This window comes from Mus caroli, unplaced genomic scaffold (genome assembly GCF_978045245.1).
Source record: "Mus caroli unplaced genomic scaffold, Mus_caroli_1 scaffold_4, whole genome shotgun sequence".
Lineage (NCBI taxonomy): Eukaryota > Metazoa > Chordata > Mammalia > Rodentia > Muridae > Mus > Mus caroli.
Window position 1 is genome coordinate 33,242,452 of NW_028227259.1, and position 208,555 is coordinate 33,451,006.

The following is a 208,555-nucleotide window of genomic DNA, read 5'->3' on the forward strand; positions in this document are numbered from 1 at the left end:
ACCTGGAAAGACCACAAGATGGCGACGTAAACTCATCAGTGACTACATTGGCTTAAGCCACACACAGGCCACCAGGAAGTGACCAGGTAAGACTCAAGGAAAAACATGTTTCTATGCTTGGCCCTGGACCCCCAGAATGGCTTAAAGCAAGCAGCCAGCACATGAATGAGGGACCACAGTCATTTTTCTCGTAACTGGAATTCTCTTATGAGAGTTGAGTCTTTCACACTAATCTTCAAATAAATAAAACAGGACAGACACTTATATTTAAACTTCACATATAAATAACTACGTCAAAAAATGTGTTTGTGGTATGCTATGCTAAAAAGAAAAGAAGGACCAGAAATTTGCATTCAATAAAGATGTTATATATTCATGTAGCAGTTTATGTCTGGCAGGCTTACTTATTCTTTCACCATCCATTTAATAATTGCCTATATATCACGTCCTAGACCTGCATTAGCTAGTCCAAAAGTGAGCCAAGGACAGCTCCTATATCTAGAAGTGAGTTGAGGACAAGACACCTTGACAGATGGTGGCAGTCAGAAGGCACAGCACACATGCGACAGGAGTGGGGGTGGATTTGGGCGCAGGCTATAGTTCAGAACCCACTTCTTTGCACCATCGCAACCCAGACAGAACCGACTTCTGATGTTCACTAGTCATGTAGGTTTGTTTAGGTGAACTATTAACACTTCTGGGCCTCTGCTATGAATGGAAACTTTTACCACACTTAACGATGCCCAAGGAGCACTGTCTGAAGGGCCACAGAGGAGTTAACACTGAAACTGGTCTTGACCAATGGAAGGATGTTTAGCTGGGGAAGGATCAGCCCATAGCCTAAGTCTCAGCCATGAAGTCGCTGTTTGCTTGTGCAGTTCCAAGTACTTGCTTTCATGTGTGCCAAGAAGCGTTGCCATGGGAAGCACATAAACAGAGCAGTGGGTTTATAAAGATGGTCAAACCACGTGTCTGCTGTGTGTAGGACCCTAAAGTTTTTCCTTTCTGCAAGTGTCTCCCAAACTTCACCATTAAAGTGCCTCTAAAGGCATGGGCACCAGCATCTGAAGAGCATCTTAGCTGGAACACCAGCTCTGCTTAAAAGTCTTGTGGTGGTTTGAATATGCTTGGCCCAGGGTGTGGCACTATTAGCAGGTGTGGCCTTGCTGAAGGAAGTGGGCACTGTGAGGGTGGGCTCTGAGACCCTCCTCCTGCCTGCCTGGAAGACAATGCTCTCCTGTTTGTCCTCAGAACAAGATGTAGAACTCTCGGCTCCTCCAGTGCCCTGCCTGCCTGGACACTGCCATCCTTTCTGCTATGATGATACTGGACTGAACCTCTAAACCTGTAAGCCAACCTCTTTTAAATATTGTCCTTGATAAGAGTTGTCTTGGTTATGGTGGCTCTTTCCAGCAATGGAAATCCTAACTAAGACAAGTCTTACTTTCAAAATCACGTGGTTTTATATCTACTTCACATGTCCAGTCATTTCAGTGTAAAAGATATCATTAGCAGTGGTGGCACATGCCTTTAATCCCAGCACTCAGGAGGCAGAGTCAGGCAGAGCTCTGAGTTCAAGGACAGCCTGGTCCTGCACAGATAGTTCCAGGTTTCTTTATACACCTGTCTTGACAGGAACGAACAAACAAATATGCAAAAGACATTGTTGTTCTTTCTCCCTAAACAAAACAAAAACCTGGAAAATGTATCTATTCTATAGCTCTTCCACCCTATGTAATTATATAACTTTCTCATAAGCCACTTTGTGGAGAAAAGCCTTGAGGATTTAAAGCCCAGTGTCATGTGACAGGCTTCACCCTTTAGAAAGAGCCCTAAGGCAGTGATGCTGGGGTGGATCAGAAATGGAGAGTCTGACAAGGCAGGCAGGTGTGAGACAATTCAGTATTCTGGGTCAGAGATGGTCATGGTGAGAGAGATCAGATGGACACAAACATGTGACTGGCATTTCAGAATAGAACTGATTTTAATAGAAAAGCACCCTGGGAGTTGGGGGAGAAGAGTTACACTGTAACTACAATAGGACGATAGACTGGGTGTGGGTGGGTGGGCAGGGAGGGAGAATATACTCCCCTTAAGGACACTGAGCCTTGATGACGGAACTGCCTTGAAGGTCTAAGAAGTGGGAGAACCATGATGGGTGGACGCACATAGATTCAGAAATTACCAGGAAAGATGAGGCCATTCAGGGAACAGTGTGGAGGGGAGAACAGGCAGAATGTGGTCTAGAACCAGGGGAGTTACTGTTGGGTAAGGATGAGGTTTCCATTTTACAAGATGAATGGGGTTCGTCAGATGAGTGGTGGAGGTGGGAGACCTGGGGAACATCCAGTGTTCGAGGTCACATCAATGGGACAAGGTACAATGAATGGAAAATGTCAAGTGTCGTTGCAGAGCGTCACCTATCAGGCAACAAACAAAAACGTGAACAAACTTCATTTCGTGAACATTGTTTTGAAAACTTGTGCATCGAAAACTGATGGGGATTAGGTCTAATGCTTTGAATTATCCAGCCCCCAAAATCAGGAGTCTGCATATCCAAACGCTGAAGGTCCTTGTCCCCAATTGGATTTTGAGGGATCAATAAAGAGCCAGCGGCCAGTGGCTGAGCAGGTAGAATGAGGTGGGACTTTTAGATTTTCGAGGGCTAGAAACTGGGAGAAAGAGGGGAAATGTCCATGTCTCAGAGGGGAACGTACCAGATTTAGAGCTGCGAAGAAAATTCATCCAAAATGTAAGTGGAATGGGAAAGTGGCCTCATTGGAGTGACCTCATTGCCTAGAAGGTAACAGGGCAGCAAAGATAAAACATAGATTTAGAAGGTGTTGAGCCAGAGATACTGGAGGGAAATGTAGGCTAGCCAGGTAGATGTTTAGAACAGCCCAGCCTTTGAGTTAGTCAAGGCATATCAAAATTAACTATCGTAAGCTTGTCTGTGTATGTGTGAGCGGGTGTGTGTGTGTGTGTTTGTGCGAGCACACTCCTGTGTGTATCTTTCATTCTGGAATCCAGAGGGCTCTTGTGCAAGGCTGGGAGTGCAACAGCTTAGCTAACTACCAAAACAAAATACAAAATACAAAAACAGCATCTCTAGAAAGTGATAAGTAAACCCAGAGTAAGAGAGATTCTTTCCAATTTATATATCTGATAAAAGGTTGGTTAGCAGAATACACTCCTACTACTGAAGAACAGGAAAAAAATCACGATAGACTGGGTGTGGGTGGGTGGGGAGGGAGGGAGAATATACTTCCCTTAAGGACACTGAGCCTTGACGACGGAACTGCCTTGAAGGTCTAAGAAGTGGGAGAACCATCATGGGTGGAGGCACATAGATTCACACACATAACAGATGGAAAAAGGGATTCTGAGAGACTGCCCCTCACCCAGCCCTCTCAAAAAAGATGTACAAGTGGCTGAAAGCATATAAAATAGTCTCAGACTTGAAGGCAGAGACAGGTCACAATGAACATCCCCACCACTATCAAAAAACAAAACAAAACAAAAAAACAGGAGATAACAAATGTTTCGTCTGAAAAGATAAAACAGAACTATACTACATTTAAACAATTCCACTTCTGAGTATATGCCCCAAAAAATGTAAAACAAGGTCTCAGAGAGACATTTGTGGGCCTGAGTAGCACATAGCACAGTGGCTAGAAGGTGGGTATGAACAGACTGCTCATGCATGCTTGAATGAGTAAGTATAGTGAGATGTGAACAAACGAAGGTGCATCCTTTACAAGGAGGGAACTGGGTGTGGCATCCACCTGAAACCCAGCACCAGGGAGTCAGAGGCAGGAGCATCAAGAGTTCAAGGCCAGCTCCAGCTACATAGTTTGATCAGGCTACCGGTAACCTTATTTCAAAATAAACAAGTAGATAAATACTGTCATATATTGAGCATCAGGATACATTATCTGGGCTCAGGAGAGTTCAGTCCCTAAAGCACTTGCCTAGGAAGTACAAAGACCTGATTCCATCCCCAGAGCACAAGTTTAAAAACAGAAGCAACAGATGTGGTGGCTCACATGCATTACCCCAGTGCTGAAGAGACAAGAGCAAGTGGGTCGATCACTGTGCTCCACTGGGAGCCAGCTGAATTAGCTTGTCAAGATCTAGATCAGAGAAATACCCTGTCTTTGAACACTCAAAGTTCCTCTCTCTGTCTCTGTCTCTGTCTCAAGCACACACATTCAAAATCTTAGGAAAGAATTATTTATTGGAAAAAGACCCATATTTTCATTTATATAAGTAAGTGGAGTTATGCTGAACTCTAAGTCAGGCCATGCAGTATATAGCTGGATCTCAGACACTGTGCACAATTCCTGTGTCGACCTTCACTTTCCCTCCTCTTTGAAATGAGAGCATCTATATCAGTGATCCCATGTCTGGGATACTACTGTATGTTGACTGTAGTAGATGATGAGGTTCTTGACTGCACAGATCTTCCGACTAATGGATGGAGTTGTCCCTATATACAGAACCAGAGGTTCTATACATACACAGGGACCTGATTCAAACGATGAGATCTGACACTGGGCTGATGGAATGAGACATAAGGGTCTTGAGGGAGGAGATGAGTGTATTTTGAGAACAGATGTCAAAGTATGGAAAATTATATTTATATTTTCAAAATTATTGGCCTCACCAACAGTTCCCATCCACGTGTATTTATCACCCTGGGGAGAATTTTCGGGGACAAAGGACCTGAGACACAGCATGGGGATTAGATTTGATCTCCAGTACCCAAGAAAAAGCTGGGCATGGTGGAATGAGCCTGTTATTCCAGTGCTGGGGGCAGTGGAGACAGGTGGTTCCCTGAAGTTCATTGGAAAATTAGTTTAGCCAATCAGCGAGCTCCACTGTCTCAGTAAGAGATCCTGCCCCGCCCCCCCCCCCAAAAAAAAGGCAAAGGTTGGATGTGGCAGCTCAAATCTATAATCCTACTACTTGGGAGCACAGGCAGGTAGCTCTCTATACATTTGAAGTCAGCCTGATCTACATAGTGAACTCCGGGCTAGTCAGAACTACATAGTGAGACTCTTGTCTCAAATAAATGAGAAAGAAAGAGAGAAAAGAAAAAAAGAAAGGGAAAAGGAAAGAAACAATGAAAGAAGACAACTGATACTGACCTCAGGCTTCCACGCACATGTTTACACATGCATACATGCACACACATGAGTATACTCACAGGCACACTCACATATAAAAAAAGTCCCATACTTCTGCTATAGAATTTTGACCTTTCTCCTATTGAGACATAGGAACTATGACTATGCCTAGGCTGTGTGTGTGTGTGTGTGTGTGTGTGTGTGTGTTTTCCAATAGGACATGGCTCAAGTATAGGATTTTGAAGCTAGGTTATAAAGGGATTTTGCTTTTGTCTGCATTGGAGCATCTACTCCCTAAAACCCTTCCCTACTGTGTAAAAAACCCGATTTCCCTGAAACCAACAGATGGCAGGAAAACCAAAACTCACTCTGATACCCTGATGATAGGAGGTTGCCCAGAAAGTCCTTGGTATTTAAGCCCCAGCCATCATTTGACTTCCATGACACCAAAACCATCCAAATGAGCTCACCCGAACCTCCTAGCCCACAGAAATTGAGATAACGAAATGATTGTTTATACCATAGAACTACAGTGATCCATTACGTAGAAGCATTTTAAAAACTTAAGATGTTACCACAGAGAGAACGGGAAGCAGGGTAAGAAGAGCGCTTTCTAGGATGTCTTCCTCGCCTCAGGCTTGAGGAGAGATGAGGATTCAAGAATCACAGTCTTGGGCTGGTGAGATGGCTCAGTGGGTAAGAGCACCCAACTGTTCTTCCGAAGGTCCAGAGTTCAAATCCCAGCAACCACATGGTGGCTCACAACCATCCGTAACGAGATCTGACTCCCTCTTCTGGAGTGTCTGAAGACAGCTACAGTGTATTTACATATAATAAATAAATAAATCTTTAAAAAAAAAAAAAAAGAATCACAGTCTTTCATGTCACCATTACTCAGGCTTTGTCTACACCTGCAAGCACAGAGCTGAGCTAGAGCTTCACAAAGGAGAAGAGAAGGAAGCCCAGTCTGAAATCCCATCCCAGTTTTCACTGCATCCAGATACCTTGAAGGTGCAGTCAGGAACCATTCCTGTTTCTCAGCTCTGAGGCCAGGACCAAATATAAACAGGTATCTGCCTTCCTCACACTTTCGCTTGGGCAACATTTGTCAAACAGAACTATTTCCTGAAAGTTGCTTTAGACTTAGGGGAGGAAACTAGTTCACTGCATGCTGGGTTTGTTTGTTTGTTTGTTTGTTTTCCTTATTTCTCTAATCCGTCTCCTCTTTTACCTGAGAAAATGGACCCAATTCAGGTGCTCTGACATCACTGGTCCTTGGGTAGTCCTGGGGTGGAGTTCATAGGAACCAGACAAGAAGACTTTGAGGAGAAAGGCTGACTTTTAGTCACTGAAGGAAAAGACAGCATCTCTGGTATGTCAGTGTGTCTAGAAGAATCCAGCATGGTTCACCAAAGGGATGCAATCAGAATAAGCTTATGCTCATGCAGACGGTGGGCAGAGTCAAGGAGGGGTGGAGGGTGTCCTCACTCAGGATGAATACACACCTCAGTGGAAACACTTGTGAGTGTGGGGGGAGGACCTGGAAGAGTGAGGTCTCAGGAGATAGAAAATGCCCGTTTTGGTTAGATAGATGACGAGAACCTTGCCATAAGGTTAAGAGGTAAGGCTCTGTGAAGTGGAAACTTAAGGGTTCTTTGGAGAGTCCATTATGTTGGAAGGTGTTTTGCCTGGGCATGAAGGAGTGTTTTCCTGAAGTGGACACAGGTGAAAGACTAAGGCAGACTCATGAAGGAATGTTTCACAGAAGCAGACAAAGGCTAGAGGATGTTCTGCTACAAAAAGCATGTGAAAGGACAGGTGATGAAGGATTCTTTGCTAACAACATGCATGTATTGGTCTGCCTTATGTTGCATAGTTGAGCTGCATTTGTCGGGACTCTCTGGACTCAGGCTGATGCATGTGCTGAGGCAAGGCACTTAGAGGACACGTGATGTCTGGAGTCCTATAAGTAGGGCTGGACGGAGTGACGGAGACAGAGCTTGGCTTGCTGGTACAGCTAGCTGTACAATGCTTGTGGGTCTCACGTCTTCCCTGATCTTTGCCCCTCTGAGAGAGGCACAGCTGAGAACTTCTCCTGGTGTTCCCGTTGGTCCCTCCTCCTGACTCAAGCGGGGTTGAGGTCTAGCTGTCTCTGCTAGGTCGTGTCACCTCTGTTGCTAACCCAACTCTATCAAACTAGACTGCTGCTGTATCCATGGAATGTTTGTGAATGGATTGAGCTGCCACTGCCTGCTAACTGGAAACTGAACTGCCAGTTTTCAGACAACATACATAGACAGGAGTTGATCCAAAGAGCCTTCCTTTCTAAACAGCTTCCCCTCCCCCTGTATCCTTTCTTTTCCACTACCTCTGGTAGATGGTGAACTACAAGGGAAGTTAAAGCGTTTAAGAACCATCATTAAAAATAAGATTTGAAAAAATTCAAGTTACAGGTGTGGGCTACCTAAAAGAGAAGCAGCAGGTGTTGCTGACAAATATACTCGCAGACAATGAGGAAGATCTGGGCTCAGACCAAGGCAGCTAAATCTGAGAAAGTGAGGAAGAATTAATTCCTTTGTCTTCACTGGAGTCAATCCCATAAACATTTAGTGGGGCTCTCCTGTGTGTCACATTCTGTCCTAGATGCAGGGAGGCTGATAAGTAAGCATGATTCCTGCCCACCCTGACACAAAGTCTGACTGCAGAGACAGAAGTGTAGTGTAAACAAAGGATGCTAGTGTAAAATGTGTATCACAAAGGAGGCGTGTGCAAGGCTGTTTCAGAGGTGACCTCGAGACATACATGGGAGTATGGGCTTGATGAGGGACAATCAGAAGGCACCTGTACAAAGAAGGAGTGCCATGCCAGTGAGAACACAACGGTGTTAGGCATACAAAATATCAGAAAGATCAGTGTGGACCAGGGACTGCAGGCATTGGGAGGAAGAGGAGGTACCCAAACTGAGAAGATCCACCAAAGCAGAGTGGAAACAAGGGATTTATACCATGAATGGTCATGTCAAAGGACCTAGTTGTGAATAAGAAAGTCTACACCAGCTAGTGGGCCAGAGGAAGGAAGGTGAGCTGTTGGCAAATGCACTGGAGCAGGACTATGTGGTTGGTAAATACTCAAGGGATAGCTGACTATAGATGATCAACTCAAGGTCACTAAGCTAGAAAACTGCCCTTTTTTGTTTGTTTTGTTTTGTTTTGAGAGAGTTTGTCGCTCTGAAGCCTGAGATGTCCTTGAACTTTCCGCAATCCTCCTGCTTCCAGCTCTCAAGTTCTGGAATTATAGGTGTGAGTCTATAATTCACTAGGCTGGAAGAACCTATCTCAAACAACAACAACAACACACAAAGCGACACACAAGCAAAACCCTCAAATACGTGTGTAAATGCCATTCTGTTAGCTCAACGTAGAGGTGCAGGCTTCCTCATAGGAAGTTACTGGGTGTTTGACTGAGGTGGAGAAAACTGCACGCCTTTGAAGATTAGAGTAACAGACTGCAATTGGAAGCCTTAAAGCAAGAAAGATCATCAAATCCAGAGTCAGTCCTCCGATGCCAGCCAAGAAGAAAGACCCCTTCATCCCACTACGACTGTGGATATAGAAGTAAAGGCTTGTCTCTTCTTTGACTAGGCAGGGGAGAGGAATTGTTACCCTGTTGCTAAGGAAAAGGGAAGGGGCTGTTCCCAGTTGCCATGGTGACAAGGTAAGAGCGTTCCTTCCGTACCGCCGTCCGTTTACCAGTCAGTTTCTTCCCCTCGTTGCTATGGCGATCTAGAGGGATTGTTCTCCTCTCCCGCCCCTCCCGCCGCCATTGCTTGGACGAGGTAGAGGTAGGGGTAGTCCGCTTCTGGCCGCCCGGTTGCCTGGAGACGGCGGGTGCCCTGGCTCCGCCCCGCTGGTCCTGACAGCCCCGGCCGCATCGCGCGTGCGCAGTGCTCTCGTCCCCCGCAGTCTCGGTGCTTTTAAGCCGGAGACCGCGGCGGCCTCTGCTAGGACCCTCCGCCCCGGAGCCGCCGGCCGGAGCCGCAGCCTCTGCCGCAGCGCCCCCGCCTCCCATCCCCTCCCCTGCCGTCTCAGCCGGAGCCGCCTCCCGCACTGTGAGTCCGGGCTGAGGCCACGGTCGCCGTGGGGCTGAGTCAGCGGGAGGCCCGGACCGGGCTGGGGGAGGGCAACCGAGCTCCCCTTCCCTGCCGGCCCCCGTCCCCACCCCCACCCGTGTTCTGCGGGTCTCCGTCCTCGGTGGCCTCGGGGCCAGGCCTCCCCAACCACTCCTCCTGCCCTGTCCTCCTCCCTCTCTCCCTCCCTGTGGACCCACCTAGAGGTTCTTCCCCTCTAGATGTGGCGCTGTCGCACCTCTACCCATGGCCTTGTATTTTTCCCCAAACTCCCTCTGGCCTGCCTGCCCTTGTCCCTTGTCCCTTCTCTTTCCTCCCGGGCTTGACATCTCCCGGCTTCTAGTTTCCCCAAGTGATAAGCCAGAGAAAGAGTGACAAGGGAAACAGCCAGGTGGAGGCTTGGGGGAGGGGGACGTTGTATCTGTCCAAACCTTGGGACCCCAGGATACTTACCCACCTGCTCCTGACCTGCTGGGGCCAGAATTGGCTTAGGAAAGCAGGCCTGGATAGTATAGGTCTAAGTAGCTGCAGAGAGCCGGCACTGCTTTAGGAACAGATTTTGCTGAGAAGGGTCAAGCTATGCTGTGATCAGCTACTGTTGGCGCACCGCACCGAGCTGGTGCTTGTGTGGTGGCCCTCTTGTGTGCTGAGCCACTGCCCTGACCACACCGTGCAGGGATGAGAAGGGGGAGGGGGGGGAGGGAGCTTAAGTTCTTGTGCTTACGGTACGTTTTTTGTGAATAGCATCATTCAGGACTCTTTAAAGTTCTTTTTTAAAAAGAGTCACTTTACAACCTTGGTATAAGCAGGTCCTTACTGATTTTGGCAGGACTTGATTTCCGATAACCTGTAAATTTGATGGAAAAACCAAATTGGGCAAACAGTGGGCTTTGACAGTCTGAGCAGAGTCTGAGACAGGGGGTGGTTGAGAGTCCCTCATCGGTCTGAGGCCTATATCCCTACCTCCTACAGCTGAGTGTCCCTGAGGGCTGCTGTCTGGTGGGGGCAATTCCCAGGGTTGTGTCTGCCACCTGCCAACTTGCCCAGCTTGCCATACCTAGTGTTGACATAGAGTCCCAAGGTGTGTGCTTTTTCCCTGTAAGAAACTCAGTTTAAGTTAGTTTGTGCTCATAGCCAGGAAGTTCTTCAAAGACGTGCCTGAACTCGAGGGCTCCTAACGACTGTGTGTACCTCAATGCCAGCCTCCATTGGTTCCTTTTTTCCTCTCCCAGATTTCGGTGTAGTGTTAGGAAATTCCTGCAAGGCAGTTCTAATGAATAAGAGGTATTGGATACATTTGGGATTGTTTGTTTGTTTGCTTGTTTAACTCCAGGCCACAAAGGGAGGGCATGGTCCACTCCTAGAACTCACCATGACAGACTCTCTCATTAGGGTTTTTGAGGTTGCAAACAGTGAGTTTGCTCCCAGGCTTTGCTCACTCATGGCCTGTTGGCAGCCTCCTCAGGGCCACTCCCTGCCCCGTGCCCATCAGATTAGTTCACAGTAGCAAAGACGGTTGTCGCCCTAGTTTTAAACATAGAGATGGGGTTCAGGAGGATAACAGCCCCCATCCAACAGTAGGGTCTGTTCTGTGTCGAAGGCCAGTCTGGGTTTAAACGGCAGGATGCACCTGCCTGTGGTCCTATGGGAGCTCTGGGGCCTGAGAGCTACATTCCTTTTTCTGGTCCTCTCTGTGTCACATAGCTCACCCAAATACCCGAGGAGGACAGAAGGAGACAGCTGTGCTGGAGAGCTGCCCTTCCTGGGCCGAGTGTATTTTGGGAATCAGTGTTATTACTGGGGTGGAGGGTGGTGAATTAAGCAAGGAAATGTGTCAAGGCTAGAGAGCTGAGGCGAGTGTGAGGTGTGGTGTTCTGTGTGCAGTGTGCTATGGGACAATACCTTCTCAGGGCATCGGGGTGGCTTTTATATGGGTTAATTTGCCTTTGAAATACATACCAGTGTTTTATGGATAATGACTGAATGCTTTATAAACTGGTCCTCTTAAGAAACAAGACTGAAACAGCTCTTACACACCGACCCAGCTGCTATTGTAGGTAATTGTTAAGATCAGGGAGAGGGGCATGATTTGGACCAAGTTAGACCTAGAGCTGAGTGGTATGTTATGGTTTTATAGGACTGCATTTCCTTGATCTGGAGACTAACCTGTAATTTACCCACAGCTTTTACGTAAAGAGGTGTGTGTGTGTGTGTGTGTGTGTGTGTGTGTGAGTGTGTGTGTGTGTGTATTCTGAGCTACATCCTAGTTTGAGAAGCAAGAAGTAGCAACCCTGCAAGGGGAGATCTTTGTGTGTCTTTGAGTTAGAGTGTTGTTCTTGTTTCTGTGGAGATGCCAGGGCTGCTCCACCTAACAGCCCATGCATTGTCAAGGTGGGGACCTCTGACACCTTCCTCCAATCTAATGCTCTCTGTGGGCTGAGGTGACTAACTAGCCTTAGACATGCTACTTACTGAACAAAACAGTTCCCACATGGGAGTCCACTCAGAGCTAGAATAGGGAACTCTCCAGAAATTTAGCAAGCAGCTGGAAGCAAGCATCTTTTGAATTATCTCTGAATGTAGGCAAGCAGCATGTTCAGAAGCATATAGAAGATCTACATTTTTGGGCCAAAATGCATGTGCTCTACTTATGTATAGAAATGTTTGTCAGGATCGTAGACACACGCTGGAACTGGAAAGGACAGATGTCCTAATGTCCTCATTTCAGGTTTTGACACGAGACTCTTAAGAGTTATGTGATTTGCCCCAAAGTGACTGAACTAATTTAAAGAGTATCTGAGAGCACTGTCAACTGTGTACACCGTGCAGGTGACTGTTGGTGGTTATTAGGGTCTGAGTCAGGATTAGAACTCACATTTCCAGACTAGCACTATTCTATACGGCCACGATGCTGCGTTTGTCACATTTAATAATCCAAAGGGCTGTAATAAAAATAATTTAGTAGTCTGTAATTAGCCCTGTAGACAAAGGCTGCTTTTATTGTCTGAGATGTTGCAAGGCCAGGCAAAATGTAATGTCAAAGGGTCTAATTAAATATTTATTCTTGCCACCTTACAAATAACAATTTTCCCTCACAAGTTCCATTCCTGCTCTGGGACTCTTCTTTTGAAAACTGTGCATCTACTGACTGAAAGCAAATGCAAAGTTGGGTGTTGACATCTTCACGGCTTATCTCCAAGGCTGCTGTGTTCTGGAAAGCAAAGCAGAGAGCACAGTTCTGGGGCTGAGTGGAAGCAAACCTGAGGGGTTCCCTCCCAGTGCTCAGACGGACCCTTGTATAGGTCCTGGGAGCCACAGGAATGTCTCACCCCCTGGACTAAAGGATTTCTCATCCTTTAGAAACTAAGTTGATGGGACTGGAGAGATGGCTCAGTAGTTAAGAGCACTGACTGCTCTTCCAAAGGTCCTGAGTTCAATTCCCAGCAACCACATGGTGGCTCACAACCATCTGTAATGGGGTCTGATGCCCTCCTCTGGTGTGTCTGAAGACAGCAACAGTGTACTCATATACATAAAATAAATTAAAAATAAATAAAAATACATGAAAAAAAGATTAAAAAAAAAAAGAAAGAAAGAAACTAAGTTGATCTGGCCTCTCAAAACAGGTGCATCTGAGCCCAAATCCCAGTCCTCCTACGTCCTGGCTGTGTGACACTGGGTAGGTTATGTAACTGCTAAGTGCTAGTTTCCTCATCTGTAGGCTAGCCTGGATGATGGCTGTCCCTTAGGGTTGCTAGAGGATGCGAGGAGAGGAGCTGCTTCATAGCAGGTAGCAATATTTATTTACATTTACTGCTGCCATTAATGTCAAAATAATGTCTCCAAGTTTGCCTTGAGAAGTCCATCCTGAACTAATTCAAAACCGCCCCGTTCCTCAGGAGCCTTCCTAATGTGTTCAACAGAAGCAGCCATTTGTCCAGTGAAAACTTGAGAGTCACAGTGTCATTTCAACTACCAAATGGGAGAGTGTATGTATGAAATGGGCCTTTGTGACCATGCATTCAGCTGAATTGCTTGTCTGACAGAACGGCCAGGCATGAGCAGCTGACTGGAGCACAGCCCGGGTTTGGTATGACATGGGGCTGCTCAGGCCTTCTGCTGGGGAGGCTCTACTGAGAATGATCAGAATCAGAAATAGGAAAGCATGCTGCCGGGTGCCGGCCTATTAGTTAGCCTCTTGTGGCCCTTGCTCACTTCCGCTACTGTGCGAAGTGCACCTTGAACCATGACTTCACTCATATCAGTTTCTGTACTTGTGGGATATAGAGGTCATGGGAAAGAGCCCTTCCTTCCAGCAGGGAAGCCTCCTCCCTGAGTGAGGAGAGAGAAAGGAGGGCATTCTGGATGGACCAGCTACAGAAAGGCTCAATTCTGAATTCCTAGACCAAGCCCATGTCCATACACAGGCCTCGAAAGGCTAGCTCTGTTGTGGGGAGTGGTCCCTAGGGAATGTGTGTGTCTTCAGGTTCCATCCCCAGGACTGTAACTGAACTTGGAAAGGATCTACCTCTGGGAAGACACATGTGGGTGTGGGGAAAGGAAAGGAGACTCAACAGGGAACTTTTAGTTCCTCTGCTTTCTTGTTTGACGTGTTTTAAGACGCGCTGCTATGGACTTCGGGGAGAGCACGTCGACTTGATAGTGCACATGACTCCGTCGTCAACATATCCTCATAGAAAACCCTCTCTAGAGTGGTCAGTGATGGAGCAGGTAGCGCTAGCTCGCTTCCTTCCTCAGACCAGGCCAGTGTCTAGAGCAGACTCATGAGAGAGGAGGGCCCTCTCAAGTGCCTGCTTCCCAGCAGCCGTCTCCATGGAGTGCCTGCCCCATTGTCTTCCTGCCCCTTTACTCCCCTTTGAGAATCATCCCTTCCTCTTAGCAGCTGAAGGAACTAACCTTTACTTCCTAATAAAGTCATTTAATTTCAACTATTGTCCAAAGCAGCATCTGCCCACGTGACCTTTACAGCAAGTCTGTGAGCTGGACATGGTACCATGCGTGGAATCCCAGGACAACCTGGGCTGCATAGTGAGTCTGCTTCTCAAATAATAACAGCATGTTAAGTCCTGTGCCTCTTACAAAAGAGCTTGAAGCTTCGGGGACCTAACTGAAGTATGGATACACTCTGTGGCAATAGCTGCAATCTCTATCAGGCCTGGCTGCTCCTTTACTCAATACTGACAGCTTTGGTGGAAATGACTAATAAGGGGCTGGAGAGATGGCTCAGCAGTTACGGGCACTTGTTGTTCTATGGCCTGGGTTCAGTTCCCAGCACACCCATGATGGCTCATGACCATCTGTAGGAACTCAGGCAGTGCATATGCATTGCAGGCAAAATAGTCAAGCACATAAACTAAATCTCAAAAGAAAGAAGAATGAAATGACTACCATGGTGTGATAAGAATTCACTGAGTGATGTTGAAGTTTTAATTTTGTCATCAGTTGGCCATTGTGGTGTTTAGCCAGGTGTCATGTTGATTATAAAAAGAGGACACACCTACCAGCTGAGCATATGCTTTGGGTGCTTAACCCAGAGGGAGCGTGAATTGCGCTGACTAGTTTACAGTCCATCGCCCAATCTTTCTTTGGCTGAGAGTACAAATCTGCACGTTAGCTCCCAGGGCTGGGGAGGCATCCTGCAGCCAGGAGTGGGTTCTCCCCATGTGAAGCTGGCTGGCCAGTTCTTGCCACACACTAGATCCTGATCTCACTAGCGCCATGCCCTACCAGCTTTGCCGAGCTGCCTAGACGTTGCTTTCCAGTGTCTTAACATCAGTGCTCTAAGCTCTGGATGCTTCATTTCCCTAACGTAAAGACAGCCCATCTGGTGTGTTCTGACTCCACGCAATTTTGTTCATGAAACAATTTCCTAATATGTAGGAAATACATACCACACACACGGCCTTAAAAACACACATATCCTTAGGCCATAAATTACCATTTTCAGACTATTTAGGGCCTTTGGTTAAAGTTGTATTTAAAACTACATAGTTTTTATTAATATACCAGTATTAATAATATAAAATATTTGTCAGCACTCGGGAGGCAGAGGCAGGTGGATTTCTGAGTTCGAGGCCAGCCTGGTCTACAAAGTGAGTTCCAGGACAGCCAGGGCTATACATAGAAATCCTGTCTCGAAAAACCAAAAAAAAAAAAAAATTTTTTTTTTAAAAGTGACTTGTTGGCAGTCAGAAGTGTTGGGCATGGTGGCCCACACCTTTAATGCCAGCATTCCAGAAGTAGAAACAGATGGATTTCTTTGAGTTCAGAGCCAACCTGGTCTACGTACTTGTCTGTACAGGCTAGCCAGGGCTACAATGTGAGCCCTGCTACAATTGTCTCAATCTTCCCCATCCCCCCAAATTAAGTAAAATAACCAGAAGTCTAAGATACAGAGGACTGGTCAAGTTCACAGAAATAAAATAGTACATAGGCATTAAAAGTATTGAATATTATTGAAGCCAGGGATAGTTACAAGTGTCTGTAATCCTAGCCCTCAATGGACTGAGACAGGAAGATCCAAAGGCAAGGCCAGCCTGGGTTGTACCCTAAGCCCCTGTCTCAAACACAAACACATTCATACACACATATACAGTGACGCAACAGGGCTGTGTGCATCCTAGGAGAGCGACTCATAAGATGGTTCTCTGTTCTTTCTGTCAGCCACATGGGGCTTGGAGAGTGAACTCAGTTCCTCAGACTTGACTGCAAGCTCCTTTACTCACTGAGCCATGTTGCACCCACTCCCCCAGCCCTGCTTTCGAGGTATTTATGTTTTGTTTATTTTGAGGCAGGGTTGCTACACACTGGAAGGTAACCTTAGATTTCAGATCACTCAGCCTCTATAGAGCTGAGACCATAGTGTGTGGCACTCCGCCTGGATTTATGAGTTGATGGTTTGTGCATGTGAGGCAAGCACTCTGCCTACTGAGCCACACCCCTTGTCTGGTATTGATCATCCTAAAGGGTATTGATTTGCTGTGGCCGGGTTTTATGCGGTTCTTTAGGTGCCTTTGAGAAAGCACAGCACATGCATTACACGTGCTGGGTGGATGTGTCTTAAAAACACAGATGAACATCTTATCTCTCTGGAAGAAAGAAAATGTAAAATCATTATTATAAGAACATGAAAATTGAGCTGGAAAATGGCTCAGCAGTTAAGAGTACTGGCTGCTCTTGCAGAAGACCCAAGCTTAGTTCTCAGCACAAATGAGGGTTCTCACCACCATCTGGAACTCCAGTTCCAGAGCCCCCAATGCCCTCTTCTGGCTTCCTTGAGCACCACACATATGTGGTACATATACATGCATGTAGACAAGGCATACAAATAAAAACATACACACAAATTAAAAACAAATCTGTTTCAAAGTGGGTCTTAAAATAGCCTTATTTCCTCTTAACTTTCTCTGTTTACATTTGTCATCTAGCAGTGATCAGGGCTCTGCTTTTGGTGGCCTGTCTCAGTCCCATGTCTTTCCAGAGTCTCTGAGTGGCCAGATCCCCAGTGCCCTGGGGCCTTCCTGCAGGCTTTACCTTGTATGGGGTGTATGTATTCCTGCTCCAACTGCCTCTGCTCAGACCTGTCTGGCCTCCTTCCTTTCTCTGTCCGTGGTCCCATTTCACTTGGCCATCAGCTCAGAGACCCCTTGTTCTTCCAGGATGGACATGGTTGTCTAGGTTAGGCTTTTGCCAGTAGTGGCATCTGTTCAGCTTTAAATGCTAGAGAAGAGAAACTTCTAACTTTATCCAGGGGATCCAGGACATGGAGTTGAGGAACATATGGCCTGTCCCACAGCATGGCCTGTGCTGTGCTAAGTGTTTGCTAACAGGATGTTTCTCTTCCTCCAAGTGATTCTGACTGCCTAACACTTATCCCAGATGGGGCAGGTGCCAAGCCCTGCTGCCTGGAATTATTAGCACAAGTCTTTGGCTCTGTCAGGCTAGAAAACTCCACTACCGAGGGATTGTTGAATAAGCAGTCACCGTATCGTGAGGGCATTGTTGCCCTGGTCACCTTGTAATATGATATAATTATAATATAATGCCCTTGTCGCCTTGTAGTGGTGTTTCCTTGTGGGTAAGAAGTGAAATCTTAGCTGGTTTTGAGTCAGCAAGATCATAGTTAGGCTTAATATGTGTGTTGCCATGTGGAAGAGGCAGGTCTTGGACCACTCGATGAAATCCAATATTCCTTCCAGTATGAGCAGTGTTGTGCTGAAGGCTTATCTCCAGGGGTGTAAAGTGTACCCTGTAGCCAGACTTCCCTGCAGCACCAGACGCTTGGCTGCTGGCCCTCATCCCCTTCCTTGACGGTTATTGCCATCTGCCAAGGACTCTGATTTTGTCTCTGATTTGTTCTGGTTTTAGATCAGTAGAGGTCACAGCTGAAAGTTAGCACTTGGAGTATTCTGTTAGCGCCCTTAAGTGACAGGACCACTGCTGAGGATGGAGATGTGTTGCGGAGTATTCTGTTAGCACCCTTAAATGACAGGACCACTGCTGAGGATGGAGATGTGTTGCGCTGGCCCCAAAATAACAAGCAATGGTGCTATGAGACAGCTCGATGATAAGACCTTCCTCAGAAGGTGTAGTCTCCAGGGTTAGAGGTTATTCTTACAAATGTGCACGCTGTTTTCATGAGGCCTTGTAAGTGGAGACAAGTACCTCCCAAGTGTTTTCTCTGATGTATGCATCATATATGTATGCATGCAACATGTATGATTGCTAGGCATTAATGGTGACCCAGCTAACTTTCAGTTAGAGTCTAGTATTACAGTGATTTTGAAGAAGTCTTCACATATTTAATGGCCCCTCATATCTATGAATTTAGCCAACCAAAAAGCAAAACTTTTTGTTTGTTTGTTTTTTTAGAGACAGGGTTTTTCTGTATAGCCCCGGCTATCCTGGAACTCACTCTGTAGACCAGGCTGACCTCGAACTCAGAAATCCACCTGCCTCTGCCTCCGAAGTGCTGGGATTAAAGGCATGTGCCACCACTGCCTGGCTTTTTCCCCCCAAGTTTTATTATTTTATTTATATGAGTACACTGTAGCTGTCTTCAGACACACCAGAAGAGGGCATCAGATCCTATTATAGAAGGTTGTGAGCCCCATGTGGTTGCTGGGAATTGAAAAACAAGACTTGAATTTGCCATGTACTGAGAGTACTGTGTTGAATCCGGCAAGAGGATGTGTAGTCATAGTGTTAGGTATTACAGTGAGCAGCCATTGCCTTAGGTATTACAGCTAATCCTCTTGTTCCCTCCTGCATCATTCGCTGACCCTGACCCTGACCCTGACCTAGCGTACAAAGGAGGCTATGCCTGGACTATCGCAGGTACTGGGCTGCTCTATAGAACTGAGCACAAGACGAATTTAACACCCAGTGGAACCAATCTCCTATGATTGTGTACCATGGGACAGTTGTATTCAGTGCAAAGGGGAAAAGGGACAGAAAAGAACTGCCGTTGAGATGCAGGGAAGGTCCCTCACAGACAAGGGCTCTTCTCCCTCTGAGACTGGTGGGAAGAGAAAATAGCATTTCTACTCAGTATGTAAAGTTCAGGGAATATGGCCGGCGCCCTGGTAAGAAATGACCTTAACTTCTTCTGACAGCCAGGGCTGCTTGTTGAGGAGGAACGAGAGAGATGTTGGTGGGAGAGGAAGGTCTTGGAGGCTTGAATTAGCCACAGTGAGGATTTAGTCTGGGCATTTGGAGATGAATAAAAGTTTTATTGTTGAGGAGCAAGGGCCCGTTTGGGCGTATGAATTCATAATGGGCCAGGTCTTCATGCTGGCCCAAAGACACAGCAGGGAGGAGGGGCACCAGGGTTGGGGTGTTGTGACATTTTCAAGGCAGGGTTTCTGAGGAGGCAGAGTTTAGAATGGCTATGAGAGCAGAGAAGAAAGAAAAGGGTCCAGGTTTAAGCAGAGTTGGCTGCCCACTGGAATGAGGTGCAGAGTTAGGCCCCAGTGAGAACAGAAGGTGCGTTTGGGATGGGGATGAGCCACAAGGTTAGAGGTAGAGGCATCTTCACCTGATTGTAAGTTGGGGCCATGGCTACCTTTACATTTGTTTACTTTTCTGTCGTCCTCGGAATTGTTTTGAATGGACAACGTAACCAGCCACATCTTTAATAGCTAAAACTCAAGAGAAGCGCTTCGTGATGCAGCTCACTTGCTTTGACACTGATGAGGGAGGCCTAGAGATGGAAGGAGATCACAGAGTCTGGCTCTCTACATTCTTAGAACTGGGAAGAGCCTCTGCTTGTCAGCTGTTTGATCTGTGGTCCCAGCCTGTCATCACTGCCTAGGGGAGGTGCCAGCCACTAGCCCTTATCTGCCTGCACAGAGCATTTAAGCTTGAGAGGCACTGGCTTCCCTCGGGCTCCAGAGCTGGGTCTTAGATGAGCAGTTGTGTGGGGTCAGGTTGTTTCTTGTCCTCTGCCCACATGCCCTTCCAAGCTGGTCCTATTTGGCCCTTTGTCAATGAAGGAGGCCCATCTGTGTGACCTGAGACAGATGCATGCCTGGCTAGATCTAAGCGCGGTTTTGTGAGTGGATTTCCACCCTCACTTCTGCCCTGATCCAGGCGCTTTGTGCAGCATAGAAACTGGACAACTGTGTGTGGTTTTTCAAGCGTCCACTGAGCCCTCTGTCCTGATGTCATCCTGATGCCATCCTAGATCATCTACTTTGACCCTGACCCTAACCCTGACCCTGACCCTGACTGACACCCCTGCTTGTGCCCTTTCACTTGCTAGATTCAAATTCCTCTCATGCTGGACAACGGAAGGCATTCACCCACCTAATGCTACAAAGCAGTCACAGGGCTGATGATCCTCTGCACGCAGGGTGGAAACCTGAGGGAAGTCAGGTGTTAGCATGTGTGTAGGAGCTAGAGAAGCAGGGCTGTACCACTTCCTGGGCCCTGGGCCTGGGCCCAATGCCGAACCTAACCCTTTTCTGCAGGCTACGTTGATGCCCTTCCCTGAAAGCCAGGGTCCAAGCAGGAGCCTGGCTCCCAGCCAGTCACCACAGGAAGGAACAAACAGCCCTGCACAGGCCTCAAGCCAGGTAGGGTAGAGCAAGGTGCATTGTTTTATGAGAATCAAATGGGCTCTTTGTAAACAGCCTCATGCCTGTCTTCTCCCGCTTTTCTACCCTGCCTGGGAGAGAACCATGAGTGCTTGGCTCAAGCTTGGGTTAAATCAAGGGAAAAAATGACAGCTACTGGGCTGCAGTTCAGTAGAGAATCTCAAACCTGGAATTTAGGAGAGCCGGGCTTAACAGTTATGGGGCTGTGGGAAGATCATGTCTCTTTGACCTCAGTTCCTCTTCCTGAACCATGAGGGTGTCTGCCTGTGCTGCTCTCTCTCCACATAGCATCCTTCCTGGCTTACTTAAGCTGCTGCTGCTTAACCTTGGCTGTCTTGGCCTAACTGCCGTTCCCTCAGGAAAGCATTATGTGGCTTCCACCCCTGATGCACTCTATCTAGCCTAGAGCTCCTGTGGTAGCTTTCGGCTGCAGTGACAGATTACCTGTGGGAATCACCTTGTCAAGAGGAAAGATGTGTGTTGGCTTGGGGCTTTGAGGTTCCAGCCTGTTGTCAACTGTCTCCATTGCTTTGGCCTGGGGCAAGAAGAGTGCCCTAGTGGAGGTCAGGGGTTCCAAGGTAAATGAGGACCCTCCATCCTGTGGCCAGGAAGAGGGGAGGGGAGAACAGAGAAAGGGAGAGAGGGAAGGGAGGAGAGAGAGAATATACCCCATAGACCCTACTGCCTAAGGGTTCCACCACCTCACAGTAGTACCACAGTTTGACACCCAAACTTTTAATACATTTGATGTAGGGGTGCATTCCAGATCCAAACTAAAGCCTCCATGTCCGGCTTTTCCAGACTGTGGATCACAGTTATTAACAGGCTAAAAGCAGTTCCCTGGGTTGTTGTCATGGCTTTTAAAAATGAACAAAACAGGGATGGAAGATATAATCCAACTGATGGAATGCTCACTTAGAACACACAAGACCCTGTGTTCCACCCCAGCACCACATACGCAGCATGTTTGGACTTGCCTAGAATCCAGTCCTGAAGCGCTAGAGCGGCAGTATCAGAAACACAAGGTCATCCTTGGCCATAGTGAATCTGAGCCCAGCCTGGGCTACGTGAGACCTGTTCTCCCCTTCCCCCAAGAAACAGATCTGAAAATGCCACCAGCCAGTTGCTTATGATAAGATGCTCTAATGAATCATTTGTTATTACACACATCTCTGTATGTTTCTATATATGCTAGATTATAAAATATATTTTTATAAGTAGATTAAAGTCCTCTGCTTTAGAAATGTTCTGTCCCAGTATTTTCCTTTATAATATCTAATATGCTATAGCAACAGCTTATAATTACAGTTGTGGGTGTGACTTATATATAACTAACAGGCTCCTTGAGGCAAAGACCAAGACTATTACTCATTCACATAAAAACTGATGATACTTTGTATGTATCCTTATTTTGTGTATGAGGGTGTATATGTATGTGTATATATATATATATATATATGTATATATATATGTGTGTGTGTGTATGTATGTATGTATGTATATGTATGGGCATATGATCTGTCTGTCTGTCTGTTTGTCTGTCTGTAGGTGATGTGTGGACACATCTGAATACATATGTAGAGACCAGAGGAACATGTCAGTTCTCTCCTCTGTCATTCTTCCCTTGAGACAGAGTCTCTCACTAAACCTGCATCCAGAACTGGCAGTCAGCAAGCCTCAGTGACCTCCAGTCTCTGCGTGCCGTGACACTGGGCCTACGAACCCCACCCTCAGTGTTTATGTGATTCTGGGTTTCAAACTTGGGCCCTTAGACTTGCACAGCAAGAACTCCCCAGCCCTTGGTAACAGTTTGGGACATGCATGTCATTGCCTTCTGGCTTTCAGAGGTATGCTGTGTTGCCAGTCCTCAGTCCTATGTTCCTAGAACATAGGCAGACAGTGATGGCAACGGTGAACTGAAACCCCCACTGTGCACAGGATGGACAGTAATACCAGAAATTCAACTCTATCTCTTCTCCATCATCAGTAATGACACTAGAAAGCCCACCCAGCCAGCTGTCAGAGGCAGGAGGCAGCTGGGACACACCTGAGCACAGCAGGCCCAGACTTTCCTCAGGCAGCTGCCTCCCCTTCAGGCTGTTCCTCCTGTTGGGGTCTTGAGGGCTGAGGCGTTGGTCATCGTCAGCCAGAGCTGAAGCCTTTCCTCAAAGAACTCTCTTGAGAACTCCTGTGCAGCTGCCTCACCCTTGCCCTGATAATGTCTGCATCCAGGGGTCTGTGAGCTCCTCAGGAGTTGAAGGAGAAAAAGATTATTCTCGAGAAAGCACCATGACCATGCCTGTGTTTTCAGAGAAACTTCCGAGATAGCTGTTTGAAGTAAAAGTTCTTAACTTCCTGGCTCCAGGGTGTCACTACCACTGAGTCGTCGTCCCTTTCCTACACACATTAATTTGTTTGTTTGTTTGTTTGTTTAATGTTGGCTTTTTTTCCATGAAAGAGTCTTACTATGTAGCCCTGGCTGTCATGGGACTCATTCAATAGACCAGGCTGGTCTCAAACTTACAGAGATCACCTGCCTCTGCCTCCCAAGTGCTGTGATTAAATGTGTGAGCCACTGTGCCCAGCTTTAATATGTTTTTTTTTAAACAAAACAAAACAAACAAACAAACAAACTGACAACTTGAGGGGCTGGAGAGATGCACAGAGGATAAAAGCTGCCCTTACAGTGCTCACAGGCTGAGTTCCTAGAACCCACATGGTGGCTCACAAACATATGTAACTCCAGTTCCCAGGAATCCAGTGCCTTTTCTGAGCTCTACCGGTAACAGACATGCACGCGTGCGCGCGCACACACACACTCACACACAAAATAAAAAATATTTAAATTAAAACAAGCAAATTGAGATCTTACTAACTTTATAGAAAAATTGAGAGTTAAAAAAGGGTAAATGAGAGAAGTAAAATGACTGAGGCAGGGCATGGTGATACACACCTATAACACCAACACTTAAGCTGGAGCTAGATGATTGTGAGTTTGAGGCCAGCCTAGGCTACATAGATCATGTGTTAAAAACTTGAAAATAAAGTAAAATTGTCTTGTAATTATACTACTCAGAAGCCATTCTAAGGCATAGTTTAGGTGAATGTTAGCTCTTCACAGTCTCTCCAAGCAACCCTAGCAGTCACAGTCCAGGGGTGTCCATGCGTGCGTGCGTGTGTGTGTGTGTGTGTGTGTGTGTGTGTGTGTGTGTGTGTATGTGCATGCACACGCACACAGGGGTGTGTGCGAGGTCCTCCAGGTGACCTTCCACAAGTTCTTCCTAAAGACTTCTTGCATTTACACCATTTGCCTTGGTGAACATGGGAGGCATTTTCTTGCATGCTCTCTAACTAAATCTGAATCCTCTGCCCCCAGGGTTTCTAGCAGTCCTGTCCAGTCCCAGGGTGGGAGTCCTGTGGGAAGCACTGCCTGTTGCTCCCACAGCTCTGGGGTTGGTTTGTCCCCAAGTGCATTATTTCCAACCCACTGAAATGAAATACCAGGAACTTTGTTCTGAACTTACTCTGTCCTAGTCAGGGTTACTGTTGCTTCGATGAAACACCATGACCAAAGCAACTTGGGGAGGAAAGGAGGAAAGGGCTTATTTCACTCACAGTTCTATAGAACAGTTTGTTATCAAAAGCAGTGAGGGCAGGAATTGAAGCAGGGCAGGAGCTGATGCAGAGGCCATAGAGGAGTACTGCCTACTGGCTTGCCCCTTGCTTAGGGATGGCCCCACCCACAATGGACTGGGCCCTCCCCATCAGTCACTAATTAAGAAATTGCCCTACAGACTCACCTACAGCCCTGTCTGGTAGAAGCATTGTCTCCACTGAGGCTCCTCCTCTCAGATGATGACACCTGCTTGTGTCAAGCTGACATATAACATTCTGTGAGGTGCTTCCACCATGCTTGCTGAAGCACCAACCACAAGGAATCAAAGTCTTGTTCTGCTTTAGCCACAGGTGTAGGATGATACCTTTGCCTGTAGGTGTCAGGATGCAGAAAAGCAACAGGGACATCCTTGGTCCTGAATTCAGTCTCCTTTAGCCTGGGTACCATGTAGTGCCGGGTGCTGCTTCTGTGTGCTTCTGCTTTGAGAAAGGCTGTTGAGAGACATACTGCTCAAATCATTTTTCTCCCCCTCTGTAGAAGGCCATCGTCAGCGTCTGCTAGGTCCCGCCTGACGATGCTCCAAGCCACTGAGATATTACATGCTATCCTTGCCCACAGTATTTCCACGAGATTCTCTTCTGTGCATCATTTCTCCACATGAACACATGTGTCCAGAGAGACTCCTGAGAGAGGCAGACTGAGTAAGTGAAGCTATTCCTGCAGAGGTAGCATGCAGAAGTAGGCTCTAGAGAGCCACCACACCAAACAAGTGCCAGCTACGGACGGCCATTGAGACAACCGTCCTAACCAGAGCGAGCTCTCCAGAGCCACACAACAGAGACTCTTCGGCTTCGTGCATCCAAGTAACGGAGATACAATCTGTGTAATGATTTTCAGTTGCACCTCTTACAGATGTAGTTGCTTAGACCAGCACATGTATCATCCTGCGGCTCTGAAAGACAGAGGGCCAAAACTGTCTGTCGATGGGTTAGTGGGCTGAATGGTGTCTCCCAAAACATCCTAAATCCCAGAACTTGAGACTATTGCTTCATATGACGAAACGATGAATGTTACTTTAGATGGCAAAAAGGGTAGTTAAATTAAAGAGCTAGAAATGCATACATTTAAACCCAGAACTTGAGAGGCAGAGGTGTAACCTCAGGCTTTTCCACCCAGGACTTTATCTAGCACTTGAGTATTTTGTTGTAAGCTTGGATTTCTGTCTAAGTTTGGATTACATGCCTACCACATTGGACATCATTTGTATCTGTGAGCTTTTCTACCCAGCCTCTTTGTGCCCCAAAATAATGACTCTGAAACTAAATTATCTATGAATAATTGCCTAGACTATAAGCTTTGGCTTGTTCCCCAGCTCATCACTTAATAATCCTGTTTATTCTAAGTCCTGCATGTTCTCAGGTGCTTGCTTACTTTGCTCGTGTTCATGAGACCTGTTCTGTCAGCTTTCAGGGCAACTCTCGCTCTCCTATGTCTGACTCAGAATCCCCTTTCCCTCCCTCCTTTTCCTGCCTAAGCTAATAGGCCAGCAGCTTTTTATTGACAGATGACCCTTCCATGCAGCACAGAAGATATTCTTTCTCCACAGTGGCAGACAGGTCTCTGTAGGTTCAAGGCCATCCTAGTCTACCTATTAGCCAGGATTCCATAGAGAGACACTGTCTCAAAATCAAAAGCAAACAAGTAAAGATCTTGAAGCTGGGTTATCTTAGTGGGCCCTAAATGCACTCAGGCCTCCTTGCTGGGGACGAGATGTAGCTCAGTAGCCCAGTGATAGAATATTTGCTCAACTTGTGCATGACCCAGGGTTCTGTGTCCAGGCAGGCAGGCAGGCAGGCACGCACCACCCCACCTTGTCTGTATGTGTATCCTGATGAAAGGAGAAATAGAGGGATTTTATGAAAGAGGAGGAGACTTCGTGCCACAGAGCAGAGATTGGCATGGTGTGCTCTAAGCCAAGGATGACTAAAGTCCCCAGAAGCTAGAAGAGCAGCTGGGAGCAGATCCCCAGAGGCATGAGAGGAGGAGCTGGCAGAGTCAACACTTGGATCTGGGGCTTTTGGTCTCCAGGACAATAAGGAAATAATAATATGTGCTGTTGTAGCCAGCCAGCTTGGGGCAGTTACATGTTGTAGTCATAGGACACTTAGTGGGTCAAAGTTCATGTGCTGGCAGAGCATTGCTTCTAGAGGTCATAGGTGAAAATGTGTGTCCTTGCCCTCCTTAGCTCATGGACCTGAGTCACTCTGACCTGTCACCGCCTCCCTGACTCTCTAGCTTTCCTTGACCTCACTGGACTTGCCTAGAAAAGTCTTTCCACCCCCAGGTGCTCAACTTCACTACACTGCAAAGTCCTCTTTGCCATTCAGAGGAACAAAGTCAAAGGTTCCTGGCATGAGGGCATGGATACTTTGGGGGACTTGACACAGTCTATAATCCTGAAGGGTATGGGAGGAAAGGAGGGCCTGGTCACCACATCTCGGTGTCCTAGAAGAAACTATTTCTTAAAGCTTGAGAAAGGCAGATTGGGAAGGTACTGGGGTTGTGTGAACCACATTACTCTCCTTAGGCAGAAAAATGTTGACAGGTTCAGATGAGCAGTGATTAAAAGTGTCCAGGGCTGGCTGTGTTGCCCACTGGTTAGAGGCACTCCATCCAGATGACATGAGTCCAAATCCCAGGCTCTACAAGTAGCAAGAGAGAACCAACTCCCAAAAATATTGTTTGACCCCCACGTGCATGCCATGATACACAACGTCTGCACACACAGCCAAAGGTAGAACATTCAAGATAGAAGAGCGTGTGAGTGTGACCTACCTTAGATGATGTGCTGCCTTCAAGTGTTTGAGGTGACGGGAGTAGAAAGGGACCTGTGGGGGCTGGTGAGATGGCTCAGTGGTTAAGAGCACCGACTGCTCTTCCCAAGGTCCTGAGTTCAAAACCCAGCAACCACATGGTGGCTCACAACCATCTGTAACAAGATCTGACGCCCTCTTCTGGAGTATCTGAAGACAGCTACAGTGTACTCACATAAAATAAAATAAATTTTTTTAAAAAAGAAAGAAAAGGAAGGAAGGAAGGAAGGAAGGAAGGAAGGAAGGAAGGAAGGAAGAGACCTGTGGCTTAGCCCAAGGAGGATGTTTGTGCAGCCACTAGTTACAATAGTTACAAAGCTGGTGTGAAAGATACTGGCCACAGAGATACATCACAAAAAGTGTCTGTAGTGTGAGGGTGAGGGGTAAGAGGGGATGAGCAGCTTCTCATACTGAGTTGCAGCCTCTGTGGCAGGTGCTGAGGTTCTCATTGCAAAAGACAGAGCAAACCATAGGGGTGTGGTCAGAAGGGAGAAGGAGGGGCTGAGCTCGGGGTGCCATGCTAAGCACTTCCACCTAAGACAGCCCAGGACCAAGTGACCAAGTGATATTGCTATTGAAGCCAGTTGGGGTTTCAGGCCATTTGAAAACATATCAAGGGCTGGAGAGGTGGTTCAGTGGTTAAAAGAACTGATGCCCTTCCAGAGAACCCAAGATAATGTTCAACACCTACATGGCAACTCATAACTGTCTGTAACTACATGATCTAACACACCCTCACAGACATACATGCAGGCAAAACACCAGTACACATAAAATAAAAATAATCACACACACATGCACACACACACACAAGAACTTCAGAAACAGAGTCCCCATTCTGTTCCCACCTGTCTCTCCAGCTCTGAAAAAGAATGCTTTCTTCCCCAGAAGTAAAGAAAACTTCCTGCTTAGAGAGGACGAGAAGGCATCCATTATTAATGTTTATTTTCAGATTTACAGATGAAAGGGACACTGACTTCAAAGCAGTAGATTGGGACCAAGAAAGAGAATTAATTCTTGACATTAAATTTATCTGCTAGAAAACACTCATGTCGGTTTTGAAAAAGTTTCTCATGGTTGAATATAAAGTTGAGAATTTCAAAAAGAGATTTGACAACCCATAAAAGGGTGAGTGAACAATTCATTAAGGCAGGAATGTTGGGGATTCCTAGGCTCCCAAACTCAGTTCTAAGATGAGGCCCAGACAAAGGTGCCAGCAAGAGGCCATGCAAAGCATGCTGGGACAGTGAGAGGCTCTGGCCAGCTTCCTGAGCAGTTTGCAGGCTCTCTGCTGTCACTGCCCTGCTTATGAAAGGTCTCATTGTGTAACCCTGGCTGCCTTGGAACTCACAGAAATGCACCTGCCTGCCTCTGCCTTCTGAGTGCTGAGATTAAAGGTGTGAGCCTCCATGGCTGGCCCATATAGATCAAATTTACTTCAGCTCCTCTGTCATTACACGCAGCTTTGAGATTGGTAGATTTCACTTCTTGAATACTTGTTCTGATTTAGAACACAAAGTTTAAGGCAGTGGTTGTCAGCCTTCCTAATGCTGTGATCTGTTAATACAGTCCTCATGCTGTGCTGATCCCCCAACCATAAAAATTACTTTCACTGCTACCTCATAACTGTAGTTTTGCTATTGTTATGGATCATAATAAAAACATCTAATATTCAGGGTATCTGATGTTGCAACCTACAGGTTGAAACCCACTGGTTTAAGGTTAAAAGATACTCAAAGAACCTATCCTGCAGCCACCTTTACAGACAGCCTTGTCACCTGACACACACCCCCAACAGGCTGCTGGCCTAGAACTTGCTGTGTTGCTGAAGAATAACTGCTCCTCCCGCTTCCTCCTCTCTGACGCTGGAGTCACAGTGCACACCACTACACTGTGTATGCAGCATTGACCACACTAGATAAACACTCTGCCAGTCAGCACTCGAAGCCCCCAAGGTGTGCCTCCTAACCCATGGCCGGTGCCACAGTACCACGGCACCAGCGTTGCTCATGGACCAGCTCCTGACTTGGTGGCAGAGATGCTCCTTGATAGCCTTTAAATTCAAGGCCATTTCCTCCATCTCTGCATTCTGGGATGGGTGAGATAATATCTATTCTCCTAATTTTTAAAATGCCTATGTCTGACCATCAAGAAAGAACACTGCATACATTGATTACACTGCTTTAGAACTGTTGGCATAAGAAACCAACCAGTTAGGCAGGATGTGCACCACCTCTGTGGATGGGATTTGGGGTTTGGGGGCTTTGTTTTTTTTTTGTTTGTTTGTTTGTTTGTTTGTTTTTTAAAGATTTATTTATTATTATATGTAAGTACACTGTAGCTGTCTTCAGACACTCCAGAAGAGGGAGTCAGATCTCGTTATGGATGGTTGTGAGCCACCATGTGGTTGCTGGGATTTGAACTTCGGACCTTCAGAAGAGCAGTCGGGTGCTCTTACCAACTGAGCCATCTCACCAGCCCCTTGTTTTTTTTTTTAAACACCTGTATAAGAAGGCAGCACTTTTTAAAGACGTTTGTTCTTGACACTGCGTTTATCCCATCACAACATTCGGGGACCCAGGAAAAAATACTGAAGCTTCTGAAGACGAGGGGACACTGCAGTGGGAAGCACAGTGGATTGCAGCCACAGCTTCTTGCTGGTCAGCAGCAGCAAGAACAGGAGGTTTCCATCTTGAGGTTAGACTTGGCTTGAAGAGCTTCATCCAGAGCCATAAGGGATCCTGCCAGGCCTTTGCAGAAAAGACTTCTGTTCTTTTGTGTCCTTTGACCAAGGAGAGAGCTACACACTAACTCAGCATTATCTGCAGGGAAATCCTGACTTTATCACTCATTGCCATGAAACTTTTCCATGAATAGGCTACACTTCTAGCTTTTTTCTGCTCCAAATTGATATAGAAGTCAAGTCTTGAGATGTCACTGGCTTACCTTTCATGGTGGAATGATGACTTACGGTTCTCATGCTGTGAAGGACTACCATGACCACAGCAAATCATACAAAGGAAAACATGTAATTGGGGCTGGCTTACAGTTCAGAGCTTTAAGCCATTATCATAACAGGAAGCATGCTGGAGTGTAGGCAGACATGGCACTGAGGAGGCAGCTGAGAGTTCTGGATCTGGATCCACAGGCAGCAGGAAGAAAGTGAGACACTGGGTCTGGCATGAGCATCTCAAACTCAAAGCCTACCCCCAGTGAAACACTTCCTCCAACAAGGTCCCCAACTACTAATGGTGCCACTCCCTATGGACTAATGGGGGCCATTTTTACTCAAACCACCACATATGGCTTTCTTGAGTTTTTCTTTACCCCCTAAGAAGAAAGGGCTATGAAGACTATGGTGTATAGGGCGTCAGGAAATAATCCTCTAGTCTTCAGAGCCTCAGGAAAACTCTCCAAGAGAGAAGTGGGGTTCTCTGCTGATCTGGGCACTGTACAAAAAGTTCTCCCTGTTCACCTTACTACTGAAAGCCACCCTTTATCTGGGTGCTCAAGGGAAAGAACCATAGTGGAAACAGATCAACAGACAGACTTATGGATGTTCTCAGTTTCGGTGTTGTTGGCACGCCATTCTGGGCGAGTCAGCTCCCCGTACCTCTACAAATTCTTCTGTAAAACAGAGGTCACTGCCTGTTCCAGTTGCCTGACCATCAGGCAGTGCTGAGAAGTCTTTGAACTTTTCACGTGAAAGATGATCTAAAACTCCAAAGTGAAGAGCTGGCTGTAGGGCAAGGCACTGGATGGTGACAGAGCTTACACAGACCACAGCTGCAGGATGGTGGGATGCCCTCTGTTGCCATGAGGGCTCTGGGGACCCTGTGCTTGTCTACTGAAGGATAGAAATGCACACTGTGACTGGAAAAGAGACAGACTAGTGGAGTGACTACAGCAAAGCCTTGGGGTCTCAATCAGAATTTTGGGACTAGATGGGCAGAGCATATCTTTAGACAATTCTGAGGCACCCCAGAATTTGAGGAGCATCTTTATCTTGCCAACATGCATTTAAACATCTCTCCCACATGCACACCCCCCTACCCCAGCAACCTCCTTTCCCACTCAGTCCCCTGTGTGCAGGTATCTTGACCATCACACATGAATCAGGTGGCTCATGGCTGAATGAACCCAGCTCTTCCTCCAAGGCACGGTCACACATCACCTTTTGCCCAAAGATTTCAAGCTGAAATTACTCTCAGAAATGAAAGAATACCACGCAGTCAGCCAAGAGTGGGGTGCTTCTCTGTAAATACACAGAAACATGACCATGGTGGGTTTAGAGGGAAAAAGTCACAGAATATATTCTGATTCCCTTTTCTCTAAATATTGATAAAATGTGTGCATATAGTTTAACTTACATAAAAGTTTGAAGAAAACATGTACCTGTTCATGGAAGTTTACTTTACACATCTGTGTTGTTTGTGTTTATTTATGTGACTTTTCACACTTAACAACACAGTAATGAGAGAGTAGTTCCTGTGCACTTACAGGGAAGAGTCTATTGCCTGCCTCTAGAGTCTTTGTGTCATGTCTGTGCTTGCCACTTTCCAGTGCTCAGTGAGGAGCTTTGCAATGGCAGAGCCCTGTCTGTGCGTCTGACTGCCACCAGTGCTCAGCACTGTCCCTGACACTTAGTGGATGTGGAATACTTATTATTGAGTTTTAATGATCTAGAAAATGAACCAGATGTTGAAGGCCTGTGATCCCAGTGTCAGGAAGGCTGAGGCAAGAGGGTTGTGAGCCTGAAACCAGTATGGGTGTCTTCTGAAGAGAGAGGAAAGGAAGGAGGGAGAATCTAAAACACATTCTGGGAGTCTCAGATGGTCATCGTGGGGAGGGGGCAGGACTTGCATGATAAGTGGCTCATGGTCAGTGGTGTCTTCAGCTCTTGTAGGACACTAGCAAGAAGGAAGTAGTGTGTGGACCACAATCACCTCTCACCAAAAGAGGAGTTTGGCAGTGGTGGGGAAAAGAGAGGTCTTAAAGGTGGTCTGTGGGTCACTGCCACTCACATTCACAGACGTGGCTCCTCGGTTTTACAGCCCATGCCTGTCAGAGAAACTGCTACTCGTTCAGGATAAAACAAGCTGTTTCCTTGCAGTATGTAAAGACGTGGGCTCATTTTCAGTGGTGTCCTTAGTATCCCCTTTGTCTGTCTGTCTGTCTGTCTGTCTGTCCAGAATCCTGCATCATTAAATTGCCTCAGTGGTCTCTCTGGAAGACCCTGCTACCTTGTAGGCATCTGGAGTTCACAGCTGAGCTGCTCAGATTCTAAATGCACACAGTTATAAACAGGTGGCCACTGCCCGGGAGCCATTTGGAAACACTGTCCTGCTGCCAAGACAGGCTCTGCACTTTGACCCCCTCAGCCATACACATGAGAGCTGCCTGTCACTTCCTAAATCAGACACATACTTTGTGTCAACTTTCTAGTAGAGATTGGGTGTGTCTACAACTTTCCACTCATGACTTGGAGAAATTAAAAGCTATGACAATGGCTATAACTAGGGAATTAAAAATGTGATGTTCATATTGAACATGTACATCAAAGGCTATTGCTAAACCACCTCACAGGTGAGGTGGAACTGACAATGTAGCTTAATGCTAGAGTACTTGCCTGGGATACTCCAGGCCTTGGATTCAATCCCCTATACTATTACTATTTTTTAAAGTGATTTTAGAGCTAGAGTGCTCTCTGCTCTTGCAGAGGACCCAGTGTTGATGCTCAGTGCCCCATCAGGCCACTCACCTTGCCTGGAACTCAAGGTGTGGGGGATCCACTGCCTCTGGGCTCCAAGGGGACTCGTGTTCACATGCACAGACACACACACACATATGCATGCACACACACATACACATAATTCTTAATCGTATTGTTTTATGGCAGGGTCACTGTGCCATGGTACATGTGTAGAGATCAGAGGACAACTCAGGATCTCTTTCCACCTAGGTTCTGGAGATCAAACTCAGGTCATCAAGTTTGGTGGCAGCAGCAGCCTTACCCACCAAACAACCTCACTCATCCCCTAAAAAGAGATGAATTAAAGTAGTTAAAGGATCAATCATAACACTTGTTCTCACTAAGAAATGTTCTTAGGTGTTTTTTTTTTTAAATACTGACTTTTTGTAAGGGTTGGGATGATATGTAAGGGGAGGGAAAGTCAGGTCACCCAATAAACATTACAAATTGTTTTGACCGTGTGTTAAAATGAAAAGACCCTGTCCCTGTCCTTGAATGCTTAGTTAGGTTTTAATATATTCAGCCATAATCTAGAAAATGTTGCATAAGTCTCATAAATGGGAACTGAATGGAAGTTGATTCTTACTCAACAACAGCCTTGTTAAGACACTGTGTGGGCCAGAGGTGGGAAGATGAGTGGACGCCCTCCACATCCCTGTGGAGGCTCAGTCAGACTGCAGACCATCTCATTCCTCTCCAAGACACCCAGTAAAGGTTTCTGCTTTATCCCCTGCACACATTGTTCCTCCTTGGCCTTTTTACCTCATTCCATTTCCTCTGGTGGGGCTGAGCTCAAAGCTGCCCTGAGGGCTGCATTACTCCCCTCACTTTTGTCTGGAGATAGCATGCCCGGAGCAATGGAAGCCCTGGCGAACTGCAGTGTTAGAAACTGATTTGTGGGAATCCTTTCTTGCCCCCGCCCCTTTTTAAAGATGTATTTATTGATTAAATGTAAGTACACTGTAGCTGTCTTTATACACACCAGAAGAGGATGTCAGATCTCATTACAGATGGTTGTGAGCCAATATGTGGTTGCTGGGATTTGAACTCAGACCTTAGGAAGAGCAGTCGGTGTTCTTAACCACTGAGCCATCTCTCCAGCCCTTCTTAGCCATTTTTAAGTCATCTGCATATGTCACTATAGGCTGTGTGCTGTCAGATTAGCTGAGCTTCCCAGCAGATCAGACCAATTTCTCTAGTCACAGCCCAGGTCCCTCTCCAAGAGACGAGTTGTTTCCAGGAACAAGAGTTCTTTATCTAGTGGGAAAGTGCCAGTGTGATCAGAAAGAAGTGTGGGGCCTGCCTGACTTAGTGTAGCTTGCTGATGTATTTTAAGAGTTAGGAGTGATGTGTGAGGGAGAGGATGACAGGTTCATCAAGAAAACATCATGCATCTGGTCTGACTAGGAGCCACCCCGCCTGTGTGGAGCCATTGCAGGTGCTGGCTGGGATCTTGTGTATGGATGTGACTTGCTGCCTTGTGGGTCTTCCAGGTTGAAGCCATCTGAGGGACCCTCCATGCTGTTCTCAGCCTTACCAACACTGATGCTTCTGTGTTCAGGAAACAGTTCTTCGTCTTGATCCTTCTACTAGAGATAGACCCAGTTTGGTCGTGCCCACTGGTTGAATCTAAAAGTTTGTATTTGAGTAGGAAGCCAAGGTCACATAGCAGATCTAGTGACTCATCCTCTTCTGAGGAGGGCCTAGAGTTCTTTTACAAAGACCCAACAGCACTGACTTGAGAAACACCTCCAACATACCCATGAGTGGGTGCAGGATGGTGGGAGCTGTCCAACATTTCAGCCTACCTTTTACCTGCCTGCTGGAAGGAAAAGAAATCTGCTCTGGACACCTTGAATTTGGGGGCTAGCAAGATGACTCAATGGGTAAAGGCATTTGCAACTGTCTTAGTGATGGTTTCGATTGCTGTGAGGAAACACCATTACCAAAAAGCAAGTTGGGAAGGAGAGCATTTATTGGCCTATTCTTCCATATCCCAGTTCATCATTCAAAGAAGCCAGGACAGGAACTCAAGCAGGGCAGGAACCTGGGGGCAGGAGGTGACATAGACGACAAGAGGGTGCTGCTTCCTGGCTTGCTCCTCATAGCTTACTCAGCCTGCTTTCTTATGGAACTTTGGATCGCCAGCCCAGGGATAGAAAAACCCACAATGGGCTGGACTCTTCCCCATCAATCACTCATTAAGAAAATGCCCAACAGCCAGATCTTATGGAGACATTTTCTCAGTTGAGGTTCCCTCCTTTCAGATGACTCCAGTTTGTGTCAAAGTTGACATAGACCAGTCTCTCTGAATTCAATCCCAGGACTCTCATGATGGAAGGAGAGAGCCAACTCCATCAAGTTTGTCCTCTGACTGCCACAAGCCTGCTATAGTGCACATGCGCTTGAATGCTCCTATATACATACATACACACACAGAGACACAAACACACTCACACACATATAAAAACACACACATGGACACACACACAGACACACACACAGACACACACACAGACACACACATATACATATACACACTCACACACACACTTACACACCCATATACATACACACACACACACACACTCACCCACAGACACATACACACGCACACACACACTTTTTCCATTTTAAACCCTACAGAAGAACTAGAAAGGGGGAGCTGGAGAGATGCTCACCCTTTATGAGCACTGGCCACTCTGCCAGAGTTGCAGATTCCGTTTCCAAGGAGGAAAGGAGGAGTGAAGGTTCAGATGGGATGGAACTGAGGGAAGAGGAGAGCGTGTGAAAGCACTTGCCCTTCAAGCCTGCTCTGACCTGCCAGGCAAATAAAACCTTTCTAAAACAACGAGGAAGAGTTAAAGAAAAGAGACTCCTTACATAAAGACACCTTGCTTTGTTGTACTTTATAATATGTGGGGTACTTTCAGATAGGTTGACTCCTTTGAGTGAGGAGCAGGGTACAGGAGGCTATAAGATACAGGCAATAGGCTTGCAATTAAGGAACAAGAAACAGGATTCCAGGAAGAGTGCTGAGCCCCTGGTAATGTGCGAGGCACTGAAGGCTGGCTCATCCTGTTGATGGCATCCAGCTACTTACATACATACATACATACATACATACATACATACATGTGTGTGTGTGTGTGTGTGTATTGCAGAAAAATTAATTTTTTGAGACAAGAATTCTTTGTATAGCTCTGGCTGTCCTGGAACTCATTCTGTAGACCAGGCTGGCCTCTCATTCAGAGATACATCTGACTCTGCTTCCCAAGCGCCACCACCGCTCGACCACTCCAAATAAAACTAAAGAATGAAGTTCAAACCCCTATAACTGCACCATGGACAGAACAATTACAATTGTAGAACATAGCTCTTTATTACTCTCCCAGGCCCATTTGTTGTTTGCTTCAAGTAATACCATCCTTTTAACATGTGTTAAAGTGAATGTTTCACCTGTCTTTCTGGGAGTTCTTAAAAATCATTTTAGTACTTATTGGGTGTTGAGAGGTCAGGGGGCAGCTTGCAGAAGTCTGTTCTCTCCTCCCTGGAGGTCCTGAAGGTCAAACTCAAGCCGTAGGGCCCGGAGGCAAGCGCCTCAACCTACTGAGTCTCATCAGCCCATCAGGATTGTTTTGTGGGTTTCTTTAGTTTTATAAGTTACTCATACTGCTGTGTATTAAATATGCAGTCTCCATGTGTAAATGTGGGTGCTCAAGGAGGCCAGAGGATGATGCCAGATTTCCTAGACTTACAGACAGTCGTGAGCTGCCTGATGTGGGTGGGGAAACCAAGCACCGAGCACCTGATCAAGCAGCTGGTCCTCTTAGACTCTGAGCCATCCCTCTAGCCCCAGACAGTTCTGATGCAAGGACAGCAAGCTCTGTTAGAGGCCATGGGCAGGAGTGTGTTGAGGAGAGGGAAGCACTTTGCTCACAGGCCGGAAGAAGGAAGCTGAGGCTGGAAAATGAATTGAAGGACCTTCCAGGTCCCATATGCTGCTGTGCTACCTCCTAAGTCAGCTTTAAGACTCCACCTTGAGGGAGGCTGGGGAAGCAAGGATCTACATTCCTGGCTGCTTTATGGAAACAAGCCAGAAAGATGGCTGCCGAGTCAGCAGATCCTGATGCCACCGAGGGCTCAATACACACATCTGGAAGAATCCTTTTAAGTAATGTAGTTTTGATGTACCCGGATGTGATGAACAGTTTGGTATTGAGCTTTTCTGTTGCTATTTTCATTCATGATTATAAATAAGCTTATCCCAGCCAGGCGGTGGTGGCTCAGGCCTTTAATCCCAGCCCTTGGGAGGCAGAGACAGGCGGATTTCTGAGTTCGAGGCCAGCCTGGTCTACAGAGTGAGTTCCCGGACAGCCAGGGCTACACAGAGAAACCCTGTCTCAAAAATAAATAAATAAATAAATAAACAAATAAATAAATAAGCTTATCCTAAAGCACAGTGTGGTGGGCCATATAAGCAAACTCAGCACCCTGGAGACCGAGGCATGAGGATGCAGAATTCAAAGCCCATCTCGGCTACACAGTGAAGGCCAGAGGAGCTATATGAAATAATGTTTTGAACAAATAAATAATTGCCTAAAGTTTGGACATAGCCATAATTACTGATTTATTATAGAATTCCTAGACATGGAATTAGGATCAAAGGGTCTGGGCTAGAGAGATGGCTCCATAGTTAAGAGCACTGACTGCTCTTCTGAAGGTCCTGAGTTCAAATCCCAGCAACCACATGGTGGCTCATGACCATCTGTAATGAGATCTGACTCCCTCTTCTGGTGTGTCTGAAGGCAGCTACAGTGTGCTTATGAATAATAATAAATAAATCTTTGGGCCAGAGCTAGCAGGGTTGACTGGGGCCAACAGGAGCGATCAGAGGTCCTACAAATTCAGTTCCCAATAACCATGTGAAAGCTCACAAACATCTGTACAGCTACAGTGTACTCATATACATAAAACAAATAAATCTTTTTTTTAAAGATGAAAGGGTCTATTTCAAATGTAAAGACTTTTGATTTCCTTCCTTTTTTTTTTTTAACCAGCTTGCCCTCCAGAAAAGGCAAGTGTGTGCCAGTGAGCTTCAGCTGTAAAGGCACTTCTGCCTACCTTCACGGCCTAAACTCCATCCCTGAGACACCACACTCGCACGCATGTGCACACACACACACACACACACACACACTCGGGCAGTGGGTCTAGACTGAGTCCTCACAGTTGTCCTTTGAACTTCACACGTGGCAATGGCTCATGCAGCCACACACATGTGCAAACAAAATAAATACACGTAAACTTTTAGAGCCAAGGGTGTAGTGTTAAGAGCCATCTCTTTGTATCCTCAGCAATAGATTTAAAAAAAAAAAATTGTCCTAAAGTCCTAAGACTGTTAACTATGGATTCATGTTGCCTTAGCCTCGACCACACTCTGCACTCCCCTCTGGCCTCTCAGAATCCTGAAGGCCCAGGGCAGTCCTCCTCTGTTTCAATGGCACCTGGAGTTGTGGCTGCAGGCATGTGGTACAGTCTCACACCTCCCTGGCCTGTGCCTAGCTGAAATCTCTTTTGTTTCCCTTGGTTGAGCTGGAGTCTTTCTATATAGCCCTAGGCGGCCTGGAACTCATTTTGTAGACCAGGCTAGCCAGCCTTGGATTACAACAATCCTCAGTCCTCCTGTCTCTGCCTCCCGAGTCCTGGGATTCCAGGTTGTCTGCTGTCACAGCCAACTCTGAAGTCTTGCTGGGGTCTCATCTCAGTCCTCATCCCAGGCCATCCTGACCTGGATAGACTTGGGATCTGACCTCATTTGAAATAGCTGTCCCCAATCCTGTCACTGCACCTCAGGAAGGCAACCTGACAGGGTTCTGTCATTGTCTGTGACAGGGAGCTGGGTGGAGCTTAGTGGGAAAACTGATGGTTTATGTGTGCGAAGCAAGGTGCAGGGGAGTTGGGGGTGGCAGGAGGAGGGACAGACAGAAAGCTGAGAAGGAAGGCGGTGTCAGTAGATTCCAGGGCTGTTTGAATCATATTAAGCTGTTCTGACATGCTGCAATTTCCTGGGAAATAAAAGAGCAAATTACTCCAGGCATCACCAAGTTCAAAATACATATTAACTAGTGTGCACTTAATTACTGTAACCATTACTGACCTGAGCTGAGCACAGTCAAGTTCTGTGTGACTACCACACTGCCTAAGCCTTGACTTTCAAAAGGCTGCCGACAGGTTATTTTAAGTTATATCAAGTTGAGTTTGTATCCTAAATTAGCCATTTTCACTCCCTCTTCCATGGTTGTCTATTCCTGTGTCCTTGCTTCCTCCCCCACAGTGCTGGCTAAAAGGCACTTGTGTTGTATAGTCTAAACTTCTACCTTAGAGAGGCCACCCTCACCATGGCATTGGGGCCCTGAGAGGCAGAGCAGGAGAGACCATGGAGTCTTCGCATGGCCTTTCTTTCCATAGAGCACACCATCTCTGTGCATAGCTGAAGGTGCTGTCCATCTTGCTAGTTTTCAACTGAAGTTTGTTCTCTGGTTCTCTATCCCTACGCAGGGCAGTGACTTAGGAAATCCTAAGTCATTCTCTCTTTCTGAACCCAGCCTTCCCATGCAACCTTTTATTCCTAGACAAAAATGTAAGAGGGGAGTCTCCACATCTTTTGCTTGGTCCCCTGGTAACTGTGTTGTCCTGGTAAATTGTGTTGGTACCAAATCCCCCCCCCCCAACACCTTTTATTTCCAGTATAGCAGGAATATTCTGCTTGTTTAATTGCCTCTTGTGGATTTTCAAAACCTTCAGTAAGGACACCTCTAGTGTTATGTGCTTCAAATTAAGCTCATAGAATGATCAGAACTTTAGTATTGGGGATGTGTCTGAGGTCAGTGTAGAGTTGTCTCAGGATTTCCAGCTGTTAGACATGACCGCACAGATTCTCAGATGCTTGCTAGACATCACCCTCTCTCCGATGCTGAAGCCAGAATCAGTTCACAGAACAAATGTGTGTGGGTAATAACATGGAAATGAGTTCTTTAGCAGTCGTCAAAAATAATTAAAACAACAAAAGTATCAATTTTATTAAATCAGCATATTTTAAAACAGTAATGCTCAGGACCTGGGCATGATTTTACCAAAAATATTTTAAATTACAGTGTTTAATTCAAGGGTCTTGAACATGAACAAAATGGTTTTGGGGTTTTTGTTTTGTTTTGTTTTGTTTTGTTTTTCAAGACTGGATTTCATTGTGTAGCCCTGACCATTCTGGAACTCACTCTGTAGACCAGGCTGGCCTCAAACTCAGAGATCCACCTACCTCTGCCTGCTGAGTGCTGGAACTAAAGGTGTATACCACCACTGCCCAACATGAATAAAATGGTTTTTTTTTTTTGAAAGGTCAAGATTTTATTGTCTTCATAACAAAATCTGCTTAGAACTGGATCACTTGGCCCTTTCTCTTCTTGTCGCCTTTCAATTCAAAATGCTTGCATCTCTTAATAGCCAGCATCCTCTTAGATCTGCAGTTGGGCTCAACACACTCCAGTCTCAGCACAATCTTCTTTGTAGTTTTAGCCTTTTTGCGGAAAATAGGCTTAGTCTGCCCACCATAGCCACTCTTTCCTGTCATAACGCCGCTTTCCCTGGGCATACAAAGAATCCTTGCCCTTCTTGTACTGTGTCACCTTGTGGGGTTGGTGCTTCCCACATTTCTTGCAGAATGTCCGGCGGGTTTTAGGCACGTTCACCATGTTCGCAGGAGCGCTAGCAGCTCGGAAAGAGAGACCGAATAAAATGTTTTGAGAGACACCTTCAAACAGTTCGAGGATCAAGTGATGTCTATCCAGTTACCCCTTTGAACCCATACGGCCGGATGAGGTTGGGAAAGACCTGCCTCTTAATTTCTAAACAAACTTGAACAATACCCCCTTAAACAAGAGCTGGGGGAACTAAAACAGCCAAACACATGGTAGAGAAGGGCCTCGTGTTCTTTAAACAAGTGTTCGAAGGAGCCTGATGCTCCCAGCAAAGAGTGCCAATAGGTGGGATTGTGGATTTGCTCAGAGCCCTGGAACCCTCAGTAGTTGTGTTCTTGTTAGAACCAAAAAGCAAACATAATAAAGCTGTCTCTCTAGCTTTTTGTTTGTTGTTTGTTAGTTTTAGTTGTTGTTTTAGAGATTTTCTGGTTTGTTTGTTGTTGAGACAAGGTCTCACATAGCTCGGATGGACCATAAACTCACTATGGACTGAGCTCCTAATCCTTCTGCCTCTGTCTCCGAAGTACTGTGATTACTCCAAGGAGTGTGAAGGCATTCTAGCTTGTGGTTAAATGATGTATGTGATGGTTGCTTTTAATTGTCAACTTGACACAGTCTAGAGTTACCTAGGAAAAGTGTCTCAGTGAAGAATTATCTAGATGGAGCTGGCCTGTGGCCATGCCTGGGGTATCATCTTGCTGATCTGCAGGTGGCAAGATCCACCCACAATGGGCGGCATCATTCCCTAGGACCTCAAACTGTAAAGTGAAAGAAATCAGGCTGAGTGCAAGCATGCTTGCATCCATTCCATCTCTGCTCTTAACTGTGGATGTAACAAGCTATTTCCAGTTCCTGGGACCTTGACTTTCCTGAAGTGATGGGCTATTGCCTGCAACTGTGAGCCAAATAGTTTTCTGTAAGTTGATTTCCAAGGTATTGTATCACAGCAACAGGGAACAAAGCTAAGATAATAACAAAACAAATGTCAATTTCCTCTTTTTAGTAATTATCATATAGCCTGCTGCAGGAGGAGGTGGGGGTCTAGATGAGGGGACATGAGAACTCTACTTTGTTTGAATTTCAAGTCTCAAATCACTTTAAAATGAAAAGCTTGCAAAACTTGGAGAAGTGCTGAATTATGCAGCACTGGGAATTCCTTTGGTATTTTGTAGGAAGCCTAACATACACACTTGAAAGCTGTATGCTGAGTTAAACTTCTAAATGCTGTGATCACTTGTAATGCTTTCAGGTGTGGGGGTGCTGCTGTTTAACTATAATAGTATCTCTGCTGGTACTTTCCTATTGCTTTTTGTTTTTTGTTTTTTTCTTCGAGACAAGGCTTCCCTGTGTAGCCCTCGCTGTCCTGGAACTCACTCTGTAGACCAGGCTGGCCTCAAACTCAGAAATCCGCCTGCCTCTGCCTCCCAAGTGCTGGTTCTACTGCTCCATAGGCTGCCATTCTCTTGTCTGCTGCAGACACAAGTGCCTTGATGACAAACTCCATCTGGCTGGGACTCCCCAGTCACTTGTGGGTCTAGCCTGCACTTCCACAGTCTCACAAGCAGGTCCACAGTGTCCCTACAGTCCCTCAGAGTGACTCAGCATTCCTCCATCCTTCCTGTGCAGTCTAATGGCCATGCCATGACGTTCTAGTCAGATAATTAACTGGATGGCTGCCCTACTCCTGAACACCAGCCCCTCCCTTGGCTCCTCAGACTCCTCCACCTGGCCCAGCCTCCTCTCCTGTGTTGACACACCCTAACATTCCTCCAGGACTTAGTCACAGGTCTCCTGCTCACTCAGTGACAGGAAACATGCTTCCCATGCCCCAAGTTCCCTATTTTCACTCCTCTCTGACACCCTGTCCTTTTTACAGGCCCAAACCATGGACCACGTTCCCTGAGAACTGTTGCCTCCCTAGCCCCACCCCTCCTTCCTGTTGTACTGGGGTGCCTGGAAGCCAGGGGTACTGTTCTGGTGATAATGGGCCTGATTCTTTCAGGAATGGCTTTATGTCTTTAACCAAGCCAAAGAGTCCTTAAAGACAAGACCACGCCTTAAATCGATGCCAGGGCAGCAAGGGGGTCTCACTGTGGGTCAGTTGTCAACACATGCTGCTGGCTGCAAGTAAAACTGACTGAAACTGTAGACCAGAGTGAGTGAGTCAGAGACAAAGACATAGAGACAGACAGACCGACAGAAGGGGGTAGAGAGGAGAGGAGGGCAAAGAGGAGGAGGAGGAGGAAGAAGAAGAATCTTCTGGAATGCCTTCCTCCTCTTCCTCAGAGTGAAACTAGAGAGCAACATTCTGAACTGCAGCTGTACAAGCGTCGCCCTCTCCTGTCAGCCTGATGTGATGGGAGGAGCTAATCTGGGTCCAGAGGCCTGGGCTCAGCCCTAACTTTACCAGTGACTGATCATGATCGTGGCCAAATCTCTTGGATCCAGAGTCGTCATTTCTTCACATTCAGAACTGACTTGGTGATTAAGGCCTTGGGTCGAGAAATGAGAGGTGCTCCCAGCAGGCATTTCAAGACCTGTGATAGGCCAGGAGAGACACAGCAGGAAGGTAGGCAGGCCTTCTGGGATCTCGCCAGTGTGCATCCTTCTTGTGGGGTCAGTCTCCATTTGAGATTAGTCCTTTAAGAGGGGCAGAGGGTGGAGTGCTGGGTTCATGACTTTGGAATGATGACCAGCTGGACAGAAGACAGACTCAAACAGAACTGAGTCGGAAGTGTGTACTAGACAGCTTTATGGAAGGCTGTCTGGTAGAAAGGCTGGAAATAAGTGAGCAGTCTGTCCCCTGTCAGGGGGAAAGGGATAAAACCGGGAGAATTCTAAGGGAAACTGAATGGAGGGAAGGAAGGAAGAAAACAGAAGGGGCTGAGGCTAGGGCCAGAAGAAACATACTGATCATTTCGTAAAACGCAGCATCAGAGAAAGCCAAGAACTTGACACAGACCACCTTAGGCCTCATATCAGAAGAGGTGATCTGGTTTGTTTGGTTTTTAACTTGTGCGTGCGTGCATGCGTGCATGTATGTGTGTGCACATGTGTGTGTGATGCCATGGCATATGTAGAAATCAGAGGATAATTTGGAAGAGTTGGTTTTCTCCTTCCACTACGTGGGTCCCGGGGACTGAACTCAGGTCATCAGGGTTTTGCTGCAAGCACCTTTATCCACTGAGCCATGTTGTCAGCCCAAATACAGTTTTAAAGGAACATAAAGGAACATGGTTTGTTTGCGTCCCCAGAGACATGGACAGGCTTTGGAAGCATGGAGAGCCACCAAGGATATGCCACACCCAGTAGGGCTCTGGAAAGAGGAAAGTTCTCTTCCCAACTTGTCCCAGCATCTCCTGTCCTTAGGCCATCTTTGATGGGCCAGCTATCTGCCCCCCTGAACCTGCTAGGAGGAAAGGCACTCCTGGAATGTAGCCAGGTTCTTCTCCAGACCCATCCTGAAACCCTTCTCTGAATAGCCTGGATAACTGCTCTCTCTACTGCTGGGAAGGCTCAAATCTATGCTGAGAGTCCCAAGACTTTATACTGTAAATGTAGCCAGATACCAAGCTGGTATTTCCTCTCTACATGTAGCCAGCAGCACTCCTTTGGAGTGGACACAGAAAAAAAGAACAGAAAACCACCTTTGTAATACCTCTCTTACCACTTAACAGAGTCACACTTAGCAGCTGTTGCTAAGTCCAGAAACCAGGTTCCCAGGCCCACAAAAACAAGGAAGAGAAGGGTGCTGAGCTTCCCCAGACACCCCTCTTGTCTTCCTGCCAAGAACCTTGGCAACTAGGCAACAAAGAACTGAAAACCAAGCCTGTCCCTGCCCTCTGCCTCCTCGGGACCCTGATCAAGGTCAGGGTCAGAAAACATAGAGTTAACTATGATGATGGTTCTCAAAGTTGCTCAGCTTCCAGGGTGATGCAGCCTTTGGTCCTCACTGCAGTATACTCTTCCCTCCAGCTAAACTAGCCCCACGCTCAACAGCATCACAGTTTCGGTTCTTCAGTCCTGAGAACCAAGGCCTCCTTCCCAGGCTGTCCAGGCAGGAAGACCTATTTCTTACTGCACCATAGCCTTCAGGAGCAAGGTTTGATAATGGAGCCATGGAGCTTCATTGGCTTAAAAAGAAAGTATTAATGGGGCTGGAGAGATGGCTCAGTGATTACCAGCATATGCTACTCTGGCAGAGGACCTGAGTTCAGTTCCCAGAACTGACATGACGACGGCTCACAACACACTATAACTCTAGTTACAGGGAATCTGGCAGCCTCTTCTAGTCTCCTCTAAAAACAGGTATGCATATGGTCTACAGACTTATATGCAGGCAAAACACTCATCCACATAAAATACAAAAGACTTTGTCTCAAAAAAAAATTGATAAGTGGCCTAGTGTAGTGATACACACGTCTAGCTTCTTTAATCCCAGCACTGGGGAGATAGAGGCAGGTGGATCTCTGAGTTCCAGGCCATAAGTTCCAAGACAGCCGGGGTACACAGAGAAAGTCTTTTCAGAGTTGAGGAAAGACATCCAGAGAAAAGCCTTTAGGGAGAAATGGTTTCTTATCTCCCTGTGCACCCAAGATGCACCTGACTGAAAGGGTTGCTTCTAGCAATGAGCAGCTGTTTCTGCATACCTAGCTCTCCCTTAACCCTTTGAGTTGTGACCAGATAGAGCAGCCAGCGCCACTGTGACTCTCCCAATGACACCTTTCCCTGGACGGTGGCATCCCAGGGAAACTGCTGAGAGAATTCAAATCCTAATTGGCAAGACAGACCCATGCATTACCCTGTGCTGAGACCTCAACAGGGCTCACGGTCTAGGGGAAGAGCTCCGAGATTTAGAAGTGTTGTGAGGACAGACTCCTGGAGAAGCGCTGGTCCCAGGTGCCTCTGCCACCATCCAGGCCATGTGCTGATTGGCCAGCCTAGTGCATGTGTACACCCACACCCACACCCACACCCACCCACACACACACACACACACACACACAGAGGCAGGCCTGTGAACAATCACTCCCTTCTTACATCTGCTCTCACTAACCCAGCTTCTCCACACCCAACCTCTCTGTGAGTCATGTCCTCCTTCAGCCATGAGAAGGAGGTGATTGGCTAGGCATGCCAGGGCTTTGTGACCCGCTGGCAGAACCCTCTGTCTCTGTGCCCCTCAGAGCCCTCCATCCCTACTGGCACCCACTACCTCCATGCATCCCCAGAAAAGCATGGGTGTATGAGCCAAACAGGGCCTGGGTAGCAATTTTCAAACGGGGCCTGGGTAATTTTGCAATTTTGCAGTGTTTCCAGACAGGTGATTTCAGCCCCCTGGGCCTGAGCAGGAAGGGGTAGCCCAGGGACAATGGGCATAGCCCCATGTCAGAAGTGGAGCTATTTCGGCAGGATCTACAGAATTCTCTCTTCTCAGGTCTCACGGGCTCTGTTCAAGTTTTCCTTCAAGGTAGGATGCCGCCTGAAAGCAGACACACAGAGTGCCTGATGGTGCACACCTTTGATCCCAGTACTTGGGAGGCAGAGAGGCAGGTGACTCTCTGTGAGTTCAAAGCCAGCCTGATACACATAGTGAGTTACAGGCCATTTGGGATTATAGAGAGACTTTGTCTTGAAAAACAGCAACAAAAGGCAGATATATGGGAAACCAGGAGTTGGGAATGGATCGTGTCAGAGGTCTGAACAGTTATCCCCAGGCAGCAGGAAGGAGAACAGGACAGTTTTGAGGAGTCCTCTAAACTACTGTTAGAATCTCTGAGAACTGACTATAGCTGTGTGCCTGCCTCCTGCTCTGAAGCAGCTGCTCTTGGACTCTTGTTTTCCCAGTAACCCCTGTGACACCTAGCAAATACTGAGCGCCAGGCTTTGTATGCGCTCTGCTCTTTGTACATACCTAGCTCGCTTAGCCCTCCCCAGTCCCTCCAGTGGAACCAACACTGTGTATCTCATAAATATGGAAAAGCAAGGCCTGAAATAGGACATGGAAGAAGAGCCGGGATTGGAACACGGGCACTCTGACTAGAGATCCAGGCTGACATGGTGCCATGGTAGTACCAAACTGTGGGGATAGAAACTGTGTAATTCATAGCTCCACTGAGAGATTGAGGGCTGGGACCTGCAGAGAAGTCTCCAGAACAAGGCTGAATGTGGAGAAATCCCTAGAGATTAGAAACAACTGGAGCCCTGGATTGTCTTTGAAACAAGTGTGGAAGGTGTATATCCATTAAAGATTTTGAAACAAACCCAAAAGGAAATATAGTTAGGATAGTGGTAAGGCATTAAAGATTAGACTAAGAGATCTCCGAGGTATTGAGACATTTGCCATTTAGAACTGGCGCTGCTAGCACGGGAGCTACCACAGGAGTCCCTGAGAAGGAACTGAGGGTCTATAGAAACCCTTCTTTCTTTTTTTTTTTTTTTTTTTTTTTTTTTTTTGGTTTTTTCGAGACAGGGTTTCTCTGTATAGCCCGGCTGTCCTGGAACTCACTTTGTAGACCAGGCTGGCCTCGAACTCAGAAATCCGCCTGCCTCTGCCTCCCGAGTGCTGGGATTAAAGGCGTGCGCCACCACGCCCGGCTTTTTTTTTTGTTTTTTGTTTTTTGTTTTTTGTTTTTTGTTTTGTTTTCAAGACAGGGTTTCTCTGTATAGTCCTGGCTGTCCTGGAACTCACTTTGTAGACCAGGCTGGCCTCGAACTCAGAAATCTGCCTGCCTCTGCCTCCCAAGTACTGGGATTAAAGGCGTGCACCACCACTGCTCAGCCGAAACCCTTTTTTAAAACAACTATTTATTTGGAGGTGGGGCACACATGGACATGCGCACTACAGCACATCTGTGGACAACTCAGAATCTGTTCTTTCCTGCCACCATGTGGACAATCAGACTTAGGTTATCAGGCATGGCAGCCACTTTCCCACTGAACAACCTCACCAACCCTCTAGGAACCCTTCTGACCTCGAGATAACAGGAGTTGCTCTTGGTGGCTGTTTGGGGACTTCAGCCAGCAGAATAAACAGAAACTCCACCTCCCATCAGAGCTGTGGGCACCTCTCCTTGCCTGTGACAGCCCCCAGACCCTGAGGACCCTGGCTCAGGCAATGATCTAAGCTCTAAGTCACAGACTGCACCTCCTAGTGATCCTCTTTCTGACTCTAGACCTAGCAGCAGGAGTCAAGGCCCTGAAAAGCAGGTTTTTCCCAGGACCACTGGTTGACTTAACCCTAGAGTCCCTGGCTAACCTGGAAGGAAACGTGCCATGACCCAGTCAGGAAGGAGATGTTCTCCTGACATCACCTGTGGCAAGGATGGCAGTAGAGAGATGAGGACAAAGTTCAAGAGCCTGAGGTTGTCCCCCATGGAGGTTGCCTACCGCCCTCTCCTGGAAGAATATGAGCTCTTTGTGAGCAATGTGTATCATTCAGAGGTTCTTCAGTCTGTGACTGCTGCCATCCAGGCAGCTGCTCCAGTGGGAACCAAATGCTTGGACCAGTACTTTATAAACCTCTGCCCCAGCAACTGCCTGCTGGGCCTAAGTCAGTCCCTCAACTCAAAAGGCCATCATCACTGTGGATGCATTTAACCTGTGGCTTTAGGAGAGGCTAGGGTCAGCCCAGAATGTGAGTGTGGCCCATGCTTATGCCACTCAGCTGACCCAGCTCTGAGATGCCAGGCATCCTGCTTCCACATCTGGGTGGAAATTGGCCTTCTTTGGGAGGAAAAGAGGCTCAGATTCATTCCCCCACCCACCCATCCCCTGCCCTCTCTTTTTCTCTGAGGCAGTTCAAGGACCTAAGTGCCACCTGCTGGCAAGTCTGTTTCCATGCACAGGGCCAGAAAAATAAAGGACACTGGTCCTCCCAGCCTAACAAGGAGTATTATGGGAGGTATGTTAGAAGATCCTCATGGGACCCATCAGATGAGTCCTCCTGAACCAGGCTGCACCTAGCCAGGGCAGAGAACAGATACCTGCAAGAGCCACTCTAGTTCTGGTATTGGCTGTTCTTCAAAGGCCCATGGCAGAGGAGGTGTGACTGGTTATTCAGCCCTTAAAGGGACTGTTCTGTTGGTTTCATCAGCTCACTTCTAACAAGCTCTGTTGCCCCTTGAGGACCCTACATTCATATTCCTTTCAAGTGTGGGAAATGTTCTCCCATCACTAGACACTAAGACTATGGGAGATATCTGACCAGGCTGCGGAGACCTGGGCATTTCTCAAGTAGTCATATAGTTCTTGGTCACTTCTGGGAGCAGGTGTGTTCTAAACTACAGGGGAAAAATGTGGGATGGAAGGATGGATGGAGATAGAGACAAAGAGATAGCTACTTTGTGTATATCACAGAGACACACAGGCACATGCACATGCATGCTGGAATTCTCCTAGTGAGGAGCCCTGGAATGCATGCAGTGGGCCTCACCCTTCAGCAGGTCTGGCTCTACAGGAGCTCAAGGCCGCCTCGCTCGGGCTACAAGACCCTTTAAGATCATAGACTGAGGAGTAGGGTCGAGGACCATTGCCCCTCTTTGTCTTGAATGAGCAGCCTTTGAAAGGCTTACCTATTACACAGAAGAAAATCCTAATTGGACTGAAGAATTACCTAGGCAAAATTAAAAATTGAATCACCCCAGAAGCCCTCACCCTCTTGGGTCTATCAGAGTGTCAGTGGACCTAGAACCATCCTTCCCCATGAGACCAGAGACAAAACAGCCCTGGGCAGCTCCTGAAGAAAAGAGTCATTCGTAAGAAAGACTCATTCTTGACAGTCACCAGAGCTTATGCCCACTACACCCAGTGCAACAGAACACACGGGACTGTCAGAATCTGGCCAGCCTCATACTTCTGTCTGCTCAGCCCCCGTGCCTCTGAGCTTCGTGCCTCTCTCGGTTTCCTGTAGCAGTTGTGGTTTTATATCAGGGGTATTTGGTTCAATCCGTTACACTTATCTCCCCATAAAATGGTAAACTCATTGAGTACAGGCAGGTTTTTAACCCTCACAGTTAATATAACATATGGACATAAAATGCCAGCCTTGACTCTTTCCCTTTCTGCCTCTTGAAAAGCATAGTATCTGCCTGTGCCATTCGCTGCCCCTACTGGTGCTTCAGGGACTCCCTTAGAGGCTCAGAAATGCCAGTCTTCACTGTTCCCTCCCACCATCATAACCATTACTGCTCACCAAGAACTAGTGTGGAATCCACAGGTAAATCACACAACCCAGCCACTGAGAGCTCAGTCAAGTAGAAGGAATGGGTGCACTGACAAGTTTGGGAGTGCAGGGATGCCATAGTAAGCTTCGCCCAGGGTGCCTTAGTGGGCTTCTAAGACAGTTCTCTGTAGAGGATGCTGACAGCAGACGCAGGAGTGGAGCTGGGGACCCAAACTAGAAAGTAACAGAAGACAATGAGAAAGGATGTGAGGTGTCACTCAGTTCTTGAGCAACTTTCCTAAGTGACAGGCCTGGAAATCCCATGCTTCCTAGCATGTCCTGAAAAAGGGAGGCAGGCACATAAACATCTCAGGGATGAGTTTGGGGGTCAGGTTCAGGGCAGCTGGCTCAAACATCACATCAGCAGGATTATCCTGGGAAACCTCTGAATTTGCCAGGTCCTTGGTCTTTAGAAAATCCCAAGATAACACTTTTTGTTTTTCTTGGCTTCTGGGCTCTGCCCTTTCTGCAGGCAATGATGGCTGGGCTTTTTAAGAGGAGGAAGAACTAGGAATAAATAACAAGATTTTTTTTAAAAGAGGTTTTTATGCCAAAATAAAAACCCATTTAAGTTAAAAGTGCCTATCATGAGGTCCCATTAGGCAGCGATGCTTAGAGTCAAGGAGAGAAGCCTAAGGGGAGGCAGCCCAGACAGTGCCGCGCTGAGCCCTGGTCACACCCACCTGACCTAGAGGATCTTGATCAAAGTCAGACTCTGATTCAGCAGGCCTAGTGAGAGAAGAGTATGTCTCCAGGTGTAACGTGCAGAGTCTGCATGAAGGGAGGCAGTGCTGGCTCCTGTGCTCCCCCATCTGGAGCTTTAGAAAGCGCTACAAATAGAACCCAGGGCTTCATGTGTGTGAGGCAAGCACTTCCAACTGAGCTATGTCTGTAGCTCTGGGAAATATGTTAGTGGGCTCCCCGTTCTACCACTTGTGCTACTCATCAGCAGGGTCTCTCTGACCTCTCCACTCACTAAGTTCTGCCAGCTAGGAGCCAGAGGCTGCTCTCTACTCACCGTGTCTCTGGCAGTCTGTTCACAGTCCCAAAGCCCATTCACTTCCTGCTCCAAATATATAGTGTGTCGGCCCTGGCCTCACAGCACTGGAGCTAGGCCTTGCATATTACTACAGTCAAGTTGTTTGTGGTTGTATGGGAGGTGACAATGGCTGCCTACAGGTTACTAGGGATTGGAACAGTATAGTCTTCCTTCACAAAGACACTACACATTAAACCTAGACAAGAGCCGGGCGTGGTGGCGCACGCCTTTAATCCCAGCACTCGGGAGGCAGAGGCAGGCGGATTTCTGAGTTCGAGGCCAGCTCCAGGACAGCCAGAGCTATAAAGAGAAACCCTGTCTCGAAAAACCAAAAAAAAAAAAAAAAAAAAAAAACCTAGACAAATAGCTTCCCCTCCTTGGTTAGTGATGACAACGCACAGTTGATGCACACCTCTGTGTGGGATGGTAGGTTGTCAGTGCTCAAGTCTGCCTCCTGCATGTGGGTGAATGTCTCTCCTCAGCATCAGCTGTATGAGTGGAGGAATATTTTGGCCCAAGGTTGGGGGGAAAATAAACTTGAGAATTCTCAAGTGATCTCTGCAAACTATCATAGCCTTTAAATAAAAAGCACTAACTCACAGGTGTTTCCAACGTTACCACTACCAAATAGTTCAAGTTGAGAGGCTACTACATCTGCGGGTGCCTTTACCACTGCTGGTATGAAGTTTGGGTGCAGGTGTCCAGGCATACTCTTAGAGAAATTCAAGAGTATTGGAGTGGGTTTGGAGATGTGCTGGAAGCCAGAAGGCTTTGTGGGAAGTTCCCGGTAGCTGTGGCTACCAGAACTATGAGGAAGTTGGAGGGAGGGAAGAAAGGCCCTGCCACAGAGAAGGGAGAGCTGAGGAAAGAGGGATACAGTACAATGGCAGAAGGCAGAGCTGGGGAGTTAGGATGACCTCACAGGTCTAGAAAGAGAGCGATTTGGAGCTGACAGTTATAGTCTCTGCAGTATACATGCTGACAGTTCTGGGAGAAAGAAAAGTAATTTAGTTGCCTTTGGGTCATCCCGCAGACCTCAGACCATGGGAATAAGGAGTGTAAAAGCAGAGACACAAAGGTTGGCTGGCTATAGAACACAAATCTGGCCTGATTACTGTCTGTTTAAAACCTCCCAGTGACTTCACATTGACTAAATACAGTTTCCCCAGGGTAAGCAAAACTTTCTGGGGCCAGCCCCAGCACGGGATGTTTTTCTTTCTTGGCGGTCCTTCTTGAGGCAGCAGTCGGGGAAGAGCTTAGGCAGAGGGTAGGGTTTGTGGAGATATTTAGGGTTGCTGTATAGTAAGAGTTGCTTATCTAAACCTAAGTTACTATGCTATTGCAGCTGACCTGACTTCTGTGATCCTCTGAGGCCAGAAACTACAGTGTCTGGCACCTAGCACCTCTTCTTCAGGCCACAAAGGATTAAGTAAATAGCTTTTGTTCTATCTCAGCTGGAACCGCTGGGCTCTAACTTTCAGCCTGCTAGTCAGAAGTCCCAGGAAGAGAAGACACTTAGAGAAGTGGTTATAGAGTTTATTACTAAGTTGTAAAAAGTTTCCTAGGAAAGCTATCTAAGGGGGAAAGGGAAAGATCCTAAGTGGGGAAAGGGAAAAGATTCTAGTCTAAGTGGGAAAAGGCAAAAATAAAAGCCTCCTCTATTGATCACTCTTACCTCTTTGTCCTCAGTATTTATCCGTTTTTCAGAATACATGATCACATCTTACAAAGTTCATCACGAGTTCAAACAAAAAATCAAATCATAAATTGAAATAGTAGTTTACATGCATATCCATTAGGAGCAATTATCTAGCTAAACATCCATCACCTGTCTCAGCTCCACAGTCACTGAAGGTTTAAAACCATAACTAAGTTATCAGTGAAATTTTGTATAGACAAACCCAGTCAATACTTTATCTTCTGTCCTAACACCTATAATAAATCATTAATTCTCTTTTAATGACCTTTAGTTAATTGTTTTAAAACCTCTTGGAATGTGTTCTGGGTAGGAGAAAGTCTGGTTACCATCTAAGAGCATTAACTGGTGACACTTGGGAGACTGGCAGAGTTCTCATTGCAGCTTAGACTATCAGAAAAGGACCGAATAGCAGTCCCATTATAAAAGAATTTAGGAATCACAGATATAATTTCAGGAATTCTTATAGGATCATCGTTAAGCCATCTATTTGTCTATATGGCATCACTACAAGATAGTACATCTTCGTGGATCTGCAGAGATCTGCTCCAAAGGGGTGTGCTCATACTTAGTGATTGTTATATATGTTTAATAATAACAGGAAAAGCCTATCAATACAAGGACTCTTTCCTAAAATGAGTCCCTCACAGCCTTGCTTAATGAGGGCTCACTTGTCATAGATTATATAATAATCCGAGGCAGGCCACTTCAGGATGATCGCCTGCTAGTCATTAGCTTGTCCCATAATTGCTCCTGACAAAAACTCTTCCAGACCTGTCCCTTCTAATCTTATTGCCTCAACAGCAACCTAGGCCCCAGGGCCCAGCAACCCAGAGGTCTTGAAATGAGCCTTTTCTCCCGCCAGTTCTTGGGCTACTGTGCCCCTTCACTCCATTCTTTGGTATGTCTTCTTAGGTGCCAGTATCTCTGCTCTGAAGCCTTCATAGCCTTGCCAAGCCTATGAGATTGCACTCCCCCGCCCCATCCTTGAAGTTCATGTAGTCTTCAACTGCTCAGCTCACTATGCTAAGATCTGCCTGTCTCCTGAAGCAGAAACTTTACTTAGTTAACTTGGTATCACATGCCTGCTCCTAGACCAGGCTAGGTACCTAGCCCACCAGCTGCTAGTGCCTGCCTGGGCGTCACAGATGCTAGTAAGATATGTCTAAGGAATGAATGAACTTTAAACCCATTCACTCCGTGAATGGCAAGACTGGTATAAGGGAATGCTTCCCATGTCCCCAGGGACCATCCCACTTGAAGTCCTCATGCTGACGTCACCTCTTTTCTTTCTTTGCAGCTGGGGTATGGCTGTCAATGTGTACTCCACTTCTGTGACCAGTGAGAATCTGAGTCGCCATGATATGCTTGCGTGGGTCAATGACTCTCTGCACCTCAATTATACCAAGATTGAACAGCTCTGTTCAGGTAGGAGGCTGGAACAGGGATTGGCCCAAGGGAGACCAGAGAAAGGCTCATGTGGCTTGTAACTAACGGGAAGAGGGCGAGCCGTGATCCTTACACTGCTTAGAGCTGAATTCAGGGAACAGAGGCTGGAGAAATGGATAAGAGCCCGGTCAGACAGTAAAGACACGAGTTAACAACAAGGGGTCCCATGAAGCCACTCTGGGTCCCAGCTCCCTGTTCTTCTCTGCTGTAGCCCTTGTGGGTGTCAGTTTTCCAATCCAGACAGTTGCCATCACCTGTCTGTCAGTGTTTGGATTGGGATCACTAATTTTTCATTTGGGGGATGGGCATTTAGCTCAGTGGTAAAGTACCTGCTCCGTAGTTCCAGGGCCCTGGGTTTCCTCTTTAGCACCACCAAAAGGTAAATACATAAAGATTAATCACAGTCAGTCTTGTAAAGGCAAGGGGAATCGAATCATTTGTAGTATCACAGTCGGGATGGCCCTAACTCTAGGACCAGGCTTTGGAAGTGGGCCAGCAGGGCTCCAGGGTGGTAGCTGTACCTTCATCAGCTATGCATCTTCACAGGGGCAGCCTACTGCCAGTTCATGGACATGCTCTTCCCTGGCTGCGTTCACTTGAGGAAGGTCAAGTTCCAGGCCAAACTAGAACACGAATATATCCACAACTTCAAGGTGCTGCAAGCAGCTTTCAAGAAGATGGGTGTTGACAAAGTAGGTGTCTGTACCCCTGGGGTCCCCGAGGAGATGTGTTTCCCTGGGGAAGAAGATGACCCACCAGCCAGGGTGACAAGGCCTGCTTGTTTCATTCTGTCCCATGTCTTTCTACCCCTGACACCCCAAAGGGAAGGCTGTACACACAGCTCAAGATACAGGAATACACTTAACCCCTAATGTCCCACTGCAAAAGGACTCCCTTCCCTTTCTCCTCTGCGGCCCCGTCCCGCTCCAGATGCTGAGGTTGTATATAGATATACAACCTCACTCCTGCCACATATCAGTTTACTATCCTGCCGTGTGCATCCGCAGCTTCCAGTTCACATACACGGGAGGTCACCTCCCACACAATATTTTCCCATGCCTGTAGGGAAGGAATGTCCCTGAGTCCCTGGTGGGGCTGCCAGCCTGCTTGTCTACTTTGGTGCCATGGGAGGGGGTGCAGGTGGAGAAAGTGGACGATGCTGAGGCCCAGGGGCTGACTTTGCTGTGCTTACAGCAGAATGCAGTCCTACACAGCAGGTGGGTAAAATGGTCTGCTTATGTGGTCTATTTCAGATCATTCCTGTAGAGAAGTTAGTGAAAGGAAAATTCCAAGATAATTTTGAGTTTATACAGTGGTTTAAGAAATTCTTTGACGCAAACTATGATGGAAAGGATTACAACCCTCTGCTGGCGCGGCAGGGCCAGGACGTAGCACCACCTCCTAACCCAGGTGATCAGATCTTCAACAAATCCAAGAAACTCATTGGCACAGCAGGTAACATGCCCAAGCTGGTGGAGGGAGTTTGGGGGGCTGGGCCGGCAGGGCTATCCAGCCAGGAGTGCCCCATGGGCCACCGGCCCAGCCCTGCCAGCCTGGAGGAGACTGTTATCACGGAGTTCAGATGACATCGCCTGCTGCTTACCTAGATGGGGGAATCCCATTTGGGGGTGAGAGGGCGTCAAAAGTTGCTCTAAGAGGAGAGCCACCTGCACCAGTCATGGTAGCAGCTTGCTGAGACCCAGGACGCTGTTGAATAACACGAGCTAGCTTGTTTGCCTCAAGCTGGATGGGGCATGGCTCCTCTATCCAGATCTATTGGGCTGCACGCCTGGAGCCAGTGCCCAAGACCCTTGTGTATGCCTGCCCACTGGATACCCAAAGCAGGAGTTTGCCAAGCTTGATCTGCCTTCCTCTCTTCCAAAAGCTGGTACCTTGCTGGGTTGCTAGGAGCAATCAGAGAAGCAGTAAGGTTGTGGTGACAGCAGGGTTGTGGCAAGGAAGAAGGGAGCAGCCCCACCCGCATCTGACCCGTCATAGCAGAGCCACCTCCTCTGTTTGCGCTGCTGTCCTGCCTGGGCCTGTCCCCACTGAACTGCTTGCTTTGCATTAGAAGCAGCTGCTGTCTAGGAAGTGCAATGGCTAAAGAGCAAGTAGCCACAGCATGCAGGCTGTGCTAGGGAGGAGCCTGAGTCCTCCTCCACTGAGGAAGATACAGGTCCAGCCCAGCAGAGGGAAACAGAGCCCAAACTGAGAGAGAGAGAGAGAGAGAGCTGGTGGGGTGGGGCTGAGTTTCACTGAGGGTGGCTTTGGCTTCTGCTTGGACAGACTGCATCAACTGCTCTCCTGGGTCTCCTCTGTCAGGACAGAAGGCCCTGAACCACCCCTAGCTCCACTTCATCAAATTCACCATCCCAGTGTCTGCACCCCTCCCTCAGGCTAGCTTTCTTCAGGTCCCAGTGCTGAAAGCACCTTTCCCTTAGCTTCCTGTGGCACTCGCGCTCCCAGGCTTGCCAAAGGACTGTCCAGTGGCTGTAGTGTCACGTGCGGCCAAGGCTGGGGGCCTCCCTCCATGTAGATGCTCTTCCTGAGGGAGAGTGCCTGCCTGTTGCATGGTCCTCACACCAGGCTGTCACATGCTGTGTCCCTTCATCTGACTCTTGTCCTCTGGACAGTTCCGCAGAGGACGTCCCCCACAGGCCCCAAGAACATGCAGACCTCTGGACGACTCAGCAACGTGGCTCCGCCCTGCATCCTCCGGAAGAATCCGCCCTCAGCCCGAAATGGGGGCCATGAGGCTGATGCCCAGATCCTTGAGCTTAACCAGCAGGTAAGTGGCCTGGGAAAGGGTAGTTGACATGGGGACGAGAGGACGGCAGGAACATCTGGCATCAACATTTCCTTGTGCCTGCGCAGCTGCTGGACTTGAAGCTGACCGTAGACGGGCTTGAGAAAGAACGAGATTTCTATTTCAGCAAATTGCGAGACATCGAGCTGATCTGCCAGGAACATGAAAGCGAGAACAGCCCCGTCATCTCGGGCATCATTGGCATTCTCTATGCCACGGAGGTGAGCCCTCTCTTCACCTCCCTCCCACTGCTCTGCTAAGACTGGAGAGCAAGCTAGAGCTCCTGAACTGGTGGCCACTCAGCCCTTGTTTCTAGGCTGAGTGTGAACCTGATCCTTCCCCTTGGCCAGCTGGCTCACCCTCTCTCTCTCCCTCCTCCAGGAGGGATTTGCACCCCCTGAGGATGATGAGATTGAAGAACACCAACAGGAAGACCAGGACGAGTACTGAGGGAGGCGCCAGCCCTGGCTGACTGCAGCTTCCCTGCCCACCTCCACTCTGCCCACCCCCACTCTGCCCACCCCACATTATAGTCCTTTCCTTTCAGCCAGTCAGCCAGCTGGGTGCTTTGTGTCAGTGCCACAGCATTAGGGAGCCGGACGAGTGGGGTTCGGGGGGTGGGGTGGAGGAGGCTTGGGCAGGTGAGAGGACGAGGCCCTGTCTGGGTCTCCCGAGTGGCACTGGCCCAGGGGACGTCCAGGACCCCTGTCCACTCCCCACTCCTATTTATTTCCGTTGTCTCTATGCTGTGTTGGCCAACACTTTCCAGGGTGCCGCTGTACCCCACAAGCCAGCCACCTGCTCCCTGGCAGCCAGCAGCTGTATATTTGACAAAGTCATTGGTATATTTTTACTTACTGGATTGCCCTTGCACTTTACCTGTTCTTTTCCAGGGCTGACAGCAGGGCTTGGGGTAGTCTTTCTGGCTTGGCTCCCCTTCCCTAGAGCCAAGACTGGGACAGGACTCACCCATTCTTATTTATTTTGTCTTTGGAAAGGCTGATATGAGGAAAGGGAAGGGAAGCTGAGGAGGCAGTGCTGTGGGTCCAGGGAGCATGCGAGAGTAGACATGACCTCCAGGCACTGGGCTCCCCCACCAAGGCCCCTGCCTCAGCACCAACGCCTAGCACTGCCCCAGGCTTCCTAGCCATTCCCTCCTGCAGCCTAGTTAGACCACACAGATTCTGCCTGGCCCCCACTGTCTGTCTGTCCCCATTCTCCCACCCACCCCCACCTTTGCCCCTTGGGCACCAGCCTGCATATCTGTTCAGTTTTATTTAAATAAATTTGTGTGGCAAGCCATGTTTTCCTCGACTGACCCACAGCAAGGGATCACAACATAACATCTCTCTGTCTTCTCTAAGAGGACAGCCATGCAGCACAGCCTTCATGATCACAAGCCACCACTGACAACCAGGCTCTGACCCTGTCTTCTCTAAGAGGACAGCCATGCAGCACAGCCTTCATGATCACAAGCCACCACTGACAACCAGGCTCTGACCTAGACTCAACTCCCATGACTGAGGACTCTTTTTGAGGCAGGTAGTATGTGTATTTCTCTGGGAGATGTAAGATTGTCCCTGAAAATGGGATGATACCAACAGCCCAAGAAAGGACTTGTTCAAGTTGGTCTTGGTGAGTAACAAGGGTTTGTTAGGGATGAGTTACAGGCCAATGGATGACGAAAACACCTCTCTACAAAGACCCCTACCTAGCTGGTTTATACAGTTCTTTTTGTTTGTTTGTTTGTTTTGTTTTGTTTTTGTTTTTCAAGACACGGCTTCTCTGTGTAGCCTTGGCTGTCCTGGAACTCACTCTGCTGTAGACCAGGCTGGCCTCGAACTCAGAAATTGGCCTGCCTCTGCCTCCCACGTGCTGGGATTAAAGGCGTGCGCCACCATGCCCAGCGGTTTATACACTTCTTTTTTTTTTTTTTAAAATAAAGATTTATTTATTATATGTAAGTACACTGTAGCTGTCCTCAGATACTCCAGAAGAGGGCATCAGATTTTGTTACAGATGGTTGTGAGGCCACCATGTGGTTGCTGGGATTTGAACTCAGGACCCTCAGAAGAGCAGTCAGTGCTCTTAACCACTGAGCTATCTCGCCAGCCCGGTTTATATACTTCTTATGTCTAGGGCAGGACTGATGCAAGCCTGGGCTAGTGTTAAAGCACCAGACTTGGGCAGCATAAGGCACAGACAAAACTAGACACTGAGAAAATTGTGTTTATATGTACTCAAGTCCTTGCCCTTGCCAGGCATAGAGCCAGTTCCTGCAAATGCTGTCCAGTTGACGTCATGGATGAAGGAGAGGATGGCTTGTCTCCCTGCAGTCTGGTGCACCAAATGGTGTCTTACTGAAAGACAGTTGTAGGATTTGAAGTGTTCTCACCACAACAGGGGGTCCTCAGGACGAGAATGAAGTCTGGAGCTGTGGCTATAAGGAGGCCAGCCCCGAAAGTGGCCATGGGATGACTGGGGAAGGAGGGGATTCTTGGTCAAGGACTGTTTTGTTGCAGACTCTTTCAGGCTGGCCTGCAAGGTAACCCTCTACTCCTTGTCAGAGCTCCCACACATCGCAACAGCTGTTGCAGCACACATGCCTGTGGCCCAGAAACAGCTGGGTCTACATGGTTCCTCTTTTTCTTTTCTTATTATTTGTGCATACGTGTATAACACACATATGTGTATGTGTGAAAACTAGAGCAAGTACCCAAGCACTCAGTTTACACTCCAGCCCCCAAGTGAGTTGTTTTAGAGCAAGATGTAACCTGAAGGAGGATGTTGTTGGCTATTTAAAAACTACTTGTTATTATGACCTGGCCATCCACCCAATCACCAACCCAGAGTCTTATTAATTTAGCACAACTATTGGGCGATTACCCTCAACTCTTTTCCTACGCTAGACTGGCTGTTCCTAGCTATACTCCCATAGTACTTGCTGTGTGAGTCTCATCCAGGCTGGTTCTGCTTCATCAGCTGTCCTCGAGGTACACTTCTAGGCCTGGTTTACCTGACCTCTTTAATTTGGGGAGCTTGGTTTATACAACAAAGGCAAGTGTATGTGAGGATGCAACCAGATCTTGGGGTTCAGCATTTAGCATGCATATATAAACAGCACAAGCCCAACAGAGACAGGGATCAGATACATTCCCTTGTCATCCACACAACTCCACCCTCCTGGAGTGTGTTTGTCAAAGAGACATAATAGCCAAGGCGTGGAAACCCAGCAAAGACCAAGTATGCTGAAGTGGATGTGAACCCGCTGGGATTGTCTAGACCAGTGGTTCTCAGCCTTTCACAGGGGTAGCCAAAGACCACTGGAAAATACAGAGATTTACATTAAAATGTATAACAGTAGCAAAATTACAGTTATGAAGTAGCAACGAAAATAATTTTATGGCTGGGGTAACTCCAACATAAGAACCGTATTGAAGGGCTGGCAGCATTAGGAAACAACATAAGAACTGTATCGAAGGGCTGGCCGCATTAGGAAAGTTGAGAACCACTGAAGTAGACCACACGTGCGTGGCAAGGCTTGATCAAGGTGGTAGAAACTTTGGTTAGGATTTAGACTTTTTTAATGTTTATTATTTTATTTATGTATCTGTGAGTCTCTGTGTGTGGGTATGTGCACAGAAGAGGCCATCAGCTGGAGCTATAGTGGGGAAGCCAGTTTTGTTTCTCTTCCCAAAATAGGCCCTCTTCTGTGATGATACCTGTGACAGCAGGGATTGCACAAAGGACCATTGGTGGTGTCTGAGTAGAGGGAAACAGCATCTGAAAAAGGAATGACTGCTGATCAGCACAGATACCTTCCTTGCCAAAGACATTCCATCTCAGAACCCCTAAGACAGGCAGCTATGGCCAGGCTTAAAGGGGATGGAGGACACCAGAAGGCTGCAAGGGTTGGTCATCCCTCACCTGCCTTCTCTCTCTCTGACCCATCCTTCACACAGGCCTGGGTGCTGTTTTTTAAGGGTCATGTCACCTTTTCCCTCCCCAGTTTCTAGAGTCTAGAGAATAAACTCCAGATTTGGCGGTCATGATTCTTTTCCAATTGTATGAAGTCATGTCGAACTACTTTCAGTTTTCTTATATAGTCTACCACTCTAGACCTTTGCCTAAATTAATAAAGCCATACAATTGAAGCAGTCTCTCCACAAGCCATGATCCCCAACCAATGAAAATTCTCCCTTCCCTGGAGTCATCTCAACTGCCACCTGTTTCAGAAACTACTTCCCTCCCTCTCCTAGGGCTTCAAGCCTCCCTCAGCTGAATAACTTACCCTGTAAGAAAGTGGACCACTCCTTGTCAGTGATGGCTTGTGTCTTTAATCCCAGCACTCAGGAGGCAGAGGCAATCAGATCTCTGAGTTCAAGGCCAGCCTGGTGACAGGGAGAGTACTAGGAAGTAAGCTCTACACAAAGAAACCCTGTCTAAAAAAAAGTAACCAAGGGGGTTTGGGGGGGATAATGTGTACAGCAGTGTGGGAGCATGAGTTCCACGCAAGCACGCTAAGCAACATATTTCCTTAAATGTGACATTTTCATTGCTGTTTTATCATTTTTTATCATTTTACCCCTAGCTGGGATCATTCAAGTTTTGTAGGCCATCTAGGGTCGGGTCCTTGCTGTGTGATTCTTTCAGTCTGGGGCTGCACATCTGGAACATGGCATGAGCCAGAGCCTGTCCTTTCCTGGCTGCCTTGAAAGGGAACATGGCCTGGCTGCCCCAGACTTTTCTCGCCCTGCCATCGAGCTACTCTACTAAGTTTTCTCAGTCTTTCTGCCGCTCTACTTTCCTCCCCCAAGTCCGCATCGTCCCACTCCTCGGCAATTAAGTTTGTTGGCTGCCAAATACGAAGTTTAATTGCTAACAGACTACCACTTTCTAAGAAGTAAGAACACATTTATTCCTCAAATTCTCCCGAGGTGAGAACTATTTTCATTCCATCCTTCAGGAGCATTGCAAAGACAAGAAAAAAGGGAACAGTCCCATTTCCAAGCGGGTCAGGGCCGAGCCCGCCCCGCCCGTTCAGGGTAGGGATTTTTGCGCCCCAGGGGCGGAACCTGGCCGCCGCCATCACTCCCCAGGCCCTCGGCGCGGCGCCGTGGCGCGAACGGACTACGAATCCCAGGATGCCTTACGGCGGCGGAGGCAGCAGACGTGGCACCACGCGGAGGTTGTCCGGAGCCGATAGCCGGGAGGTGGCTGAGCTGAAGTCATGGCGGCCAGATCAGCGGGTAGCGGGGGCTGGGAGGTGGTGAAGAGGGGCCGGCGACCTGGAGCAAGCAGCGGTGGGCGAGGCGGCGGCGGTGGCGGTGACCGCCGGACGCTCGGGGAGGCAAATGGAGTGTTGAAATACGACCTGAGCTGTGAGTATCCGCCGCCGCCCACCTGGGCCTGTGGGGCAGGGGCACGGCGGACAGCTGCAGGAGCCGGGAGCAGATCCTCGGGAGCCCAGCCACGGTGACTCAGGGATAGCACGAGGAGAGGTGGGCATCTCCGCTGCATAGGTCGGAAGCGGAGGCCCAGAGAAGCCGATTTTCGAGTCTAAGGAGACTGGAATTCCGATCTCCATCTGTTCAAGCCTTTGCACACAACCCTCTCAGCTGCCCGGCCCTCGATGGCCAGGTGTCTGAGCCACGGAGCAGAGGCATCTGGGATCCTGCTTGGAGCCCCTTCTTATATAACCAGCAGGTCTGAGAGGAGTGGATGAGAAGGCCAGCACTGGGATGAATGGCCCAACATATACTCCAACCAGGAGTTAATTTCAGTGTCACCTGTCCCAACAATCACCAGAGAGGGGAAAAAAATTTTGCCACTTGTTGAGTATATAGAGTTGTCATCTCAGAACTAAGAAGAATTGGGGGTGGAGGCTGTGCTGGGAAAAGTGTGGTCTAGTTCCCATATACTTTAGTTGTTTAATAAAGAACTGGAAGGGCCTGGGACCTGACTGTGGTGATTGAAATCAGCCACCAGGAGGGCTCTTTCCTGTTCTTCTAAGCCGCTTCCAAGGAAGAGGGGGCTTGGACCAGAATCTCCCTGTAAATGACTTAGGTGCCTCTACAAAGAAGAGACCACTGTACGGTGAGATCTGGGGTCTTAAGGGTGGCCTGCTGTTTTCTACCTGTCTTCATTCCAGCACCAATCCAGACTACAAGCACTCTTTATGAGCGTGGCTTTGAGAAAATCATGAAACGGCAGAATAAAGAGCAAGTTCCACCCCCTGCTGCAGAGTCTAAGAAACCGATAAACAAGAAGCAACCAAAGAAGGTGACAGCTGTTCCTAGCCAAAACCAGAAGCAAGGCCCATTCCGATGCCTAGAGGACGCACTGAAAGCGGTAAGTGTGCCTAGGCTTGGGGACTGAGAAAATGGGGACTTGGGACACTCAGGGGTATTCCAGACAATATGGAGATGTGGAAGGAAAGAATGCGTGCACTTAGAATAGAAAGAATGTCGGTATTTGTCAGAAACATAGGTGAGCAGGAAGATGGAAATCCCAAGAACAAGATGGAGGCATTAGAAAAGCTGGCTTGGGTTCTCAGCCCCACAGAAGCAGTGATCTCTAGTCTCCTGTCTTGCCCTCTGTTCTTGCCCCTGAACATGAACAGGTCCTACATCTCAATGTGGGGCACTGAGATCATCATTCTCAAGGGTCCCCCCCCCAGGCTTTCTTTTTTTTTTTTTTTTTTTTTGGTTTTTCGAGACAGGGTTTCTCTGTGTAGCCCTGGCTGTCCTGGCACTCACTTTGTAGACCAGGCTGGCCTCGAACTCAGAAATCCGCCTGCCTCTGCCTCCCGAGTGCTGGGATTAAAGGCGTGCGCCACCACGCCCGGCGCCCCCCAGGCTTTCTTAGGATCTGGATCTGACAAAATTGTAGGATTCCACATATGAAAACCTCCTTTAGCCACTTTCCTACCCCTGCCCCACTCCCCTTCCCCTTACAATTCACCACAGAAGTCTCTGCCCTGACAGCTGGATGTGGCAGCTCTGCAGAAGGAACTGGACAAGAGCCAGAGCGTGTTCACTGGGAACCCCTCCGTGTGGCTGAAGGACCTGGCCAGCTATCTCAACTACAAGCTCCAGACTCCACGGATGGAGCCCACTCTGAGCCAGTATCCACATGGTTAGTCCCCTACCCCTCAGCTCAGATAAGACCAAGGACATTCTCAGAGGGTTGATGTTCCTAATAGTCCTCCTTGGGGCCTCCTTGGGGGAGAGCAAGCCAGACTTCATGCAAGGTCATCTGGTCCTAGCACTCACAGAGGCCGATGGCCCCAGATTATCCCTACAGCCTTGTGAGCCGAGAGCTACGTGGGATCATCCGGGGGCTCCTAACCAAAGCTGCAGGGTCTGTGGAGCTCTTTTTTGACCACTGTCTATTCACCATGCTGCAAGAGCTGGATAAAACACCAGGTGAGAGCACCCTATGGAGGATGACTGTCTTGAGAGCAGAGCCTACTGTTGTTCAGCGTGGTCATCAGTTCCCTTTACAATAAGAAAAGTGCTAATCTACACATTTTTGGAAAGGGAAAGGGAAGTGATTAGGAATTTGACTCACTTCTGGAAATAAAAAAGTGTAGGATGTCAGGTCATATGAGTAAATCTGAGAACTGAACCCGTCTCTCTAGGGGAGTCGCTACACGGGTACCGCATCTGTATTCAAGCCATTCTGCAAGACAAGCCCAAGATTGTCACCTCAAACCTGGACAAGGTGAGAGGCCTGGATGGTGCTGGGGACACAAGGGGTAGGACTAGAGGAACAGACAGACCACTGGGCTTGGAAAGAAACAGCACATAATACATTAGCATTCTCCACACGTACTCTACTAGATAAGGATGGCCCATGTGTTCATTTTATCGATGGAATGGGTGGGCCATAGAGCTCCCATAGCTCCCCTAGAATTTGTCAGGCGGTTTGAAACAAGTGGGGGAAGCTGTCACTTGACTCACTATGCGGCACTGCAGTAGAGTTCTACTGTCCTTGACACCTGCCCCACAAGAACAGTGCACCTGGTGCACGGCCCTTTAACCCGCCCTTTCTCCTCACCTCCTCAGTTCCTAGAGCTTCTGCGGTCCCACCAGAGCCGACCAGCAAAGTGCCTGACCATCATGTGGGCCCTGGGGCAAGCGGGTTTCACCAACCTCACTGAGGGACTGAAAGGTAGCAAACAGAAGGATGGGTTGGTGTCACCTCTGAGGCCCATGCATGACCCTGAGACTTGCTGACTCTTGATTCCGCAGTGTGGCTGGGGATCATGCTGCCTGTGCTGGGCATCAAGGCTCTGTCTCCCTTTGCCATCGCATACCTGGACCGGCTGCTCCTGTGAGTAATGGGGGGACAGCGAGGGGAAGGCCCAGGGTGTCCACAAGAGGCTGTTTCAGCAAAATGGGATGCCATGATCCTGGTCTCCATAGATGCGAGGAAAATCAGGACCAGCTCCTCCCACCTCCGAGTGTGATGGTGAGGAAGGAAAGGGAGGGAGCCATTGAGGGCTGGGGCTGGGGTAGAGTCTACGCCTTTCCTCTGTACACTGCTTAGCTGAGTTCAAGGCTAGAACACCATATGGTTTCCAACAAGCCTGCTCGTTCTTTGTCTAGGATGCATCCCAACCTCACCAAAGGCTTTGGCATGATTGGCCCCAAGGACTTCTTCCCCCTTCTGGACTTTGCCTATATGCCCAACAATTCCCTGAGCCCCAGGTAAGCCTGCTCTGGAACTGTACTGCAGAGGTATTCCGGTATAGAGGCAAGCCACAAGCACAGCAGTGCATTTCCAGTCCCCCTCCCACCAGAGCCCTAGAGTCACAGCTGTAGACTGCAAGAGCTCTATGGAGCCCAGAAATTATATCTGTCCTTGAATATGACAATCACTTTACTGTTAGATTGGGCAGTTTTTAGGGAGAGAGGCCTAACAACTTTAAAAACTTGTAAAAACTTTGACAAACCTTTGCAAGGTGCTTCTGTGACTAGAGACTCAGAACCATCCACAGACGCTTAGTGACTCTACCTTCAGGGCAGGAGTTAGCTCACAGGCTGCAGTTCCATTTATAGCCTGAGCCTGGTCCTCTTCCCCTAGCCTGCAGGAGCAGCTGTGCCAGCTCTTCCCCCGATTGAAGGTGCTGGCATTTGGGGCCAAGCCGGAATCTTCCCTGCACACCTACTTCCCATCATTCCTGTCCAGAGCCACCCCTAGCTGTCCTGCTGCCATGAAGAAAGAGGTGAGAAGCCTCCCTGCCTCCTCTGCTGCCGATTTTCCCCCTCAGCTCCCTGCCCCGCCCAGTCCTGCTTTTGCTCGGGCAGGTCCAGTCTGACAGGTGGGAGAGTGCTCAGTAAAACCCTGTCACTTCCAGACAGTGTCCCTAAGTTCAAGCTGCAGCTCGGGAACCACACCTACCCCACACCGGGACAGCTTCTCAGGGTTCTGGACAATTCTCCTCAGCCTTTGTGGCAGATGTCTTGTTACCAGAAGCCCCAATGCCCCTCCTTTTCACCATCCTGAGGGCCCAGCAGTCTCTCTCTTTTGTCCTGTGCAGCTCCTGGCCAGCCTGACCCAGTGCCTGACTGTAGACCCCCTCAGCACTAGTGTCTGGAGACAGCTGTACCCCAAGCACCTGTCACAGTCCAGGTGAGTGGCGGCGGGGTCACCTGATCTATACAGAAAAGCCTTGTAGTCTATGCTTTCTAGACTAGCGCTGGTGTGTCATCCCGGAAACACTGATCGCTGCCCTCCAGGCTCACCCCTCACAGTCTGAGGGAGACAGCAGCTGGGGTATCCTTTAAAGAACTACTGTGGGTGAGGGTCTTTCAGCCCTACAAACCTAGGAATTGGTAGGCAACGAGGGCAAGCAGGCCCAGGGTCTGCTGACTGAAAGGGGCATACTCTTCTGCAGCCTGCTGCTGGAGCATCTACTCAAGTCCTGGGAGCAGATCCCCAAGAAGGTAATGAGCTGGGAGGGTGCGGGAGCTTGGGGTTGGTCTTGGTTCTTGGTTTGTGCCCCTTAACTGCTGCCCTCCCTTTCCTGTGCCTTTGACATGAACGTGAAGCGAGATGGAGGCTCAGAATCCTCTTCCTAGCCAGGGCTCAGCTCTAAACTCAGCTCTTGGTATTCTGTAGGCACGGAAATCTTTGCAAGAAACCATCCAGTCCTTGAAGTTTACCAACCAGGAGCTTCTGAAGAAGGGCAGTGGTGGCAGTGAGCATGTCCTCACCTGTGACACAGCCTGCAAGGTGTGACGCCCAACCTCCAGCCCACCCGAAGGCCTCCGTGTGTCTAACACACCCTGGGTTAGATTGGGTCATGTCTCTGCCTCCCCCATCTGTGGATCCCCCATGACCTCCAGCTCATATGCAGGCCTCGCTTGGGGCTTACACTGGGAAGCAAGGACCAGCCCTTCCCCTTCTGACCACTGTGTTCTCTGTCTCGCCAGGGCTTGTTGCAACAGGCACGAGGTCCTCGGCCACCCTGGGCCCGGCTATTCCTGCTGCTTCTGGTCTTTGCAGTAGGATTCCTATGTCATGACTTGCGGTCAAACAGCTCTTTGCAGGGTAAGTAGTAGTTTGTCGTCTGGGAAGAGGACACGATGGGGGACACAGAACTATGTGTAGCATCCCCAGACCACCCTTGTTCTGATGAATTCTCAGTGCCACAGAGCAGACACTCTGCACCTCTGTCTGTGCAGAGGCCAATTGCACTAGGACTTTCCAGGAGGGAAATGGTTAGAAATGTACATCACCTGAACACATGTTTTCTCCTTTTAACTTCTGAGGGAGAAGAAAGATTGCTCCCTCAGATTAAGATCATAGCTAGTAGGACTAGAAAGAGGAAGCCAAACATGCTTGGAAACACAACAACCTCAGTTCCTTCCCCAGGGTACCAACTCAACACAACTCCTCTGACCTCTGAGTGCATGCTGTAGCATGTGTGCATGCGTACACTAAATAAGCTAGTACATGTAATTTAAAAACAGAAGATCGGGGCTGGCGAGATGGCTCAGCGGGTAAGAGCACTGACTGCTCTTCTGAAGGTCCTGAGTTCAAATCCCAGCAACCACATGGTGGCTCACAACCACCCATAATGAGATCTGACACTCTTCTGGTGTGTCTGAAGACAGCTACAGTGTACTTAATTTAAAAAAACAAAAACAAAAACAAAAAAACAGAAGATCACAGCAAGTAAAAGGGCAGAGAGTCAAACCTGAGGTTTTCTGACTTCTAAGTCCAAGACCCCACCCAGTGTCCCATTCTTCCTGTTTCTGACCCAGCAGAAGGTATTCAACCCCTCTGGCCAGATCATCTTTAGTTAGACCCGAGAGAGTGCAGGAAAGTGCCCCACTGCCTCACTGTGCCGCCCAGGGACCTGGAGCGTCTGTCCTCCCAAGTCCTTGCCCCTGTTCCCTGGCTCACTGGAACTCCCTTTGCAGCCTCCCTCACTGGCCGGCTGCTTCGATCCTCCGGTCTCTTGCCTGTTGGCCAGCAAGTGTGTGCGAGACTCTCCTCCTACAGCCTGCAAAGCTACAAGTGAGCTGCTGCCAAGTGGGGCAGGGTGGGTGGGCATGGACAGTGGGAAGTACTAAGTATACCCCTGTCCCTCGTCCTCCCCTTTTTTGGCTGTTCTTTGGTGAGCATGTTGGCTAGGGGAAGCTTAGAGTGCACCTCTCTCCCTCTGGTTTCTCTACAGCTGGCTGCAGAAGACCTTGCCAGCCTGTGGCTCCCACCTGCTTGCTGTGGTACAGCCCAGTCTACAGCTGGCCTGGACACACATCTATGCCATATTCAGCTTCCTTTCTGCCCACTGTGCCTCCTACCTTGCCTGCTTCAGTGATAGCCTGGCTGGCTTCTTTCAGAGGGTAAGCTGGAGATCAGGAGTCAAAAAAGAACCTATCCTCCCAGGGACAGAAGCTTAGAAGTTCAGCATGGGCAGAATCCCTGGGAGAGGGGACATGGCCCTCAGCATCTTACCTCAGCCACTCTCATGGTCCCGCTGCAGGTCCAGCTCCCTGAGGCCCTGCAGCAGCTCTTCCATGCCTTGAAGGAACTGCTGCTGCTCTTCTGCCATAGCGTGCTGCTGCCCACATGGCACTTGCTGCTTGCAGCCCTGGCCCAAGTCCAGGAGCATTGCCACGAGGCCTGCAGGTAAGACTTTCACTCTGGTCCCTGGGAACAAGGTATAGCATCCATTTTGTCACAATCACTCTGGAAAGAGGGTTATGGGTTTAAGCTGCAGCCCCGTGGGCTGACACAGGCCCATGAGTGATCCCCAGCCCTCAAATGTTCTGCTTCTCTCCTAGAGGGGACGTGACCTGGGACTGCATTAAGACACAGTTGAGCAGAGCTGCCCAATGGACCTGGCTCTGCCTGCAGGATGTCACAGTGGCTTTCTTGGACTGGGCACTCACCATGATTTCCCAGCAATAGATGCTGCCTGCCTGGCCACTGATTCTGTGGTGGGCTAGCTATTGGAGACCGCTGGGGAGTAGAGGAGGCAGCCCTCTTCACTTGGTGCCTGACTTCTGCCTCCTTCCTAGGCAAGAGACCAGGTATCTGCCTCACTTCTCCATCTTCAGGAGACTGGACAGGAGCACCGCAGCCTCCTGTCCACAGGTCTGTGAGGTCTCTCAGGCCCAGTTGCACAGCATCCAAGCCTCTTCTGGGCTGGGAGCCTCTCTCCACTTCTCCCCGTGGTCCTCCCACTCATCACTCAAGCAGCCACAGTCCACCTCCAAAGAAGAGAAGTGGCCGCCTTTCCCTGTCCCTGGTCATGACTTAAACCACAGCAGAAAAAAGGAAAGCGCTTCAGGAGGGCCAGCACCACAGTGGGCAGCAACAGTGTCACTTCTACCAGCGGCCTAGGTGACTGTCAGTGGACATGCAGGCCATGTGGACAGCCTGTTACCTCAAAACACCCAGAACAAGCACGCCTTCCCAGGAGGCCACTTGTCCCCTACTCTGTCAGAGCCCTGGCTTCTCAACTCCATTCTGCTCGCTGCTGGGGCTCCTCTCTCTCAGCTTGGTCCACAGCACAGCCCACCTGAAGAGCAGCGTCCTCTGTCAGCCTGCTGAAGGGAGTCAGCATATGGCTCCTGGGGAGAATAAAAGACACAGACTGGATTTCTAGCTTTCCTGTCTGAATCTTCATAGAGGACTCCCCAGAGTTTAGGGACAAAACAGCAGAGCCTTGGGCCTCTGCCTGGGGTCTTGCTGCAATAATTGAGCTTCTAGCAGGGAAAGTCTACCTTTACTGCTCAAAACTAGGTTCCTCGGATTCAGTTGGCTTTAGTGATTTTGTCTGACTTGTCGATGATTCCTATCCAAAAGTTTGCCTCGGTGTGATGGGGGAGGCAGGAGCAGAGCTGGGCCATCTTCCAATCCTTAATTTATTAATTGGCTCATTTTATGAGGCAGTGGGTTTAGAACTCCAAGAGACAAAACTTGGGGAAAACAAAACAAAACAAACAAAACAAAAACTCCAGGGCTTAACACCAGTCCTCATTTTGGTTTAAGACAGTTCATTGTGGATGTTCTCATCTTGTGGGCTCTTGGTGACTAAGAAGTGCAGCTTCGCAGGCAGCTGTGTTTCCCCAGAAGTTTCCCCATGGTTCAGCAACAGCCATTTCCTCCCTCAGCCCCTCTCCTGTGGCACCTGGAGATGCCCTCTGTCCCTTCCCTAAGTGAAATTAAGGTAGCAAGTTTGGAACCATCTTGACCCAATTTATACAGCCTGGCCTCTGGCTTTTGCTACTTCTTTTAGGAAGGAGACAGCCACAGAGTCTGCTCCTTGCCGGCTTCCTGGCAGTCATCACGACGCGTTCCCAGCGAGAAAAAGCTGTCCATCTAAGGACCAAACATGTCCGAGTGCCCCACATGTTCTGTGTGTTCTTGACAATCCACCACAAACAGTTCAACCTACCTCATATATTGATTGGAGAGCCTGGAGTAGCCACGGCACGTGACAGGCTGGCAGAACGCTAGCTTGATTTTTTTGTTGTTGTTTTGTTTTAAATCCAGCAACTTTAGCTATGTGTTTTGCTAGCTTCTATTCTGCCGTGATTTAATTTGGGTTCATATTTTCTGGCATTAAAATCCTTAATGCACTGGGTGTGGTGGCACATGCCTTTAATCCCAGCACTCAGGAGGCAGAGGCAGGCGGATTTCTGAGTTCGAGGCCAGCCTGGTCTACAAAGTGAGTTCCAGGACAGCCAGGACTGTACAGAGAAACCCTGTCTGGGAAAAAAAAAAATCCTTAATGCAATATTTTTTTCAACTTAGATCAGTTGGCATCTCCATGGTGCGTCATGGGGACACTAATACCAACTTTACTTGGCTCTAAGCCTATTGGGAAAAGGAGCTCTTGTTCAGTTGTTTTGCCCCAGATGGGAATGGTGCCGCACTTTTCCTGTCTAGATAAGTACCACCTGCTCTCCATTAAAGCAAAGCCAGACATCCAGACGGTTCGTTTTTAGAGCTGTCGACAAATCCGAGTCCAAGATGAGCTAGTAAATGAAACCAGTGTGAAGCCCAGACTGTATTCTAGTGCTGACACCTTCACCAGTGACAACTGACTGGGAGGGAAAGGGCCTGACCTCACCCTCACCACCTCAGCCACACCTCATGCCACTGCAGCTCAATGGGGAACCTGCCAGGAAACTGAAGGGCAGGGGGTTGTCTCATAATTACCAGTTCTGACTCGGACCTGGGAGTCACGGGACATTGTTAAACAGTTGTGTTGTTCTACTATGTGTCAAGTTTCTACCTTTCCTCTGCTTGGCTTAGGTAAGGGTAACCTGGTGTGACTGCGTGACAGATAAAGGACAGAAAATACGGCTAGGCTCACACCTGCAGCATTTGTCAGTTCATTCTCAAATCGCCACCGACCTAGTGTGGCTTGCTTTCCACAGTGATGGGCATTTTGTCCGTTCTAAAACATCCCAGTTGTCCTTCACATGGGTGTCTATATGGTTGGGTAGCTTCTGAGCACTATTGCCATCTAAGAGATATGAGACATGTGAATACTTAGCCACTCTTTTTCTGAAAGGGTTTAAGTATCATGTATTTTGCCCCTTAAAAAAAACTAATGTAAGAGCCAGCCTGTGTGATGGTGGAGGTGCAATCCTCTAATCCCAGCACTCAGGAGACAAAGGCAGATGGTCTCGGAGTGTGAGGCCCACCTCATCTACAAAGTAAGTTCCAGGACAGCCAGAGCTACATAGAGAACCTCCTTCCCTCTTCCCTCCCTTCCCTCTTCTCTTCTCTTCTCTTCTCTTCTCTTCTCTTCTCTTCTCTTCTCTTCTCTTCTCTTCTCTTCTCTCTCTCTGTCTCTCTCTCTCTCTCTTTCTCTCATTTATTTATTTTATATATGTGAGTACACTGTGGCTGTCTTCAGACACACCAGAAGAGGGCATCAGATCCCAACCTCTAGAAAAACAGTCAGTGCTCACATCTGCTGAGCCATCTTTCCAGCCCAAGTAACCCTATACTCAACCCCCCTCCAAAAAAAAATCTATATACTATTAGTGTTAACACATGAGTAAATTTTTTTCTGATCAAGTGTAATTTTACATCAGTTTCAGATTCATGACCTCACCACCAACACACACACACACACACCCCGGCTTGCATGCGTCTCCACCATCGGTGTTTTTACCAGTGCAGAACATGCACATGTGGTGTTCTGATCCCACACTCACTCAACCGCCACCCCAGGCCTGTAGCTTGGACACACACTTCCATAGTTAGTATCTTACATGAAATGCCTATTGAGTACCCAAGGGCACCCATGTCCAGTTTCCAGCACTCACACTGGATGGGTCACAACCATCTGTAACTCCAGCTCAAGTGCCTGATGCCTTTGGTGTCAATAGGCACCTTCACTCATGTACAGACACACAATTACAATAAATCTTCCACGTCTAATGGTATGTGACTACCACTCCCAGACAGATTTTACTGACCTGAAAATGCCCTGGCTCCCATTATACTTCCCCCAGAGCCACTGGAGGTCATTGATCTTTATAATCTCCAGATTTCTGCCTTTCCCACACTGCCACATTATAATCTCCTCTACCACAGAGAAAGCTTTCTGTTCCAAAAGAGAGCCAAGGAGGGTTCAAATCCTTAACTCACCTTTTTAGCATCAGCCAACAGAACTGACAACCTGGGAAGGAAACTGGGAAGGAAGACAAAGCTCATTTTAATTAATGAGCTTTTGTTACATTTACCACGTTCCTATTGAAACACATACTCCAAATTTTCCGGATCATAGCCACGTCTCTTGGTGGTTTGGCTCTGTCTGCCCACTGCTGTGGGTCCTGCCATCATAAAACATTACACAGGGACAGAATGCTACCATGAAGGACTGTCTCAGTAAGGAGCTGAAAGTGGCCTAGACATCTCCTGAGATCCCAGCAGGAAAGTCACATGTGATACTCATGTGGCTGCACTAATGTGGAAGCTACAGAAGAAACTCATGTGGCTGCACTAATGTGGAAGCTACAGAAGAAAGTGGTGTGTGGTCTCCACATGGTTAGATGCCACTCCACTGTCTTCATCGAGAGCAGATGGAGGAAGTGTTGCGGCCTGCCCGCAGTCCACAACACGAACGGTTCAACTGAGAATGGCAGTTCGATCTGAAAAGAGAGGAATCTAGACGGGGCGGAAGAAAAAATGGAGCTAAGACAACATCCTGATCAAAGCTCAATTTTACTATTTCCAGACACTCAGTTATAAAGGAAGGGGGAGAGAACCCAATATCCCGCCAAGTAACTCAGGGTCCAGTAGCAGGACGAACACGTGTGTGCCTCCAGGCAGCAAAGGCAGGTTCTAGCAGTAGGCATGGCAGGACGAATGAGCAGGTAGCTCCACCCTTGAGCAAGCAGGTTCCAGGCTGGGGGAAGGGAGGCCACAGGAAGTGTCATTATCTGCACACATTAGGAAAGGAGAAAGGACAAGGTGAGTACCATCCCCAGTGTGATGGTGGTGCACAGTATCTGAAGTCCATGGGTACTTAACATTTCTCCCCACAGGACTGGAGAGACGGCTCAGCAGTTAAGAGCACTGCCACTTCCAGAGGTCCTGAGTTCAACCACATGGTGGCTCACAACCATCTGTAATGGGATCGGATGCCCTCTTCTAGTGTGTCTGAAGACAGCTACAGTGTGCTCGTCACATATATAAAATAAATAATTAAAAAAAAATTCGCCGGGTGTGGTGGCACACGCCTTTAATCCCAGCACTCGGGAGGCAGAGGCAGGCGAATTTCTGAGTTCGAGGCCAGCCTGGTCTACAGAGTGAGTTCCAGGACAGCCAGGGCTATATAGAGAAACCCTGTCTCGAAAAAAAAAAAAAAATCTCTCCACAGCTCCTTAATAGACCATCTATGTAAGTGAAGTCCCCTAAAGCCAAAGCAGGATCATTGGCCCGCTGACCTCCCCAAAGCGAAACTTTTATATAACAAGTTGTGAGGCTGGATGGGAGGGAAACAACACTATTAAACATGAAGAGCACTGGGAGGTGGTGAGAGCCCTGGGAGGTGGTGGTGCACGCTTTTAATCTGAGCACTTGGGAGGCAGAGGCAGGCAGATTTCTAAGTTCGAGGCCAGCCTGGTCTACAGAGTGAGTTCCAGGACAGCCAGGGCTACACAGAGAAACCCTATCTCAGAAAACAAAAACAAACCAACAAACAAACAAAAACCATGAAGAGCCACTCTGGGCGGTAGTAGGACACACCTTTTATCCCAGCACTTGAGAGGTAGAGGCAGGTGAATCCATGGGATCAAGGCCAGCCTGATCTACAGAGTGAGTTTCAAGACAGCCAGGGCTACAGAGAGAAATGTCTTGAAAAAAGAAAACCAAAACAATAATAATGATAATGTGAGCCACACTTCTAACTCCAGCATTTGAGGGGTGGAGACAAGAGGCTTGACAACAAGATCATCTTCTGCCTGGTCTACTTGTGACACTTTCCCAAAGACCCTGTCTCAAAAAAGAAAAAGAAAAAAAGAAATAAAAAAAAAAAGAGAGAATAACCATTCTGCCATACCAGTACTGAAAATGTGGTCGGTAATTCTCTAGGGGTTCTAAGAATTCAAGAATGTTCTCTAAGATTGTTCTTATAATGCTAAAATGTCATCTGCCTTTGCGATTGACTTGAGCACAGCTGAGTTTAACCACAAAGCCACCAGGGCATGGCTGGGAGGCCAAGCAGTGCTCTCCAAGTGTGAGTCCTCTTCCTCTGGAGTCCTTTCCCTTGAGTGTCCTCAGTGGAGGGAGGATGGTGACTAGAGTTCATGAACTCACCAAACACTAGGGGCTTTTGGGGGGGCGGGGTTTGAGACAGGGTTTCTCCCAAGTGCTGAGATTAAAGGCATGTGCCACCACTGCCTGGCAGAACTTGGGGCTTTTGAGAGACTTAATCATTGTTAGGAAACCTGAAACAGTCTTTCTCGAATAATATAGGAAAAAAAACCAATAAAGGATTTCTCCCAGAGTGGATATACAATGGTTATAGCAACAGCTAACACATATGTAGCATTTTTCCAGATCAGCTTTTTAAAAATTCTTTTCTATGGTATGTACACAAGTGTGTGTGCATGTGTGTGTGTGCATGCATGTGTGTGCATGTGAGTGTGAGTGCACGCTAGTGTGTGTGTGTGTGCACTAGTGCGCCATGCATGTACTCAGAGAGGCTAGAAGAGGCCAAGGAGGCTCCTGAAGCTCCAGACTTTTCCATCCTTGTGTCATTTAGAACTTCAGCTCCTGCAGAAATCTTTGCAGAGAGGGGTATTGTGCAAATCTTAGAAAATTAAACATTGAAGCCAAATCTGTTTTTATACTGTAAATATCAAACCAATCACACTGTTAAAAGAGCTCTGATGAAGCAGTAGACTATGCTGACTTTATCGGAGCTTTGATGACCGGAAGAATGAGCCTTTCAGCGTTGTCGCCCACTTTCATATTTGCAGTAGCCTTTTGGAGGCCCGGGTAATCCACTATGAATTTAAGGCTTGTAAATTCCACTTTTGGAAAAAAAATGTCATTGGAATTTTGGTAGGAATTGCATTGATTTATATATTTTTCTAAGTAGGGCTTCTATTTAAACAATAGTAAACCTTCCAAACCAACTGTCATGTGTTTCCATTTATTTAAGGTGTTCAGTTTATTATTGTAATGGGGTGTGCATGGGGTAAGAACAAGCTGAGAGAGTTGGTTCTCCTCTTCCACTGTGGGCTCCTGGGGCTTGAACTCAGGTCATAGGATACTGACTTTCACACAATAAATAAGAGTTCCTTCTTCCTTCTGCTGCTGTTGTTGCTGCTCGTTCTCCCCACTCTTCCTCCTCCTCCCCTTCTCCTCCCCTCCTCTCCCCCCTCTTCCTCCTCCTCCTCCTTATTATTCTTCTGCTTTTTTGTTTTTTGCTTGTTTTTCAAGACAGGGTATCTACATGTCGGCCTGGCTGTCCTGGAACTTGCTCTGTAGATGAGACTGGCCTCCACCTCTCAGAGCTCTGCCTGCTTCTGCCTCCTGAGTGCTGGGATTAAAGGGTGGGCCACCGCCTCCCTTCTTTTTTGTTCATATCTTTTTGAGTCAATCTAGGTAATTTGTGTGTTTCTAGGAATTGGTAGGATGTATTTAAATTACTTAATTTTGTTATATAATTATTTGTAGTATTTATTTATGGCTTTTTCAAGACAGGGTTTCTCTGTGTAGCCTTGGCTGTCCTGGAACTCACTTTGTAGACCAGGCAGGCCTCAAACTCAGAAATCCGCCTAGTACTTATTTTTTAATTCTTTTACTTTATATGCTTCTCTTTAAAAAGTACATTTACAAAAAGCCGGGCGTGGTGGCGCACGCCTTTAATCCCAGCACTTGGGAGGCAGAGGCAGGCAGATTTCTGAGTTCGAAGCCAGCCTGGTCTACAGAGTGAGTGCCAGGACAGCCAAGGCTACACAGAGAAACCCTGTCTCGAAAAACCAAAAAAAAAAAAAAAAAAAAAAAAAAAGTACATTTACTCTGTGTGTGCGCACGCGGGTGCATGCACGTGTGTGTAAGTTCATGTGCTCCAGCGTCAGGATCTGTGTGTGTGGTATATGTAGAGATGAGAGGACAATCTGATGAAGTTGGTTCTCTCCGTCCACCACATGGGTCTCAGTGTCAGACTCAGTGTCAGCTTGGCAGCAGGTGCCCTTACCTGCCGAGCCCTCCTGACAGTCCAAGTGCTTCTGTTTTAAAATCTATACCCTGTTGGGCATGGTGTGGTGCACACCTTTACTCCCAGCACTCGGGAGGCAGAGGCAGGCAGATTTCTGAGTTCGAGGCCAGCCTGGTCTACAGAGTGAGTTCCAGGACAGCCAGGGCTACACAGTGAAACCCTGTCTTGAAAAACCAAAAAAAAAAACAAAAAAAACAAAAAACAAAAAACAAAAAAAAACTATACCCCATACTAACCATATTTCAAATAGAGTAAACTAAAATAGGACAAAGTTAAAAAGAAGATATGCAAACACTCAAGTTTTATTTGCATATTCATTTACATAATAATGATACGCTAAATATCAAAGCAACAAAGAAAGATCCCAGAGAAATGGATGATAAATGTTTGTGCACAGAATTTTAAGATGTGTCAATATGACAAAGCACCACTACAAGAAAAGGAGAGAAAAGAAAAAAAAAAAAAGAGAAGAGAAGAGAAACTTGGAGAAAAATATTTGCAGGAAATATGCAATTTTTCATGTTAAATCTACTCTAAATCAAAAAAGCACCGAACACAAGATTTTGTGTGTGTACATAATTCATAAGTAACTATGCAAGTAAACAGCACACTTGCAAAAAGATTCACTTCACCAATAAAGTAAAAAATGTAAGATGCAACATATTTTGCCCATTATGGGGGCCAGGGAGTGGAATATGATGGTTTGTATATGCGAGGCCCAGGGAGTGGCACTATTAGAAGGTGTGGCCTTCTTGAAGTAGGTGTGTCACTGCCGGTGTGGGCTTTAAGACCCTCATGCTAGCTGCCTGGAAGTGAGTATTCTGCTAGCAGCCTTCAGATGAAGATGTAGAACTCTCAGCTCCTCCTGCACCATGCCTGCCTGGATGCTGCCATGTTCTTGCTTTGATGATTATGGACTAAACCTCTAAACATGTAAGGCAGCCCCAATTATAAGAGTTGCCTTGGTCATGGTGTCTGTTCACAGCAGTAAACCCTAACTAAGACACCCATCATTAATAAAAAGTCTTTCTCTCTTTACATTTATTTATTTAGTGTAATGTGTGTGTAGGTGTGCATGTGTGTTCTTGAATACGTGCTGGTGTTCTTGTAGAGGTCAGAGGACAACTTGAAGGAGTTGGTTCTCTCCTTCTGCAAGGCTAGTAGGCCCAGGGAATCAGACTCTGGCCTGACAGGCTTGGCCATGAGTGCCTTTACTGCTGAGCCACCACAATGGCTCTGAAGGATTCTTTAATACTTATATTGTTGTTGTTGTTTTGGTTTTTCGAGACAGGGTTTCTCTGTGTAGCCCTGGCAGTCCTGGAACTCACTCTGTAGACCAGGCTGACCTCTAACTCAGAAATCTGCCTGCCTCTGCCTCCCGAGTGCTGGGATTTCTTTATGATTTAAATCAATGAATTGCTATGATAGAATCTGTATATTATGGGAGATAAATTGGAAACTTTTAGCAGACGGTAGAAAAGTCTCATAGTTCTTGACCAAACAAGTACATTCCTTAAAACCTGTCGGGATAACAAAATATGGCCAAAGAGTCCTAAGAATGTGCATGCCGGCCTTGGTGGCTTATACCTTTAACCTCAGCAGAGGCAGGCAGAGCACATGAGATCTCCAAAGCTTAAAGGTCAGACTGGTTTACATATGGAGGTCCAGTCTAGCCAGGTCTAAATAGGGAGATTCCATCACAAACACAGACATGAAGAGGCAAGGGTGGTGGTACAGGTCTGTGGTCCCTAGCACTTGGGTTAGGAGCAGCCTTGTTTCAAAACAACAATAAAACCAGAATGATAATAACAGTAACAGTATTTATACTGAAATTTAAATATAAACTCTCCCATAACAAGATAAATAGTGTCAAAATCAAAAGATGGAAAATAATTTCCTGATGTCTTTGATGACATCAGGAAGTGATATTGAGTAACTGAGTTCAATTTATTAAAGTACTGGTTATAATATGCAAAGTAAACATTGACAAGGCTGTGGAGACATTGGAATCCATGCACACTTCTGGTGTTGCATTCAGCTCTAGCCCAGGCTTTAACATACAAAAAAAAAAAAAAAAAAGGAGAGAGGAGGACAGGGACTGCCTGGGAAGGGGTAAGTGTAACAGGAGTGTAACAAAGAACGCACAGGATCAAAACAAAGGATAAGAACGTTAATAAAACCCAGTATTTATAGCTCATATATTTGTAAAAACTTTTACAAATGTTGCCGCTGGGAAGTAGCTTGGCCATTCCTAAGGAATTAAATATGCTATGTTACAATCCCATTCCTAGATACATTCCTAAAAAAAAAAAAAAGAAAAGAAACGAAAGAAAGAGAAGGAGACTGGAAGCCGGCTAACAAGTAGTTGCCAGAGAATGAAGGAAAGCGAAGCTGGGAGCGATTACTTGAAAGGCAATGAATGTTCTTCCTAGTGACTTAGAAGTTTTGATGGGTTGTGCTGGTGCGTGCTTTGATCTCAGAATTCTGGATGCAGAAACAGGCGAGTCTCTTCGAGTTGGAGGCAAAATTGGTCCCAGGCTCCAGCCTGAACATTAAAAACAAACAAACAAGCCCTCTAATAGAGAGGTGACATTTGTACAACATTGTGATTGTACTACAGGTCACTAAATCGCTCACTTTGACTTTCCCTGATCAGTGTAGGGTCTGGTTAGTACTTAGGTGGAAGACCCCTTTGGGAATACTAGGTGCTGTAGACTTGAGAAACAAAGAGGTAAGTATGTTAAATGAACCTTAAATTTTAAAGGCTTCACAAAAATAAAACAAGGGAGAGACAGATAGTGGGGTAGGTCGTAATGAGGAAAGGAAGGAGAGGAGAAAGAGAGAAATATGAACTGCTTCAAATGCTAAGGGCATGCCCTGAGAACTATAGGCAGGTGAGTTTTGGCCACGGTAGCAACACGCCGCCCCCCACCCTCCTGCCACCTCTCTACCTGGCTGGGTGTTTCAGAACTGCAACTGGGGGCGGGTTCCTGGACCCAACCACTCCCCCAGTCAGAGCAGACTGCACAGAGGACCTGGGCGTTGAGTTTGTCCCTTTGTTTAAAAAATGGGTGAGCTTTCTGTGAGCCAATAGAGGGCTGGCCCTGTGAGGAAGAGCAACAAATACGTGAGCCAGATAAGGGGTCAACCCATCACCGCAGAGAAGACACTTGGTTGGCAGTGAAGCCCAGGCGGGGCGGAAACCTTTCCCAGACCTCGACCATAAAAGCGAGGTTTATAAGCGACTAGGGCAGGACCTGGGACTGCACCCAGCCAGAGGCCACGGAGAGCAAGAGTCTGGACCCCCGCTGCATCCCAGCGTCCAGGGCATAGGGGTCCCTCGCTCCCGTGGCTCGGTTTTCCCTTCTGGCCTGGCTCTGGGTGAATGGGCCCCGGCACTTCAGCTGACGGAGCGAATGTCTTTCGCATCATCAGAACAACATGCTTTATATACTTTCATCACGCCGAAAACCAAAGGAAACCTGGAGCAGAAGCAGCAAGCAGGATTCGTAGTCCCAAACACCGAAACTAATGTCTGCTTAGCGGGAGGAAGGCCGCCCCAGCCTTAGCCTCAATCCGGCTCACAGCGAGCTCCTGCCGCAGGGTGCGAGTCCGCAAGCCCGCCTTTCTTCTGGCCCGGGATCCTTTCTCAGAAACACATTAGGAGGGAAAAAAAAAAATCCTTGGTAAGCATTAGAGGGAAATCTGCAGCAGGCTCGAACAGCGGGGCCTTCGATAGCTCAGTTGGTAGAGCGGAGGACTGTAGTTAGTACAATATGGTAATCCTTAGGTCGCTGGTTCGATTCCGGCTCGAAGGACTTCGTGCATTATTTTTAGCTAGGTCAATTGCTCCGTGGGAGAAACGCTTACTTGAGGATAGGCGGTCTATTTTCCTGGCTACTGCTGAAAAGCAGTAAAGTACATATAGCAGTTAAGTAGTCGAAGTACAACGTGTCTTGTTCGCGCATTAGGTGTTAAAGATATAGTGACATGTACTTCAAGAAAAGTCCTTATTGCTTATGTATGTATTACATGGCTCTGTTTCAAAACCTTGCTGAGGGCTCCATCGTACTTTATACTATGAACTACATTAGAAAACTGAGTCTCAGGAAACCTTGTAAAGGTTACAAGAAGGTGCGACACTACAGTTGGGGGATTAGCTCAAATGGTAGAGCGCTCGCTTAGCATGCGAGAGGTAGCGGGATCGATGCCCGCATCCTCCACTTCCTTTTGCACACCATCAGGCTCATGATCCCGTGTGTCCACGTTTCGTTACACAGTAGAGCTAGGAGCACGGTAAGCTTAAAGATCGGCTTCACATGCTATTTTCTTATTCGCAGGTAAGTCTTTTCCTGTTTCCTGCTCCCTGCTCTGTCTTTCCCGCCTCGGGGAGGCGGGCCGTTAACCGCCTACAGAGAAGACGCCTTGTGAGCCGCACTCGGCGGTGGCCCGCGGAAGCCCCCAAACGGCCCCCTCACAGGTACCTGCCAACGTGCACGGAACCCTGCGTGGCGACCAATGGCAGTGCGCTTTACTGGGCGGGTAGCCAGCTGCAGCTGCGGCCAATAGGCAAGAGACTTCTTGTTTCCTGGCAGAGTGGGGTCCCGGCACCGCGGCTCTCTGGTTTTGTGTGGGTCCCGGGTGGAGGGCCCGGGTGCCGGGGCCCGAGGTGCCGCCTCGCTAGCGGGAGAGGGAGCGGGAGCAGCGGCCCGGAGAGAGGTGAGGGGCTCTGCGTGGACTGCGGCCCCGCCGGCAGACCCCGCCCCCTTCTCAGCCCGCTCTGCCGGAGCCCCCAGTCGAATGCCACCCCGCCCCCCCCCGGCCTGCCGACCCCGCCTTTGGTTGACTCCCTCCGCTCCTGTGGCCTCACCTCTGACCCCTAGGACCGGCCTTTCCGTCCTCCAGTGTACCTGTCTCGACCCCTCCCACGCTGCCAAACCCCACCCTGCCCTGGACAAGCCAGGCAGTGCGAGGGTCCTCGCGAATCGAGGAGCTGCCTGCTGCTTCCAAGCGGGACTCTACTGGCCCAGCCTTCCTAGGGGTGCTTAGGACGCCCGTTACCCACACCTTCGAGGGTAGCTTTTGCACGGGCTCGTGTCTACAGGGCGGGAGGATGGAAACAGACCCTAATTGGAACTGAGGTTCAGGGCAGGTGAGCAAGTGGCTTTGGCCGGGCATAGGCTACGTTTTCATGATAGGCGTAGTAGAGGAAGGGGGTGGTAACAACGCTCTTCAAGGTCTCCGAGAAACGAGTATAATTCCAGTCGGTGCTTGTGAAGACAAAAGAGGTAAAGAAAGGAAGCTACCATTTACACTTAGAATCTTGGTTCTTCTTGCTCTGGGCTGTCCAGTACAAAGCCAATCTAGGAAATTTTAATATGGCCTCTCCCTCATAGAGTCAGTGGCAGCCACCCGACCTCTAGTCTCTGCCTCTTAGGTTGTTAAAAAGCTTGAGAATCTAGCGTTTTCCAACTGAACTAAGGAAGCCAGTGAGCATTCGATTTGGGAACGGTGGCGATGTAGTAAAATAGGGTGTTTTTAGGTCGCTCATACTCCTTGGGTGTCCAGGGACAGAGTTGTGCTTTCTCTTGATCTTGCTGAAAGGCTACTTCCAGGTTTTCTATGAATAAGAGCGTTTTTGCTTCATAGAGTAGAAAAGACATTTCTCATTTATCCAGACATACCAAACACATTGTTTCAGTTTCTGCCCTTCCTCCCTAGCCCAACTTTGATTTTTTTTCCCCAGCTCTCAGGGCCTGTGTGGGGCAAGAGGATGCTTTCCCAGCCCCACCATGGAGCTGCGCTGTGGGGGATTGCTGTTCAGTTCTCGCTTTGATTCAGGGAACCTAGCCCATGTGGAAAAGGTGGAGACTGTGTCTAGTGATGGGGAAGGCGTAGGAGGGGTAGCAACAACCCCCGCTAGTGGTTCTGCTGCTTCCCCTGACTATGAGTTCAACGTGTGGACCCGGCCTGACTGTGCTGAAACGGAATATGAAAATGGCAACAGGTATGAGGACTGCAGGGGGTGGGACTGCCCGAGTGCTTGGGTGCATACTGTAGTCAGGCATTGACTTTGAGCATACCAGCACAGTATCTCTTGTAAGCCCTCCTCCCTTCCCTCCTTACCAGATAGCCCTTTGCTGTTTGGACTTGATTTGATTCAGCTTTTCCCCACATCCTCTCCCTGGCCCTCCCACAGCCAACAGCTGGTCTCTCTTTTGGCTCTCAGGTCATGGTTCTACTTCAGTGTCCGGGGAGGGACTCCAGGGAAGCTTATCAAGATCAACATTATGAACATGAACAAGCAAAGCAAACTGTATTCCCAAGGCATGGCCCCCTTTGTGCGCACACTGCCTTCCCGGCCACGCTGGGAACGCATTAGAGAGCGGCCCACCTTTGAGGTAATTTCTTCAGTAGGAGGAAAGACTGGGTGTTGGTAGAGGAAACACGTTTTTGAGAGAGAGGACCAGGCAGCTTTTAGTATCTTCTTTCTTCCACCCCTAGCTGGGGTCCAAGCTGAGCCCCTGCTTCAGCAAGCCTGAAGAAGCTGGTTCTCATGTGGAGAGTGTCAGAGGGAGGGAGTTGGTAAAGGTGAGAGAGGCATGAGGTCAGTTCCCAGTGTCCCCACAGGAGGAGCTCAGTGCTGACACAAATGACATGTTTGCCCCCTCTTCCTCCTCTGCTCCCCAGATGACAGAGACACAGTTTGTGCTGTCCTTTGTCCACCGTTTCGTGGAGGGCCGGGGAGCCACCACCTTCTTCGCCTTCTGCTACCCCTTCTCCTACAGCGACTGCCAGGATCTGCTGAGCCAGCTAGACCAGCGCTTTCCAGAGAATTACTCTACCCATAGCAGGTGCTAACCCCATTCTTCCCCCTACTATACTGTGGATTCTGTAGTACCTCTGCTGTTCCCAGCATTTGTCCTAAGAGCTCTTAGCCAAAACGTCACCAGTCTTGTCCACGTGTAGAGTGTAGTGTTTTGACAAAAGTGTTCCTTTGTCACCATAATCTCCTGCCCAATGCCTGCTCCTCCAGTTCTCTTGAGCTATCCTGAATATGGCCAGCACTGTGGCTGCTCAGCATGTCTTCTTCATCTTCCTCTACTGAGGGCAACTCTCTATGTGCACAAATTAATCTATCCTGATGTACCACAAATTAGGAAAGCAAACAAAAATCTTACCCTTAAATAATAGAGCTGGAGGAGAGACAGCAAAAAGGGAGCTTGCTGCCAACCTGACGATAGGAAAAGCTTCAGTCCTGTGTCTGCACCTAGCAGTGCGAGCCCACCCATACCCTTAGCCTCACCAGTTCAAGCGACTATGAGGACCCAAAAGTCATGGTGAGGGACCAGATAATTTAAGTCCTGAGCTGGCAATGCTGCCTGCACGCCTGCTGCTAGGACTTTAGAGACTTGTAACTATTGATTTTATCCCTGTAGTCCTCTGGATAGCATTTATTACCACCGAGAGCTGCTCTGCTACTCTCTGGATGGACTTCGTGTAGATCTACTAACAATCACTTCCTGCCATGGGCTTCGAGATGACCGGGAGCCCCGTCTAGAGCAGCTATTTCCTGATCTCGGCACTCCCCGACCATTCCGTTTCACAGGCAAAAGGGTAAGTAAGCGGGAAGAGCATGAAAGCCGTATTCTTGGGTGGAAAAGATGGCTCAGTTTTAAGAATACTTAATACTCTGTTACAAAGGATCCTTGTTTGGTTCCCAGCACCCACACTGTGCCGTGGCCTGTAACTCCTGCTCCAGGGGATAGAATGACTTCTTGTGGCTTCCACAGGCCCCCACATATATCAGTTGACATATACAGAAGTAAAACAGTAATCTAACGTCATCCTATCTCCGGCCACTGTGGATAGCTTAGAGCTGTTACCTCTACACATTCTGGACCCAGCTTATCTTGTACCCCAGGGCAGAGGGCTACAATCCTGTACCTAACAGCCATCTAGAAAAGGCTCTTTCTGCCTCAACGACCCTTGCCCACCCTTGTCAGGGTGGAAGTATAGTGCCACTGACCTCCTGTCTGCTTCCTTCTCCACCTCAGATATTCTTCTTAAGCAGTAGGGTACACCCTGGAGAGACTCCATCTAGCTTTGTGTTCAATGGCTTTCTGGACTTCATCCTTCGACCTGATGATCCCCGGGCACAAACTCTCCGTCGACTCTTTGTTTTTAAGTTGATTCCCATGTTAAACCCTGATGGTGTGGTCCGGGGCCACTACCGGTAAGTAGCCAAAACAGCCTTTCTGCCATTTCTCCAGTCTCATGTCTCACTTGGCTGTGCAGGTCAGCCAGCCTTCTGACTGGTTTGTATTTCCAGGCCTCTTGTACCCTAACCAGGGCAAGCCCCTCTAATCTTCCACTGAGCTGAGAGGGGTGTAATCATGTGAACACATCCTGGGTGGGAGCAAAAGTCGGTGAAGACTAGCTGGGTGGAGGGAACTGTCCGTGGACTCTATGGTGGCATGACCGCACATGAAGGAAGGCTCTGTCCTTCTTTCCAGCATGACATAAGCCTTTCACTTTACAAGTCTTTAGTGTCCTTGTCATCTACCCTAATGTCTCCTTTGGTGGCCCAGACATCTAGAGCCTGTTGAGTCCTGTCTTCCTACAGCACGGACTCCCGTGGAGTGAATCTGAACCGTCAGTACTTGAAGCCTGATGCCGTCCTGCACCCGGCCATCTATGGCGCCAAAGCTGTGCTGCTTTATCATCACGTACACTCGAGGCTCAACGCCAAGAGTCCCACGAACCAGCAACCCACTCTCCATCTCCCTCCGGAAGCTCCTCTCTCTGACCTCGAGAAAGCCAATAATCTCCACAGTGAAGCTCACCTTGGGCAGTCACCGGATGGGGAAAACCCTGCGACTTGGCCTGAGACAGAGCCAGCAGAAGAGAAGACTGACCCTGTGTGGATTATGCCACAGCCAATTCCTGAACTCGAGGAGCCAGCCCCTGACACCATCCCCCCAAAAGAGAGTGGTGTTGCTTACTATGTAGACTTGCACGGACATGCTTCCAAAAGGGGCTGCTTCATGTATGGCAACAGCTTTAGTGACGAGAGCACCCAGGTAGGACTCTGAATCCTGTGGCAGTAAATCCTGCAGGTTAGGAGATTTGGGGAAGTTACAAACCAGGGCAGGGGAGCCTTCTAGAGGAGCGGGAAGACCTGTGCACACCACCTCAGCACAAGCTTCAAAGGATGGAAAGACGGCACGGGGGCCAGAGAGCCTAGCCATTGCATCATGGTGTCTGAGTGAAGAACAAGTGCCAGATCCCAGTCTTCCATAGAGCTCTGAGAACCAGAGAAGGAAAATTTGGAGGGGAATCTGAGCTTAGAAGAAGCAGTGCTAAACAGTGACGCGTGAAGGAAACTTGGTTCCTGCTGATGGTTGTGATGTTGTATGTGGGTGACATATGTGGCAGAGTAACACGACTGTGCCTTGTTTTTCTTGCCCTTGTCCCTTCTTTCTCTGTCATTTTCTGAGTTCCCTTTTTTTCTCCACACACAGGTGGAAAACATGCTATATCCAAAGCTCATCTCCTTGAATTCAGCCCACTTTGACTTCCAGGGCTGCAATTTCTCAGAGAAGAACATGTATGCCCGAGACCGTAGAGATGGCCAGTCCAAAGAGGGAAGCGGCCGTGTCGCAATCTACAAAGCCTCAGGGATAATCCACAGGTTGGGAGGAAACTGGCATAGTAGAGAAATAACTTCTTTAAAGGAAAAAAGTACTTATTCCAGGGTGTTTGAGGGGCTGGAACCACCCAAATCTTCTCAAAAGAGAGCCTCAGTTAGCAAGGCTGGCATTATTCTGGGAGTTCTTCACTTTTGGAGGACTTCCTGGGCACATGGTTAGTTGTTACTTGGGAATCACAGCATTTTCTCTTGGTCTTTACTTGTTTCAAAGTGATGACTATCTTAGACCATCTTGGTGTCCCTCAGTGTTCTGCTGCAAGACACTGACAAAGATCTCTGTGTCTTAGCTACACACTTGAATGCAACTACAACACTGGACGCTCAGTCAACAGCATCCCTGCTGCCTGCCATGACAACGGGCGAGCCACCCCCCCTCCCCCTCCAGCTTTCCCCTCCAGATACACTGTGGAACTGTTTGAGCAGGTAGGATTGCATGGAGTAAGTGGGGAAGGGGAACCCCAATCTAAGATCCTCTGCAGGGTTAGCTGTTAAGGTAATAGGCGAGAACATAGGCGTAATTTCTGACCCCAATCACAGACTTTACCCTGGCACATCTAAGTAAATATGTGGTCTGAGCTGACCTCTCTCATGGGTTCAGGTCACTCCTAGATTTAAAAGTATACGATTATTGTAGTCTTGATGTGTCTTTTTCTAGGCACATAAGAGAAATAAAACTGTAGGTTTTAAACAACACAAACTCTTGTGGGAAAGTCATGGCTCCGTGCACAGCAGCCCCTGCCCTGAACAGCAAGTTGTAAATCTACTTGAGATGAAGAACCAGGGCACAGGATTCAGAGCATTCACTGTTAGGTCTAGCCTCCTGTCTCCTCTTGTGCTGGGTGCCACACTGTTGGGTCTAGCCTCTTGTCTCCTCTTGTGCTGGGTGCCACATTGTTGGGCAAACAGCAGCTAGAGTAGAGGATAAAGTCACTGAAGCAAACTCACCCACACAGGTGGGGCGAGCTATGGCCATCGCAGCTCTGGACATGGCAGAGTGTAACCCGTGGCCCCGAATTGTGCTGTCGGAACACAGCAGCCTCACCAATTTGCGAGCCTGGATGCTGAGGCACGTGCGCAACAGCAGAGGGCTGACCAGTGCTGGGAACATGGGCGCGAGCAAGAAGCGAGGGGCTCGAACCCCTCCCAAAAGCAACAAGTAAGGAGAGGAAAGGAGAGTACAGGGAAGCTGGCCAGTTAGCAGTGAGCTTGTGGGGAAGGCCACGTGGGGAATGTTTCCTGGGTCCATAGAAATTGCTAAGATTACCTCGGCTTCTGAGAATGGGAACCTCTTCCCTTCTCCCTAGAGCTACATCTGAGGAGCTGAAGATCCGGCCAGGGACTCCTAGATCCAGATCCCACAACCCACTGTCTCTGTGGCTGGCAAGGGTGTGGCAGGCAGGTCTCAGGTCCCAAAGGTTGTGAGTGACTAGGTGAAGAGGGCTCTAGAGCGAGCACCAACCAAAGGAGACCTCTTTGTCAAGTCAAGCTACTTAGGATGATAACCCTTCCACAACTAGCTGGGATGCTCCAAGCTTCATCCACAGGCATACATCCCTGGTTCCTGGGAATGGGGTCCTATGCTCTTTTACCCCAGAAGTGAATTTTAATTGCCGTATCCTGAGGAAGCTTTCCCAGGCCCAGGTTAAACTAGCACCTGCTTTTTTTGCAGCAGCTTGCCTGGTTCCTGCTCTGAAAATGCTCTGAGCCGGGTTCGCAGTTTTAGCACCGGCACGAGTACTGGTGGCAGCAGCAGCAGCCAACAAAACTCTCCACAGATGAAGAACTCTCCCAGCTTCCCTTTTCATGGCAGTCGGACTGCGGGGCTACCAGGCCTGGGCTCTAGCACCCAAAAGGTCAGCCATCGGGTGCTGGGCCCTGTCAGAGGTAAGCCAGTCTGGGAGCCCCTGCAGCAGGTGTTTGGTTGCTTGGGCCATTGCTGGGGAGAAAGAGCTTGAAGACATACAAGGGCGGATCAATAAAACTAGTCTGTAGCAGAAGGCTCTGCAGCCTCTCCTGCGACCATGGTGTTCCCGCGGCGTGACTTCAGAGCAGTGCTGTATATGCCAGTCATAGATAGAAGGCCTGGCGATTGTAGCTTCAGCACACACTAGGAGCCAGGGATGATTCCAAGGACAGAACACGCCACAGCAGTGCCCAACACAGACATGGAACTTCTATCAAGGACAATGTCGCAGTGTCTTCTTGTTGGCAGTAGGAGGAAATGTCTTTAGAATTTAAATGGTAGCACTGTAGAATGAAGAGCACTGTCCACCGCCTCTGTGGGCTGGAGCTTCCTGGCTTCACAACATAATACCAAGATCCCAGTTCTCGCAAAGCAAAGCAGAGCTGAAGCAGCTCATTGTAGGCTTATAGACCACCGGCCTGCCCCTTCCCAGCAGTGCATAGTTGCTCAACTAGTAAGTACCCTTGGCTCTTACTAGGTAAGAGATTCTGGGTCAGAAGTTTATGACCAAAATGTGGGCTTGCAAGGGGTGGAGATTGGGGGCAAGGTGAGGAGAGCTGCCAGGAATCTGAACTGTGAGGAGAGACTTTTGTAGTATTACTCTAGAAATATATATCACAAATTAGTACTGCTAGCCGGGCGTGGTGGCGCACGCCTTTAGTCCCAGCACTCGGGAGGCAGAGGCAGGTGGATTTCTGAGTTCGAGGCCAGCCTGGTCTACAAAGTGAGTGCCAGGACAGCCAGGGCTACACAGAGAAACCCTGTCTCGAAAAAAACAAAACAAAAAAAAAAAAAAAATTAGTACTGCTGATGTGTGCTCTGGGCCATAGGAAGCTTGTCAAAACATGGAGACCTGTAAGGTGGAGATAAGAGCTTTGTGGTCAGCCGGGCGTGGTGGCGCACGCCTTTAATCCTAGCACTTGGGAGGCAGAGGCAGGTGGATTTCTGAGTTCGAGGCCAGCCTGGTCTACAAAGTGAGTTCCAGGACAGCCAGGACTATACAGAGAAACCCTGTCTCAAAAAACCAAAAAATTAAAAAAAAAAAGAGCTTTGTGGTCCAGTTTTACCCATTTCTGTGAGGATTTTTCTGCTGTTGAGCTTTTGGAACGGCCTTGATATGCGCAGGTTTACAGATACAGTGTCTGTAACTCCAACTGCTAGTTAGAGAAGCTGCAGAGGGAGCCCAGCTTCAGCTAATTAGAACATTCCCATTTCTGATAGGAAACCTGGCTCTGTTTATATTCCAAGGCCCCTCTGAGATTCTATCTAACTTAGGAATAATTATATGCACTGTGCTTTAAAATATTAGAAATGATCATGCTTCATATTTAGATAGCATTTAATAACAATAAGAGGATATCACAAAGGGTTTCACGTATCTAACCAGGTCGAGTGGGATGGATAATAGTCCCATTTTTCTGATGAGAAGACTTCAAAAAAACTATTTTAGGGATGGCTCATCCAAATAGATGTGGTGGCACACACCTATAACCCTGGCTTGGTAGGCTGAAGCAGGAGACTAACACACTGCAGGCCAATCGCGGCTTCCTAATGAGACTCTATCACAGGGGAAGCTGGTGAAGAGTGAGTTATTACTTCTTTTTTTTTTTGGTTTTCCGAGACAGGGTTTCTCTGTGTAGCCCTGGCTGTCCTGGAACTCACTCTGTAGACCAGGCTGGCCTCAAACTCAGAAATCCGCCTGCCGCTGCCTCCCGAGTGCTGGGATTAAAGGCATGCGCCACCACTGTCCTGCAGAGTAGGTTATTCCTTAAGGGGCAGTTCCCCCGCTTGTCTTTCATGCTCCAGTATACCTAGTCTCCTGTTATATCTGGGTAAAGATTTCTTATTGTTGGTGGTGGTGGGCTTTTTTGGTTTTGTCAGGGTTTCCTAGATCACAGCTTATAATTTCTTCATCAGCATTATAAATTCTTCATCCTGGACCACAAAGGGCCTTTTCTATAGTTCATTCCTGGAGAATTCAAGGCAGATTTATATATATTTATTTATTTATATATATATATATATATATATAATATATATATATATATATTTTTTTGAGGCAGGGTCTTGTTCTATAGCCTAGATTGGTTTTGAGTTTAGAATTCTTTTGCTTCAACTTCCCAAGTGCTGGATGATAGGCAAGCTACGATTTCCAGCTGAGGGCAGATTTTGGTATTTAATTGTTTAATTGACATCCTCCAGCTCCACTTCCTGATGCAGAACTTTGCACTGAAATCCTTGAGGTGAGGGCCATATATTCTATGTTACTTCCTCAGAGAACTAACTGAAAATATGCAGCCTGAGTACTAAGTAATTCTTGGTTGATTGACTAGAACTTAACACAGGAAACAAGATAGCAAATACAACATAAAAAGTATGTGCGCAGTATAAACATCCAGGCCGTTTGCAGCGCTACTGTGGTAGGTCATAAGTAATTAAACAGAATGCTCAGTTGAGAAACAACTTTGAAGAACAAATAGTATGTGGCTTTACAAAAACAACATCCCCAAATGAGAATGACAGCCACGCTCTCTTGGCAGACAACAAAACGTCCACACTGAGCTGGCATACAAAGGGCTAGCCCTTCACCCACAGAGCTTGGTAAAGACACGTGGGAAGTGTTTTAAAAACAAGGATGTTGAATTAAATGAGGCATATGGTAGCAACTGTGGTTGCTTCTAAGAAAAATGGGAACAAAAGGAACTGCACTGCACACTTGCACAGGGAGACAGGGGCTTACAATCATGACACATGAGCTGACCTGTACCAGAGTCTGCAAAGGAAAGAAATCTAAGAAGGACCCAATAATGGCAAAAGACAGATGAACTAAGAGGCTTCAAGCTGTGTGCTAGAGGAAAGTTACTGTTAAGACACAGTTGGAGCCAGGACAGCCAGGGCTATACAGAGAAACCCTGTCTCGAAAAACCAAAAAAAAAAAAAAAAAAGACAACAGTTGGAAACAAAATTGAAAAGCCATCTTAACAGGCATAGATTCCTAAAGACATCTGTGGAGATGTCTTCTTGGCAGAACCATAAACAGGGCAAGTGGAGGAGTTGGAGATCTAAGTCACCATGTGGAAGAACCAAGTGAGAAGGCACGCTTCCTCAGGTGGACAAGCTTGGAACAGAACTGGTTAGAGAACCAATACCCTCCAAGGCTTGCATAAACATGGCAGGAAACTGGGTTTAAAATTAAGGGGTCAGGATGAAAATTGTATCAAAATAGACACTGTAAGGAGTTTAAAAAGTGAGGTCTTAGGCATCTAAGAGTTCCCTGGGCATTTACTGGCACAATTCTTTTAAGACCCCACGAAGGAAAACTGGTTCTGATTTTAGATAGGGCTGCAATGCAAACTAACACTTGGACATGGCATCTTCAGTCAACTATTGAGAAAACGTATTGTTCGGTGTGGTCTGTCCTACCATGTTCGCTATAACATCTGCTGCTACACTGCTGGCTCTTCGGCCTCAACCACAGCAAGCAATATGGTCTGTTTATTTACATTTATTTATTGTGACTTTCTGTATGTCTGTGCATAAAGGTACATGCCTCAGCACCCGTGTGGTGGGGAGAGAACAACTGATGGGCATCTATCATGTCTTTCTATCATGTTGGTCTTGGAAACTGAGCTCAGTTTGTCAAGTGTGGTGGAGTTCACTCACCTATCCTGGCTGGCCTGTTGTTTTCAAAGCTAGGAAAAAACATGACTCCAGATCTCAGAAATTTTAACTTGAAATGTGCTATACTTTCCAACCCCCAAATTTGGATTGTGATAATAACTGTTATCTTGACTTGTGAATTTATTTATAAAATTCTGACGTCAGGTGTGGTGGTGCAAGTATGTAATCCCAGCCCTTGGGAGATAAAGGCAAGATGGGCCTTGGGCTAGATAGTGAGCTTGAGGCCAGCTTGGACTATATGAGATCATCTACCTACCCACTTCCCATGAAACATTCAGTTACTGTTTATATTATATTTAACTATACATTTTATTGGTTTTATTGACTTGAACAAACGAGATTGGAGGTTCCAGGGAGCTTTCTCAGAAAAGATCTGGCCAGCTCAGCCAGCACCTGAAAAAGGCCAATGAATCTCCAACTCAAACAAGAGAGCTCCTAGTGCAGGAGGCCAAGAAATCCTAAGTCCCAGCACCCGACTTTTCCCAGCTGCAAAACGTACTCTACCTACCTTCCCAGATCTCAGCACAGTTCCAATCTACTGTCTCAGAAATGATAGCAGAGAATAGTACAGAAGTGAGGCAAGTCAGAGGCATGCACGGCACTGCAAAATCAGAAGTGAACAGCTGGCGGGGGTTGGGGGAAGGTCGGGGTGACAAGGCAGCCTCTCCTGTACATTAGACATAAGCAAGTAAGGCACCCCCCCACCCCTGCACACACAACTCCATAGTCACGCAGTAGCTTCCTTCAGTTTTGCATTCTGGAAATCTCATTTGCGTGATCCTCATCTTGCCCTTCAGCCTATCCAGCCAGACACTAATGTGAAAGATGAGGCACTTACTTAGGTATGAAGGCGGAGCCTCTAATTGTCTTCCTATCACCAGGACCCTCTCATCCGACCCCCAGCTCTGTCACTTCAGCTGGATTATCACTACAAATTGTCTGGCCTATGCCTTGGCTCAGTTAGCAGGCAACTTTTGGTAGAGTAGATAATACCCACCTATCAATGAGTTCCTCTGGAGGGAGGGAAGGAGTCCATAGGACTTGCTGTCTTGACCACCATTGCCACTTCTGTTCTTTCAACAGCAAGCAGTGTCAGGCAGTGTCTCCCAACTCTAGGCCCTAGCACTGTACCTAGCACTTCAGTGTGCAGTAAACATCTATGTGCTGAATGGAGAGTTTGATTAGGAGTCAAGTTAATGCTTATTTAATCTTTCTAATTCTTGTAGGGTTATAAAAGCCCGCTACTCGAGCATTCAATAAGGATTCAATAAGATCTACAGGGAAAGATGTCCCAAAGACATGTGAGAGAGATGACATTTTAGGTATTTAGGATTTATCTATTGCTAAAGCCTGTGATCTGAGATCTGTGCACCTCTGGGATTAAAGGTGTACATTCAGATTTTAATCAGAATCACAAGGTCTGTACACTCGAGGACCACCGAGTCACTGACGGTGGCCACAAGTCTCTCTGACTTCTGCTATGCTATCACTCCCACTGTGCCCTGAACTCTGCTTTTGTGCTCTTTGCTCTCCTTCTTAGACTCTAATTGTATGCTTTGTAGTAGTATCACAATAGCCAGAAGGGCTTCCATCCTAAGAGCATTCTGAGAGATTCATTGTAGGTAACTTCAACTTAGAGACTTCAGAAAGACTTTTGAAACAGGGACTCATTGAGCACAAGCTGGCTTAGAACTTGTGATCTCCCTGACACAGCTTCTGAATGTTGGGATTATAGGCATGTCCTGTTATGTACATGCCTGGTACCGCCTGCTAAAATCCAGTACAGACAAGATGAAGTTAACGGTCACTAGCGTCCAAAATTAGGCTTTTCATACCTAACACATGTAACTTGTATTAGAGGACATCTAGAATATTGACATCACCATTTTATTTGGTTCTATGACGATCCAAAAGTATCTGGCACCTGCTAAAGCTGCTGAACCTGCAATTCCCCTATCCCTGGATCCAGCACCATCTCTCTCTCTGGAATCCCACCCCTCAGGACGTGTAGTAAAATTCCAGCCAAAGGATATACATCAGAGTACTACCCCTAACAGTTCAGTATGCCCTTAAAGAGGTGACTGACCTATAAACGACAATTAGCCATGTGAAGAAAAAAAAAAAAAAGGCTCTAAGAAGTAATTCTGCCTGAAAATGGCCAAGGCAACATTTACAGAGAGCTGGCATTTGAGATAGAACATGGAAGATAATCAAGGCACTCTCTAAAAAAAGAGAAACTGAGATTTCAAAGGACCCACAGAGCTCCTAGCAACAGTGGCTGAGGTGTGAGTGATCAAATCAGCATTTTTTGAAGACAGAGTTTCTCTATATAGTCCTGGCTGTCCTTGAACTCACTTTGTAGACCAGGCTGACCTCCAACTCAGAAATCCACGTGCCTCTGCCTCCCGAGTGCTGGGATTAAAGGCGTGTGCCACCACGCCCGGCTCTCAAACCAGTATCTTAATGGCAGATGGCCTGGACACACAGCAGACAGGACTCTGGCTGTGCTGTGCTGTGCGGGTTCATGTAGACTATATCTTTAAAAGACTTCCAGAATCTGAGATGGCTTGTGGCTCAGCGGTCCAGAGCACTGGCTGCTCTTCCAGAGGTCCTAAGTTCAAATCCCAGCAACCACACACATGGTGGCTCAGAACCATCTGTAACAGGATCTGATTACCTCATTTTGGTGTCTCTGTGGAGAGCTACAGTGTACTCATATAAAAATATATAAATCTAAAAAAAACAAACAAACCCTTCAGACCACACGTAGCAATGCCAGCATACAATCCAAGCATGGAGGAATCCAAGCATGGAGGGATGCTCTGGCAGGAAGACCAAAAGTTCAAGTCTAGCCTCAGCTCTATAGAGAGAGGAAAGTCAGTGAATCTGTATTGTTTCTCTCTCACCCAAGACAAGGTGAGATATATATTGTTTTATTTTAATCCAGCTGAGAGGAAAGTGAGTGAAAAGACTTGTATCTAGAGACCACTGCAATTGAAGAACCATTAGGATTTGACTAAAGAAATTCAAGGGAGGAACTGAAAACTGAAACAAGCTTTCTAGCAGACAGGGACAAGGAATGGACTGGGGAGAAGACAGATTGAGTTTGGCAGTCAAGGACTTAACAGGTAGAAGTGTCTGACAGAAGACATTCTGGGAGAAAAGGGCCTTAGAGATTTAAAGATTTAAGAGGAGACAGAGCGAGGTCAGATGGCTAAGCGGTAGAAACATCAATGAGAAGAGGATTGGTTAGAAGAAAATAGCCCCGCAAAGCCATGTTTTAGAAGCCAAGTTGAGGAACTTCTTAACAAACTGGTTGGATGAGGTACGGATGACTGGAATACCAGATGTCTCACGGAGTGGGCAGCTGATTTGTTGAGAACTTGAAAACAGGCTTCTGGCCGTGCCTGGCCAGGGGAAGCACGACAGTGAAGCCTACCTTACACTGTCTCATTTCTTGATCTTTTCCCTGTTTGTGTCCTTTCCACTCAGAGCCCCGATGCTCAGACCGAAGGCGGCGGCAGCAGCCACTGAACCATCGCCCTACCACAAACAGCCTGGCCCCCTCCCCAACTCTGGCTAGTTCTGGCCCAACCTCCTCACGAAACATGGGCTCCTGCCTCCTACCCAATTCACTCAGCTTATCAGGTCGGTACCCACTGCCCCTGAAACCTGAGTTGCCCACCTTCTTCCCTTTCCTACCACCCAGGGCTTAGACAGGCTCCTATCTAAGCCTCGAGAAGAAACTTCTTCAGCCATCCTGCTGCTTAGCCTGGACTTCTTTTTTGAACTGCCATATATATATATATTTATTCAGGCCACGTCAGACCAGGCGCTGTTCTCCTGGTACCTCACACTCCTAGCACGTGCCTTTGTACAGGAGGCTGGCACTCAATGACATGAACTGTAAAATAAAGTAACAGTTACCATACCCTGGATGACTACCCTGCGCAGGCGCTGCTCTAGACTGTCCAGTCCTCACACTACAGTTCAAGGCCCGAGGACTTTTCTACCTGCAAAGTGCTACTTACCCAGGTGCCTCAACTCCAAGAGCTAGGAATGGTGGACAAAGTCGCAGGCCTTTCACCTGTCATTACTACAAATGGCATCCTATACTCTAAACTTAAAGCCACACCCAGTCCTCTTTTACATTAGAAACCCAGTGATAAAAGGAACTAAATGGAATCTTTTTTTTGAAACAGGGTTTCTCTTTGTAGATCAGGCTGGTCTCAAACCCACCAGCCTCTGCCTCCAGAGTGCTGGAATTAAAAGCATCCACCACCATAGAATTGAATCCTACGTATACTGCACCAACCTATCCATTTTTAATCAGTTGTTGTACAGAATGGACTTGGGTTTTTTGTTTTCTTTCTCCTTTTGAGACACTGTCTGTGTAGCTCTGGATGTCCTAGAACTCATTATGTAGACCAGTTAGTTGGCCTTGAGCTCAAAGAGACCTGCCTGCCTCTGTCTCTGGAATGCTGGGATTAAAGGCCTGCCACTATGCCCAGCTGGACTTTACTCCTAAATGCCTAAACATGATTGGTGTAAACTCTAAGGTTTACAGATTGAGCTAAACCTGAGGGTTTGATTTTCACCAAAAGTTGCAGCTTCACTCCTTGGATGAGATTAGAACTTCTCACATAAACCGGGCATGGTGGCGCACTCCTTTAATCCCAGCACTCGGGAGGCAGAGGCAGGCAGATTTCTGAGTTCCAGGCCAGGCTGGTCTACAAAGTGAGTTCCAGGACAGCCAGGGCTACACAGAGAAACCCTGTCTTGAAAAAACAAAACAAAACAAGACCTTCTCACATATGACAACATCTAGAGATAAAGAACACACAATAGTTTAAGGTAGGATGGCACTAAACACCCTGCATGCACAAAATCACCAAAGATAAATGATTGGTTTGCAATGATGCTGAGGGTGAAGGGCTACTGATAGAGCTCAGAGGTTGAGCACGGGCTCCAGCTTAGCATGAAATCCTAGGTTTAATCCTAGCACCATAAAGGGAACACAACAAGGCCAAGAAACTGATACAAGTGAAGTTACCATCTCTCGTGGGCCTACCTTGATGATCAGTTCCCTCTGTTCTCTAGGGAGCAGCTGCTCATTCTCGTCTTCAGGGGACAAGCCAGAGGCTGTCATGGTGATTGGGAAAAGCCTACTAGGGGCTGGTGCTCGGATCCCTTGCATTAGGACTCGATTGCAGGTAAAATTTTTGGGGTCTTTCTGTGTTTTTAGCATTAGCAGAACCCAGCAAGACACTTGTGAACACTGGGGGCTGGGCTGGGCTGGGGGAATGCTCCTTCCTGATGTACAGCCTTTTATAACCAGTCTGTCAAGAGTTGCTGTGATATCTGTGTGTTAACCTTCCCAGTCGTCATCAGCTAGGTTTCTTGCTTGCTTCAGACTCCATTGTCCCTGCCAGATGCACCCCAACCACAGCCTACTAGCTTTGGCTTTCCTACCCGTCCTTAGCTTCTCCTCTCTTTCTGACCAGACCTGCCAGAGGAGAGTTTCCGCCAGGAGGGGTCCCGGATTCCCCAGGTAACACATCTGGTTACTGCTCCTAATAACACCCTACCATCACCTCCAACTCAGACAGGCTTCCCTTCCTAGTTTGACTGTAGCTAGAGGCAGAAGCTGACTGGACGATGAAGCTTAAGCTGCTCTGGCAGGGGCGGAGGCTGAGAAAGCCGAGGGCTATCCACCAGTCCACTCCCATTTTTCTTCATAGTGCTTCTCTACCCAGCCATCTCTTAGCCATGGGATACCTATGGAAGTGAAATGCTGGGTTCTTTTGCCACCCTTAGATAAGTAAGACCCACTATGCTGTCGTAAGTTGAATCTGGAGCTATAGCTGCCACCCTGTCTCATCATCTCAGTTAGGAGCAGTGCTCAGGAATTCAGGGTCCTAGCACCACTGCTGACTTCTGTACCAGATTCTTAAGCATGGAAACTCTAAAAGCAGAAAAGCCTCGTGGAAGAAGCCAACCTCTTAGTCTACCCCTGTCTACACAGGCTAGGCCCAGGTTGGGCCGGAGCTCACCGCCGACTCGCAGAGGGATGAGAGGTTCAAGCCCCACATCCCCCATCCCCCAGACCAGAGAGAGCAGTGAGCTGGAGCCGGGACCCCACTCTGCTACACCAGGGTGAGCACCGGAGTCCAGGCCTTCATTCCACCTCTCATTTCTACTATTCCTTCCCCCCATTTCAGCATTCAGGATAATCTTCTCCCTTTTCATTGATCCCAAAGACTAAATGCACTTTCATTAAGAATCTAGTCCCTGATTTTTATTGTACCATGGCCTCAGTTTTCACTTCAAAGCATAACTTCTAATTAGTCTCAAGACACTAGCTAGCTGATTCTAGTGACTGGCAATGATGAACCTGCCTCTCCCTACCCAGCTTCACACTGCCCTTTTCATTTCCCAGCCCCTGGCTAACAGACCAGAAAAAGGGGGCTGTTTCCACAACCCTGATTTCCTGTCTCTTCTCTGTTGCAGGCTGCCTCAGGCCGGCCCCCCACGGCCTCGCTCTGCCCCCGCCTTTTCTCCTATTTCCTGTACTCTCTCTGACTCCCCATCCCGGATTTGTTACAGCAGGGGGCTCTTGAACCAATGTGAGGTTTGTTTTGTCCCTAAATCACCACCATTCACTATTTCTCCCAGGGTCTGATAATGCCTTTACCTTCATGTCCAGGATATAGCCCTAAGGTGAGGGAACACAGTGAAATGATAAGTTAGTCCCGTCTTCCAGCTGCTGGTACCATGTGACAACCATAGCTCCTTGGAATGTCGGCCACACTGTCCGAGGCCTTGCAGAACATCACCTTAAGACAGAACAAAACAGGGACCTGCTCCCTCCCACCCCCCTGCAGCACAAGATTTTGGGACCACAAAAAAATATATATCTATATATATATATATCTATATATATCTATATTTTTGTATTGGGGGGAGGGAGTAGAAAAGAAAGCAGCCCCTATACTGGGCCCTATTCCGTGGCAGCTTCTTGCTCCATAGGGTTAAGGAAGACTTTGAGGAAATAAAAGTTGTTTGGAAAAATCCAGGTGTAGTTGCTTTGTATGCTGTGATGGGTAGGAGAGATGAAGTGTGAAGGCCCTCACACCCTCCATCTTGCCTCAGACTATGTCCTGGAACCCTAGAAAAAAGGGGAAAGACCCGAAGTAAGGAAAATGCTGCAGCTTCCTTGCGGGGGCTGGGGAGGTCCTTAAGGAACCAGCCCCCATCTAACCCATTCCCTTTATATTATTTAAGCACACTTGGTTTCCAGACTCTGCTCCCTCCCTTTTTTCTCCATGCTTTCTATTTGTAGTCAACCCACAAAACGTCTTTGGCTTCAGAACATGGAAATAAGTCTACATCTTTCGCTACCACGCCCCTCCCCCAAATTACTTAAATAACGCCTCAGGTTCCGTGGGAAAGTGGGGCTGTTAAGGGCTTGATCCCCCTATACTTGGCAGTTACTGCCTTTATTTGTACTGGTCAGCGCCTCCGTGTAACCATACCCTATAACTTTGGCCTCTATCTACTGGAAACCTCAAAATGGGGAATGAGGATGGCTCCGAAAACCCATCTTCATTCAAAGAATAAGCCGTTTTGGGGGACCGAAGCAGAATACATCAAGGCACTGTACACAATGCGAACGAAGGAGCTCGGTTCTGGGCTATCAGGCTTGGCTCGACACTTTCTGACTTGAAGTTCCCTAAGAGTGCAGGCCCTGGATCGGCCTCACCACTCAGCTGTCCAGAGTCTGTGTGTTACTGCCCCGACCGTTACCTGGGGCGGAGAAAGCGCCACTTTCATTCCTGCTTCTTGGGGTTGTTTACTGCCACGTAGTGATAGAGGACCACAAGCAAGAAAAGCGACACGCCCAGCATGTTGGCGAAGATGGCGAGCTGCACGTCCGTGATCATCCTGTGGACAAGGAGGAAGGACTGAGCCTCGATTCGCACACTCCTTGCTTTCTCACTAGGCTAGATCCTCGCCACCACGATCCAGCCTCCGCCGGGCTCGCCTGTGAACCGGCGCCTGCGAGCCCCTCACCTGACCAGCTCCAGCCGACTCCGACACTACAGCCGCACAAACTCGAGGAAGGCGACCTGAGCCGGAACTTCGTAGTGCAAGCTGGGGAACAACGCGGCACTTCCGGCTTCTCTACCCTCCCGTCTCGTCTGCCCCGGCGGCGGCGCGTGCAAAAGAGCAGGTCTTGGGCGGAGCCTACAATGGCCGTCCTGCGGGAGGGCGGAACGGGGCTTGGTCCGCTCGGCAGGGGCGGGGATCCCGCCCGGGTCGCAGCTGGCTGCAGCTGGCGCGGCGGAATCCGCGGTTAGCTTCCGACGCTGTGGTGACAGCCTCCCTGGAGCCCAGGAGTGGGTTTGGGCGAGGGTGCAGCAGGCGGAAGGCTGGGCCTGACCTCTAGGCTCCGACCCACTTTCCTGCATGCTGCTCACCCTTCGCTTCCCTGCTCGACCCTGCCAGGTGCTTCCTTAGGGTCCTGCCCTCCCGGTCCCCTCCCAGGCTCGCTGGCGTGGGGATGGAGTGAAAGGTGATGCAGAATAGGGACAGGATTGAGGAGGTAGTCTTTCTGAAACCACAATCCTACCAAAGAGGCAGGCCATGACAACTTACTTGATCAGTGCCAGTTTCAGGCCAGTTCCCTGTCTCCACCCCACTCCTGGAGGTGGGCGTCAGAATTAGGGTAGACTCTCTGATAATCAAAAACCAAACCAAACGTGGGACCTCGGCCAAGTGGGAAATCCCCCCCCCCGGATGTGAATGAGGGGGTAGGAAAGGAAGGGCTGGGACAAGCCAAGAGGGGTCGTAGGTTTGTGGTGAGGAAGAGAGTTGGCTGCAATAGACATCCAGATATCCGAGGGTCACTGGAGAGGGGAGCAGCACCCTGAATCTCTTCAGCCCTCTATCCAGCTAGAAGTAGGTTTCCCGCTTTTTGCTTTCTCCTTAGCTTCGCCATAAAAGGGAACAATGTAGAGCTAGACAGGGCCAGGGGCTGGACTGTTGCTCTGGAGCTGTCAGGGGTAATGGAAGCCAGTTGCCCTGCGGTAGGGGGGGGGGGGGGCCTGGGCTCAGGGGAGGCCTCTGCTTCTCTGAGCCAAAGAAAACTCTACAGGAGCTGCTATAGGGCTGGAGCAGCTGGGACAGGGGACCAGATTGCCTCCTGTGTGCACAGTGAGCTGGCTTGCACTATTCCAATGTTGGTTTCTCTGGTCTCAGACTATCAGTGGTTTGTGTCCAGTTTGCCCATAAGCTCAATACTTGCCTTCAGTAGTTAGTTTACAGCTGCCTGCCTCCTCCCACTGTGTCCAGCCACCACCTACCGTTTCCCAGAAGTTTCATATTTAGAAATCCCAGGCCTACGTGCCCTCCACACAACATGGTTAAAGCCTCAGACGTGCTCTCCCCAGGCATTCCTCTATGAGCTGTGTGTCCCCAGCTCTGTCCTGAGAGAGTGATGTCTAGATTTTAGGATTACACATTATTATGCTTCGTGTCTCCTGGAAAGTTGAAGCAGATCCAAGTCCAACCACTTAGGTATGCAATTGAATCAGAATTAGTCTATGGTTTTAAAAGAAGCAGTACCTCTAGGCTGCCCATGGCACAAGAAAGCCAACTTCAGCATTCAAACAGCCAGAGCAGGGTGCATAGCATCCTAGACAGCCACAACTGAAAGTCGCTTCCACGACTTGTTACTGTCATTTTATTTCCTTATTGGTAAGAAGGAAATAGGTCCAGAAGGTAATCTAACTGAGGCCCTGCAGCTGGCTAAAGACAGTTCTTCTGACGCCCCCTCCCCCACAAACACAGTAGGTCGACTCAGGAGGTTGTCCAAAGGTCGGGGACAAACGGGAAAAGATTTATTTTAGAACTACCCAGAAATGACCTTCGCCTCCCTTTCCCTTCCTGTGCCTAGGTCAATGAGTCTTTATCAGCTTTCCGTGGGTCATCTGGCCTAGCGCCTGAAAGCACTGAAATAAAAAACTAGTCTCAAGACCAAACTAGACTCAGCTAAGAAATGGCAACACTTGATAAAAATCCTGGATGGAAAAGTATGTGGGAAGAGAGACCGGAAGAACCTCATCCTGCCAGGATTGGGGAAGGCAGTGGGAAGACACTTGTGGAACTTAATCCCTAGTTAATAGGATAGTTTTTTTTAAGTGTTGCAATTTAAATAAGATTTCATAATGTAGCCCAGGCTGGTTTCAAACTCAGGATTCTCCTGCCTTTGCCTCCCCAGTGCTGGGATTACCCATGTGAGCAACTACAGAGTCTGCGGGTTAGGATGGAGAAAGCCATAACCTTGGGGAAGGAGGGAGACTGGTCCCTGAGTCGCAGGGTAGTCAGCTCTTAAAGTATTCTACCTGGAGAGCGGCCTCGAAGGCAAAACAAATAAACAAACAAACAAAACAAAACAAAGTGCTTACATTTGGCAGCCACGGAGTGTGGCTTGAGATTTCTCACAAGTGGGTTGGCATAATGGCTCAGCAGGTAAGAGCACTGACTGCTCTTCTGAAGGTCCTGAGTTCAATTCTCAGCAACCACATGGTGCCTCACAACCACCCAAATTGAGATCTGACACCCTCTCTGGTGTGTCTGAAGACAGCTACAGTTGTACTTAATTATAATAATAAATAATTTTTTTTAAAAAAAGAGATTTCTCACGAGTTTGAATTCCCATCTGTTTTGGCATGATACAAGGCCTAAATTCATATGATTCCCCCTTTTTCCTCCCAATAGTAAATCCTTTAACAGAAGTCCTTAGATATAAAATACTCCTTTTTTCTGGAGCCCCCTACTATCCTGGCTCTGGGAACTTGAGCTCATTGTCAGTGATGGCTGAATGAATGAACTGCCTAGTATGGTCCAGATTTCCCACAGACACTAGGTCATTGGAAATCCCCACCTTACAGATGTTATAAAATAGACTCTGTCTTAGTACAGGGATTTAGCAATTTTTTGTGAGCAATTCTGGCTAATCACTTTGGAAATCTGTGGCTACCTGGCAATGCCACCACAGCAATGCCATTGCCACCATTGCTAACACTACTGAATCCTATCCAACACTGGTCACCCACAGCCTGCTTGCTCATCCACAGGCCAGCAAGGAGAACTGTCGTTGGTAGTGAATGGTGAATTGGAGTTTTCACAAACACTGCTGTCAGCTCCTAGGTCTTGGCTCCTAGCTGGAAAGCTAGGTGAAATGCAACCAACTGCAACCACTCCTCAAAGCCAGCATTCTTTTACTTGACTCATTTAAACTGTACAACAGACTTTCTAACTCCAGAGTGCAGGAGGGGGACTTTTTGTCAACTGCGCAGTAACAAGATGGGAGAGGAGAAGAAAATTAGAAAGCTCGCAGCAGCAACAGCAGCCAGGGCAATCTGGAGGGGGAAATGGGTGAGTCTCTGCCAGGGCTAGGGCCTCAACTGATGCAAAGACCCAGAACCACGCTCCTACCTTCCGCTGGCAAACCTCTTGTGGACATTTCCTCCAAGTCTGCCTGTGTGCGGGCCCCAGGGCCCTGGAGAGCAAACTGCTCCTTGTATTGCTCCTCGCATTTCCTTTCACCGCCTTGACTTGCATCAGTCTTTCTTCTAGCCATCAGGGTCATATTCTAGGTCCACAGCTCTCAGGAGCAGAGGTAAATCACTCAGAGTTGCAGAGAGGAGTTGGTGACATTCATTCATTCCTTTTTCCAATTAACACTCTTTAAATTGTCCCAATGCAGGTCTGCACTTTATAACCATTTTCTTTACAGATACTTTTACTAGAATGCGCCTCTCTCTCTCTCTCTCTCTCTCTCTCTCTCTCTCTCTCTCTCTCCCTCTCCCTCTCCCTCTCCCTCTCCCTCTTCCTCTCTCTCTCTCCCCCTCTCTCTCTAGTACATTCAGATCAAAATAGCCTTTCCTCCCTCCAGACCCACCCTTTCCAACCTCCCCGTTTGAGTTCAAGCTCTGGTATTTTCTGTAGTGTTCCCTTCTCTCTCCTGTAACCACGAAGGCGTAATCTTTTCTTTCTTCCCATGGCCATGACCACCAGCACAGCTGCTCTGCATCGCTTTACAAGGTAGACTTTGGAAGAGGCCGTCAGGAGCAGACTCCCAGCAGTGGTTATGGAATGTACTCAAAGTTATAATCTCCAGAACCTGGGACTAAAGTCCCCGTGACGTCACTTGGTGTTCACTGTCTTACTGACTCCAAACCTTGCAACCCAACAGCCATATGGAAGCCTCTCTCTCTTTGGCCCTAATCTACCTTTCTCGTCTGATAACGAATAGCTAACAGATGCTGCACGCAATAATATCAGCACTCACGAGGCTGAGGCAGGAGGATTCCCACAAGTGCCAGACCAGCCTAGGCTACCTACATAGCAAGACCTTAAAATAAATAGAAAAGAAATAACACATACAAGCCTTGAGTATATTCTGGGAATAGTCTGAAATGTTTTAATTGTATCAATGAGCACAAACCTACGGTGGAAGATGTTATATTATCCCTGTGTTTGAGCAAGAAACAGAAGCACACTACATGCCCTGAGCCTGAAATATCTGTCCTACCCTGTGTCTGTCCCTTCTTCTCCTCCTCTCCTGTTCACACACTCTGCCTTTTCCATCACCCCCAGCAGTCAGCTGTCTCTTCCCTCCTCTTAGCCAGAGCGCACATCATGCCTTTGTCCTGGCCTCTTGGCAATCGGCCTGTCCTGCTTTTGTGGTTCTGTGTTTGGGGGCCCTGTTCCATTCCTTAATTGATAGTGACAGAGTTTTAGACTTGCCTCTGCAACTCCAGTACCTCTCCAGTGCCTCACACACAGCAACATCTCGTAGCCTGCGTCTGTCTGGTACTTCAGCTTTCCCCCTGTCTGTCCTGTCCCTTGGAGACACAGGTCCAGAACACAATAGGAGAACCCAAGAGGCAGCAGACAAAGGAATTACTTTTCCATTGTGGGCCTCTACAAGGAGGCAGGGGGACCCAATGGTGTGTAGCAGCTGAGCTACACACACTTACACTCACACAGGCCTCCAGGCTAGAGAGCAACCGAGCCTGAGCTCTATCATCACTGCAATCATCTGTTCTGGTTATAGCCTAACCTCCACCAGTGGCACAGGAAGGAGACTCCTTCCCGTCTTGTGTCCTCCATTGTTTAAGAAAAGCCCCTTTGTCTGAGTCCTTCCTCTTCTCCCACACTGGTGGATTTCCTATCTGTCTCCACCGATGATGCTTCCCTTCCCCTCTCCGGGTCTCCTGAGTCACTACACTCATGTAGAGTCTCATCCCAGCCATTCATTGACTTGATGTGTCACCTTGGACAAAGTAATTACTTTCCCACTGTAGGCCTCTAAAGGAGGCAGTGGGACCCAATGGTCCTGTGAGTGCCCCCTCCCCCATGCGCTCTCCTCTGTACAGGCCTGCCTTCCTCCTCCCCAGGACTCCCTCTCTCCTCCCAAGAGTCCTGCTCTGACCAACCCAGGGCTTCTGGGTCTCTGGCTGGTTCCTGGTTCTAGCCACCAGCACTGGGCCTCCTATTCAGATTTGGCCTCAGCTCCATGTGGCCTGTCTGAGAGGCTGGCCTCAAGCCCGGCGGCAACTCCACATTTCTCTGTTTTTCCTTTCCCCCCCTCTTTCCCGGAGTTAACAAGAAGCAGATGTGGCGCACGATGGTTGGAGAGGTGGGGGAGGAAGGGGGAGGCTGGACCGCCAGCCAGACAGGGGGAAGGGAGGAGAGAGAAGGGAGGGAGGGAGGGAGGGAGAGAGGAGGCTGGCCCGCCCATGGTCACTCTTGTGCCTCTCAACAGCCACAGGGGCAAAGCTCTGTCATCCTTAGGATCCAGTCATCAGGGAACAGAACAGGGAGACCAGAAGAGGGCCAGCTGGAGCCAGGGGGTGGAGGCTCAGGAAACAGTCTCTGAAAGGGGCAGGGACCAGGCACAGGAGGCCAGGGGCCCAGAGAACAGACTCCCCTCAGAAGTACAGAAGAGGAGAGCGGAAGGAACTGAGGGAGGGACAGACAGGAGCCTGAGGAGGAAAGAGGAGGGGGAGAAGGGGTCAGGCCCAGCAGCCAAGGAGGAGGCGTGCAGCTGGGGGCTGCAGGCAGGAAGCTAGGGACAGAACTGGCTCCTCGGCAGAGTACTGTCTCCTGAAGCAGCGGCATCCCCTGGAAGTGTAGTATAGGCATTATTGGTCAGACCAAGATGTGTCTCTAAGGGCAGCAAGGAACATTTCACCATGGCCCCCAGAGCCCTCTGGAGCTGCTATCTCTGCTGTCTGCTGACCATAGCCACGGAAGCTGCCAGCTACCCTCCTCGAGGTTACAGCCTCTACACAGGAGGCACTGGGGCCCTGAGTCCTGGGGGACCCCAGGCCCAGAACTCACCACGGCCTGCCAGCCGCCACAGGTAAGATTCTGTATTCCATCCAGGGCTGAAGGCTGTGGTTGGGAAAGCCTTTAGAAGGTGGGCAACAGGCTTAACACAAAGAAGAGGACAGCGTGAACACCCATCCGTCAATGGCCTACCCATATGCACCTTCCGATGGAACTTTTTCCAGGGCTTCAGTAGCCTAAGGGGGATCAGCTCTCACCTCTTCCCTAAGGAGGTCTGCAGTTGGGTGCCCAGGGACACTACACCAAGGGGTATGGACTATCCTTCCTGCCAGCTGCCAGCTGTGTACCAGCCAGCTCTGGATCAGGCAGACCTTTCTCCTTCGCTAGGGCTTCCTTGGCCCCATCCACTAATGTATAATTCTGACACTCCTCCTGCTCTGTTCCCTCTGGCTCTACAGCAGCTCACAGACTAGAAGCCAGTGTGAATGGGGTCAAGAGTGCAGCACCGCATGCCCCAAGGGGACAGAGCCCATCAGTGGTTTATTCTCTACTTAAGCATAGGTCGGACATTTGGACACTGGCCTGCCCCACTCTCCTCTTTGAAGGCTGGGTGGAGGCACCATGAGCAGGGGGTCATGTACAGGAACCCAGCTTACTCAGCTGGGGCTTGAGATAGGCCCAAAGAAGTACACAGGGACTGTGAACTCTAGGGTACCCTGGAGCCCCACAGTCAGAAGGGCTGACTTCTCTGTGTGTGTTTTTATCATTATGTTTTTCCTGTCTTGAAAAGTCTTTATCTGCCATAGTGACACAAAGTGTGTGTGTGTGTGTGTCTGTGTGTCTGTGTGTGTGTGTCTGTGTAGGGGAGGGGAATGGGTGCTGCCCCTGCAAAAACCCTGTCTTTCAACGGGTCCTTAAGGCCCCCTTCATCTTTTGACCCTCCTTCAGCCTCTGGGCCCACTGGGGCTTGTGTCTTTGGTCCTTTGGCCCAGGTAGGATTGTGCCTACAGGAACTGGTGTGCCTACGTGGTGACTCGGACAGTGAGCTGCGTCCTTGAGGATGGAGTGGAGACCATTGTCAAGCCAGACTATCAACCCTGTGGCTGGGGCCAGCCCCACTGTTCCCGAAGTATCATGTGAGGCCCCAACTTTAGGGGATTGGGTGCTTACTGGGATCCGGGCAAGGGCAGACAGCTGGTGGCCATCTAGGGGGTCTGTGCAAAGGAGGGAGCAGGGGGAAGGACAGGACTTCAGTCAGAACCACTTTGAGAAGACAGCCGGGTCCTAGCTTGGCTGGTGAGCTGCCACGGGCATTCTCCCCTTGTCTCCAACCTTTGGGACTGCTGCTGACACAGGTCAGTCTTAAAGAGATTAGCTTAGGGTTCCAGCACAGGGAAAGAAAGAACCAGGATTTAGCCCTTGACTAAAAAGCAGATAGCTGTTAACTGAGCAGGACCACACACTGGCTGGAGAGGTAGACCCAGTCTGAAGCACAAGCCAACCAGCTGCACTGAGAGAATACAAAGTCTTCCTTTCCTCTGGCCAGGTACCGGAGCTTTCTTCGCCCTCGCTATCGGGTGGCTTACAAGACAGTGACAGACATGGAGTGGAGGTGCTGTCAGGGTTATGGGGGCGATGACTGTGGAGAGGGCCCTGCTTCTGTTCTGGGCCCCGCACCCTCCACACCACTTCCCCGGCCCAGGCCTGCGCGCCCCAACCTGTCTGGCTCCAGTGCCGGCAGCCACCTCAGTGGACTAGGAGGAGAAGGTGAGCCTGCATGTTGCTAGGGATGGGAGAATCCTGGGTGGAAAATGTGAGGCCCAGCTGTGGAGGGAGGGAAACCTCTATACTCTAAACTTGGGGGGAAGGTGGGTAGAACAGAGGTAATGACATCCCTGAAACTTCGAATGTTTGCATGCTTGTGTGATTTGAGTGTGTCTGGGGGCCGGGTGGGGGCAGGGCAGAGCTTGGGGGAGACTGATTGAAAGACCTGAAAACTTAAGATCTGAATAAGACAAGAAGGCATAGAGACAATTTGTTCACATACTCCCTCTTGTGGTCAAGGTCCTTCGTAGTCGGGAACAGCTGTGGGAGAAGCGTGGGGAATTCCTTTGAGAAGCTCTGTCTGCAGGGAAGATAGTTAAGACTACAAATCCTAGCATGCATTGCACCGGACTACAGGTTCCAACCCCCTCTGGGGCCCCTGGAGACTGCAGGTCCCAGAATGCAATCTCTGTCGTGTTCTTTTCTCCTATGTGTATGAGTTAGGCTAGGCACACCGGATGCGTGGTCCTTTCCTGCCAAAGAGATAACTGAACTATAATTATGGAAACAGGAACTTCTGGTTGACTGGCTGGCCCGCCGGCACCCCAGCAGGCTTGCTGCAAGAGCCTCTTGTTTGTCCCTCTGGTGGTTTAGGGAAGGGCCCAGTCATTATGACAGTGGCATGTGAAGTACTTTCCCACATTTCCATTTTAAACTGTTTGACAGCCCTAAAAGGCAGGACACATAGTGTCAATCGCATTTCCAGATAAGGACATGGTTTCCAAGAAGTCAAGAGGTCCCGGGGACAAGTTGGGTGGCCGGGTGATCTAAGTTTGAAATTTGACATGGCCACTTGTTAAACGTATTCTCTGGAACTACTTGCCTAATTTCCCCGTTTCCTGTGCCATCAAATGGCAAAAGTATCTGCCCAATAGAAAAGTTTTAAGAGCTGTGGTCCAAATCTGGCCCAAGGACATTCAGTGAATGGTGTTTCCTTCCTTCCTTCCTTCCTTCCTTCCTTCCTTCCTTCCTTCCTTCCTCCCCTCCACCCCCTTTTGCCCGAATCATCCAAATGAGAGCCTTCTGACCCTTGACTCTTGCTGGAGTTGGGGTAGGCAGAGACTGGGCCATAGAATCTGAGCTCTGAGATCCAGCTGCTCAGTCATCCGCCTTTCTCTCTCTTCAGGTCCTGTTGAGTCAGAGAAGGTGCAGCAGCTAGAGCAGCAGGTGAAGAGTCTGACCAAAGAGCTGCAAGGCCTTCGGGGTGTCCTGCAGGGGATGAATGGGCGCCTAGCAGAAGATGTACAGCGAGCTGTGGACACAGCCTTTAATGGAAGGCAGCAGCCAGCAGATGCAGCTGCCCGCCCGGGCGTGCATGAAACCCTCAGTGAGATTCAGCAGCAGCTACAGCTCCTGGACAACCGTGTCTCCACCCATGACCAGGAGCTGGGCCATCTTAACAACCATCATAATGGAGGCCCTGGTGGAGGTGGCAGGGCCTCAGCCCCTGTCCCAGTTCCTTCTGGCCCCAGTGAGGAACTGTTGAGGCAGCTGCAACGGCAGCTACAGGAGTCTTGCTCAGTGTGCCTGGCGGGGCTGGATGGCTTCCGCCAGCAGCAGCAAGAGGATAGGGAGCGGCTACGAACCCTGGAGAAGCTAATGTCCTCTATGGAGGAGAGGCAACAACAGCTTGTGGGACCTGCCATGGCCAGGAGACCCCCCCAGGAATGCTGCCCCCCAGAGCTGGGTCGACGAGTGTCAGAGCTGGAGCGGAGGCTAGATGTAGTGGCTGGCTCACTGACAGTGCTAAGTGGACGCAGAGGTTCTGAGCTCGGAGGAGCAGCTGGGCAGGGGGGCCACCCCCCAGGCTACACCAGCTTGGCTTCCCGCCTTTCTCGCCTGGAGGACCGCTTCAACTCTACCCTAGGTCCCTCAGAGGAGCAAGAGAAAAACTGGCCTGGAGGACCAGGGAGGCTGGGCCACTGGTTGCCTGCTGCTCCAGGACGGCTAGAAAAGCTGGAGGGACTACTAGCCAATGTGAGCAGGGAGCTGGGTGGCCGCATGGATCTGCTGGAAGAGCAGGTGGCAGGGGCTGTCCGGACTTGTGGGCAGATCTGCTCTGGGGCGCCCGGGGAACAGGATTCTCGGCTCAGTGAGATCCTCGGTGCCTTGGAACGCAGGGTGCTGGACAGCGAGGGCCGGTTACAGCTGGTGGGCTCTGGCTTGCATGAAGCAGAGGCAGCCCGGGAGGCTCAGCAGGCTGTGTTGGAGGGACTGCAAGGGCTCCTGAACCGGCTTCGGGAGCGCATGGATGCACAGGAGGAGACAGCAGCAGAACTCTTACTGCGCCTCAATCTTACCGCAGCCCAGCTAAGCCAGCTGGAGGGCCTGCTGCAAGCCCGTGGGGATGAGGGCTGTGGCACCTGTGGTGGTGTCCAGGAGGAGCTGGGCCGCCTTCGGGATGGTGTGGAACGTTGCTCCTGCCCACTGTTACCTCCACGGGGCCCTGGAGCTGGCCCGGGGGTTGGGGGACCAAGCCGTGGGCCTCTGGACGGTTTCAGTGTGTTTGGGGGCAGTTCAGGCTCAGCCCTCCAGGCCCTTCAAGGAGAACTCTCTGAGGTTATTCTCACCTTCAGCTCCCTGAACGACTCACTCCACGAGCTCCAGACCACTGTGGAGGGTCAGGGTGCCGATCTGGCTGACCTGGGGGCCACCAAGGACAGCATCATCTCTGAAATCAACAGGCTACAGCAGGAGGCCACGGAGCACGTCACAGAGAGCGAGGAGCGCTTCCGAGGCCTGGAGGAGGGCCAGGCACAGGCTGGCCAATGCCCTAGCTTAGAGGGGCGATTAGGCCGCCTTGAGGGAGTCTGCGAACGACTGGACACTGTGGCTGGGGGACTACAAGGCCTACGTGAAGGCCTCTCCAGACACGTGGCTGGGCTGTGGGCTGCAGTACGGGAAAACAACAGCACCAGCCTGACACAGGCCGCCCTGCTGGAGAAGCTGCTGGGGGGCCAGGCAGGCCTGGGCAGGCGGCTTGGTGCCCTCAACAATTCCCTGATGCTCCTGGAAGACCGTCTGCAGCAACTTAGCCTAAAGGACTTCACTGGTGAGGACAGAAGGCATGGTGGGGTGTGCAGGGAGGGAGATCCCTTTTCAGGCCCCTTCTTGCTCCCTGCCTCGCAGCCAGCGAGGAGGCCTAGTGTTCTCACCTCCTCTTTGTTCTGCCTCAGTCCTAGCCCCTACTGCTCATCAGGGAGGTTGATGTATGTCTGCAGAGAAGCTGTTGTGGTGTAGCTCCCTGCCCTCCTTCTGGTTGCTTAGATGGGCCTTTGGGTGGAACTGGGATGTGGCTTGTGCTGGGATGTGGCTCTATCAATCAGACACCTTGCCTGCAGCCCGAGGGACCCCGTGTCTCCATCAGTCTTCCCCATCTCCTACCTGTGGTGCCACCGCCTTTCCTGTCCGTTGGAAAGCATGACTGACCTTCATCTCGGTTTTGATTTTGTTACCATAGGACCTTCAGGCAAGGCTGGGCCCCCGGGGCCTCCTGGGCTACAAGGGCCTCCTGGGCTACAAGGGCCTTCAGGCCCTGCAGGACCTCCAGGACCTCCTGGCAAAGACGGACAACAGGGGGCCATTGGCCCACCAGGTATGTTGGATGAGACACCACTATCCTGGCAGCCCTGCATAGTATTCCACACTGAGCTTGACAGAGAAGGAGTAAGGAAGCAGAGATCCTGATGGCTGACAGTGAAAAGAAAGTGACTAGGAGCTGAATGAAAGTGGCCATTGGGGGCTGGAGAGATGACTCAGGGGTTAAGAGCACTGACTGCTCTTCCCAAGATCCTGAGTTCAATTCCCAGCAACCACATGGTGGCTCGCAACCATCTGTAATGGGATCTGATGTCCTCTTCTGGTGTGTCTGAAGACAGCTACAGTGTACTTGTATACATGAAGAAAACAAGAAAAAGAAAGTGGTCATTTGGCTCCTGGGCACTGTGGTCTCCCTGCCGTATTACAGTTCATGTAGCGTATGAGGAGCTCCTGGCTGAGGCTGTGGTCTAGCATCTGCCCAGACTGGAGCCCACTTACGCTTTTCTTGGCATCACATTCCAGAGCAGTGCAAGAGAGCAGATGTTGGGTGAGGGCATAGTGAGAGATGCCCTACTTACTGTGGCCCCTTTCTTCCCACAGGTCCTCAAGGGGAGCAGGGTAAGTCGTTAGACTCTGGAAGGGGCCAGGAGCTTGGGCCTGGAGGACAATAGTCCTCAGGCAGCCTGGGCAGCAGGGACGGGGACTGGAGTTTATTTATGAGCATCCATGCTAACACTATCTCTATTCAGGAACAGAGGGAGCACCAGCAGTCCCCGTGCCTAGGGTAGCATTTTCAGCTGCCCTGAGTTTGCCACGGTCAGAACCAGGCACAGTCCCCTTCGACAGAGTCTTGCTCAACGATGGAGGCTACTATGACCCTGAGACAGGTAACTAAAAGGCCGATGGGTGGCATAGTGAGGTAATGGGTGAAGCTGAGCAGTGCTAATGCCTCTTTCACACCTCTGCAGACAAGTACAGCTTTTCACTTGTAATTACAAAGACCTCTATTCTTTCCATGCACTCACACCACAGTTAGGCAGAGAGAGAGTTGAGGAGGGGAGGAGACATCCACACCACACGGATCTTTACTGGGACAGACTCCAGCACACACTCTGCAGCAACTGCTGGAGATGCAGCAGGGGATCCCCTGCAGTGTACAGTTAGTGAAATAGCAGGGAAAGGACGGGTGGGCCACTCCACAGCCAGGAGTGCTGTACCCACTCTCCGAGAGACCTTCCTTGTTCCAGCCAGCATCTCCCCTCCTGACTGTCATCTTTGTCTCCAGGTGTATTCACTGCACCACTGGCTGGACGCTATTTGCTGAGCGCTGTACTTACTGGGCACCGGCATGAGAAAGTGGAAGCAGTATTGTCACGCTCCAACCTGGGCGTGGCCCGCATAGACTCGGGAGGCTATGAACCCGAGGGACTGGAGAATAAGCCTGTGGCCGAAAGTCAGCCCAGCCCAGGTGCTCTGGGCGTCTTCAGCCTCATCCTGCCACTGCAGGTCGGAGACACTGTCTGCATCGACCTGGTCATGGGGCAGCTGGCACATTCCGAGGAGCCGCTCACCATCTTCAGCGGAGCCCTGCTCTACGAGGACACAGAGCTTGAACAGGTGTAGACAGGGTGGGCCCGACCACCAAACTTATCTACAGGGGCCGCAGAGCCACCTGGATGGTGGCTACCCACCAAGGCAAGGGCAAGTCTGGCGACCACGTCCCGCTGCGGTTCAGGCATCCAAATCGGTCACTCCGTACATTGTGACTGCGTGGTCTCTGGGACCGAGGCATCTCCTCTTGACTTTTGGCCTCACTGCCGTCCCCACCTGAGCCCTCTCCAGGACCCAAGCTGCGGAAGAGGAACCTACCCTCCAGGGCTCTCCCCAGTCCACACCACCGTACTAAACTATTCAGGAATAAAGACACTTTTTTTTCTACAAAACATAGCTATTCTGCTCTAGTACATGTTTGGGGGTAGTTAAGGGACAGGACAGGAGGAGACAGAGTTCTACGGAGGAAACCTAGGCTGGTGATCTTTGGGTGTGCTCCCTGCTAAGGGCGCCTGCCGACTCAGGGTCACTGCCGCCGGTCCCCCAACGGCCGCTAGGGGGCGCTGGGCCAAAACCACTGCGAAGGCAGGCAGCGTTCCCCGTCACGTGACACCGTTAATCTGGCGGGGGGCGGGGCCTCGGCCGGGTGGGCCACCTTGGCGGGACGAGGGAGAGAACGCTTGCTTCTGTGCTCCGCCTGCGAAGGAGAGGTTTCTGTAGCCAGACTGAGCTAGTCCGGGTGGTCCAGGGTCTGCAGCAGGCGCAGAGGGATCGGAAAGGCGATGCATTACTAGTGCGCTTTCGCTTTGACAGCTGAGGCGGAAAAGTGAGAGGGCCTGCCATTGGCCGGGCTAGGTAACCCACCCTTGCAAAGCAGAAAGCTCCCTGCGGGAGGAGTTCTGCACGCAGAGGAGGAGCCAAGGTAGCCAGTGAGAAGTTGGGACACGGTCCTCCAGTAGATAAGAGGCAGAGCCCAGCAGGAACCCCCTCTGCTTGCGAGTAGGAAGCTTGGGGAGCAGCCTCATGGAAGAGAAGCAGATCCTGTGCGTGGGGCTGGTGGTGCTGGACATCATCAATGTGGTGGACAAATACCCAGAGGAAGACACGGATCGCAGGTAGGGGCGCCCAAGCCCCTCGGAGATCCCAGGGCCGCTGTGGTCCTGTCTTTTTGCGTGTGTCACTGCTAATCGGCTGCTAAACCAGGGATAGCCCTCTGTCTCCATGTGGTGAGGCCTGAGTTCAGCTTGGCGTGCAGGCGTTCTCTGTCCCGGAACCCTAAGGGGTACTCTGTGAGAATGAAGACATGAGACTGGAGACCTTTAAAACCAAGACCCAGGGGGTGTGTTGTTTTGTTTTGACGGAGTCTTGCTTTGTAGCCCAAGCTGGCCTAAACTCCTTTAGCCTCCAGAATTAACAAGAGTGCAACCGTATGCCTGAATCAAAACCCAGGCTTTCTCTAGTGTGTTGTTAGCTGTTTACCATTTCAATCTGCCGATCATCAAAATCCTCAGTTTACAGAGTGGGCTGTAATGATTTTTTTCCCTCCTGAGCCCTCACACACCTGATAAGGTGCCAGACAAATTTTCCTCACCCCCCCACCCCCACCCCAGGTCTTCCAACTCCTAGCCTATGCACTTCTAATTTACCGCTTACAGCTAAAATAAAACACCAGGTCGCTAGCAGTGAGTGGTATGTGATGTTAAACTACTCACATTTAAAAGCCTGGCCTTGGCGTTTGAGCCTTGCCTAGCTCAAGGACTGTGTAAGCAAAGCTGGAGGCTCTCTGGGTCAGACAGGGAGAAACTTGGCTCATGAGCCACAGCAGGCTTTCTCCTGGATCTAAGTGCCAAGAGGGGTCTTTACAAAGGTGGGTAAACATCTTAGTGGATGTTCTCAGAACATTCTCAGTTGTCTGGTAGAAGTTAAAGTGTCCTTTGATGGTTCTTATCTTTGCTCTTGATAAAGGCCACTCCAATGTGCTGCTGTGCCGTGAAGGCATTCTGTGGGGTGGCATACCGGCTTTCTCTTGGTGTGATCTAGCACCCTGAACAATGAACGTTGTATCTTGGATATTAGTTAAAAGGAAGTTCAAGGTTGACCCCTGGCAAGACACTAGCACGCTGACAGCATTGAACTCACGGGGTGGGGGTGGGGGACTGGGTGCTCTCTGGGCTTTGGGTCCACAGAGTGCTGTTGCAGGCTCCCTGGGAACTGTGAAAGACCCTTTCCTTAGCTGAGGAAGCAGGAGCTTTGGAGCAGTGGAGTAGTACTTATCAAGCCACATGCATAGCAAGCATCAGAGCACGATCATAGCTCATGTATGTCCCCATGTTTAGTGGGTGGCTCTACCTCCTGCCCTGATGTATTCTGTGTCGGTTGCTGCCCATCTTGTGGGGTTTACCCTTTGCTTTCAGTTGCTCTGTTTGAGATTAGAGCCCTTGCCAGGAGCACAGGGACAGTGGTGCAGGAGCACAGGGTATGTCTGTGTGTGTGTGTGTCTGTGTGTGTGTCTGTCTCTCTCTTAAAAGATTAATTTATTTCATTATTTTTATGTGTATGAGTGTGTATGTGTACCACATGCAGCCCTGATGCTCAAAGACGTCAGAAGAGGGCATGGGATCCCCTGGAACTAGAGTTACAGATGTTGTGAGCCACGATGTGGGTGTGGGTCCTGTGCAAGAGCAGCAAGTGCTCCTAAGTGCTGAGCCGTCTCTCCAGCCCCCACCCCTTGAATGACGTATTTTTTATTTTATGAGCATTGGTGTTTTGCCTGCATTATGTCTGTGTCTGTATGAGTATGTCTGATCGCCTGGGCCTGGAGTTACAGATAGGTATGAGCTGCCATGTGGGTGCTGGGATGATTTATCTATTTTTTTTAAATATTTATTTATTTATATGTAAGTACAATGTAGCTGTCTTCAGACACTCCAGAAGAGGGAGTCAGATCTCGTTACGGATGGTTGTGAGCCACCATGTGGTTGCTGGGATTTGAACTCCGGACCTTCGGAAGAGCAGTCGGGTGCTCTTACCCACTGAGCCATCTCTCCAGCCCCCTTATCTATTTTAGGTATGAGTGTTTCCTCTGCGTATGTATGTATTTACACCATTTATGTACCTGGCGCCTATAGAGGTAAAGAGGACTTTGGGCGTCCTGAACTGGGATTATGGATGGTTGTGAGCCACCGTGTGGGTGCTGGCAATTGAACCCTGGTCCTCTGAAAGAATGACAAGTGCTCTTAACCACTGAGCCATCTCTCTCGCCCTGAGTGTTTTCTTATTTGAGGAAAACATGCATATCTCATTATCCAAGCTCTCCAAAGATTGTATTCGAACATGTAATACCGCTAGACAGAAGACCCCATTCCCTCCAGCTTGTTTGTCTGAAAGACTACTAGAAGGAGGACACTTTATCTTCCTGCTGATAGAGTCGGTTCCATTTGGAAGATAGAGCCCCTTCCCTCCTGACCTCAGGGTGCACTTCCTGCTGCAGACCTGGGTTTCTGTTTAACATCCATGTGTTTCTGGACTCTGTTGAGTCTCCCAGAAGAGCAAGACTGTGTAGGATCCAGTCCTTCCTGACATCTCAGCCACATCTGACCTAGGAACTCTCAGAACGTGGGGTTTGTAGTCAGATGGCCTGGCTCCTGTTTCCCAGAATCCATGCTGAGGAGAGCCTTCCAGACAAAGAGCCTCATGCTGAGCGCTCGCTGCTTCACAGCTTGAAGCTTCAGCATGGAGGAAGAGGTAACTGAGGAAGAGCCAAACCGGCATTAAGAGAACCCTCACATTGAGATGGCCCCAGCAGGTTCCTGGTTCCCTAGAGACAGGTGGATGCGGCTATGCACTCACTAGAATACAGCCCAAGATGTGAGAACAGAGCCCGCCCTCATCCCAGCTCCTTCTCAGGACTGAGCCTCAGCAGCTCCACTTAGAAAATGAGCTGAAACTCATCCTGAGGTCATATAGTAACACTGGGTCCCAGACCCATTTGCTCTGGAGGCTGTGTGCCACAAGTGACCCACGCGTCTACTCCATGTCAGCCACTGCAAGGACCTAACTCTTGCACTCTGTGGATTCCTACCTAGGGGACTGAGGTTGGTTCTGTTTCCCACGGCGGCGAGCAGTCAGCTGAGGCTGCAGAGACTTGCCCATGTGCTTTGCAGGTGCCTGTCCCAGAGATGGCAGCGTGGAGGCAACGCATCCAACTCCTGCACTGTCCTTTCCTTGCTTGGAGCCCGCTGTGCCTTCATGGGCTCGTTGGCCCCTGGCCACGTTGCCGAGTAAGTTTAGAAGGGAGTGCCTGGTAGAGGCATAGAGCGCCTTGTCTACACAGTATAGGGAGAGGAGAGTCGTTTGAACCCTGGGTGGGCTGGATGGGAGAGTGGGTGGTGGGTGGTAGCCTACAGGAGAGTTCCAGACTCCCTGATCCTTCTGGGGCGGACCATCTGCTGCTCAGGTACTAACATCTCTTCTGTAAAGGTTCCATTTCTACAGCTTCTTTGCTTCCTGTAGACTCTGCCTTTGCCCTTCTCATGTCCCTATTCCTGGCTGTGTTTGAGGTAAAAGGCAGTGAGGGACATGCTGTGCCCTTCCCCTCTTCAGGGGCATCCAGCATCCATGGTTACAGGACGAAGGCCCGCATTGAGGAATAGGGCCACTGCTCCTGTCTTCATTGTAAGTACTGAGAGTACACTCCGCAGGACATCCTGAGGTCATATAGTAACACTGGGTCCCAGACCCATTTGCTCTGGAGGCTGTGTGCCACAAGTGACCCACGCGTCTACTCCATGTCAGCCACTGCAAGGACCCAAGAGCCCTTTGACTCCTGGCACTGTCAGCTCAGCACACACTTATCAGGAGGTGTGGCCCACACTTTGCCCACTGTGGGCATTGGAGCAGCCTGCCAGGTTGCTGAACTGTAAAGCCCAGCCCTTTGAACCCTAGTTTGAGGGGCTGTTGCCAGCCACATTCCCAGTCTTGGCAAACTGGAGCAAAGCTTACAAAGTGAGAGACCTGGTCCTGGAGATGGGACAGTCATCCCTTCCTAGGTGGGAGCAGGACGCTGGTTCTTTTTTTTTTTTTTTTTTAAATATTTATTTATTTATTTATTTAATGTAAGTACACTGTAGCTGTCCTCAAACGCACCAGAAGAGGGCATCAGATCTCATTACGGGTGGTTGTGAGCCACCATGTGGTTGCTGGGATTTGAACTTCGGACCTTTGGAAGAGCAGTCGGGTGCTCTTACCCACTGAGCCATCTCACCAGCCCAGGACGCTGGTTCTTGCTTAGAATAGTGGACTCTCCTTTATGGACCAATCATATTTGAGGGGTGAGCCATTCAGAGTTCTTTCTGTGCATTCAGCAAACATTTAATATGCCAGACACTGTGGGCGCAAAAAAGTCAGTTAGCAAACAATATTTCTAATGCTTTGGGGGGCACTATTAAGGGACCCTTGAGTTGTCAAGTCAGGAGATGATGCACTGCATTCGACAACTCTGCCGAGCTTAGGTGCTGCTTACCGAAAGGGAGGTGTGCTCATAGTGAGAAAACCCAGGGTGGCTGGGCTGCTGGGCCGGAGTGGAACCAGCCTCCTTGCTGTCCCTCTGGGATAAACTTGAAATGATGTTCCTAGGCTCATTCTAACTAGAGGACATCATGTGACATTGTCCTAGATCAGGCCCATATTTAGGGACCTCCCACAAATGCACCAACTCATTGCCAATAGGGGTTGGTCTAGTTTTTAGAAGATGGTACCCAACAGGTCCCCTAAGGTGATACCACTTCCTGGCTGGTCAAACTAGAGAGGTACCATGGCAAGATTGGAAGGGATCCCAGAAAGCATTGTGCCATGAGGATGAACATGCAGAGAGCAGCTGGGAGGGGTCCAAAGTATTACCTTGGTGATTAATTATTGATTCTGCCTGCAAGAACCAAGCCACAGTACCCATATTCATTAAGTTCAAATGGAATTCAGGCTCTAAAGCCTTAACTCTACCTCTGTCTAGCTTTAAGGATGGGGAGCAAAGCTTTCCAGCGTGAACTGGACTGAGACTGACCTGCAATGTTCAATCCTGCTTCTCCGATATCCAGGGTCTGCACGCTGCCTCTCTTGTCCCCTGCTCCCACCTGTGACAAGACTGAGATTGCCAGCTCCCTCCTACTTCCCTCTGCTCAGCCCTCTGCCATTCAGGGTCCCTGGAGACCCTACTCTCTCCCTGCTAGTCCCCCAAACTCTTCCCAAACTGCTCTTCTGGGTTACTCTGCCCTGGCAGTTTTGTCCTGGATGACCTCCGCCAACATTCTGTGGACTTAAGATATGTGGTCCTTCAGACCGAGGGCTCCATCCCCACTTCTACAGTCATCATCAACGCGGCCAGCGGCAGCCGCACCATCCTGCACGCCTACAGGTTTGTACACCTGTCTGCTCTGCGCTTCACCAGCTGCTGCCGCGGCCGTCGCTACACTGCACTCACAGAACAGGACCCTTCTTCTCTGAGGCCCATGTGCTCCAAAGCACCCTTTCCACATCCAGAGGAGATCTAGGCTATGTGTAACTCTAATCTGTGTTTCCTTGCCCTCTCCCTGGCTCGGGTCCCTTCCCCAAAGCTTCCTGGTGGCTGACTTCAGGCAGAGGGGCGTGGATGTGTCTCAAGTGACTTGGCAGAGACAGGGAGATACCCCTTGCTCTTGCTGCATCGTCAACAACTCCAATGGCTCCCGTACCATTATACTCTACGACACGTAAGGGCCCCTTGGCCTTTCCCCACCACAACCCACCAATCAGTCCCCCCTCTCATCACTGGGCAAACCAACTGATCTCCATCCATTGCTCCTCTACAACAGAAATTGCCCCCTTGCCAAACTGTTCAGTAATTTCCGAATTGTCTTCAATTAGGGGAGAAGTGAGGTGGGAAGGGGTAAGCTCTGCTCTGCTTGGTAATTTGCCCTTGACCAGCACAAGGGTGGGCAGGCAGGCCTGTAAAGAGTGTAATTTATGATATGATTTTTCATAATTAGCCAATCAGCACCTTGGGTCTGGGTGTATGGAGATGGGAGACAACACAAAGAAAGCCTTGATGGGCTAAGGGACCCACTGGGACTTCTAGAGTCAGTTCCAGAGCTTCGAGCCTGCAGCATGGCATCAAAGAGCTGAGGTTTAGGCCCCTTCAGAGGAAGCCGTATGTGTCAAAAGGGTGTATCTCAAAAGTGAGTGGGCATTCCCATACTAGAGGTGACTTTCAAATTAGGCAATCTTTTTCATTTCTCTATTAAGCAAGTGGTGATTGGCAGCAACTCCAATCAAGGCCGTGCACACGGTACCTCAGGTAGGGAGAGGAGAAGCTGAGGAGAAAGGTTTATTGCCCTCTGGCCTGGATCCAGGCATATTCACATACGTAGCTCCAACTGCAGAAGGCCCAGGAGACCAAGGACTTTTAGCCCCAGAAAAGCTCACTCATGCCACTGGTGAGGATGGAAGGCCCTCTACTGCACTACAGAAAGAACACATGCTGTGTGGCCAAGGCCACCTAGACCAGCCAAACAAAACCTCTTCCTCAGAGTGCCAGTTTTGACCTAAGGGATGAAGTGGGGAGCCCGACTCAGCAGGGTGTTCTGTCAGTAGCAAGCTCCCAACTAAGAGACTAACTAAAGAAGCTTTGTAGTTCGCTGTGTGCTCCCAGCAAAGGGCCTTCTGGGAAGTGTAGTCTCAGCAAGGGGCCTTCTGGGAAGTGTAGTCTCACACACTCATTCTAGAGGATGTGGTTTCCAAGGAACATGGGGCTGGCTTCTTGTCACATGTTGTAATTGTGTTTATCCTTGGATAATTTAACACAGACACACACCAACAACAACAAAAAAGGACAGCTAAGCAAAGTAGGACAAGGCTCACCTCACCGTAGGGCTCAGAGCTCTGTGCTCCCCAGCCTCCTGCCATGCTGCTGGTATCACTACTAGATACAGGGTCCCTAGATGTCAGAGACCCTGGTACTGGCTGACCTCCTTTTGTCCCTTCCTGTCTTGTGATGTAGGAACCTGCCAGATGTGTCTGCTAAGGACTTTGAGAAGGTCGATCTGACCCGGTTCAAGTGGATCCACATTGAGGCAAGCCCTTCCCTACCTGTGTTTCTAGGGGCTTAGCCTGTCAGGCCCTTCTGCATGGTCAGCCTCTTCTGTAATTTCTTTGAACCATGAAATATGGTAGGGATAATAAATAGCCCTCCCCCATCCCTCTCCACTCCTGTGTTTTCCTATGAGGAAACTGAGGCCCAGAAAGATAGAGAGATACAGGGGCATACAGTCACAGATAGCACTGGGCAGAAGACCCCATTTTTGTGTTAGGCTACCTCCCTCCTGGTATCTGCCTTTGCTGACTTCTTTTACTTCTCAGGACAGGAAGGAGAGGGCCTGAAGGGAATTAGAACTTTCTTTCCAAGGGAGAAGTTTTGTGATCAAGATGAGAGAAAAAAAAAAATTTTTTTTTTTTTTTCAGTTTTCGAGACAGGGTTTCTCTGTGTAGCCCTGGCTGTCCTGGAACTCACTCTGTAGACCAGGCTGGCCTCGAACTCAGAAATCCGTCTGCCTCTGCCTCCCAAGTGCTGGGATTAAAGGTGTGCACCACCACGCCCGGCGAGAGGAAATCTTAAGAGGTGTAGGTGTCCACTCCTTGTCTCATCATTTGACTTAGTCTTCAGGTTGTGTCCCTCTCCCTCTCCATCTCCTCTTCACTTTCCCTCTCCTTTCCCATCTCACCTTCCTGGTCACTCTCTCCCGCTTTGTCTCATTCTTGTTCTCTCTGCGTGTTTTGTTTGTTTGCTTGCTTGCTCTTTGTTTGACACAGGGTCTGACTATGTAGACCAAGCTGGCCTTGAACTCACAGAAATCTGACTGACTCAGATTCCCAAATTCTGGGATTAGAGGAGTGTGCCTCCACACCCAGCCTTTTTCTTTTTTGCTTCTTTTTCTGTCCCGCCTTTCTAGTGTTTTACTATGTAGCCCAGGTTAGCCCAAAATTCACAATCTTCCTGCTTCAGCCTCTCAAGTGCTTTGTACACAGGCATGTATGTCCAGCATCTTTTATTCTTCAGTCTCATTTGGGAAATGAAAAATTTGGCCAATAAGGTCTCCAAGGTCCATGACAGTCCTAGAATTATGTAGCTGCAATAGTGCTCCAGCCCAGCTTCCTCCAATCCCTCTCCCTGCTCACCCAGAGGTCCATCAGGGAGGAAGGAATGAACTCTGTATCAGCTAGGCTCTGAGCTGCCCTGTCCTGCCCCAGGGCCGGAATGCATCGGAACAGGTGAAGATGCTGCAGCGGATAGAGGAGCACAATGCCAAGCAGCCTCTGCCACAGAAGGTCCGGGTGTCGGTGGAGATAGAGAAGCCCCGTGAGGAGCTCTTCCAGTTGTTTAGCTATGGCGAGGTGGTAAGTGTCCTGCAGCTCCTCTTGCCTATCTCTAGCTAATTGAATTCTTAGAGCTAGAGAGGACCCTAGTCCTGCCTACCAGCCTCTGAGTGGCAGCCTAGCAGCTCCCAGAAGACCACAGCTGGGAGGCTGGAGATGGCCCAGAAGTAGACCTTTCCCGCTCAGGTGAATCCACAGGCATACGGCGGACAGGGCTCAGACAGCTATGGGCGTCCCTTGTTTGTCTGCTTTAGTCTTTCCCTCTGCAAAAGAAGGAATGGCTGCTCTCTGAGTTACCAGTTTTTCCCACTTAGATGGCATGTTGTGAGGGCCAGTAGCAACGAGAGGAGGATGGGAAGGAGACTCGTACAAGGAAAACTTGGGCCAGAGTGTAAAGGGTATCACAGCTAAAGCTGGTTGGACAGTGTCCAGATGTAGTTTGTTGGCCTTGTTGGCCAATTAAAAAATATGGCAGTCTGATCCCCATTCCCCCAGAACTATTCTAGGGACTCTGTCTTGAAGCCACTGTGGAGAGAGCCTTGTTTTACAGATGAACCCACTCTGCAGGGCTGGGCTGTGTGGGGAACAGATGAAACACAGCTCACTCTTGAGAGTCAGTCTGGCTTGACTTCACCCCAAGATGGCGCTCCAGGCTCTTTCTGGGTTTTGAATTCCCTCATGCCAGAATGAAAATACCAGGGCTACAGTATCACAGTTCCCAAGGCTGTATTTTGGCACAACGTAAGCAAACATAAAACGCGTACCTGTGGGTCAGCCAGAAGCCACACTGGGGACTTACGTGACTGAGTTGGAGGAGTTGTGCTATAACCTGGAGTCAACACCAGGTTGTTGGTAGTGAGTAGCAATTAGAGGTGGCTGCCAGTCTCTTTCACTGTCTACAGGTGTTTGTCAGCAAAGATGTGGCCAAGCACCTGGGGTTCCAGTCAGCGGTGGAGGCCCTGAGGGGCTTGTACAGTCGAGTGAAGAAAGGGTGAGTTGGGAAGCCAAGAGAGGGTCTGAGGGGTCTGGGGGATGACGGGGACTAGTGCCGATCTGTGTGAGTCTTACAGGGCTACGCTTGTCTGTGCCTGGGCTGAGGAGGGTGCCGATGCCCTGGGCCCCGATGGTCAGCTGCTCCACTCAGATGCCTTCCCACCGCCCCGAGTAGTAGACACTCTTGGGGCTGGAGACACCTTCAATGCCTCTGTCATCTTCAGCCTCTCGAAGGGTGAGGTCATCACCATGCAGCCAGGGCAGGGCTGGGCCTGTCATGCTCCCAAACACCAGGCTGAGCCTGCTATTTGTCCTTTCTCCAGGAAACAGCATGCAAGAGGCCCTGAGATTCGGGTGCCAGGTGGCTGGCAAGAAGTGTGGCTTGCAGGGGTTTGAGGGCATTGTGTGAGAGGCAAGCGGCACCAGCTCAATACCTCAGAGGCTGGCACCATGCCTGCCACTGCCTTCTCTACTTCATCCAGCTTGGCATCCAGCTGCCATTCCCCGGCAGGTGTAGGCTGTGAGACAGCCTCTGTCTGTGTCTGCGTCTCTGTATACCTATCTCCTCTCTGCAGATACCTGGAGCAAATAAATCTTCCCCTGAGCCAGCTCTGTCTGTCTGTCTGTCTGTCTGAGTGGTTTTTTTTTTTTTTTTAATTGATTTTCTGTTCGAGATAGGGTCTGGTTGTGAAGCCTAAGGTTGGTCATGAACTTGAAACGCTCCTGTTTCAGCCTCCCTGTGCTGGGATCACAGGCCTGGCTCATTCGCCCTCGTGGATCTTCACCCTGCTCTGGTTGAAACTGAGGTTCTGACACTACAGTCCAGCAACTTCTCTCTTCCTCCTTCTTCATTCTTCAAATAGCCTCACCCACCAACCCAGAGGGGAGGGCATGCAGACCAAAGCAGCTAACCTGCTCCCACCTCCTGTCAGCTGTCATCAGAGGAGTTTCATCCAGATCAGGGAGAACAGACAGCCAGAGAAAAAAAGCCCTCCAGACTCTTTGAGCCACGCAGACTGTGTTAGCTGTGGTGGTCAAGGAGCCTGCTTTCTGGGTTTACAGGTCTTTGCTCAAACTACCTTTTTCCATGGGTTCCCCAGGAACCTAAAAGCCCCCAGAGCTTCAGTGAAATTGGTACTTCGACCACAAATGTAACCTGACACAGAACACTGCCGCTGTCCCTTGGTGAGGTTAGAACCAGATGACGTGTCAGGATCAGGTTCTAATATGAGATCTGGGACAACTTGATAAAAGCATAGGCTTCCTTGTCAGACAGACATGAGTTGAAGTAAGATGTTTAATTAGGGCCGGAAAGTGGTGGCGTATGTTTTTAATCCCAGCACTTTGGAGGCAGAGGCAGGGGAATTTCTGAGTTCGAGGCCAGCCAGGAGTGAGTTCCGGGACAGCCAGGACTACACGGAGAAACCCTGTCTCAAAAAAAACCAAAAAACCATACTTAATTAGGCGTGTGCCACCTTAGGGCGCATTGCTTAACTCCATTCTCTTCAACCTCCCATTGGTCAAATGGAGTTGATGTTTGCCTGGTCATAGAATCATTGTGATGATAAAAATCAGACAAAATGCTATCTTAAAATGTTAGCCTGGGGCTGGCGAGATGGCTCAGTGGTTAAGAGCGCCGATTGTTCTTCCGAAGGTCCGGAGTTCAAATCCCAGCAACCACATGGTGGCTCACAACGATCCGTAATGAGATCTGATGCCCTCTTCTGAAGTGTCTGAAGACAGCTACAGTGTACTTACATATAATAAATAAATAAATCTTTAAAAAAAAATGTTAGCCTGGTGTCTGGCGTGCTCAAGGTTCTCAGAAGGAAGAGGAAGATGAAGAAGAAAGAGGGAGAAGATGGTTATTAATGCCATCACTAGGACTGGGGATCCATACAGGGGAATGGGGACCATTGTCTGCCTAGAGCTACACAGAGTGGAGAGGGAACTCCAGGGGAGTGCTGTGCTCCAAGGATAGACTAAGCTAGCTTGTGAGGAGCGGGTGTGTCAGCAGTCCCAAGAAGGCGCCAGGGACTGCAGCTAAGTCTTATGACTTGCACCTGACTTCCTCACCTGAATATAAGCCACAACCATCGTGAGAGCTGCGCAGGTGTACCAGGTTACTGGCGAATCCATTTTGGTGGAGATATGCCCCTGCTGCCCTGATTAGCTGAAGCTGCGTACCTGGTGAGGTGATGTGGGCTGCTGTGAGTGGATGGGAACTGAGAGTATATAAGAGTGAGAGGCCCAGGGTTTGGGGGAGATATAAACAAGAAGAAAGATGAAGACTGAATAAACTGCTGTTAGAAGGACTGGTGGTCATGTCGTTCTTGCTGGTCGAGAGCAGATGCAACACTAGCTAGCTTCCTTTCTTCTTTTATTATTATTATTATTATTATTATTGCTATTGTTATTATTATTACTATTAGTTATAGTAGTAGTAGTCATAGTAGAAGTATTTTGATTTGATTTTTTTGAGACAAGGTTTCTCTTTATAATAGTGCTAGCTCCTCTGAAACCACACTGTAACTCACAGAGATCCTCCTGCCTCTGCCTCCTGAGTGCTGGGATTAAAGGCATGTGCTACCACTGCCCTCTCTTCCTGGGCTTGTTGCAGCTGGAAGTGGCTAGTGTGTCTCAGGACCCCTAGGAAAGTTGGGTCTCCATCCCTTCAAGAGGTTTGTCCAGTCCCCAAACCCTTGTGCTCTGAGGGGAAGGATCTGGGTAGGCTGGACCAAGGACACATGGCTGTGGAGACACATTCGCTCTGTTCTTTATTGGTTGTTTGTGGCCTGAAAGCTGCTTCTCGGCTTATGGTCTCCCTGAGCTGCACAGAAAGTCCTACTTTCCACTGAAGCCATAAAGGAGACATGGGAGTGCTTTTTTTTCCCCCTCATCAAGACAGGGTCTTACACAGTAGCCCAGCCTGGCTTCAAACTTGCTATGTGGCCTAGGCTAGCCCGGAGCTCTCAATGCTTCTGGGGTTACTAGCTTGCACCACCGTCCCCATGTCAGAGGTGGCTCTAACCCCACCACATTCACACACCATGCTTCTGCTCTGCACTGAGATTCTGAGGGGCTTGAGCCTATGCCGTCGGGCTCATATCTCATCGTTCTCCAATTGGATGCTATGAGCCTCAGCCTCATTTGGAGTGTTTAGGCTCTCCAGTGTTTCCACCAGCAGTTCTTTGGCTTCTCCTTCATTGTCCTTGATCTCCACCGGTTCCTCAGCACCTTCTCTGGGACCTGGGACATCGCCTTCAGACTCTGCCTGTCCCCTAGCCTCCTCTTCAGGGCTTAGGGTATCTACTTTTCCCTCTGTCTGATGTCCAGCCTCCTGTTCAGGCTCCAAGGATTCCCTCTTGGCCTCTACCTGGTCCCTAATTTCTTCTTTAGTCCCCAGGGACTGCTGGGTTTCTGACTGCAGTGGACTGTTGGCTAAAAGTGGCTGACTTCCAGCAGGTTGTGGCTCCTGGAGAGCTGGGGGAAGGGACTCTGTGTGTTTGGGGACTTCTGGGAAGTTGATGAGCTCTGCAGGAGTCATGAGTCCGTCTCCATCCAGGTCCTGAGTCTCGAGCACCGAGTCTACTACTAGGATCACCTGTGGAAACAGTTACCAGAGATGTTTTCAGGAACCCAGCCGCTCTCTAACAGCCTCGTCCCTGCCACATAGGATCTGAGCTTCCCTTTTACGGGTTGCTAGTCTCTCATGATTTCCAGGAGCGCTTACCGGGTTAATGGGAAAGTGTGCAGCTCCAGGGGCCAGAGCTGCTGTCAGCATGGACAGTAGCTCCAGGCCGTCCAGCTGTCCATTCTGGTCATAGTCATGAAGAGCAAAGAGCGAGAGCAGGACTACAGAAGAGAATCTGGGTTAGAGAAAGCAAGAAGCCACGGGGCAACCACACAGCCCCAGGTCCATTCCTGTATCCTCCCAGCACCAGGCCTTCACCTTGCTCCCGGTCCATGTGCTCAGGATCCTCTTCCATCTTCTCTAGTCCCTTGAGATAATTCTGCAGATGTCTGTTGAAAAAGTGGAAAGTCAGCAGGGAGAGTCCTGTCTGTGACCTGTCACTTGTCCAATTAATGCCTGCTGAAAGCCCCCAGCTTACTCACCGGAGCTGCTCAGGGCCTGGCTGGAAGGGGTTGGGCGTGAGCTGCTGTTGTACCTCAGGGTCCAACCTAGAACAGGAGAGAAACAGCAGCCCATAGCCTAGCTTAGCAGCCACTTGGTAGATTTCTCCCCAGACTCAGGACTCAAAGGGAGATGTTCCTCCAAATTCCCAGAAAAGGCTGTAGGGAAAAAGCCTTCTGAGAGTTCAACTCCTAGCAACCTATAATTGTGGCTCACGACCATCTGTAGTGAGATCTGATGCCCTCTTCTGGTGTCTCTAAAGATCTGTGCCTGTACTCATATACATAAAATAAATAAGTCTTAAAAATTTTTAAAAAGAAAATGCCTAGTGAGGTTGAGGCTACCATAGCAGACACACAATAGAGGCCCAAGATGATGGTCCAGGGTGTGCTAAGACGTAATGGTTTCTTATGGTCCTCCTGAGGCTGGTAGCAATGCCCAGGATTCTACAGACCCATTTTGTTCCTTGGCACATCATGCCTCTTCCTTTTTGAAACAGAGGGTATGGATGCCAGTCCAGACTTTATGTCTGCCCAGAATCTCAAGTATTCCTACTTCTGCATGTGGCTACTGTTTGCCCACATCACCCTGGAATGCAGAAGTGACAGGAGTTGTCCCAGACAGTTTGGTCACTGCTGCCAGCCCTCCACTTCCCCATGATCCCAATGCACATAGTGACTGTGAGAAAGCAGTTCTAGTAAGCCAGAGATATTAAGCTAACGACCTATTTTCTTGGCATTCCCAGTGTCAGGTCTTATTCTAAGATGATAGTCCCTGTCTGTGTTTCTGGCTTCCTTCTGATGCTTCACACTGGACTAGAGCTGAACTCTTGGCTGCAAAGAGTTCTACAAGCATGCACCAAGGCCCTACTTGGGGCGCTGTACCTGGAGATGATGGAGACTATTTCTGCAGGCTTCTGGCTCCCCTAGAGTCCTAACATCTTTCCAGAACTCTCCTTGTCCCCGCCCTGCCTTCCTAATCCTCTTACCTTGCAACTCCATCCTTGGGAGCAGCTAGACCCAAAGGGAGCAGCAATAGTGGCAGCATCAACGCTTGCATCAGCCACTGGAACATCCTGCTGGAACCTGGAGCTAGGAACAGAATTGGAGAGTCAGGGGGTCTGCCAGTGTTCGGGAGTCAGTTGGCTCAGACAGAAATGACTTCCCTCCTTGCATGTGGAACCATTCAGCATAGGAGAAAAGATGCCTGCTCAGGGAGGACTATGCATACGCATGGGCCACCTTCCATGGAACGCAAGATAAGTCCTACATGTAAGAACACATATAAATTCTGCTCCAGTCTATAAAGTGCTCCGTAGGAGACAGCTCTGGGTGTGAGGGCTCCTTCTCATGTCCCACTGGCCCACTTAAGTGCTATGTAAGTGTATCTGTTCTAGGGCAGGCCACTTTATTTACAGATGGTAAAAGGATAGATTAGGATGTTGGGACTCTCTGAAGATGAAAACGTATACAAAGAGACTAAGAGGGAGATGGACTGTTAGTCTGTATTTATGAAAAACCTACCGAGGCCTGGTGTGGTGGCACATGCCCCATGATCCCAGCACTCAGGAGTCTGAGGCAGGAAGACTGTGAGTTCAAAACCAACCTGGCTGTCTCTATGTTATACATATTTGGAAATGGAAATATGGAAATAGTCAAATGCAAAGTGAGTCAATTTATAACACAAAGCATAAAGCTCTTAGGTTTGTCCTAGGGGTATGTACATATGTGATCTTCCAAGGAGATACAAGCCCACCAAAACTGAAGCATCTCCCCCCCAAAAAACCATCTCTGTGCAGAAACATAATCAGATGTTTGGTGGTCCAAGCAAAGGGTCAGGCTCTCTCGTCTACCAAACCTAAAACTCGGCCATCACTTGATTCTTCTAAAGAATATTCTGTAGCTTTCAGCGGATTCTCTGAGAGGTCTGTGACCCTAAGAAGGTTCAGATTCATGTCCAGGGTGGATGTCAGTTCTGTGAGAGTTTGGAAGTAGAGCCGGTAAGTGCCTGGCTCACAGGAAGATAAGCAATATGTTCACCTTTTGAGCTGCCTTGAGCAAGAAGCATCAGAGTGAAAGTCTAGAAAAAGATGAAGCTATCACAGATACAGACCTGTGCTTGTTTTTCCACTGTGTGTGTGTCCATCTCCCTCCCCCTCTCTGTAGTGTAATGTGTGTGCGCATGTGATATATGGACTTGTGAGGGTCAGAAGGTGACATGGGCTATCTTTCTTTGATCACTGTCCTTGATCATAAGAAACTTTCAATGATTGAAAAAAAATATTGTGGTGATGTGTGCATATGTAGGTCAGAGGACAACCCTGTGCAGTCTTTGTTTTTATCAGTCCCAGAGATAAAACTCGGGGACCCAGGTTTGCACTGTAAGTACCTGTAGCTGCCAAGCCACCTTGATCTTTTGAGACGGGATCTCTCACTGAACCTCATCGGTTCAGATAATGTCTGTCCAGTGAACTTGAAGGATCCACCCATTTCTACTCCCCCACAGCACTATGCCTGACTTCTGGGGATCTGAACATTCAGGGAAATTCAAAGAATAGGGGCAGCAGTTAAGAGTTTGGAGGCCACCTGGATACTGAAGCTGGAAGTGGAAGGCAGAAATGTCAACAGAAACTCCAAGGAGCTAAACAGAACTCCAGGCTCTACAGATTGGTGCCTTATTCCTTTCTGGAGGGTTAGAGAGGAAGTGTAGAAAAGAGAGCTGCCCTTGAGACCTGTGTGGCAGGTAGCAGGGGTTAGAGGACTAGATGGCAACCTTGAGAACTGTTTGTGTTCATAGTCTCCGGGATTAGGATGAGGTCCAGCCTCTAAGATGAAAAGAAGGGGCACATTATGGTTGAGAGGGCCTGCTGCCAGAGAGGTCAGAAGGAGAATTTCAGCATGTGTGGACCCAGGGCTGGACCAGAAAGAGAGTAGCATGGAGTGTCATTGGCTCTGCGTTGTCTTCTAACAGCCCGTGTATTAAACATGAAGGTACAATACCCAGCTTGGCACTATGGGACAGGGGGAACCTATTAAGAGGTTGATCCTGGGTTGGGGCAGCAGCCCAGTCAGCAAAGTGCTTCATGCTTGCTGTACATGAAGACTTGAGATCCCATCCTCAGTGGACTTGAAAGAGGGGGCAGGGGAGGGGCTGGGGAGGGGAGCTAGAGACAGGTGGGTCCCTGGGGCTCACTGGCCAGCCAGCTAAGCCATTAGTGAGCTCCAGGATCAGTGAGAGACCCTGTCTCAAAACTGAAGAGTGAGTGATTGAGAAATACACTCAACGTCTGCGTCTGGCCTACACACACACACACACACACACCAAACACACATGTACACCCAACTCAGTGTACATACATCCACCCAGTCAAACATCATGAGGCAGGGTACAAAAGCAGCCAGACCAACTGATTATGAGCTAAAACCTCCAAAACCAAGAGTTAAAAGGTAAATCTTTTCTTGTTATAAGTCGATTGTCTTACAGTAGCAGAAAATGACTAACACACATGGGAAATCAAACGACACAGACCAAGAGGGCCAGCATGGGTGGAAAGCAGCTGTACAATTTATAGAATGCAAATACACATTTTTTATTAAGTAGCCCAGGTTGCCCCCACATCCCCCTGCCTCTGCTTCCCAAGTGCTGGAATTTCAGATATGTGCTATCATGTCTGGCTATTCATTTTTTTTGTTTTTCATTGCTGGGGGCCAAACCCAAGCCTTCATGCTTGCAAGTCAAATGTTCTACCACTGAAAGTGCACTGCCAGGCTACTTATTTTTAAAATATTGTTTTGCTGGGTGGTGGTAGTGCATGCCTTTAATCCCAGCACTCTGGAGGCAGAAGCAGGTGGATCTTTGTGAGCTCAAGGCCGACTTGGTTTACAGAAAAGTTTTAAGACAGTCAGGGCTACACAGAGAGACCCTGTCTCCAAAACCCAAAATAAAAAAATAAAAATAAAAAAATAAATATAATAAAATACTTTTAAAGATTGTATGTATTGTATGTATGTATGTATGTATGTATGTATGTATGTAGTATGTGTGAGTGTTTCGTCTGCATGTGTGTATGTGTACTGGGTGCCCAAAGAAATCAGAAGAGGACATCAGATCCCTCAGAACTGGAATTTCAGATAGTTGTGAGCCACCATGCGGATAAGTGGTTCTCAACTTTCCTAATGCTGGCTTTTAATACAGTTCCTCATGCTGTACTGCCCCTGTTTTGATTCAGACCCAGGACAAATTGCTGAGGTGCATATTTTACACAGACCTGAGCTCCATGTTCTCCCAGCATCCCTCAGTCAGTCCCTACCTGCTACAGGCATGGCTGGCACACCCTGCCCTCTCCTGTGAACTTTCCAGCCTAGGGGCTGGGCCTCCCCTCCCCCAGAAGCTCCTCCCCATATAATGCTGATGTTTTCCGAGCTCTCTATCCCCCACCCACTTTTCTCTCTCTCTCCCACCTCTCTTCCTCTCTTTGCATTTTCTCTTTCCCTTCATGCACAAGCCTGCTTTTTTTTTTCCTCTGCCCTTCCCCTCTGTCTCCTTCCCCATGGCAACTTCCCTAGCCCTGTTTCTTGGGACCAGTGAATCTGCCTGAGAGCCACCCTCCAATAAACCTGCCCTTATGTACTTTAATTTGACTTGAATTGGCTCATTTTCATCTGGAGAGAATAACTTATCAACCCTCAACCATAAAATTACTTTTGATGCTACTTCATAACTCATTTTGCTACTGTTATGAACTGTAATACAAAATATCTGATATGCAGGATATCTGATATATGACCCCTGTGAAAGGGTCATTTGACCCCCAAAGGATCACAACCCACAGCTTGAAAACCACTGATGTGGATGCTGAAAGCTGAATTTAGGTCCTCTGCAAGAGCAACAACAGGTCCCATGAATTGTTGCCCCATCTCTCCAGCGCATCTCTTTACTGTTTAAGTTCCTAGTTATCAATCCGCTGAAGGTATGAGATCAAACTACTTTTTCTCCTTAAGGATTACAAAATTATATAATCAGGAAAAGAGACACATATTTAAATAAGAGACAGATAAACAGAAGCCAAGTGCACTGGCACATACCTATAATCCCAGCTCTTCAGAGGGGCGGGGATGGGGTGGGGTTTGAGGTTGTGAGTCCAAGGCCAACCTAGGCAATGCTGTAAGATCCTGACTGAGAGGAAGAAAGGAACATAGAAATACAGAACTGCTAGGAAAAGGAGGAGTAACTCAAAGGTGGAGTGTGAGGACCCTAACTGAAGGCTCTGCCTCGCACTGGCTGTGTGCCTTCCCTGTCTCAGGTCTCCATCTGCAATGCAGGTTGACAGAGCACTTCCCTGGGGCCACGGTGGTAGCTAAATGAGATGAGGTGTTTGCCTTCCAGAAGTTGTCTTGGCTGCTCTGTGGTGGCTTCACACACATCTTCCCTCCTGGCCTTCCCACCTGAGTCCTTCAAGTCAGTCCTTTCCTCCTGTCTGTTCCTGAGACTCACGTAATTTAAATCCCTCAGAGCTAGCTGTCAACGCTTGTTATCTAGACCAGCCTCTGAGGCTGCTTTTTAGAAGAGCTCTGATGACAAACGGGTGGCAGTTTTGGAACAGCAGGAAGTCCCCTCACCCACTAATCCATTCCCTCATTAGGCTGACTGCAGGGGTCCCCAAAACAGTTTTGCTTATTTTGTTGTTGGTATTGTTGTTGTTGGTGGTGGTGTGTGTATAAATGTGTGTATGCACGTGCATGCATGTGTCCATCTGTCTGTGGGCATGTGTGCCTCAGTGGAGGTCAGAGGACCACTTTCAGGAATCAGTTCTTTCCTTCCACCAGGTAGGTCTAGGGGATCAAACACCGGCCAAAGGCCTTTGCCATCCATCTTGCTGGCCCACGTCTACTGTTTGTTCTTACTTTCCTTCCCACTAACTCTGGAGTCTAAGTCACCTCCTGTTACATGTTTGGACTTAGTGGCTGGCTTCCAGGTGACTAGGATAGCGGAAAATACTGCCAGATCAGGTAGTATCTCAGTCTCTCTGTGTCTCAAAAATCAAAACCAAAACAAAAATAAAAACAAAACCAAAATGAAACAAAAAACCTTAGAGCGATCTTGGTGCCCTCCCTTAGCCCCCAAGGCAGACAAGTGTGAGAATGACCTCCGTTCCCAACTGTGAGCCTTCCAGCTGTCCTAACCAACAGTAGAATAGAAGAAAGCTGGTCTCCACTGCCCTGCCTAGACAGCATCCATGAGAAAAGCTAAGGTTATCATCTGAAGCTACTAAGTTGTTTTGTCTTGGTGGTTTTATGAAACAAGGTCTTGCTGTGTAGCGCAGGCTAGCTTTGAACTCATGTAGCTCAGACTCACTGAAATCCTCTTGTCTCAGGCTCCCAAGAACAGGCATTCTACTCATGCACCTCCACACCTAGCTCTGGTTGTCTTGACGAAACGGTGTCTCCCTGTATGGTCTCCTGCCCTGCTGGAATCACAGGAGCACAATTCTGCATGATTCTGCTTTTTAACCTATAGAGGACTCCCATCGCCCAGCTGGTACTAAAGCCTCAATATGATCATCTAGTCTGCCGAGGAGGAGCGAGACAAGGCTGCCGCTGCCTTCATCCTGCTCTGCACGTGCAGCTGCAGCGAGCCTGGAGCTGGGCAACTTGAGACCATCTGGAAGCAGGAGTGGGAGAACATCCATCATATATGGAGCCCTTCTGAAGACCTGGGGTGCGGTGGGAACTCAGGCTCTCCTCTATCTTTGGATCCAAAACCACTAGGTTTTGAGTGGCCTGTTAGGTAATCTTAATAATCCAAATGCCAGCCATGTAAGAGCTGGCTTTGTAAGTGTGAACCTACTTAGCCACTCAGACCTTGCTGTCTGTTGTTCTGCTGTAGCTGTCTTGAAACTATCACCTACTTCTGCTCTGGGATCTAGAAATCAATGATGATTCTGAACCCTCCCTATGAGAATCAGTCACTGTCCTCTGTCCTGTTGAGTCCTTTACATAGGTAACTATTTAGTGTGTATAGTGGACAGAAGCAGCGGATAGTGAATTCCTTGTGTGTGTGTGTGTCTGTGTGTGTGTCTGTGTGTTGTCGTAGCCTGTGGTACTGTCTTTATACACACATCATATAAGCATCCCTTTGATAGAACTCCATTGCTTCAGAAACAGTTTTTAATTGTTTATTGTTGAGTTTATGTGTGCTTAAGTGTAGGCCAGTGTGTGCCAGGGCGCACCTGTGAAGGTCAGAGCACAACTCTTGGGAATTGGCTCTCTCCTGCCACCTTGTGGGATATCAGGTTTGAACTTGGGTCCCCAGGCTTGCTTGCAGGTACCTCAACCCATTTTGCTGGTTCCTTCAAAATCTTTTTTTTAAAAACAATGGGGCTCAAAATCTATTCAGAGCACTGTTTCAGTTCCCAGTACCCATATGTTAGCTAACCACCATCTGTAACTCCAGTTCCAGAGGACCCGAGGCCCTCTTCTGTCCTCCTATGTCCTTTTGAGGGCACTGCATACAAGTGATACACAGACATACATGCAGGTCACACAGACACACAGACACAGACACACACACACACACACACACACACACACACTCAAAATAAAAACAGTATACACACGCCTTTACTCCCAATACTTGGATGGCAGAAACAGGTGGATCTCTTGAGTTCCAGGCCAGCCTAGCCTACAAAACAAGTTCCAGAACACTGAGGACTACAGAGAGACCCTGTTTCAACTAATTATTGGATTAATTAATTAAAAAATCCCACAGGGTCTCATATCCCAGGCTGGCCTCCAACTCATCATGTAGCTGAGGATAACCCTGAACTCATGACCCAAGTAGTAGAATTACAGGGATGCACCACCACACCCAGCAACTCCAAGTCCTTTGGTGGCTCTTTGTTTTTCAAACCGTCACACACCCATGTCCTCACCCATGCGTTCAGGTATGGTGTCATCTCTGTCTCACCCTCCAGTGCTCCAGCACAGCAAACACTGCTTCGAATGGCAGCTCACTAGGTTTTCTTACTTAATAGTCTCAGGGTTTTTTTGTTTGTTTGTTTTATTTTTGTTGTTGTTGTTGTTGTTTTTGTTTTTTTTCCAAACCTGTTTCACCTTCAAGATGGACCTTCCTGATAACCTTAGCATTCAGTTGCAGTCTGAAATTTATTTATTTAATTAATTACCTAAAAAATTAAGGGCACTGCATGGGCACTTGGAGTCTAATTTAGTTTTCTCAATGCTTCTAGCCATTGTTTAAGCCACACGTCCACGGGATGTGTGTAATATGACTTACCCATGCTTACATCATGTTAAGCACTTGTAAGAGTTTTTGTAACAGAAATAGCATGGCCATTGGACAACTGCTAATAAAATAAAAATGGTCCTAGCCATTTCCCATAATTATAACATGCATAAACATAACTACCGTAATAAATACCTGAAAACCGCTGTACCTGCTAGTTAACAGTTGTGATATAGCTCAGCTAAGTTATTCGAGTAAGACACACACACACACACACACACACACACACACACACTCTCTCTCTCTTTTTCTCTCTCTCTCTTCCACAATGACCTTCTGCCTTCAATTTCTTTAAGCCTTTGCCCTAGCTCACAGGAGGAGACTTTGGCCTTGAGGTTGGACCATTGGTCAGCCTCTGACTCTGCACTGTTATGTGGTCTTGGCAGGTGTCTTAACCTCTCTTGACCCTATGGTCTTCATTTTTAAGATAACGAGCTTTCCTAGGGTCTTAGGGAGGGTACAGTGAGATAATCTAGGTTAATATAGGGCCAGCAGATGCTTCACGATGTGGCAGGGGTCTTTGGAGGCTTATGTCAAACAACTTCTCATTTCAGAGACATTTCTTTCCCAGCATCCTTGACAAATAGCCATAATGCCCCTCCTGAATCTTTTCAGGACAGGAGCTGGTACCATGAAGGGCATCCATTTCATTTCTAAGTAAGTGGAGAAGTTATTGAATTGAGTCATCTCCCTTGATTTAGCCCTTAGTGTCCGGGTCGAGGGAGGGGGAGTCTTAAATGACCGCAGCTATACAGTCAAAGGGGCACACATCTGAGCTAGCCTGAGACCAGCCACCTACAGCTGGATGACGATGGACAGTGTCCTTCAATCATCTACATCTACTGAATGAGGTGGAACCCTGGCTAGCTACTAGAACACCGCTGCCGGCCAGGACTCTTGGACCTATCATCAAACCCAGGGGCCTCGGAAGCTTTCCACCTTTCCTCTATCTGCTCTCAGGGATGACCTCTTCCCTAGTGGTCGGTCCTAGGAGGCCAGGGCCACCTCCCCAGCCCAGTCCAAGCCTCAGGGATGAGGAGGACTGTGCTCTCTGCATCCTAACCGCCAGCAGAAGGTCTCCACCCTTACCCCCAAGGTACGGGGTGCCCCCGCCGCCCACTGAGCCCTGGCCCCTGCCGGAGTCTGACCCACCTGCTGCGGCGGCGCTGTGCGCGACTGGGGCTCCGGCTTCGTGCGCTCTATAGGCACCGCGCCGCTCTCGCCCGGCTGCCCGCAGCCGGCCCTCCCCCGGGCGGCTCCACGTGGCCATTCCACGTCGCCCTCCCGGCTGCAGCCGCCGCCCAGGCCGGGGCAGAGTCCGGAGCGAGCGACAGCCACGGGAGGGCCACCGCCCCTCCTTGGGCAGACCTGTCCCGCAGCGCCTCCACCTGGCCTGTGGATCTGAGAGATCCTTGTGGATCTGAGAGAAAGATGGATGGATCTGAGATGAAAGATGGATGGAGACCTCAGTGTGTGTCACTGTGACTCAGATGGAGGCAGACTGGTTTGTGATTTTGAGTGTGACGAGCTGGTGTGGCTGAGTATGTATGTGTATATGACAGGCTGGGAAGGATTTGTGAGTGTGGGCGGCTGGTGAAGCATCTATATGAGGCATGTATTCAAGAGACAGAGTAGTGAGACTGTTCTGTGTATACAAAGTCACAGAAGGGTGAGTCTGATGTGCATGTGTGTATTAGACACATAGACATGTATTGATGAGGCAGGGGTGTGGTATGAGAGAGACAGAAATAGTTAAAACTAGACAGATGTGAGGCTGATGCTCATTAAAAAGTGCCTTTGATTATGCTGTGTGGGTGTCACTGGCTTTATCTGAGAAACTCGTTAGTGACTAAAAAGAATGACTTACTGTTAGTATGTGTGATTGTGGCCTTCAACTGGAAAGAGCAGTGTGGCCCATACCTGGCTGATTATCTAAGAATGTGACAGCATTGAGCAGGTTATAGGTATCACGGCATGGGAACAAAGTCCTCTCAAGTTGATGGAGCTGAGATTCCAGGGAAGGGATCAGGTCCAGGGGAGCATAAGCAGTAAGAAGAGGAGGCTTCATGTATGGGGAGAGGCGTGTGTGCGGGGAGAGGCGATGGGGCTGTGTGCTAGACGAGACCACAGCCACAGGAACAAGTTTTCCAGTGCAGATGCTGCAGCTCTAGGACCACGGCTTTATGATCAAGATGGAGTGTCACACACCTACTTTTATCCCAGTGGTAAGTCCCTCTGCCTGAGCTCTAGGCTACCTCCTTACCCACTGGCCCATGGACTTAGATTTTTTTGTTTTTGAATAACTTCATGGGGGCTAGAGAGATGGCTCAATGGTTAAGAGCACTGACTGCTCTTCCAGAGGTCCTGAGTTCAATTCCCAGCAACCACGTGGTGGCTCACAACCATCTGTAATGAGATCTGATGCCCTCTTCTGGTGTGTCAGAAGACAGCTACAGTGTACTCATATAAATAATAAATAAATAAAACCTTCAAATAAGCTGGGCGTGGTGGCGTATGCCTTTAATCCCAGCACTTGGGAGGCAGAGGCAGGTGGATTTCTGAGTTCAAGGCCAGCCTGGTCTACAGAGGGAGTTCCAGGACAGCCAGGGATATACAGAGAAACCCTGTCTCGAAAAACCAAAAACCAAAACCAAAACAAACAAACAAAAAACCCTTCAAATAAAACTTTCATGCCTCGGGACCTTCAGTCAGCAGCCGTCACAGCCACAAGCCCCTCAGACTGGCCTTCGTTTGTGGGGGACGAGGCACTTTTGGGCATGGCTGGCTTGGCTCAGTGCCCACCGTTTCTTACCACACTGGTCCTCTGGTCTGGTCAGTTGGTCTCAGGGTGCACCAGTGTTCCTTGGGTCCCCCTCCCCACTCTCCATTTGCCTGTGTGTTTATCTGTTCATGTGATCCCCATCAATATCTATCAGGGGTTCGGGTGCAGATCATTTGCTCCTTTCACTCTCTTGCCCATCTGTTCTTCCCACCATGTACGGACACATGAATAGCATCATTTATGAAGAGCAGGCCATGACCAGGCACTAAGCCCTGTTAACACCTGCTCCTGGATTCTTTCATATTCCAAGTCTGTGAGCAATACGTTCTTACTGCTGATAAGCTGTCCAGTGTAGGCTGGAGGGATGGGCTTAGCTGTTGATAGAGCATAGTGTGCTCTTACAGAGAATCCAAGTTCGGATCCCAGCACCCATGTCAAGTGGCTCACACTGCCTACAATTCCAGCTCTGGGAGCTCCAATGCCCTCCTCTAACCTCCTCAGACACCTGTACTCACATACACCCCAACACACAAATGTGGACATACAAACACCTGCACAGACACAACAAAAATGAATCTTTAAAAAATGCCCAGTCTGAGGTGTTTTGTTATAGGTCACCAAGTGGAGATAGAGTGTTTATGAACACTGCTGTAGCTCACCCACAAACCATCAGAGGCTGTAGGAGATGCACACAGAGATCCTCAAGGAAGTCACTCTGATGACCCTTGATTCTTGTGTCCAGACTCTGAGAATACACTTCTATCAGAACGGCCAGTTTGTAAAACTTTGTAAAACATGAATTTATCATCCAAATGCTGATATGCCAAGAATAATGGTTGGGTTTACACTTGTAATCCCAGCACTTAGGCAGAGACAGGAGAATCACTTCAAGTTCAAGGCCAGCCTGGTCTGCCTCACAATTACTGGGCCAGGCAGAGATACACAGTGAAGCCCTGTCTCAGAAGCTAAACAAGCCAGGGGATGGTGGCACTTGCCTTTAATTCCAGCAGTTTGGAGGCAGAGGCAGGCAGAGTTCTGTGAGTTGAGTTTGAGGCCAGCCTGGTCTACAAAAGTGAGTTTCAGGACAGCCACAGCTATGCAGAGAAACTCTGTCTCAAACAAAACAAAGCAAAACAAAACAAAACAACCAACCAAAGCAAAACCACTCCAACTAAATGGAAATGGCTCCAAGATATCTAACTCCAGTCTAAAAGAACTAGCCCTCAGGAACTGAATATGCTACTGATTTGTGCCTGGTTCTGGGTTTTGTGGCTGGTGCTGACACTGAAGGGATCAACACTTTTTGTTTGTTTGTTTGTTTGTTTGTTTGTTTTTTCAAGACAGGGTTTCTCTGTGTAGCCGTAGCTGTCCTGGAACTCACTTTGTAGACCAGGCTGGCCTCAAACTCAGAAATCCTCCTGCCTCTACCTCCCAAGTGCTGGGATTAAAGGCGTGTGCCACCACACCCGGCTTGGGGTCAATGCTTTTAAGGAAAAGGTGTAATGATATTCAATTACCTTGGAGACAAAAGTCAAGAAAAGCTTTGCAGGCTGGAGAAATGGCTCAATGGTTAAGAACACTGACTGCTCTTCCAGAGGTCATGAGTTCAAATCCCAGTAGTCACATGGTGTCTCACAACCATCTGTAATGGGATCCGATACCCTCTTCTGGTGTGTCTGAAGACAGCAACAGTGTAATCATATAAATAAAATAAATAAATAGTTCTTTAATCAAAAAAGAAAAGAAAAGCTTTGCATAGTCTCAAGGGAGAAGCACCAATGTCCTTTAGAAGCCAGCAAAGGGCAGGCACAGTCTCTGTGAGCTCTGGAGCACAGAGGCTGTCCTTAGTTGCTTGAGAGAGTGGACTTTGGGTTTCAGGGGAGGTGTAAATACCCTGGGCTACCAACTTGGGCTCCCGACTAATAGATGCAGATAGAAAGGTACAGAGTCTAAGAAAACGGAACACGTACCAGCATTCTGGTTTAACTTGTCAGAAACTGAATGCGTTATCTTCCTCTTCAAGCCTTTCCCTCCTGTGGTCTCTCCCGGGACTAAACACCTGCATTTGTGCTGTCTGGAGCGGTGTCCCTGTTCCTCCTCTGCCTCAGCTTTACCCTACTGAAGAGTCCTGCCAAGTCTACCTTCTATCTTGAAGATCTTCATTCAGCCAGCTGTTTTCTGTGCCCTCAACAGTGTCTGAGTGGCCCCTTAACTCCTTTCTCCTCCTCCTTCCCTAAGTAGCCTGAGGGTTTCCTCTGCCCTCAGAAAGCTGTTCAGCACCTGCTCCCTGACTACCCACACCTAGACACACATTTCTTTATGGCTTCTGTAAGAAAGGCCCTAACTCCACATTTTCACTTATCCCACTTGCCTGGGAAACTCCTACTCATTTTCTGCCATTGAAAGTTTAGGCGTCATTTTCACCTGCCCCCAAATAGTAGCAGGGAACATTCCCTTTTTTTAATCCTAAGAGTTCAGGCTCGGGAACATTCAGATCTCATACAGGTTTTTCCTTTACATATCTTGATATCTCCGTGCCTTGGCTGGTCCCTGGGGCGTTTATATCCACTGCCTTCTGCATAGCTGCTGAGCAAGTCATCTGTTGCGCTTTCTGTTGGTGGGGATTAGTAAGAGACCACGTAGAGACATTTAACCTAGGGAGTACAATGTCAGCACTGAGCGGCTGAAACCTGAGTATGTATCAATTTGTTGGGCAGTGCTCGTGCCCAGTGTGTGAGGGTCACGGTGAATGGCTGTACTGTCCTGTGACTGAGCCACAGGAGTGGCTGCGGGACCTTCTCAGGATGTCTGATTCAGCCTTCGCCATCCAGACCGCACGCACCAAGATGGCAGCTGTGGGGGCGCTGCTTGCCCTAGGGATTCAGCGCTTTTCACCACTAAGGGGAAGCGGGAGTGGAGGATCCTGAGTGACTCCGCCACTGCCGCTGGGGCTAGTGAGGCTCAGCAGACAGCCAGACACCGCCCCTCGCCTCAGAACTGGTGGTGGGCGGGGCCGACGGCGGGTGGGACCTGCAGAGGCCTGCCAATGGCTTGCAAGAGGCGGGTGCACGACAAACCGCAAGCGGAAGAGTCAAAGTTCAGGAGCTAGAGGCAGCCGGGAGCCTGGGAAATGGAATACCCCTACACAACCAAGATGCTGAGTTCCTCTCTGAGCCCGCAAAACGGCACCTGGTCAGACACCATCTCTCTGCTCTTAGCTCTTGGCGTTGCTCTCTACTTGGGCTACTACTGGGCATGTGTGCCCCAGGTGGGTGAGGGCCGAGCCATGCCGGCGTGCTTGGGGTACTATAGTCTATGGGGATATTCTCCAGCCTAGGGTCGAGCCCTTTCTGAAAGCTTGCATAGTTGGTTCTGCGGCGCCATGTGAATTTTGCTATTACGACCTACTGGAGAGCTGGTTCTGCCTGTTTTAGATTCTTGGAACCTTCTCCCGACAGCTGGGGTTTTTTTGAGCATAGGAAGGGTGCTCCCCCTATACTGTTGACTGACTTTTGGATAAAGGTGGGGTAGAGGGTATCCTCAAATTTCAGAGGTGAAGGATTTCTGCTTTGCTTTTGTTTTTAGGTGGTCTAAAATATGTAGCTTATGTTCACTAGCTGTACAGGATAGTGGAATGGATGCCTTCGTGGTTCTGGCACCGCTCTGTCAGCTTAGCAGGCCCTCCTCTCTCTTGAGGACTGGCTGAGGTTCCTGCCAAGCTTAGGACAGATGGATAATTCTCTACATACTCAGTCCTGTTCTAAGTTCTAGCCTCCTTGTGTATACAGTGCTGAGAAGTCTTAACAGGTCAATTTGATTTGGTCAATCTGATCAAACTGGAATGTAGATTAAAATAACACAATCTAGATATCCAGGACAGCTAAGGTTTTTATCTCATTAAAACCTACTTAGGTAACTTGAGTCTAACAAGAAAGCTATTGATTCAGCTTGTTATAAAAGATCTCAAGGGGTTAAATGCTTACTCCTGGCTACTGGGAAGGCTGAGACAGAAGGATCACTTGAGCCCAAGAGTTTTGCGCCATTCTGGCCTACAGGTAACATAGCAAGGCCCTGTGCCCATACAGTGGGGTCATGGGGCCCCACTTGTAGATGAAGGTCATGTAAATTGGGAGTGAAGAGGTGATTGAATGCTTACGGGCAGCCAGGTTCTGTTCCCGGCAACTACATGGCACTTCCAGTTCACAACTGTCAGTAACACCCTCCCTGGCTTTCCGGCATATGGGTAGTGCACAAACATGCATGTAGGCAAACACTCCCACACAGTAAATAAAAATAAATCTAAAATATAAATAGCAAAATTTAAAATGTTGAAAATCACATAAAATGCTTACTTTACATAATACCTAGAATGCAGGGAGCATTCAGTAACTTACTTACAAGTTATTATTGTTGATAACCATAATTACTAATTTTGCTTTGCTCTTGTTTGCTCTGTCTCGGGGCAGACCAACTAACCTCTGAGAGTCATAATTCCTTTACTTTTATCAAATAAGGTTGGGATTTGTCTCCACTATAGCACAGTGATTTCATTGTTGTTATTTCAGGGTTTAAGGACCAGGGTCCAAGTCACAGGATAAACTGGGCCTTGTTAGGGTATCATTTGGCTAGCTCCTTCTGAGCAGCATGGCTGTAAGATAGAACAGGATCTAAGTTTCTTACAAGTGCAATTTATGATTTTAAAAACAAACAAACAGACAAACAAACAAACAAACAAACAACCTTCTCCAATGCTGGAGACTGTCCCGGGCTTGCCGCTGAGCCACTGTATCCCAACACAACCCTCCCATTCTGCTCTTAGGCTGGCGTCCTCCAACTCTGTTCAGCACAGTGTCCTTAGGTCTAGGAGGCTAGGCCAGCTCATTTACTTCATGGCTATAAAGAACCAAGCGAAGAGGCAGAAGAGAGTCAGGGCCTGGTGCCCGTCGACCTCGTTTGTCCCCATTGTCCCATCCCTGTGCCCTTTTCTCTAGCTGGCATGAGGAAAGGAAATACTTGCTCACGTCGGGGTGCTTCCTCCTGTAGAGCACAGCCTAAGAACTGGGGCTCCACAAGAGAGTATGAGGTGCCTCTGTAAAAGAAGCCCTTCACACTGAGCACACACACATGAGAGAAATATGTAGGCACTGGGGTGCTAAAATCAGTGGGGTACAGGAGGACTGGAGTGACCCGAGTGAGCCTCAGGGTGACACATTTGGATGAGGCTGCTACAATGCAAAGGCCAAATTGAATGGCAGAGGTATCTTCACCTGTTCAAGAGTCCCAACCAGCACACCAAGGTGACACAAGCCTAGCACAGAGGCAGGAGGGTTACGATGAGTTCAAGGCTCCAGCCACCCAGGGCAGATGTCTCAGCCCTGAAGAGCAGGGACTACTGTCCCTGCACATCAGTTTGTTTCCCAGCATCCATGCTGTAGCTCTCTCAGCTACCTCTAACTCCAGCTCCAAAGGGGCCAACACTTCTCCTGGACCCCACAGATCTGACCTGTGTGCCCATGCTCATAGCAGAGGCACATAATTAGAAATAGAACCAAATCAGACAAAAACTCCAGCTTACCAGCCAGAGGAGCACAGGCCGTACTCTAGCTGCCCACCTGAGCGAGCGGCTTATACTACCTGTTCTAGCACAAGTGGGTTTGAGGAGGGGACAGGCTGAGTGTGGGAGTCAGTACCTAGTCAACTGCCGCAGTCCTTCCTTCAGGGTCAGTCCTGGAGGGGACTGTGGTTTTTGTGGGGTACCATATGCCACTCTAGGCTGAGCTGTGTTGGTTACTTCACTGTGGCAAATCCATCCTTAAGGCTGGATTCCGGGGAGGGGACCACTTACCCTCCAGTGTCTGGGACAGGAAAACAAAGAGGCCAATTGTGTTGTATGATTATAGAGGCCTCGTCTGGTGGCTGGGCCCCAGTTTCTAGCCTTCCTGGAGCAACACTGTCCAGTCACTGTGGAGACTTTCTACCCGACACTGTGGTGCTTTGAGGGACGGCTGCAAACCATCTTTCGAGTCCTCCTGCAGTCTCAGCCTATGGTCCCTTACCGGAGGTAAGAAGGGTCAGGACCAGGAACACAAAGCTGCACGTCTCTAAGGGAAACTGACCACCTCTTTAAATGAAGGTAATCTTTGTCCCAAAGCATGAGTCTCTACGTATGGAAAGGCTCTTTACTCGCACCACTCAAGGTTAACAGTCCAATCTAGCTGGTCACCTTGCTGTTTTATATGAAGCGTGCCTTCAAGTGATACCCATGACAAACAGCAGAGCTTGTGGGCGAGTCAGAGGGTAGAGCTTCGACATGCAGAAGTGCAACTCCTCATAACATCTTTGTGTCGCAATCTCTCCTAAACCCCAGTGAAATCCTCCAGACCCCAGATGGAGGCCAGTTCCTTCTAGACTGGGCTGAGCAGCCTAACAGCACTCACTACCCGGACCCTACTACCCAGCCCATAGTACTGCTGCTTCCAGGCATCAGTGGCAGTAGCCAGGAGCCGTACATCTTACACCTAGTTAACCAAGCTCTGAAGGATGGCTATAGGTAAGGACGGGGTACAGAACTTGGGAAGGGCAAAAGTACATCTGACCCTGATATGGTGCTCTCTGACAGGGCCTTTCTGAAGACTATCGGGGGAGGGTCTTCTTGGGAGGGCTTGGCTCACACTCCTATCCTTACCCCAGGGCTGTTGTATTTAATAACCGAGGATGCCGAGGGGAAGAGCTGCTGGTGAGTACCCTCCTCCTTTGTGGTGGCCCTGTCCCTGTTCCCTTTAGAGACCACTGGCCCTAGGGCTCTACCCACTTACCAACCCCCTACCCTTCCTGAGCCCTTCCACTTGGCTGCCTTCTGGCAAGAGCCTCCCTCCCTAGTCAACGACCCACTTTGCCCTCAGACTCACAGGGCTTACTGTGCCAGCAACACTGAAGACCTAGAAACAGTTGTGAAGCACATAAAACGTCGCTACTCCCAAGCTCCACTGCTGGCTGTGGGCATCTCTTTTGGAGGGTAATAGTTGCCTGGGTTTGTTCACCTTGTCTTTTTCTCCTCTTCTGTCCCAGTGTTCCCATGCCAACACTTTCCATGGCCCTGCATCCAATTTTACAGGATACTGGTGCTTAACTACCTGGCACAGACTGGGAAGGCTGGAGGCTTGGTCGCAGGACTGACCATGTCTGCATGTTGGGATTCCTTTGAGACCGTTGACTCCTTGGAGACCCCACTCAACTCACTGCTCTTCAATCAGCCACTCACTGCTGGACTCTGCCGGCTTGTGGCCAGGTAGGATAGCAGATGGCAGGCTCTGCCAGTGCTTGGGTCCATTCCAATCTGGGCTTTCTTGAGGAGGTAAGAAGACAGAAGCTGTGCGCTCTGGGTTAGGTGCAGGAGTTCAGACAAACCCTGATGTATTCTTTTCCAGGAACCGAAAGCCAATTGAAAAGGTGCTGGATGTGGACTTTGCGATAAAGGTATCTTCCGACCACCCCCCACCCCAGTGTTGGTCTCCTACCTTCTAATATTATAGCCTACCATGCCTCTACCACACAGGCCCGCACGATCCGCCAGCTGGATGAGCGCTACACATCTGTGGCTTTTGGGTATAAAGACTGTGCGGCTTATTACCAAGCCGCAAGCCCAAGAACCAAGGTAGATGCCATCCACACCCCTGTTCTCTGCCTCAATGCAGCAGATGACCCCTTCTCCCCAGTCCATGGTGAGTGCATGGTGAGCTACGGAGCCATAGATGAGGGTTGAGGTATGAGCCTGGGTTCTCATTCCTGGACGGCTTTCTGACCTCCTGACTCCCTTCCAGCCTTCCCTCTGCAGGCTGCCCAGAAGTCTCCCTATGTGGCCCTGCTCATCACAGCTCGGGGTGGCCACATTGGCTTCCTGGAAGGGCTGCTGCCCTGGCAACACTGTTACATGAACCGCGTACTACATCAGTATGCCCAAGCCATCTTCCAGCACTCAGTGGAGCTACCTGACCTGGGAGTACTCACTCCTGAAGATGGAAAGAGCTGACAAGAGGACTGCTGGGCTCTCGGTTCAATTGTTCTCTCTTTATTAAATATCAACTCTTCCTGCCTAACGAGCTGAGGTTCCCTTTCCTCAGGCTGCAGTAGACCCTCCAGGAACTCACTATGTGTCTAGCCTGACTGGCTTGGTGCTACCCACAGAAGGCCACAGATCACCGCTATCGGGGTCCTCTTTGTGCCTCTTCCTACCCTAACAGCAAGTGCCAGTACAGGCTTTGTCTCAACAAAGCCAAGGCCCTTGTATGAAGAGGAGAAACAGTTTCTGTAGGAAGGATGGCAATGTCTCCAGGCTCTTGGGCATCTTCACATGCTTCTAGAAAAGGAAGAGCTGAGCTCTGGAGCCCTGGGAGGGAGGCAAGAGGGAGCGAGGCAGGCACTGTGGCCTGAGCTTCAGACCACAATGTCCTAAGTGGATCCACAGGTGAAGGCAGGGCTCCCAAGACCCAGAGTGATCGAGAGGCCACCGGCAAGTGTGAGCTGAGGGACAAGCAGTACCCATCAGTTTCATCAGATGCAGCTTCAGTCGTGGGGCTCAGTGATTCTGCTCTGGAAGGCGGCACTGTCCAAGGCTGATTCCCATTGCTCTAGGTTAGAGAAATCCCGGGAAGGCAGTCTGGAGCAGCAGGATGGTCACAATAATAAGGCCGACACACAGCAGGAGCAGAAGCCATACAGGAACACTCCCTGTGGGTAGGGCAAGGGAAGAAATGAGTGGGCAAAGATGCTTTGGAGCTTGAAAACCAGAACCTTTAACCTCTTTCATTCAAGGAAGGGCAGGTGGATGGATAAAAACAGTCCATTTTCCAGGGGCCAATTTTTGCTATAGCTAAAGATGAAGTGGTACCCTCCCTGCCAACACACACACACACAAAACAATGACTCACGCCGTGAAGGCAGCAGGTGCAACTGGCAACGACTATCCACAGCCACAGAGAAAAGAGCAGTTTCATGGGGCCCAAGGAGCTTTGGACCACAACCCTTCTCAGGTAGAAAGGTCACATCTGTTACCACAATGCCATGGGCCTCCTTCACATAATACAGGCGCTGGGGGAGAAAGCAGTGAGGAAAGCCTAGTTGGAAGCTACCTTCGGGAAAACACGCTCCACAGTCCTAACAGGCTTCCCCTGTGGACTGGGCCAGATCCTTCTTGTGTCATCAGGGCAGACAGAGTAAGCTTGTAACCCTCCCATGGGGATGTGCCAACCGCTGCCATTACCTGGAGAGAGAAAGCTATGTAGATGGCGACAGAGCCAGTGACCGTGCCTAGGCCTAGGAAGGTACCCGATTCACTGTAACATACAACAGAGGATTCACTGTAACATACAACAGGATTCACTGTAACATACAACAGAGGGTTCACTGTAACACACAACAGAGGATTCACTGTAACATACAACAGAGGATTCACAGTAACATACAACAGGATTCACTGTAACACACAACAGAGGATTCACTGTAACAAAAGAGGGTTCACTGTAACACACAACAGAGGATTCACTGTAACATACAACAGAGGATTCACTGTAACACACACAGAGGATTCACTGTAACATACAACAGAGGATTCACTGTAACACACAACAGAGGATTCACTGTAACATACAACACAGGATTCACTGTAACATACAACAGAGGGTTTACTGTAACACACAACAGAGGGTTCATTGCTCTGAAGTTTGTGCAAACTCCCTCCCCACAACAGTGGTCCTCCAGAGACTGAGTCAGGACTCATTCCCCAGCTCCCTCAAGCGCCCACCATCCAACCAAGCAGTAGGACTTCACACCTGACACTGAGGCAGGAAATGACCTCATGGCCACAGGACCTGGTCCGAAGAGGCAAGAAGGTGGAACTGTCCCAGGCTGTGAGGTAGCAGGGTGGGGGCTGACGTAGGCGCTTGTGGGGTATCTGCACTGTGAAGAGTCGCAGCCCACCGAGCTGATCTGGAACCTGCCCAAACCTGGAGGCCAGGCAAAAGGCTTTCAGTTCCTGTCAGCACTCATGATTGTGCCCTGCACCCTGGTCACACCTGGAACAACCTCCAACAAGGCTCCAGCCATGGCCAGCTCCTTCTGTCTTTTCCCATTTCCCAGCTGAGGTGTGCCTGCCAGCCACCCTGTGACCTGCACACCTGCAGGCCTGGTAGCGGTATGGTGTATTAGAAGAGGCTGGTCCATTCTCTTGCCACTGTAGCTGTGTCACCAGTTGATCCTTCTGCCACACAGAGGCCTTAAAGTCCCAGCCCACTGTAACCAGCTGGGGAAGAGTAAAGATCCCAAAGATGGACAGTTAGGACAGCTATGTACTGTGCAAGGCACACAACCGGCTCTGCCTTTCTGCACCAGCATCCCACATCTCCACCTCCTTACCTTGCCATCAGGACCCAAAGTCAAATCTCCAATCTCCCCTTCATGGGCTTTGAACTCCAGAACTTTCTCCAGGCTAGGTACCTACAGCCAAGACAGTATCACAGTTACAGACCAGACAGCGAGAACACTGAAATCCCCACCCCTCTTACCCCAATGGCCACTCCTAAGTTTCACAGAATGCATATTCAGATTCTCACAAGTTTGGTGTTATTGCAACTAACGTTCGCCTCCCTGAAGCCCCTAAAACCACACCTTCCAGACACGGACATGACCGTCAGTCCCTCCGGTGGCAAGCAGGGTGTTATCATGGTTGAAGCACACAACTTTCTGCAGCGGTTCATTGCTGAAGTCTGTCTGTACTGCCTCCAAATTCTTTACTCTGAGTTCAACCCCTTCCGGGTGAACTTGTGCTCCCGGTTTCTTCTCTGCTGGAGGAGCCCCCTTTCTCTGTCGAGGTCCCTGCTCCTTGGAACCTGCAACACAAACAATTTGCCAGGAACCAGATTCCTTTGTTGTTGTTTTTTAAGACAGGGATTTGCTAGGCACCCCAGGCTAGCCTTAAATATCCTCTTGCCTCCACTCCTAAGCTCTGAGACTACAGCTATGCACCACCACCCTCACAGATGGACCTGAGCATCTGTATTAACTAGTACCAGTCCTCTAGTGACCCAAGTACAGACTTCAAAGTGACCACTGCCCCACACGTAATCTCTCATTTTTGGAGACCAAGAATTAGAGCGACTTTTTCCAAAGCTCTTCACCTGACTTCTCCGCTTTACTGCCCTTCTGTTGATGGACCTGGAAACGAAGAAGCTGACACTGGGCATCCTGTCCGGCAGCAAGAATGTCACCAGCAAGCGCCAAATTCATGGTGGCCCGTGTCTCCGTGTCATGAGAGTGCAGCAAGGAAGCGCTCAGGCACCCGTTGATCAGCTCTAGCTGCAGAAAATGCTGTGAGGGCAAAGTGGGCAAAGTTCAGGCCAGCCCGGAAGTCACATTAAATCCTAGTCTCTCTCAGTTGTACCTTTGCTTCCCGCACCTCCAGCTCATATTTTTTGTTTATTTTGTTTCTTTGGTTGTTGTTGCTGTTGCTTAGAGCTGTATTCTCTTACTGGTGCTTCTTAATTCGTACAGCAAGCAGGGTTTAGATTACTAGGTCCAGTTTACAGAAAGAAAAGAATTCCGTCTCCAGCTGCTTGAAGATGGACAAGACAATGTGCCTTCCTGGAAAAGGCCAGCGTAAGAGCCCTGGACCGGCTCTCGTAATCCGGCGTGGACAGTCCAGGATTCACAGACCTGCACAGCTTTCAGTCTAATTTTGGCTGTCTCAACCACTCTGCTCAGGTGAAACCAGCACCCGAGCGCAATCCTGGGTGTTCCCGCTAGAAATGGGCAGGGACTAAATCAGGGGTACTGCTCACCTCTGCATCCCCCGGCCACCCTGGAATCTCCCTGGGCCACGGTATAACCTGTTCCCAGTGGCCCTGCGTTCTCACCACGCCATTCTTTATGCCGGTCTTGGCAGCTCCTCCTCCGCCCGCAGCGATGAGCAGCCCAGTCTTGGGGTCTATCCGAAGCGCGTACAACGGGAACGGGGCCCGGTACAGCTCCACACCCCGGCGCCGGCCCATCCTGCCCGCACGTTCACCGCCAACCCCGCGGAACCCACGACATGCCGCGCCTCGCCTCCGAAAGCTGAGGAACTTGGTGCTAGAGTTTCCCGGAAGACTGCCGACCCCTCTCAGCACTGGACCTGCCACCACTCAAACCACCGCAAGCAGGCGATCTGCGCCCGCGCGGCCGACTGGGTCTTGCAGGCGTTCAGTGCGCACGCGCCGCGCTCCTGGGCTCTCTCTGCGCAAGCGCAAGACGCCAATCCGCGTCAGCACTAGCGGGACGCGCTGTCACGGAACCCTGGCGTCGGATCCGGGTCCTAGCCCCGAGAGACGACGAAGCTGCCATCTTTGTGTGGGGCGTGGGAGGTGGGGCTAGAAGAGATAACTGAAGATCAATAAATCGAATTTAAAAGTTCTCGGACTGGGACAGTCCCCACTTCAGGAGAGATACACAGACTCGTACAAGCGGGGCCTTTGTTTGTTACTCCAAGGAGGAAATGGGTTCTCCCGGGTCGCGTGGAGGACAGACATTCCAAAACAGATTCACTGCTTCCTAATATCCTAAAATGAAGAAATCAGTCTCCACTTTGAGAGCATCCTCCGCGGTTGATTGGACTCTTTCTTACGGCTTGACATCCACTTCTGGAACATCGAACTCATGGGACTGGCAAGACTTGAGACTAGGCACAAAAACCTACAAAATCCCAGATAAACTGGGCTATTTGGTTACCCTACTATTTAAGTGTTTTTGGAACATGTTCACATTATAGAGATGTAAGGACCATTATTTGAATATGGTTTATACTATAGTATTTGATGTCTTTTGCGATTCATAATGAGCCCCAGTCAACCATACATGAGTCTATACTACTATGGTGTCTTTTGGACCCATATACAGTTGAACAAACCACGTGATTAGAAGAAGCCAATTTTAGGCCCATTTACTAGCCTTCAGGGAGGAGAGAGGAACTTGACACTGAATTCAGTCACCAGTGGCCAGTATGTGCCCATATGATGAAATACTTATTTTTAAAACAACCCTAGACAATAGGGATCAATGAGCTCCTGGGTTGGTGGTCTCATGTAGGTGCTGGATGAATGGATGGTGTGCCCGGCGAGGGCAAAGAAACACTGCATCCCTCACTCTTTATCCTCCATGTACCTTGCCCTACACATCTCTTCCCTTCTGCTAATCCTGGTTCTATCCTTTATGGCAGAAGAGTAATCCTAAGGAAGATGGAAGTGAGCTCTGTGTGCTGTTCTGACAACTTACCAGACTGACAGAGGAAGTCACAGGGACTTCTTCCCAGCCTGTTGTTTAGAAGTACAAATGGTCAGGACTCAAAGCTGGAGACACTGGAAACGATCCTTTAGGATCAGTCCCTTTGATTTATGGGATCCATACAGTGTGAACACCTGTGGGTGGGTGGTGTTAGAAATTCCGTTCCATTGTTGGACACCTAGTTGGTGTCTTAGAATTGGAGGTGTGTCTGAAAACACTCCATATTTGGTTTCAGAGATGTCCTAAGAAGCAGAACTTCTCACTGTGTAAATGAAAAATGACTAGGCAAACTCCAGTTCACATTGGCCACTTCTCTTATTTTGTGTCAGTTCCTGTTTGTAGAACACTGTTGAGCAAGTGAAAGGAAGGTCGCTAAGCACCTGGCAGCCAGGCTCTAATGCAGTTGTTTTGGTTTGATGGTCATTTCCTGTTGTAGATATTATCTACCACATACTCTTCCCACCCAAATTCCTCCAACTCTAGGCAAGAACATCATGTGCTATTTCTTGTGAACATTCTACTGCAAATGGTTGTTGAGGGGATGGATAAACACTCTAACTGGGGTTGGCTAAGAAAGTTTGATCCTGATGCCTTTCCATCCCTTTTGTTTTTGTCGGGGGTGGGGGTGAGGGTGGGGGTGGAGCTCATGCCCTGTGGTGCATGTGCACTCTCAGAGATCATCTTTCAGGGTTGATGACAACTTCCCACCTCTTTTCCTTACTGAAGTGTACAAATTTATCACTGAGCCAAGCAACTTACACTTGTAGTGCTGATAAACACCAACTTGGGTTCCTAGACCAGGCTGCCCAAATCTCCAGAGGTGAAAACTTCCAGCTCTACCTGGTAGGACTGCTCCTTGGCTGAGATTCAATATAAGCTGTGGACCATGATGTGTGCGTCCTTACAGATCCAGCCTGGCTGTCTGCCAGGGGCAACACTTGTAGAGAGAGATATGCCTGGTTTTGTTACCAGTTTTCAACAGAACCTTTGGCGAATAGTTGCCTTTTATTTATTTATTTTTTTTAAGATTTATTTATTGATTATATGTAAGTACACTGTAGCTGTTTTCAGACACTCCAGAAGAGGGCGCCAGATCTCGTTACGGATGGTTGTGAGCCACCATGTGGTTGCTGGGATTTGAACTCTGGACCTTCAGAAGAGCAGTCGGGTGCTCTTACCCACTGAGCCATCTCACCAGCCCGTCTTTTATTTTTGTTTATGGGCCAGAAATCACTTGATTCTGAAACTGTCGTGAGAAGACAAGTTGAGAAACCAAGTCAAGTGGTCAGCCCACAAGGGCAGAAGTCAAAAAGCCAGAGGTTAAGTGGACAGCCCACAAGGGCAGAGGGAAGAACAGTTTATCTTTATTTTTTGTTTGTTTGTCTGTTTGTTTGCTTTTCTTTTTACTTGTTTTTTCCCAGACAGGGTTTCTCTGTGTAGTCCTGGCTGTACTGGAGCTCACTCCTTATCAGTCTGGTCTTCATAGAGATCCCCCTGCCTCTGCTTCCTGAGCGCAGGGATTAAAGGGACTAGGGTGTCCTCAAACTCCTAGATAGAAAGGCATATGCCACCATGCCTGGCCTGCTTTTTGTGTTTTTGTTAGTTCAGTTTTGGTTATTTGAGGCAAGGTTTCTCTGTGTATCCCTTGCTGTCCTGGAACTCTCTCTGGAGACCAGGGTGGCATTGAACTCACAGAGATCCACCTGCCTTTGCCTCCCACGTGCTGGGATTAAAGGCTTGAGTCACTGTGGAGTACATAGGTTGCACTACCAGATCAAACCCCAGGAATCTCAGGGATCTGAGACAGTAGGAGTGGGGTTGCCTCCTCCCAGTCTCTCATGCCTGCTCTGGAACAAGTAACCATGGCCACCAACTGAGAGGGCCTTGGGCACTCAGTCATGTATCATAGCACCGCTAGTTCTTCTCCATATGAATGAAGGCTCTAGATAGCCTTAGCCTGCAGCCAATGACCTTCTTGAATATTCTCACACCTTTACCCCAGAAGGTATATAATCCCCGGTTCACCCCGGAAAAAAGTGTATGAATCCGCATCCACTCCCAATAAAGTAATATGAACAAGCACGGATTGTCTCAGAGAGCTGCTTCATTACCGATCACCATGGGAAAGGCCTTTGCCTAAATGAACTGCTGTGACATCATGACTCCAGAAGAAGACCCTTTCCCTTCAGCACTCTCTCCCAACTGGACAAATCCTGCTCATCCCTGGTCCCCTTCCTGCCTGGTATGCAGACTCGCCTGAGTAGAGATGAGGACCTTGGACTCTTGTTCCTGACTTCCTCTCCAGGCAGTATATCTGCAACACCCTGGTACCCAGAGAGGAGGCCAGGAACCACAGCACTTATCCCAGACCCCACTCATCCCTTCAGGTCTGGAGAGCAGCAGCAGCAGCAGCAGCAGCACACTGACCCCTGAAGGGAAACACAGGGTATGGACTCCCATTCCAAATTTTGCCTCTGGCCTTCTCTGGGCCAGCATACTGTGAATACTGGTGATGCCCTAATACCCCTGGTAGAGAGGCAGAACTTGGTACCACACACAGCCACCACCCCTGGTGTGGACCACAGTGTGAGGACACAGAGCACATGTGGGGAATTGGAGAGAGAGCATATGAGTGCATACATGACAGGGGTTTTAAAGATGTAGTTATTCATTTTATGTGTATGCATACTCTATCTGCATGTACACCTGCATGCCAGAAGAGGGCATGAGATCCCATTACAGATGGTTGTGAACCACCATGTGGTTGCTGGGAATAGAGCTCAAGACCTCTGAAAAAGCAGTCAGTGCTCTTAATGGCTGAGCCATCTTTCCAGCCCACAAGACAGGCTTTTAATGAAAACATTCCAGCTGGGCTATGGAGCGACACCTCAGGGACTAAGAGGATTTGCTGCCTGTCTTATTTATGTGTTTCTATTGCTGTAGTGAAACACCACGACCAGGAGCAACTTGGGGAGGGAGGGTTTAATTAGCTTACATGTCCATATTACTGCTCATCCTTGAAAGAAATCAGGGTAGGAATCTGAAGGAAATCAGGCTAGGAATCTGAAGACAGGAGCTGACACAAAGGCCATCGAGGAGTCCTGTTTACTGGCGTGTTCCTCATGACTTAATCTGACTGCTTTCTCATAGCATCCAGGGTTACCAGACCAAGGAAATTCCCACCCACAGTGTTCTGAGCCCTCCCCCATTGATCACTAATTACAATGCCCTAGAGACTTGTCTACAATGAATCTTACGGAGACATTTTCTCAGCTGAGGTTCCCTCCTCTCAGATGTCTATGACTGTGTCAAAACTGACTTTCAATTAGCCACACAGTGCCCTTGCAAAGAGGGCCTGAGTTTAGTTCCTAGCACCCACAATGGGCAACTCACAACCTGCTGTAACATCGATTCCAAGGAACCCTTTGCCCTACACTAGTACCTGCACTTCCAGTGCAAACCCATGCAGAGACACACCATTAAACATAAGAACCTTCATAAATAAATAAAAACACTCAGTGGTAATGGCATTGATCCATTTGTTTATTTACTTTATTTTTATGAAAGAGCTGTAGTTTATTAGAAGACACTTGACCTAGGCCTTGAGAATGAAGGTTAAGAGAAAGAGAGAGGCTCAGGAGAAAGTAGCAGGGTCCCATGCAGATGAAGCTGGTCTTGAACTCCTTAGGTAGCTGAAGATGGCTTTGAACTTTAGGTCTTCCAGCTGCCAGAGCCTGACTTCAGTGGTTCCAAGAATACACCACAGCTCCTTGCTTATGAGGATCCAGCCCAGCGCTTAGCGTGTTTGAGGCAAGCATCCTTACACCTGGGCTATGTCCCCAGCCCAGATTTTTGTCCCCATTTGAGGAAGGGCAGAGCCTTCCCCACTAACCTCCATCACAAGCCCTACTATGCGATACGGTTGTGCTGCGGGTTAAGGATCATAAACTTTGGAGGTTAAATTCAATTCATAGGAGTGATGGCATCTGACCTTTCACATCCCAGGGTTAGAAATGTGCACCTGACCCCCCCCCCCCAACAAAACCAGTACCGCTGACAAATGCAATGTCAAAGAGTTTATTGTATCAGGGCAACATGTCTGGCATGGTTTCATCGTCACCATAGAGACCAAACATTCTTTTGTTTGCTTGTTTGTTTGTTTGTTTTGTTTTTTCAAGACAGGGTTTCTCTGTATAGCCCTGGCTGTCCTGGAACTCACTTTGTAGACCAGGCTGGCCTCGAACTCAGAAATCCGCCTGCCTCTGCCTCATCTTCACATTCTTAGAGAGCCTGTTCTATGAAGATGGGACAGTGTGATACCCTCTTACTATTTAATTTACTATCGTGGGTGCTGACGGAGCAGGGCTGAAGCAGAACCTAGAATAAAGCTGCTGTCACTCACCAAAAGCCACTGCCGAAGCCATGAAGCCTACCTTCCATGGGCTGGACCAGTACCAGCTGGAATTAGAAAGCACATCTGAGGACTGGGGAGAAGCACCTTGCATGTTCTTATGTGTCTGTTGCCTGCATCCTCTAGGAAGCCTACTGGGAGCAGTATGCAGAATCTGCCCTACTGTGTCCAGCTCCTGGAGAACGGACTGAAGCACAGAGCTGAGACAGAGTTTTCAGAGATCATTCTCCAAAACCATGTCACCGGGCTGTGGATACTCCTGCATCCAGGTGGCGCCAGGTCAGCAGTGAGACCCAAGCCCATCATGGCCCGAGCTACACACTCAGAGGATGTTCATCATGTAAAAGCCCTTCAGGACCAGCTCTCCAAGAGCCCTGGTGTCTTCTCTGCTGCCTGCAGGAATGTTCCTACAAGATACTGGCATGCTAGCAATGGCCCCTGCACTGCTGGCTTGGGAATCACAGCTCCATCCATTGTTCTCCCCCTGCTCTTATTTACTGGGCCTTTGTACATGTATTTTTGTGACTTTACTTCCTTGCTCTTTGTTGTTCCTGTTCCTCCTCCTCCTCCTCCTCCTCCTCCTCCTCCTCCTCCTCCCCCTCTTCTCCTTTTTCTTCCGGGAAGAAACTACTAAGCTGCCCTGAAACACACTCTGTAGCCCAAGCTGGCCCCAACATTGAAGTGATATTCTCCTTGCTCTCTTCTCTTCCTTTCTGTCTTTCTCTCTTCCTTCATTTTTTTTTAAGATTTATTTATTTATTATAATTAGAGGGAGCCAGATCTCATTACAGATGGTTGTGAGCCACCATGTGGTTGCTGGGATTTGAACTCTGGACCTTCGGAAGAGCAGTCGGGTGCTCTTACCCACTGAGCCATCTCACCAGCCTCTTCCTTCATTTTTTAAAGCAGAGCCTCATTCTTAGCCTAGGCTATCCCAAAACTTGAGGTGATCCTGTTTTAGCCTCCCAAGTATCTCCTCCTCTCTGTCTCTCTCTTTCTCTCTTTCCTGCCCAACCCCTGTGTGTGTGTGTGTGTGTGTGTGTGTGTGTGTGTATGTGCTTGCCTGTATATACTGGGAATCACACTCACTATCAGGGCCTCACACACTCTAAGCAAACATTGTTACATTGTGACATCTCCTCGGCCTGTGACACTGCTTTTCACTGGGTAGCACCTCCACTGAGGACATGTCTCTGAGGTAGAAGTCTGAGAGGCTGCAGGTTCACATGACTATGACTCTGCAGCCCTCCCGAGGACTGAGCACTCACAGTAGAGAAGCCTTTTGGAGACAGTCAGGGCAGCTGACTCTGAGAACATACTTAGGCACACAATCTCTTTCCATGCAGCCACAGTGTGGCTTTAAGATCTTTCTCCCTGCCGGGCATGGTGGCGCACGCCTTTAATCCCAGCACTCGGGAGGCAGAGGCAGGCAGATTTCTGAGTTCGAGGCCAGCCTGGTCTACAAAGTGAGTTCCAGGACAGCCAGGGCTACACAGAGAAACCCTGCGTCAAAAAACAAAAAAGAAAAAAAAAAATCTTTCTCTCTACACAGTGTCCTTCAAGTCAGCGGATTCTGTCAGGCTTGGCAAAGTCTGAGCGACAACTTTCTCCTTTCCTGATGGGTGAGTTCCTGTAGAGAAAGGATAAGTTCACGTGTGCTCAGGTCTTTTGTAGTATCCTTGTGGTAATGCAAATCTAGCCTCAGGCCTGGCGGGATTCAACTCTATAAGGCTCTGAATGAATGTTTCTGGAAGAAGGTCTTTCTGAGACAGAGAACATTGTGCTGAAAGCTAAGAGAACTTGTCCCTCATCCTACGGGCATCTCTACCTATTTGCTGGATTTGACATTGTACTGTAAGCTCAACACTTGGAAGGCTGAAGCTAAAGGACTTCTGCGTGTTCAAGGCCAGCCTGGCTATGCAACAAGTTTCTGTCCATACAAGACTATACAGCACAGTGTGATCACAAACAGGACCAAACAACACTCACCGGTCAAGTTATTTCCTCTCCCTACGTTGCAGTTCCCTGCATGTGACACAAGTAGGTTTTCAGAAGGCTTCCTGGAGCTTCACTGGCCAACTGGCCTAGGCTTTTCAGCAAGCCCAGCTCTCAGCGAGAGACTGTCTAAAAAAGCCTGTGGGAAGTGATGTGATTATACTTTAGTTAAATTTTTAAAAAATGATGTGGACAGCACCCTGAAGAAAGACACTTGAATACCTTTTGCCTCCTTGCCACACAGGTATACCCACACCCAAACACACACATGCACACACAGAAACAGAAACAGACACACATGCACACACAGAAACACACCCATACCCAAACACACACATGCACACACAGACACACCCACATTCAAACATACACATACACACACAGAAACACACACAGAGACACATCCAAACACACACATGCACACACAGAAACACACCCACACCCCAACACACACATGCACACACAGAAACAGAAACAGACACACACACATACACATCCAAACATACACATGCACACACAGAAACACACCCACACCCAAACACACACATGCACACCGACACACACATACACATCCAAACACACACATGCACACACAGACACACAGACACACCCAAACACCCAACCACACACATGCACACACAGGCACAAACACACACACATACACACACACACACACACACACACACATACCCCACACATACACACAGAGGATCTCTTTTCTTTATGGTTGCTCTGGAGAATAAATAAGATGCTCATATAATGAGCATGCCACAATGCAGGACATATAGTGAGCTAGGAACATGCTATTAGGATACTAGTCAGAATATGGTCCTGCCAATCAAATAGGGATACAGGCTGGTGGAGGGCGGGGTTAAAGTCCAGGTAAGTGAAGCACAGAGCCCTGAAGATGGCATCCTTCTCCTGGAAGTGTGAGAGGAAGGCACCAGAGCATGGAAAGACAGAAGGTGAAATTGGGAAGCATGTTTGAGGAGTTGAGAGTAGCATCCCTTGTGTGTGCTTCAGTGGAAGGAAGGAAGGCTATACATGTGGACAGTCTCTGCCAAAAGGGCTGGAGGTTCAGAACCCCAGACTATGGACTTGAACCCCGTACTCTGTCAGGTGTCAGGGTCAGTCATGGAATGGAAGGGCACTCTCTTCCTAACCCATCTTCCTGCCTTCTAAGCATGGGCTTGGCCACTCCCAGCATGCAGTGCCTCCACCCCTCAGCCGGAATGGGAGGCAGGCGGAGGCTTTTTGCGGGGGTTGTGCTGGGTGGGCAGTTTTCCCAGAGCAAGGAGTGAAGTAGGACTGAGTTGGCGCCAGCTCCTTCAGACACTGACATTGCTGGCTGGATGGCCACCCTGTCAGGGTGAGCTTGAGCCCAAGGCTCCCTTGGGTACTGTGTCCCTGCTCTAGGGCCTACAGCCTCATACTTCATGATAGCGGCATGTCACAGGAGGCCACAGAGACACCAGCAATGCCAGGAGAAGGGCATGGTCATAATAAGGCCAAGGCACGGTGGCTTCTAGGCACTGACAGGAAGAGGAGCCGCATCAACAGGACAAGGCAGGACCTGTGGGAGGACACTAGCTGGAGCAATCACAGACTGAGCAGAGCCACCTCTGCCCCTCGAGGGACCAGAGCTAGGGGAACAGCTCATGGCAGGGTAAGGACTCTTATAGGAGGGAGCTGGGGAAGGCAGGGTTTGGAGGGCAGTGATGTGCCACCTCTGAAGGAAGAGGCTCCATCAGTGTTGATGGATCTGCCCACGAGCAGGCCCATGGTAACATGCTGGAGGCACAGGACAGCTCAGAGCTTCATCATAGCAAAGCTCAGAGAGTTGATGGAACTGATCTCTACTGATGAAACTCAAACCAGAGGAGATGTGTGCATTGCCTGAAGTCCCTGAGCAGCCACCAGTGGCAGGCAGCCTGATACCTAGGCTGAGGTTTTTGGTTTATTTACTTATATGTATATATTTTTGAGCTAGAGCCTCACATAGCCCAGGCTGGCCTCAAACTTTCCCTGTACCCTAGAACTTGGAACTTCTGATCTTCTGCCTCTACATTCCAAGAGCTAAGAGTATGTGCTACCACACCAGTTTGTACAGTGATGGGTGGGGATCAACCCCTGGGCCTCTCACATGATGGGCAAACATTCTACCAATTTAGCTAAATCTGTAGCTCAGGACTGTGGGGTTTGATCCTTGGTGCAGAGTCCTTCCCTCTTTACCATGGCAATCTCTTACTCTTAGGATCTAGGTAGGTCAAGGGTCAGCCCTACTAAGCAAGGGTGTGGCTCTATGCTTCCTGTGGCACCCAGGGTACCCTGATAAGCAGGATCCACACTCCCATGGGAGTGGAATAGACGATAATGCAATAATAGAAAGAAACTGAGCCAAGTGTTGCCACCTTCTAGTCATCTGATCTCAGCCTAGTCCTCCTTCATTTGTATTATGAGGCATGGCTTAGACCCAGTGAGGCCCATTAGTTCCAGCAGAAGACATGGTATTAATGGGCCCGTGGAAATCAGGGTCAACTAGGTATGGTGGTATGTCCCTACAATCTCAGCACTTAGAAGGGGGAAGCATTCGGATCCCAAGTTCAAGGTCATCCTGGGCTAAACATGGATTTCAGGTCTAGTCTGGGCTACATGAAACTCTGTTTCAACAATAGCAACAATAACAAGAAGCCAGGATTAGGTGGGAATCTGGGTCGGATGCACTCATGGGTCCTCTCTGCAGAGTGAGGCCAGCCCGGAGAACGCAGCACGGGAACGGACTCGCGTGAAGACGCTTCGTCAGGCCTTTCTGGCCCTGCAGGCTGCTCTGCCTGCAGTGCCACCCGACACCAAGCTTTCCAAGTTGGATGTGCTGGTGCTGGCCACAAGCTACATTGCCCACCTCACCCGGACCCTCGGCCATGAGTTGCCTGGCCCTGCCTGGCCTCCCTTCGTGCGTGGACTCCGTTACTTGCACCCGCTAAAGGTAGGTCACTGGCCTAGGAACTCAGTCAGGAACGTTGGGAGAATGGGAATTGGGGTCATTTTCTTGTCGTTCTCTCAGAAGGAGGACTGAGGCTGGCTCTTGGGGTGGAATGGGGACTGGGAGCGGCTGCATTGGGAATGTGCTCGCTGCTGGAGGAGGAAAAGACTGAGATTCTTAGTGTCGGGAAGAGAGGAGTGCGGGGTCGTGGGTGTGGGGGAAAGAGGGAGTGGGAGAAAAGCTGCGTCCCACCAGAGTTCCAGTGCTCTGGGCAGGTGGACTCAGAAGACTGCCACATGCTTTCCACGCGGACCCGGGTGGGTGTCTGGCTGTGTGAAGCCACTGACCCCACTTGGCGGGTGGTGGACAAGGGGCAGTCTAGGCACCAGGTTCCCAGCCTCCAGCATCCCACGCTGGATACTGCGGAGGAGCTGAGAACAAATGGGGGACCTGGGCAGCTCGGTCAGCTCTGGTGCTGACCGAGGGAGGAGAGGGCAGGGGAATAGGGGGCGCTGGGTGGTTCCCACGCCTGCGAGAATCCTTGGTCGGGTCCGTGGCTGGAACACAGGATGGCTGGCCTTCTGGCCAAGAGGTTAGACAGGGCTCATTAGGAGAAAGCCTATCCCATCGTTCAAGCACAGTGGGCCTTGATGAGCAGAGACAGTCTATGGTTTTAGAGCTTTATTGTAGAAAGAGAGAAGGTAGAGAGAGGCCAGCCATGCCCACGTGGAGAGAGGGGGGAAGGGAGGGGGGCTAGAGAGTAAGAAAGGTGTCTGCTTAAAGAGAGAGAGGAGGGACCAAGCAGCCCCTCTTATAGTGGGTTGAGCTATCAGGTAACTGCGGGGAGGAGCATAGTTGGCTACAGTCAGGTAACTGTGGGGTGGAGTCTAGACAGAATGCCAGAAGCTTGGGACATTGTCTGCTTGACTGGTAGTCACAGAATTATGGAGTTGGGACCTTTGTGGTGTCAGGCACCTGTCTCTGGGAATGTGGCTCGCTTTTCCGTCCCTTGTAGAGTTCTCTACTGGGTCAGTGGAACAAGCCCCATTCAACCAAAATAGGTTACCTAATCACAGGCCCACAGGCCCAGAGCCCAGAGAGTCATCTGTCTCCTAACAGCCTCACCACATTGTGTAGCACCTGCCTTATTTGTCTCTGGACTACAGTCATGGCAGAGGTCTGCTCTCTGGGAGAGCAACAGCTAAGCCCATCAGTGCAGAAGCCATCAGACTGGAAGGCCATCAGTCAGGGTAGGAGGGCCCCAGCATGCACCATGCCAAACTAACTCTTACCTGGTTTTCTGGAACTTCAGCTTGAGAATGTGCAAGATAGAACAAGCAAGGAGCCGGCCATCTCTTTTGGAGTGCAAAATGAATAAAAAAAGAACAATGAACAATAATCGTGAATGAAAGGAAAGTTCACAATAGTCATTCAATAGTAACAGCCATTGTGATTGGACACTAAGGACAAGCTAGAGCACTTTAGAGGATTCTTATCTCTTGACTGCAAGAGCCAAAGGAAGATTACCTGAGGAGATGGGAGGTTGGGGAGGACAAGTGGCTGAATGCAGTTTGAGCCTGGGCTTCTGACTGCAGACCTCTGCCTCTCAGCTCCCCTGCCCTCAGCAAGTGCCTTCCTCACAAGGACCTGTGTAAAGAGTGTGCTGTGAGCCAGGTGGACCATACAGGAATCCAAGGCAGAGGGATGGCCAGTTCCAGGCAGGTCTAGCCATTTAGCAAGACTGTCTTAATATGGGGGGAAAAAGCCATATGGGAAGCACTCAGGAGGCAGAGGCAGGCACATCTCTGTGAGTTCAAGGCCAGCCCTATCTACAAAGGGAGTTACAGAATAGCTAGGGATACACAGAGACACAACAACAAAACAAACAAATAAAAATAAGTAAACACACAAAAGACTGGGTTGTATCATAAAGGGAAGCTAATTCCTTAGCTTCTGAAGGAATAACTTTTTTTCAAAGGCAAGATGTCACATATTCCAAGCTGGCCTCAAACTCATATGAAGCCTATGACGACCCTGACCCTCTGGTCCTCCCTCCTTCACCTTCCAGAACTCAGGCCTGCCCGCCACACTTGGTTAACCCTATGCTGGGGACTGGACCCAGGGATTCGTGCATTCTGGTCTGCACCTGCCAGTCCAGCACATATGTAGCCCTCAACCTGATTTTTTGTGATGGATACTTTTTATTGTCTCTTTCTCTTACATATTGTCTTCTTGAAAAAAAAAAATTTTCCCCTAGAGAATATAGAGGAAATGCAAACCTCTGAGATTAAATGGAGTAGGTCTAAAGTGCTAAAGCTAGCCCTGGGCACAGGGCCATGTGTAAGAGAGCAAGGTCCTTATCTCAATGTAAAATGAAGCCCTTGCGAATAGTAGATGAACAATAAATATATCGTTGAGAGAGTAGCGGAGAGGAGGGGAGGGGAACTGAGCCCCCAAGTGAGGAATGACAGGGAGGAAGATGAATTCTGAGCACAGTTATCCTTGTAGTTTTTCATCTATCTATCTGTCTGTCTGTCTGTCTGTCTGTCTATCTCTATTTTTTATCTATTAATCCATCCATTTCCCTTCCTTCCTTCCTTCCTTCCTTCCTTCCTTCCTTTCTTTCTATTTGAGACAAGGTTTCTCTGTGTGGGTTTCTCTCTGTGGGTAGCCCTGGCTGTCCTGGAACTAGATCTGTTGACCAGACTGGTCTCAAACTCACATAGATTTGCCTGCCTCTGCCTGCTGAGTGTTGGGATTAAAGGTATGCATGTGCCACTGCCACTACCTGGCTATTCTGCATTTTCTAAGACCAACCTTTCTCCTGGTGGGAAGAACTTGAACTCCTGGCAGGGTATGAACTGAAGAGCCCCATCCTGCCCCTTCTCCATCTCTCACACTCCCTCACCCAGGGCACCTGTGTACCTCCCCTCCACCCCAAACAAGTTTTCTCTGCCTGCAGTGGGCTCTGCCTATGCCTCTGTCAGACAGTTGGGAGATCATTTAAGGCTGTGATATTTGGGCACGTGTCAAGCAGGGGACGCCAGGGAAGGCCAAATTTAAGATCTTAATGGTTCTGGTCTACACAGGACCACAATAGACATGTTAATCATCTCCCACCTTCTATCTTTGCAGAAGTGGCCCATGCGATCTCGTCTCTATGCAGGAGGCTTGGGATGCTCTGACCTCGATTCCACCACAGCTATCACTACCGGCCAAAGATGCAGGGATGCAGAGCTGGGGTCTCAAGACTCTGTAGCCGCAGAAAGTCCCCTGATCTCTCCAGTCTCTCCAGCTCTTGGTAACAAATGACCACCATGATCATCCTATTCTCTTAGACGGTGCCTCTGCTTAAGGACCTGGATTTCCTGCCTGCTCTACTTGTCTTCCCCTTGACTCCCAGCCTTTGGATTTGTCTCAGGCTCAAGTTTCAAGTTCAGGCTTGGCTTCCGGTGGGCAGAAGAAGCAGTAATGACATCAGTGATAGAGTCCCCAGGAAACCCAGGACGGAGTTCATTCACCTTCGGCTCATCTATGGCAGTGACAGGAAGTGACAGAGAAACCGAAGTTGACATGGTTCAGTCAAGTTAGGGAATCACATCCCCCTCCCCCAGGGCTCTTCAAGACAAGAAGGCAGGAAGACAGAAATTGCTCTGCCAATACAGTGTGGAGTTAGGACAGCAGTAGCCCCTGGTGCTCACGGGCATACCAGGGTGCCTGAAGGGCTTTTGGTAGCAGTAAGTATGAACATGTCTGGGGTCAGGTCACAAAGCCAGACAGGAAGCTAAAAAATGGAGTGATTTCTTTTTGCAATTTCCCTACGAGATGTTTATTCAACATCAAAGAGTTTAGAGTCCTTCTCTCTGGAATATGGTCTCTCCAGTGGTCCCTTGTCACCGCCTTCCTGCACCAGGGCCCTGCTGCCTTTCACATTTCAGCACATGAAGCCCCCAGACTTACATGGCTGACAATCCAGGGAAATCTAGCTAGTCCAAGCTATCTAGGGCCAGATCATTTTATCCCACAGGCAGCTCTGCCTTTGCTCAAAGAGGCAGCCACTCACAGCCCTGCCTGTAAAGGACAGCAATACTCCTGGCTTTATCTCGTTGATGGCCCAAGACAAAGCAGGTGCATCACTCTCCCGGTGTGATAAGCAGTGTTTCTCTCTCTCTCTCTCTCTCTCTCTCTCTCTCTCTCTCTCTCTCTGTTATGTTAGTATGTTAGAAACATCATCTCAGAGGGCTTCAGCATGATTCCTGTACCATCAGCGATGGGGGCTTTATTGGTTTTGGTACAATCTGTGCATTTCTATATATCAGCTCCCAAGGCCAACTTCTCTCCACAGGCATTGATACTCCCAGGCTTGCCCCAATTCCTGGTACAAGGTGTCAAAAGTTTTCTAGAGCTTTAGTGGCAGTTGTCCTTGACCCTGAAGAAATAACTGGAGACCAACCATTCACTAAGGTGGGCTTTGCAAGTCAGGTATAGTTTCAGGTTGGTCCCTGGGGTCTGAACATAGCAGGAACTGCCTGCCTCTCAAATTTCAGCCACTGAGGCCAACTTGCGTCCCAGCAGGGTGCTCATGAGTTGAGTGGAGGCTCTGACAGGCTGGGAGGGACTGGGCCTGCTCCTCCATAGGGATGACCCCCTAAGGCATCCAGGAAAGGGGGATTGATGGGGTGACTCAGCAAGCTGGGGTGGAGATAGAAGACAGAACGTCCCAGCCTCAGCTGCATGGGCTGTGGGAGAGCAGCTGGACTGTGGCTGGGAGCCATGGCGGACAGCCTCAGCCAAGGCCAAACCCATAAATCTGCCTGGTCCCACATTTCTCCTAGGGGACCCTGAGAACTTGTACAGAGCTGATCCAGCAGCTGGACAGGGCCAAGCAGGGGCAGCAACCAGGTGTGGGAGAGCAGGAGCCATGTTCCTAACAAGACCATAAAAGCCCAGTCTGGGTGTTCTATTTTTAAAACCAAATGGCAGCATCCTCCCTGGTTGAGTTGGAGGGTGGTAAAAAGGAGCGGGCATGATTTCTTCCCAGTCGGTGGCATACGATCTGTGTCTGGGCAGGCTGGGGACTGGCTTTGGGTGCCTGCTGGGAGTCTGCTCATAGCTTAAAGCATCTCCCAGTAATTGAGGAGAGTTTGATCTGGAGCTGGAAGTATCCACGCTGTCCAGACTTAGGCTTTTGCCTCCTTCCACAAACCCTTCAGGGCTGACCACATAACACAACCCCGGTGGAGAATCTGAGGAGGGAAAGGAGGATGAAGTTGGCAGAGGGCCAGGTAAAGAACAAATCCCACCAGGAAGAGTGTTTTGCTTTGCTTTGTTTTGTTTTCTTGTTTTCTTGACATGGCTCACTGTGTAGCCCAGGCTGGTTTTGAACTTGAAATCCTTCTGCCTCAGCAAGGATTATGGGCTCAGAGGCCTATCCCACTCTGCCCAATTAGGACAAATTTAGAAGTCTGTTCCCAGAGAATCTGTTTTTCCCACTGACTAGGACAGTCACCTGGCCTGAGGAGGCAGAGGGGCTGGCTGTGGGGAGGGGACCAAAGGAACACCCAGGAGCATGACTGGGGCCTCACCCTCCCTGACCAGCACAAGGCTTCCATGGGCAACACCATGCTGGAGACTGGGGTCTCTAAGCCAAGCTGAACCAGGAATGGATCCCTTTGTTTCCACAGCAGAGGAAGAAGAGCGCCTGCTGACCGGGAGTTCTCTGCTCGCCTGTGGTGGGGCCGTAGTGGATAAGTGTGGTTGGAGGCAGTAGAAGAAGCTGAAATCTGTCTCCAACAATAGCTATTGTTCCCTAGGCACAAGGATGTATAGGGAAGAGTATGCAAAAGTTAAGGAGCACAGACAGACAATGGTGTATGTGTGCCCTGGTCCTGGAGTCAGAGGAGTGGCCTCTGTGACCCTAGTCCAGTTTTCTTCCCGTCCCTCTCAGGGTGAGGTGCAGATAGAGCACCTGTTGCCCTCCTCCAATGGCTAACCTTGGCTGTCAACTTCTTTGGACTGAGAGATGAAGAGGGGGTTAGTAAAGTGGGCCTCTGGCTTTGTCTGTGAGGACTTTTACCTCCTGAATGGCTTAGTCCATGGATGGATAAACTGGGCATGGTGGTGCATGCCTTTAATCCTAGCACTCAGGAGACAGAGGCAGGAGGATCTTTGTGAGTTGGAGACCAGCCAGGCCAACCAATGAGACACTATCTCAAAAACAAAATTAGACTAGTGGGTGGTGGTGGAATTGTGTTCAGGTTGGGGCTATGTGTTGGGCCGTGTATTGTCCCTGACTCCCACCATGTCGCTGCTGCACCTCTGACATGACATGACATGAGAAAAAGAGCCGTCCCTTCCACATACTCCTGATACCATAATGTTTTGCACAAAGCCATGACACCAAGAAGCCATGGACTGTCTCTGAGACTTTGGATCAAAATAAATCTTTCCTACTTGACATTGTTTCTATCCAGAATTAGGTCACAGCAATGTGGACTCTAACGAAGAGTAAGAAGATCAAGATGATTTCTAAGAAATAATCCCTTTTTCTCCTGGGAAGAACCTGGCTAGGATGAATTAGACAATGTCAGCCTCTCCCTTTCGTAATACTAGCCCTGGAAGTTTATTCAATTCTAGATCAAGGGTGGGCAAATCAGGGCCAGTAGACCAAATCCAACCTTTAATTGTTTGTATGAATAAAGTTTTATTGGGACAGCCCTGTACAGTTGCTGACATTATTACCGTTGCTTTCCTTACATGGAGGTATCAGAGCTGAGACAGATGCTGAAAGTCCTAGATATTGGTTATCTAGATGACCTAGAACATTTCTGATCCCTACTCTGCCCAAACATAATTTAAAAACATCACGGCTTTGCCAAGTGTTTCTGGGAATCCTGGGCAATCTAAATGGTCAAAACTATTTTCATAATATAAGAATTCAAAATGCCACAGACCCCATTCTCTCTTTCCTCTCATCTGTTTCTTCTCTTCCTTTATTTATTTTTTTTACATTTGTGTTTATGCATGCCATGGCACACACCTGGAGGTCAGAGGTCAACTTGTGAGAGTTAGTTCTCCTTCCACCAGATTGGCTCCAGGGATTGAACTCAGGTGAGCTTGGTGGCAAGAGCCTTTACCCCCTGTGCCAGCTCACCAGCTCTCTTTTTTGTTGTTGTTGAGACAGGTATTTCCTGACTAACCTCTAAAGGTTGTTAGCCTTGAATTCAGCAGAGGCCTTCGGCTTCATCTATTACCAAATCTAGCTAAAGCTATTCTTAAAATTAATGGTGTGTGTGTGTGTGTCTGTGTGTGTGTGTCTGTGTGTGTGTGTCTGTGTGTGTCTGTGTCTGTGTGTGTCTGTGTGTGTCTGTGTGTCTGTCTGTGTGTGTCTGTGTCTGTCTGTCTGACTGTCTCTGTGTGTGTGTGTGTCTGTGTGTGTGTGTGTGAGAGTATGTGTCTGTCTGTGTCTGTCTGTCTGTCTGTCTGTCTGTCTCTGTGTGTGTGAGTGTGTGTGAGTGTGTGTGTGTGTGTATGTGTGTGTGTGTGTGTGTGTGTGGTGTGCCGATGGATGTTAAGGTCAGAGGACACTCTGATTGATCCTCAGTAACACCATCCACCACAGGATCTCTCATTGGCCTGAAGTTCACTAAACAGGCTATACCGGCTGCCCCCGCAAGCTCCTGTCTCTCCCTCTCTAGCACTGGGGTTACAGGTGTGTACCACCATGCAGTTGGCCTTTCTTACGTGGGTTCTGGGGGGTTGAAGTCAGGTCTTTACACTTGTAATGCAAGTGTTTTACAGGGTGTGCTAACTCTTTAGCTCTCTCTCTTTCTTTTTATGTTTTACTAAGATGGGAGTCTCAAGTAGCCAGGCTGGCCTTCAGATCACTATCTAGCCAAAGATGGCCTTAAACTCTGGATCTTCCTCCTTACACCTTCTTCTTTGTCACCGTGCTCAGGTTAATTCATGCTTTCAATTTTTTACATCTGAGTGAATGTTTCTCAGGGTGGTGTAGGCGTGCATATTAGTGTGTAAATGAGCATGAGAGTGTGACCACATATTACCAACATGCATGTGAAGGCAAGACACTGATATAAGGTATCTCAGTGATTCTGCATCTTATTTATTATATTTTAATTTTCCGTGTTTTCTCCCATGTGTATCTGTGCAACCTGTGTGCCCAGTGTCTGCAGTGGTCAGAGGTCAGAGTAGCACATGTGTGTGTAGTCTCTACAGAGGTCAGAGGTCAGAGCAGCACATGTGTGTACAGTGTCTCCTGAGATCAGAGCAGCATTTGGTCTTTTGGAACCGGAGTTACAGACTGTTGTGAGCTTCCATGTGGGTCCTGGGACTCGAACCCGGTTCCTTTGGAAGAATAGAACCCTTAACTGCTGAGCTCCAGGAGACAAAGTCACTCACTCATTGATCCTGAAGTTCAACAATTTGCCTATCCTGCCTGACTAGCAAGGCATCCACACTTCCAGAAGAGCTTAGGTAGGGCTGCACCTCAGTGCATGATCTTCAGCTGTCTCCTGCGTCTCTGCTGTACTGGTCTATCCCATCCCTTCCCCCCTGGAAATAGATCAGTGACCTTGGGGGCATCCTGGGAACATGCAGGGCAGGGTAGAGATGGTGTGTGGGGGTGAAGGTATGTAGATGGGGCATGCACCAACCATGAGAGACTCTACCTGAGTCTCTGCCAGGAGGGAGCCAGCCAGGCCTGCCTGGAGCAAGAAGCAAGGTGAGCGCAACTGGATGAAACACTGTCTTGAGGGAAGAGGAAAATGAATGTAGTGATAGAGCCCGTGGGTAGCATGCATGAAGCCCTAGCTTTATCCCCAGCATCAAGAAAAAGAAAACAGTGCATCATTCAAATTGTCTTAGCAATGCAAAAATTACGTAGCAAAGCCCAGTGGTGGTGAGGCATGCAGTATACCATAATCCCAGCACCCCTTCAGGAGATGCACGGCCAGTTTAACTGCAGCTCCAAAAGATCCATCCAATCCCTCTGGCTTCCATGGGCTTCCATTGGCACACCCACACCCACACCCACGCCCACGCCCACACCCACGCCCACGCCCACACCCACCAAGAATTTTAAGAGTAACTTAGCTAGATATATTAAAAAAAAAAAAAAAAAAACTGAGGCCAAAGCACTCCACTGAGTTTAAGACTTACATACACCCTCTCATGTATGCACAAACATTTAAGGACCAAGGGCTGGAGATGTAGCTCATGTGATGTCCTGCGTTAAATCCACAACACTGCAAGGCCAAAAACTGTACATATGAGAGGGGGTGGGGTTAAGAGAGGCAGGGCCGGCTCTGGCCTCCTCATCTGCACCATTCTACCTCTTGACCATTTCAATGCTGCAGCTGACCAAGGCCAAAATGGTCGGTAAGCTCCTAAATCCAAGTGTGTCGACTCAGGACTGCACTTCTGGCCTTGCACTGGGCAAAACAAAGAACTTCCTGAAGATTGAATTAAAACTTCCCACAGAAGCCGGGCGTGGTGGCGCACGCCTTTAATCCCAGCACTCAGGAGGCAGAGGCAGGTGGATCTCTGAGTTCGAGGCCAGCCTGGTCTACAAAGTGAGGACAGCCAGGGCTATACAGAGAAACCCTGTCTCAAAAAAACCAAACCAAACCAACCAACCAAACAAACAAACAAAAAAAAACTTCTCACAGAGAGACTGACTGGCTTGAGGGCTTCCTCGGCTCCCTCGAGGTTGAGACTTGCTGCTCTTTTGAGGGTCTGGGTTCAGTTGGTAGAAGCCATGTATGGTGCACGACCATTTCTAACTCCAATTCCAGAGGCATTGGTGTCCTCTCCTGACCTTCACAGGCAACCAGGCACACATACAATACACAGGATGTGCTTGAAACGCTTACGTACATAAAAGAAACCAACCTAAAACTTTAAAAACACCCATTCGCATAAAGAAGGAAAACCCCACAGAATAAATGGACTAGAAACTTAATCAATTAAGTACTTTATAAAAAAAAAATTATCCAATGGCAAATAATGCTTCATTTTAGCTAAGAGTGGTGGTGAACGCCTGCGATCTCAGCATTGGGAGGGTAAGGAGTTCAAGGTCATTCCTGACTACAGATTGAGTTTGAGGCCAGCCTGGGCTACATGAGACTGTGTCTCAGAAATAGAAGACAGTTCGTTAGGCGTGGTGCTGCCTTTAATCCCAACACTAGAGAGGCAGAAGCAGGCAAATCTTTCTGAGAGAAATAAATAATCTTCATTTTATTAGCATCTAGAAAAATACAGATAGAAATCACCAGAGAACAGAACATACCCAGCAGAAATTGCTAATATCTGTGTCTTGATTAGTGGTACCATTGATAGAATGAAACACCATGACCAAAAGCAACTTGGGAAGGAAAGACTTTATTTCACTCACAGTTCCATAGAACAAGTTGTATTAGTCAGGGTTCTCTCTCCTTTTTTAAAATTTAAGATATATATATATATATATATATATATATATATATATATGTGTGTGTGTGTGTGTGTGTGTATATATATACATATATATATCATATATATGTAATAAAGTATATATTATATATGCTATATAAAGTGTGTGTATACACACACACACACACACATTGTAGCTGTATTTGTGCACACAAGAAGGGGGCATTGGATCACATTACAGATGGTTGTGAGCCACCATGTGGTTGCTGGGATTAGAAATCAGAAAGGATAGAACAGTCAGTGCTCTTACCCGCTGAGCCATCTCTCCAGCCCCTAGTCAGGGTTCTCTAGAGTCACAGAACTTATGGAATTTACATATTAAGGGAATTTATTGTTATGACTTAGAGTCTGTAGTCCAACTGACCAATGGGCAGCTGTGGATGGGAAGTCCAAGAATCTAGTAGTTGCTCAGTCCCTCGAGGCTAGTTGTTTCATTTGGTCTTCTGTAGAAGTAGGATGATGCAACAGATGTGCTGGCAAGTACGTGCAAAAAGTTGAAGAAGAGTGAGTCTTCCTTCTTCCAATGTCTTTATGTAGGCCTCCAGAAGAAGGTGTGACCCAGATTAAAGGTTTACCACCATGCCTGGATCTGGGACTTGCTTTGTCTCAGGCTGACCTTGAACTCAGAGATCTCCTTGCCTTAGTCACCTAGGACAACCTTGCCTAGGCCTAAGCTTTTCATAGCCACTGTGCTTCAATATCTTCATGTCAAGATCCAGATCAGAGACTTGTGTCTTCCAACCTCAAGATCTAGATCACAGGTGTACCCTCCAATTCTGATTTATAATTCATTCCACATATAATCAAGTTGACAACCAGGAATAGCCACTACACAAGTAGTCTTTTATCAAAAGAAGTGAGGCTAGGAACTCAAACAGGGCAGGAACCTGAAGGCAGGAACCTGGAGTCAGGAGCTGATGCTGGGACCATCGAGGGGTGCTGCTTCTTGGCTTGCTCCTCATGGCTTGCGCAGCCTGCTTTCTTATAGAATCCAGGACCACCAGCCCAGGGATGGCACCATCTATGATGGGTTGGCCCTCTCCATGTAAATCACTAATTTTAAAAAAGTGCTCTACAGTATTGACTGGCTATATCATGATCTAACTGAGGCATTTTTTCAATCAAGGTTCCCTCCACTTAGATGACTATAGCTTGTGTCAAGTTGACATAAAATTAACCAGCACACTTGTATCTACTAAACCCAGTAAGTACACTCAAAAATGATTTCACAAGTTATTTTAAAATGTCTACAACAATGTTGCCTATGGCATAATTTGTAACATCCCTGTAATGGTTTCTTCCGATTGTCAACCTGAGACAATCTACAGTCACCTAGAAAGACAGTCTTAGTGAGGGACTGTCTATTTTGGGTTGGTCACTAGGCATGTTTATAGGGAACAGCCTGTGTTTATTTTGAGACTGTTTTATTGTGTAGCCTTGGATGGCCTGGGAATCAATATATAGACCAAGCTGGCCTCAAATTCACAGAGATCTGCCTGCCTCTTCCCTTGAGTTCTGGGATTAAAGGCATGTACATAATATGGTCTCAAGCTGTTTGACATAGGAACCATTAGCCCACTGTGGGAAACACTATTCCCTAGGTAGAAATCCACCTGAGCACAAGCGAGCAGGCAATTGAGCATTGCACATTAATTTCTCTCTGTTCTTGGCAGCAGGTGTGATGTGACTTGATATTTGAAGCCTGACTTCTTTGTAACAGTGGATTGCAATCTGAAATTGTAAGATGAAGTAACCACCCCACCCCTACCCCCACCCCAAGTTGCTTTTCATCAGGGTGTTCTATCTCAGCAACAGAAAAGAGACTTGGAAGAGTCCCAGTCTGGAAACTGTTGGTTTCCTGGAGCTATGAGATTCTGCAAATCCCTTTGTTGTTGCTTGGAAAGAGGTATTGATTCTCTAGCTCTGCAGCCCACTGGAGGTTTCAGCTTTAACAATTGAGCACCAATTAGGCTTCACCAATAGAGGGAGCTACAGGAAACCACAAGGCTGGAGGAGAAAATCAGGCCTCCCCCCCCACCCCTCCAGGTCGTGATTAGAGCTTATCCCAGCAGAGGCACTTGGCTCATGTTACCAGCATCTCTTGCTCTCAGAATCAATTCTTACTGCACTCCTTCAAGATTCTAGCACGATGGGTGTGATGGTAATTATAGCACTGGGGAGTGTGAGGCAGAAGGATGGTGAGCTCAGGGTCTGCCTATGTTAAGTAGTGAGACACTGTCTCAAAATAAGTAGATCAACAGGGTTTGGGATGTAGCTCAGTTGATAAACTGCTTGCCTACTGTATGTGAAGCCCTGGATTTGATTCTCCAGTACCACATCAACGAGGTATAACAGCACACACCTATAAGACCAGCACTCAGAAGGTAGAGGCAGGAGGATCAAAAGGTTATCTTGGCTGTACAGTGAGTTCAAGGCCATGTAGGCTATGTGAAACCTGGCCCCAAAAATAAATAAATAGGAGCAATGAGCTAGCCTGGCAGGTAAAGGAACTTGCCACAAAATCCCAGAGCCCCTCATAAAGATGAAGTTGTCCTCTGAGCTCCACGTGTATGTCAGAGCTTGAATGTGCTGCTGTTGTACACACACCGTGCTTGCACACAATCAGACAATAAATTATAAGTAAGTAAATGTAACATCGATTAAAAACTAGCTATGTTTTTATGTTTCCAATGGGATTAAGTTCAGCAACAGCTGTGTTGACATTCTATGACATCTGACTGTTTCCCTGAACCAATATAGTATTGAATAGCAACTCTTCTTTTTAAATTCGTTAGTACTTTCCTTTTAAACAGGAAAATATACAGGGTGTGGTGTCATACCTTCAAACCCTTGCACTCAGGAGGCAGAGGCAGGAGAATCTCCATGAGTTCAAAGACATCTTTGGTTTACAAAGTCAGTTCCAGGACAACCTGAGCCACACAGTGAGACCCTTCTTGGCTGTAGTGAAGATGTCGATCCAAGCAGCTCTAGTTAATAGATTGTCTGAGTTGGGTTGGCATGGTTACAGAAACAAACCTGTGCCTCTGAGAGCAAAGCATCATGGGTGTGACTTCTGGCATGAAGAATATAGAGGAGTACCAGTTGGATGTACTCTGTGTGGCTTGGCATTTTCCTCTCTCACCTATGAAGATACATAAATAAAAATGGCATTTTTTTTTCAAGACAGGGTCTTACTATATAGCTCTAGCTGTCTTGGAACTCACTTTGTCTCAAACTCACAGAGACCTGCCTGCCTCTGCCTCCCTAAAACTGGGATTAAGGGTGAGTGCCACTATGCTCAGCCCAGAAATGGCTTCTTTCCTAAAGTCTTCAGGACACTTCTAGGTTGGTGAGGTTACTGAGAATGCCCAATACAACAGGCACCTTGCTGTTGCTATGGCCACCACTGCGTGGGTTTAATGCCTTTTTTCCCAAAGGTTGACTCTTTAACCAGGATATGAGCATGTCTGTGGAGATTGTCCCAGCCAACTTGGGCAGCTTGCAAGGAAATTCATATTGTAAGGTTATTTTAGAGGCTGGGAGAGAGGGTGGACTCAGATGGTATATCATTTTCTTCACCCAGTTAACTACACCTCTCCAAATTTGCCATTCCGATCTGTGTCCAATTAAAGCAGAAGACAAATGGACAAACTGCTTACTTTAAAATCTATTTTTAGCTACACTCAGAGTCAAACCGTTTTATTAAGATTCCCTGAAGTAATAAATAAAGCCCTGGTTATGGCAGACCTTGGGTTGTGTTAGAGACAATGGACAAGGCAAAATGGAGAGATGTTTTTCTCACCTCACTTTAGATGGCTCCCTTCTATTACTCTAGGTGTATTCCATGAACCAGTCTTGATTTAAAAAAAAAAAGGGTGGTGGGCCTGGAAAGATGACCCAGTGATAAAAAACACTGGCTACTCTTCCAGAGGATCCTGGTTCAATTCCCATCACCCACATGGTAGCCCACAACTGTCTATAACTCTAGTTCCAGAGGACCTGATGACCTCTTCCGGCCTCCATGGGCACCAGACACACATGTGCTACTGCACAGACATACATGTAGGCAAAACACCCATCCACACAGAATAAATATAAAAGTAAAATTTTCATTAGTCAAGCAGTGGTGGCACACACCTTTAGTCCCAGCACTTGGGAGGAAGAGGCAAGTAGGTCTTTGACTTCGAGGCCAGCCTGGTCTACAGAGAGACTTACAGGACAGTCAGGAACCTTGCCTCAAAAAAAAACCAAACAAACAAACAAACAAAATTTTAATTAAAAATAAATGTAAAATGTGAGATCTACCAAGCTTCTTAAAGGCTCCCAGAACCCCAGTGACACTGGTGACTGATCCCCAGAATTAAGATTGTATGGGACTTGCTTCTTTATGGTCCTGCCTGTGAATATGAAGCATGTGGTAGGGAAGTCTTCCTGTCCTGGAAGTCTGGGACAAAGGCTATAATCTCAGAAGACATGCCCTTGGCTGGCCCCATTGGATCCTCTTGAAGATGGAGCAGGACCTGCTCCACTGTTACACTGTGTCAGGTCAGCCACCACAAGCCATGGAGGAGCTAGGCATGGTGGTGCACTCAGGTAGCAGAATCAGGTGGATCTCTGTGAGTTCAAAATCAGCCTGGGTCTATAGAGTAAGTCCCAGGCAAGCCAGCGTCATATAGAGAGACCCTGTGTTTATGGGGAAATGGAGAGGAATTCCCCTTGAAAGCTCTTCTGTCCTGTGTGCTGCTGCCTGGGCTGCCTCATTCCCTGTTCTCCCCCAGCTGCCAGGGATCACGACTGGGTCGCCTTTCAGCTTCCATCCATGACTTTAAAATGACTGTGTTTTCATTTCTGGTGTGTTGTCTTGATCTAAGAGACCCTTGAAGCCTGTTTTGAATGACTCAAGACCAGGCATGGTAGCACAAGCCTTTAGTTCCAGCACTTGGGAGGCAGAGGGCATATCGATTTCTGAGTTCAAGACCAACCTGGTTGGCATAGTGAGTTCCAGGACAGCAAGGACTACATAGAGACACCTAGTCTCAAAACAAACAAACAAACAAACAAAAACCCTAACTCTAAAGGAAAAAAAAACTAAGCTGAACAATTCATGCAAGTGATTTCTTTTTTAAAAAGGCATTTTAGGGCTGGTGAGATGGCTCAGTGGGTAAGAGCACCCGACTGCTCTTCCGAAGGTCCGGAGTTCAAATCCCAGCAACCACATGGTGGCTCACAATCATCCGTAACGAGACCTGGCGCCCTCTTCTGGAGTGTCTGAAGACAGCTACAGTGTACTTACATATAATAAATAAATAAATCTTTAAAAAATAAAGCATTTTATTTTAAGTGCATTGGTGTTTTGCCTGCATGTATGTCTGTGTGAGGGTGTGAGATCACAGGGAGCTGGATTACAGGCAGGTGGGTGCTGGGAATTTCTCTAGAAGAGCAGCCATTACTCTTAATCTCTTAATTGTTGAGTGTCTCTCCAGCTCCCCTATGCAAATGATTCTAGAAAGACAGAGCCATAGACTGGTGAGATGGCTCAGCGGTTAAGAGTGCAGACTACTCTTCCAGAGGTCCAGAGTACAAATCCCAGCAACCACATGGTGGCGCACAGCCATCTGTAATGAGATCTGTCACCCTCTTCTGGTGTGTCTGAAGACAGCTACAGCGTACTTACATATCACAATAAAAAAAAACCTTTGGGTCAGAGTGAGCAGAGGTCCTGAGTTCAATTCCCAGCAACCACGTGATGGCTCACAACCATCTGTACAGCTACAGTGTACTCATATACAGAAAGTAAATAAATCAGAGAGAGAGAGAGAGAGAGAGAGAGAGGGAGAGGGAGAGAGAGAGAGTCAGAGCCAAAGGGAATGAAAAATAAATTTTCTACAATAGTTAAAAATGCTTCCTCAGCGTGGTGGTGTGAGCCTGCCATTATATTGGGAGGTAGAAGCAGGAGGGCTGAGCAACCTTGTCTCTAGCAAAGCAAAACACAAATAAAGTAGTGCATAGTTAGCACACTAACAGGTCTTCCCTCCCCAGCACTCATTTCTCCTAGTAATACATCACCATCCTTTCTCCCCTGAGTCACTGAAAGCTTGAAAGGGGCTAGCCTGGGCTTCGATGGGCATGGTGTGCGCACAGGCTCTCTGACCCCACATTGCTACTTCTTTTTTTTTTCCCTCGGGAGTTTTAAAGGTCGTGCTATCTGATTTGCCCTCCAGCAGCCTCTGTTGTTAGAGGTTTGGTTTTTTATTAGTCTATGAATCATCCTCCTCTCTTAATAAATAAAAATATAAATTTATTCATTGTTTGAGTCCACAAGACAAGTGTATGTCCCTGGAGCCCTGGAGCATCTCTACTGTGGATAACTCATATTTCTAACTGGGTGGGAGGACCCTATCCGACTAGTCTCATAATAACAGGCCAATCAGTGAAGCCTGCTCTCTATCAGAATCAAATGGAATTCAGCATCCTTCTCCCTTCTGTTCCTCTCAGGATGCTTGTGGACCACAACTGTTTTCTTGATTGACCTGTACCAATTGTTGGTGAGATCCAGGGCAAGGCCCTTGGAATAAGGACTCACAAGATTTTATTACCAGTCACAAAATGGATTTGTGCTGCACCCTATGAGTCCCTCAGGAACACACTAACTCGGGAGGGAGTCGGCCTTTTCTGTGTCAGTTTGTAAGTAGCAACAGCAGCCAAGAGGGCATGCTAGGACGGAAGGCAGGGCTGACTGGGACTATCCTGGCCTGGGAGTGGGTATGAAACTGATGGTGTTGGCAGTCGGGTAGCCATTCCCTGTGTCCTCTTGAAAACTTTCTCACTCAGCTGTCCCTAACACCCACATCCTTTTGTTATATATACATTTAATCTGGTGTCTGTGTGTGTGCATGTGTGTAGACACATGTGTATATATGTGGCAGTGGCCATCAGAGGATAACCTGTAGGACTCTGTTCTCTTCCACCATATAGGACCCGGGGATTGAACTCAGATTGTCAGGCTTGGCAGCAATCACCTTTACCTTCTGAGCCCTTTCCTCTGCCCCTTCTCTCCTTATTTTCATCGCCATTCCGTTACTGTCCACATCCAGATATTGATTTATCCAACACCGTGAGTTCTCAGCTATGTCTCCTGGTCATACCCCTTACTTTATAATGGCCAATATCTGCACCATGTTCAAAGTCTCTGTCCCAGGTACTGAGGCCTGTCATGCTGACCTCTCTCTCATCTCCCATCTCTCTCATCAGCTAGGCCAGCACTTTGCTGTCCAGTACTTCCTGTAGTGCGTCCACCTCACGTTCCATGTTCAGTATTGCAGTTGCTCCTGTGAAGCTCTCTCTATCGGCCAGGTGTGGTGGTGCTTATCTTTAATCCCAGCATGCGTGGGAGGCAGAAGCAGGCAGGTCTCTGTGAGATCCAGGCTAGCCTGGGCTACAAAATGAGTTCTGGAGTAGCTAGGGCAGTTACAAAGAGAAATCCTGTCAGAGAAAAAGATGGGTGGGGGGAGGATTGTGGGGCGCCACCCCACATCGTCGCCATTATAAGATGGCACCGACATCGCCTGCCTCTGGAGATGAACAAGTGATCCGCGCATGTGCTGGCATTAACCGTTCATGGTGCCAGTTGCCCGCCTGACAACGTCACCTCGGGTGACAAGAATTTGGCCTATAGAGAATCGCCACGTCCGAGGCGAGAGAAATCTCCTATATAAGGGAGGCGGTTTTCGGGCTTGGGGTCTCCGCCTTGTGAAGCTGATGCTCTCCCTCTCAAGACGCATTAAAGCTTGCTACAGAAGGATCCTGTTTGTGTGCCGCGTTGTTTCTTGCTGGCGGGAAAATCAGCGCGGGACAGAGGATGAACATCTTTGTCCTATGTCTCTCCCCACAAACTCCTTTCCACGCACAGCCTTTCTCTCTACACCTTACCTGAATACACACTGTGGTCATTTGACTTACATGAACTTCTCAATCTAAAAATCTCAAGTAAGGCTCACCGCCTCTTGGTAATTAACTGACATTTTATTTTTCATACATTCAAGCACACAAGGTGGAAGGAGTTGGAGGAAAATACCCCCAACTGACCTCTGGCCTCCACTTGCACAAGTATATACCAAGAACCTGAATGTACAAGCACATATAAACATAGACATATACCACATATACACACACTCACATAAAAGAACATGGCCAGGGTATGATCCCCCCTCCAAATACACATGTCCATCTCCACAAAAGGAGCTACATACACCATACACGTATGTACACAACACAGGACGCCCAGGCTATGGTGCTGCCCCAGGCTATGGTGCTGCATGCCTCTAGTCCTAGCACTCTGGTGGTAGAAACAAGAAGACCAAGAGTTCAAAACTGGCCTCAACTATAGAGTGAGCCTGAAGTCAGCCTTGACATGAGACCCTGTTTCAAGAAAGTCATATGTAGAGGTCCATGCCTTGATTTCCAGGGCTCAGGACGCAGAGACCAGCAAATATCTCTGCGTTCAAGGCCAGTATGGTTTAATACTGAGTTCTTAGCCATCCGAAATCACATAGTGATTTCTTGTCTAAAGAGAAAGTCCAATAAGTATAAAAATAAATAAATATGAACCAGGTATGATGAACGCTCCTATCTGTAGTCCTAGCATTCAGGACGCAGAGGCAGAAGGACACAGTAGGTTCAAGTCCAACCTGGCCTAGGTAGTGAGTTCCTGGCCAGCCATGCTTACATACTGACAGCCTGTCAGACAAAAGGAAGAGACTGGCACAAACGATCAACATTTCTATAACCAAAGGCAACAGACAGCTGACAACTGTGCCACAGTATCTGTGGCTCCGCTATGGACACAGTGATAACTTCCCTAATATTTAAGCAGCTTCTCAAAACCATTAAGAAAAAGACCAATGTTCTAATACAAATGACCCAATACAAAAATAAAGAAAGAATACAGACAGACAGATGTCACGGAGGGGGGAATATGTTGGTTAGGGTTGTTTTGTTTTGTCAACTTGTTACCACGTGAAAGCGAGTACCACAGCTGAAGAACTGCCCCCATTGGCCTGGCCGGCAAGCAAGCCTGTGAGCATCCTATGATTGATGTTTACTGTGGAAGGGTCCAGTCCTCTTGGTCGGGGTGTTCCATCCCTGGGTAGGCAGCCTGGGGTTGTATAAGAAAGCAAACTGAAGCTGGGAAGTCATGGTCCACACCTTTAATCCTAGTAGTCCAGAGGCAGAGTCAGGTGGATCTCTGTGAGTACGAGGCTAGCTTGATCTACATATGAGTTCCTGGATAGCCTGGACTACACAGATAAACCCAGTCTCAAACAGAATGAGAGAGAGAGAGAGAGAGAGAGAGAGAGAGAGAGAGAGAGAGAGAGAGAGAGCAGGGAGAACAAGTCAGTAAGCCATACTCCCCCACCGTTTTTGTTCCTCTGACTTCTCCATGGAACCTGCAAACTGTAAGGCGAAGAAAACCCTCTCCTGACAAGTTGCTTTTGGTCATGGTGTTTTATCCCAGCAATAGAAACCTAAGACTGAGTGCAAAAGGCCACTCGGCAGTCTGTAGAGATGGGTCAGCTGATCCCTAAGAAAAGGGCAAACTGAAGAAAACCTCAATACCATCCACTTACCCTGCATTTGAAATGTTTAAGCTGTCATATCAGAGCTTACTGCACCTGCAGGCGACACAGGTTTGGTACCCAGCACCCACACCAGGATGCTCACAACGGACAGTAACTCCAGTCCCAGGGGATCTGTTGCGGAAAATATTTAAAGATTAACCGCCAACTCTCTGCTGGGTCAGATCACACTCCCATGCTCCTGCCGCCACTCCAGCTGACAACTGTCTAGAGCTAGCCCATGTTGCACCTATCACTGTGTTCCCAGGTCTCAGTCACTTGTCCCTAGTGCCACTAGTTCTTGCTAGCCATAAACCCAGTGATCCAACATTTCAGTAACTGGAACTGTCAACTTTGTGGTTACATATCACAATACCGTTTCCCGGTAAAATCAGACTTATGTATCAATAATATCACAATTTATGAGATTCCGATGCAATATTTTCAGAGCCAGTTGATAATGATAAAAACTTTATCTCAATATTTCTAACCTTGTTAAATTTTAGCTACTTGGGGTTGGTAAACACCAGGCAGGTTTTTGTCTGCAGCCATCTTTATTCTCCTCCCTCCTCTCAGACTCCCCCCCCCACTTCCTCTCTCTCTTCTTCTCTCTTCCTCTCTCTCTCTCTTCCTCTCTCTCTCTCTCTCTCTCTCTCTCTCTCTCTCTCTCTCTCTCTCTCTCTGCAACTCTTAGCTCCGCCTTCGTTTTCCCTGTCCAATCACAGACCTCCTCTGCACTTATGTAATTGAACAGGGAAAATCCTGTGACAGGGACCCACCACTCTCTTCTCACCTCTGAAGGTACCTGTGTATGTGTGGTGCACACAAAGACATACACATACACACAATTTTTAAAAAAACTTTTTCAAAAATCTGCAAGTTTGACAACATGCTTTGTGGAAAAACAGGTATTACATATTATGAGATTAATATAGAAACATGTCTGAGATGTATTTAGTTAATAAGAACTACAAAATAAGCCGGGCGTGGTGGCGCACGCCTTTAATCCCAGCACTTGGGAGGCAGAGGCAGGCGGATTTCTGAGTTCGAGAAACCCTGTCTCGAAAAAAACCAAAAAAAAAAAAAAAAAAAAAGAACTACAAAATAGTGTGTGTAACAAGGCCCCAGACCTTAGCACAACTGACTCCATGATGGAAAAGCCATTCAGGCCTTAAAACTCAGCACATAGACAGTAACTCCTGCCAAAACAAAGAGAAAGTCCTAACCTATCAAAGTCCATAATTCTCAGAAAAATCTCTAAATGTACTGGACCCTTTAGCTCCTATAAATCTGCCTCTGGTATGCTCTCTTTGTTAACTGAAATATGTCAACTCAGAATATGGTTTCTGTGCTTAAAAGCTCACCCTGAGAAAGGTCACTGCTACATCAATGTAGTCGATGACTGGGTAATAAAGACATTCTATTGGCTTAAACCCGTGTCTCGGTAGTCTTCTCTGGTGGATCTCATAATACATATGTCTTAGGGTTTTATTGCTGTGAAGAGACATCCTGCCCAAGACAACTCTTATAAAGGACATTTATTTGGGGCTGGCTTACAGTCTCAGAGGTTTAGAAGCAGGGCAGCATGCAGGCAGACATAGTGCTGGAGAAGGAGCTGAGAGTTCTACATCTTGATCTGAGGATAGCCAGAAGGAGACTGGGTTCCACACTGGGTGTAGCTTGTGCAGATATAAGACCTTAAGCCCACTCCCACAGTGACACACTTTGTCCACTATTAGGCCACACTTCCTAATAGTGCCACTTCTTTTGGCTGAGCATTCTCAGTCACATGAATCTGTGGGGGGGTCCACGTATTCAAGCCACCACAATGTATATATAATGCTATCAGAACTCGGGACACTTCTGGTTTTATATATATATATATATATATATATATATATATATATATATGTATATAACATTGTTATTAGTTCTTTGATAATTTCATACATTCATACAAGGTGTCTTGATCATATATGTCCCCTCCCCCTTACTTCTTCCTGATCCATCCCTTACCTCACCCCTCTCATCTTTGTGGGTTTGTTTTTTAACTAGCCCACTGTAAATGTAACATTTATTCACATAATGTAATTGTCATCGCAGGCTTACCACCTCTGTCTGCTAACCTAGGCCTAGTCCTAGAAGCTTCTAGACTCTGTACAATCTTATCTAGGCCTAGAATATTTTTAGCCTCTGAGAATTAATTACTGATGAATAAGCTTACCCTTTCTTGTTCTTCCTGATCTCTAGCTGGCTGGTTCAACTCAGCTGTTCTGGCTCAGACTCTTCTCCAAGAAGACTGATGGCTTCTCTCTTGACCTCTGACATTTTGCTCTGCTTGATCTCAAACTAACTCTGGCAATCTGTTCTAATCTTCTGGCTCCTTCTCATTGTCTGGCTCATTCTGTCTTCACCTGTGTCTAGCTTGTTTTCTCTCTGCAACCTGTCTCTCAATAACTGTTCCAGTTAGACAGTCTCCATCTCTTTTTCTCTCTGTGCTCTCTTAAATAGTTTCCCTTTTTTCTCTGTTCTCATGACAGTTGGGTATAGCCTATTCTGTCAAATCTTTCTCTGATTCATCACTTTATCTGTCACTCAATTAGACACCACTTTCAAATATGGGTGCCTCCTTCTGCAAACTAACGTTATCTTCATTGTTTGGATTAATGGTGTGTCTGTATTCCATCCAGAGGAATTGGAAAGTATGCTCTAAGGCGAACCACACCACAGCTAGAAACAGTCTTTCTCAGTAAATAACATAATCTTGGGGTTCACTACATCCAGTTTGTGCTGTCCAAATCCTCGTTTGTGTTTTGGTTTGAAATAGTCTCATGCAGCCCTGGATGGCCTTGAGTCTTTAGGACTCTGTCTTCTGCATCAGCAGGTATGAACCACCTCATTTTTCTCACTCAGCTCTACTTTAGTCTCCATCATAAATTCAGCTTAGAAGACAGATTTTATTTCTCACAAATAAATGGAAAGGGGTTGAGGTGGGAGAGATGGCTCAGCGGTTAAGAACACTGACTGCTCTTCCAGAGGTCCTGAGTTCAGTTCCCAGCAACCACGTGGTGACTCACAACCATCTGTAACGAGATCTGATGCCCTCTTCTGGTGTGTCTGAAGACAGTTATAGTGTACTTTAAAAAGTAAATAAATCTTTTAAAATGGAAAGAAAGAAAGAAAGATTGATTATTGAGCCTGTCTCAAAAAATAAAGGTGTTTACCATTAGATGCTTTTGTGTCCCCACGGACACATTTTTAAAGTAGTTGTCATGTGGTTTCCCACCTGGTAGCCAGAATTCCCAGTGCTGATTGGGCGGTGGACCAGAGTTCATGGGGCCTGACAAACAAGTGGTTTGTCCCCTGCTCCTCCCAGGACTGTGCCCCTATGGACTAGTCACTACCATGGAAAAGCTAGTGGCTGAGCAAAGGAGCTGTGGGTTTGCATCTGTCCATGAGTGGCACCAAGAACTCAATATTCACAGTCTATAATCAGAACCCAGAGATATAATTATCTCCATAGAGAAAAGCATAAAAATAGTCTTGAAGCAGCACCAGCTCCCACAGAAAATCTCCACTCCCTCCATCTTTTCTTTGGCACATTGATTTATCCTGAGTTGGCTTGGAAGAGACCAGAATACTCAGTTAAGTCTTCTACAGAGATGTTCACGTGGTCTCCAGAGGTGGCGTCTACCCCACTCTCTGCCGCTGAGCCAAAACCAAAGGACAGTGAGTGGTGGCTTTCAAAGCTTCAGACCACACAAGTGACAGCTGCAGTGTACTGGGCCCTGCATGCAGCTCATTTTTAAAAGCTCTGTCACTGTACATTGTCACCAGCTGGCCCTGAGAATTTGGGTTTTATCCTGTGATAGAAAACTGTGATCTTGACTAAATGTCACAGCTCTAGTGTGGGATCCCAGCTCTTGGGAGGTAGGAGGAGTCTGCAGAGAGTTTGAGGCCAATCTTATCTACATACTGAATTCCAGGCTAGCCTGAGCTACAGAGTTTGTGATTTTGGATCTCTGGATCTCTCAATACCTCGCTGTCTATAAGTCTCTCACTCCCATCCCCTCCCCACCCCCGTCACCTCAACACTTATGAAAAGTCTGGGCTCTGAAGGCCAGAGCTTTCCCTTTTCAAAATTACATTTGTTCATTTGCTCTGTGTGTACGTGTGTGTATTTGGGTGAATGTGCACACACCATAACACATGTGTGGAGGTCAGAGGACAACTTGGAGGACTCCATTCTCTTCTTCCACCTGTGGGTCCTGGGCATCAAACACAGGTTGTCAGTCCCGGTGGGTAGTGCTGTGACCCACCGAGCCATCTGGCCATCCCAGCCAAAGCTTTCTTGACTGATGATTTAGGCAGTCTTGTGAGGCAGTGAGGGCGACCACATTGATTGCTATTTGGCTCCACAACCTCCTTGCCAGCAGAACTCTGGTTGTCAAGTGTGGGCCGACAACACTTTCAGAAAGGCTGGGCATGTCTCCCAGTGGGGTTGCCACATCTAGCAATTAAAATATAGGATACAGGGGTTGGGGTATAGCTCAGTTGTGGAGGGCTTGCTTAGAATGAACAAAGCCTAGGATTTGATCCCAATCCAGCAAGGAGGGAAAACATGCAGAGTATCCAGTTAAAACTGACTTTCAGATAAACAAGAAATAGGCGATCTGGGCATGATGGTGCACACCTGTAATCCTAGCACTCAGCAGACAGAGCCAGGATGATCAAGAGTTCAACACCAGCCTCAGATACATAGAAAAACCTTGTCAGACAGAGGGGGAGAAGAGGGGAGAAAGGAACGAAAGGGTAGGGGAGGAGAAGGGAGCATGGAAAGGGACATGACGGGAGGGGAGAGGAGGGAGCCCTCTTCCTCGGGCACTAAGAATGAACTATGAGCTGGTCAAAAATGAGAGTCCTCAGCCCTCTTCAGGGATGGACCTGAGGTGTGGGCATGTAACACAGATCTAGCAGATGCACTGGGGGCCTCTGGGAAAAACTTTTCTCCAGCTTAAAGTCAGAATGGAAGAGGACAAGTGAGAAGCAGGGAGGCCTCCTGCCTTCAGTGACCTCATGGTCTTAGGCACTGCCGGGGTCATTTTGTCACTAGGAGGGAAAATCCAGATAAAGTCAGAGTAAGCCAGGTGTCTGTCTGTCTGTCTGTCTGTCACAGTTCAGCGGTTCTGAGGGTCTCTCCCCATCAGAGACATAACGTTCTGTGACATAATGAATTTCCTCACTGCGAGAACCACTTTCCGTTGCCTGGTCTGTCCATGATTGCTGGCTACATCCTAAGCGATTCTGCTGACAGGAGCCGGGAGCTAGGTCAGCAGGTGTTAAATGGCTGTGGTGAGCAGGCTCTGAACTCAGCCCAAGAACCTTCCTTAGCCATGGGCAGGGCACTTTCATTGTGAGGTCTTCCAGCCTGTGACTGTTGGGTGGCTGTTGTGTGGGTCTTTCTCAACTCCTCACCCTTTCGGAATGACAGCAACTCTCCAGACTGTGAGGGAGTGAGAACGAGAGAGATTTGCTTCCTCAGATGGGTTAGCTATTTCTGTTAGCCGTTGTCTGTGTCTTCAAGGTCATCGACAGCTTTAGAGCACTGAACTGACTATACCAGGAAGTGCTAGGCAGGCAGGCCAACGTTAATGGATGAGTGGACTCCGTGTAACAATTGTGGGTGTGCAAAGAGGGACCTTTAGCCTAGAAGCTGGGGTTAGTGACCCTGAGGTAGCATTACCTTTTATGGTGTCTGTTTTGTCATTTTTGATCACAGGGTAGAGTGTTTCATAAAACAGTTTTGATGTTTGTCGAGAGTGTTTTTACTTTAACCTGTTTGTCACAGTTACATGTGCGGGTGTAGAATTCTGATCAACAACTCCATCTCTCTTCCTTCTTTCCTTCTCTGAAGCAGCCACAAGTTATCAGTTTGTTTTCCTATTCTTCTCTCACACATTACATTCCAACCACAGTTTCCCTCCCCCACCTCCCCCCTCAGGTCATCAGTGTCTTGTGTATGCCTGCAGAGATTGTGTAGGCCTTGGAAAAGCATATACATATACACAGATTCTATTTTTTTTTTTAATCTCAGATGTGGGATACAGGAAAGCTTCAGTTGGTCCACAGTTGCTAACCATGATTGTCGCATGCTCTAGGAGGGGATTTTTTTTTCTTTTTAGATTTATTTGTTGTGTAATCAGTGTTCTGCCTCCATGTATGCCTGCAGGACAGAAGAGGGCATCAAATCTCATTACAGGTGGTTGTGAGCCACCATGTGGTTGCTGGGAATTGAACTCAGGACCTCTGGAAGAGCAGCCAGTGCTCTTAACCGCTGAGCCATCTCTCCAGCCCCGATTCTTTTTAAAAGCTTTTTGTTGTTGTGCTGTTGCTTTTGTTTTGCTTTTAAGTGCTGGAGATGAAATCCAGGCCTTATATGTACTAGAAAAGTGAGTTATATTCTTAGCCCTAGAATTCTATTTTCTGAGGGGGTGAGTGAGCAGAGATGGGCATATGAACATAATGCACAGTATTCCTTTTAGAAAACATTTATTTATCTATATAGTGTGTTTGCATATGTTTGCGTGTTCACATGTCAGAGATCAGAGGACAACTTGTGGAAGTTGGTTCTCTTCTTCCACAAGCAGATTCCAGGAGCTGCACACAGGTTCTCTGGCTTCGTGGCACTTGTTCTTTCCAGCTGAAAAGTCCCCTGTGTCCCTGGCCTGGGAAACACAGTGTTCTACTAAATAGATGTGCCACAGCTTATACGCCAGGGCTGGAGACTAAGAGCTTTCACTCTTCCAGGGGGCTTGGATTTGGCTCCCTACACCCATGTTGGGTGACTTCCAACCTTCTGGAACCAGGAGAACTGGAGCCCTCTTCTGGCCTCCGTGGGCTCCTGCATACATTTGATACACATAACTGACACATACGACCTTTATTGACAGCACTTGGAAAGCACATCTCTGTGAGTTCAAAACCAGCCTGGTCTACAGAGTGAGTACTAGGACAGCTAGGAGTACACAGAGAAGCCATATCTCAAACAAAACACAACACAACAAAACAAAAACAAAAAGAACACATAAAACCCAGAAACAAATAAATAAAAATAATTTTTAAAAAAAGCTTATTAGCCAATTCTTATTGGCAGTCTAGAGGATATAAGCCATGTTTTTTGGCTGGCCAGCTCTTACTGAGCACTTCAGGTGTTTTACTCTGAAGATCAGGCTGGTCTTGAACTCATGAAGAGCCACCTGCTTCTGCCTCCAGGTGCTGGGATTAAAGGCATGCACTATTAGCACACTTGGCTATGGATACTTCCACTGCCCAGCTGCACCCAGAATTCTTCTCTGAAACAGAAGTAGAACTCAGAGGAAGGAGGCTCCACGCAGGGCTTCCACTTTTTTGGTATAGGTGCCACAGGGCTTATATGAGGACCTCCTTCACAGTTACAGGGACTGGCACCATGAACAGTTGCATCCAGCCAGGCAGTGGTGGCGCAAGCCTTTAACCCCAGCACTCGGGAGGCAGAGGCAGGTGGATTTCTGAGTTCGAGGCCAGCCTGGTCTACAGAGTGAGTTCCAGGACAGCCAGGGCTATACAAATAAACCCTGTCTCGAAAAACCAGGAAAGAAGAAGAAGAAGAAGAAGAAGAAGAAGAAGAAGAAGGAGGAGGAGGAGGAGGAGGAGGAGGAGGAGGAGAAGGAGAAGAAGAAGGAAAGGTTGCAGCCAAGTTCCTGGTGTCTGTGTTTATGATGGCAATGTTCTAGATGTTTTATTCTTTGTGCTATTTCTGAATGTGGTTTATGGCTTTAGTTATGGGGGTCAGCACTGAACCTGCTCTCCTGTCCTCCCAAGAATTATCTTTATAATAAACAGTTTTAAACTGTCCAACCACTTACACCTGCTGCTTGCAAACAAGAGCCCTGTCTGAGATAGGCTTTTTTTCATATATATATATATATATATATATGTATATATATATATATATATATATATGTTTTTTTCAAGACAGGGTTTCTCTGTCACTTTGTAGACCAGGCTGGCCTCGAACTCAGAAATCCTCCTGCCTCTGCCTCCCAAGTGCTGAGATTAAAGGCGTGCACCACCATGCCTGGCTCCAATATATTTTTGTAGGAGGGGAAACGTCTGATGATTCTCCTTGCATGTACTTCCGTGCCACTGTGTGTAAATCTACATGGTAAAATGCAAGGGCCCTGGGGATGGAGAGACGGCTCAGAGACTATGGAGCACTTCTCGCCTTTGCAGAGAACCTGAGCTCCATCCCCAGCACTCAGGGCTAGAGGTTACAGCAGCTGCTGGGAGGAGTGAGCTGGAGAAGAAGAGAGAAATCGAGGCCTTTTGAGTAAGGACCAGCAATGGCGGTCTCAGAGCAGCTATAGAAAAAGGGGAGGTCTTCAGAGAAAACAGTGGGAGAGCCCAGAGCACCAGAACAAGCAAGCTCCAGTCTCCTGATTCTACTTCAGAGGACAGGAGTTCAGCTGTCACATGGTGACAACCACCTGTAACTCCAACCCCGGGGGTCCATCTCCCTCTTCTGGACTATGTTGGTACCTGCACACACTCACACAGACAAATGTACATACTGGTAAATTAAAATAAATCTTATAACAATAATTCAAGTTAAACAAATGTTTTGCATCTGAACCTGCTTGTCTCTTGGAGCTTCACAGCTACATCACAAAGGAGGTCAAAGGCTAGTTCCATCCATATTTTGATTTTGGAGACCCCTTGCGAACAATTCAGACAGAGCAAGGGCTCTTAGGGACTGTCAGAAACTCAAGAGCAAAGTTCACAGGGGAGATGAGATGGAAAGTCACTCGTGCTTGGTTCTGGGTCACCCAGGAAAAGCAGTTTCTAGTTCTTTCTTGTGTATATTTGTGTGTGTTGGGGGTGGTGGTGATTTCTGTCCTATCATTATTCAGGACAGTACAATTGAGACAGGGTCTCTCTGTGTAGTCCTGGCTGTCCTGGAACTAGCTGTGTAGACCAGACTGGCCTGGAAATCACAGATTTTCACCTGTCTCTGCCTCTGAGCACTAGGATTAAAGGCATGTACCACCACCACATGGCTAAAAATATTGGGGGGGGGGGTAGAGAGATGGCTTAGCAGTGTGTCTGAAGACAGTGTATGTATGTTTATATAAATAACATAATATATTATTTTATGTTTGTATAAATAACATAATAAAATCTTTTAAAAATAGTTTTTTCAATAACAGTTCCTCAACCTTCACCAAAAAATTTTTTACCAAGTGTGGTAATACATACATTCTCTGTTGTTTTGGTTTTGTTGAACCAGATCTCACTATGTAACCCTGGCTCGCCTTAAACTCTCAGAGATCTGCTTGCCTTGACTCCTGAGTGCTAGGATTAAATCCTCCTGCACCGCCGTCCCCCCATTGTGTCCAAGTGACACTGGCTTTAATCTCATTTTTCATTCAATAGGCAGAGGCAGGCAGATCACTGTGGGTTCAAGACCAGTCTGGCTGAAGTCGTGAGTTTCAGGTCAACCAGGGCTACATAGTGAGACTCTGTCTCAAAAAAAAAAAAAAAAAAAAAAAAAAAAAAAAGCTAGAGCCGGGCGTGGTGGTGCACGCCTATAATCCCAGCACTTGGGAGGCAGAGGCAGGTGGATTTCTGAGTTCAAGGCCAGCCAGGGCTATACAGAGAAACCCTGTCTCGAAACCCCCTTCCTCCCCCCAAAAAAAAGCTAGAACAAAGCAAACTTTTGAAAATAAAAAAATTGAGAATTTTCCCTGAAGAAGCTATATGTGTTGGTACACACTTGCTACACAAAAAAACATAACTCAAAAAATCTTAAATGAACACAACCGTGTATTCTGGAGCTATTTTGAGTGACCACAGTTCAGTAACACACATTTAGGTTACCACAAATTCCATGGTCTGGTGTGGAAACAGTCTCATAGTTTTACAGAATAAAGAAAGTCCCAAATCAAGGCAAGTTTAAAACACATTTGTGGGTACATCAGAGAGGCAGGCACAGAGAGATTGGAGAAGCTTTCTATAGTCCCAAGACGTTATGTGGTGATATCTTAGCTTCTGCGTTGGTGGAAGCTGCAGGTCTCTGTAAGAATCAGAGTCACTTATGGTGGATAGGGCAGCTTCCTGATCTTCCAGAGGACCTGGGCACTGTTTCCAGCCCCGAGACCAGGTAGCTCACATCGACCTAGAATGCCAGTTCCAGGGAGTCTGCCAGCGTCTGACCCCTGTACACATACTACTCACATAAGCTCACTTAGGCACACACAGAACGGTGTAAGTAAAATTCCTTTTTGACCTAGATTGGCTAAAGAATGACGAGCAGCGAGTAAGGGGTTTGCATGGGGCCATGGCAGGAATCTAGGAAAATGAGTTATTTGAGTCCTGGAATGTTGTTTACTGTGGTTGGGAGTGTGTCACTGTTCAGGAATTTTTAAGAGTAGAGTAGCTGTGACTACGTTAGAGGACAGGCATTATTTTCCTAGGTGGTTCAGAGGTTTCATTAGGGCTAAGCACTCAACACTTACTTTAAAAAGAAGCTCCTTGGGCCGAGGCTGAGAGCAGCACTGTGCTGTGGGTGGAATGATATTTAGAAGGCTGTTTGACTGCATCTCCATTTAACAAAACAACACAGGTAGCTTCCCTCTAGGACCTGTGACCCCCTGAGCTACAGGCTTTCTCTAGGTTTACAGAACCAACTGTGAATCTCTCCCATGAAGGAGGCCTCAGTCCAAGCAGAAAGCAGTTGATGGCCACTGTAGCAGTCCTGTCACTGTCAGGGGCACAACCTGCCTGGGGAGTCAGGCTTTAGCCTCCAGCACTCACCGTGTGGTAATATCAGTGACTTTTCTCCCTCCATAGCCTGCACAGTGCCTTCTCACACTATGAAAGCAGGGAAGAAGCTTTTAGATCATCACGTTAGCCTCAGCATTTTTACGTTTTTATTCATACTTTTTGTTTGTTTGACTGTTGTTCTGGGGATTAAACTCATAGCATCCACTCTAGCATCTGAACTACACCCCCATCTCTTTTTTAATGTTTTGAGGCAGTCTGGCTGACCTGGTACCTACTATGTAGATCAGCCTGACCTCTAACTTTTAACAATTCTCCTGCCTCAGCTTCTGAAATACTGGGATTACAGATATGCTGTAGTCCAGGCTGGCCTTAACCTCCTTATGGAGCCAAGAGTGACCCTGACTTCTGTTCCTCTTGCCTCCACCACTGTGATGATGGACCTACAGACATGTGACATGTGACACAGCTGTTTTTATTTTTTGAGATACAGTCTAGTTCATTTGCCCAGGCTGGCACTGAACTTACTCTGAAGCCCAGACAGACCTTGAATTTGTGATCCTCCCAGCTCAGCCTCCCAACTAGATAGAATTACAAGTCTCAACATGCAGAGCCAGCTTTTTTTCTTAATAAAATATCGAAATGAGATCTGAATGTGTATCATCATGATGCTAGTAGATTCACAGTACTGTGTGGTGAAGTATGCCGAGGATGTATGAAGTGTACTTTAGCTGGGCCTAATGGAGAAGGGCTGTAACCCAGCTATTCAAACAACTGAGCAAGGCTGGTGGCTCACAACTGGCTATAACTACAATCCCAGGGAAACCATCGCCCTCTTCTGACCTCCACAGGTACTGCACACACAGTACACAGACATACATGCGGGCAAAATACCCATATACATAAAAGACAAATAAAATTAAAACCTTTAAATTTTTCAAAAGAAAGAAATTGAGAGAGGAGACCAGCCTGGTAGAATTTTCAAGCCCCTATCTTAATGTAAACCATGATTTAAAAGAACTTAGGATATACTTCAGTGGTAGAGCCCGTGCCTAGTATGTGAGTTCAATCCAATCCTTAGTACTACAAAGTGAAGAACAACTGTAGTTGGCATGTCTAACCTCTAGGATGCCCTCACCTAGATAAGAACTGGAAGGTAATTTAAACCCCTTCCCTTTAAAACTCAACAGTTGCTCTCTCAAATGTAGATGTCATTATCTTTCTGACCTGTGGTTCATTACTTCTTTGCTTTAAAAAAAATTAAAAAGAATAGATTTTACAAACTTTGTACAGCATCATAAATTCTAGACCTTAATTTTTTAATTTTAATTTTTAGATAGTCTCACTAGTTAGCCCTAGCTAGCATCCAACTCCCAGAGATCTCCCTGCCTCTGTCTCCCTAGTGTCCGCACTAAAGGGTGAGCCACCACCTGGCTTTTAATTACTTCATCAACAGAGCTAACTATCCTAACCTAAGACCAGTAGATGGTAGCATTTTGGGGTGTGGGCTGGAGAGATGACCCAGTGGTTAAGAGCACTGACTGTTCTTCCAGAGGTCCTGAGTTCAATTCCCAGCACCACATGGTGGCTCACAATCATCTGTAATGGGATCTGATGCCATCTTCTGGTGTGTCTGAAGTGTGCTCATATGCATAAAATATATAGATAATTCTTTTAAAAAATTTGGGGTGCTCATTGCAAATTTAGGATTCTTCTTCTTACTGATTGAACATAACCACGCTAAACCCTGAAATGAGGGAGAATATCCAGGCTTCTGCTCTGTCCTGGAATGGGGACAGCCCTCAACCATGTTTAGCAATGTGAAATTTAGACTAGGAACTTTGCTCTTTCTCTGAGAACGAGGTAAATGGTTTTAATTCTAATGCTTATGCTTCAAAGAACAAGACTGTTTTCTCAAAGAATGCTGTCCCATATTGTCTGTGGGCTCCCCCTTCCCCCCCCTAGAGGCTGACGTAGAGTTACTGAAAGTTGGCTCCAGGGAGACTACCGAACTTTTCTCCTGATTAGACTGAATTTCCCTTCATCCAGTCTCTCGTGGGTGCCTCTAACCTGCAGTGGGATTCTCTCTGCATCTTATCTTCCCTCTCTGGGCCTGTCTCATGTCTCTCTTCTCTAAGTCAAAATAAAAGGGGCCATTAACAAACCACTTACAAATATAAAAGAATTCTTTAAACAAATTAAACCAGTTTGTAACCATTCATCACACCTTCTTGTGAATATAGCCTGACTTGCTCCCCTTACTGACCAGAACTTGGTGTGAGGCAGGTAAAATCAGAGAAAACTTCATGGGACCTAAGGGGGCCTGATCCAGAGACTTCACCTTCCCAAGGGTCACATGTTACACTCTGGGGATTTTCACAATAAGAATTCTCCAGAAAACACAAAAGGCCAACATTATTGCCCCAGTTGAAATGAGCATCTCTCTCTCTCTCTCTCTCTCTCCCTCCCTCCCTCCCTCCCCCCCTCTTTATCCCTACCCCTCCTTTCCTTCCTACAGGGTCTCACTACATAGCCCTGGCTGTCCTAGAACTCACTCTATAGACCAGACTGGTCTTGAACTCTCAGAGCTCTGCCTGTCTCTGCCTCCAGAGTGCTGGGATCAAACGTGTGTGCAACCAACACCCAACTCTATTTTTAAAGATTTTTAAAGATATTTTTAATTATGTGGAGTTCTGTGCACATGAGTGCAGGTACCCTCAGAGGCAAGAGGAGTTGGGTCCCCAAGAGCTGGAGTTACAAGTAGTTGTCATGCATGGCTTTAATCCAGCATTAGGAGGCAGGGACAGGTAGATCTCTGTGAGTTAGAGGCCAGCCTCACAAAGTGAGTTCCAAGACAGTCAGGGCTACACAGAGAAGCCCTGAGATAGCTCCATATTTGTCCAGGCTCCCCCACCAACTTCCCTCCTGAACAGCTGGAGCAAACTCAACCTCCAAATACATAGAAAGAAACCCTGAAAAAAAAAAAAAAAAAAAAAAAAAAGCCCGGCGTGGTGGCGCACGCCTTTAATTCCAGCACTTGGGAGGCAGAGGCAGGCGGATTTCTGAGTTCGAGGCCAGCCTGGTCTACAAAGTGAGTGCCAGGACAGCCAGGGCTACACAGAGAAACCCTGTCTCGAAAAACCAAAAAAAAAAGAAAAAAAGAAAGAAACCCTGGTCTTTTTTTCAACTCATGCATGGCCTGAACCCCCGTCCCCCACCCCAGGATGACTGATTTGGTGGGCTGGACTCATCTGGAGACCACCCAAATTCGGTATGATTCACTACGAAGGGGAGTTCCTCCTTTGTGGGCCAATGTAGGAGTCATTTCCAAGAGACAGAAGCCCTCCTTGATATCCTGGCTGACACGGGCTACAGGGCCTAGAGGGAAAGGCCAGGCATGCAAAGCCAAAGGTACCTATTTGGGCTTGTATTGTTAAAAGGAGGCAGACTCTCAGGGCTGGCACTTAAAAAGACGTTAACTGAGACTCCCACCTTAAGTCTCTCCTGCATGGGACTGAGAGACAGGGCACTGCTTTGGACTAATTATCCAACTCATGTCCCTGCTGAGCAACCTACAGCTGAAACCAGTGATGAATTAGACAGGGTAGGAAAGGAATTGGGTAGATGTTGCTGGGGGACTTCCCAACGCCTGAAAGTTTACCCTTGGGCGCCCCCTTGTGGCTCACAGGCTATGCTCAATTCTAAGGATGATGACAGAGCTCCTCATGTTGGAGGGACCTAAGATTATTCTCAAGACCTGTCAAATCCTGAATCCAGTTTCCTGTCTGACAGAGAAGGAAAGGGATCCTCCCCGACTCCACTCCTGGGAGTAAGTCCTCGTGGAAAACTTCGCAGCCGGTTCTGATTCTCAGATGGATCCTCAGGAAACCCTGATCTAGTCCTTTGTGTGAGTGGAGGTTCCTTCAGAAAAAGAAGGAATCTGATATGCAGGATATGCAATAGTCACTGACTCTGACGTACTCGATTCAGGACTAACACCTAAAAGCTCCATGGTTGAGCTAGCAGAGCTGATTGATCACATTGGAGTGCTGTAACTGTCCCAAGGGGACAGAGCCAGGATCCTTATACAGATTCCACATGTGCCTCCCCACCTTCCATGCCCACGTGGTCATATGGGAAGAAAGACCCCTCTGACTGCAGCTGGGGTCCCACAAAGCCTTCCTGAGAAGTCAGTAGGCTCCCAGATAAAGCCTCCCAATTGGCTGAGATACACTGTCCTGGACACCAGACACTTTGTCCAGTGGCAAAGAAAACAGAATAGCTAACCATGAGGCCAACAGAGCTTCCCTGGGCACATAGAATACCCCATCTTCTGCAGGAATCTTTGATGCCTATCGAGAGACCCAAAACTCTTCAGAGGAAATGCTCTTTACCTCTGAGACCAGGTGCCATCTGGTCTCCAATGACCTAACGACGACGCTGCTTCAAAGGCCCAACAATGGAAAGCTTTAAACCCCTACATCAGATGTATCTCTTAGGAAAGGAGAACACTCCCTGTTTGTTTGTTTAAAGGATGCATATAGGGCAGGGCTTAGAAGAAACAGTCCAAGTGGTACAGGGGTGTAAGTCATGTGTCTAAGCCAGCGTTCTATTCCTGTGAAGAGACACCATGAGTGTAGTAACTCTTATAGAGGACAACATTTAACTGGGAGCTGGTTTACAGTTTCAGAGGCTTAGTCCATTGTCTTCATGGAGGAAGCGTAGCAGCATGCAGGCAGACATGGTGCTGGAGAAGGAGCTGAGAGTTCTACATCCAGATCTGCAGGCAGCAGGAGGAAAGAGGCTCTAGGCTTTGAAACCTCCAAGCCCCCCCCCCCCCCAGGGACACACTTCCTGCAACAGGGACACCTTCCTAATCCTTTCAGATAATGCCACTCCCTGGTGACAAAGTATTCAAATATGAACCTGTGGGGACCATTCTCATTCAAACCACCATAACGCGTCAGAAAAATAGCCCCCTAAACAGATGTCCTCAGCACTCAGGGACCCAAAGGCATGCCCAGAACCTGGAGATGACTCTTGCTGGACTGCACTCACATGCCCGGGTCTCAGTGCCAAGTAATAGCTGGTTTCTGCAGACACCTCTCCAGGATGGATGGAAGCCCCCCACCCATGTGAAACAGGAAGAGCCCCAGAAGCAGCAGGGGGGCTGCTCTAAAATAAGTCCCCAACTGGGCTACCTAAAAGTGTCCAAAGTGACAATGGGCTTCCTTTCAAGGCAGAGATTACAGAGCTTGGCTAAGCCTTGGGAATGCAACATCATCTGCACAGCACTCAGGATCATTCAACATCATCTGACGACCCCAGTTCTCTGGAAAGGTGGCAAAGGTTAAAGGTCATGCAAGAAATAACTGAAGAAACTTAGTCTCCACAAGCTGAGCTATGGGCCCTGGTCTTCCTCAGACTTAGAAATTCACCTAATTACCAAGGTCCCCTACTAATTAGTGAGGCCATCCCTCACTAATGACCCTGAAACATTCAGCCGAATTCCAACAGATTTCATCAGAGTCACGAATACAACTTCCCAGGGAACAAAAGGGACCTGCCTTTTTCTGTCTTGGGCACATTCTGCTTGTCATAAAGGCCTTGCTCACCCCTCACGGGAGTCTCTGTGTCTCCGTGTCTGTCTCTGTCACTCTGCCTCTCTGTCTCTGTCTCTCTGTCTCTCTGTCTCTCTCTCTCTCCTTTCAGATCAGATATAAGCTCTCAATCATTTATTTATCCATCCCCATGCCTGCCTGCTGCCATGCTCCTCACCACAGCGATCATGCACTAACTTCCTCAAACTGTCAGCAAGCTCCCAATTAAGTTCTTCTCTTTTTTTTTAATAAATTGCCTTGGTCATGATGTCTCCTCACAGCAACAAAGCGGTAACTAAGACAGCAGCCCAAGAGCTCTAGACAATAATGGAGTATTAAAGTGTTGACTGTTAAAGTTTTTCATATCTGATTATACTACTATCAAGTAATAATACAACTAATTAATATATCACTAAATAGGAGATATATATTTGCTGTACAGTGCTATATTCTACCTCAATGTTTTATGACTTCAAGCCAAGCACAGTGGTTTATCCCGGTACTCAAGAGGCTATGGCGGGAGAATTATCACATAGCCAGGCAGGCTAGACTTGGCTCTATACTAAGTTCCTAACAAGCCTGGGCTACAAATGAGTGAGGTATTCCCCTCTCCCCCAAAAGAGATATGTACATGTATGTTCATGGTTTGGATTATCCTATACTTTCTTTTTCTGGTTGAGAGTCTTGATTATGTAGCCCAGGTTAGGCTGAAATTCACTGAGTAGCTCAGATCAGCTTCAAAGTCATGATCACTTTGCTTCAGTCTCCTTGAGTACTGGGCATAGAGCATGTAGCACCAAGACCAGATGCATCTCCTCATTTATACTCTCTCTGGCCTTAGGTTGATGCTCTTATGAAAACATATTTTAAAATTTCATACTTTAGATGTTTGGGGGTTTTTGATTTTTGTTTTATTGGGGGGGTTCTTTTGTTTTTGCTTTTTTTTGTTGTTGTTGTTTGTTTGTTTGTTTCTGGGTTGTTTGCTGTTGTGGTGGTTTTTGGTTTTCCAGGACAGGGTTCCTCTGTGTAGACTTGACTGTCCTAGAATTCACTCTGTAGACCAGGCTGGCCTCAAACTCACAGAGATTAACCTGTGTCTGCTTCCTGATTGCTGGGATTAAAGGCGTGCACCACCATGCCTAGCTGTTTGTTGCTAGTTATATTTGGTTGGTTGGGTTTTTGTTTTTTTGGGTTTTTTTTTTTGTTTTTTGTTTGTTTGTTTGTTTGTTTGTTTGTTTGTTTTGTGGAGACAGGGTTTCTCTGTGTAGCCCTGGCTGTCCTGGAACTCACTTTGTAGACCAGGCTGGCCTCGAACTCAGAAATCCGCCTGCCTCTGCCGCCCGAGTGCTGGGATTAAAGGTGTGTGCCACCACGCCCGGGTTGGTTGGTTGGTTTTTTGATATGGGTCTCACATAGCCCAGGCTGACTTGAGATTCACTTTGTAGCTGAAGATAACCTTGGACTCCCGAGCTTCCTCATCCTGTGGTACTGGAACTACAGGAAGGCCACCATCGTGCCCTACTAACGGTGTTTATGAAGTGCATAGTAGGAAGGCTGTTATTCTGTGCTCACTCTGATATCATATATGTAAATCTAGAATTAATTACTCCTTGAAGAATGTTGCAAAAATGATGCCCGACAGCCTAGGGTTTTCTTCAGGGTAAGGTTTTCTTCTATTTCTTGAGTGGAACGACAACTATTCCCAATAGCCATGAACAGGTTATTTTGAAAAGTTCTTCCATTTTGGTTAAGTGGTGAGAATTCCAGAAACCAGAGTAATTAGCATCCCATAATTAAAGCCTAGACTCCTGCCAGACTACCCTCCCTGCAAGCACATCCCACCCCTGCCAGCCCCTACTAATGACTCACAGTCGCTCTTCACTATGGAAGTCCCTACTAATGGCTGACCACAAGAAATTGCTTGGTGGTTAAGAGCACTGACTGCTCTTCCAAAGGTTCTGAGTTCAATTCCCAGCAACCACATGGTGGCTCACAACCATCTGCAGTGGGATCCGATGCCCTCTTCTGGTGTGTCTGAAGGCAGCTACAGTGTATTCACATATATAAAATAAATATAAATCTTTTAAACAAACAAGCAAAAAACAAATCCTGAAGCTGCTAGGCTGGGCACAGGGCTCTGTGAGAAAGAGAAGGGTGGCACAACCCTGAGGGCCTGAGTTCAAATCACACATGGGCTAGGCATGGTAGCTCACAGTCAGTATTCCTTGGTTCTTTGGGTAGGGTTGAGGCCTCATGGGGTTGTTGTTTGTGCCTCACCCCTACTCCTGTCCACTCTGGCATGTCTGTTTTTGTTCCTGTTCAGCTCCTGTTCCGGCAGTCCTGTTGGCGAGACTTTATGGGGATAGTTTCTGAAGTTACACAGTCTCACAGCAAACGCCCTGATCCTCTGGCTCTTACAGTGGGCATTGAGTCTAGGCTCTGCCCCACAGTTACCTGGCAACCTGACTCACTATAAAAGAGGCTGCTCACCCTCTCCTCTCTCTTGCCCTCTTGCTTTTGCTCTGTCCCCTTGCCCCTTAGCCCTCTCTCTCCATCCCAGCTTCTCTTTCCATGTGCTCATGGCCAGCCTCTACTCCTCTAGTCTCTCTCAGTCTTTCTGTCTCTACTCCCTCAACTCCCCTCCCCATGTCCTGAATAAACTCTACTCTGTACTATATCTTTCCTTGGGGGGGGGGGTTGTGAGGGAGGGAAGGGATGCCTCAGCATTGGCGGGCAGAGGCACCCCTCCCCCCACACCTGACTGCACCTCCACCAAACATATTCTTCCTCTCTCCCTATATTTTTATAAACACAACACTTACAGTCTTTTCACCCCCTCTTCCACGATCTTCCCTGAGCCCTAGGTGCAGTATTTTGTAGACCTATTCTTAGCGACTGGGCTTCACAACGTTGCCTTGTAATTGGTTGTAGTTTTCTGTCGTAGTCTCCATCTGTTGCAGAGAGAAGTTCCCTGAATGAGGGTAAGAACTGTACTTTTCAGGCTGGACCCTGGAGGAGAAAATGGAGTATTTTTTGTTTTTTATTCTCGGGGACAGTCAGGGGTCTAGTTCACAGGTGTCGTGTGGGATTGGGAGGAGCCCTGGTCCCTCTCAACTTCCTTTACCAGTTCCATCCATTCAAGGATATGTCAAAATCCCTGCTTGACTGTGGCTTCCCCCCAGCAGCACAGAGGGAAACTCTCCTCTGTTTTGAGCTCCCTCTTTTTAGAGTTGTCAGTGGTTAGAGTCTACCCAGTGGGTTGTCCATTACTTTCCTGAACAAAAGGACCAGTGGCTCACAGGGCTATAGGACACTGAGAGATGCTCCGGTGAGGGACCTAGTTTCTCTTGGAAGACAAAGGGCAATGTTGTCCCTTTTAACTCCTGTCTATATTAGGAGAGTCCTCTAAACACGGTTATTGGATACCAAGGTTAGTATGGCAGTGTAGTACTTTTAACCATTCTGTGATATTTAGATAAAGCTTTGGGGAAACTTTTAAATACATCTTGATTAGCATACCCAAGTCTCTTCTTCTATATATCAAAAATGTTTTTGTTTATTGCAAGGTCCAAAAATGTTCCACCACAGTCATCCCTTGTGTTTTAAATGAGTGCCTGTTGCAGACAGAAAGGAGCAAAACATTACTGAAGGGAGATTTACAACCGCTAGCAAAGATCAAGCTTTTACAACTGTGCCCCAGGGTTAATGATTTAGCCAAGTGCTCTTCATGGATAAGCTTCCTGTTAGCCATTCCCATGGCAGCAGCTCAGCCAGCCTGACCATACACATTTTTGGTTTTTTTGTTTTGTTTTTTGTTTTTATTTATTTATTTATTTATTTTATTTTTTTGGTTTTTTCGAGACAGGGTTTCTCTGTGTAGCCCTGGCTGTCCTGGCACTCACTTTGTAGACCAGGCTGGCCTCGAACTCAGAAATCCGCCTGCCTCTGCCTCCCGAGTGCTGGGATTAAAGGCATGCGCCACCATGCCCGGCCTCTGACCATACATATTTTTAATCCCAGCACTTGGGAGGCAAAGGCAGGGTAATCAGTTTGAGGTTAGCCTAGTCTACTTAGTGAGTTCCAGGCCAGCCTAGACTACATAAAGAGACCCCATCAATTTTTTTTTTAATTAACTGTTTTTAAATGTACAATGTTATCCTTTGGACTGTTGTGTTATTCTCTTTTATTCTTGTTACAGAGTCAGGTGGCCTAAGCCAGGACTGGGCAGTTTGGAGGACACTTTGAAATGCTTGGGTTTGAAGTGAGAGGGGCCAGTGAGCTTAAACAGCACGTGGCAATTCATGGGTATAATCTGCACAAGAGGCATTTCCTTCCCTGTATAGCTCAGAACAGTAAAGGACGACTTTCTCTAATGGACAAGAGAAGAAAGAGGACTCCAGCGATGTGGGCTGGGCTTGCTGTTGAGTCCTATGGTGGTAAATATTATTTGGAGGTTTCTATACTGCCTTAGATCATTTAGTTCCCAAACAAAAGACACAAACTCGGGGTGGAGAGATGGCTCAGCAGTTAAGAGCACTGACTGGGGCTGGTGAGATGGCTCAGTGGGTAAGAGCACCCGACTGCTCTTCCGAAGTTCAAATCCCAGCAACCACATGGTGGCTCACAACCACCCATAATGAGACCTGATGCCCTCTTCTGGTGCAAGGACATGGCTAAAAAAGAAAAACTTTAAAGTCCTTTTTAGTAACCAGTAAACATAAGTCAATGAGTCAAGGTTAAAACAAAACAAAAATATAAACAAACACCGTAAGGCCTGGCAGTGGTGGCATACACGCTTAATCCCAGTACTCAGGAAGCAGAGGCAAGCAGATGTCTGTGAATTTGAAGCCAGCTGGATCTACAGAATGAATTCCAGGACAGCCAGGGATACACAGAGAAACCTGGTCTCAAAAACACACACACACACACGAAGTCTGGTGTTAGTATCTCCAGGGCACCAGGGAGTTTATGGGTATTAATTTTGGCCTATGCTACGTTCTTATATTAACTAAGATGGTGATGTCACATTTGCCATCTTTACTTCATTAGCCAAGATGGGCCAAGTGTTGTTGCCTCCATCTTAATGAGGTCATCAGCCAAGACGGAGGCAAAGCACGTGATTACTTTTTATTCATGAGGTAGCTTTATAGTAAATTGTTCCTCAGGGAACATGTCCCTGTGGGATCTACACATAACACAGAATAAATAGGAACAACTCCACTCATTTCTTTTTAACAGACACCTCAGGTTGGTAGGGATATAGGAGATGGCTCCTAGAAACAGAGGAAGGAATTCATGGGCTCAACCCAAGGAAGTGCTGTGAACACCAGGAGCTGCCGTCTGGATCTTATTTTAACCTTTCCTTAGTCCCTAGGCATAAGATTTGCTTAAAGAAATTGATGAAAGAAGCAGAAGCTGTGCCCAGTGCCCATAAATGGAACTCTTGCCTTAGAACACATGGAGAAATGTTACCCATGTTATCCTCCTTGGGCATAGATGGGCTGAAATCAGATGGATCTGTAACTTTCCAAGTTGGCTGGGATTTAAGACCTCTGGACACCAGCTTGTTAAAATAGTTAACACCAGTTTAAAGCCTTAGTAGCGTTATGTGGCACTTTTCCCTGCTTAGAAAATCATCGGCCAGATGGTGTCATCTAAGGCAACCTGAGACTTAAACACACCAAGAGACTACCATTGTCCCTTCCTCCAGATCAGGCCTAAGGTCTCCCAGGTTCTAAGGGAAGTGGGTGAAAGGGGAAAAGAAGCGTGAATCCCATACCCAGAGAGAGAGAAGATAGTTAAACTCAGCCAGGTGTAGTGGTGCACTCCTTTAATCCCAGCACTCAGCAGTCAGAGGCTGGTGGATCTCTGAGTTCAAGGCCAGCCTGGTCTTCAGAATGAGTTCCAGGACAGCCAGGGCTACACAGAGAAACCCTATCTAGAAAGACCAATACAGAGAGAAAGGAAGAAAGGAAGGAAGGAAGGAAGGAAGGAAGGAAGGAAGGAAGGAAGGAAGAAAGAAAAGGAAAGGAAGAAAGTGTGGGAACTTTTGGTTCTCCTGTGAGGTGGAGAGGGAATGTTTCTTTGATTTCTCTTTTCCCTTCTCTTTTTCTTTCAAGCTTTATTTTACACGGGTTATTTTTCCATTCTTGTTTACCTTGTGTTCAGCTCCCTTTTATGGAGGCTTCTTGCACTTGTCAAGACACACCTCCCCCCCCTCCCCATGACTTGACAATCAACTGAATACTTTGCTACTCCTCACAGCATTTCTTACCTTGGGTTTGTGCACAGAATATTACTGGTCACCACTGTAATTTACTTAGATAAGCCTTCCCTCCATTGTCCAGAGACTGCATGTAACCTTTTACCTGGAAAATGCCAGAGGCCCAGCACCCAAAAGTCATCAAGGGAAAATAAAAGTTAACAGGATAAATTCTCCTGGAAGAGTCTGAGTCACTACCTCTTGTTAGCTAGGATCCCAGACAAGCCCCCTAAATTGTCACAAAGAGAGTGACCACTCCAATTGGAGTGTCTGGACAGAGTAATAGTGTTGACAGGAGAGCATGCTCAGATTAGAGACAGGAAGTTCACTTGGTTTTTATTCTAACTAAGATGATGACTGCCTTGTCCTTATTGGCTGGGGTCTGACCTCAGTCTTACTTGAATAGCGAGTCTTAGTCTTAAAAGAGTTGGCCGGGCTGGTGAGATGGCTCAGTGGGTAAGAGCACCCGACTGCTCTTCCAAAGGTCCGAAGTTCAAATCCCAGCAACCACATGGTGGCTCACAACCACCCGTAATGAGATCTGATGCCCTCTTCTGGTGCGTAGCTGAAGACAGCTACAGTGTACTTACATATAATAAATAAAATAAATCTAAAAAAAAAAAAAAAAAGAGTTGGCCATAGGAAGTGAAGCAAAGGAAAGGGTCATTGCTCCAGGCCATTAGGTCCCTGGAAGTTTTACTGGGTGCAGGGATTTAAACATTTGCATAAATGTCTTTGGAGGTGGGGAGATAAAAAGATTTGACCTCCTTGTTCTAAACACAAGTTTTACAGTATTTGATAGAACAGATTCATTTAATACTTCTTACACAGGAGTCTGGAGAAGAGGGTTTTTTGTTGAAGGATCTGAAAGGAGCAGGAGACACAGGAAATAGGGCTAAAGCAGTGGAAGAGAAAGGCTTGAATGAGGAAGGCCTGTGAATCATGTTCCATTGGGTTCTTTTTTTTTTTTTAATATTTGTTTAATTATCTTTTTTTATTATGTATTTTCCTCAATTACATTTCCAATGCTATCCAAAAAGTCCCCAATACACTCCCCCACCCAGTCCCCCACCCACCCACCCCCACCCCTTGGCCCTGGCATTCCCCTGTACTGGGGCATATAAAGTTGGCAAGTCCAATGGGCCTCTCTTTCCAGTGATGGCCAACTAGGCCATCTTTTGATACAAATGCAGCTAGAGTCAAGAGCTCTGGGGTACTGGTTAGTTCATAATAATGATCCACCTATGGGGTTGCAGTTCCCTTTAGCTCCTTGGGTACTTTCTCTAGCTCCTCCATTGGGGGCCCTGTGATCCATCCAATAGCTGACTGTGAGCATCCACTTCTGTGTTTCCATTGGGTTCTTATGAGATCCATTTGAATGGAACTGAAACATGCTGCCCCCAGCCATTGTCAGGCAGTACCGTGGCCAGGCTATATTATAGTAGAAAGTTTGTAAGTAAAAGATTGTTGACCTATAGCACTGGGGAGGGGAAGAAAGATTCTTCCCAATAGAAAATTAACTAAAAGTGTGTGTGTGTACTCAGCTTGCCAGAGACCTCACTGGGTGCTTGGATCTCATGGTAGTCCTGTTTCTCAGGGTGAGCTTTTAAACAAAAAAAAACATGTCCTGGGTTGACATACTTCAGTTAACAAGAACTGTTAGCCAGAAGCAGAACTATAGAAGCCTAAAAAGCAAGGTTAGGAACCTTTTTTTTTTTTTTTTTTGGTTTTTTGAGACAGGGTTTCTCTGTATAGCCCTGGCTGTCTTGGAACTCACTTTGTAGACCAGGCTGGCCTCGAACTCAGAAATCCGCCTGCCTCTGCCTCCCGAGTGCTGGGATTAAAGGGGTGCCACACCACGCCCGGCTAAGGTTAGAACCTTTTGAGACTTACCTAGACTATCAACGTTGATGGATTTGGCCTTTGTTTCAGTTGTGGCAGGTGCTGTCTATGCAGTGAGTTTTACAGTCTAAATGGTACTTTTATCATGGAGTCAGTTGTGCTAAGTAAAGTCTGGGGCCTCCAAGGTCTGGGGCCCTATTACATTCCCTACTGGTCTTATTGAGTGAGTCAAATCATGGACTCATTCTGTTTTAGGTTAAGACGTAGGCCTCATTGTTAATCTAATCAGACTGAGAAGCAGAGGCCCACTCAGTGCCAGGGGAACCAAGAAAAAAAGAGACTGGTGACAAGTATTTCCTCAACCATGGCGAGATTTTCTCTCATTAACCCTGATCACTTAATGTAGAAACAACTGGTTGCTTCCAAAGCCACACATAGTTTGTTTTATTTCATGAGAAATCTAAGCTTCTCCAATTTTGTAGGGAATCTGTTGTTTTAATATAGGAACCTTTTAGCAATTCTAGGTCCTGATAAACCTATCTACTTAGTTTGGAAAACATCAGAAGAGGCAGATTTTTTTTTTAATTAATTTATTTATTTCATGTATGTGAGTACACTGTTGGTACAGATGGTTGTGATCCACCATGTGGTTGCTGGGAATTAAACTCAGGACCTCTGGCAAAGCAGCCAGTGCTCTTACTGGATGAACCACCTCTCCAGGCCCAGAAGAGGCAGATTCAGTCAAGTCATTAGTACAGCAGGGACTGAAATAAGGGGAAATGCCTAGGTTAGAGATTTTGGGTATTAGACAAGTTTAGCCCCTTATCAGTCCTCTAGCATTAATTTGAGATGAACCTGGTTATAGTGAGTTTTGTCAGTTAATGGGCTAACAGTCTGGTTGGTTCCCTATGTACAGTGTCTAAGCATAACCAGCAATCTTGGCTGATTTTTGGTTAGAAATGATTAAATCTCTCCCCAGAGTCCCTTTCTGTGGCCTATAGTCTGAGTCCCCAGGTTTTCTGTTTCCCAAAGATCAGAGTTGTTTTTTTGTTTGATTGGGGTTTTTTTATTTGTTTGTTTGTTTGGAATTGGGTTTTTAAAGGAAGCCTTGGTTTCATAGAAACTCCCTGGTTTCTTCTAGCTTTTAGGGAGCCCAGCATAGGACAAGCATAGAATCATAAACTTTGTATTACTGTCTCAAAAGATAAACTCCATATCTATCTCCAGTACAACCAGACATTTAAAGCAGGCATCTATGGGCAAGGTGCAGATGAATCTGGGTTGCTTGTCTGCAGTCACACTAGCTAACTTCCCTGTATCTGTCTTCTTCCGTTTCTAGATCCAGGCGTGAGGGCCACGGTATTGAACCATGTCCCTGTCTGTATTTATACCAAACATAAGTCTCAGAGGGAGATAGAGGGACAGAGAGTCAAAGGGCCCAGAGTCCTAGAAACCTTAATTTCATAATCCAGAGATAGTCCATTTGACAGCAGTGACTGTAGCTTCTGCTTTCTTAACCTGACTCTTCTGGTCTATGGTGTAACGTCAGCTACCTTACAGAATTACCTTGTAAGGTCCCCTTAGGCTAGCTTTAGTGCCTTTGGCTATTTGCTTGTCCCAGAGAGTATCACTGGACTTGAACAAGGGAAACTGCTGATGAGGTCAGAGGTCAGTTGGTTGAAGTGGACATTTCTGGTTTGGAAAGTCAGTTATGTCAAATGATATTTTGCTGGGGCACACAGGTGAAAGGATGTCTTGATAAAACAGATACAGGAAAGAATATTTTCTTAAAGCAAACACAGGTGAAAGGATATCTTGCTATAGCATACATATGAAAGGACATGTGATGAAGGAGTATAAATATGATCCCACAGACAGTAGGAGCTATAGCATTGGTTTGGTTTGTTCTGCCTCCCTATTCTTTGCTAATGATATCATACTGGTTAGCCTTACATACCTGATGTTGAGCTCAGCTTGTGGTAATGCCCACATTGAGAGAAACTCACCCAAGAACTGCTCTTGAGGTTCCTGCAGTTTCTTGCTGCTTGTGGGGTCTTGGGTCAGTTGGTAAGCCTTGTGGTTTCTTCAGGGTTGAACTACAGCTGTTGGTTCATGCCTGGTGTCTGCCTGCAGAAAGCACTGGATTGTAGCTGCTGGTTTGTATCTGGTGTTTGCTGTGGGACTGAAC

General features: G+C 48.2%; 10 protein-coding genes, 2 non-coding genes and 1 pseudogene across 30 annotated transcripts; 9 read left to right on the forward strand and 4 right to left on the reverse strand.

Annotated features, from left to right (window-relative positions):
• Positions 1-9,037: 9,037 nt before the first annotated feature.
• Positions 9,038-57,882, forward strand: Mapre3 (microtubule associated protein RP/EB family member 3). Of its 3 annotated transcripts, none has more exons than XM_021162996.2 (7): positions 9,038-9,237; positions 53,626-53,753; positions 54,321-54,466; positions 55,028-55,229; positions 56,408-56,562; positions 56,649-56,801; positions 56,962-57,882. In XM_021162996.2, the coding sequence occupies exons 2-7, from the start codon at positions 53,633-53,635 to the stop codon at positions 57,028-57,030; spliced, it is 846 nt and encodes a 281-aa protein (XP_021018655.1). In that variant the 5' UTR covers positions 9,038-9,237; positions 53,626-53,632; the 3' UTR covers positions 57,031-57,882. The 3 variants fall into 3 exon arrangements, with proteins under 3 accessions (XP_021018655.1, XP_021018654.1, XP_029333459.1); XM_021162995.3 differs by lacking the exon at positions 9,038-9,237 and adding an exon at positions 45,586-45,837; XM_029477599.1 differs by lacking the exon at positions 9,038-9,237 and having other exon boundaries at positions 55,028-55,184.
• LOC147005119 (large ribosomal subunit protein eL42-like) lies at positions 39,995-40,392 on the reverse strand (annotated as a pseudogene).
• Positions 57,883-61,017: 3,135 nt separating the features above from the next.
• Positions 61,018-69,702, forward strand: Tmem214 (transmembrane protein 214). Its single transcript, XM_021162916.3, has 17 exons — positions 61,018-61,961; positions 62,732-62,931; positions 63,567-63,717; positions 63,873-64,007; positions 64,223-64,305; positions 64,650-64,755; positions 64,836-64,917; positions 65,193-65,294; positions 65,671-65,812; positions 66,128-66,219; positions 66,485-66,533; positions 66,709-66,822; positions 67,023-67,140; positions 68,016-68,112; positions 68,273-68,441; positions 68,582-68,727; positions 68,883-69,702. The coding sequence occupies exons 1-17, from the start codon at positions 61,811-61,813 to the stop codon at positions 69,007-69,009; spliced, it is 2,064 nt and encodes a 687-aa protein (XP_021018575.1). The 5' UTR covers positions 61,018-61,810; the 3' UTR covers positions 69,010-69,702.
• A 10,689-nt stretch (positions 69,703-80,391) lies between these two features.
• Positions 80,392-99,227, forward strand: Agbl5 (AGBL carboxypeptidase 5). 10 transcript variants are annotated; one of them, XM_029477470.2, is made up of 17 exons: positions 80,392-80,484; positions 81,139-81,278; positions 82,545-82,805; positions 83,028-83,199; positions 83,303-83,389; positions 83,489-83,652; positions 84,238-84,415; positions 84,856-85,034; positions 85,425-85,881; positions 86,323-86,492; positions 86,798-86,933; positions 87,464-87,666; positions 88,180-88,394; positions 95,647-95,802; positions 97,255-97,367; positions 98,180-98,310; positions 98,665-99,227. In XM_029477470.2, the coding sequence occupies exons 3-17, from the start codon at positions 82,591-82,593 to the stop codon at positions 98,834-98,836; spliced, it is 2,748 nt and encodes a 915-aa protein (XP_029333330.1). In that variant the 5' UTR covers positions 80,392-80,484; positions 81,139-81,278; positions 82,545-82,590; the 3' UTR covers positions 98,837-99,227. The 10 variants fall into 10 exon arrangements, 7 of the variants coding, with proteins under 7 accessions (XP_029333330.1, XP_029333324.1, XP_029333325.1 ...); XR_015046905.1 differs by lacking the exon at positions 80,392-80,484 and adding an exon at positions 97,659-97,705 and having other exon boundaries at positions 80,861-81,278; XR_015046906.1 differs by lacking the exons at positions 80,392-80,484; positions 83,303-83,389 and adding an exon at positions 97,659-97,705 and having other exon boundaries at positions 80,861-81,278.
• Positions 80,528-80,616, forward strand: Trnay-gua (transfer RNA tyrosine (anticodon GUA)). The gene is given in 2 exon segments: positions 80,528-80,564; positions 80,581-80,616. It is a non-coding gene; the product is annotated as a tRNA-Tyr (tRNA).
• Positions 80,949-81,021, forward strand: Trnaa-agc (transfer RNA alanine (anticodon AGC)). The gene has a single exon. It is a non-coding gene; the product is annotated as a tRNA-Ala (tRNA).
• Positions 99,083-100,382, reverse strand: Ost4 (oligosaccharyltransferase complex subunit 4, non-catalytic). Of its 2 annotated transcripts, XR_015046908.1 has the most exons (3): positions 100,228-100,382; positions 99,961-100,098; positions 99,083-99,322 (listed from the first exon to the last, which is right to left on the reverse strand). XR_015046908.1 is itself a non-coding variant. In XM_085836564.1 (2 exons), exon 1 carries the CDS (start codon positions 100,095-100,097, stop codon positions 99,984-99,986), a length of 114 nt encoding a protein of 37 aa, XP_085692690.1. In that variant the 5' UTR covers positions 100,098-100,221; the 3' UTR covers positions 99,083-99,322; positions 99,961-99,983. The 2 variants fall into 2 exon arrangements, 1 of the variants encoding a protein (XP_085692690.1); XM_085836564.1 differs by lacking the exon at positions 100,228-100,382 and having other exon boundaries at positions 99,961-100,221.
• Positions 100,383-105,980: 5,598 nt separating this feature from the next.
• On the forward strand, positions 105,981-113,829 carry Emilin1 (elastin microfibril interfacer 1). 2 transcript variants are annotated; one of them, XM_021162606.2, is made up of 8 exons: positions 105,981-106,591; positions 107,529-107,654; positions 108,065-108,285; positions 109,469-111,394; positions 111,803-111,937; positions 112,483-112,500; positions 112,632-112,769; positions 113,168-113,829. In XM_021162606.2, the coding sequence occupies exons 1-8, from the start codon at positions 106,422-106,424 to the stop codon at positions 113,503-113,505; spliced, it is 3,072 nt and encodes a 1,023-aa protein (XP_021018265.1). In that variant the 5' UTR covers positions 105,981-106,421; the 3' UTR covers positions 113,506-113,829. The 2 variants fall into 2 exon arrangements, with proteins under 2 accessions (XP_021018265.1, XP_029333842.1); XM_029477982.2 differs by having other exon boundaries at positions 106,511-106,591; positions 107,511-107,654.
• Positions 113,830-114,074: 245 nt separating this feature from the next.
• Khk (ketohexokinase) lies at positions 114,075-124,436 on the forward strand. 3 transcript variants are annotated; one of them, XM_085836567.1, is made up of 9 exons: positions 114,075-114,548; positions 117,597-117,713; positions 119,708-119,842; positions 120,042-120,176; positions 121,463-121,535; positions 122,710-122,856; positions 123,738-123,826; positions 123,906-124,063; positions 124,152-124,436. In XM_085836567.1, exons 1-9 carry the CDS (start codon positions 114,457-114,459, stop codon positions 124,235-124,237), a joined length of 1,032 nt encoding a protein of 343 aa, XP_085692693.1. In that variant the 5' UTR covers positions 114,075-114,456; the 3' UTR covers positions 124,238-124,436. The 3 variants fall into 3 exon arrangements, with proteins under 3 accessions (XP_085692693.1, XP_085692692.1, XP_085692691.1); XM_085836565.1 differs by lacking the exon at positions 119,708-119,842 and having other exon boundaries at positions 114,080-114,548; XM_085836566.1 differs by lacking the exons at positions 119,708-119,842; positions 120,042-120,176 and having other exon boundaries at positions 114,078-114,548.
• A 1,922-nt stretch (positions 124,437-126,358) lies between these two features.
• Cgref1 (cell growth regulator with EF-hand domain 1) lies at positions 126,359-137,636 on the reverse strand. Its single transcript, XM_021162330.3, has 6 exons — positions 137,417-137,636; positions 128,952-129,054; positions 127,945-128,010; positions 127,781-127,851; positions 127,562-127,683; positions 126,359-127,432 (listed from the first exon to the last, which is right to left on the reverse strand). The coding sequence occupies exons 1-6, from the start codon at positions 137,532-137,534 to the stop codon at positions 126,932-126,934; spliced, it is 981 nt and encodes a 326-aa protein (XP_021017989.1). The 5' UTR covers positions 137,535-137,636; the 3' UTR covers positions 126,359-126,931.
• Positions 137,637-142,111: 4,475 nt separating this feature from the next.
• On the forward strand, positions 142,112-147,142 carry Abhd1 (abhydrolase domain containing 1). The gene is made up of 9 exons (XM_021162079.3): positions 142,112-142,314; positions 144,947-145,107; positions 145,414-145,596; positions 145,737-145,782; positions 145,949-146,061; positions 146,161-146,334; positions 146,474-146,522; positions 146,602-146,767; positions 146,867-147,142. The coding sequence occupies exons 1-9, from the start codon at positions 142,177-142,179 to the stop codon at positions 147,073-147,075; spliced, it is 1,239 nt and encodes a 412-aa protein (XP_021017738.1). The 5' UTR covers positions 142,112-142,176; the 3' UTR covers positions 147,076-147,142.
• Preb (prolactin regulatory element binding) lies at positions 147,093-151,302 on the reverse strand. 4 transcript variants are annotated; one of them, XM_085836568.1, is made up of 9 exons: positions 150,953-151,297; positions 150,218-150,407; positions 149,709-149,929; positions 149,457-149,537; positions 149,219-149,343; positions 148,874-149,047; positions 148,306-148,402; positions 147,974-148,133; positions 147,093-147,773 (listed from the first exon to the last, which is right to left on the reverse strand). In XM_085836568.1, the coding sequence occupies exons 1-9, from the start codon at positions 151,085-151,087 to the stop codon at positions 147,679-147,681; spliced, it is 1,278 nt and encodes a 425-aa protein (XP_085692694.1). In that variant the 5' UTR covers positions 151,088-151,297; the 3' UTR covers positions 147,093-147,678. The 4 variants fall into 4 exon arrangements, with proteins under 4 accessions (XP_085692694.1, XP_021017736.1, XP_021017737.1 ...); XM_021162077.3 differs by having other exon boundaries at positions 148,306-148,378; positions 150,953-151,295; XM_021162078.3 differs by lacking the exon at positions 147,974-148,133 and having other exon boundaries at positions 148,306-148,378; positions 150,953-151,296.
• Positions 151,303-160,207: 8,905 nt separating this feature from the next.
• Positions 160,208-165,055, forward strand: Tcf23 (transcription factor 23). Its single transcript, XM_021163975.3, has 3 exons — positions 160,208-160,426; positions 161,504-161,746; positions 164,879-165,055. Exons 1-3 carry the CDS (start codon positions 160,208-160,210, stop codon positions 165,053-165,055), a joined length of 639 nt encoding a protein of 212 aa, XP_021019634.1.
• Positions 165,056-208,555: the final 43,500 nt, after the last annotated feature.

Excerpts from the sequence above, each read along its gene's own strand:
- Cgref1 (XM_021162330.3), bottom strand. The coding sequence starts at position 137,534 with ATGGCCACGTGGAGCCGCCCGGGGGAGGGCCGGCTGCGGGCAGCCGGG. Across the intron at positions 129,055-137,416 it reads GCACAGCGCCGCCGCAGCAG|CTCCAGGTTCCAGCAGGATG; the intron begins GTGGGTCAGACT and ends TTCTGTTCCTAG. Across the intron at positions 127,433-127,561 it reads CACACTTTCCCATTAACCCG|GTGATCCTAGTAGTAGACTC; the intron begins GTAAGCGCTCCT and ends CTGTTTCCACAG.
- Ost4 (XM_085836564.1), bottom strand. The coding sequence starts at position 100,097 with ATGATCACGGACGTGCAGCTCGCCATCTTCGCCAACATGCTGGGCGTG.
- Mapre3 (XM_021162996.2), top strand. The coding sequence starts at position 53,633 with ATGGCTGTCAATGTGTACTCCACTTCTGTGACCAGTGAGAATCTGAGT. Across the intron at positions 53,754-54,320 it reads GATTGAACAGCTCTGTTCAG|GGGCAGCCTACTGCCAGTTC; the intron begins GTAGGAGGCTGG and ends GCATCTTCACAG. Across the intron at positions 54,467-55,027 it reads AGAAGATGGGTGTTGACAAA|ATCATTCCTGTAGAGAAGTT; the intron begins GTAGGTGTCTGT and ends GGTCTATTTCAG.
- Tcf23 (XM_021163975.3), top strand. The coding sequence starts at position 160,208 with ATGTCACAGGAGGCCACAGAGACACCAGCAATGCCAGGAGAAGGGCAT. Across the intron at positions 160,427-161,503 it reads GGGGAACAGCTCATGGCAGG|AGTGAGGCCAGCCCGGAGAA; the intron begins GTAAGGACTCTT and ends TCCTCTCTGCAG. Across the intron at positions 161,747-164,878 it reads GTTACTTGCACCCGCTAAAG|AAGTGGCCCATGCGATCTCG; the intron begins GTAGGTCACTGG and ends CTATCTTTGCAG.
- Agbl5 (XM_029477464.2), top strand. The coding sequence starts at position 81,118 with ATGCTATTTTCTTATTCGCAGGTAAGTCTTTTCCTGTTTCCTGCTCCC. Across the intron at positions 86,493-86,797 it reads GCCTCAGGGATAATCCACAG|CTACACACTTGAATGCAACT; the intron begins GTTGGGAGGAAA and ends TCTGTGTCTTAG. Across the intron at positions 88,395-95,646 it reads GGTGCTGGGCCCTGTCAGAG|AGCCCCGATGCTCAGACCGA; the intron begins GTAAGCCAGTCT and ends CTTTCCACTCAG.
- Abhd1 (XM_021162079.3), top strand. The coding sequence starts at position 142,177 with ATGGAATACCCCTACACAACCAAGATGCTGAGTTCCTCTCTGAGCCCG. Across the intron at positions 146,062-146,160 it reads GTGGGCATCTCTTTTGGAGG|GATACTGGTGCTTAACTACC; the intron begins GTAATAGTTGCC and ends CCAATTTTACAG. Across the intron at positions 146,768-146,866 it reads CCCCTTCTCCCCAGTCCATG|CCTTCCCTCTGCAGGCTGCC; the intron begins GTGAGTGCATGG and ends ACTCCCTTCCAG.
- Tmem214 (XM_021162916.3), top strand. The coding sequence starts at position 61,811 with ATGGCGGCCAGATCAGCGGGTAGCGGGGGCTGGGAGGTGGTGAAGAGG. Across the intron at positions 62,932-63,566 it reads TAGAGGACGCACTGAAAGCG|CTGGATGTGGCAGCTCTGCA; the intron begins GTAAGTGTGCCT and ends CTGCCCTGACAG. Across the intron at positions 68,442-68,581 it reads TGGCTGGCTTCTTTCAGAGG|GTCCAGCTCCCTGAGGCCCT; the intron begins GTAAGCTGGAGA and ends GTCCCGCTGCAG.
- Khk (XM_085836567.1), top strand. The coding sequence starts at position 114,457 with ATGGAAGAGAAGCAGATCCTGTGCGTGGGGCTGGTGGTGCTGGACATC. Across the intron at positions 117,714-119,707 it reads GCCCCTGGCCACGTTGCCGA|TTTTGTCCTGGATGACCTCC; the intron begins GTAAGTTTAGAA and ends CTGCCCTGGCAG. Across the intron at positions 121,536-122,709 it reads TCAAGTGGATCCACATTGAG|GGCCGGAATGCATCGGAACA; the intron begins GCAAGCCCTTCC and ends GTCCTGCCCCAG.
- Emilin1 (XM_021162606.2), top strand. The coding sequence starts at position 106,422 with ATGGCCCCCAGAGCCCTCTGGAGCTGCTATCTCTGCTGTCTGCTGACC. Across the intron at positions 106,592-107,528 it reads CGGCCTGCCAGCCGCCACAG|GAACTGGTGTGCCTACGTGG; the intron begins GTAAGATTCTGT and ends TTGTGCCTACAG. Across the intron at positions 108,286-109,468 it reads CAGTGGACTAGGAGGAGAAG|GTCCTGTTGAGTCAGAGAAG; the intron begins GTGAGCCTGCAT and ends CTCTCTCTTCAG.
- Preb (XM_085836568.1), bottom strand. The coding sequence starts at position 151,087 with ATGGGCCGGCGCCGGGGTGTGGAGCTGTACCGGGCCCCGTTCCCGTTG. Across the intron at positions 148,134-148,305 it reads ACATAGCTTTCTCTCTCCAG|CGCCTGTATTATGTGAAGGA; the intron begins GTAATGGCAGCG and ends TTTCTCCCCCAG. Across the intron at positions 147,774-147,973 it reads GCACCTGCTGCCTTCACGGC|GGAGTGTTCCTGTATGGCTT; the intron begins GTGAGTCATTGT and ends CCCTACCCACAG.